Genomic DNA, 263,184 nt, shown 5'->3' on the forward strand with positions numbered 1-263,184 from the left:
GTATATCTGCCATGTGAGACAGACAAAATGAAAGAGGCTCATATTACTCTCTCAGATCTCATTAAGCGCCCAAACCAGAAACACTAATACTGGCACTAGCCATCTGCTCCAGGGTTTGCCTGGTTACCGTTCTGATGACACTTGCATGAAGCAAAAGTTGAGCGTATGCACAGATGAGCGACAGAGCTTTTGCACAGGAAATTCGGTGCAGCATAACAGTTTCTAAAAAAAACCCCACATACATGTTTTTACTGCGTTGTGTTTTTTTTTTTCAAACCACACAATCAAACTGACTAGTCAAACAAAACATATTGACATAAAAGGTCATAACTGTAGGCTCTTCACATACTCTTCTTTTTAAATATATAAATAACCTATAAGGTTACCAGCAAGTTAATTTGTCAAATTGCTGTGAACACCTGTTAATTTATATAATGGACAGTAATACAGAATTATTTTGTGAGTGCTCTTAAATTATTTTCTCTAACACTGTTTTTTTGCTTATCTCAATTATTTGAGAATTACAAGTGTTTCCTGCTATTTGGTCTCCATTTGCAACCACGAAGGCCCTTGCCTGTGGACCTTTCCAAGTCTACTGTAATATTACCCCAGTAGCCATCCCCAAGGAATGAATTTTCCCTGCAAGTCTTTTTGAAAGACTCATAATCAACTGAGTTTTCTTTGTTGAGAAGCAGTTCTTGGAAAATCCTGCAGTGCATTCAAAGACTTTACTACAGCTTTTGGGGAATTAGCTCCAGGCAAAATGATACAGTCAATTGAGGCTGTATCTGACCTAGAAAGTATTAACTGAAGAATGTTTGGGACAGCTGGTTATCAGAAATAAAGCGTATATAGTGCAAGAGAATGACACGTAGAGCTACTCGAGCTAACCCTAAATGAGGGTCAGCTCTACAGGAGGCAGCTTCTGCCCTGGAAGCAGATCCAGCTCTTCTGCTGGAGCCGGCGTTGCATTCAGTAACGGAGCCAGCTCGGATGTCTTGGAAACCCTACTGCATCATGCAGCATGGGGACACCCCAGCTCCTACTGCGGACACACAATCCAGGCAGGCCGAGCAGAATCTGATGCACGGCAGGATTATTTGAAGTGCCAAGGGGATGGACTTCTCAACTGGGTTCATTTTGTCACGTAGCCTGGTACCGAGCATGGGTCATTCCTTGCCAAGTGCTTCTTTTGCTGGTTGTTGGTGTTCCTCAGGAGCAAGGTGAGGCACAGTCTCCCTTTTGACTTTCATTACATACCGAGTCATACCTAAACAGGTGAGGCTTCAATTCTTCTTAGATTTGCCATTTCAGAAAAAGGTCATATTTTTATGTCAACATTTTCTGCTTAGCATCTCTCCTGACGAGGTGGTGTGGAACAAATGCACCAACAACTTGGAGTGTGCGTGCCCAAAATATCATCAATGTTTTGACATTTTAAGTTTATGACAAGCACAGGATATCCACTCCATTTTGAGACCATTATTTACAATTTCGACCCACGCTACTCCAGTGATTCTTTGTTCCCCACATCTCTACTCTCACTGTAAACACTTTAGGCACAGTGGTGGTAGTGACAACACCCTTCATTTTTCCAAAGATCTCCATGTACAGTCACTAATTGGTTCAAATGACCCAAAGAGTAGCCTAATCCCCGTCGCACACAGGGTGCCGGTGGCATTCCTGGTTGCTGTTTGCTGTGAACACTGTCCCTGCAGATGCCAGCGGCAAAGGACACAGGGCACTGTTTTGTTGTTAAAGATGCCCATGTAGAGGGAAAACTCTCATAACTGTCACTCGAAGCGAGATCTGCATTTCGTCTGAGCATATCGCGCTGCAAGTTTGGGTCCTGATGGATGGAGGAGGTTTAAAGTTGATAAAATAAGTGATTATTTCAAGTAGGCCCCCTGGGCTTGCGTTGGGAGCTGTTTTGCTGGTATGGGCTGATATGTTACCGGGTTAATATTTGAAATATGGATGAACTGTTCATCTTCGGCCCGCTCCGTCCTACGGCTTCTCCAGGCCCGCCTGAAGCCGTCTCACCCCAGGGCAGCCCCAACCCCCGCCTTCCCCAGCGCCCCGATCCTGCCCGTTTTTCCCCCAAAACCAGCCTCCCCCCCCACGCAAACCCCCGCGCCCCCCCGGCCCCACGTCGCGGGCTGTGGGCGGCCGCGGCGGGCGGGGCGCGGGGAGGCAGGGCCGCGGGGAGGCAGGCCCGGCCCGCCCGCCGCCACAGCCGCTGCCTCCGCCGCCACCGCCATCGCTGCCGCCGCCAGCGCCATGATGCTTGTTTGCTTTCAATGAGTGTGAGGAGGAGGCGTGGGGGGGCCGCGCTGCCGTCCGGCCCGCCGCGCCACACAAAGAGCCGGCCAGGCGGCGGAGACGCGGCGCCGGGGGCGCGGGGATGCGGCAGCCACAGGTAGGGCCCGCCGCCTCCCCCGGCCCGGCGGGGGGGCTCCCGTCCGTGTTAACAGCGGCCCTGGAGGGTGTTGGTGCTCGGGGCAGGGGGGCAGCGCTGTTACGGCGAGCGGGGGGCTGGATCCCCTCAGAGTTTGGAGGGGGCGGCGGGAGTTAGTTGGGGGGGCTGCCCCCTCCGCCTGCCCTGCACCCCCGTCGCGGGCTGTGGCTGGGGGGGTGTCGGGGCTGTTGTGGCGGCGGCCGCGGAGGCCCCTCCCGGCGGAGGGCAGGGCAGGGGGTGCGGGCCCGGCCGCGGGCGGCGCTGGAGGCCGCTCGGTGCCGCCGCCGCCGGGGGGCCGCGTTGGGGCCGGGGGGGCGGCGCGTCCCGCCGGCGGGCAGGTAAACAGCGGCGCGGCGGGGGCCGCCCGGCCTGGGGCGGCGCAGGGTTGGGGGGGGGGGGCGGAGGAAAGAACCCTCCCGCGGGCGGCGGGGAGCCCCGAGTGTTTTATTTTTACGTTATTTCCAACGGTGCGGTCGAGTTTAAAATAAACAAAGACGGGAGAAGGGAGGACGGGGGAAGGGAGGGGGGATGACACGGAGCTGGCGCGCGCGCGCCCGCAGCGCCGCTCCCCGCGGGCCGTGGGGCCGCGCGCGGCGCCCCCTCGCCGGGGCCGCGGGGCGGCGGGGCCGGCGGCGGCAGCGGCCTAGGCCGAGGCCGGAGCGGCCCTGCCAGCGGAGCCGGGGGGGGGGGGGGGGGGGGGGGGGGAACAAGGGGGGGGGCGTGACGGACGGCGCGAGCGGCCAATGGGGGCGGGCGGGGGGCGGGCCCTGCGCGGCCACGTGAGGGCGGGGCGCGCACACATGCAGGGGTAAACAGAGGGGAATTGGGACGGCGGGCGCGCGCCGGAAGGGGCCGCCGGGCCCTAATTGCGCTAATTAGGGGGGTTTCTTCTAACCCTTCCGCTCGCCGGCTGCACCCCTGCACTCGTCCGAAAGCCGGGGCTGCTCGGGAGGCGCCTGGTGCGGCCTGCGCGGAGCTGCGGTAGGAGCTGCGGGAGGCCCAGGCTGCCTCCTGTCCTTGTAGCCCTGCGGAAGCCCCAGCCCGGGTGCTCTTTGAAGCTCTAAACCCCCCATTTCTTATACTCCTCTATTGCCAGTGTGTTTCGTCAGCAACTTTATTCCCCCACACGTATGTTAAAAATGTGTGCAGAGCTTACTTGGCTTTTTACAAAATGAAAAAATGTATTTGGAACAAAGTAGTAAAGTTGGCTTTTCATTGATAAATCTCTGTTATATCTGGACCCCTAGTCCAGATGCACAAAAAAATCGAATTGCTGAAAATATAAGATTGTAGGCAGACATTTTCTTTATCACTACTATGTTTTGGGGGGTTTGGGTGTTTTTTTGTTTGTTTGTTTTTTGTTTGTTTGTTTGTTTGTTTTCCTCCTTCATTCTTTGTGGGTTACTTTCTTAATCTAGGTTGTGCCACCATCGGTAACAGTAATGCAAAATTCAGGAGATTAAGAGTACCTGCAGTATTTATCTGTCTTAAATATGAAGATATGCAAGTGTTGACTGGTAATTGCATTGTATCTTGCCTTTCTTTTTTTTTTCCCATTTTAGAGCAGGTCTCGTAATTGGGAATTTATCAACATTTCCACTGGGGTAATTTTACAGGATTATCCGCCCTCTGTTCTTCCTGCTGGTTCATCTGGACTCTGTGGAGTTTGCTGCTAGCAATGAAGCCTTCTGTGGGGGTTTATTCATGCTATTACTGAAATGGAGCCCTTCGTGTTTGGATTAACTCTTTGTTCACTTTGCATCTGAATTGCTTGGAGCAGTCCATTTGTAAAACGGATTCTACCATGCATCTCTGTTCTGTTTGCATATTCACGTTGAACTCTGAGTACAGTCTTGATGTATTCAGACTTTTTACCTTGCCTGAATTTTAGAGGAAGAAGTGAAATATAAAGATAAATGAGACTGTAATACTGCATGGGCAGGTAAATACTTCTGACCTTTTCCATAAAAAGACTTAAAATCTTGTAACAAAGGGTCACAAATTGAGCATGGTACCTGTAGAACTGTCCTAAATATGAGGAGGATGTATTCTTCTAAACCAGTGCAGCATTTATAGTGAGACTTTGTGCCCCAAAAATGGGATGGAATGTTCCCTAAGGTGAATGAGCCAGCTAAAAACTGTTTCCCAACTCAGTGCCAAAAGCATCCATTTTATAAAGCATGGTAATGGAAATAGAAACAGGCTGGAATCAATACTAGGAACACCAGAATGCCAAATTATTTTGATCTGTAGTGCAGTGTGCCTTATTATTTGGATTGCCACCGTGCCCAGGAGGCCAGGCAGTGAACCCAAACTCCGTGTTCCGCCTGTACAGCACCTGTTATGGAACCAGCAGCTGGGCTGTAGAGGCTGTAGGCCCCCTTATTCTGTTTGCTAACAAGCTGTTGAAACTTAAAATTATCCCCATGTTATGATGTATATTTTGGGCAATGCATATGTATGTGGACAGCTTTTATCATACCATCCCTGGTTCAAAGGGGGCCAGTTTTAAGTGATGGTTATACCCAGGCCATATTTCTATCAATGAAAGCTACTTTCAGTCTTTAGAATCTAAGTGCATATTTTTTACAAGAATTAGCCTCGTATTTCTCATGTTAGGAGAAATGTGCAGTCCTCAAAGGTAATAATTTGGTATGAGTCGGAAAAGTAAAGCAGCCCTTAAAACCCTGAAAGAATAATCTCCACTAACCCTGTTTTTAGTCCTAGTTGTCTGAGAGCATCACCATTGTCGTGTAGCACAGTATATCTTGTTGTGATTTTTCTTTTTAATCTGTATATTGAGATCTTATAAATCACTGTGATTCTTTATTTTTTTTTTAATCTTATACATAAATGCTTGAACTGACCGTAGGGTTTAATCTGTTTTGTGTTTCCTCTTTGATATTGGTGCTGCTCCCTTGGAAGAGGGATTGTTTACAAGTATCCTGCTTTTACATTACTAGCGTTGTGTCAAGTCATATAAAATGTGTTTCCACATTGAAATTAGGTTGTAGAAGTCTGCTGAACAGGAAAGCTTGGCATTAACTTGGGTACCTGCATTCACAGTTGCTGCACTGAGGGATTTCTGCAATTAAAACCTTGTAGTGTTTACAAATGTTTAGGCAGATCCCTTAGAAAAATCTGCTTATATAGTTCATGTGCACTTTTGAGCATTAATAGTGCTTCCAAGATGGCGCTCACTTAGAGAGGAGAGGAAAAAAACAAAACAAAAAACAAAACAAAAAAAACCACTTTGACAACAACTCGATCTCTTTTTTGTAACGCACAACTTTTTTTTAATGCCTCAGAGGCCTTTATTTAGTGAAAGAATCAAGGAGGGACAAGGAGCAGAAAATGTGTACATAGTTGTTTACCTTGGAAATGAAGTAGTTGCTCTTAGGACTGCAGTTCATACTATAATAGAGATCTGCAGAGGGATTGTTTCTTCTGTTTGTTTTGTTTTGTTTTTAGTTGGGAACCCCCTCAGCTGTTTTCTGGAGGCTGTCACCTGGGTGTGGGTGGACAGAGCTCTGACATTGTGGTTGTTCTGCAGTGCATTGTAGTTTGGTTGTGTTCCTGATGTGCAAGCTTAACTTAGCAAGTTAAGCAGCTTCCTCTGTTAAGCCTGTTCTAAATATTTTATACTGTTTTCCAATATCAGCATCTCCAAGGCGTCCTCCAGCTCTTTGCTGCCTTGTTACGGAGAGGAGGGAAGCTCAGTGTCACCTCGAAAACTGGGGGTTTCTGGAGTTGCTAAACCAATCTGATGGCTCATGCTGTTAGGCTGCTTCATCTCGCCATAGTTAGACCATGATGCATACCATAATGTACTGCACATTAATCTGTGTAGCTTTACTGCCTTAGATATTTTGCAAATATATATTAATGAGCACAGTACTGATCCTGCAATTTCATTTGACATAAGTGGAGCTGCACAAGAGCAGAGATCTCTGCATAGATCAGCTTGCTGGGTCAGGGATCAGATGCAGCCCTTTTAGAACTGGCTGCAGTTCACAGACAGATTTTTCTTTTTTTTGGTATGTATTTTGGAACACTTTGAAAGGACACCTACAAAGACAGGAAGGCTTGAAACTAAACAAACAAAACTGTGTTTGAATGTATACAGTCTGATCTCTATCACCTGTCAGAACAAGGAGGCTGCATAGTAGATGGCTAAATACTAAAAAGTATTAAGACATTTTTATGCTGAACTTTTAATACTATTAATACTTTTAATAATTTCTTAAGCAGTTTCAGCAATTGTCAGTCACCTGCAGCTGTACAACTGAGGGCCTTTGCTTGACTCAGAGTATAGACTCAAAGGTGCAGAAGACTCAGAGGGATTTCAAGGCTACCCTGATCATAATTGGTCTGTAAATAGACAAGGGCTTTTAGGGGCAAGTTGGGTTTTTTTTGTTTGTTTGTTGTCTTGTTTTGTTCTATGCTACTGATTCAGTAGGGTGCAAGAGTAGTATTATGTGAAGGCCTTTTCCTGGTGTTTAAGCTGGGGAAATTGCTGTGCTGTTTGCTATGCTGTGCCAATGCAGCCATCTTTGGATTACTAGTAACACCCAGCCAGTGACATGACCGGATTTTTTTTACCCCTTCTTTTTCCTAAAGAAAACCACCACCAACACAACTTACTTCCTTACCTGGGTGATGTCATTGTTCTGCTTTACAGCATTGTCTCGCAAACAGCTGCATTGACACAACTGAGGGGATGGTGGAGCAGGACATAGAGGATAAGGGGGAAAAAAAAAATCTCGGTTTGGTTTTGCTGCTCGAGAGGGTGGTTGTGGAGCAGCATCGACAGCCGTGGCTGAATTTGAAGTGAAAACAATCTATGAATAGTCTGGCTGCTTGTATCAGGATGTGGCTAGATGGGTACAGCGTGAGCTGTGTGAGCTAGTTCTGCAATAAGCTGAGCTGCACTTAGCACCTCTAATATTTACAAGCATTTAAATAGCTGACAATCCCTTTTTAGGAAGGGGAAGTATTTTGAAGCTGAATGCTCAGGTCTTTTTGTCAAGCTTTCATTCAGGTCTATGGCAGGAATGCTGACAGGGAACTAATGAGTGAATTTCACCCAAAATAGTTGGGTTTTATCTTGCCCTCTAAGCTAGTTCCATTGCAAGACTGAGAGAGCAGAATAATGCTGCTATGTGGTGTGTGGTGATTTCATATTTTCACCCCAAAACAACAAAAGATGAAAATCATTCTGTTTATGCATAAAGGCAAATGTGATAAGGAAACTTCAGGGTATAAATGCCAATATTCAGAGTGGCTTACAGTGTGATTCGGACCAAGATGATGAATTATGGAGTGCTCTTTCTATTCTAAACAAAAACATCCATTTGTTTCATGAATAATCATAACTGCATTTTCAAATATGACATCCTGGGCATAACATGTGAAATAAGAGCTAGGATTACATCAACCTTCCAGAGTGCGAGGCCATTTCCAATGGCTTTCTGAGGAGATTTTATTGGAGCGTTTGAGCCTCGGTCTGAGCCCCTATTTGCATTTTTAGAACTTGAGGCAGTGTTTTAATATAAACAATTAAATTTAAAGCTGATCTTTTACGTTCCATCTTATTTATATAGTATATAATTATGTAATGTAAGCACATTCTTAATGTAATTAGTTAACCGGGTCTTTAAATGTATCGATATTACAGAATATGGTAAATATTCAACAGTCAGAATTTCCTGTTTTCTAGTACTTGTATTAATGTAGGCTTCTAATATTTCAGCCAAAGTGTTTCTAGAGATACCAGTTAAAGGTCAATTTTTGCTTTCAGTTTGGTTTTGCGTTAGTGTTTGTTTTGTGTACAGCAGCCTCTTACTATAGGCATAATTACGTATAATTGCTGATAATTAAGACAACTCTTCCAGTCATCTGGACTGTATGTTATGCTGAGAACATTTGGACACTATTTCTAATGATGAGTTGTGTAGGATAAGAGGCAGGATGATTCTGACGTAATTAGGATGTTGTCTTGTGGATTTGATGTGAAGATGGAGCAGCGGAGGGCCTGTGTTGAAACGTCCTCTCGACGCTCCTTGAACAGCTCAGGGGCTCTTCTGAGCCCAAACTGGCCTTATACCAACCGCACGTGGAAGTGAAAATTGCTTCTTTGCCTCTTTTGGCACTTGTGAAACTGATCTACAAGGTTTTCTGCCCTTTCCAGAGTTCAGAGGTGGATTCCTCTCCTCTCTCTGTTAAAGTAGTGACCTGTAAGGTGCTCACGTGTGGGCGGATGGTGGTGGCTGGTGGAGGTGGTGGTGCTGCTTGAGGAGACTTGGAAAATGGCAATTCCCCTACCCCACCACACACCTCGTAACTATGGAGCTTGCATTTCTATTAAGTAGAAGGACAAGCAAACTTCAATTGAATTCTAAATGCCCGGAGGTTAAAAGTTAAAAATAGAGTTGTCTTAAAAATATGAATCTACCCATTCTGATTTTATGCAACTTAGAGCCTGGTCTGGAAGATGCCGTGCAATTCTGTTGTCTAATCACATCGTCCCCATTTGAAAATGGCAAAAGTATCCTCTAGTTTTTATGGCCCAGGCAATCTTAGGCAGATGCTTTGTCTTTTTCAGACTTTGTCTACTTTTAGTCAGCTTCAGTTAGGTTAAGGACTTGGCAGGACTCCACAATATTTGAAAGAATGTTAAAATGGTTTTGTTAACCTCTAGAGTTGCTGTGGTAGAATTTACCAGTATGTGAAAACAGGTAACTTGATGTTGTTTGATTAATTATAGCTCAGGCAGATTTGCATGAGCTTGCCTAAATTGATTTCACCAAGATCTTGTATTCACGTATTGCATAGCCAGAATGCATATTCACATTTAACTGCTTTATCTAAGCCAGCAAAAGAGGAAGGATAAGTTGTGGTTTTGTATTGGCAGTCATGTGAAATTCTAGTTTTAGAACTCCTCAAAATTCGATGAAGAAGCGTTACTTCCCCGATGAAGTCATTATATTATACTAACAGCCCCTAAAATGTGGGCCTACCAGGGAAAAGGGCACTCGCAATGAATCAATTGATTTAGTGCTGGGTACTCAACAGCATTTATTTATGTTACTCCATCATTAGGCTGTAAATTGAGTTGAAGGAATCCAGGCTTTTTTCTCACGCATCCTAGTTGGATCCCCCGGGGCCGGGGGAGTGTTTCAGGAATCGCCCTCGAGCTGCTCCGGTTTCGCCTGTGCAAGCAGCTGCAACGTGCTGTGCCCTCCCAATCTAGGGCAAAGAATTCTTAATTCAGAGGATGCCATCTGAAGGAAGATGAAGGTGTTACTCTTTAGCTAATAATCCACTCTCTCATATTTCCTATTTTGTATTCAGTACTGTGTATTCAGTGTCAGGAAAATTGCTTGAATACAGTATTTTAAACAATGCCAACAGTGTTTACACTATTCAGCAAATAAATAGGTGTTTATATAATGGACTTGATATTTACCTAAGAGTAGCATGCTAATAGGGGAAAAAAGGTCTATGTTTTCTTGCAAGGCTTGATGTTTTTGTGTGTTTTGGTAGAGCGACGCTGTTAGCTCATACAACATTAAATGTAAGATTGTGTGTCAATACATAAACAAGTCTTCAAATTTCTCTTCAACATCAAAGTATGTATGACTTCCATTTTAGTATGCTTTAGGAAGGATTCCTTGGATTTGAAGAAGCTTTAATTCTTTTAGATTTTATCTTTTAAATGATGGTTTGCTACCAGCATTTCTGAACTTCAGTTTATCTACTTGCACAGTTGTGTTGTAGCAAAATATAACCACAAGCTGTTTTTCACAGCAGGATGTGAGCGCTGTTCCTATTTATGAGTGTATCTGCCAATAGTTAGGGGAAATCCAAAACCATAGCTACAAGTTAAGATTTATTTCCAAATGTAAAATTTCAATTTAGAGTATTCTAAATAACACATTGCTAGAAATAAGATCAGCCTGAAATTTGAAAGAAGTGGAGGAATCAGACATACTAAAAAACATTTAATTCTGTCCTATGCACAGTTTTATTTTTATTTATTTTTACTGTCCTCCTAAATAATCCCAAATGGAAGCTAAACTGAAGTATATAAACTTTATTCCATGTGACGCTTGAGGTTTAGCTGTGTTGTGTTGAGGACTTTGCTTCCTTTTTCTTCATGTTATCTTGCCTATAGATATTTCTGCTGTTGTTTTAAAAGGTAATTATTATTTATAGACTGTATAGAATGAAGGCAGTCATTGTCTCAGCTCACCGATTGGAGTGTGTGGAATTCTGCAGGTGCCGAGCTTTGTCCTAAGCCCCTGCAACTCTTGTTGTCCCTTGTGAGGAGGAAGTAGCGGTGGCACCTTGTGGCACCCCCTTGGCAAAGGGGCTGTGCCCTGTGCATGTCCTTGTTGCTTCTTTTGCCTGTTAAAGCTGAACTGTGTAACATTTCCACAGAGCTTTGTGATGTGCTAAAGCCAAATAACCTTGATCCATTCCACTTGTTTAAAGAATGGATTATATTTGCTTGAGCAGAATGAGTATACTTTAAGGAACAACTTACTTAATCCTTAAGCTTTTTAATATATTAATACACAATATTATCAAACTAGCATGAAGATTTTTTCCTGAAGTGTAGTAGCTGTTTTTCTAGATTTGTCATGCATTCGAGATAAACTTCAAGTAATGACCATCCTTAAAGCAGTAACTTTTACACTTTCTAAGAAGTTCAACAGTAGAAATTCTTTTTAACCCTGTAAGTACAGGTCACGATTTTTCATCTGCATGTACATTTTGTGAATTGCTACAGTTTTAAATTATCTCAAAAGCGGTGTACTTTGCCTTCAGTTAGGATTTTAGACTTTGTTCAGTGTTACTCTTTAACCAATGCATGGATGATGACAGTTGGAAGCAAGATTTTGCTTCCTGCTATGTAAGAAGAGAATTTGGGTCAGTGTGGCCAGAAAGACGGTTAATGCTGGTGTTTGCAGCTCAGTTAATACCTGTGCAAACCCACACTTACCTTACTACTAGAATACACAAAGCTAGGCCCCCTGAATTTGGTTTATTTTTTTGTTTTTTTTACCTTTCTTTCTCTTCCTGAGCTCCTTTTGCTTTTGCTCAGAAGTCAGTGCTGGTTCAAGATGAAGTGGAAACGCATAGTCCTGGGAAGGAAGGAACTGCCACAGGACCCTGGTAGTTCTGGTTAATCCGTTGTAGAGCCACACTGCAAGAGGATGGAGAGATGAAGAGGTGAAGCAAGATCCTAAATTAGCTTTGATTTCGTGATATAGCAGTCGATCTTAAGAAACACTTATACCTGTAGCAAAAAATGGGATTCCATTTTCAACGGAAATTTTGGATTCTGTGGAAACAGCTTCAAGGTGAAGGCACAAGGCTGCAAATGAATAGTATGGTATGAACTTAAGGTATTAGAGTGTGGAAAGAACAACTTTCTCATCTGCTACCATTTTCTTGCAAGTCTTTGGCCAGCTAAAGGTTTTATAATTAATAGGAAATACTGCAGATTGTCTCTTTATCCTGCCACTACCCTTAGCAGTGCAAAAGCCATTTATTTGGTAGATCATACTGCACATCATAGATAATTTAAGTGCATTTTTTATTTATCTAGTTACTCAATTTTTAACTTGTAGATCTGGATTTGTATATGTGTTTCACTGGAGTTATTTAAAGCAACAAGAAGTCGAAGTAATTCTGTGCTTGGTATGGTGCACTTCTACTTTGTTTTTCCTTCCTCTTGGCTGTCTTCTGATTTCCCCCAGTATATTAGTGTTGCCAACCTCTTCCCAGAAGTCAAAAGTAGTATCAATATTTGCCAAGAAGCCTTGGAAGCAGGTTTCTTTCAGCATAGTGAACAGGAGGGATGTCTGAAGGTATTCCTGTAAGAGGCCCCAGGTAGATGCTGCTTAGTAAGTACTTGGGGTTCTTTCTGAATGGGTGATGACATCAAATGAAGTGAAAATTCCATATTAACATTAACCCAGGCTGCTTTCACTTTCTCAGTGTTTTCTCTGGGGTTTTAGAATACAGTTTTTGCCTAGTTTAAATTTTGATACAGGAGAAACATTCTAGGAGAGAGGGTTTTTTTATGAACTTGGTATGTTTATGTGTATTTATTATAAAGTCCACAACTAAAGGACTGATAGTCCATCTGACCTACAGTAGTTGTCTAATGCATTTAAATTTGAGAGTTAATTCATCTGTCTTATTAAAGAAAGCTTTTCAAGGTACAAAGAACTGCTGTAGTATTTTTCCGTCTTGAAAAATAAAAAAAATCTCCTGGCTTACTCCAGGAGTACCACTTACCTGGCTGTTTGAATCAATTCTTTTTTTCTACCACCCCAATTTCATGAAAATAGCATAAGAGAAGAACAGGAAATAAGTCATACCCTTTTCCCTGCCCTCAAAACAGCTTTTCCAGGCTATCCCCTCTTCATTTTAGAGGTAATATTTATTGGCAGCTTATATGGTTGCCTGGAGCATTAAATATCTTTTAGTCCAGCTTCCACTTTTTGCCTTCCTGCAGGTTAAACCATTACCTGTTCCAAAGTCTTCTCAGGCAGCAGTCTGAGCTTCTTTAATTTGTCTGGGTAGTACCGTAGCTGAAGAGCTGGCCTGCTGGCAACCCAGCCAAAGTCTTCTGGGCAACGGAGTAAGGAGGGTTAATTCTGTGTTAAGATGGTCACCACGGGTGGGAATGGGCAGCCAGGCGTGTCTTAAGGTCTTCATCTCTTCTGTTTTCACAAGTATTTAAATACAGTTTTGATAACTCAATACAGGACAGTAAAGATTTTAATCTGCATTTAAACATATCCAAATATCTTCCTTCATCAAACTCTGGAAGTGTTCTGGGCATCTCTGCTGTATCTTTATAGAGATTTTCTCCCTTAACAACTAGCTTGTTCCACATAATCACAGTCTAATTTTAAGTGGTGCTTTCACAGGCTATGTAACTGAATAGATGATATTATAACAGAAAATAATTGCTGATAAGCTCTTCTGAAGAGACCCAAATTGTCGTCATATTAGAGCCATTATCAAATACGCATTTATTAATGCCAATAATTTTGTTCAACACTATGGCTTTTACTTATGGTTTTGTAAGACTAATGCAGTTTTATCGGTTAATCTGATGGTTTCCTTGTCAGATGTTTGCCTCAGCATTTAAGTTTATGCTATGGCAACTCAGTGGGTTTCAAATTGAGAATTTGGGAGCTAAAGAAAAGACGGGAGACAGTGATGGCTCATAAAAGAGCCTGATGGCTTTCTCTAACTGCTCTATGCTGCGTGAAGTTGTGAGATTTGATGCACCGTACTGGTGTTTTGTGAAGACCTATGAAATATGACTCATGTTTGGCCTTGCTGTCAGGTCCTGAGAAGTCTTGAACTGAGCACCATGGATAAAAATGATAAAATGTGGCAGAAGGATTGCCCTGCTTTCCCGGAGTGGCTGGTATCAGCAGAGCCTGCAGCTGAGCAGCTAGATACCACCCTGTGTGGCTGCTCCAGCAGTCCTTAAGCAAGGAGAGACTCCCATGCATTTGCTGCTATTCATCCCCTTATTAATCCCAAACACCAGAGAATTTCCAACTTTGAAAGGCAGCCTTGAGAAAAAGGGGGAAACGTCCAGAGCCTGGATGCTGGTTGAGGATGGGGACCAAACTGGGTGGTGAGGAGCAGATGTGAAAACCTTGGATCCTGAAATCTCTGCAAATGTTCCAGTGCACATTAACAAACCCCCTAGAAAAGTATGTCAGGCTGTCCTCGTAGCAAGGAGTGAGATATACTGCTCAGCACCTCTGTTAATTAGTGCGTGTGATCGACTGTGCTCTAGGGATTATTTGTATTTCCGCACCGCGCAAGAGCTCGGTCTCTGCTATAGCTGCTTGTAGAATTGGAACAGATTTATTAAGGCAGGGAGCTGCAGGAAGAGAAAGCGTCTGATGACCGAGGAGGTTGAATAATTCCTGAAAATCTACAGTGCTGCTATGTGATACTGTCTTTGTGGAAAAGCCTCCTTGTTTCTAGCAATTTTGGAAGAGATGCTTGCATTGATTTTGCCATGTAGCATCACATGGTAGCTAGACATTGGGGAGAAATTAGATATTACCTTTCTACTGATCAGAATTGAATCTTATCCCCCTTAATCAATTTAGCTTAAAGAAAAAGTGTTGTATTTTATTATTCTGCTATTCCAGGCACTCAATATCTTGCTTCTTTAAGGAGCTGAACCCAGCTGGTATTTATAATTTCATCATTTGACCTCTAGTTCACATTTCAAAGGGGAATTTCATTTCACTGTGTAAATCTGCTCTTGACCAACAGTGGGAGTGGGAAGGGGAAGGAGTGTAAATTAGTAGAAGAAAGCAGCTGTTGTATTAAAGTAAGCATTTGGCACCTCAAAACTTTATTCTAATTAAGATGCATATAATTGGGTCTAAATTTTTTTAATGTGTGAAGTAAACATTTTCCAGCAAATTCAATAAACAGAAAATAAATCTGGTTGTTAGTCTAATCTAGTAGGGATTACTGCTTCTTTATTTTGTATGCAAGTACTACATTTCTTCTGTCATAGTCTCTTTTGGCCAAGGATGTTAAAAAATAGGCATGGTAGCAAATACTAAAAAATAAAAACATGATAGATTATCTAGAAGTAATTGTGGGTTTGACCCATATGGCTCCCTCTGCATCGAGTGGGTTTTTTTGATAGTTTTACAGTGTTACTGTGAGTATGACAGTATCAACTGCAAGCAAACTTCGGAGGGATTTATTTCTAAATCCTGTCTGAGCTAGTGGTGTTGCATTGCCTTGTCTATTGTATATGGACCATTTTATACCTTGCTGCCTGTACTTTTGTGCATGTGTGTGGATGTGGCAGTTTCAGATGGCTGACTCTTTGAAATACAAGCTTTTGGATGCATGTAGGGCCATAGAAAAGCATTACTGCTCTTTGTGATAATTGCTACTTGCATTGGACATAGAAATGTAATTTAAAAAGCCATGTAATTTTAAAACATGAAGCTAATATGTAAATGAATAAGCTGTTTTTGCTTTTCGTTTAAAGTGAAATTCAAGTGTTTTTCTCCTGGGATATAGAGGAAAAATTGTACAAGGAGCGTTGCAGCACAGGGCTCTGGTACTGAGACAGGAATGGCTTTTTTCCTCCCTCCTCTTTGCAGAGAGACACTGCAAGTATGTCAGTGCATAGGAGTGCTGGAAGGAGGTTTCCTTTTCCGAGGGGAATTTCTGTCACTCCTCTGAGTTCACCACTGAATGTAGTAAAATGTGATGAGAGGCGGAAATGCTTCTGGTAAAGTTAGCAGGAATGACAGGGAAGAGTGAGAGCAGTGGAGTTAACATTGCAGTGTTAAACACCTGCCAAAAATGAGAGGAATGTCTGTCTCAGATGCAGTGTTTCCAAAAAAAAAAAGGAGAGATTCAGATGGAAAAGTGATTATTTTGTAAGTTTGAACTGATCTTTATGCAATCTTGCTGCTGTTTTTGGATGCTGAACTCTGCGAGGAGCTGAGAATTGCAGTAAAGCTGGAAATGATAGACAAGGTTAACATCAAATGTTTTCCTTAGAGTTTATGTGACGGAGAATCTTTTGTTGGTGTTCATCAGTTTTAAGGTGTATTAAAGAATTCAAAAATGTTTATTATGCTAAAGAGCTTTCTGATATATTGGGAAAATGGGAAATCCAAGTTTGGTTTTTGTTTTGGGACAGTTGCTAGAGCTTTTATTTCTAGAAGTGAATAGTGAAGGAAGCTGTAAATGATTGAATTAGGATCTTTTGGAAGGATATAGTGATACAGTCATGTAAGATGGCAGGACAGAAGGCTTATATTGGTTTACAAGCGGATTTAATTCAATTTGGGCAAGTTCAGCTGTAACCTGTCATTCCAAGCATCAGGAATCTGTTTTTCTCTTTTATAGCAGTCTGTCTTGCTCTGTTCAGTTTGTGGATGCAGAAAGGTTGTTTTGGTTTGATGTTTGGAAAGCACGTGGAGCAAATCCCCAGTGCTAGATCTAACAGTTAGACGGCAGTTATGTGTGAAAGATTCCTCAGTGCAGAGTATCATGAACTTTTCTTTCTCTTGCTCTCCCCAGGAATGCCCAAGGAGAAGTACGATCCGCCTGATCCGCGGAGGATGTACACAATTATGTCCTCGGAGGAAGCAGCCAATGGGAAGAAATCGCACTGGGCGGAGTTGGAAATAAGTGGTAAGAAGCTGGGGCATCATTTGGGGGAGTTATCATCTAAGCCAGGGGTCAGATGCAACCTGCAGAATCACAGCACTTGAATAAGAAATGCAAGGAATATGAGGGCAGAGACTGTTACTCATTCAATGTGATACGTTGTTCTGTCTGGTAAACAGATGCCCAGCACCATGGAACTGGGACCTGGCTTTTGAATTTCTGCTGCATTTTTGGCAGAAGAATTAATGTTTTCTGTCCCCAAACCAGTCTGTGATGGCCCTTACTTAATAGGGCATGGCTGCTGCATTGCAGGAGGGATGGTTGTTGCAGATCCTGGTTCAGAAAAGCATATCATAGACCATTTTGGTGCCTCAGAGTCCAGCTCTATAACATGTATTAGAGATCCTCCTACTCTTGATTGTACGTTAAGTTAGTGCTAAAATACTAAGTGTAGCTACTGCAGGGTCATAGGTGCCTGAGTTGTCTACTTCGAGGTGAGCCCGCACGTGAACATGGAGCCACAGCTGGACTTTGGGCGTATGATGGGAAGAGGTTGGGTTGGGATGAGCATGGGAGAGGTACGTTGAGGGGAACCCTCACGTTAGGAAGATTTGGAGAAAGTAAGGATGGATGTGAGTTCTGGGTAAAGAGCAACCATTGTGTTTCAAGAAGATGGGATAGGTGAGAGCGTGGATTTAGCATCTACTTCCTCAAAGAGATGAGGGGTGGAGGTAAAGACAGCAAGGGGAAGGAAGATGAGTCTACAAATGCAGAAAGAGAGTACGTGACTTGGCACAACCATGAAATCTGGCCATCTGTATTGTGTGATACCAGCGTATGCAACAATTTTTGGCAATCTGTCATGTATGTTTAGATCTGTAAAGATTTCCCCCCCCCCACTGTGAAAGATTAATATATAAAGGCACATGCTCTTTTTAAAGTAATGTAACAGCATATTATGCTAGTATGTGACAGTGAGATGCTACTTGAATTTGGATCTGCTCTTGAAAATCAATTCATAGTCATAAAATTGACTAAGGCTTTTTTTTTCCAACTAGAGACTAGTATTTCTTGATTTGTAGTATAAGTTAATTTTGCTGCATCAATTGTGCTTTCATCAAGGAAACTTAAGTATCTTAAGAGGGATAAAATACCTTGTGTTGTAAATTTAGGCTGAAGTTTTGCTTAAATGTGGAGCTGCTGTGAGGGGCTGCAAAAAAATCTGTGCTGCTTCTAAATGACTGCGTAGTAAAGAAATATGTGGAAGGAGGAGTAAAAATGGAGCTGTTGGGTTGTGAAGAGTCTTCCCCTCCAGGTCATTGAATCTGGGTCTTGCTGCACGTGTCACGTGCCTTTGCATGTGAATAGCATTCCCTACTTGAGGGTACAGAAGCAGTTAAATGCTGCTTCAAGAAGCTTTAACTTAGGCTTGGATATCCACATGGACATCTGCTGCCTGTGCCTAGGAAATGCATCCAGGGAGAGCTCCTTCCTTTCTGCCCCTTAATCTCGCTGGAGACCCGTTCCAGCTGGGCGAGCTGCGGGTGGCGGGGAGGCCGGATCAGGGTCTGGATTGTCACTCCTTTCGGCTCCGGAGCTTTGTCTGGTCACGGTCACCTTTTTCCATTGTGTTGGGGGAGGTGTTAGCTCAATTTAAAAATAAAAATATAAGGAACTCGTGCAGAAAATAAAAGATTTCTGAATGAGCATTACAGTAGAATGAACCCCTTAGGAACTATAGAAATCTACCTTGCAAAATGCAACAATGTTCTTGTGTTATTAATGCTCACTCTATTTTTTCCCCTTGAAAAATACTCTGTCGTCTTCTACAGAAAGCCATAAATGTGTTAATTACTTCCATCAAAATCCTCTGATGCTTTGTTAATTGGACCTTGAATATCACTTTCATAAGCACTTGATAAACTAAAAATTATTTTTTTAACTGTTTGGTTGTGCATTTTCAGCAGTTTTGTTATTCCTCTCTTAAAGATGCAGCTGAAATATGAATAATTCCTTTTCTTTACCCCATGTTCCCTTCAAACCTTGACACACTGTATTAAAGGTAAAATTTTAAAAAGGTAACTCGCAGGCAGGAAGAAAATAGGTCAGTTGACTTTAGTGCAGCTTTCTCCACACAATAAACATGAGTTATTTTATTATGAAGAAAAACCTTTAAGGAAAGGAATTATATTTCTGTGTATGTGTAATGTTAATCAGAATGTTCTTAACATTGATGTGTCATGGTGACTTTTTTGGACAGACATAACAAGTTACTACTTTGATTTCCAGAAATCAATTCTAGTCTCTTCTTCCAATTCTATTGGTAGTAATATGGCCTTTTTAACTGGAAAAGGAGCCCTTCCTGGGGAAAAAAGAGTCATCTTGGAGAAAAAAAAATGGAGGGGGGGGGGCTCCTGGTGATATTTCACCCTGCTTGCATGCAGCAGTATTTAAAAAACACCTTGATTCTGTAACACCATGTTTCAACCCTGTTTATACAAAAATGATGCTATGCTTTTTTAGATCTCTGGCAACATTTTTTTCAGCTTTTAGTTGCATGTCAGATGGAAATCTGGGTTCTCAATCTAGCACTTCAGTCACCCCAAATCTGGTACTTCTCTCTGTTCTTGGGTAGATTGATGACGTGGAATAAAGATTGCAGATTTCAGGGATGTTCCACAAATTGAAGAAGCATCTCAGATGCCAAACCTAAATTGTAGTTGAAAAACTGTTTCTTATACCTGAAATTGTGGTTAGTAAGTGAATAGACCTGTTGTTTTATATAGAACTTTGAGAAAGAGGGTTTTCCAAACCATCAGCATGGATTCGGGAAGAAAGAATCTAAGTGATCCTGGCAACTTTTCATCTTCATAGTTGTATTGCCAAATTTCTTGGATATGTGGAATGGAATGGAATTTCCACTGACAAAAACAACAGCAACAAAAAAAACTAACTCTTATAAACTATTGCTAAACCTAGTTTAAATATTGTGTTTTCTTTTGTATTTTCCTTCTGCAGGGAAAGTGAGAAGCTTAAGTTCGTCATTGTGGACACTGACCCACTTGACAGCTTTGCATCTCAGTGACAATTCCTTGTCCCGTATTCCTTCAGACATTGCCAAGCTTCACAATCTGGTATATCTGGACCTGTCCTCTAATAAAATCCGCAGTTTACCAGCAGAGCTCGGAAACATGGTGTCACTCAGGTATGTAAGTTTTAAATCCTATTTACTTAGGGTCTTTGTAGAACCAGATTGAGCTTTGGTGTAAGTCTTATATTCTAGTTAATAAAATAAAGCATAAGAAACCTCCCCTTCCTCACTACTACTACATGCTGCCCTGGAGTGCTGTCTGTCTTGGGTCTCCCATTCCCATGTGTGATGGTACAAAATGATTTCCAGAAGTGCTCTGTTTAGCTGCAGTCACCTATTGTGTATCTTTCCAAATCGAGTTTCAGCTCTCACACCTCTTTTTCCAAGCTGTTTAACAAATCTTTCAGTGGAGTTCTTAAGAAAAATTAGCACACAGAAAATGCTTTTAAATCTTCTAAGGTAGCAAAAAGATCATATTAAACACAATCATACTAACTACTATTGTTTTCCTATTTATTCATCCGTAGTATTTTTCTTAATATTGAGTTTTTATTCCATTGGTTTCATAACAACTGCAGTCTTTCTAACGTCATCTACTTCCTGCCTTTGCTACCATGCAATTCTATTCCTGTGTTTCAAAGGCACCTTTTTCTCTTAGTTTTTACAGTGTCAAGATGTGCAAAGCTAGCATGGAATATTACCTCCTTTTGGAGTAGAAGCACGAATAGTCATGACTATTTAGGTTATAATTAGGGATGCAGTATTTCACTCTGTTTGTAGAACAATGTTATGTAAACATATAAATGATTTATGTAAGAGTAAATATTTACAGGCAACATTCTTTTGCCCTTGACCCAAAGGAAGAGCGTTATTTTAGGTTTATTAGACGTTATCCAGTGATTGACTTCATTGCTTTTAATTTTGAAGACGTTTATGGTCAACTTTGTCAAATCCAGAAAATACCAAGTCTAAATTTAATTAAAATTTAATTAGAGGGGGGATGGTGGGAGGATAAAATGCAGGAAAGTGAACTGCAAGTACAGTTTTAATGAAATGGCCAGCAAAGCAAGCTAATGTGTTTGAACATTGAGAAAAGTCCAGTTTGGGGAGTATTAAACTAGATGGTTAAAATTATTATTAAAAGCACAGTAAATTCCAAAGTAGTTGAAGTCTAAAATCCTTCATCAGCATGAACCTCACAGCTCTTTGTGGTGTGTTTGTATGTTTGTTTTCAGCTGTAAAAGTATATGAGAAAAAAATGTGACTATCTCATTTTAGAGCATTTCATAGTAATAGCTTTCTTCCTTTCTTTTCTCTGTTTTTCAGATATTGTGAGTTAGCAATCCTAAATGTACTGGAATGTTCTCAAATTCATCTTTGTACTTCATCAACATCCTTTTCTTTTCATCATTCTTTTCCTTTTATTCTAAAATAGTGCTGCAAACTTAATATTCATGACACTGAGTTAGTTGAGCACTCTGTAGTAATCAGTAGTGTCAAAATATACTATGCCATCTTCCCAGTGCATTTCCCAATTAACTTTGACCATGACTCTATGAAGTTTCAGCCCTTCCAGGTCTTAAGCCTCTTCTAGGTAGAGCATGCTGTATCTTCAAATGTGAAATGTGTAGCAAAAGTCTAGGATTAGGGTGGTTTCTATTTATGACATAAACATAGCATTTGAAGCCAGATCTCTAAACATGAAAAGCTAGTGCATTAATCCACTGCACTCTCTCTGTCCTCAGTAATTGCAGCTGATCCATGATTTCTTTTCACTGGGGTGAAAGTGAAGAAAAATCCGTAAGTGCATCCTGTGTGGTAGCGCTCCAGGTCTCAGTCGCGTCGTAGTTCCATGTTTCAGGTTGGCTCTTGCTGCAGATACTTCCCATGGGTTCTGGGAAGGTGTTTGAACTAACGGTAATTCAACACTGGGTCTTGCTAATATCATGAGCCACAGAAATAACCCATTCTGACACGCGTCAGGGTTGGTAACAGGTCTTCCAACTCATCTGGAACTCTGTTGTTAGTCTGTCTGGCAAGGCTTGCCTAAGGCTCATTGCATCTCCCCTTTTACTGCAGGTACTTGAACTAAGAGCTGTCAGAGAGAGCAGAAAGATTTCTGATCTTTGAGTGAAGAGGAGGAAAATAAGCATTATAATGTGTTCTCTTGGAAAGCCCAGATGTAAAACAGATTCTCTTGATTATTCTTGCAAGCGCTAGTGGGATTTGTTGTGATCCTCTTTGTTCTGTAGAGAGGGAGTTCTGTGAAGGCAGAGAGCATTAGAGAAAGCAATTGCTTCATCCAAGAGACAGTGCCACAGTAATAGGTATCATGCTTTCTTCAAACTCACTGTTTTTCCTCGAGAAGAATTTAGTATTTTATTTATATATGTATGCACACACGTGTATATATATATAAATATATATATGTAAATCGGTACCTACCTTAATTTTTAGATGTCAGCAGTACATTTTTCTCTACTCAGTTCATTGAGATACCAGAATTTCGGAGTACATAGTCTGTTCCTGTCTGTTTTATTTTTGTAAGCTAAAAAGCATGTGTATTGTCTTAATAGCAAAACTATAAAAACAAAAAGCAGAAGATTACTATTTTTAACTAGAGGCACAGTTCAACCATTTTGTGCCTGAAAACTCATACAGAGCAGATCAGAGTACCTCTAAGTTGCCATATGTGACAAAGGAAAGAAATTTAATTGAAAAAGGAATTATTTTAAGGCACATGCAGTCTTCTCTTTCTTGTTTAATGTGCAGTATAAACCAGTGTTCACAAGAGACCTTAATCAAAAGTATTTTAGCTGCGCACTAACCTGGTAATCTCCTAGCTCTAATAAAGTACTTCTGTGGTCCTGGAGTTTTTTGCTTATTTGTTTTCTAAGACATAATTTTCCTTTATTTGGCCTTTAATCATAGCAAAACTGTTTCGTGGTCTGGTTTGTCAGAATGGTTACTGCTTCATCACTAGTAGTTATTAAATGCTTTAATTATTGTTAATGTTTACAAAATTTCTGACTATTTAAGATGAACTTGCCAACTAGCTACTTTGCTCTTTATTTCAACTTAATGTGTGTTTTCTCTGTGCGTGTGTGTGAGGGAGTACAGCAAGATTTCCCAAACTCTTGCTGCACTATTGTGGTTTGCTAGTACATTTTTTTTTTCCTTTTAGTTAAATCTCTTGTGCTATAGGCTGCTGAAGACAAACCTGGCTCTGGTTTCAGCCTTATATGATTCTTACTCTGTCTACAGGGAACTACATTTAAATAACAACCTGTTACGAGTTTTACCTTTTGAGCTGGGAAAACTGTTCCAGTTGCAGACTTTGGGTCTGAAAGGTATTACTACTTTTTCTTTCTGTGCTTTGTTTTGTAATATCACTGTGGAGCTGTCTTGGTTGTAGACTGCAAACTCATAGAGCAGTCCCAGATGTATCTACTTAGTCCAGTTTTATAAATATTGTCAGCTAGTGATTGCTTAAAGAACAGGAACTCCTTGGGAAATGTTCTTGGCCTGAGAAGAGGTTTGCTTCTTTCTGGGGTGTTGCAGGAGGCTTTCTCTTGCTTGCATTGGCTGTGGATACAGTATTCAAGTAAGAAATAATACACAGCTCCTTACACTGTGCTCCTAACAAAAATGGAATGTGTTATGTGTTCAAATAGCAATTTAAAATTGGTTTCTGAATTTTTCTCTCAGTACTGTATGGGTTCTAGCCATAGAAACACTGAATTCCATTTTGGTGGAAATTCTATGGCATGGAAGGCCTGCATGTTCAGGAACACTGGTGATGCTGTGGCTCTCAACAAGGTTAAGCTTCAAATATATTTTTTTCTTCTCTCTTTCTTAAAACTGCTGCATTGCATTGTCTGCAAACTGTTTGGATCTCCTTATACATTTACCAGATACTAGACTGTAGTATAAGCAACACATAAACTGCTGTGGACAAGACTTAACACTGAGCAAAGCATGCAGAGGTTTTTTGTGTCTTTGGCCTCCTCAGCGCTGTGCCTGCACATGATGCAGCACATTCTGCTATGCCAAATCTTCACTGCTGTTACATCCAACTACAAACTTAGCTGCATTAGCCCTCTGAGAGATTGTGTAAGTTCACTAGAGCTATTCAGACATGTAATGTATTGTGGAATTGAAGACCTGTGATTTGAAGCCCATAAGTAGTCTGCAGTACTCTCATATCTTGTCTCAGAGATGCTGACTCTAAACTCACGTGTACATTCATGCTAGTTCTGATCTTTCTGTGAACGTGTTTGCAGGAAATCCACTTACGCAGGATATTCTGAACCTTTATCAGGAACCGGATGGCACGCGAAGGCTACTGAACTATTTGCTTGATAATTTGGCAGGTACTGCAAAAAGAAGTAAGTGATCATTCTTAAAATGTTTGTTTCTGCTGCTTAAAATAAATGTGATTATCATTTGTGTCTCTTTAAAACTATTCCAATAGTTTCAACAGAACAACCACCTCCAAGATCCTGGATTATGTTGCAAGAACCAGACCGAACAAGACCAACAGGTACTGTAGCACTTAACAGCTTTTGTAGTTATCTGACAAGCCAAACTCTTTATTTCTCAGTAATTGCAATGCCATGTGCTTCAGGACTGACATATATCCTTTTTTCTCCTATTTTTATTAGCAAGGTTGCTTCAAATAGGTACTTTTCTCTCTTGTTGTTTTGAAGTATGTCATTTTTGACCTGTTCAGCTGTTGTTTAAAATAAATCTTGTGTGTTCTCACTTGGAAAATATTACGTTGACTTGTCCTTTGCTGTTTCCTGTCTGCTCCCAAAATGCTGTTTTTTAGTGCCCAGTTGAACTGGGATTATTCCCTCTTTTTGCTAAATCTTAAAATGTCTTTCTCATTCTCTCGAGAGAGCTCCCAATAAACTTCCAACGAAAACATCTCATTATAGCACTGCAAATGCCTTCTCATTGTGTCCCCTCATGTTCTAAATTGTTTATCTTTATAGCTAAATTCTAAGCTTTTTGTGGTAGAAATGTTCAGATTTCATTTACCTTTGCACAGTACACAATGCAGGCTATCCTAGCCCTGATGGTGGATTTGTTACCATTCATGGTGGTGGTAGTTGAATAGGTTTTAAATAAGCTGTTTGAAGAGTTTGCAAATCTTAATATAGTGGCAAATTCAGGTGTACAGTAGACTCATCTTGTTTTGCTCTTCACATTAATATGTCACTTATTGTAAAGTGTGCTTGCCTCCTATTTACTGTACCAAGCATTTGAAGAACTCCTCCTTTCTTTTTCTTTCTTTTTTTTCTCCTTATACTAACATGTATGTAAATGTATGTAAACTAACATGCTGTAAATCCAAACATGGAGGGTATCATGTCATTCTAGAAGGACTAACAAATGCTTTTTTAGCCTCAGTGCAGGTGCTGTGTTTTGATTGATTCACATTGAAGCAATGTGAATTGATCAAATTACTGAAAAAATGAAAACAGTGTATTTTTTTGTTAAAAAATGTAAGTGTAAATGTCAAATTGTTGTTCTGCAGCCTTGTTCTCTGTCATGTGTTACAACGTACTTTGTGATAAATACGCTACCCGGCAGCTGTATGGCTATTGTCCATCTTGGGCATTGAACTGGGAATACAGAAAAAAAGCTATTATGCAGGAAATCCTGAGCTGCAATGCTGACATCATAAGCCTTCAGGTAAAAGATTTATTTCTATTTTGTATTTTCGTGTGCTGGCTTCTCTATATTAAATGTATTTACAGTAAGTAGTCTGTTTTCAAAACCATCTGAAAAGAAACCAGAAAAAGCAGTGGTGTTTAGAACATTATTTGTTGCTTGACATCAAAAGAATGCTTTTCAGCCCACTCAGTTGGAATGTGAATCAGCAGCTGCTGATCAAAGAAATGTATGTGGGGGTGTCTTTGTGTATGCGTGTGTACGTGGGGGTATAATTGACACATTTTGCAATAAAAGGCTTGAGATAATCATAACTCTGGGGATTATAGAAATTCATTTCTGTTTCCTTCTTAAAATAGGAATATCACACTCATTTGCATTCTCAGTACTTAGTTCTTATGTTTTCTCTAAAGCTGGTTGGAAAATGATTTATACTTCTGAAGAGACTAATACCAGTATTCTGTGTTTTGGTAATAGTACATTCATGCTGTGTGCTGTCTTGCAATTTTATAGGAGGTTGAAACCGAACAGTACTACAGTTTTTTCCTGGTAGAACTGAAAGAACGTGGCTATAATGGATTCTTCAGTCCAAAATCTAGAGCTAGGACAATGTCAGAACAGGAAAGAAAACATGTTGATGGTTGTGCAATATTTTTCAAAACAGAAAAGTAAGTGCTGTATTTTATGAAGCCTACTATTGTGTCTTGCTCTTTTCCACACAATTTCTTGTGTCAGTCTGCAGCCTGAACAACTTGGCATTAGTCACCCTTTTTGTAGTCATTCAGTGTTTCTTATAGAGCATTCCTGTCTATGAATAGTCTGTACAAGAGTAATTATTCTCTGTCTAACCAGCAATAGGGAATTCTGCCCTGAGTTTTTGTCTAAATATAGATCTTTTGCAGCAAAAATAGGTTGGGAGTTCATCAAAATGTGCTTTAATTGGTGTAAACATGTTACCATATGTCAATAACAGAACAAATAATGAAAAAAGCAGAATATGGAAAGGAAGGCTGAAATGAGACCTGAGATGATGTTTCTTTTTTGATAATTAGCCTTCTGAAGAAGCAAAGCAAAGACACTTGAAATCACTGATCGCTGCTGACCATTATGCCTCACTTAAGAGTTGCAACACTTACTGTTTTCTCATACTGTCTGTGTACTCTTGCTGTGTGTGAGGGTAGTAATTTCCCTTCCACCTGCTTCCACTCCTTTCTGTCCACAAGTAAATGCAGGTTGCCCAGTTTGATATCTTTTGGCTTAGAAACAAATTATTTAGTCACTCTATGGAACCTGCAAGTTTCAGTTGGAATGTGGTGCAATATTAGAAGCAAGGATTCCTTTTCTATAGTCTCCTTCTTTTGTTTAAGAAAAAAAAATCCATTAATTGAAATCCGCTTAGCAATTTTCAAGTATTTTATGTTGGGGAAATTACATCCTTTCAGGTCAAGATTTTTATGAAATTATATGACCCCTTGAGACTTTTTTTTGCAGCCTAAATGCATTTGAACTTTAATTAGAAAGGGATTTATCTGTAACATTTCCTTTGGCATCCGTCTCCTCATGAAGCTCTATGATGTTTCTCTTTCAGATTTACTTTGGTTCAAAAACATACTGTTGAGTTCAATCAACTAGCTATGGCAAACTCAGAAGGTTCAGAAGCTATGCTGAACAGAGTTATGACAAAAGATAACATTGGAGTTGCTGTTTTACTAGAACTGCGGAAGGAATTGATAGAAATGTCATGTAAGTACTGTCTAGTTCAATTTTTGACGAGGTTTTCTGTATTTTATAATTGAAAAAAATCACGATGGATTTTTGTTGCAGTAAACCTGCTGGGTTCTACAGATGAATATAACTTGGGGCATTGTATACCCAAGCAATTTTCTATCCAAAGAGCATAGGGAAAAAGTCATTTTAATAAAATGATGAGTTTTTTTTTCCACTTATACATTTTTGTTTAAAAATACAAAGAACAGAGTTTTGGGGGAGAGGGAAAAAGCAGGTTGGCTTCGTCTGCTTGGAGGTATGCGCAGGTATGGGATAATGAGTATTGGTTTCGTGCTTCTAAATCAGCTTCATAATTGTAATTTATTTTCTTCGCTGCCTTATAAAGCCTGCTTGTTCTGCCTTGTTGCTCTTAGTTTAGCAAATGTAAATTGGCTTTATAAATACCTCCGTGGGCTCCTATTCAACCTTTGTTGTGCTTATCCAAGTAAGACTTTATTAATTCGCATTCTAACAAACAAGCCTTTTAAAAGCTCCTCTGGCAAGGGAGGGTACTTTTCCCTAAGAGGATATGGGCAGGGCTTATTTACTATCACAAATAACCTGAGGAGAACTATTGTAATTTATTAAAATAGAGTATTTGTTTCATTTAGCTAGTATTTTTGGTAATTAATGATATTCTTAAATACATGGGTGTTGCTCCATATCAGGCTAGTCTTGTCTGTTAATGGACTTCCATGTGAAACATTGCTCTTTCAGCATCTTTTTTTGGAACAGCTGAAATGCTTGCTAGACGTTATATGGACATTATATTAGGAACTATGACATCTTCATATAAAACATACTATGCATCATTTAGCTTAACCCTCTTTAATCAAGGGGATACTTGTTCTCCACTGAAATATCTTATTTAAAATTCAGCTGTATAAAAGATGAGTGTTTTCTGTTGCTGACCATGTAAGTGTAAGTAATGAATTTTAAATTTTAGCCGGAAAGACACATCTTGGAATGGAAAAGCAGCTAGTTCTTGTAGCTAATGCACATATGCATTGGGACCCAGATTTTTCTGATGTGAAGCTGGTTCAGACTATGATGTTCCTGTCTGAGGTAAAGAACATTATTGATAAAGCTTCTCGTAGTCTCAAACCTGGTGTTTCGGGAGAACTTGGGACCATTCCGCTTGTACTGTGTGCAGATCTCAATTCTCTGCCAGACTCTGGTAAGAGTACTATTTATTTATTTATTTAAAGTGTTTGTGTAATAATTTAAATTGTAAGCTTCTTTTAAAGGATTTTTTCAACATAAAGAATAATTTATTACTGTAACCTTTAAAGGTACTAAGGAAATAGAAGAGCTTCTTTGAGTGACTTGATCTATATATCTATGTCTAAGCTTTATTTATAGATACAGCTTTTTCTTCAGAAATATTGTTTGCTATTTGACTGCAAAGGAATGGAAAGGAAGAAAATGTCTTCCAAAATAAATGGAAGTAATAATGTTACTGATGTGTGGTGTGTTTTGTTTTTAAATGTGAAAATACAGATTCTTAAGTTGCAATCATTTTCTAGAGCTTAGATATTTTAGGACTTGTAAATTTTGAAACATCTTGCATGCTATCAGAAAGGGATTCTTCAGAGTGCTTTACTAATGTAGAACTTTTTTGACTTTTTAAAAGTGATAGAGAAGAACAGATTAAGTAATCCCCTTTTTGACTCCTTAAGTACAGAACTGAAATAGATCTGTCCTTCTATCATGACTCTGTCAATATAATAATCTTTCCCACCTGTCCCTACCTTTTTTTGACCTGTTCTGGGCAGCCCTTAATGTTTGTGGGACTTGGAGTGGTTGTTCCTAGTACTACTAGAAATCTGATTCACTGTCATTGTGAGAAAGCAAATGTTTTTCATGATTTGTAATTTTTTTATCTTCAGATGAACTTTACTTTCAGAATGCCTAGCAAAGTTGTTCTGAAATTCAGAGGCATGACTAGTTTTCCAAGTCGCAAGTCTAAACTTGGCTTTGTGATCTCTTTCAAGCTAACCCTGTGTGAAGTATTGTTACAGAACTTGACTTTCTCTCAAGGTTTTAACATAAGAATTTTGGAACACAAGACTTGGACATGGTGATGAGACAAAGGAAGCTGCCAGCCTTAGCATATAAGGAATTTTATTTTCAATTATTTTATCTCCTTCCCAACCAAGGAACTTGTACCCAGCTAAGTGTCTGGGTTTTTTCCTAATCCAAGAAGTTCTCTTTAGTCTAGGTGGCATTTCCTTTTTTACATGAATCTGTACTGTCTTGGAGTGTTATAAGAATTACTGCTAAATGTTGTGTATCCGTTAAAGTTTTGTCCATGTGAAGCACAAAATTGCATATATGACTTAAAGCACACACAGTTACTTGCTAGATGTTTGTTAGTACCATCTTGTGTGTTCACTTCTCTCCTATCAGGTGTCGTTGAGTACTTGAGCACTGGTGGAGTGGAAACAAACCACAAAGATTTTAAGGAACTGAGATACAACGAAAGTCTTACTAACTTCAGCTGTAATGGAAAGAATGGAACAACAAATGGGAGAATTACGCATGGTTTCAAGTTGAAGAGTGCCTATGAGAATGGCCTAATGCCTTATACCAATTATACATTTGACTTCAAGGTAAGGAGTTGGCCATTACTTTGAAAAAAATTTTCCCACTTGAAGCTAGAGCTGAAATGATTTGCTGCACTGAACTGCTAAAGAAAGAGCTAATATTAGCCTCTGGGTAGCTAATAGTAAGCCTATTAACTTTGTATTTAAAACAAAGCAAATTGGAGTACCTAAAGCTTGATTTTCCTAGGAAACAAGCTTTAATATTTTATATCTTGCACTAGATTTGAAAGATTTGGGATGCTGTTATTCTTCCTTGTGAATAGGAAGACTGCAAGCTAAAGGAAATAGGACAGTGGTAATTAAGCTGCAAGGGAATTGTAATCCATGCTACTTCTGGATAGCTATCGATGCTTACTAGCCAAGGAAAGACAGAAGATACTTATTTTCCTCTTCAAAGTTAGAGAAATGTGGCTTGAAGCTTCGTAGGAGGTTTGAAATCACACCTCAAAAGCAGGGCAGAAGTGATACAAAGTGGATGTCTTTGTCTTCCTAATCTGTATTGGACAACCCTTGGGATAGGAAGTACAAGTCTCCTAAATCCTTTTGCCATGGAGAAGGGATGGTAGCACTTAAGTTTTCTCATGTTGAGCATACCATTTGTTTGAAAAATATTATGTGTGAAGGATTGTATGCTAATAATCCCTGTTTATTTCCTTTCCTTTTTCAGGGTATTATAGACTACATCTTCTACTCTAAACCTCAGCTAAACATACTTGGTATTCTTGGACCTTTGGATCATCATTGGTTAATAGAGAACAATATAAGTGGTTGTCCACATCCACTCATCCCTTCTGACCACTTCTCACTTTTTGCACAACTGGAGCTTTTGCTGCCTTTCCTGCCTCCTGTAAATGGAATCCATCTCCCTGGCAGGAGGTAGTCAAGTACATTTTAGAGGGTAACCTCAATTTAACTTGTACAATTGTAAAATCTGAATATAGAGGAGTGAGGTATGGCCAACAGGGATTCTTTTCTTAATGATCTTAATCTTAAATCTAATTATTTGCTAAAGACATAGTAAAAGCCAGGTGCTATCAACAGACACAATTCTGAGCCCAATATACTTTGTATACTGTTAGACAGTGATTGGTGCATTTGCACCTTTCTTTAGTATGTTACAATTAAACTTCCTGTTTCTTCTATCCAACGTGACATTTTCATGCCTTGAAATATGGAATTGTTATATACAGTATATTCTCTTTGCACAGTTATCTGTAGCACTACTTTTTTGAGGCCAGTAGGAACATCCAGAGAACATTCTTCCGTACTTCACTCCCTCCTTTTTCAGACTTGTTTGTAAAATATAGAATTTGAATTTAGCCTTTATTGATTGTATATGAACAACAGAAAAACTGATTTATGAGATTTTGTACTTAAAAAAAAAATCAGATTTGGAAAATGATTGTATTGTAAACTAAGGCTAAATTTTTATCTGTTTTCATGTGTTATAAAGGCCAGCTTATAAAAGAGGTTGTCACAGGTTTTCTCTGCTAACGATTTGCACTGTTAGGGTTTTGTTAGCCCTTTTGTACTACTTTTTATGTTCAATTGAGAACATTGCTTTTAAAATCTAAATTGGTAAAATCCCAGTAAGTATCTTACAGAGGCAACTAAATGCATTCTGTCTTTCTTCCAATTAAAAAAGAGTAAGCATAGGGTTCTCACGGAACAGATAAGCTAAGCAGTGAATATAAGTTGACCTGTATGGATTAAAAGTTATTGTTACTGTGTATACACTCAGATACTATTTTCATCCCTAATTTTACTTCTGAAATTAGGGATACTTGTGTATAGCTTCTTCATTTCTGTTTTAAATACTTGTCCTCTCTCCGCTGTGCCTGCTTAAATTTGTTCTCAACTAGCACTGCCTGTGCATGCAGAGAGATCCTGTGCATCCTCTTTTATTTTTTTAAATAATGTTAACACTTGTGAAAATTTTATGAAGATACTTTTGTATAAGCTGTGGCATCCTTTTTTCCTTTGTGAAGCATTGAATATCACACTTTTTGAACATGTTCAGGTTTGGGGTACACAGTTTCTAGCTTCTAATACCCATGCACTGCTTCTTTCAGTGTCATTGCACAGTGCTGTTTTTCCCACTAAGAATTACTATCATGTGAATTCTCTTTAGTTAAGTGTGTTCCTCAGTTTCAGAAAGTATCATTCCTCGAAGAAAAAAACAACCCTGCATTTTTCTATTGATGAAGCAGTGTAAAATAAATGCATTTTCAATACAGGTCCCACAGACAATTCTTCAGATCATTTTTAAAGTGACCAAGTCTTATTTTTTAAAGTGTCAAGGAAGAAAGTTAAAGTGTACCCTCAGTGCCATTTGTGTCATGAAGCCAAGTACTTAACAGCTTACAAATGTAACTTGTGTATTCCTATCCAAAGGAGAGAATTATTCTCCTTAAACTAATGCAACTTCAATAATCAATGTAAAGAATTGAGATGGAGCTTGGTCTTAAAACAGCTTTTGTTTCGGCTGCAGGCAGAGAAGCAAAAGGACACTGAGCATTAAGAAAAACTCTCTAAATATTGTGAAATTTTTATATATAAGAATGGATTGGTAATAATGATGCAAAATTTTATGGAAAAGTCAGCACATAGGTGTGCTCAAACTGGTCTGTTTTAAGCTAAAAGTAAAAATGACAAACAGATCAGATATGTAAAATATATATTTTAATTTTCAACAGGAGAAATCTTGATCTTGAATCCTTGTCTGGGACCTGATCTTTTGGGGTTATTTTGTTTTGGTTTTAGTTGTGAAAACACCAAACATGTCCAGTTTATAATCAGTACATTGAAATGCTGGTAGTATTGCTGTAGTAGACTTAATGCGTAGTGTTATTTTTTTTTCTGTTTGTTTTTTTGTTTTTTGTAAAGTGTGAATAAAAGGTGTTTTACTCATGTTTCCTTAATGATGTCTTGGTAATGTACATCATGACAATTTCCAGTGATGATAAGCCAACCTAGCTTGTCAAACTGTGCAAACTATTTTTCTTTTCCGATTATCTGGATTGTGTTAATGAGTCCAGAAAGCTTTACAGAAGGGGAAGGGAAGCACTTACTCATTTTGTATTTCTTAGAGGGGGATAATTTACTTTAATAGATGCTGGAGCTTGAGTGCACTTGTTAGATTCTAAAGGTTTGAGCTTTATCCAATATCTTCTCCTGTATTTCTTAGTCTTAAATATATTTGAATTTATGACAGCATATTGAAATATGGCCCGTTTGTGCTTTTGGAGACACAACTGTTCTTGTTTAGTTAGCTTACAGTCTAAGGGTCCATTTTAAATTACCATTTCCTCCGGCTTTAATATGAGGCTATCAGGTCCTGACCAAAAACCCACTGAATACATTGAAAACACTCCTGCGACTTCACTGGGTTTTAACTGGACCGGAGCCCTGATTCTGGGGCCGAAGGAAGGAGAAATACTTCAAATATAGGGAAAGACGAGATCTGCCAAAACAGAGCTGAGGTAAAACTTTGTCAAATAATCTTTCAAAGGTTCCTGTGTCAAATCTAACTCACAAGTCTCAGTTTCCAGCTATAATATAGAATAAGGCAATAAACCATGTCTTCACAAAATCAACATGTTTGCTTCACAGAGTCGTTAACAGAAAGCGATTATTTTTCAATGTTTTTATTTGAGGTGGTTTGGGGTGTTGCCATAATGTACCTTCAGTGTTCTTGTTATAAAAGCACATATATAGCAAAAGTCACAGAAAATCAGTGGGATTGAAGGGGTTTATTTAGGTTAGACCAGACTCTTTTCCACTTAAAGTGCAGTCGGCCATATCTTGTTTGGTTTTATTTCCATTAACAAGAAATTCTGAGTATCAAAATGTAAATTGAAATATACCTTTAAATAAAAGAATTGATTAGAGTACAAGATATTAATACACAAGTTGCTGCTTTTAACATAACACAAGTAGGGGAAAAAAACATACAAGGCAGTGTGTTTTGTAATTATTTTGTCCTTTTAGCAGCTTCCAAAAAAGTCAATTTGGCTAGTGTTTTGACAGAACCGAGTTTGCTTAGAATATGGTATGTATGAATCTTTGATCTAAGTTTAGGCAAATCTCTCAAGTTTGTTTAGAGTGCAGATTTAGAAAATAACTTATGGTTTGCTTTTCATCCACACAATAGAACTTATACTAAAGACAAAATAATTACAACATCATTGTCAGAAACTAATTACACCGTAAAACTTAAAATTTCAGTTAACTGTTTAAGTAGCCAGCCTTTTTCATCCAGCCGGACACAGTATTTTCTTTTTTTAGTGTGTAACTGCTATTCTTTTCTTTTGGTTGCATAAATTTGTAACACTTAAGTGTCTTGGTATGTTTAAGTAGTGTCTAAAATAGAATATCTTAGTCTTTATTCACAGTACTTCTGTATAATGTGTAATGCACTGGACTAACTCTTGTTTACCATTCATGTAACAAAAACCAGCACATTATCTGCACTAAGCTCAAAGAATGTTGCATTTGTCTATAGGCAGCTCTTCAATAAGATAAATGGGAAATTGAATATGGTCTGGTGGTAAACAAGGGCTTTTACTGTTCTCTTCAGTGGAATTTTCTTCTTGGTCAAATTTTAACTAGTTAGTATTATATTTATATACAGGGTCTTTTTTTTCTTTACCAATGTATTTTCCTACTCATAGCTGACCAATAAATCCAATATCTGTTTCAAACCTTCTTGAAGTCTAATTCATATTTTCACTTGTTCTAAAGCTCTTCTCAAGTTGCTCGTGGAGCTCAAGTGCATCACGCATGCTAAGGGAAAATGGAAATACGTAAGAAACTTTGCAATCCCAGGTACTCCTGAACTCTAGTTTTCTGGATCTGCAGTTCAGGAAAATACCTGGATCGTTTGAGTTGGGGCTGCAGAACCAGGCAGTGCCTAGCAGGGTGCCCGGCCTTTGTGGAAAGCCCAAATCCAAACCTGCACTGTGCAGCGCTGCTCCCTGTCCCTGGAATAAAGACCTCGGCCCCGGAGCTTCGCGTTTCTCCAGCTTCCGACCCTTGTAAATGAACGCAGTGAGTTAGCTCTGCCCATGACCCACAGGTTGCGGCTGCTTCCAGTGTTTCCCTTTCCTTCCTTTTCCCTTGGCCCCAGCCTGCAAAACCCAAAAGATTTGGGGTCTGGCAAGGGCAGGGGATGGGAATGGTTTTCTGTGGAGATTCCTCTTCCCATAACTTACCCACGGAGAGGGGAACAGAGTGAAGATGTCTTGCCTCTTTTTTTTTTTCAGGAGTGCAATTCAGCTAACCCTTAGGAAAAATGAGATAGTACAAATTAAGCTTTTTTTTCTGTATCAGTGTATGCATAACAAACCATCTTTTTATCTTATACAACATTCTCATTGTAAAAGCAGAAAACATCAACTATTTGAGTGTCCTGGCTGTTTAAAGGATTGAGGCCCGATGGAAGACAAACCTTCCTGTCTCTTCTATACCTTTTCAGAACTAATGTACAATATCCTGACACTCTTTTGCTTTGAAATAACTGATCTAGTTTTGCATTTTGATGAATACTACATGGGCCAGCGCATTCAGCTTGTGTGTGGTTTTAAAGTTTGCTATCTTGAAACAGTTATAAATTCCCCAATGGACTTACAAGTTTCCTTACAGGCTTCAGCAATTAATTTCTCTGCACTTATACGTGAAACTTTAATTCTTACAACAGATTTGCAATCTTGCCACTAGATGGGGCATGAAACATGGGCTTTCTGTGCCTGGGGAGTTGGGTACAGTGTGTTTTAGAGTTACATGGAAAGTGAGGACCATGGAATTATCCTTATATTTGCTGGAGTTCAGGCTCAGGATCTAAACTTTGCTCTGACAGCAACTGGTCTGGTAAGATGATGACAACATGCAACAGACCTGATCAGCGCTAAAATCACTCAAGATCTTTGCTTTATTTAATCTATATAATGTTTTAAGGTGTATACAGTTGTTAGTAGCAAACTGAAGTTTCTGAGCTGTTAAGCTGTATCTGTTGAGATGTAAGTATGAGGATTCGATCTGTAGGGAAATAGGTTATTTCTTTGCAAAAATTAGTAGAGAGCCTGATGTCAGAGTACATAGAAGAAGGCATCTCCCAACCTGATAAAGCTGAGCTCCTCTTGCTGTCCTAAGCCAGGCAGGAGAGAATTTGCCTCAACTTGCAGGAACATAATTAGAGCTTTTTAATTTATAATTATGTACCTGATGATCCTGGCCGCGTTTCTAGCTATTCTGTTATACTCCGTGTCTGCTGGCTCTTCAGAGCTGGTTCAGGGTTGGTTTCCCACCTTCTGGGGTGAAAATTTCCCGAATGGGTGCAGATACCTGCTGGGTAGTTCTGTACCAACGCAGGTAGCGCAGAGAGCCCGTGAGATGCCTGGAATCCAGCAGGAGCAGGGAGGAGAAGCAGCCGACCCAGTGGTCCTTGGAAAGGACAGGAATACGTCAAGAACCTCACATGACCTTTGGGGAAAAAACTAATTTCATTAAAGGGCAGATATTCTAGTTAATGTCTTGCTTTTCATCTTACCCTCCTCACCTGGAGGCACTAATTGAGCTTTCTCTGAACATTTGCAAACTGTTTGCAATGGAAGCAGCGGAGTTAATTAAGCTACGGGGACCTTTGATGCATTTGAATATTTTCTTATTCCAAAGTACAACTGGTATTCTCCCAAATTATGTTTTAAAAAGATAGAAAGATACATTCTAGTTTAGATCTTCCCAGTGTATGAGTGGATAGCATCTTCTAAAAATATTTCAAGTTTATTGCAAAAAAAAAAAAACCACATGTATTAGGGAAAACGAAAGTATATTAGGGCTCGTACTGTTTTTTAATACCCACAAAGATTTAAGCTTCAACTAATCATTCATAGCACAAACTGCTATTTTTTTTCCTCCTATTTGCAGATGATGCCAGAGATACAGGCTGCTCCCTTTGGGTCGCAGTAACAAATTGATGGTAGTTCTGATAGCTTTGTTCTCCAAGGTGGCTAATGATTTGATAGCTCTTCAAAGACTGTTTTTACTGCTTTTACTCCCTTTCTTTCCTTATATGAAAATAAAAATAAATAAATAAAAACAAAAAACAATTTTTGGCCACAAAGACAAAGCATTAGTGTACGTAAAGCCCTGAACCAGCCTATGTGCTGGTTTTGCTCACCCTGACAGCAGGGCTTTATGAAGATGCAGGCTGGTGGGCCAATGCCTGGAGATAAACATCTTTTAATGATGTTTGCTTTCCCTCCCACCTCTCACACACACAGCTGCACGAGGAAGAAACGTGTTTGGAATTGCATCAAAGTTGCACTCATTTTTTTTCCAGCGTTCCCCAGAGCTCTGCCTTTCCCCTTCTGCACAGTGCCTGCTCCCCAGTGCTTTTCCTCAGAAAATGCTGAGGATGGCTCTGCAACGGGTCCCTGTAACAAGCCCTGCGCTCTCTCCAAGCCTGCTGGCTCTCTTTCAAAACCACCCCATCATGGGAAACGTTTTAAGATGTTACCATGGAAAATGTTGGATTTCAGGAAGTAATTACTCACATAAGCAAAGGGTTTAAGCATATGTTGCTAAATCCAGGTGTAATTAGGTGATAGTCACAGATATTTAGTAGCCTTTTTCCAAACTCAGGTCCTTGGATAATTGCTGGTTACCCCTAGTTGTGAAGCTTCTTTAGAGAAAAAGATAGCACTTATGGAGGGTGGGTGTTGTAGGCTGCCTGACTTCTGCTTTCCCACAGATGCAAATGGATTTTGCTTTCCGAGCGCCATTCTAAATCAGATGAACAGCCTGACTGCAATACCAAAGTCCATACATTGTAGATATAAAGAAGTGATAAACTTTTGCAAGGATAAAAGCAAATATCCCAGGAGATGTGTGCTAAAATGGGATTAAGTTTGGAAATCTTAGCTATAATGACTAAATGAGGCTTCAGATCACCAAAACACTGGTTTGTGATTAAAGGGAAGTCATAGTATTGTAAAGTACTAATCACTGTTAGTAAGACAGAAAAATCTCAGAAATATTAGCTGCACTTTACTATGCCAAGATGGTGACCAGAGATTTTTGGCTGTGAATGGAGGGTTTTTGGGGTTTTGTTTTTTGTAGAGGCCATCATCTTCATTTTGATACCGTTTTGGTTAACACCTGTGAGTTTCCTCTGTCACAGCATGGTCACGAGCTTTTCAGTAAATTATGTCAGCTGTGTTCAACAAAAAGCCTGTGTGCAGTACCCAGGGGGAGAAAAGTTAGTCAAACAGGCTTGGCTTTCAAACTGCATTTTCATCTTCAGTTTCGCAGTTCATAAATTTGTGTGTGTTCATTCCGCTTCACAGTGTGCGAACCAGCCGAAAGCTGCTCCTTGCTTAGCTGTTCTATCCCTGTATCAGTGTGGGGTGTTCCTGCAAACATCTGCAAGTATTAATCTGTAAGCATTTCTGGTGTAAGTTTAGGTAACAAAATCTAGGTAGGGTTAATTAATCCCCTTAATATTATCTACAGGGATATTAATCTTTGTAACATTTTCATCCTTAGGTGGAATCGATCATCCGGGAACAAGTAAGGGAAGGAAGAGATGAAAAGCTAAAAAATTGGGTCCTGGCCCAAGGCAGTGAACAGGAAATTTTCCATTAACTCCAGTGAGTCCTGGGAAAATGGGTACTCCAGAAGCATTAAAAAAAGCGAAGTTTCCATGTACATGACCTGGAGACAGGTGCTCTTCCAGAAGAGACTCTGTCAATAATTTATTGTCTTCTTGCTATCTGAAACAAATTATAGCCCTTCTTTTTTGGGCTCACTGATACACCCAACTGTTATATAACCAGGGGCATTTTCATTCTTTTTATGGTGTTTCCTGAGGAGAAAATAGCATCCACCCACGTCTTGCATTGGTATCTTAATCCAGTCAGTGCATCTCTGATGTGCTCTAAGAAAAAATGGTCGGAGTCCAGGCGATTCCTAAGGCAAGATTGGTGAGGAGAAGCCTGTGTGTCTGAATTGCAGCACCAAAACCAGGAATTCTGATCCAGTGAAACGCCACTTGTTGAGTTTACGCCACTTTGGGGATCTAGACCTGAATTTCTCACACCTGACACTGTGAAAACTGTGGTTACACCTAGTTACATCATCCAGGAGATAGGCGGCCTTGTCATTACGTTCGTTGCTATATTACTCATCTACGAAAGGAACTATTCAAATGAATTAAGAGAAAGACCTACGCCGTGCTCCTCTTTTCCTAGTGCCCTTCTTTACCAGCTGCAAAATTACAGAATTTGCCTGTAATCCGTTCCTACGCAAATATTTTTTATTTTTTTATTTGCCAATCTTGCATATCCTAACTTTTCCCTGAAGTAAAAATAATTTCCATTGTGCAGAAAACAAAACTAATTCAGAAAGACAAGTCACTTGCTGATGGCCAGGGGTGGCAGATTGCGCCCGTGGTCCTCAGCTCAGATTTCTGTGTCATTTTCTGCTCTTATTTTTTTCTGCAAGCAAATAGCAGAAACTTAAGATGTCATGAAAAAGGGCACTTGGAGAGAGTATAATGAGGGTGCAATTGCTCTGCTTTTAATTAGATCAGATGGTATTAGCGAGTATAGAAACATAGTCATGTTCTATTCTGAGTACCTTTGCACAGTGCATTAAGCAATACGTCTTAAATCTGTCATATGTTGTTTGTTCTCTTCCCTCTCCCCAGTGGGAAGAAATGTGTGCAGCAGAGTGTTTGTTTTCAGGATCAGAGTGTTTGTTTTCAGGATGATTTTAAAAATATTCCTGTGCTGATGTGCAACGTGCTGTATGAGGGACTGAGCACAGCAGCTCCTTAAATACGTCTGCAAAGGCCCTGGTCCTTAAAGGTAAAAATCTTGCAGTCTCACGGTTTCATTACAATACAAATAACACACACTGTTCTCTAGGGAAAAAGTGATGTGTCAAAAATGGCCACGTAAATGCAGCCCTTAATGCTTTCAACAAAATGGAAGGAAAACCACTTGGATATGTCCTAAACAATTGAATATGCCTCCGATAGCCAAACACCTTGTAACCTCGCTGTTTCTCAGTGTCTGACAAGGTTGTTACAGTTCACAGCAAAGTAAGATCTGTTAGTATTCCTGGATTACCAAGCAATCAGGAAAAAGGAAAACAAAATATAGTTTTGCAAAATACAGATTTCATTTTGAAATTGAATTGCTGGAATTGTCTAAATGACCCTTTTGTGCAAAAGACTCTGGGGAGGAGAATCTGTTTCTTGGATAGTTTTGGTCAGAGTCCTTTTCATTCTAATTTTAAAAAGCCAAAATTTTCCAGGGCATTGAGAGTCCCAATGTCCAGCCAGGTCGAAGGAGAACACATTTGAAAGCTCTTTGGAAAGGAGGTTTTGTCTTTAGTAGCAGATTCCAAAGATTTTCACTGCCTATCTTAGACCATCAGGTCACTTTTCAGCTGTCAGCATTAGGGTTAAAGCTGTGTTTTTCTCAGAATTCTTTTAATGAAGACAATGGAATTTAGGAAAACAAACTTATAAACTTATAGCATGTTGCATTACACTTAGTCACAACACGTTACACGTGCTGGTGAACTGTGCCAAGAATGTTTTTAACTCACATGTGTCTTTAGATGCAGATAAACAAAGCTATAGATTTGGAAACAAGCAGGACCTCCCTCCCTAGAAAGCCAGTGTTAAAATGTCTGTGTGTTACTTACAATGAAAATTCAGCTTTTCAGGCACATCAAGTGCTATTCAGCTGGGTTTACCACAACTTCCACTTGCCATACCATTTTTAATCAGGCATTCAGCACAAAATGTGTACAACCAAAAAAATGTAAAGACTAAAATTAAAATAACTGTTGGAAGTAACATGTATAATGTGTAAAACATACAGGACTTTATTGGGGTCTCTTTAATGAAAAAAGACATTTTGGAAAAGGTTATTTGTACTAAAGAATTTCATTTTTAATGTATATCACCCAATTGCTTCTCCTCCCTTCCACGATAGAAGCCTTTGCTGCTGTGAGCCCCCTCAGCACTTCCCTGGGATGCTGCTAGGATTGGCTTTGGAATTCAAAATAATGCCCTGGCCTGTTCTTTTGGTATGCTGCTGTAATACAGCTAAATAATTTATTCAGTTAATTATGTGTGGAAAAGGGAGGTAATTTTGGTCACACTTAATTTGAAGCAGAAGCTAAAAGTGATTTGCATGATTTCACTCCTTCGCAAGTGCTGATACAAGTGGGTATTTCTATATGCCTTAAATCTCTCTGGCAAGTCATTTTGCCTGGCGGGCCCATACACCAACAACAATCCTATTACTGTGCAGAGAGAGTGCAGAGAAAATGGAGGTGATATCTAAGGAAAACCTGTGTTATTATCTCGACACTCAGAAGTAACATTTGGAAACAGGGTTTGGTGGAGGGATTTGTTTCCTTAGGCACTTATGTAGTTTATATATAGTATTTTGATTGTTTTTACCAAAAGGAAACAGGAGGGTTTGCAAGCAGGGACTGAAGGCTGAATAATGAAATGAACGTGTTTCAATTGCAGAAATAAGTAGTATCTGTCAAAGGGTCGAAATTGTTCCTCGCTCCAGTTCGTTTCTCCAGTTACATAAGAAGGGTTGCTTACATAATGAGTATGGACGCAGTGTCCTTGTGCCCTACGGAGATGTTTCCTATGCAACATTTTAGCTGGAGACCAGAAATTTTGAAAAGCAACAGAGATCTAGATGGAGCTGAAGCCCAGAACAAGAAGGAAAGTCGCTCCGACTCGGGGCAGAGCACGCGGATGTATGAGGCTGCACAGAGCCCATCACCGTGGCCACCACCTGCAGGTCACATTGCACGGGGTGGAAATTTTGGCCATTTTGGAATAGTTGCAACTCTTGAATAACAGTGTTAGTGCTGCTAAGGACAGAAGGTGAACCTTGAAGGTGGAGAGCAAGATATCTTGCTAGTTGCTTGTTGTTATTAAAAGGTTGTGAAGGGGAGGTAGGGAGGAGCCTGTTTTAAATCCAGATGGCTCCAGCTCAGCCCTTCAGGGAAGCACAGTGCTTAATTTCCCTTGTATTTCTTTGACCTAGTTAGCATTGCACAAATGTTCCTGATCACAGGGTTGTCTAATCCTCTCTTGAATCCTGCAAATTTTATCTTGCTGACATCCCGCAGCAATTAATTCCATGAGCCGAGCCTGCACAGCAAGGAGGAATGTGCGTGTCTGTTGTTCCGAACCTGCTCTCCCTTCTCCCCGGTGCAGCCCGTTCAGCCGGGCCGCGGGCAGCACCGCGCGTGGGCCCCGTCGGAGCCCGGGACGGGCAGGTTGTGCTGTTGTCCCTCGGGGTTGGCAAGGACCGGCTGTACCCGCTGCCCGGGGAGCTGCCGCGATGCCGCGTCCTGCCACCGCGCATCTCCCTGCAGAAGTGATGCAGAAGATGCTTCAGAAACCCCTGCAGGGCTGTGCCAAGCCAGGCCCAGGAGCAGCAGCGGAGGAAAATCAGCATCTCCTGCAGCTCATCCGTACCTGCTCTTCCTGGCAAGAGCAGAGCTGCTGCTGCCGTGGTCGTAATCCCTGAACACCACGTGTGGCAGAGCCGGCAACTAAGACACCTTCTGTCCTGAAACGGGGGACGTAAAGAGACCTGGAGGCTGCTGGATGCAGAACCGGGTGCTATCAGCCTGTAGTTATATTTTCTAGCCCTATGGAACAGGAATATCCTTGACTAAGAGCACGATCCCTGCGAGCGAGGATCACACTGAGGTTCTCCCGCTCTTCCAGCCGCAATCCCAACCCTGCAGCTAAGGTCACCGAGGAGGCTCCCGGGATGGTTGTTCTCCATGTGTTTGTACAGCGCCCGGCTGGGTCCTGCCAATGCGCACAGGGAACCTGGGAGCAAACGGCCCCGTTTTCACTGCCCGCTTCAGTCGCATTTTGAGCAAAGCTGCTATTTCTAGGGTAATTGCTTTGGAGACTGAAAACCCGTGATGGGGAATCTCCCTGTTCTGAAGCTGAGCAATAATCTAGGTTGGCTCCACCTAATGCTCCATCGAGTGTTAGAGCAGGGTGTAAAAATGTAGCTCAGCACTTTAGGTCCGCATGAAAAGCCTTTTTCTCTCCTGTGTGCTTGTAACCGAAGGAGAAACAATAAAGCATTCAGTTTAGCTCAGTTGACTTGTACATGTCATAGTCCCCACCAAATGCGTTGCGGCAGCCTCCGTGCTGGCCGGGATTGTGTTCTGCTTACGTGGCCTCTGAGCTGGGCTTTGCAGAGCAGAGATTTGCTGAGCGCACAGGGCAAGCGCCCGGGTGCCGTGGCTGAATTGCAGGCAGATAAAACGCTGTGGTTAGCACGCAGTTCTTGCAAAGGCCGAGCAGCTAGACCCGCATGGAAACAAAGAAAGAAATACTTGACAAAGGGCTAATGCATGCAAGTAAATAATAATGCCATTTCCCTCGCTAGCTACTAGTAGAAATCTATGTTTTAAATGTAGCAGAAAATTATTCCCATTATGAGCTCATTCCAAAGCACTTAAGGGCTCCCTTTGATTTTAAATGGCATTGGGTCAAACATTATGTAGCAACTAGATGGTATTCCAGAAATGCCCAGTTTTTCTACAGCTGTTTGCAACAGTCCCAGGAAGCGTTGCCTCCAGGAGCATTAATTCCAGGAAGGCTGTAATTGCCAAGGACATTTTATCTGTTTTTGCATGCTGTGTATTTTGTATCGACTTTCTCCAGCTTGTGCCGGGCAGATCAAGTTATATATGAGCATCCCAGAGCACCAGAAGGGGGAAAGAAATTTGGATGAGCTGTTTCAAGGCTCTGCTGTCACCATGGCCCAGATCAGTGGGGTCACCCATAAAATTGCACATGGGCATTGGTGAAAAAGGCAAAAAGCTGTGCCTGGATCACCTGGCTGTCCAAACACAACCTGCAGGTATTACTTCCCTCACCGAGCTGGTATTGGAGGTGGGAGCAGAACAACGCCAGCAAGACCCTGCGAAACGTGTCGCTGATCCCTCCGCAGCGTGACTAACATGGCACCAGCTTGCTCTCCGTTTAGGAAGGCTCACAGTTAGTTACAACATCCCCTCAACAAGCAATTAGACCCAGCTACAGCACTTTTTCTTTCAGGCCAGCGTTGTCTTGCCCGTCTCCCTCATCCAGTGAGCAGTGGGTTGACCTGGCGGCTCCAGGGCCGGATCGCGTCCTGCGGTGCTCATGGAGCCGGACGCGCGCGCGCTCGGGCACCGCGGCCGTTGCCCTCCTGGTGTTTCTGCAAGGGATCCCTTCATGAGCGGGGATGGGGCTCTGTTTGCTCCTGTGGGATAGTCGATCAGACTGAGCCTGGTCCTTGGGGACGATCCCTTCGGCCCATGGCGCGGGGTAGCCCAGCGCGCTCTCCCCAAGGCCTCTCAGGGAGCAGAGCCACCTGCACCCCCCTTGCTCAGGTCCAATTTCCTTAAATTAGCTCCCATATCATCTCCTGGACGTTTAAGATCAGGCTCTTTATCTTAAAGGACATTTTAGGAACTGGTTTTCCCAATGTCACTAATGTGCCTCCCGCCTCCTTTGTTGCTTTTAGGCCAGCTCGAGCTTGTCTTTTGGCACCTCTTCCTGCTCTTTAGGAAAGATCCATTTGTGACAGCCCTGTGTGCAATCCCCGTGCCCGTGTCCCAGCTTCTGAGCAGTTTCCATCTCCCACACCATTGGAGTTTCTATAGAAAGACTCTTTGTAGGGTCGGTCCTGATGTGCTTTGATGGCTGTAAGAGTTTCTGAGCTGCCTCTGCACTGTGCAGGTCCAACAGGTCCCATCAGAGGCTGCTGGAGCCGTCGCTTTCTCCTCAACTGGAGCTAATCGGCACCCGAGTCATTTGGAATCTGCCTCCTCTGTTGCTGCTGCTTCTCTAGGCTATTTCTGTGATACTCACTATGGGATCGTCTGTTGTCTACTGATGGGGCAAGATGGGAGAGTTTGGTTTCTCCCTTTCCATCTCTGCCGTGTAAATTCTGGTCATGATTTTCTATGTCCGAATGTATTTACAGTTTGCAGCAGTAAGAGTAGTCTGCAACCTAAGTTGCATGTTCGCTGGTACAGCAAACTGGTTGTGAAGGCTGAGCCTGAAAGCTGCCAGTGGGATTGCAGTGCCAATTCCCCATTCAAATTAATCTGAATCCCTTAGGCAGGTCTGACGATCTCAATAAATTAGATTTTTTTCTGTCGGTGGCTTCAAATGCAGAGATTGCCCTGAGATTGGCCGTGTAAGCAGCAGGGCTTTTAGCTCATTCCATGACCTAAATTCATAGATGGGGTTTTCTTTCTTGTTTGAGAGCCTTTTGGAACAGGTTGTGGCTCTTGCAGATTTATCCCAGCTAATGATTCCTCAGCTGCTCTTTTGTACTGAGTGAAAAACAGTGAGAAAGGGAGATTTTCAGTGCTGATCACAGGAGCATTCCCATGGGACAACACAAGGAGAAAGAAGCGGTTCAGCTCCATAACTACTTGTCATGTCACTCGATTCAAAAGTGTCTGATTTAGTTACCCCTGGTAGGATTTCAGGCTCCCTCTGCAGCCGGAGGGCAGCTTTGAATTGCCTCCTAGAGAGGCCTGGCTTAAATAAATGAAATTTTAAAAGTCTCTGCTCCTTCTCAGGGCACCTAGAGAGCCATGGTGTGACCGGCCCTGGCAGAGACCGAGACCAGAGGCCCCGTGACAAGAATCTCAGCTGGTTTCCGCGGGCATCGACCAGAGCCTCTGCTCACACCCACGTTTGTCTCAACATTTCAGTGGAAAGTGGGTAGTTTTGTAACATTGCAAGAGATGGAGAATTCACCACGTACCCAGGCGAGCTGTTCTGGCACTGCGAATTGCCCAGCGGTGATTTCACAGGGGCTGCTGGGCTGGTCTCCAGCAGAGGAGGTGCTAAAGAAGGTAAAAGATTTTGCTTTTTAAAAGCAGGATTTTGCTGAACCTGGAGGCTGGAAGCTTCGAGGGTGGCTAAAGCTAATAAAAGCAGTTCTCCCTCCTCGCCAGCTCTCAATTAAGTAAGCAGCTTTCCATTTTACACTTATCTCCTTGCACAACTGGGATTTGCGTCTCGTTGGGCTCCTGGTCCTCGGGGCACCCTCTGCCACCAGCCAGGAGCTCCCTTCCTCCGGTCCATCTCCCTCTCACCTGCAATCTGGTCATGTCTGTGACCTTAATTTGTCTATTCATCCTCCCCTTAGCTGCATCCCGCCAGTGCTGACTCCTCTCGCATATTATTTAAAGCATTAGGATGTTTGGCGACTTTCTTTTTGTAATATCTTTGAAACACCAGCACCTGCAGCCAGTGCTGGAAGGAGAACCTGTTTGCACTGGAGAAATGAAGAATAAAGTTCAGCAAAGCTGCAGTGCTGGAGAGGCACGTGCCAGCCCGCAGCTGAGCAAATCCAGAGGGTTTTTGCACCCCGGGCTGCATCGCTGCACTAGGAGCTCCCACCCCAAGGAATAAGAGCCGGATGGGCTGGAGGGATCTTTGCTTTCATGTCCCGAGCTGCAGCTCTAACCTGTGCCTCTCTGTATCCAGGTATCTGCTGAGCCAGGAGTGACTGGAATGGCTGTTAGCGTCGTGGTTGGGACCCCTAAGGGCACTTCCAAATCTTTGGGTATCTAAGCAGCTCTGCTGGAAAACTCGATGGGCTTCAGGATTTTAAACACTTAGAGGATTTTGCAGCAGCAGAGAAGAAATCACAGTGCTGGACATCAGTTCCCTGGGGCTGGGGGTAAGGTCCTTTTGGGGCTCTACCATGAGGATGACTATTTAGGCCTAGAAGGCTTGACCAGTACAACACAGTGCAATATCCCACACAGCTGTAGGGTTAAGGGAAGCAACTGCCTGGGTCCGGGCACAGAGGAGCAAACTCTGACAAGACACAACCCCCTACAAGGTGTCCAATGTACCTGGGAGGGTGCTCAGTGCTAGCGCTGCCCAACGACCTGATCAGGCCTCTCTAAATCCCAGGGGAGGGCAGGGAATCGAGGGAGAGGGGTCTGCGTTATAATCCCCAATCCACATGTCACAGACCTGCACTGCAAACGACTGCTCCTGGGTCTGCAAGAACGGAAACAGCAGCTGTATGTACATATAGAACAGTTTTATTTGTGTTTTTTTCCCATCAAAAGCATGCAGTTGGCACAAGACTCGCTAGGCATCGCAGTGTCATCAGTAGTCACGTGGAGAGAGTGAAAACAGAAGCAGGGCAAAGCAGACAACCATCACGTACGTCCTGCTGTTCATCTGTGAAGGAAGGAAACACGAGGAGGACACGGGCTGGGCTGGCACCTCCCCGAGCCAGGGAGCAGAAGCTGGAGCCGATGTGACACCTCGTTCATCTCAAACACTCTCCATCAGCTTTAATAAATGCTGGAGCCGCCTCCACGTTTATTACTGCTGTGCAGTTAGTTCAAAAATCAAGACGAGAAGGAGATCAGCTCCATAGCACTAATGAGTTTCAAGGGAAAAAAACATTTGAGATAAGAGATGTGAGAATGAGAAGTTCAAATATGGTCACCTTTTGATCTTCAAGCATATTTACAATCATGTTGGTACTGAGCAGAAGTTGCCTTGTGATTTGATCTTCTCAAGGGTGATTTGGAAATTGCTCATGAGCATTTTTATAACTGCTGCTTTGCAAAGGTGTTTCCCCTCTTAGCTGCAGTTGAACAGGCAGCCTGCTCCTCGTGCTGTCCCCAACGCCAAAAAACTTGCTCACAATTGTAGTAATAATAATTATACCAGTATTGCTTTGCAGTTTTCCCACCTACTCTATTCCCTAGCTAAGGAAAATGCTGTCCCAGGTGCAGATAAGTGAGACCATGGTGGTCGTAGAAGAAATCCTGGAGAAGTGACAGCTTCTCTACACAGCAAAGTCTGGGTGTAGCAGTGAGGGGATGATGGATGCCCTGGGATCTCGCTGCTTTACACATGTCCCATCTAACATTAACCGCGATTGGCCTGACTTATATCTGGTCAGTGCTGGGACAACATGGAAACGGCTCTTAGGACCTGCGAGGATCCTACATCCCCAGGCTGCTCTGTGGGCAAAGCTGCTCCTGGAGCTGATCCTGAGGCTACAGAGCTGTTGGATGGTCTCACTGGTTGTCAGCACATGAAAAGGAAAATTCGCTACATGCCTCTGGTACTGAGACTTGTCCGTGTGACAGTGCAGAGACGAACACAAGGCAGAGGGCAGGGGTTTCACAGGTGCCTTTCCCACTGATCCAGGGCAGCTACAACACAAGACAAGCACCCGCACACTGATGTTCATCTGGGGCTAATCAGAGAGAGGTGACCAAGCCGTGCTAGGATAAGCAAGAAGAAAATCCCTACCCAAAGGAGTTTGAATAATTTCCACGGTGTCCTCTAACTAACCTCATAAAAGATTTCTTAATATTTTTTGCAATATTTCTTTATGCAAGTGCTGTTTCAGGTGACCTATCCAGTGGCATGGTTGCGTAGACACAGAGATAGGCAGAGGGTCTCTTGATAAGTGCATACATCAGAGAGAGCGTATTTAGTGCCAAGTGTAAGTCAGACTGTTCCTTTCAGAATAACTGTGCCCGCGTGTGAGAAGCAGCTGGCTCTTTAGCATTTGCTGTAAAACACCAGTAATTCCTGCAGATTGCTTCTCCTCCAAAACAGATGGGGTTTTGTATTCTCTTCAGCTTGTCTCCGTGCTCAGGACACATCTAGGCAATAGGTATGACTGGGAGAGGCTTTAAAAACCCCTGTCTCTCCAAAACGAGATTAATTGCATTTTCTTTAGTGAATGAGAGCCCGAGTGGTCCGTTAGATGAGAGAGATGATGAGCACGAAGGCCACCGGGCTCGCATGCAGATCCGAGGGGAAATTGCAGCACCAGGAACACGGGAGCGCGTCTGGGTCGCAGGGTGGGCAGCTCCGTGCTGGTACCGGCCGAAACGTTCTCATACTTCAGCAATGGCTGGGAGCAAACAGGCTTTTAACTTGGCCTCTTTCCAGATGCATCTGTGTGCAGAAATCCAGTTATGGACTGTGGCTTTTGGAGTGGCCTGGAGGCACTCGGCGTGTTGCTGCCGGTGCCGGCCGGCACCCCGTGCGTGTTTGTCCCCACGAGGAGATCCCCGCTCTTCCTTGGCATCCTTGGCTGCTGTTGGGCAGCTCTGCTTCCCTAGGGAGCAGTGCAGCCCCCTGCTCCCCGGCCGCGCCGCCCCGGCCGCGCTCGGCGGTGTCGGGATCTCCTCCCCGCCGATACCCGCGGTGCTGTTTTCTTGCTGGCCATGGATACTGCCCAAAAGTGTCACGCCAGCTTTCCTGAGACACCTCAGCTCCGAGCAGCCCATTTCCTTCTGTGCAGGTCTTGGAGAGGGAAGCCTTGGGAAACCCAGTGCCCGTGGCGAGCTTGGTTTCTCTGTGGATTTTCCTTTCATGCCCAGGGGATGGATTTCACCGCCCAGGGCATGCGGGTCTCCAGAGTTACACAGGGAGCCATCACTCCTGGAGCTCTTGCTGCTAAAAGGCCCTGCGGGGCTGCAGAGCTTCCCGGCCCGTGTGTATATCTGTGCCAGGGGGTCCTCTCTGCGCCCGAGGTCGGTCTCTGCGCTGCCAGGAGCAGGGGTGACTTTCCCTGGTGGCACCACATTGGAGATGAAATCGGTGAGTTTGCATTTTGACGCTTCCTGCCGGGTCCTGACAAGCGCTGGGGACCATGACACGTCCTCAAGGGTCTTCAGGACCTTCCTGTCTTGAGCCCGCCGGCCAATTTCGGGCAGGCCCGGGAAGGTGGGTCTGGCGAGGTGGCAGATGGACTGGATGTAGTCGTCTTCGCTGCAGAAGGACTCGGCGCTGCTGGATGTGCCTGGCGTTTGGCTCGTGGCGGCCGAGCGTTTGGCACCGCTGCTTAAATCGTCCAGTGCTTCCTCGTGGGCTTCACGTATGGTGGGGAGAGGCTTCGAAAGGCTCAGCCTTATCCGGGGGGCCATGGCTGCAAAGAACACACGAGACGTGGTCAGCACGTGAAGGTAAGCCGGGGTATTTACAGAAATTTCATTAAAAAAATTGCTGGCAGTGGTTTTTATATCTGCAACTCCAGAGAGAGCCCATATACCCCAAGGTCGCCAATGGTTAACTACAGTAGAATAATAATGAAATAAAAAAATCAGAGAGGTTCATGCAGGTCAGCAGCAATGCTCATTTCTGAAACAGGGCAAGGAATTAGCAACTCGGTCAGTGTGGGGTCAGGCTGCTCTCCTTATTTAACACTGCTCTGTTCACCGCAGCGGGGAAGGCAGGAGCTGATCTACTTTGGGTGCAGCATCGAGTACATGGAGTGACATTACAGCTACTCTGTTTTATAAGTCCAGAAATAGCAGGAGATAAAAACGTACAAATGTGTTCGTTTTCATCCAGTGGTTCCGAAATTCAGTTATCACAGAGTCACTGAATCGCTGAGGTCGGAAGGAACCTCTGGACATTGTCTAGTCCAGTCTTCCTGCTCAAGCAGGGTCACCCACAGCACCTTGCCTGGAACTGTGTCCAGCTTTTGAGTGTCCCCAGGGTTGGAGATGCCCTTTAAACACAGCCTCTCCAGGCAGCTCGATCAGTGCTCAGTCACCCCCACAGCGAAGAAATTTTCCCTCCTGTTCAGAGGGAGCTTCCTGTATTTCAGGTGTCTCCTATTGCTGGGCACATCCATCCTCCTTACATGCTCCCTTCAGATACTTATACACAGTCATAAGATCCCCCCCTTCTCTGGACAAGTCTTCTCTTTTCCAGCCTGAACAGTCCCAGCCCTCTCAGCTTTTCCTCGTGCGAGGGATGTTCATCATCTTAGTAGCACTTTGCTGCTCCCCAGGAGCTCCGTATCCCTCTCGTTGGGACACGGGACTCCAGATTTGGTCTCCCTAGGGCTGAGTGGAGGAGGAGGATCATCCCCTCGGCCTCCTGCTGCACCCCAGGACACCCCTGGCCTGCTTGGCCACATGGGCTCGTTGCAGCTCGTGGCTGTGGATTGCTGGATCCTTCTCTGATTGCTCCTGACGGCTCAAGGCAGATTAATTCATGCCCTTTAAACAGTTACCCCCAACTCTTTCTAGGCTGGATTTCCATCTCTCTCCCTCCTAGTCAGGCAGAACAGGAGCCTTTTTGACTAACATCTCATGTTGCCGCCTTTGTTAACTTAAGGATTTTTTTTTTTCTTAAAATATGATTCTCTATGCTTTGTTTACATCACATTCTGCCAGAAACAACCCTGTAGCCTGGCCTTTTTAAAAAAAGATCCCTTTCTTCCATTTGTGCCTTCCTTTTCATTTATTGAAGCATATTAAAACGGCTGGATTCTCCCGTTTTGGACCTTGCAGCGCTGGTGGGTCCCGGCCCCGCGTGCTGCACCGGCGCTGCAGGAGCAGCCCCAGGCTCACGGCGCAGGGACAGGCTGACACAGGAGAACGTGAATTATTACCCGAGCCCGGGTAGCCCGGCCTTGCTCCAGGAGGAAAGGAAATTCCCGGGTCCCTGCAAAACTCTTGCAATGGGCAGAGCCTTTCTGGCCTGGGTGGGGGTCACCTGGCCGTGCAGCAGCCGCGTCGCCCCCGCGCAGGCAGAGCCCCCAGCGGGGTCACCTCTCCCTCCGTCCGTCCGTCCGTCCGTCCGTCCCCCTCGGTGCGGCCGTCCCCGGGAGCTCGCACAGGAACCCCCTGCCCGGCGGGGCTGCAGCTCCCCCTCCTTGGGAAGCCCTGGACTGGCCCTGCTCCCCAGCCAGCAGTTTTCCCGACAAAGCTCCCCTCTGAATTCCAGCTTCGGCATCGCCCCCTTTCTGTGTTTCTCCTCCTTACCCGCGTCGCTCCCCGTGGCAGCCGCAGGGCTCCGCGCTCGGCGCCTTCCCGCGGCCGCGGTGCCTCCTCGGCGCCCGCCGCGCTCCGGCCTCGCTGCTCCCAGTCAGCTGATCCCGCTGCCTGGTTTGTTGTCGCTGCTAAATATAGCCCCGCTGGCTGCCTTCCCTGCCGGAGAGCCCTGATTCCACAAGCGCCACGTGTTACCGGAGCGGCAAAATGGCCCCGGCGAGGCAGGGCCGGCAGCTCCCAGCCCTGCTCCGCGGTGCCGCGCGTGGGAACGCGGGTGGGTTTGTTGGCATTGAGAGCGTGTCCAGCATCCACACGGCCGGGTCCATCCCGGTTTATTTAGCCAGAGGATCGGAAGGGCTCAGGTTCCTGCTGAGGCTGCAGCTGCGCATCCCCACCGAGACCTCTCCCCGGGGCCTCTGGAATCAAGGGTTTTCCTGGCTTTGCAGCTTTTTAGTGCAACTAACTCCAGCATTCCTGCTGTAGCCTCTCTTGGAGACAACAGGGCAGGCTGGGCGGGGTGGTGGGGATTGTCATTTTGCACCCAAAGTTTTTATTTATTTTTTTTATTGCTTTTATTTCCAAACACCATCCTCAGAAAGCACCTTGACAACAGCTAATACCCGGGCCTGGATGCTCAGCACCACATCTCTGCAAACTCCTTTTATGTCCTTCATGATTTCCCCCCCCAAAATAGCGATTCTTAAAAAGCATCATTAAAAAAAAGCAAGCTGCTATTATCCAAATATAGTTTACAGGATTTTTTTTTTTTTTAACTCAACCACAGTCCTCCTGTTTTCTCTTGCCTCAAGTGGCTGCTCAAAAGCATTAATTAAAAACAAACAAAAAAATAAGTTGCACCTTTGAAAGCTTGTTTGTCTCTCTGCAAAACTGCCCCAGGTCTCTCCTGAGAACTTGTGAAGGAAGCGCTGCTCAACAGGCCTCTATTTATGGCCCCGAGTGAGCCAGGGCTCCCGGTCTATGAGACCCGAGGTCACTCGGGATGAGCAGCCGCGGGAACCCGCAGCAGGAGCTGCCGATGGAAACACGGGTTGTTATTTCTGCACAGCTTACCTGAGAATAGCAGGGAGTTACTCTTTGTTTTTATCAGCTTTTTCTCTCTCTCTCTCTCTCTTTTTTTTTTTTCCCTTTGAATACTTCCAGTTTGGGGAAATCCTCTCTTAAAGCAGTTTCACAGCAGGAATTGCAAGGTGCAACAGGCAGTTCCCTTTTTGGGGGGCTTTTTGAAGTTTGCTGATGTTCAGCTAAAGAAAACGTCAGTCTCAAGGAGCCCTGGATGGATACCAAAACCAGTTGCCCCCCGGGTGCTCTCAGTAAAACACACTCCTACTGCAGAGCAGCAGCTTGGCTGTGGCTGCTCTGCCCTGCACAACGTTGCAGGGATTTGCCCACCCCTAATTTCACTTTTTATAAACATACACCTCGACTGCGAAAAATTCACCCAACAACAGCCCAAGCGTCTGAATCCTGCAGCGGTTCAGTCCCCTTGCAATGTGTCCCGTGAACCTGGGGATGCAACCAGCTCTGTGATGATTCTGGCTGGTTCCCCTGAGGAAACTGGGCCGTGAGGACGAGGTTTCCCCGGCGGGTGCCACATTCAGCAGGGAGTGACACACACGGGGCTGCAGCGAGCGGGTCGCACCGGGCTGCTCAGCGGGGTTGAGCTTGGCTCCCATCCGAGCTGCCTCCGGCTTTGCTGGTGGCCCAAGAAGGGCCTGAACTTGCCGGGTGCTCCGTCCTCCTCTCGCAACGTGGAAAAGCCCAGACCACAAATGCATCAAGGTTTGGCCGTGCGCAGGTGTGGGCCGTGCACGGGCGTGCGCGCCGCTCCAGCTCCCAACGAGGAGATGTCTGTGTTCATTGCTCAGGCTCTGGAATTTTCATCCTTTAGATATATATACTTATATATATGTGTATATATTCATATACATAATTATATATCTAGGTACATATATATTTTTATATGTATACATAGCAATTTTCTCTTGCAAACTGTCATTGTTGCTGCCCCATACTGCTCAGCGACCCTCCCAGCACCCCAAATAACTGGGATAAGTCTAATATAACACATTTCAGGACAGTGTCATTAATTGCAAACCACCTCCAGAACACGCCAGGCACCTGCACACGGACCACGGACTCCATTTGGCTGAAGGACAGATTTGCTGCAAGCTTCTTGCTCAGCATTCGGCTCCGGATTCAGCCTGACGGGGTCTGTGTGTCCGTGGCGCCGCGTGGGCTCCGTGTGGCCGTGCCGGGCTGCGGATGGACGCGGTGCCGGCTGCGGTGCCGGCTGCGGTGCCGGCTGCGCCCGCGTCGGAGCCAGGGCCTCTCCCGGCGCCGGTCTCATATCCGCACTGCTGTACGGTGCCACCATCTAGCGGCAGCCGGGCTGCAAAACGCGTAGCTGGAAAGGCCCGGAGCCTCCGGAAGGGACCGGGATGGAGCGAGGGTTGGGGGAGAGCCGTGTCCGGGGGAATCCCTTGTTTTGCTCCTGGAAGCTCCTTGTTTTGCCCACAAAGAACAAAGGCCAAGGGGGCTGCAGCTTTTCCAGCACGGAGGGATGCGGGAGCCCGCGGCGCCCGGGGTGCAGCTGGAGATGCCCTTTCCGCAGCTGCAAATGCTGCCATCCTGCAAACACCAAGTCCTTGGCATTGTACGGAAAATAATTAAAATAGGCATCTTTTTCTAGTGCAAACTATGCAGACTTTTCCGAGCTCGCCAGCAGCAGTAGCAGCTGCCACTGCAGCCGGCTGCCTTAGCAGGGACGGGCTGCCCTCGGGGTGTCCGGGAGCTGATGTCTCTCCACACCTCACATCTGTGGGGGGAATAACCCATCAGAGCAGAGTATTGGGCCGCACTGGGCCCCAGAGGCAACGGCAGGCGGGATCCCGGCCAGGCACCAACAAGCGCTGCTTTTATTCCGGCCTTGGGATGGTGACTCAAAAACATCAGCTTCATAAAGACTTTCAGGAACCCCAAAGCTGCTCAATGTGATCCTTGCCACGGCTGCAGATCGGAAACTATGTAAAAAACCAAAACCTGGGTTTTAGCAGGGCGTTTAAACTCGCATTTTCGTACTGATAATGCTGAGGCGGGAAGTTACCTGCACAAAGACACGTAGCACTTGGAGCACTGCGTGTGCTAAGCACAAATGATTGATCCGTGTGGGAGCTTTCACATCCGCAAGCAACAAAACTCTATTAGATGGCAGAGATTCAATGTTGTTTTAAAAGCAGCCCAGCTCGGGCAGGAAAGCACATGCAAAAAGGATTTCATGGAAAGCAGCAAGTATTTTATCACCAGGCCCTGTAAAGTAAAATCTGTCATCAGTCCCAAGCTGATGAGCCCAAATAACATTGTCTTTTAAAAAGACGCTGTGTGACCCAGCATGGATTAGGGCAGAAATTAAGGGATGAGAACCTCACGTGGGTTTAAATAAGTGTGATGAATTTCTATGTAGTTATTGTCCAAGGTTTTGGTCTGATCACTTCATAATATTTGGTCTTGAATCATGGATGGTCCAACAGGAACATAGGACTCTGCAGCAAGTACCTCCCACTCCTAACTACCCAAGGTGAAGTTTGGGAAATTGAGCTGATTTGGAGGCTAAAGCTCCGTGTTGTTCCTCCCCACTCCCAGCATATCTGCACCCTGTTATGTCCATGAAAAAAAAGCAAAGGGACAAGTCAAACACTTTGCAAAAGGACACAGACATTTAAATTTAATAAATTATAAAATTAAAGATTCTAATTTGTATATACATTTTTAATATACACGAAATGGCTATTTATTGCAATTTCTGTTAAGGCATATGTAAGTGAATGGAAGTCGCATATAGATATTCAGATGAACATAGCTAATACTGTGCATTGTAGGTGAGTAAATAAAACATTAAATGCACTACATAATAGAATAAAACATAGAACCCCTTTGAGTACTGGTAAAGCACCATTTATAGAATTCTCAAAATATCTGAAAGCATCTATGTAGATATTGTGAGACCCTAAATATTGAATGAATATGTTAACAGAAAAAAGTGATGCCTCTGTAAGAAATTACAGAAATTTTAAAGGAATGTGGCTGAAAAAAAATGAAGCAGATTGGAGTCAAAAGAAATAGAATTGGTTTGGGGTCTTTTTTTATATGGATGTGTGTGGGCTGGCACCTGGATTTTAAGTCTAGATAAACAGAAAAATGATTTTTTAGAAAGTTGTGTACTTGTATGTCAGAAAATGCATTGCTTAATGGGGCCACATTGCTGCAGCTCTCAGATCAAGCAGTCTCTGTAGGATCAATTTCCTCATAAATCAATTTGCTCATAAATCTGCTTTCTTTAGCTTCTGAGGATTAAGTTAAATTAAAATACCACTCTCTGCTCATAATGTCTGTAAATGCAGTACCTGGGCAACAGCAAAATGGAAGGAGGCAAACTACGACAATGCTTTTACCCAAGGACAGCTCTGTAGGAAGGACAAAACAGTTGTCTAAGGTTCAGCTGACCCAGAAATTCCTCAGCAGGAGAAGGACCAAAGCTCAGGTGAGCACAAACCACCCCCTCCATTGCCTCGGGTTGCTTTTTCCTGTATCAGCTGAGCTCTGCTCTGAGGTTTCAGCAGGTGAAATGGGGTGACACCTTTGGAACCTGCTATCTTGAGGAATGTCTCCAAAACATCTTCTGAGATACGAAAGCAATGTGGAAAAGCTTTGCCAGTGTGAGGAGAGACTTTCTGCTTGTGCAAAGGGACTGTGTGGAGAAGGCTGGTGGCCCTGGTGGCTGCTGTGCCACAAGGGGCACTTTGCGCCCAGCAGCACCTCACTGGCTTCAGCAACCTACGGTGGAGCTTCTCTTTCACCTGCTATTCCAGTGTCCCCCAGATAACAGCTAGAAAAACATTCATTGGAATTAAGAATAGTCAGAAGTCAGTCCAGTGAGATCCTCTAAAAGATGGGACTGAAAAAGGAGCAAGTCCTTCAGCGTGGATGACCCCCAGACAGAGCCCAACACGTTCAGCCTGTGGCGTCCAGGCCGCGCCAGAGCCCACCCTCGTGGGTCACCCTTGTGCTGGGGCTCTCAGGTGGCCCAGGGCCACAGGCCTAGTGCCCACAGCAGTGCTGGCCACTGCCTGAACTACCCTGAAATATTTCTGCTTGAAATTTCTGAAATACAGAAAGGTCACGTGAGGTTGCACCAGCTCCACCTCCCTCCCTGCTCGCTCACTTGGAGTCCTCCGGAGAGAACAGCCCGTTTGCGAGGCAGTGTTTGAAGCATGGGCAGTTCTCAGCTGGCATTTCTTCGCATGCCCTCTTGGGCTAAACCTATTCCAGATACCAAGGAAGAAGAGACACTATTAGATGAGGTATCGTGGGCTTCTGAAAGTAGGAGCAGTGGCTCTCCAGCAAGTCCTAGCGAGTAAACCAAGGCACAATCCAGATGGCAAACTTTTACCAGCTCCTGAGCCAATATAGGATCAGAATGAGAGAATGAAGATTTACAAGGAGCCTACAGCAAAGAGCAGCCCTCGGGGAGCCGGTGAAGGGACGCAGAGTCACAGGATGTATCAGAAATAGGACGTGGGAGAGCTGAAGAGAGCCACCCACACAACCCTGCGCCACAGCCCTTCTCCGTCCTTGGGTTTGGTCACTTCTTCCCGTTAAACTGGTCACACAATTAAGACATGCTTCTAGCTACACAAAGTCTTGGGGCTGCGGTTCATTTATACTGCCCTTAGACCTAAAAGCAGGATAATAACCTGAAGAGGAAAGGAAGAATCACAGCTGTGCAAGGAAGGCAAGAGCTACTCCATACAGCTATCTCCAGCAGCTATCCTGGGAGCCCCGGCACGGCTCGCTGCTCTCATGGCCAGATTTGCACGTGCAGCAGCTGGAATGGTGCCGAATCCCTCCTTTCTTACCTATAAGTGGCACATAAAAGAGCCCCCGTGGGTACTTGCTGCCCATCGCTCTCCTCTACCCAGCTGTGCCCTGACCCTGCGCCGTCCCTGCGTCGGCCACGTCCGCGGGAGCTGCAAATCCCCCTGCACGAGGCTGCGGCTGCCTGCGGATCAGCCTGGAGCCATCCGGACACCGGGAATGGGGACAAGCGAGGGCAGGAGCCAGCTCAGCATCGGTGCCCTTTGCCTGGGGGAAAAGGCCCCTCGAGGTGGGGTCCTCCCTCTGCAACTGCCCTAACCGCGCTGTGCTCAGAGCTGCTGGGCTGTGGGGCTTTAGTTTCACCTTCTAAATCCAAAACACATTTCTCTGCATTGCAGCATCCTGTTAGCACAGGGGAGTGTAGGAAGGCACAGGAGGTCTTGCCGAGGCCTCGCGGAGGCCGGGGCTGTCCGTGTGTCCCAGTGCTTGCACTGTCTGCGCCCTCACATCTGGCGACACGGCTGCTGGAGACAAGCGATCGTGGCCCAGGAGGTGTCTCTTAGCACTCCTGACTTTTTCAGTCCTGTTTCACTGCCTGTTCTTCGTACCCTTCGGTTTAACTCCCGTCACTGCACAGTGTCTGAGCAGCTGCAAAACACCTGCGTCCATCGCCGTGCTCCTCTGCAAGAAAGGCAACATGAGGCTGTCCCACCACCCAGCACGCTCCTTCTCTACTCTTTCTCATACATTATTTCTGCTGAATCAGGCTCCTGTCCTCCGAAGACTCCTGGCTGCACAGCTGGGCATCTCAATGTGGCCATGACTGCTTTTCCTGCAGGCTCCCCCCTCCTTTTTCCGAACCCTTTCAGCATGTTTGGAGGTGGGAACGGGATAGTCCACCAAGCCATGATGTTTGCAAGACTTCAGGAGCTCTCTGCTAGCAGCCAGGCCAAGAGTTTACACGTTGCTGGAAATTTAGCACCTATTCAACAATCATATGATGATACAGGCTTAAAACTGGCTCTGCTTCCGGCAAAGAACAGCTCAGGCTCACGAGAAGCTGGAGAATGAGATGGTCTTACCCTCAGAGTGAAATATTGAAATAATCCTGGCAATGAACACTGGCAGTCCTCTGAAACTCCAGCACACATCGATCCTGAAGCAAAAGAGCCGATCTGAAGCTGTCTCCCAGTCTCTGAGTAACCAAAATTACCTACGAAAATCACGGTGACCCTGAGGGAGATGGAGTACTCAAAGGGTTGTCGACTTACACGTCTTTAAGTTTCTAGCAGACCTGGTGTGTGAGTGTATGAGTGTGTGAGCACAGCGAACAACTGCTCACCTTTGCACCAATAAAGTTGTCCTAAGGAAAGGAAGAACATGAAACAATCTCCTCCAAAATCACCTTGTACTATGGGAAAGAAAAAAAAAGTTTTCTTCACAAAGCACCAAAGAAAAGGCACCAAGAATCCAGTCATTTTTAAGTTAAACAGCATGTGGGTAGGAAAGAAAAATATGCACCAAAAAAAAAAAAAAGCACCAACCAACCAAGATCACTGAGGATGCTGTATTAGATGAGTTTAAAGACTATCAAAAATAAGGATGCTTGTAAACAGAGAGACCAGGGTGCTGTCAGTCCGCGTTGGCTGGCTCTACCCTAACACTAAGTGTCTTGCACCTATTTGAGTGCCTAGAAGAATGCTTGAAAACTGTTTATGGCAATATGCAAACTATTGGTCATCGATTTTTCATTTACACATAAATATATGGCTACAGAATGTCCTATATATTTCCTTATGCAGACCTGGTTAAGAAAGCTACGTAAGCACATGCCCAGCCCCAAGCAGACCCAGAGCCTGGCATGTCCCTAAGCACCTTCTGGAGCAGGGTGAGCACCCGGCTTCGTGCCATGTGCAGGAGCATCACAGGAGAGCTGACCACCTGCTCGTCGCTGCTAAGGGGATTCATTTGGTCTTGGGACTGTTTTCCTCCATCCTAAATAGAACTCCCAGTACTATTCCCAAGCAGTTTTACACAGGCAGAGAAGAACTCAAAAAGCCCATCAACAAGAATCCTGCTAGCCTGGCCTAGGTTTTACGGCTCGTTTGGATTCAGTGAAATGCTGTAACGATATTGCACTAATACTCTACCGTACCCTGTAAACCTAGCCATCAAAGTGTTTAGATCAGCACTTTTGAAACAATCTGTCCCCATTTAGAGTAGACTTTAGAATGTGGCATTTCCGCCATAGCACCACTTTGATTTTTCCCCATTTTTAGTCTCTATGATATGGGCAATACTATGATGTTGGTACCATCTCTATAAGAGAAAAACGTTGCATGTGCCGTATTTCCACTCTAATTTATTTTTCTAAGAGTCTCTCTCTTCATTTTCTCAGCAATCAGCTCTTGAATTCGTTGATTCCTTGTCCTTTCATAAGGTATCCTCCTCTGGGTAATGATGTTGTGCTGGGATACTTCATTATCCAGCCCGTCAATCTTATAGGGAACATCCACTGCGTTAATTTCCGGGTGCTCCTCGGTTGCGTTGGAAGGAGATGCAGTTGTTCTGGAAATGAGAGGTGAACTGGTGGCAACCTGCGTGGGGGAAACTGCCACGGGAGTGCTGAGGGTTGTCAGGAACTCCTCCTCGATGACATTATTCTTATTTATGTTGGAATCAGTCGCGTTGACCTCCTCTGTTACGTTGCTGTACATATTACAGGACTTGCAACACAGCTTATTGTAACCAGGAATCGAACAGTAACGCGAGAGAACTTCCATGCGACAAAACATCGACTTGTCTCCTTGACAATGATCTTCTGCAAGAGAAAAAGGGAACAGATAAATAAAGAGCATCTTGGTGTTCCGCAGAAGCACAACTGAGGTTCTGGCAACGGGCCGGGGGGTTGATACATAAAGTGCAACGGGAAACCAGCAAATAAGCCCTTGAGAAGGAAAAGCAGGCTTAAAATTAAATGTGAAACTTGGCTTATCCAGCGTATGCAAACCTGACCCGAATTCTGCGTATCGGCCCTGCGTGTGCTCTAGCCCTGAGCAGCCTGATTCGGCCTTTGCCTTCTGCAATGCAGCCCGGTGACGCGCGGTCCTGCCGTGGCCTGACGTTCAACACGCCAACAGGGCCGTGCTGCTGCCAAATGCTGCATTAAGCCCCCCGTAAGTCACCCCCGTTTATACTAATAAGCCTCATCTTTTCCATTACTCCTTTTAACGCAGTCTAACAATGAGTAACCCCGGTCAGGCTTTATTTATATATAAAAAAAAAAACCCTGACCCTTAAGAAAGTCCAGCCTTATCTCTACAGGGACTGGGTAACTCTCAGCATTTAATCCATTTTCCATTCAAGCGATTGTTTTTTTCAGTCTGCAGCCAGAAAATGGCAGCACTGTGGGGACATTCCTCTTGCTTGCAAGAAAAGTGGCATATTTAGCATAAACCTTTTTCTCCTCAAAGGGAGATGATATCTTTAGCATGACAAACTCGAGCAGGACAGAGCAAGGCAACACACTAATGACAGGGAGCCTCAGTGCACAGCCCTGTTCTTTGCGTCACTGAGTGAAAAACTGTAACAAAAGGGCAAGAATGATAATCCATAGGCTTGAAGCCGTGACTAGCCTTTATGACAATCTGTTTTTAATGCATTATAATACAGGTATTAAGCCAGATCCTGAGCTTGCTGGACTGCATGTAGTAAAATGTAGGGTAGGGTATTAAAAGGGAACTGGCCATATTGTTTTATTTTCTGAGAAACATTAAATGAAGCTTCATCAGAGATGACTCGAGCGCTTGTGATTTCTGCTCAGCGGAGGCAGAGGCTCACATGGAGAGGTGGCAGATGGATGCTAAAGGGTTAGGAGCCTCGTCGGAGGGAAAGCTGCTTGTCCTCCAGCCTACGTGCACGCTCCATAGCTTCTGCTCCTCAAAACAGAAGGGATGGAGCTGGGAATGCGCAGGAACCGCAGGGAAGAAGAAATCCCAACGCGCAGCCTCCACGGAAAGCAAGAGGGGGCAGAGGGCTGGAGAGGAGACGAGAGCACTGAGGAGATAGGCAGAAGACTGAGCGACACTTGGCGTGATTAGTGACCAAAAAAGCAATCACTTTGACCCTCTGCTGCCCTTCCTAAGAGTCTAGTACTAGGACTAGCCTAACCCCAGGTACCCCCTGGTTCCAGCGCGTACCCGCTACAAGGACACTCAAGTCGAGGCATTTTGGGAGCTCCTCTGCTGCTGGGCACTGCCTCAGCCCTTCATCCATCCTCACTTCACATTACCGGGCACTGCAAGTGTTTAATTGGCAAACATAGCAGTCTAAAATAAAGTTATTGTTCTCGCTTAAAAATTCTAGCGTTGGCTGATGGAGTTGGAAATACCTTCTTGCCTTCTATTCAGGTCTTATGCATTTGTTGCAGAAAAGCAAGACTCTGGCTCTTGTTTTCAAATGTGTCAATTCACTTCCATGGTTTTTAACTGCTAAAATGAGACGCTGCCAGATAAAAAGCACCTATTTCCTTAGAACCCAGCAACACTAACAGGGTTCTGGACTGGGTTTTTTTCACATCAGTCTTTAAGAATCGGAAACCATAGGTATCTGCAAGCACCATACTATACAAAAGGACTGCATGCCCCTATACAGCTGTATATATTCTTTACACACCATGTTGTGGCCCCTTTGAACATTTTGCCTTTGTTCCTTTGCTTTAATGCAAGTTTTCCACATGGCTTGCAAAATTAAAGTCAAGGGATATTGCATTTAAATGCAGCTTCAGCAAGGCAGATCTGCTCCTGGCTATGTAAGTATTACTAAAAGCACCTTTAGAAAAATGCCTTTTTTCTATCAAAAATATGTAAAATCAAGCCTAAAAATAAATGAAAATCAAACTGCATTATGTAATATGTTTAGTGACATCTGATAAGTTATATAAATAAATCTTCATCTCTGTCATTTCTGAATGTCAGAATGAATTTTTTATCCGCTATGCAAACCAAAATATCCAGATTTGCTGAACTTTTATTTATTTTTACTTGCAGTATGCATGACAGACTGGAAGTATATCTTCAAAACATCAGTAAGAAAAAAATAAATCAGTTTCACAGTCACTTTGGTACACATTAGTCTCATAAAAAAATATTGAAAAGCAAACTGAATTGGCACATCTTTAATATTATGTTAAATACATACAAAACACTAATAAAATATCCCTGATAAACCAAAGTGCATATAGACATAGTGCACAATGCCCAGATACCTTATTGCACCATTCTCTATAGCCACCCATCTCTTGAAACATCACTAAACATTTGTCTATTTAAAGTTAACAGTCATGAATATATTTATACAGTTAAACACCAATTATTTTACATAACAGTATTCAGTGCCAGATACGTGTCTTTGCTTTTTCACCTTGTCATGTAAATTGTTAACATGTTTCAAGAAATTATCATATTAACAGCAAAATTTAAATATGTGATCACATGATAATGACAAGTTTGAAGTGCTACACTGTTGAAGATCCAAAGATTCAAAAATGCCACCTTTCTAAAGAATATGATCAATGCAATAAGGTAGCAACCTGCTCCAAGACTGCTGTCTATATACTGATATGCTTTTACTATTACTGCATGTCACAAACAGTTTTAAGATTTGTGAACTCCAAACCTTCAACACAAACACGTAAGGTGAAGCAGCAATGCCAGTTAAAGGTCAGTAAGTCTGGTAACCATCTCATCTCTATGAAGACATGGTTATGTACTGTGCAAATTAACCTCACATTAAATTAACTGCCTTCTGATAGCTATCATTCAAGTAAAACCACTCTGTAAGATGCTTAACCCAAGATACCAGTGTACTGTTTATATTTAAAGCTGGATCTGGTAAATTAATGCCATTTACACTTTAACATTAAGGCATTTTTTCTAAAATTTTTCTTCTAAGCCAAAAAAAAAAAGCAATAAAAATTGAGGTAATTCTGTAGTAGTTCACACTGTTATGTTTGCCAGTTGACACATCTATAGAGCACACACACGCACACACACACGCAACCACACCAGGCAAGTCAGACATGCACATGGTGAAAAAAGACCAAAGATGCAATGAGTATAAAGAGCTCTTGTGGAGCAGCTGCAGACATCGTCGTCAATGAAAATGTCATATTGCCTCAACCAAGTTAACAAAAACACCAGCACACACCACCAGCATGGACATGTCTGTTCTGCTTTGTTTTCGTTTCTATAGAAAAAGTACTGCAAAACTGGCAAAAATTGTGTGAAGGGAAAAAACAAATGCAGCTTTTCACAAGGAAAAAATATTTCAGAACACCAACAGGAGTTTGGCAAGAGCGGCCAGCGTAGTAGCAGCACTTAAAGTAGCAACAGGAATGGAGCTCCTGGTGTCAGCGAGCCCTCCACAGCCTGCAAACACAAAGGCTAAGGTCAGGAGTAAAAAAGAGCAGCAAAGATGAGTAAAGCAAGGGCACCGCAAAGGAAAATGGAATGAATAAATTCTCTTGTTCAACAGACTACCCTGTCAGGAAACTGAAACCAGACAGTTATGAGATTTAGGGCCTTTAGATAAAGGAGAACTTTAGCACTACAAGGTGTCATTATTGTGATGTGATCACATTCACAATAAGTTCTCAGTTCTGCTGTCAAACTGAGCATCATGAACCAGTAAGAGCCTTTTTTCACCATCACCAAGCAACAAGCAAACTGGTCCCAGCTCCCAGGACTGCAACATACTGTGGAGATCCAGCTTCACACAGCCAACACTTCAAGACCTCCACCACCAGTGCTACACAAGCTCCAGAGAAGAAAGACACCGAGCACCAAGGCCGGTGTGAAAAGAAGATTCAGCCCAAGATTTAAACTTGGCAAAGTCAAGGGAATTTTCCGCATAGAGAGAGGAGAAGAGCAAAAGGCAAAGTCCACATTCGATGTGGCATGCATTTAAGGGCAAAGGCAGAGTTATAAATGGGTCTTTTACTTGAAGATATTTTCTGGATGGGGTAGTCTGGATCAGGTCTCGACAGCCATTGTATCATATAGGTTTTCTTTGAAGGATCGGAAACGTTTCCTTGAATAGAAGAAAGAAAATAAAGATGTAACACAATATACATTAGCATTAAGTACTTTACCTGGTAGAACAGGATAAACTGACAGAACAAGTGACCTTGGGCAGCACCCCTGGGAAGGATGATAACTCAGCTGTGTAGGAGGTTTTTTAAGGAGTAGATAGGGGTAGTTTGCTACAATTTGTGTCCCGTGCTTGACAGCCAACACTGAAGGCCACACGAAGGCCAGGCACTACTTCCAGCAAGCAATGTTAAATATATGCTGAGAAGCATCCAGGCTAAGCTTAGTTGCACTGTCTCTTTTTAAACTTTAGTATTGGAGACCATAATTGACAGCTAGGTTCTAATTAATTAGGAATCAAAAGCTATACTGACAAATACATCAAGAATAAATGAATCACTTAACAACAGAATCATGTAAAATGACCTCAGGAGTATCACTTGAAAACAGCAGAAAGGCTAAGAAGGCATTGGTGTCCTGGATTAAATAGGAATAAATTTATTATTAGCTTGAAGATGAAACCTTGAAGAATAGAGGAGAAGCCTGTGAATGTCACTGGTGGTGGGTGAAGCAGAGAGGCCTCTTTGCCCACGATGACCTTGACTAGCCACAACCCATTTGGCTCTTCTCACCAAGCCTGGCATTTCCTGAGGGTGCAAGGCTGGACTCGAGCAGTGCCTCTCACCCATGGGTGCTGTTGGCAGCCTGTGGCAGGTGGTGCTTCCCATGGTGAGCGTGAAACAACACGTGCCCAGGAAGCCCAGCAGCTGCACAAGAGCCCACATTTGTAAACTCTGCTTGAAACCCAGCCCAGGCTGAACTGGCCACCCAGGCAAGCTTCATGCATGAGCAGGAGTTCAGTAAACGCTTTCAGATAGAAGCACCCAGTGGTGATTTTCAAAGTGAGCAGTGTATACTTACTGGGACATGGAGGTAGTCTGCAATTCCTGATGGTCTCTGGTTTATCCTCTTTGCAGAAGCCGGCGACGTTGTCCCTGGTGCGGCACAGAACCTGGCGGTCCTGCGTGCCGTTGCCACAGCTGACAGAGCACTGGAAAGGACACGCACCGGTTACCCTCGAGTCACCCTTGGCAAACAGTGGTCAAGAAGTTAGTCTTTAACTGTGAACCCACAGCTGGCTTTACTGACGGTTTCAGTACTACTTCTCTAACTTAATTCCTGCTAAATACTAGAGGAAACGCTACACCGCCTGCTTGGGAATTAGTTCAGCCAGCACAGAATAAGCTCTCCAAGATCTGCCCTGCTTCATACAAACTTATCTGCTCGAAGCCTCCAGAAGGTGACTGACCTGTGACCAGGGCCCCAGTCTCCACTGTGCTGGACAGAGCTCCCGGTTGCAAGGTCTGCGGCCCTCCGGGCGGTCGTTGTTGCAGTACTTGGTGTGAACGGAGCGATTCGTGTTGTCGTGCAGCGGCTGGATGCAGCGGACAGAGCGCACCTGGTATCCTGTCTTGCCACAAGTCTTGCTGCAAGGCTCCCACTCCCCTGTCACCCAGCTGGGTTAGTGAAAAGAGAATATTTCGTGGATTAAGGCAGTTTGCTAAGTAAAATTCTTTCCCCCAATTTAGATCCTGAACTGTCCACTGGACTGTAACTCTTAAACAGTGAGTTTAGTAGGGTGGCAATACTGATCCTGATCTCTGAAAAGAAGAAGAAATGAAAATAACTAAGTCATTCTAAGGAGACTAATTAACAATATCATTGACAATCAGCAGTAAGATCCAGAACTTCAGACTGACTCATTTTTCAATTAATAGCTCTGATCTGTTCTCCTAAGTTGTTGCACACATGCACCTAAACAGCACCATCCACTCCAGAGGGACAATGCCAAGTGCTTCTTAGATGGCCCAGATCTTTGGAAAGGAAGAGAAACAAAATTCCTATTTGAAATATCATGTTAGTGCTCACTCTAGATACAACTTTCCAGGGGCCATTTTTTTTTTTTGCCATAATGGCATCTGGCAGAATTTTTCAACTTCAATATTACACATACAATCTATAGACTGGATCCTTAGCCATGCAAAGCACCAGCAAACACCAGCTACACCATCAGGTCTGTCCATGCTGAGCTCTGGTGAACGAGGGTCCTCAGCATCATCAAGGTTTGGTTTGGTGGGATGTAAAGTTTCACTGAAAATCAGAAAGCCTGGGTTCTTCATGTGTTTTTGAACTCTCTATTTTTTGCCAATTTGGACCCTGGAAAGTCTCACCTATGGTTTATAAAGAGACATGGATGAAAACTTTCCTGATCATCAAAACTACCTTGAGAATTACAGCTACAAGGACAGGCAGGGACAAGCTGAAATTTATGAGGGCTACTGAAAGCTTGGTTATAATCAAGTAAGTAAAGATATATACAGTACTCTATAAATATTTACAGAGTGCAGAGATCTGCAAGGGAGAAGCAGTTTAATGTAAACAGGATTCTTGGGCTAAATTTAAACAGAAAATAATAATAATAAAAAAACTCTGAAGAAATATCCTGAGTTTGTAGTGCTTCTCCTAAAGTACTCATAGAAATCCAGTTTCTAGATAGAGATAAGAAATAGGCACAAGAAAATGCACTGCACTCCCACGTTTAGTGAGAAGTAGAGTGGCAGTTTCACACAACTGTCTTTGCACCTACTGATATTACACAGCTGCAGAGAAGGCGAGTGCTCTACAGAGCAAAGCTGCAGATTCCAAGGCAATCCCTGAAACAAATGTAGGGTTTTTTTCCATTACCAGTGAGGCAGCAGCACATTAGTGTTGTTCTGGATGCAAAGCTTCATGAAATCCCTAAAATAATTGCCTCTCCTATGAACATGGGCAAAATACTCGGATCACATTCTGTGGAAACAGAGACAACTGAAAAAATCAGGAATCCAAGCACAATTTAGGATCTTATTAAGTCTTTGTGGTACCTGGGTCCAATTATATTTGTGGCTGAAAGAAGAATACAGTCCTTTCCAGAGAGTCTGAGATATGATCGCTAAGTCATTGCTTCGGTGCCAATAAATAAATGTTAAACCTGGGTTGAGTTTACAGGGCATCGTTTCTTCACTTTGACTTTTCTCTCTTTCAGATCTCTTTTGCAAGGCAGTTAGGAAATATTGTGTGCTATGCTCCACTTATTTGCTTTTCTTCCTGGAACCTAGACGTGGTCCCCAGAGAGAAAAGCTGAGCTCAACCAACTCCTTCCTTGTTGCAGCAGCGACAGGGGGAATAGGTGAGCCCTGTGTGTGACAGGGTTAATCTCCTGCCAGTCAAAAAAGCACCTGCAAACTGTGAATAGAAACGTCCATAACTTACTATGTATACCAAAGACGTCGGTACTATAGGCTTAGCGCACCGTAGGAGGACAGCCAGAGAAATCAAACTGGCCAGATATTTTTCCCAGTGTTTACATCTCCAAAAACATGCTGTGAATTCTAGGAGGATTTGGATTTGACAGGATATATGTCATTGCTCTTCTTATGTAGCACACCGTAAATTTGTTCTTACGTGGTTAATTCACACTGTGTAAAATCTGCTGGTATAAACTGAATTTATGTCTATTTTTTATTACCTCAAGATGGGCTGAACACAAATGTTTGGATCACGACAACACTTCCTTTCTAATCCAACTTATGTCAGAAGTAATAGGAACCAGCAGTCGCTGGAGCAGTATTTCCACAAGCAGAATGTAACCAGTAGCAACACAAAGTTGCATTATTGGGTTTCTAATGATGCACAGAGGTCCTTAGGAGCCCTACAGTCAGGCAGCAGCCATGTGTCAAGGTGCAAAAGCAGGGATTAAGTTTAAGTCACCTTCTTTCAGCTGACAAGCACTAGCTGGTAAGGCCGGCCCGGGAGGCAGCGATGCTTACATGGGCTGGGAGCACTCCTGCAGGTTGCACACTCTGCGGATGGGCTTCGGCTTCTGGATCAGCTCGCAGTAGCTCCGGTGAACCATCTTGTGGTCTGCCTTCCTCCGGCAGCCGTATTTGGTGAATTGATAGCCTGGAGACAGAAATTCCCCTTATTTTCAGGCCAAAGAGGTCTTACACAGGACTCTGGTTTCACGCTGTGCGGGCGCCGTGGAAGGTCGTGGCTGGAGGCGCGGGCGAACGCGCTGCGCGAGCCCTGCGAGCTGCGCCGCATGGCACACAGGGCTGCTCATCCCCCTTATTTCACTGCGGGCTATCATCAAAAGAACAGCAACTGCTAAGGTTTCAAAAATGTCCTGTAAACCTGCCCAGCTGCACCAAGGGGGCTAACGCCTGGGTGTCATTCTGTTGAAGAGCAGCAAGGAGCACTGGGGTACTCAAGTGGTCCCAAAACAGGGCCTGTTTTCACAGAGCAAGGTCCACAGCACAGGTCACAAAAGATGCAGTAAGGGCCTGCCCTAGGGTGACTTCATGTTGACATCCTTGTATTTCAGAGGCCCTTGTCCAAATCTTGCACACTTGTGCAATTTTTCAGTTTCATAAACATAAATCAGAAATGAGCCACACCAGATTTGCCCCAAGAGCCGTTTTAGTCAGATTTTTAACTCCATATGTTATTTACTCATCTGTTTATTTTAAGCCTAATAAAACCCTCCCACACTTCTGGTCTCACTAATGTCTTGTGTCACAGGATGTTCACTTTTCCAGTTTTTCCTTAATCAAGTTTAACTGCACTGCTCTTGCATTTTTACCTCCTCCACAAGGCTTTGAACACTGGGACCACTTCTTCAGAGCCCATTCATAGGACACGGAGTCCTCTTCCAAAACATTGTTGTTATCTACATTCAAGGAATCTTCATGGATCATGTACTTGTAAGTCAAAGAGATCTTGGCAATGCCATGAGGAATCACCTAGAAAGCAAAATAGACACAGGGGGAAAAATATTTGAAAGACTGATACCAGAAGTTATATGAGATAATGTGAAATAGCAATCGTTATGGCTCAGATAAAAATTAAAAAACATTCCCAAAGGGACTGAAATCTTTTAGCTGCACTCAACACATTTTTTTCCTTCTGAAAAAGTATCTCTAGCATTATGACATGGAGTTTCTAAACTGCATATTAAGAAAGACTGTTGTTGATTTAGAGTGATTTTTCTTGCCAGCATTGGACTGACTTCACAAAACTAAATTTTTTCCATATTCCATCATAAAGGCAGGAAATGTTATACTAAAATGATAATGGGTAGTTCCACTGAAAGAAAAAGCAAATTCAAATGTACAGATTAACTGAAAGAGGTGAGGAGAGTGTATTTTATTTCTTGTAAAAGAAAAATATTCTTATGACAACCCTGGGAATTCTATGAAACTTGTTACTTGATCAAGTTATAAAAATAAACTATTCAGAAAGAGGTTTTGTGATCACACCGCAGCAAGACACATGCAAGAAAACATAAGTCAGTGTCATAAATTATAACATATTGGTCCTTTGAAAACATCATTTTTATTCCCTCTTTGATTTTCAGCTGCTGTAGATCAGCAGCTTAAAGTTATTTTCAGAAGGATTCTGAATCGTTATAGCCCTCCTTGTTCTAGTCTATCATTTGCTGTTAGCAATGAGAAAATAATACAGTTGGAAGGATTTTTGAACTCTCTAACTGGCTGTGCCCTAACAGCATGAGCCTGGAAGCATAAGGATCCGGTATCTGACTTTGCAGGATACATTGTCAAAACATGGAAGGGAGGAGGAGTTATTAAATCTATCTGATATGAACCACTTTGACTCACATCTCAGCTGAAATAAGTAGGTTGCAGAGTCTTTACATAGACCATCTGCAAAAAAACATCAGGGAAGTTGGTTGCTCAACACGCAACCCTGAGCTATAGCAACTCTTGCACACAGCAATGAATTAGGAGAAAGGAATTAAAATACATCTTGTTGTCCTATAACCAAAGCAGATGTCTTCTTGCAATTCACAAGAGGAATCTAAAATACATTATAGCACATTACGACGCTGTGTTCCACGGAAGATGGTTTTCATTTGACTCACCATAATAACTATGCCGTTACGCAAAGGCCCCATGGTCTGCACGGTTTCTCTATCGTCGTCATTCCGATATTCCCACTCCACGCCCATGTCAATGAAGACTTTGGAGTCTGGCACGTAGTTGTCTTCGCTTAGAATGAATTTTCCCGTTTCACGGTTTTTAATTGCTAGAAACAACATAAGAAATGTAATTACAAGAGGGCTGCAGCCTTTGGGTTATGATTCAGTTCCCTCTTGGCTATTACTGCTCACCAGGCTGTAACTCCCTGCTCTCCCGAGGGGTTCGTGGGGATGTGCGCTTGCCCTGGGGACTGTTTAGCCCACACCAACCTAAGCTCTGTCCACACGTGAGAGTTGCTCGATTTGGGAAGGCTGCACGGAAGCAGCAGGGAAGCACTCATGGAAGGGATGCCTTGTCCTGATGAGCAAGCGGGCTAGCGAGGGCGAGCGGGTTCGCAGCAAGGGGCTGGCTAATTCTATCGAACGACTCACGACAGAATTAGCCAGCCCCTTGCTGCGAACCCGCTCGCCCTCGCTAGCCCCCTTGCTCATTGATTACCTGGCACAGCGAGGAGTGGATTTCAATTATTTTCTAAGCTGTGTGATGGATGGGGAAGCCTCACATCGACACTATTAGCAACGGGGCAGAACCCGCAACAGCGTCAGCGCTCCCGCCGCGCTCCGCGTGCGCCTGGGACGCGGCTGAGGATGGGACACACGGGAAGGTCACGCAGACATTGTTGCGTGCACATAATTCAGCAGCTCTTCCAGCAGCTTTTGCACATGCACTTGCCAATCCTGGAATCTTCTTACTATGACCCCCCAGAATACAGCATGGGGAAATCAACTTGCCAAACAAGTTTCCTAATTTAATGCACTTAAAGGAGGTATGTGGTGTGGGAGGATAATGGGTAAACAAATGTGCAAACACATGTCGTGAAGCTCCACAAACAAAAATAAACAGCAGAAAAAATCCTGCCATTGAACTTTTTTGCTTTTTGTTGCATACTTACCGAGATTATGGCTGGTGGCGTCTGTTTCCTGTATAAGTAAGTGTCTTGCACCAACAGGAATTTCAAACATCTTAATGTGCCCTTGATTGCAGTATTTAAAAAGAGAGTAACTGGTTAGTATGCTGCAAACAGGAAGAGTCTGGCTTAGGCTTTTAAATAGATTGTATTTGCTAAAATGGGAGTATATGAAAGCAAGTTGAACCTAATTCAGCACCACTCCCATCATGTCTCTATGCCAGGTAAAGAAAGGCAACAGGGACAAAGGCTTTGAGTCAAAAAAAAAAAAAGAAAAAAAAAGGCTTAAGTGTCCTCAAGTGTCCTCCACAAACTTAGTTTCAGACTACAATGGCTCATTACTGAAGGCTTCCAGTGCCTTATTGCAGACCCCCATAGAGACCATGCAAGGCCTGGTTTCACACTAAGTGACGACCAAATATCCTTGCAGCAATTCAGGAACTTGGACTGAGCAGTTCAGCAACCTCAGCTGTGCGGATCAGGGCACAAGGCCCCACCGGGACCACTGTGAGTCCTCCCCATGCACATGCAAGTCCTGATTTCAGCAGCCACACCTGATTACTGGCAAAAGTCTTGCTTTCACACCTTCAGACTCTAGCCATGTCTCAAAATAAAGTCCAGAGCATTTATTAGAATTGGCGATACTGGAAATTATTTCTGATTGCTGAGATGCTTTTCATGAAAGTGAAGACATCAGAAGAGAACAAACAAAATACCCTGAATTCCCCAGGATAAAACACACCGAATTTACTGACCTTGTTTCTTTGGTATTCTTGAAAATGTCCCTTTCACCACTTTGCAGTGGGAATTATCTCCTCCACAAACACCACATTTATCTTCCTGCTTTGTGGACCCTATGACCCTATCGCACCCGACTTTCTGTGAGCAGAAGAGAAAAACAGTCATTCTGACTGATCTGAGCTTCGACTCAAATGAGACTTCAGATACCAAAACCCTGATCTCTGAGCTAGCAAAAATCAAAACCAAAACTCCCCAAATATAGGATTTGCCTGGAAGACCAGCATCTAAACAATTTAAAACTTTTATTTCCAATTCCTTTAATACTGTCAACTAGGTGATGGTATTTTGATATTATGTTTCAAAGTGGTCCTCGTACTGAAGGGGAGCAGCAGTGCTAAGGAAAATCTCTTAAGCCTGAGCTTATCTTAAAGCAGATGCTTAAATTCCAGGAGAATCAGAGCATCTATGAGAGGTTAGGAACCTTCACAAGTGCTTTGCTGTATCGGAGCCTCTCATCCTGCTGAAAGATGACCTGTGGTAGACCCAGCGTAGAGGAACTGTCATTGATTTTTTAAAAATAGCTTGATCAAATATGGAGAGAACGCACATCGGTCAGATCTTAACCCCGCTTTCCTTGAAAGCTGCTGCACGTTCATATTTCATCCTACCCTCCACCCCCGCAAAACCCAACACAGAAAGAGCTTTCACTGAAAGCTAATTGTAACAGTTCACCTTAAAATATTGCATGGGGAATTAATTGTGTAGGTAGATGCTGTTGGAATTGAGTCGCACGCAATGTGAGCGCAACCGTGAACACCACACATAATATTGTGACAATAGTCCTAATGTAATCTCAAAAGGCCCAGAGTGTTTTTATCCCCACTTAAATAACCATTCTTGGAGAGAAACACTCCAACTACCATTTGAATTGTTTCCACAATGCTAACGAGCCACCCAAGGGTGCTTACCAAGCAGTCTCCCCGCACGCAGATGCTGTAGGGGTCTTTGTAGGAGCAGCGAGTCCCATCGTGTACCATCCGTTTCATGTATACAACATCACCCATTTCCTTGGATTCACAATACAGGTGACACCTTTCTTTAGCTGGAAAATAAAATGACCCAAATTCTGTGTGCTCAGCAGTGTTTACAGTTTATTTGCTGGCTTTGTGAGCAGCACTTTAAATGGAAACAGTATCAGTGCTCTCTTCTTTCTTTCATACATCACAGAGAACAATATAGCACCCACTAAATCATCAATGATTATCCCCTTTCAAAGGTTATGTGATCATCTGGAAACTGCTGAAGCAGAAAGGACCCAAGGGTCATCATTAGGAGACTGTTTTGGCAAACAGCAGATCATTTACTCCCACTGGGGTCCCCACTTAATCCCATGCTGGATTATGTAATCTGAGGTTTTGGCAGTCTGAAATTCGGCTGCCTCTGGGAGACGAGGTTTCTGCATCAGTTTCTCCCACATTCTACTTAATTCTGAAAAAAAAAAGGCAAATACAATTTTGCAAATAAAAGCAGCTGTTCTACATTGTAAGCAAAACTGGCTTTGAAAAAGTTTTCAGAGACAACTAGACCACACCATTTCCTTCTAAATAAGAAAGTAATATGCCTGCCCTCACTGCTGTGTTTGTATTTATGATGGCTGAAATCATTAAGAAAGACAAGATGTCAAAGAGACTCAGAAAAAAACCTACTGCTAACACATGTATAACCAACCAGACAAATATACCTCTTCCTCCTAACCTCTGTCAAGGAGCACAAAACAAACAACAAAGTTGAAAGGACTAATTACTTATTGCACAAAATTATATTCCACCACTGTATTTCACTTTACCCATATTTCTTGCTTTCTCCAGCCCCATAATTAGATTCACTATGCTTTCCTTGTCAGTAAGCAGCAGATGACCTTTCTGTTAGACAGAACAAACAAAGATTCTTCTACTTTAGCATGATTAAAGCTCAGGGTATTTTTCCCACCATTAAAAAAAAGAGAGATCTTTCCATTTTAGTAGTTCAATTAAAACAAATCTTCACAGGCCCTTTGCATTTTTATTCCCATACAGTGCCATGACCTCTGCCCTCTTTTAATAAACTTCTTGTTATTGCTGTTGCTGTCTTCATAACCACTGGGTATTGGTACATCAGAGACCTCTGGTCTGCTGCTGAACAGTGCAGATATGTCATACTAAAAATGTAGGGTCTGGGCCATTAAAGCAGCCACCTTACTTTTCTTGTGTGGTTTCTTAATAGATATATTAAGATCGCAATAATCTCAATCCCAGTGGATTTGTATATACTAAAAACATTAGTTTATGCACAAGATCTCTCTGTTCCAAAGGTTTATTTATGAGAGATGGTTCCCATCACGAGAACAGTAAATTTACAATTGCCATTAAATTGGATCCCGTTAGCTGCCAAGTACGATTTTCCTTCCCACCCCTGGTGCCTGGCACAGCACGGGGCAGGCAGCGTGGAAGTGAGCAATGTGCCTGGCCATTCCTTGCTCCTTTCCTCCCCTCCTCCTCCTCCTCCTTCTGAGGATGGCAGCCAAGGGCCCACGTCACACGCTGCCGTGGCAGACACGTGGCACAGGGCTGCGAGCCCAGCAGAGGCTGCGCGAGGGGATGCCCGGGGCCCTGGAGAGCCTCTGGGTACATCCCTGCTGGGCTCAAGCACACGTTGTTGATGTGCTTGAGCTTTACAGAAGGTGTCTTTAAGTGTATTAGCAATTTTAGAATAACCTCCCTCTGGCCTTGCCTTCACACAAAAGTTGTTCCCTTTAGTAACATCACATACGTGAATGTAACTCTCACAAGGGTGGCTGTGGATTATATCATAGCTATACTAAAAAATAGCAGTGAGCAGTGATCAGACTGAGCTGATATATGACCCAAGTCATTGAAGCTGATAGAAAAAAGTCTGATTCATTTCAGCAGTCTCTGCAGCAGACTATTCCAAATCCTAAACCAGGAGCAAAGGCCTGTTGGTCACAGTGTTCTTCCCCTCTCCTTGGGCCAGGAAAGCGATTCCATGAAATGAAGCCATGAAGCTCTATATGCTCCTCTGAAAGCCCCAGATTGCACAAGACGCAATGAAGAGAATAAGGCAGCCCTAAGAACTATGTAGGAAAAAATCCGGACAAATTAATTACAATGAATTTGCCATTGACTTCTGGCAGTGTCCTCTCACTGGAATGCAACACAGCTCACCCCAAGTGAACTTTCCCCTCCCTGAGAACTGAGCCTGGCCAAGGACAGCGCAGTTACCCGAGCACAGCTCGGTACCCGGCTACCTGCTACCTGTCCTCTGCCACGACAACACTGACCTGGAGGACCCGTTGCTCAAATTAAGTGGTTAGATTTAATAATGGTGAGCAGTCCCACTGCTTGTCATCTAAGATCGCTTCCATCTGTCCCTTTGTTGGCTAAAATCTCTCCCCAGCACTTCTGCAGCACGACATGGCAATGGCATGGCAACAGCCTTCATGCCACAAATCAATTATCTGCACTTTTGTTGACGGTTAGAGCAGAGATGTTAAGAAGAAAATAAGCATTTTTGTTCTAAGAGCTGATTTCAGAACATCAGAATGAGCATGCTGGTTGTGACCCAACGCGTAGGCAACCCAATATCCTGTCTGTAACGGTGCTCGCAGCGCTTGCAGAACGACGTGAAGCAGAACAAACTTTGCACTACTCTCCCTAGTACATTCTCTAAACTCCTTGTAAAAATGCAACTCAAGGACTTCCTAAGTCATGGTTATATATTGGTGCTTAATAGCTCTGGATGGGTTATAGACCTTTCAAGAATTTCTCTAAATCACTCTATAAGCTTCTGGCATCCAAAACATCCTGTGGCAATGAATTCCAGTTTAATTATATGCTATGTGGAAAAGTACTTCCTTTTATTTGTTTTAAATCTGCCACCTGAAAATGTTATTTAATGTTCCCAGGCCTGTGTTATGAAAAACAGTGAATAAATTGTTCCCTCTTCAGTTTCATGCTACTCACATTTCGGTAACTCTCTTTTTAATCTAAATCATTACTTCTCCGAGCTGTAAAGTCCTGGTCTATCTACACTCTTGCTTATCCTTGTCTGCTTGGGCCTTTTTATTATTACTATCCTGAATAATTTTGTATTCAGAGCAAAGTTTGTCATCTCCGTTTGCTCCCTTTCTCAGATCACGGCTAACCATGCCCCAAGTACTCATCCCAGCACAGCTCCTTGCAGGACACAGACATCTCCCAGCAAAACTACTCCCATTTATCCCATGACAATTCAGTTTAAGAGCATTTAGTGGGGGAAGAGGGTGCAAAGGGTTTCAAGAATCCAAATATATTAGATGAATCAGATCACTCATATATAGACATGGATGAGACTGAACCTGTTGAAGAACTCTAGCAGATGCGGAGTATGATTTCCCTAGAAATAATTTGATCCTGCCTAGTATATTTTTTACATGTGGATCTACTGATTTTTCTTTTTCATAATCTTTTCTATTAGTCTCCTAGTATGATAGTGGGACATGCTGGTCTGCAGTTCTCCTGGCCTTTCCTTATGCACTATTGCTCTTCGGTGCATGGACAAAGGCAACTTGGCTTAAGATGTCGGCTTAAGATGTTGGCTTAAGACGGCCATGTGAGACCCAGCTCCAGGCTCCAGAGCTCCCAGGCTGTCACTAACCTCACCAAAACCACTGAGGACGGGCAGAGACACTGCTCACCATCAACGTGTTCATAGGGGAGCCAGTGGTGCTTTGTGTTCTGATATTCGAAGTAAGGATCCCACTGTCTGCACTGCTCCTCTCGGAAATCCTCCAGGTCCTTAGGACAATCCTGAGTGTTGCAAAGCTGGAACTCATAGCTTGGCCCCACACACGTGCGGCCTCCATTGGCTGGGCTGGAGAGAGGAAGGAAAAGGATAGTCAGTTATGCCATTCATGCATGGATCAAGTATTTATTACATCTTTTCAGGTGTAATTTAAATCCCAGTCAAGAACTAGACAAAGCTAATTGTCTGTTTCTGGTACTTCCTTCCCACATTTTATCAGGGCTTCATCTAGTCTAATGACTGCTCTGATATTTGTTTTCTGTTGAAACAGAGAGTCTGGGAGGCATTTTGGAAAGGTTTCACTCAGCCTCTACTAGACACCATTACAGCTAGGGTAAAATATGAGATCGTTTTAAAAACCTGCTGTTAGTGTCTAGCTCTCATGGAGCAATTTCTGCCAGTTGAGCCTCAAAGCACTTGATACAGGCAAGAAAAGTCATTTTCTTGGTGCAGACTGGGAACGAAATGCACAAGCAGAGGAAGTGACTGATTCACATTCACCCCCTAAGCCAGTGGCAAATCCAGAAATACAGCACAGATCAGTGCTCCCTCCTCCAGGCCCAAGTGCATTCCAACCTGGCATTATGTTATCTGGCAACACAGAGCTCGAGAGTCATATCTGGCTTTGCACCTTCTTCCAGAACACACAGAAAACATTTTAAATAGCGTGTTAAGTCTCACTAACATCAAAACAGATTTTACAACTAAAACGGAGTCCGCAATTATAAAGGTCACTTTTATGTTGCCAATGTAATAAAGGCTGAAATTAGGATGGCTACAATTGTTTTTCTTGACAGAACAGCTTTGCATCAAAAAACACAGCCTCGCTAATACAGCATTTTTATCAATTATAATACTATTTTTAACACTAGCAGTGTTTATTTTTAACGGTAAAGTGAGAAAGTCAGCATTGAAAACTCTGCCTGGTAAAATTATTTAATTCTAACTCTTGTTTTAGTTCCTGCTATTATAGTCGTGACATGTTATGATATAACAGTAAGATGCAAAAGCAAAAATTATATATTTAATATGCACATCAGGTCAGATTTCACAAGCCCCAGCTATGTGCTTTAGCATCCTTACTGCACTAGTACTTTCCATGCTACTGACTGGTAAGTTGGCAGCGATTCACGCAGCTCAAGCACTCCACGCCAGGGAAGCACGGGGTGCACCAGGGACTCACTGTGGATTGTCACACTGCCGCGTGCGGTACTTCACCCCCGTGCCGCAGGTGCGAGAACAAGAGCCGAACTTGCTCCATGCCCCCCAGTGTCCATCCTGCTTCAGGATATCCGGTGTCAACCAGATGCAGTGACCTTTGAAGCAATGCTAAAAGGGAAAATTGCACATAAGACAAAATGAGACAGTTAAATTACACTACGGGAGAAGCTGAAGTACAGCACATTACTGTGTCCCTGCAGAACAGTCCTTCCCCGTCCTTCCTGCACCTCTGCAAACACTGCTGCAATAACCCAGGTCAGCAAACTGGCATGAAGTTAGAGCCATCTTCCATTTCAGGTGTTATCAACACTAAGTAAACAACTCTGCCCATATGTCTGGAGATCTCACATCAAAACGGGCCAAAACATCACAAAGCAGCCATGAAAGAACAAGCCAGGACATTCCCACTGCTGAGCAGTTCATCATCATCTGTTAAGTTTTCCCTTTTCTCTTAGCTATGCCTCATAAGGAAGTACAGTCCTTCTACGGCGATTGAAAATGCAGCTTGCTAAATTCCTTATACTCTTAAAGTGCCTACGCATTTCTTTCAAGAAAGAAAAATCATCTTTGTAGCTTCAATTCCAACATCCTCTTGACCATCTCCCTTCATTAGAGAAGCCTGCTAATGCCTCACAACCAATTTCTCCAGCTCCTAATCAGGGAAGATTTTTTTCTTTTTTTTCTTTTTTTTTTTTTAGCTGAAGTCAAGAAGAATTATTCTCAAGGATCAAAGACATTGGCCTTTTCAGGTATTACTTCTGCTCACACAGAAGTGTACTGATGAAGTGTGGATGCTGGAAAATACTTCAAGCACCACAAATGACTTCTTTGCATTCGACTGTCGCAGTCTGTCTGCCTTCACGGTTGCTGTCGGGATAAGAGCTCTGGCTCACACGCACAGATGGCCACAACAACAAGTGCAATCAGTCACTTACTTCCCTTAACATTCAAGTCAACAATAACATTTTACACAGCTTAACAAGCCCTGGAATGCAAGAATTTGGCAGGCAGCACGAGCTGAGCATATGGCTAAACACATGCTGCCAGCAAAAACAAAATCAGAAGATACATAAGGGGAGAGCTTTCTTAAGCATAGCGATCAGGAAGACAAATTCAAAAGTGATGGATAATCATTAATAATGTGGAACTTAGAGAATCATTAGTAAAATGGTGACAAGATACAGCTTACTGATTTGCTAATCTGCTTAATGACTGGCTCTTTATTCATGGCAATTTATTTTGTTACTGATTTGGTTGGACAAGGAGAGGGAAACAGAGTAGAAATTAGGTTTCAACTATTTGTTCTTTCTCATGGCTTCAAATAATCCAAGTCAAAACCTATGAAGTAGTTACCATGAAGCCAATTATAACAATATCCTGCTCTGGAGCTGTAAAGGCAGATCCTTCTTGTTTGACAGAAGAAGAGATAATTCAGCAAAGCATGGAAGAAATGCAAAATGCTAATGCGTCCTTCTTTGCCTTCCTCAATTTCAGGTTTAGTGCTATGCCCTTCAGGGACCATCTACTTCCAGCTCCATAGAGGCTTGTTTGAATGAAAGGTTTGTGCATTGAGGGGACCTGGGTGGCAGTGGCACCCCAAGACAGATGCAGGGGATGCTGGAGGAACATGATCCTGCCCCTACAAATCCAGCTGTGCTCGTGACATGAGATGCCACAACCCTTGATCGGTGCTTGTTTAAATATCCTTTTTTTCAGGAGTTCTGCATCTCTCACATATAAGTTGTCCATGAACCACCAAGCCAGTTTCAAGAGCCACGTAGTGTGTGTTCATTAGGAAGTGTCCAGTGCTTGGCCTCAGCAGAGGAGAGAAGGAGACTTGTGATGCTGTGTTTTCCAATTTCTTTTCTTTTTTCATTTTAACGAGGAGCTGGGGATGTGGGTTTGCAACAACCACTAATAAAGCCTCTACTTGACATTGTGACTGGTCCCTGAACTGGAAAGCAAACATGGAAAAGTGTTATTGACTTTGCTGCGTAAAGGAAAGAGCAGCATTGATTTTTACTGGAGAAGCAGGTCGTGCTGAAGGCCGGGAAGCCGAGGCAGAGCCACCGCTTGTGTGAAGTGAGTCATCAGCAGCTCTGCCTTTTCGTTTGGGGATGAAAAGAGAGGAGTCAACATAAAACGAAACGATCCAGAAGCAAATCTTGCTCTGTGCAGATCTGTGAGAATGGAGAGGGTGTGAGGAGACAAAACCTGGGATGGAGTGATCCCTAATGCAATACGGGAAGCTAGAGGCTTTCCTTCCTCTTGCTGCTACATTAAGTACATAATGAGGTGGAAAAGAGCCAGTTCCAACTGTACTCATAATAAAACGAGGTTTTCATTTTGAACATGAGGCGTATTAAAGCTTTTTTTTTTTTAATGAGGAAAAAGATGGGTAAATGCAAGTTGCTTTCTTAGTGGAAGAGAAGATGACTTCTCGTATTCTCGCCTTTTTTTTGGCAAACAGGACAGTCCAAAACAAGTGCAATTTCCAGGAGAGGAAGCTTAAACCTCTTGCAGTAAAACATTCCACTGCTGTTTTCAGCAGTTCTTTGAAACAACGGCTGCAGAGGCCAAAACAAGAGCTAGTGTGTTCCTATGGGCTTAAAGCATCTGTGAATTAATTTTTAAAGAAATCTTCCTTCTCTTCTGGTATCTCTAACTTTTTTACATCAGACAGCAACTGTCAGCCCTTTGCTGCATCTCCTTGACTGCTTGCCCGGTTACCTGCCAGGTAGCTCCTCTCAGTGGGTTACAGCTGGTAGATCCTACCACGAGAAGGTTATTTATTTATTTATATTCCCCTCGGATGCAGGCTGGCCTGCTCAGCTCCATCTGTTTCAGAATAATTAATTGCAAGGGATAAAGCGAGAGCCGTAACAGTAAAATGTACCCTGCAAGCCAGTAAAAGTTTCTGGTGTGGAGAATCAAGTATTCTCACTGTTTCTGTGGTGACTAACACAGCATACACTTATCCATCTGTCTCCTGTCTCCGAGAGAAGCTGAGGTCAGCTTTCTCAGCGGGAAATTATCTGGATTGCTTTGAGCACACATTAGTGTACCTTTTTTCTTGGTCCATTTTTCTTCTTAACAGTATCTTTTTATTTCAATATTTAATCAATCCCTTCTTTTCCTGTTGAGACAAAAAACATCTCCAAGTTCAACTCAGATAATGTCAACAAAACTGTGAAAGGCAGGAGAACTGCTGGGTATGCGCTTGGACCCTGGGCACAGGCGTCAAACTGAAGAGCAACATCAGCTCAGTTGACCCAGGAAGGTTGGGGGTTCTTAGCTCTCCGCAGGAAAAGGGAAGAAAGGAGGGTCAGGTGGGGTAAACCTTTGCATTAGTCACTGCAGCAAGCAGATGGGCTCTAGTCTGCAATCGCCTTGCATGAGTGACTTTGTTTTTTACTCCTCTCTCACGGAAAGCAGTGAGTTACTTCAGCCAATATAAACGTCTCCCCAGAAGAGTCATAGTTTAAGAAACAGAACAAAAACTGGTGATATGTTTCTAAAGGTTCCCTGGCTTAAGAAGCCTGTGACTAAGAGTAGAGTTTACAGAACTGGATACATATAAATAAATCATCGGTTGAAAGCAGATGATTTTTTAATCCCTAGCTATGCAAAGAGTTAAGCTTTGCAGTTATGCCTTACTTGCATGTTTTACCACAGCAGTTTCTGAAGCGTATCTCACTTCACATTGAGAATCTGACCTTACCTGTGCTTGGCTTTGCAGGCTGGAGTTACCTTTACACACTGGAAGTCAATATGACCATCCAGATTGCAGAGAATTAATTGTAAGTCACTGCACCATCATAGCTTCAGAAAAATCAATACAGACTTCCTCTTCCTATTTAAATCTTAATCTGATTAAAAAAAAATCAGGTCAAAAGCATTGTAAAATATTCTATATATTCCCTTCAAAAATACATATAGTGACTTTCTTCTCTGTCTGGGAAGGCACAAGCCAAGAGAATAACTTATCTTACTGCCAGTAAATCTAGCAAATTACTAGTTTGTGGCCAATCAACTTAATGTATTTGGTTATTAAATGCCTTCATTTGCATAAGGAGATTTATTAAAAAGTTTTTGAACCTCCCTCTTTTGGCAAATTCTTGCAAGCAATCACTACCTTCATAGTGAGTTTATGCAAAAGCATTAAAATTAATAGATAAGAGAGCATCCTTAAAAACTATCAGGAGCTCAAAGCTTGCATATATTTACGTAAAGGCACAAGTGTGCATGTATGTACATATACACACACACACGCCTAAACACATACAGAGCATTAAAAAGTCAAATCTTTCTGTAACGCTCCGTGACCAGGAGACACAAACAGGGGGTCTCCAAGGGTGCTCCTGCCCCTTGAGCTTCAGCTGGGAAAAGGGCAGGCTGGACTGGCCTCTCCTCGGGAGCATCAGCTAAGTTTGGAAAAGTGAAGCCCCCGGTTATCAGCTATCTGAGACCTGGCTTAGGTGAAAATAGCTACGCACCGCGAGCCGGGTCAGGCCCCAGAGCACGACTTCCACTTCTGGCATCAAGTCTCGCGCCTGCGGCAACACCAGGATGTTTCTTGGACACATCAGCAGTGTTTTGATTGGTCTCAGCTTAAAATAGGCACTGGGAATTAGTGGTATGAAATCACGATAACTACATGTCTCTAAGTGGGAAGCAAATGGGAGTTTTTGAATCAACATCTTTAATTGCTTATGTTTCTGTTCAGTTCTCCTCTGGCGTTATTCCAAAGAAAATAGTCAACCAAGTTTGCGGATTTTTTTTCCCTCTTTCTCAAGTGCTGCTGAGATATCATGGGAAATGTATCTTAAAGGAAATGGCCACAGGGAAATTGAGTCCCTACCTTCTGCAACGCACTCATTTTACAGGCACAGTCCTTTTGCTTCAGAGTCTCTGGTATTGTCCAAATGGATGAAGAGAATAACAGAGAAAGGTCAAATCAAGGCAGGGATGACAAGGCAAAGAAAAGATGAAAGAAAATCATCTGATTTATCTGTATTCAAAAAGACCAGCAACTTCTAATAAAAATATTGGTCAAATGTTGAGCTTGGAAATACAAAGTTAATAGTAGCACTTTATAACTCATGCTATTTAAAAAAATATATTTGGCTCAATCTTTGGAGTCTTATCTAACAAAATGGTTTTTATTTTGTATTATTTTCTTAGGCTGCCTTGGAAGGTTGTACTAAGTCTATTTATCATAAAAAAGGGGACAGCCCCTATGGGAATAAAGCAGTTACAGTTCTATCATCTACTAAACCTTCAGGATGTGCACACACTCCCTCACATCTCCACTAACTAAAAACCTGGCCAGCCTGCACAGTTAGCCAAAACCTTGGATCCCAAGTTCCCGTCCAGAGAAAATTTTTACAGCTCAGTTGCATAATATCCTGACAAACTGTTTACAATGGAAGCACTGACTGATCCTTAACTGCACGCTTGTAAGTTCTTTCTTCTTTCTATTCAAATACTCATATGAAAAAATAAAAAGTTGGTAAATGAAGCAAGAAAATGCAACATAATAGTATCCTTCTGGACCTTTATCTGCACTTCTAATGTAAAATCAAGATACAGAAAACTGGTGCAAGTCAGTGTAAATAAACTACCTAAGATTTGGGACTGTAGTTTTGATTTGTATTCATATACTTTCACACCAGCAACAAAGCTGTTTTAACAGGAATAACCTGAAAAAGAGAAAAATTAAACGGAATGGCTTGCATAGCTCAGGGCTTGTTGGGACTGAATGTAGCCTTACACTGTGTTTTCATTAAAAAAATGATGTTAAAACCCAGTAATGGCAGCTGCTAACGTGGTTCATTTGTCCTAGAAACGATGTGACCCACTGGGGTCTATAAAAGGCCTTTCCAGCACCCTCCTCTCCCCCTGGATCATGGAAAGCGCCGTGAGGGCTGAGCCCGTGGGAGCCTCCAAGGCCCGGGGGGTCGGAGCACAGTGTGAGCGCCCTCCGTTCCCACCTCCAACGCAGGTAACCGAGACCGTCCCCCCGGCCACATTCAGCGGCCTCAGCTCCATCAGCCCCCGTGGCCTCTCCGCGCTGGGAAGAGCAGCATCCCGCATGGAAACGCAGCCCCTCCTAGACCTCACACGAGTCCTTTGCCAGGACAAACCCCCCTTTCTGGCTCTGCTGCGATGTCCTGCTCCGAAGCAGAGCGCGAGCCCCTGCGCTGGCCGCCCTCAGCCCAGCCCCTGCCTCCTCTCCCCACGCGCAGAGCCGCCCTCTTGGCACTCCTGCGCTTTCCCCACATCTTTTTAGCTGATTTCGCATCCTCAGATAAGTTTTTCTTTTGTAAAATCAACTACATCTCTCTCCAAGAGACTTGAGAACTTGTGAGGCCTAACGCAGCTCTCAGACTTGCCCAAAGGCCTTATGGAGAAAAAAAGAAATCATTCTCCATTCCTCTGTTTTCTGTGCTTGTAAGAATGAAGCAGGAAATCAGGAGGAGGAATCCTGTCTTTTTGCCCTCGATTCCCTACAGACAGTCGGACGGCTGAGTGGACACACGCAGAGCTGCTCTCACCTTCCCTGGGGCGCACATGGTCCCGTCCAGCGGAGGCCCTTTCTTCGTCTTGCAGAAGTAGGGGTTCTCGGGATGGCTGCACCACAGCTGCTTGCAGGGATCAAACGTTCGGAACTGAAACACACGAGAAGTCAGCGTGGACGTTGCTGCGGGGAGCACCCGCTGCGAACCCTCCCAGAAACCCTGCAGCACGGTGGGGTTTCCCTTTTCTAGCTTTAAAAGGGCAGATGTTTCCACTGATTCCACCGGCGTGGCTGTGGACTGAGCAGAACCGAAGGCCACTTTCATGCAAAACCATCAACGACTTCAAAGAGAGATTCTGCCCACACTTGAAAGAAAAATGCCGTGCAAAAATCATTTTATATTAGCAGCCAAAGGCAGGCTGGATGAGAGAAGCTGGCTACACTGGGTGGACCACACTGACTTTTCTTACAGCTTCTCCAATGGTCCTGCTTCATTTGGCAAGCAAGATAGGTAATACTTGAGTCCCCATGGGAGGAGGAAACAAGCTACTCAGACCATAGCTCCACTGTTGTTACCACTTTCTTTGAGGAGGGAAATCTGATTCCTCGTTCATTGGATCCTGATCCTATTTAGTGTTTTATCTGTCCTTTGACAGCATTGATGTCAAAGCATGAAGAAAATGAGAACTGCCCATCACACAATATGTTAAAATCTGATGCCTCCACATGCTCTTGGCTATTCTGAATAAAGAAGGACTAAAAGTTGCCCTTTTATGGAGGCATTGCTAGAGGAGCAGCCCCTCTCTAGCAGGGACATCCTCCCAAGGCAGCCTTGGTGGGAACTGTGTCCAGACATAGCCCTACAGCTGATGCTTTAGAGGTTCTCATCTGTCACCTGCAGACACTCCTCCTCCTGCATACTGCTGCAGCTGAGAACCAAAGTTATGTGTTAACAGCTGCCACACCAGCTGAAAGCTTCCCTTTCCATTTAATATTTCTGTCTTCTCTCTGAGACCAATCTACTGGAACTTGCTCTAATCTTGCTTTGTTTCAAATTTATTTGTCTCTTGTTTTCCCGGTAGAAGAGAGCCAACCGTATCATTAAGGGTCCCTGCAAAATGCGCTACTTGCTGTCACGCTTATTTGCACATGCTAAGCATCAAAATGCATCATACTTCCCATAAAACTGGAACATAAAAGCAGAGCGCCCTGTATTAACAGTACAAGATGTGACACTAAATCCTTCTCCTTCTTGTTCAGAGTGCTGTAACAAAATATCTATCTGCCAGTGATAAGAGGCTCAGTAGTAGAGCAAGCTTGTTTGCCTGAAGTCTAGCACTATGTATGAAACTACGGCATAATAATTCCTGTAACTTCAGTTTAAAAAAAATATGGAGATACTTAAAATAGCTTATTTGTCAACATTCAGCTGTTATTTCTTGTTTAAAGTTAAGTGGGAACAATAACTTTCCTTGTGGGGCTTCACTATACAGACCCTATTTCAGAGACACTTAAAAATACTCCTGCATGAAAAATATCAGAAGCCAAGCTAAGTACTCACAGCTGTGCACATCATGTAGCCCAAACCAAAATCAAAACGGCACTGCTCATTCATGGAGTAGTGAATTCCTGGCAGCTGAGGAAGGGAAGGCCAGTCATGTTCGAAAGGATCATCACGCAGACAATCATAGGAACTGCAACAGGCAAAAATTACAGTAACAGATGGGGCTGCGAGACCTGCACGGTGTTTGTGGTTTCGGTGCCTTTTTGTTCCAAACAAAACACAGCCTACAATTTCTCAGACACTGGGCATAAAGCAGTTAATACAGCAATTATGCCTACATAAACTTAATCATGTTGTATCCACATTTAATAGATTCTATTTTTTTTTTCCTGAAGCCTTTCCATTGTAATTTTCACTTTGCTTGCAGGTAAATTTGTATCAGCTTCCAGTTCCCTATGTGAAAGGAATCAAAGGAAGAACCCAGATGAGACCAAGAAGAAAGGAAAGTTTAATTAATTTTCCATTTGTGGAACCTATTTGCCTGCAACTGTCTTTCAAGTCAAATTTTACAAGCCAAGATACTGCTAAGCTTGCAATATTGCCGTGGCCTTGCAGAGAAGCAGGGACTCTTTTACGAGCATGATCCCCCTTCAGCCTGCATTAAACACCTGGACTTGTCCCCTGTCTCTGTCCCTTGGTTCCAGATGACATTTCTACAAAGCTCCCTTTCTGTGTGATGAACTTGGGGGATTTTGCTGCAGTCTTAAACAGTGAGTGTATGAACTGGAGTCAAATCTGGCTAAGGTGCAAGGAAAACTGCAATGTCTCTGAAATGTCTCTAAGTTATTTGACATACACGAGGATGCCATACACAAGTCTATTCTGAAAGCAGAATTTTGAGGTTAGACTTACTTCAAAGCAAACTGTCTTTCACCTTATATTTAAAAAGAGCTGCTTTTAAAAGAATGTAAAGCAATCCTCTAGGCCAGATGATTTTTATTTAAGAGATAAAGCACAAAAGGATCTTGCTAACCGAAACACACATATCTCTGATAATAAGTTTAGTCTTTATTCCCATACTTAAGATATCTAAGATAATAAAATATTGACAAAAAAGACCGACTCTTTATTTCAGGCATTTTGCTGCATTTACATTATCTCTTTTTTCTGTGTATTCTGCTAGTAGTTTCCCTGTTATTTTGTTATGCATCTTACACCTGACAAGGGGAAGGTCTATTCTGTAAGGAGCAATGCTATGACCGTACAGTGAAAGTTTGTCAGGGAACTCAGATGCACGTCCAGTGACTGAAGGATCATGTTCAAAGGGAAGGAAGGGACATGGATAAAACTGTTAAGAGGACTGGAAAGTAAAACTTTTTTTTGCGTTTAGGGTATTTAAGTGGAACTGCTTAAAAAAAAAGTCCAGAACCATAGATAGATATAAGCTGCTGGAGAGAGTCCAGCGCAGGGCTACAAGGATGATCAGGGGCCTGGAACATCTGCCCTATGAGGAAAGACTGAGAGAGCTGGGCCTGTTCAGCCTGGAGAAGAGAAGGCTGAGAGGGGATCTAATCAGTGTATATAAATACCTCAAGGGAGGGAGTGCAGAGGATGGGGATGGTCTCTTTTCAGTGGTGGCCACTGATAGGACTAGAGGAAATGGCCGGAAACTGAAACATCAAAAATTCCATAGGAACTTAAGGAAAAATTTCTTAACAGTGAGGGTGACAGAGCACTGGAACAGGCTGCCCAGAGAGGTTGTGGAGTCTCCTTCTCTGGAGATCTTCAAAACCCGCTTGGATGCAGTCCTGTGCCACGTGCTTTAGGTGTCCCTGCGTGTGCAGGGGGGTTGGACTAGATGATCTCTAGAGGTCCCTTCCAACCCTAAGCATTCTATGATTCTATGATTCTATGATTCTATCTTAAAGCTCTGAGTGTTTATGAAGAGCAGCACCTTCCCCTTTAAGCAGCACCATCTTAGCAGTGGCAGGAATTGTGAGCAATGAAGTGCTCAGGCCAACCTTGATAGTAATCAGTGGGAGCAGAGGCACCCCTGTGCGAGCAGCTATGGGAGGGAGCAGGGCTAGGGTAAGGCTGGCAACAGGGCCTCCTTGTAAATCCAGGGAGGAAAGACTACATACTGTCAACTTGGAGAAAATTAACAATGTCAGTTAATTAAATGCACTGAGGACAATTCACAGTGAATTGAAATCAAAGCAATTGGGAAATGGCGTTATAACTTGCAGTTGCTGGGGAAGCATCTTGCTATGACAGGAAGGGCCAGGGAAAGGTTCTTTGTTTTATTTATCTATATTTGAGTGACTGTTAAAAGCGTAATGCAAAAAGGCTACAAGCAGGATTGTTCCCATGTGCTTCCAAGGCAAAGGAGAGAGGCAGCTTAACAGGTACTCACTGGAGGTAGCGGCTGAGCTCCTGCTGGCTGCAGCGGGACCAGTGGAAGCGGTGGAAGGCGGCCTGCACCAGCGGGGCCATGATGCTGCCCAGGCGGACCTCGTCCCCGCATCTGTTCCCTTGGCCGTCGTGCTCCATGCCCAGCCTGCGGAGAGAGCGAGCGCCGTTAGGTCGCGGGGACGTCCCAGGGCCTCCACACACCAAACGCCACCAGCGGTGGGGACAGCCACCCTGACGCATCCCCACCCTTGGCCTGGGGGGAGAGGCAGGAGAAATAAGGCTCGTCGGTAGTAGCTCTCATATAGAAGCACTTACCCTTCGAAATGCTTCCACGTGATTAACTTAATCTACTTTCCATCACACTAAAAATGCCTTCTTGGGACTTCTCTACACATATCTGCAATTGTGAATATCTTTGTCTAAATGAATCCATTTCCAGATTAAGGATCTACTCTACTCCCCAAGAGTATTAACAGACACGTGTTTTTACTCCCACCCAGAGCAATTCAGTGCTTATCTGACTTAAACAAATAAATAAAGCACACATTAGCTTCATTTGAATTAATGTCCAATTGTGAACTTGTCCTTGGTGGGGAATAAAAAAAGGCCCATGGAGAGTTAGTTTAGACTCACTCCTGCTATTGCCCAGCAGCAGTTCCACATTTCAGCCTATTTCACACACACAAAGTGTTGGTGCTTTTAAAAAATTACTCCAAGCTACAGGTATCTTTAAATTCCTTTTTGGCTGCATTGTGAATATATTTTTTCCTTTCCTTTGTTAGGATCTCATATTACATTTTTCTGTGGGTATGCTTTGATTAAATTGGAGATATCATTCCTTAAATTAATCTATACTAACAGAGTGGAGCTCAGTGTGATTTCGGAGGTCACAAGCAATCTTCAGTGGTATCTCTTCAAACCTGATTGCATATTCTTTTTAATCCTAATGCAAAATTCTGGAATGAAATACCATCTGGGTATCAATTCTACAACCCTGTCTAATTAAGATATATACACTGGGAGATTTTACAGATTTTAGCAACACTTTTTGTTTAAATAATTTCAGACAAAAAAAAAACAGGAAATTGCCTGAAGACTTTCTTAGGGAAAATATAATAGATTGAAACTGTTGGGGAAAGTTTTCTGCAAACTGTTATTCTATCAAGAAAAAAGTGGGAAATAAGTGAGCATTCTCTGCAAACACAGAAACCAATACGCTCTGGAAGAAACCAAAGCTCTAACAGCTACTGACTGCCATCAGTTCTAATCACATCCCTAAACAAAATAATTGCATTTTTAATATGAAATAAACAGAATAGTTGTAACGTCAGTGCTTGGCACCTTGTTTCTATATAGCATGGTATTCTCCAGCAGTGGTAACTTACACAGATGATGGGTTTATTTACTATAGATGAATCATGTATTCCACTGACTCAAAGAATTCATATTTCATCAAAGTAAATACTTCACATTTCCACCAGGAGACTATAATATATCACTGACTCTAGCCTCATAGAGGCCTTGGAAGTATTTTGGTCTTAGTTCCTTTTTCCATTTGAAAAGAGCAAAACACCAAGTGATTACAAGGCTTACCCAAGATCACAAAGAAAGCTATGAGAGCGCTGAGAACTGAACGTAGGGCTAGCCCGGAATGTTGTTTCTTAATATAATCTGTGTTTTACCAATGTCACAGGTATCTGTCAGTGCCAAAGACATCAGGAGGTAAGATAGAGGATGTCCCTAGTTGTACTCACACGTGTCCGGTTTCATGGGCCACCACAAAGGCAGATGAAAAGCCATCTTCATGGTTGAGCGTGCAGCTTCGGACAGGATGACACATCCCAGTGACCGGAGCGTAGCCTGCGGGAAACACGGCACGTGCCAGGGAATGGACGAGAGCAGAAAAGGCAGCGCTGAGAAGCTGGAGCACAGATGTCCCTGCCTTTCCTCCTGGGGCACACGCACAGTTGAAGCTCTCCTCTGGAAGGTAACAAGAGACCTCTGCCCCAAACTTTTAATAATGTGCTCCCTCATCTATAAAATATATGAAATTGGTCTGTTGAACAAATTATACTATATTCATTGTTCACCAGGATGCCGTTTTCTCCTCTAGGACCACTCTGGACCTGGTTTACTGCAAGCACATGAGGCAAAGGAGGAAAGACGACTGTCTGCTGCTGTGTGCCAGCTCACAAGCTGGGTGCAATTCCAGCCCTCGGGAATGTGTGAGCAAAGCACCAGCCCTGGGCTGCCAGCAGACCCGGACAACCCAAACGGAACCAGAAAGCCCAGAGATTTATCACCTCCAGTGAGCAAACCTCATCTCAAAGGATGCAGAACCCTAAGAAAAGGAAAAAGCAGGATAAAAAGGGGACTTTACTCGGTCCTACTGTTCCAGGCCTCTCTAAGAGTATTTCTTGGCCATCCTGCTGGAACACCACAACAGTTATTTGAAGACTTTTTAAACACAGAGTCCATTCTTTAATCTTTGGGAAATTTCAGGACTGTTTACACAGGGATCCCATTTGTTTGGCTTCAATAAGAGCAAAGAAGTGATCCAATAAATAATTCTATTAGTTAGAAAGGATAAAATAATAACTGAAAGAGTTACGAAAGAAAATGGCCATGTGCAGAGCTCTAGGGGGAAAAAAACAGTGTTGCCCGAAACTAAGCAAAGGAAGCACGGTTAGACCTTGCAAAATCAGCTTTGTTAAATGATGAACAGAAATGCTGCTCACAAGTCTTGAATTTAGATGCTAAAAACTGATGCCCATCTTACCTTGCATGCCAGATGGACCGAAATCCTGCCTTGTGAGGAAGATAGCATGGTCGTGGTATTCTGCATGCCCAGTGTCAGGTTTCTGTTGCAGGTAGGCCCAGCGACACACGTTCTCCAGGCTTTGGGAAGGGTTCCCAATCTCTATGAGACTCATGGACTGGATATGCACAGAAAAGAAAGACAGCAGTTGTTATTAAGCTCGATCATTTTTTTTTCCCAACTTGTTCAAGATTAAATATTCCGTTTCTATTACAATTCTATTCTTCATAAAGAGAAAATAATCCTTCTAGAACAAAATTTCCTGAATCAAGAAAGTAAGAAAATAGCTTATACCCAAGGTTATGTGTCACATATTCATAAGCTCCATGGTATAATGAAAGGAAAAAATAGATGGGATTTTAATGACAAAGATTATATTGTACTGTGCACTGTGCAGTATTTCTATGTCATCCTGGCAGCAGCTTGCAGCCTGGATATACCATTTCTTACCCAGCTTGTAGCCACTTTTGGAACTGCAATGGCAGCTGGCCAGCTGATACTAGTCCCAGGTGGGGAAGGGCAGTGCCTGTTAGCCAGGGAAGCAAATGGGAATAGGGGAGCCTGCAAGCACACGACCATGGTCCATTAGCCAAATTCACCATGCAACCAAGTTGAGGGTGTTTTGCCAGACCTTTGAATGCTACTGGATATTCTATTAAGTGTGAAAATTAAAGGCACTTCCTTTAGCCGTAGCTGAATCACTGCTTTCAGACATGGTCTTTCCCAAAGATTGTCTCAAAGTGTTTTCGTTAACGCATTGCACATTCGAAGACCACTGAGAATACAGCTCAGGTAATGCCCCACTCCCATAAGTGATTCTCCTACAAACCTATTAAACATTATGGGTGTGTTGCACTGTCACTGCACAGCCAACATGAACAAGGGACAAAGAGAATGTTATTTTAAAGCCTGACTACTTATTTCTCCCTTCTCTTTTTTATTTTTTTGCAGAATAGCACTTTCTGAGGCTTCCTAGCAAATGCTGTTGAGCATTGTGCACTATTAAGACTTAAAAAAAAAAAGCTTATTGTATGTGGGATGCTATAAAATGTATGACTAATTGACCCACCCCAGGCCTTACAGGATTTGTAAGAGTTACACATGTGAACCTTGACTTTTCATGCAAAAATTGTATCACCAAGACAACGCTGTAATCATAACACAAACCACAACAATTTAAATGCTTATACTATACTCTAAGCATTTAGTATACTGTAATACTTACTTTAGAGCAAAACCTAGCCTGGGCCAAAAATAAGAGAAAAGAAATACAGCTTATTTTAAAATACAGATGTATGTGACATGTTCACTAGTTGAGTACACCATTGAGCACCCAGAGTAGGCAGTACATGAGAAGAAAAATCCACAAAGGGTGGTGGAAGAACAAATGGAATTGAAAAATGAAGTCTGCCAAGCTGAGGTTTTGGCAAAAATGGGATGTTACAATTCTGCAAACGTTCAGAAAAACAAATTAATAGACCAAATAGAGAGACATCTTAGACTCTGATACCACTGGGAACAAAACAGATGTAACATAATATCATGACTCATCATGCTGCTTCCAGCCATAATTCCCATGGAAATGGAACCATACTAAAATGGTTGGATAGTTATGGTGCCTTTCTTGCATCTGCATGTATTCATAAGAACACACATGGACTAACTACGAGAGCAAAACTTCCATTCAGTTAAACAAGACTACAGTTTGACCACTCAATAGTGAGGCCTTTGGCAGATGGATGTAACTATCTACATCATCTCCACCTTGATCTCATGTCTACAAAGCCTCAGAAGAGAAATCCCATCAAGAAGCCCACTGAGACCTCCTATCATGGGATGCCAGAAAGAAAACAATCTGGTAAAATGAAGCTGCAAAAAAACACTTACGTAAAAGAGATAAAGGAGATAAAGACACTTTTTTTTTTTCCTCACACGATGACCTCCTATACTTCTAGCAAATAAAAGCCATCATATTTTATAAGATTCTTTGATGAACAAACATGCAATAGGAAGGCATTACCTACATATACTTTGTTTAAGGGTATTCAACAATTGGCAAAGACATTTCTGCATGATCAGCAAACAAGAACGGAATTTTTAAATAATTTACAACAAAAAAACCCCACTATTATAAAGATTTTTTCTGTTGTCTCTTCTCTCCACCTAAAATGAGTCTGCTGCAGCGTACGGAGCAGTGCCCACAATCTGGGCACTGCACTGGCATTTGGCAGTAGCTGACAACCCCTTCCACCATCTGCTGAAGTCCACTATGGAGAGCAAAACCCCTGGTTCACTCCAAGAGCCTCTCAATGCCTATTTATCAAAAGGGCAATTTTGGAGTTTTTCTTCAAGCAAACAAAGGGGAATAGAACTAAATGGTTAATGTGGAGTATTGTGCTTTTTTGCATGCAACATGCTGGGAAAACTGAAGAAAACCCATCTGGTATAAGAGGAGAAACTGAAAGCACAGAAGTCTGTGAAACACATTCCAGCTGAAGGCCCCATTTCTTTGCGAATGACATGATTTTAGTGTAAGAAAAGTGACATAGCTAAAACTCAGCTGTATTGCTTTCAAAGAGTAGGAAATGAGGCACCCCGTAGGAAATCAATTATTTAAAGAATTCATTTGCTTATTATGGCTTTAAGTAGCAACTCCATGCCCTATGTCAATAAGGAGGGTTTCCAAGGAGTAAGAGGGAAAACTCCCTCTGGGGGACCCTGGGATCTCCCAGCTTTGCCCCGAGTCCTGTGCCATTCTAAATGGTGATATCCATCCCCAACAACGTCTCAGGCCCTAGTGGTCCTCGGCTCAGAGATTTCCTGAGCCAGGCATTATGTTTTTATAAAGAAAAGCTCTCAAATTGTTTTCGTATGCCTGGCTGATGATGTTTTCTGCTGCCCCCTCCTTTGGAAATAAATCCCACTGTCCTGCCAGAATGGTGCCTAGGAAATCATGGGACCAGGCACTGCTTGCCATAAGACACGGCAGATGTAATGTTTTTGAAGGATGTTGTGGTAAAAACCCTTGCTCTTGTAGAGATACCAGATAACACTTGCTAATATTTTCTGTTGGAAGTCAATAAGCAATATTTGCCAAACTCAGAAAACCCAGCCTCATACAAAATGGATAAAGTGAACAGAGGAGAAGGAGGAAGAGAGGTGAGCTGAGCACATCGACAAGGACTGCAAGGAAAGAAAAAACCCCTCTGGGAGGCTGTGAGCAGGGAAAGGTTGGGGGCTAGGAGGTAAAAGCTGACTATGGAGAAGAGTTGTACGTGTTACTGATGGCCAGGAAGGGGCCCATGCTGCCAGGAACATGCAAGGCCTGCAGCTGGCTGGGAGCTAGGCCCTGGCTGGAAAGGACCTCTTTCCAAACAGGACAGCAGGCCTGTGGAGAGCATTACTCAGCTGACCAGGAGGAAGTCTGCCAGTGGAAAGAGAAACTTTCCTCCTCACAGCAAGAAAAATCTGTGGGCATTTCAGAGAACTGCTGATGGAAACAGATGGAGATGTTTGCCGAGAAGTGGAAAGGCCTTGGTGAAGACAGCAATCTCCAGATGGGGAGACACCACAGACGGCTGCAAGGACAGGCTGCCCTAAAGAAGAGCTTGGGAGTTTTGCTCTGCAAAAAATGCATTGGCTAATGCCCTCCATTTTCATCCTTGTCTGATTTTGCCTTCTCTACCTCTCTTTGTCCTTGGATAGGAGCAGAAAAAAAACCCAAAAGAAACAAAACTAGAAGATGGCTGAGTTGCAAACACCATAATTACAGTTTCAGGAGGCAAAGCAGGGCAATAAGAAATAGCTGGAGGCTGTTGCTACACAGATCCAGATGCTGTAGAGCTTTCTTTGTCCATGTCTTTCAGGGAGTTATCACTGTGATGTTCTGTTCTCCATCAGGAAGATGCTGAAGAACAACTCATTTATGAAGCCGAACTGGAAGTTAGTCAAATTACCTTCAAATACTCATGCAAATAGTTCTCAAAATAAGAAATATGCCAAATATTTTTAAGATTTTCCAATATAAGGCATTCTCAGGAGAAAAAATATATTCATTCTACCCAAACTCTTCAGGAATGTTCAGGTTACCAGTGCAGGTAAAAGATGCACTACACTAAACACATTGCTAGCGACTTTCCTTGACCAAGAGTTGTATGTACCTGCCATTGGGTGTAACTGGTTATGGCTTTGCAACCATGTTAACGAGAATACTGGATAAGAATGCAAGAAATTTAAGCTGGTCAGAAACTTGCTGGAAAAGGACCTTTCCAAACTCATCCATTAGGTGGTGCTCCAAGAGTAACAACAGAGAAGGCTTTGCTGTTCTTCAGGAATACATTTAACTTGCTAGACTTCAAATGATGGTGGTAAAAGATGGAGCATGACACTTCATACACTTGGGAGACAACTTAAAATACAACTTTCCCTTCCTGAATGGGTAACGTCTCTACAAAACACATTGTTTACATTACTTCTACTTGGCATTTCTATTGTTTATCATATATAGGATTAGATCATTTATTTCCTTTTCACTCTGAATGAGACAAGTAAAATATAAAGAATTATCTAGCGTCCATGGTAAAAGAGCTAACCAAAATATCTCATTCAACAAGCTGGCATTTTGCATTCAAAGGATTTCTAATAGTTTTTATGGCTGCAGTTTGCAAACATTTTTCAGTCTCTAATTCTGTATAAACATGTATAAACGTAAGCAGATCAGGAATACAAAGTACTGTTTATGTTATCAGCCAGCTCTACACTCTCCAAGATCCCAACAAATCACGTGGGCAAATTACAAGCTATGAGCCCAATATACAAAAGAGGCAATTCTTCAGTTTATCCAGATAAAAACAAGAGGGACAGTATCTTCCTCTCATCTTTATCTCCACCCTAATCTAAACATATGAAAATAGGAGGAAATCACAAGCAGCAGCCAAACTGGTAAATAATATGTAGGTCCTGGCCTCACACCTCAGCCTGGGCCGAGTCAGTTAAGAGATACCAGAGACTGGGATCAAGAACTCTGTCCTCAGACACATTCATACAACGCACTGCAAGATCAGGACTTGATCAATGCTGATCTTTTTGAGTGCATGTTCCACAATTCACATAATAAACGGCATTTGTAAACAACAAATTTGTAAATAAGATTTGTAAGCACACAAGCAGGGTACAGTTCCCACCTGGGAAAGATGCAGCAGTTCTGCAGGGTCTTTCTAAGCATCTTCTGCACCTGCTGGTATCAGTGGAAAATGAAGATACTCAATAACTTACGCTAGTGAGTTCCTAATTCAAGCAGAGTCTGGGAGGGCTGGAATTGTTCAGCCTAGAGATGAGGAGGCTCAAGGGGAATTGTATCAATGTGTATAAATACCTGATGAGGGTGGACTAAAGAGGATGGTGCCAGACTCTCCTCAGTGGTAACCAGCAAAAGGACAGGGGCACAAATCAAAACACCATAGTGTGTGTGACCATAGCTGTAGAATCTTCTCTTTGGAGATATTCAAAAGTCAACTAGACAAGATCCTAAGGAACCTGCTCTAGTTAATCCTGCTCTGAGCAGGGTGTTGGACTAAATATCCAGAGCTATCTTTCAACTTCAACTCCTTGGTGACTCTGTGACTCTGCAGCCCCACTAACTCTGTCACCCGTGTGTACATCTCTCAGGACAAGCAGAGATGAGCAGAGCAGGGAGCCTTTGCCACCAACCAGGGTCACAGAAAACTGGCCAGGTCAACCTGTTCATCTAAGGGATGAGATACCTGTCTCCACCTTCCATCCCTGCTGCTACCCTCTGGGAAACAGAGACCGAACCAGTGCTTCCCAGCTTGGCTGACCTGAGAACATCTTGCCTGCATTCATCATGGTTGGCTACGAAAGGTCAGAGAGCAGAGATAAACAGAGCACCATTTTATGAAAAGATCAGAGGTAAAACCTTGTCCCAGATGAAGGCAGCAGGAGCTCTGCTACGGACCCAGACATGCATGATTGAAGAGACCTTCTCAGCTGAACAGCTGCATCCTGTGACACTGCAGGTAACCCTGTCATACCACCATGGCCTATCACCTTGCCATGTTAAAACCACTTGTTTTTTTCCCCTCTCCCCAGTTCTGCGCTTGTGCTCAAGTTCCTCTTCCATTTTGGCCAAATTAACACATGGCCAGTGTACAACCTTGTCCTTGTGCCAGCCCTGGCCTGTAACTAAAGTAGATTTTCCCTCCCTGCCAGTTGCCCTCCCTGGCTGCACTCGTTCTCCCTCATCCCATCCCATTCCACTCCAGGTGGAACACGGCCATCTGGAGCCATCCACGCTGCTCCAGGCGAGGACCCTGGAGAAGGAGCTCTCATAAAGCCTGTCACACAGGTGCCACATGTGAACGTTCACAGCATTAAGCACTCCTAGACAAGGCTTTCAAGAGAGCCAAGAGTTCACCCGGTGGCTGCACTTAGTGAAATGTTTGTAGCTCCTGCAAAAGTCTTGCTGAAACTTTTTTGTTATTAACTACATCAAACCCATTGCAGGCAACGTGTGCACTTCTCTCTACTGCCTTCTAGGGGCAAGTTCATCTCTGTACAAAGTCACCCTTGTCAACGGCGCGGGGGGCTACGAGCCAGGAACTTATGAGTCCTGCTCCCTTGTCTGGCAGTGACCTTCCGCGTGGCCTTGGAAAATAACACTTAACATCTTTGTTTTTTTAGCTGTAAAACGGGAATAATAATCCTTATTCATCCACCTGGAAGAGGTGATGAGAGGACTTTATGTGGTGCTTGGGATTCAAATATGTTTCCAAACAAATTTTATTACAACCAGTTGGGTTTTGTTAATCCATTTGCAGCTCATCTCTTGCCACCTCCTCTGCATTTGGTGATAGTGGTTGATTCATTTCCATGAGTACTCTAAAGCTAGTTGGATTTCAAAGCTGTTGCCACCAAAATAAATCTAAATGAGGTAATTTGCCTAACCATTGAATTTTATTGAAATGAATCTGCAGTTTCCAAAATTTGAAACCAATCTTCCTATGACTGTAGTCAAAAAAGGCAGAAGCCACTTCTTTTCCCACTGGAAAAAAAAAATGCAGCACTTATTTACTTCTTTGCAGTATCTCCCCACATCAGAAAACCCTGTGATTTGGGGAGCCAATGCAAAGAAAAAGCTTAAAGAGGAATCCATAGTAGCCCTTGCTCCACAGAGCAGGCTTTGCAGGACATTTTTTCTGTGTCATTCGTGGAACTGGTAACCCCTGCACGGCCGTCCAGTGCTTCTAATCCCACCAACCTGGAGAACGGGCTGGTTAAGTGCAGAGGTGGTCACGGACACTGAATGTTAATTCAGCAAAACAGTTCCACATTTCTTGACCTCACCCATGAAGTAATTTCAGTGCTTCACCACCATGCAACTTCTTCCTGCTCTCCAGTTATGTTTTTTCATTGCATTACAGATATTAATGAAATTATCAAAACTTTTGAATATACAGCTGTGTTTCTTTGAAAATATTAAACATATTCAAGAAATGGAGTATGATGTAGTAACAAACATCGAAAAGCTGGTTGCTATGCAACCAAAATATTGTCCATATTATCCTTATCAACAGATGACATATTGTATAAAATAATACAATCCTCTTCTTAGATGGATAAAATAATGGAGTAAAAAGCTGTTTAGGGGTGGAGAATTTGCAATAGCTCAGAGTGCTGTCATAAACCTGAAGGCAAAGCAGTATATCATTGGTACATAGTTTACCAATTGTAGAAACATAATGTAATTATTATGATTATTTATACGGCACCCCTGATAATATATATAAATTGCCTATGATGAAGCACACAAGTCTGAAGACATCAGCTGCAAGGTTTCAGAGGCCATGCTTATTCAGACAAGATTTGGGGATAATATTTACATACTGTGAACCCAAGTAGGGTGCTTTACTCATGTATTGTCTTAACTTGCACACTCATCCTTCCTTTTACTATGCAGTTCGCATATGTACTTCTGAAAAACATTAGTGCTGCTACATTCTAGCAGGATAATAAAATATTGGACGTTTTGTTCTAATTCCACAGAACGGGTCCTCAGCAGAAGTTAAGGCCTATATACCTTTCTCTCCTGCCCCTTCACTGCCCATCATCCCACCACTATGAAGAGAAACCTCCTCATATTCTACTTCTCTTTACTAGACCTCTGGTCAGAAGCCTTAAAACAATAAAACAATAATAAAAAATACTTGATTCTTAGACTAATGCTAGGGCATGTAGAGCACACACCAGCAGGTGAAGGAGCTCTGAGATGGTTCTCTCATTTTTTTTCTGCTGCTACTGCTGTATCTGACTGTTTTGGAGAAGTATTAGTCAATCTTGCAATTCCTCAAGTCACTGTCATCATAGCAAGCATGATTTTTTTTTCATAATAAAGGATTACTACAAGAATATGTAAGAGACAGTAACTCCAGTCACAGAAAAGGACATCAGATTTTAACACTCCTGTTCAAGCAGCCGGGCATACTGCTGTACTAGAACACACTAGAATTGTCTGTCCTTAACCAGTACCTTTTATCACCATGCTTGAAATGCCCTGTTCTGTTTCCATGGAATTTGATGCTGATTTGGCAAAAATAGGACATAGGTACTGAGCAATTCAATATTTTGAAATCCATGTAGCATTTAGTTCTTCTTAACCAGTTTTGCCTAGAGAGTAACCCCTTCCATGGAAACAGCAAGGAAACACTTGGAATTCTTAAATATAGATTTGATCTGCAAGGCTCTTGCCTTCTGGCCCTTATCCCACAGAGCTCATGCTTAACCTTAAGCACATGTTTAGTCTCACTAACGTTAAGCACAAGTTTAAATGAGCTCTTGGAACGAGTCTGTAGCACTCGGCATCTTGCAGAACTAATCTTGCATGTGTTTATTGTTACAAATACAGAGTTCTATCACGGTACTTCACATTTCCTTTAGGAACCAATGTGGTCATTACCCTACACTGTTTTATGAGTTATTCCACACAAATCTGAAAGATGAGACGGACCAGAGCTAAGGGGATGCTTTAAATGGCACAGAGAAAACTCCAATGAAAATGCAATTATTTTCCTAGCCTGAAGTTCACATAACAAACACGCACATGCACCCATAAACGTAGGTTCTTTATGAAATGGAAAGTTACTTATATTTGTGGATTTTTAAGGACAATGTAGTGTATGAATTAAAATATGAAATGAAAATATGAAAACATGTCACCAATATCTATGTAGGTCATAAAAGACTGAATTTAAGAGCCCTCGATTTGCATTTCAGTGAACCTTCACTTACCTTTCCATAGCTCAGCAGGATTATCCTCACCAGGACAACATTGATGTGAGCGCCCAAGGACTCATCGTGATAAATTTCATTAACCTGCAACAGAGCGTTCATGACGTTACCAACAGCTTGGCCAAGAAGTATTTAAAGCACCATCTTATACGCAATGCCATTAAGATAAACATCACTTGTGATCAGGCACAAACTTGTGATTAGATATAAAAAGAGGAAAAATCCCACTAATTCAAGGGGGAATTCAGCCTTTTTCAGCTCTAAGGCTCCAACCACAGGGCAGGAGCCCGCAGGGAACGTGGCAGGTGAGCGGAGGGCCAGGCTGCGCCGCTGCCCCTTCCAGGACTGCCCTTTGCTAGGGCAGCTCGGCCACGTCAGGCGACTCCTCCACCTGGGGCTCGTCCAGTTACACCCTGACGAGAGGCTATGCCCCCTCCAAGGGCATCGGCGGCCACATGGGCTGGTTTCATTTGGAGTCAGAGCTAATCAGCGTTAAACTTTGCAAGCAGAACAGAATCTACAAAAAGCCAGCAAATAAAAAAAAAAAAAACAAACTTTTTTTTGTTCCAGAGGTACATAATTGAACAAGCACATGGGCAAATCACTCTAGGAACACTGTAAATATCTAGAAAGAACAAAATGGGGATGTATAGTAATTACTTAGGAAGCACCGTTACAAGCAAGCCAGGCAAATATTAGGCCAATTAGGCCCATTCAGAGGCCAACAGAGGCCAATTCAGATAATCAGTGAGGGATGCCTGAGCCTGTTCATTTGAGCCAAGGTGCTCAGCCATATGGCAGGAATTCAGCTTTATAAATTAGAAGAGGCAAATGCTATTGCCTGCAAGGTGGGGGTCTTTCCTGCAACCTCCCCTCCTGTCAGAAAGATCCTTGGTAAAGGCTGCACCAGACAGGACTGCTTTAGTGGCTGCATGCAGTATTTTTGTCCTACAAAAATGGATTCACTAGTATAAGCTAATAAGTAACTTCCAGAATACTTTCCATTAACAAAATAAGCAATGGCTTGTTTCTTTGGTCAGCCTTAGCCCTAGCGGCTCATCTTTGTTTCGGTACAAACCATTAGAGCGAAAGGCATCAGTGCAGTCCTGAGCATCCTGCAGTGATGGCTGGGGGTGCCCGGGGCTCAGCCGTGGCCACGGGGTGCCCGTGCGGGTGGCAGGGACACCCCAGGGCCAGCTCGGTGCCCGCGGACAAGGGGACACGGAGCCGGGAGCATGTCCTGCCCACGGCTGCCCCCAGCAGCAACGCTCTCCATGGAGCTGATCCGCGCGGACCTGCTTGGCGACCAACGCCACTGGAAATCACATCAGTTATTTACACGGATAAGCGAGGCTTGAGAAGAACAGCTTTATGTTCCTGTCTTTAAAGAACCTTTTGCTTTCAGGGACACTACTGCAGGCAGATTAAGTTCTGGGCATGCCTTTTGTTTTATGAAAAATCACCCAGGAAAAAGTCCCTCGCGTGTTGACAAGGATGCTTCATCATGATTTTTACTGGCTCTTCCACACACTCCAGGGCATTACCATCATGCTGCAGGGGTATTCATTTGCCTAAATCTTTGTGTACTCCAAAGAGAATATATGCATCTATGAAGCAGAAAGAGGCTGTAAATTATCTAAATGTGAAATGAATACTGAACACAAAGGCCTATGTAAAGAAGACAGTAAACCCAGCATGTAAATAAGTACTTAAATTAGTTCATAACACATAATCCAAATTGCTGTGCACCAAACACATAATCCAAATTGCTGTGCACCACTTTCCCATTAGCTTCCAGAATTTAACCTAAGCCGCTCCTGACAATACTGGAGCAGCAGAACAACCGTATCGCTGCCGCATGCCAAGATGAGGCTTGGCACGCAAGTGCTGATGGAGCGGAGTGGAAACACTGCTCGACTGTTCACGCAAACGACAGCTAACAAACAAACTGTGAATCACCAGAAACGCGGGAGCTTTGCGAAAGCTGCCTGAATCTCCCAGGATGCCGGATTTTCTGCAAGACAGTAGGTCAGGTCAAAGTTCTAGCTCTTCATTTCACTTGTAAGGACGATTCCAACTCCCCTTTGCACAGCAGCTGAATTGAACCCCTGGCTCTTTCTCCAAGCTACACTGTAGCCAGATCTTGCTTCATGTAGATAATACCTTGAAATAAATCCACATTTTTTTCAGCATGACTTAAACTGCACCTGTGTGTTTCTGGAAGTTATTAAAGAAACAAGATATAAGGGATTGAATGTTGAGGGTTATGTGCTCCTGACAGCTCATGAGAAATCCTTACATGGAAAAGGCATCCGCAGTCCTCGGCTTAATGACTATTTAAACTTCCGCATATCATTTTAATAGGAGTCCACAGTTTGACTAATGGAACTGGTAGTCCAGAACACAAAATTTCCAACCAATTTGTGGAATTGGGAAGCTCTAAACTCTTCCCCAACGCAGAACTGAATTAAATGCTGAAATGTTGTTTCAAGGCACAGATAGTCAGCCAATGAATATATCTATGCTCAGCTATCTGCCTATCAAATACTCATGGGCCAGAAAATGGTTGCAGAGTATTTTTACAGCGCTGTACCCTGCGTACTTCAGTAGAACATCCTGATTTATCTCAATAAAAGAGAGATCAGAGGTGGATCTGCTGCTTGTTCTTAGCTCAGTAAGAATCACGGTCCAAAATTGTGCTGCTGCATAGGAAAAGAGGGCGCCCAAAGAGTAGCTCAGAATCAAAGCACCTGAAATGAAGCAAGGGAAGATTTTGCATCAAACCCTGTCAGATGTCCCACAGTGATTCAGCACTTAGAGAGGGCGATGGAGAAGGCCGGGTACATCTCAAGGAGTTCAAGACTGTGAACCACTGTAAACGGACTTTGATAAAATGACTGCAGGTCACAAGCTATTTTGGGACAATTTGGTGTTGTAGTTTATTTTTCTGGAATATTTCACTCAAAGAGCGCACTGCTATCTAAAGGAAGAAAAGCAGCTGTTTAGAAAGCAGGCTGGCACAGTTCAGTGCCACAAAAGGAGACTTTGTTTACTTTCTCTTCTGTCTGTCTCTGCTTATTTTATAATTCTTCTGCCCTAAGCAAACTTGAAGCCAACAGAGTTAAAGAAAAACAAAAACAAAAACAAAAACAGCCAAGTGTCTGTGAGGTGCATTGTGCTTTGTAAAGCAGCACTGCAAAATTTCTGTTCCTGAGCAAAATGGAGCCCCATTCAGAAAGTGAATTTTGAAAACTTGCACTGGAAATCACACCGAAGTGCCTGCCGTCCTGCCAGGCTTGCTGCGGGTTGCGTTACCTGCTGATAAAGCTGGAAGGACTTCCAAGGGAAAGTCAAGCGGTTCCCGAATGCCCAATGGAGCTAACGCTCCACAAGAGCGGTGACACCACGCAGGCCCCCGCAGGCCACGGGCCCACACGCAGGTCCAAGGAGTCCCCGGCTCCGCGAGGAGGTCGGGGCGCCTCAGCGCAGCAGGGCCGCGTCCCGCTGAACCCCGCGGGCGCTCTGCTCCGAGCCTGCCCCATGCGGCCGTGTCCTCGTGGGCGCAGGCCGCTGATGGCCCTCTTGAGCTTCCAACCCTTGGCTACCATCAGCCTCCAACTGATCAGTCCCGTCGGCCCAGGGCACGAGGCCTCATCCGTAGAGGGGGGCTGTACAAGATGCGCTTTATTCAGCCGCCCTTTCAGCTGCCACAGGCTCCAGAGCCATCCAGTGCAGTTAGACTGCGCTGTGGCCACCCAACCCTACCAGCTTCATCCCCACCACTCAAGCTTTGGGGACCACCAAGGGGCCCCTCTTCCTTCTTCCTGTGTTCCCACTTCAAACCACGCTCTCCCCTTCCACTTCCATCACCTTCTCGACACTTCATCACAGCCTCACATTTCTACCATTCCCAAACCTCCATCCTCATCCTTTGGCCATAACAGTGCATTGATGATGCCTCTGCTGGGAACACTGGTCACACGGAGTCACCAGGAAAACCCAGGACTCGCAGGTCCCTTTCTAGGCCTTACCCAGCATCTCCTCAGTTCCTCAGAGTTTCTTTTTTTTTTTTTTTCTCCTTCTTCCCCCCTCCATAAATCTCTGTCGAGTCTCATGAGGCAAGAAGAATAACGAAAGCAGAGCACACAGCTGGGACCTAAAGGTCACACGGTGACCTCAGATTTGGAAGACATCTACATTCGGCTCAGAAACGCAGGCCGTACAGGCGCGCTTAGAAGCGCTTGGCAATGTACGTTGCAAAACAGATAAAAATCTGGCATTTTGGATGCAAATACCAAGCCCGAGTTCTGATTTACCTTCACCGGGCGCGAGAGCTCAGCGAATGTTCCCAAGTCCAAGTTTGCTGCTTCTGATCAGAATGAGAAACACACCGCCGAGCAGATGTGCTGGCAAGGCCCGCGGCAGCGCGGGCTCTCGCGCGGCCTCGTCTGTACCATCCGCTTTAGAAAGGTCACAGACTTTGTTTTCTGACTTCATGACTAATTTATTTCTCTTAGTTCCTCCCTCAGGCTCTTGGAACTCCCCATTTTTTTTGCCTCAATCACAGCACTGCAATATTTCTCTAAACGTTGCAAAGAAAGTGTGTTTGCACCACGAGAATTAGCATTTGTTTAAATTACAGCCTCAAGACTACTTTATTAAAGTCAGCTATACTATCCTAAAATAATTAAGTGGCTTAGTTTATTGAAATTAATACAATGGGGTGTAGTGTTAGTGCAATAAATAAGGTGAACTCTTCAAATCTAAAGTGGTTTGGTTTAGGAAAGTGTCCAAAATTGGGAAGCTGATTCTAATTATCCCTGCTTCATCATGCAAACCACAAGTGTCACCTCTCCAAAGTCCCTTGCGGCTAAAGTTCATGTGGATATTTGCAGTAAAGGAAAAATCTTTCTTTTCACAGTAATTACTCTTTTCATTAAGGATGATACCCAAAGCTGCATACAGCAGGCAAGGCGTTTTCCATTTATTGATCACGAGAAATGCTCATCTAATTGACACTGGAAACAATATCCCTGTGAAAATTAATAAAACATTTAAGAGTTCAAAAAGAGCATTTCCTAACGGACCTATAGAACATGCAATATAATGCACAACTCTCACATCCACTACAGCGTGGCAGTCAAAATAATCATTTTGAAATGATCTGCAATTCAAACAGAAGTCCCTCAGATGAGAAGAACTGGTCTTGCATTTGTTATTTGTGGGATTTCTTAGTGAAAGTTCACATCTGAAGTATGCACGCTGAATTAAATAGACTTGACATAACGAGTGCTGGTGCTTAAAAATGGAATGATTTATAAAAATCCAGACAGTTTTATATTTACTGAAATATCCTTCCTGTGCTAGGAACACTTGTTAGCTTTTTTTTTTTCTTTTTTAAAAAGAAAGATTTGGAGTAGGGGGTGCACCATTATTTCAGAGTACTCTATCACCACTTACTTTTCAATAGCTCAAATCAGTCAAGTTTTGCAGATCCCACTGTTAGTTCAAAATCGATAGCAATTCTGCCCTTTGCTCTCATTTGGGACTTGCTGTTCTGTACCTGAAAAGCTTCATCCCTCATCACCCAAAGATGCAAAAGCAGAATTCTCACATATAACAGTAGTATCACGTACGCCCCACTACAGAGGACAGATAACACATTCAGAACTGCTGCAGGCCACATTTGCAGAGATCTGCTTGGTGCTGAAGGAGGCAGGTGAAAACCTCGTGGGACTTTCCCAGGCCCCCAGCTGCAAAGCTCCCTTTGATTTCAGTTATTCAAATGAAAAACCACTTAACCCATTTGCTTTGGAGATGAAGTTTCCCTGAAAGGCAGGCAAAGCCATAATCCCAGGGGCTAGTTTTTAAGCATGACTCCCACTGATTTCAATGGCAGGTAAGCAATTAACTACTCAGACAAATCTAGCCCAAAGGGAATCCTAAATCCTACTTAGGGTCTATCTCCCATTGAAATAGTAAGTTAGGCACTTAACTGCTTTGGGGAGATGGTTTTCGGCATCAAAAGTATTTTGGGCCAGATATCTATTACACAGATGCTTTCCTCTTCTCCCACCTCCAAAATGATCTAAAAATCAAACAATGTACCTAAGTTTTAGTCAAACTCTTACAGAAAATAGAGAGGAAAAATGCCAGCATTAGAAAATGAGGTACTTGAATGAAGATTCAAATATATTGCTGTGGGAAAGGAGGAAGGCAGAATACACAAGGAAAGGCTCAAACAGGGCCCTCCCTGGGAAAAACTACCTTTACGGACAGAGGCATGAAAGCAGCAGATTTAAAGCCAAAACACATGGAGCCGATACATTCAAAAAATTTGCAATAGAGCTTATTTCACGAGACTTCACTATTATGAAAAGTAGATATATTTTAAGAGCAGCTACTTAACTCTGCCTCTTTAGCAAGTCTGTTATCAAGACACTCACTGGGCACCCATCTGAACTGGGGAGGTGAAATATTCACCGCGGTGAATCCTGCAGGCCCATCCAGGCAAACATGTAGCTGGGCCCAGGTCTGCCACCGCAGGAGGACTGCTTAATCCTGAAAACTATTTTTAAGAGAGGCATGAAACCATCTGAGAGATTCAGCCCCAGGCTGGCTGTCATCGATACCCACTTCAGCCCGGTAACGCCCAGGCAGCCCCCAAAGTGTCCTGCAGTGAAAGCCTTTTGTTTCACAACCAACAAGATGCTTCCAGCCCAGCACTTTAAAAAAATCTATTTCCCAGAACCTTGTAGAAGAAGATAAAATCTCTCTTTTCTTCTTTCCCTTCTTTTTACTGAAATTAAATTGCTTTACATGCTGTTGTGTTGACTATAAGCTGCAAGATACCTCCCCACATCTCTCTCCTCTGCTGCAGTGCTCCTGCACACTATAAATACAGTTAATCTGTGCAATGTGTGGGCTCAGGCTTGGAAATACAGAGGACTGTGCAAGATAATATCCTACCCAGGAAGAAACACAGCATGATGTACCGGGGAATATGGTGCAAGCACGAGGCGGCCGAGGGTCTCCGAACTGGGAACAATGGCATTTGTTCCCCAGCCGGACCGAAGGTCCCCATGGTGCTGAGCAGAGCAGGGGGAGCAAGAGAAACCAACGGTTTTGTACGAGGAAACGACTGGAGGATAAAAATGGGGTGGCAAGAGGCCTAGCTCACTGCAGCGAAACGGCTGGCGCACAGTCAGGCGACACGTGGCTGTAGCCCAAGCCGTTAAAAATCCTCTGGCATCTATTGCCACTCATTTGGGACTGACTTCGTTTCCAAACTTTGGGATAACCATTAGCACAGCTAGTCAAGATAGCCAGGACACCCAGCCCCTGTTTTTTTGTTTCTCCCCCCACCCCCTCACTTCATGGCTTTTAGGTGTGGACTGTAACACATCGCTTAAGCAGCATAAAACAGATTTACTGAGTAAGTCATTGCACTGGCTTGAAAAAATATATTGTTTTGATTGGGTTGGTGGTGGGGAACCACCCAAGTTCCCTGGGAAGAGTTAATTAAGGACAACTGCTAGCATCATCATACACAGTGGAATCAAGCAAAATGGGGAGAAGGAGCCATACTGGGAGATGTTTCTGGGAAAGTGATTACAGGAACAGATAAAGAATTTTGCCTTCAGGAGTTTGGGCACAAGGGAGATTTCACCTGGATTTATTTTATTTTTGGAACCAGAGAAACTCAACTTTTCCAATGACTCCCTATCTCCAGTAAATATTTCCACTATTATTTTAAATTTTTTACTTACTGTATAGTCTTTGATTTTGTGCGGAATGCCTTGCTGTTCTAAAAAGCTAACTGGCTCTAGGGTACCTGCAGCCTGATGGTCATAGCATGATCTTCCACCAGATTCAAAAGGTCAGTGGGATTCTTCCCCAGTTTTCTCTTCTCTTGCAGTTACCCCTGGACCTACCTATCTGATCAGAAACACATGACCTAACAGCTAGAGATCCCAAGCCTTTCTACTTTGGCTCTTTTTCTACAACTGGAGTATACAGAACTTCCCAAGGAGTTAGAAGAGAGGACAACAGGTATCAGCAAAGGAAAGCCGAGCAATTATTTACACAGAAATTCTCCCTGCACCTACATAGCAAAGACGACAAGAGCCAGAGGAGCTGCGAAGCAGCTGATGGCAGGAGAGGGCTGGTGTCCTGCGTTGTGATCTGCTCGACTAGCAGCGAGGAGACGCAGCCTCCCGGACGTGAAAGGGGAGCTGCAGGGGATGGGACGTGCAGGGTAAGGATCGAAGGGGGTCAACACAAGCAGGGAAAGGACCTCCAGCATCATCTGATACTGCTTCCAGAGGTGCCCCACTCTGCAGGAACAAAATCTCGCTCCTCTATTCTTGAGCAAAGCCTGGAGAGCCAGGAGGAGAGAACTGCTCCCCACCACCCTTGTCCCTCTGCTATAATACAGCGGCCAGGAACTGGCTGAGTTTTGGACAAGGAAAGAATGGAACAATCTTAATGATCCCCAGCGGCTTCCCAGAGCCTCCCGAAGGGCCCTGGGGATGCCAGCGCCTCGCCACATGTTGGCACAAAGGGAAGAGACACATCCGCAGTCCCCAGACTATCTCGGATCTCACAACAGAACAACTTACGCCAATGCCAAGATATTTGTTACTGCCCCGTGGATATGGTTACACGGGCAGCACTTTCTAAACCACTTGCAGAGACAGCATGCTTAAGAGCTGTTATTTCTTACAATTTATGTGTTGGATGCTGTGCTAAAATTAGGAGCAAGTATATTCCAGAGCTGGAACATTTACGGCTTCTTTACCATTACTGTATGCTTTTTTTTCTTAAAAATAGATTTAAGTGACATGATAAGTAAAGAGTCCTGCTCCATCTATTTCAGTCTGTTTGCCACATAACTGGTTAGGCCTGTTTGGCTTGGTAATTTAGAGATGTAGAAAACCATCTGTTTCTCTGTAGACTTTGTTTTAAGCCTCGGAGGAAACAAGCCACACAAATAAATGAAATTCACTATGTCCTTTCTGTTGGAATATATATATTTACAGCCATCTGAGCATACGCTAAGTACCCCATAACTCTAATGTTAGTCCAGACTTCTAAGTATTTACAATACTGTTATAAAATGTCAGTGCAATTCAATTTATTTCACACAAGGGATTTTCTTAAATTGTATTCCACTTCTCATTTAAAATGAAAAACAATGACATTTTGCATTTTGTTAAAGGAATGTAATAAAGGGAGAAAGAAACAAGCCTCCTAATGAAACTACATATCTTGGAGAGAGAGAGAGAGAGAGGGGGGAAAAAAAAAAGAAACCCTTCTCAGGCAAAATGTACTTGATAGCCTGGATTTCTCTCTATACATCTGCTTCCACGGCTTGCAATGCCCGGAAGGCACCTGTAGGTGCTGTAGGTGCCCATCCTCTAGGTTTCTTTTTAGACTTCAGCAGTCATATTCTGTCAAACCCACCACGTTTTGCTCAAACACATTTCCCTGAGAACACGTTTGCTGAAATTGAAGTTTTTACAGAAGTGCATTTTATTCAGAAGCAGCTCCTGTTCCAGAGGAGAATGAGAAGGACAAAAGTGATCCCAGAATGAGCTGTCAATGAGCCAGGGGGCTAACAGTCATTGTGGAGAGAGGTCCTCTCTTTCATTTTTGGCCAAAAGAACAGAATGTATTTAGATTCTGAGATAACAAAAAGAATTCTTCAAAACTTGATTTTTTCCCCACAAAAGAGAGTCCTGGCTTACTGACAGGCGTAACTAAAGGGTTGCCTATGGGCATATCTACTGTGCTGACGTTTAGAAAGAAAAAATGTTCTTTTCAAATATAATATTCTCTAGTGTCTGTCTCCTTTCATCGCTAGCACAGTATATGCACAGACAGTGTTTCTGAAGATTAAATATTTAACTAAGGAAACCAAAAGATGTCAGCCATGGAGTAAAATCTGGATCAGTTTAAGGAAGTTCAGTGATATTCTGCATAATATTTACTATGGTATGAACAAAGAGTAGTCAGGTCATTTGGGAGCTAAAATGATTGTCTAGGAATCAACGAATTAACTGAGTAGTTCTAAAACTGTATAAGCTAATCAAAGCTTTTAATACAACCTTATTTGAACGCAGTTCTCCAAATCATGTTTTCCCAAAGAAGGTTAGGAATATATATCCAAAGTGTAATGCTTTCCAAGGATCCTTATCCTGGGACCCCATCCACCAAAACACACAAGCAGGCCTCTTTCTCCTTGTAATTGACTTACTTTCAGGGGCAAACACCAGGCCATTCCTAGAAATGGCAAAGGGAAGAAGGAAGAGAAGAAAGAGGCCAAGGAAAAAACAGCAGTGGGAGTCTTAAAATGTTCATGTGTGTTCTGATGGATGGGGCCATCCATGGTGTCTTACTCAAACAGTGGGGCAGTCAACAGGGCTGTACTCACAATATTCATCAGGGTCAGCAGGTACTTCTGAACGTGCTCTTTTCCGTGGAATTGCACAACCGAGTCATCAACGCCCAGCAGAACTTCAATGTTGTAGTCGTCGTCGGTGGCGTGCCGGCGATAGCGGCGCCGCGAGCGATGCACGCGGTCCTCGACAAGGCTCAGCACCCCGTCGAGACCATCCAGGCTGGTGAGGTTTGCCTCTGCAACCAGAGAGAGGAACGAGTTACTGACCAGGACAGCCTCCGAGCCAGGGCTCGGCGAAGCGGCTGTGAAGCCCAAGGAGCAGCATTTGTTACGTTCTGGGTGTTAGGTAACAGCTTGAGTTTCACTTAATCAACAAGAACATTTTGGCACAATCTCACCCAAAAGGTTTTACTCTGAAGAGTCAAAGCAATCATTTCTACAAGCAATACTGTGTAATAAACCCAAGGCCAAGAGTTCTTTAAGTTGTACCCATGTCTGATGAGAACAACGCAGCTGTTTGCAGTACAACACTTGGAAATGCTTGCAAAAGAAACAGACTGTTCAGGGGCCTTGTACTACTGCCGCTGTCCTCAATTTCAGAGCCGCAAAGACAGACACCGCACTCCAATCCCTGATCTTCCTGCCCCCACAATCGTATTTCAAGGCAAGTGCAGTTGCTGATATAACCTTTTCATATTCAGACAGGTAGTAATAAACCACCTTACCTCTTTGACACCTTAACTCCTTTCCCAGACAAACACAAGGGAATCGAGAGCAGTGACATGAATCTTTTTTTATCTTTATGACTTAGGAATATGTTTTAGATATAAACCAAAGTCCGTTGTAGCTACATGCAAGTATTTCTTTTAGCAGCTTTTCATCCTTCATTGCAAATTTGTCATGTCACATTGCATTACTGTACAACAAAAATCTTCAGGCACAGTAATAGCCAGTTTTATTAACTAAGTCTAATAATGTCCCCATATAAAAAGCCGGTTCTCTGACAGAATGGGATCCACTTCACGTGGCGCCTGCATACTAAAAAGTAATGTGAAAATATGGACTCTTGACATTTCACCCTATAGAACAACACCGATTACCATTAGTATCATTATTATCATTTGCATTAAAATAGCCCTTAGGAGGCACAGTAAGAACCTCTGGATTCCAGTGAATGGCAGACAAAGATTTCCTCAGGGAGGCTAAGAAGAGCTGGGAGAGCACTGTGGATTTATTAAAAGCTTCTACTGCTTAGATCAGGAACAACAGGAAGCAAAGGGAAGAAGCAAGAGCTGTCACCTTCAAAGAGGATATAAGAAACAGCACAAAGAATTGCCATGAAAGAAAGTGGATTCTCCATCTTCATTTATTCAAGTTTTCACATCAGAAGGGGCGGCTTTGGAGGAGATGAATGAGGCATCAGGTTAGTGGACTCATTACAGGCATGACGTGATCCTGCCTCGGGACCTGGGCATGGTGAGCAGGACGCAGAGCTTCCCGAGAGCTTCCCACCACTGCGGCAGCCCAGGAGGCCCACCCGGCCACCCACCTCCACTCGTGGCCTTCACCCTTGCTTCACGTCGTGCCTTGCATGTGCTGGAGTGGAGAGATGCTTGTCTCTGTCCATCTACAAGAGCCCTGCGCTCCAAGGATGACTGCAGTTAATCCTCACTAGCGCCCAGAAGTAATTACTTAGTTCTCGCAGGGGTCTCGGGAGACTCGCTGTAGGATCGCGGGGCAATCATATGCTCACGGTCTATAAGGCACAGCAGAGCCTGCATCAGAGCGCAAACGAGCACAGCCGACGCCATCGAGGAGCTCCTGCACCTCCGTGGGGCAGGACGTGAGGCACCGCTGAGGAACCCACCCCAACAGGAGCCGCTCCGGCTCCAGCCGCCGCTGGAATCGTCCCAAGCCCAGCAGCCTGGCTCAAAACATTTCTGACAGTAGCTGCGAGGCTTTTCACTCCCATCCCAGCTTCCCACCAACGGCCTTTTCCTGGGGGTCTCTCCGGTGGCAGCGTGGGCCTCACCCCACGTCACACACGCCTCGGCCTGCGCTTCGGCGCCTCACGGCAACGAACTGCTGCTGTCATTTGCCCACACTATGTCATACCAATGTCATATTTGCTCATACGTGACACAATCAATGTCCATACCTTACCAGAGAGGAGCAAAACACAATCCCATCCATGGTACATCAGAAATGTGACCATTAACCTTAAGTGTGACATCTCAGCTTCGCTCAGTTGCATCAGCTAACTCTGTTTCTTCATCGTTATATTCAGATAATAATATACAGAAAAGACAAGGGAATAACTCTGGGAACTAAATAAGACACTAAACTCCCCTTTTGCATTTCCCACATGCTATCTCCCTTCTAATAACCCCAGCACTTTGTACAATACCCTTCCAAAAGTCAGCTCAGGCTGCACTGTATTTTACTAAATCATCCCAAGATGTGTCCATCAGATGCTTCTTTTCAGCAGCTTTTGCCAAATCAGTGCATCAGCCGCTAATTATTGGTGCCAACTTTGTTCTCCATCTCCCCAGAGCAGACACTTGGCATTTGCTGGGGCTAACAATAGCCAGTTTTGAAATCTTCTTGTCCTTACCAGAAAAAGTTCACATCTGTGAAAATTAAACCCTGAGAGACAGGGTATTATTTTTCTCCTGAGCTGATGATCAAGAATAAATCAAAGGACAGCAGCACTGTAACAGTTCACCCACAAATCCCTCACAAAACTCTGCCTTTTCTTTCAAGCCAGCTTAAAAAAAAAAAAAAAAATCATTGCCGTTTCAGTGATTTTCACCTAACACTGCAAATCATCTTCCAGGTCAATAGAAAAAGTAACCAAGTTGTTGATAGAAGGCAAAACTGTGCTTGTGGCTAAAGCACAAAATTGGGAGCCAGGCAGGCTGGGTTGTCCGCCCGCCTGTAACACAGACTTCCCCAGCAATGCTGGAGATGCAGGTTGAGGCCGAGTCCCGGGCAGCACTTTGCCAAAGGAGAAGCGTGAGCAGGCTGGATTTTTTGGGTGTCCTCCATGTCTGCTTGCAGGTAATGCAGGCAAGCAATCCCAACTGCTCCCTGTCGTTTGCTGACTCAAGGACCAGATGATGTCCCCAGCTGTGACAGCCGCGTGATTCATTACTGTGTAGAGCACATCGAGACTCAAACAGAAAAGGTCTTTGTACTATGCAGGTGCAAATTGTTTCCACCATCATAGATCACACAGGCTCCCTCTGCTCTGTTCCTTTCCAAGCAACGGGCAGGATCCCAGTCCACGTCGCGCCTGCTGCCTCTTGCATTGAAGCTATTCCAGCTGTGAACCTGTGCAGGGTTTTCAGTCATCATTGATGATGTATCAACCTCCACATTAAATTCTTAACACTAGACTCTCTGGCTTGTCCGCCACAGGAATTTTCCAGCTGTGACAGTTTAGGATCTCTGACAATACCTTATTTTCTGGGAGATTTTGCCTTGCTCCTTAATCTTTGCTATCATGTGCTTTACACAAACCTAATTACAGCACATCCTCTGATTCTGCCTTACCCATTCTGGCAGCCAAAGCTCAAACAGACGCTGCAAGTTACTGAAGCAGGAACACGCTGCCTGCCACCAAAACTCGGCCTCTCCCCACGTTTCCCGTCACTCCCTTCAGGACACCCACCAAAACTGCAGGCGTGGGTTGTGATCTTGCTTCGCTTCTTGCTGATCATGTTCCACAAAGCTCAGGGAAATATGGGTGCAGTTCTTCAGGGTCTCAGGTTAATCTACTTCACTTTAAAAAGGGCATCTGCTTTAGGGTTCTTCACTGATCTCACAGGAGCATTAGTGTCCCAATAATGCAACTTCTGATTTCTTAACCTTCTCTTTCTGGTAGCTAGAAGGTATTTTGGGGAATTTGCAGAGCAGAGAACAGGGCAGGCAACAGGGAGACTCAACGAGGGGATTTGTCCCTTACCATCACCTGAGGCTTGTCAGCAGAGCAAGCTGCTCTGGTTTCCTTTGAAATAGGAGTGTGCAGCACTCAGACCAGCCAACCTACATTCGCCGTGCAGCTTGTTTTCCTCTGCAGACGTTTCCTTCAGCACAGCGGGACCAGGCAGATCCCTGAGCTGATTGCAGAAGGCCTCCTTGGTGGACGCGTGAGGCAGAGCCTTTCCAATCGGCTGCACTGCGCCTGCCCCATTCCCGGGACATGCTCCCGGAGGAACTCCTGCCTTCCTGCCCCTTCATGTGGGCTGCTGCAAACCATGGGCTTTTTGGTGTGTTTGTAACTCCTGTGACTCAGGCTGAGGGCAGGGGAGGCACAGTTGGGCCTGGGGCGGCATGTGGTGGGGAGGCACCCACGGAGCGTGCGCTCCTCGGCCGCGCCGGGGCCAGGAGCCGCGTTGCAGCGCGGGCGCGAGGCCGCCCGTCACTCGCTGACACGATGGCAGCAGAGAGCAGAGCACGAGCGGCAGCACGGGCTGCCCTTAGCTCACAGCTCTAGTTATCCCCTGTGCCTCTGGCGAGGGACCAGGCCCTCGAGGGCCTGCTGAGGGCAGCTCATCCGGAGCGGCGCTGGCAACCACGGCCGGCCGGGCGGCTCCCCGCATGCGGCCCGCGCCGACCTCCGCCATCGGCTGCCTCCCCAATTAGCCCCCAATTAGCCTGTTTGTGTTCGCTGCCAGCTCTCTCATTTGTGCCCTGGTAAACTGAAGCCCAAACCATGGGGGTCAGAGAGAGCAGTTAACAGTCAACAGACCTTGCTCTTTATGCCCAAGGATTAGTTTTCCTCCCCTTTAAGTTCCTTTTTTTCTTCCCCCCCTCAATTCCTGCCAGTTGTGTGTGTGTGATGTTCATTTTCTTAATCAAAAGCTTCCCTGATTTTGCCTTTTAAAATATATTTCTACTCATTTTTTGTAGTCCTTCTCACCTTCGCCTTTGCTTTCTGGTTAGTTTTCCAAATGTCCTTTATCTGCCTTTCCTTCTCCCCTTTACATTCCTGCTCAGCACTCTGGTCTTTCATAATGTATGAATTCCTTTTTCATACTAGAGCCTCTGTGTTTGGACCCTTACACTATATATCATTCATAAGAAAGCCAGGTAAATCCAACAAGGTGAATTAAAATGGAAGAGAGCTGATGTGAGGAGAAAGCAAATTGCGAACAGTCCATACAAGAGAAGCAAGTCACATGGGCGACACTGGTCACTGGAACTCAGTTTTCATTGATTTTCATGCGATTGCTGGAATTGCAGATTAACACGGTGGCTGCTGCCAGCAAAATCCTCACTTAAGAGCAATTATCGAATTCTTTTTGGGTGTGCATTCAAATTCTTTTGCTTCCACTTTTCCGCATAAACCAAAAGCAAGACCGCGCTAGTGTGGTCTACATAGCAAATATGCAACAGGTACCTTCAAAGAGGTTATGAAACCGAGGCCAGCCCTTATCTGCAAAGAAGCAGGAATTTAAATGGAAGCTTTGGGGCTGCGTGCCTTGCTAAGCACATGATCCCATTAGGAGCGCCCTGCCTCTCAGCAGGATTTCAAAGTATTTAACTGCATTGAAAGTATTGTATACTTGGGCCTGTGTAGAGCATTCTTGCAAGCATCTTGGGCAAGACAACTGTCCCGTATTTGTTGAACGAGCGCACGTTAACCACACCAGTACACTGCACACAGCTGTACCATTTACAGAGGCACTACACCTTTGTCATTGCCATTACAACCCTGGTTTGGAGACACCATATCGCTGCCCTCGCGCCGCACGAAGGTGACACTACCATCCAAGCTAGGAGGATGGGGGCAACCTCAATTCTCTTGCTTTATTATCACCTATACCGCAGCACAGTAACATGAAACGAAGGCACATGCTCAAACATCTCCCTGAACTGCAGGTACGTAGGTTGACAAAGCCAAAGGCTACCAGAATAGCAGAGTACCCAAGAAGAACTTCAGAAATGAGAAACGAGTCTCCTACCCAGGCTGCACCAATTAGCCCCGTGACAACGGCCAGAGGGAGACCTGGGCCAAGAGCTGGGCAAGAGACACTAAGAATAACCACGGCCAGGAGGTTGCCAAGGAGATATTTTCCAGTGCATCACAGCAAGAAAAGGTATCACACAGCTGAAAAGTTGAAAAACTAAATTCAACCCACAGGGCCGCAGTTGGACAACGAGTAACATGGGGAAGGACGATAATTGCAGTGCTGAAAGATTAAGCAATAGCAAGGGAACATCTTGGGCTCAAACATTTTGTCGTAGAATTGTGAACTACATGGTGTAACAATATTAACTTTTGTATTGGAACATAATGGTCAAAAAGGAGAAAGGAAAGAAGATTGTTAAATTAGCCAGACAAACCAACCATCCTGACCTTGCTGAAATGGAGCATTTTGAGACTGACAGTTTTTCCACCAGAAGAACACATCCTGCAGGAAAATTTCAGCTACCAACCTTACTAATGCAAATAGAGGCTTCACAATTTAGCACTAAATGCTGAAAGAGCAAGATGTGTGCAACCAGGTAATTAGGGGTAAGCTTATAAAGAGGAGGAAAGCCATTCTGCACAAAACTAATTTATTGGTCAACCTTTTAAGTTTCACTTGACGCTGACTTAATGATGGCATCTGGAAAATGCTTATCTTGCACATATTTTGGCAAGTCACTGTAAACAAGTTGGGATTCTGGCACCTGAGACTTGCAGAATGCACCGTGCCCAGCTCACCACGGCGTCCCCATCACCCACGCGTCGCGGAGCCTCTGGCCCTCGTGCCCCGCTCCGGACGCGCCGCTTGGGCTCTGGTTTAAGTAAACCCTGTCAATCTGCAGAAGGGAGCCCACAGCCCCGCTTGGGCTCATTGCGGCCATGCAGTCACCTCGGCAAGCGGAGCAGCGCTTGGCACCACGGCAGCGTTAACGCAACGCAACACCCATCACGGGCAGCCTGGCTCTCACGATACCTGCAGGTGCAGGACGATGCTACAGTGTCCCAAACAGAGTCATTTCCCTTCACTCTGAGCAAGGGGTCACGATCTGACCCACCACTTTTCTCCTCTCCCCACCAGGCTTCCAGGAAACGCTGATGGGCTGTTTTAAAGCCCACCACTGAGCTCCAAGATGTTCCAAGGTGTGAAGCTTGTTCCAAGCATGTGAAATTACAGTAAATTAGCACATTAACTACAGCACCGCACTGACCCCCAGCTTGGTAGGTGATGTGTCTAAGGATCCTATTTGCATTTTGAGCAGAATGAAGTGCCAAAGCCCAGTGCAAGGCTTGAGCAACAACTGCTCACCGGGAAACACCAGTTGTCTCACTGGAAGTCACCTGTTCTGCAAGAAGGGGAAATGAAGTTTAATTGAAGTTTAGCCAACACTAAAGAACACCCGGGTAAACAAACCTCAAATTCCTGCCTCTAGGGGAGACAGGTGGGGAGAAAAGATGAAGAAATACAGAGGATAAGCATACATTAGAAATGCCTTTGAAAAATAACAGGTCTGAAGCAAATATGCATCTTTCCAGCACCTTTTAGCCACAGAAGAACAAATCTTTCCTTTTGGCAACATTTAAAAAGTGATATAATTCTACTTTCGAAGACAGCTGTTTGGGGAGGTATAAAGTCCCACAAAGTTGTAAAGCATCCAATCAAACGTCTTCAATGTCAATTTTAACAAACATAGTATAAATCTCAGCAGAGTAAATAACGTGTCACACACACGACAATGCAAACAGCTCCCACGCTCCTATACAATCACCACAATCTTTTAATTAGACACTGTAAACAGTCTGCTCTCTTCCCTTTGTAAAGACGAGCAAAGGAAGAAAATTTCCCAAATGCTCAGGTGAGAAACGTGTGCGATTTGAACCCCCCTCTGCGTTCGATCGGCTTCTGGTAAAGCTCAGAATATCGTACCAGAAATCAGCAGGCACAAGGGAAGAGTTTAATGTGAATTTTGCAAGCAGGGAACATCACTCAGGTGTCAGAGCAACAGCAGTACAATGGGTGACATTGTGGCCACTTATGCTGTGACAATTTGAATTGGGGCAAATAAGGAGGTAAGGCTTAAATGAGCCCATGTTGATACTCCAGGGAGAGAAGAAAGGGAGGGAGGAAGGAAAAGGGGATGGATGTACCAAATGCACCAGGAGGTAGAAGTTTGACCAAGGCAGATGCAAAGAGGAAGGTGAAAGTGCATCGTGGCCATGGGGGCTGCTGCAGTTCCCATCACTGCCAGGTCCAGATCAAGGTTTGCTCCCACCTTGTGTTTCCCAATCCCCAAAGAGCCGCTGGCTGTGACAAACCCAAAGGAACGCGGGCGGACCCGAGCTTGGAGTTCCGCAAGGCAATCCATCAGCCCAGGCACACGGGCAGGGCTTTAATGTTCCCTTTTCAAGATAAATTTCCCATTAATCTTTCTGGGCTTTAGAGCCAGGTCAACATTTAGCTGTTTCGTTTTGTGGCGGTTCCAAGATATTTTTAATTCCTTTTGGGTCAAAAGGACTTGGACATCAAAATTTTTTAAAAAAATGAATGGAAAAAATAAAGATTCAGTTGATCTGAATCTGAACTCTTTCGACACAAAACAAGGCACTCCAAGTTTCATTTCACAGACTGGTATGAAAACATAAGACATTTCAAGAGAAAAAGGGGAAGAATTTGTTTCAAAGCAGTTGCTGTGAAATTTTTCCACATTTTCAGGTTTTTCCTTCTTAATATGTGTGAAACTTATTGAAAATTTACTATCTTGTGTTACCAAGAATAATTTTAAAAAGTATCACTCAACTTGAAGAAGAAAAGGGTTTCCACGTGCCTGCTTCCATCTTTGCCCCTTCTTCCAATGGGACAACCATCATCTCCAAACCTCCCAACATTCGTAGGGTTATTTATGCATTATTGATAAGCAAGTTGTACTCAGTGCTGGCTGGCTTGTCCTTCGGATTGACTTGCAGCCTAATCAAACTGAGGTCACTTGTCTGTTAAATGAGATGTACCTGGAAGGACATAACACTCTTTGACAGCCTCTAGAGAAGTCTCCTACAGGGACAAAGTCAGACCCATTGCATCTCAAAATAAAAAGCCTTGGAGAATTACATAAAAAGGAATTTATCTTATGCACTTTAAAGACAGTATCATCTTTCTCTGTCAGTACAAATAAGGCTTAGAGTGGTCAGGAATCATATTTGTGTTCACTTTGCAGAGTATTATAAAAATGCTTCAGTAGTAAGCGACAACTCTGTTCTCAATCTAGAAAGCAAAATCAGCCTAGGGAAAGGGAATGCACTATGTCTATCCAGTAAGAAGGGCTGGGAAGAGTCTTTTGTTTTTAAATATATATATATATATATATATATATAAATAATATGTGTATATATACATATATATATATATAGGAAGTATATATAAGGAGGTATAATGTCCGCCACAAGGCTTGGGGACTCATTTGCCAGCAAACATTTTAATTAGAATTTCTGTTAATACGTTTTTAATGGGAGAAGAGCTTGTTGGCAAACTATCAGAAACAACAGCAAGATACTTAAGATACTCAATTTTTAAAAAAAATTACACTCCTTTAAATGGTACTAACTACACAGGCAAGACAGGTCAATAGTTATTAGAGAAACAGTGGAAGCTATTAAGGATATTATTAAAATTATTTATTCAAATTTAGCTATTCAAATAGTTGCTGCCTCCTGAACTGTAAAGGTGTCTAAAGACTATTTAGCCTCTAACCTGTTAGTTTTGCACAGTGAATGGAAAACGTGAACGTCAACACTGAGGAAATGAATCAAATTCCTTATAATGGCAATTGATAGAGTAATCAAAAGGTAACTGAGAGCTGTGCTGATATAAGTAGTAAAAACAACCATTAATTAATACATTCTGTCTTAACACTGCAGTAAGTCCCACAAGATTCTGTGTGTCTGAAATCAGTTACAGATTTTATCCAAATATTTGGTTTCGATTAGTTGAATTCTATCATTTGTTTCTATTTAGTTAGAGACTTGCCAACCAAGCTGCTGTTAATTTACTTGAGTCTAAAAAGGTCTGTGATTGATCAAACAAGGAACATAGGAACAAATGGGAAAAAAAAATCCAGAAGTCAGTAGCTTTAAAATTATATTTTAGGCTTAATTGAAGGGACCAAAAGTTAAAATGCTGTTTACAAGTCTATACTTCTGCTTACTTCTTTTAAAAATAAATAAATAAATAAATATTTTCAATTATGATCAGTATTTTTATCTAAGCATTAATTCATACTGTGCTACAGAAGTAATATCTGAAGGCAGAAAGAGCAGCCCTGCCTCCTCCTCCGAGGAGAGGCAGAAAACATTACTGTCTCAGCTGTTCGAGAGAGAAATTCTTTGTATTTTCCCATTCCCTCAAAAAGAGGGGATTTGTATGCACCGAAATAGCACATCAAGCACTAACTGACCTTACTTTAAGTGGTGATGCCTGCTAGCAAAAGGGAAGCAAGGCTTGGAAGGAAAGATTATTTCCTTTTGTAGACAAGCTGAAAAAGGTACAACCTGGGTGCCCAAGTGCCTCAGCAGGTCACTGCAGGAAGAGCATGGCCCCTGCACATCTCTTCAGCTACACTTGTATCCCATACACTGCCTCTCTCAATCCACATTTAGTATTTATTCATACAGACTTGAAATTGTAAATCATGTACAAAAATATATATATACACCTATATATATATATGAAAGGACCACAGTGGCTTTGGTGACCTGGAAGCCCTCACAATCCCAAACCATCAATTATTTTGGACTAGTAGCTTCTGCATGGTCTTCTGCAGGACGAGACCTAGAGATGTACTTATTGAAGCTGACACTAATCAATACTCATCACTTTTTCACTGGTTTCAACTTTAATAGAAAAATGATATCAACAGCTACTACTGTCCCTCCAAGCTTCAAAAGAAAGCAAGGGGTCAGTCATACACAGGTGCTCTCATTACCTGCTTCTCTAACTTATTTTCATCTGAGCTATAGGCTGTCTTCAGTGGAAAGTTTTACATTTGACCTCCTTTAGAAGAGGACATTTTGAATTTATTACTTTTTCACTCTTTCCAATCTATCTCCAGCTAATCTTCTCTAAAATTTCCAAAACATTCACAGAGCCTTCTTATATTCTGGTTTCAATCCAAGACACCACAGTCTGAAATACTGCAGTGCAGCTGGGCAACTTGTGTTTTGCTGAGTACCTGGTTCACCAAAAAACACTCAGGTTTGACTGCTTTGAAATGACTTTCAAATTCAGCCTCAGGGATTTTGAGGGGGAAAGAAAAAGAAACATTGAAACAAGTGATTGATTCTCCATCTCAGTGAAGATAAATTCCACAAAATGGAAGTGCCCAACAGGAGGGAACGTAGGGGTCTGGATCAGACAACAGTGCCTGACAGCAGGACACACAACCCTGCAAGAATCTGGGAGCGTTTACCTTCGAATACTAGAAGCCAGCCCCGGTTTGCAAAATTGCAACGTTGCAAAGTTAGCCCACACATTAATTTCTGTAATTATAATATCCATTGAAGGGCTTAGTTCACAGAGACAGCCAAAGGGCAGAGTGAAAAGAAAGGCTGCATCTTACCAAAGGATTTCTATCTGTGGGTTTGGCATAGTCATGTATAATAAGGGAGACCTCCAGCCCTTTGGATTAGGAATTAGCCTTTTGCAGAGGCTCTCCAGCCTCGAGCCATTACCTGTTCCTGACCCATAAAGGCCATCTGAATGGCAGATCATTATGCAGATCTTCAGCAACATTTCTCTGCCTTGTTAAAAATCAGGAAATACTAATTCTGAACACCAGCCGCACTGAAAGAGAGATGATGGGAAAAGAATCACAGTGTGAAAAGAAGGGAAGCAAAGCATGTGGCAACAGGAAAACCTTTTAAAGGTGAAACCACAAAACAGGAGTGTCAAGCTGCAGTATAAAATCAGTGCAACAACCATTGCACATCGCTTGAGTGTCAGTTACCGGGTTCCAGACAGCGCTTGTGATTCAAATAAGTGTTTATCTGTGTTCCCCAAAGCAGAAACTTGAGCTGAAGGTTGGGTCCTCCAGCTTTAAGCTTCCTCCTGGAACAACAGAGTTTAGGCTAATGGAGACATCAAGTGAAGAAACAAAACCACCGAAGAACAGTTTGGTTTATACATTCATGGATCTAGATATTTTCAGACAATTCCACTAAAAAGATGGTTAAAGGACTCCTCTGAAAAGCCAAGCAAAGCACAAAGAAACAAGAGACATCGACATTTGCATCATCTAAAGAGGAAAGGCAGTGAAGAACAAAACGTCTGCAGCGTCAGCCTGCCAGGAGTATTTCTCAACATCACAAATCACTCTTCAGGTCTGTTTGAAGTCTCACAACGGAGAAACTAAGGCAACTCACTGAGCTTCCTCGTGATTTTTAAAAATCCTATAGAGGACAGCATGCAGTCTTGCAGATATGTCCTGAATTCACCCAAGCTGATGAAGGCCTGTTGCCGAAATCCTCTGATTCCATTAGTCAGGGCAGAGAGAGGGTAAAAACATAATTTCTTGTTCAGCTGGACATTCAGCTCCTCCCTGTTTGCTTCCTGATGTTCCAAGGCTGCATCTAACTCGTTTAAGATACTCCAGAACTGTCTTGTGAACGCCAGAAACATTCCCAGCAGCCTGGGAGAAAAGTCCTGCCCTGGGGATTACGTCGGCAGCTTGACATCAACCCAGTCACCTTCCAGCTTCCCACCTTTCCTCGGGGACTCGGAATAACCTCCATGAACCTCATGCCCAGGCACCGGCTGCAGCTCCGCAGCTGCTCCCACGGGGAGCCAGCGCGGCCGGGAGCGTCTCCGGAGCCGCCACAGAGCCGGAGCGCAGGCCGCGACATGGAGCCGGAGCTGCTGCAGGGAGAGACACAGCGGGAATGGCGGGAAGAGCAGCGAGGACGGGACTGCCAGGGCCCCGCAGGGTGACCCGGCTCTGCCCTGCCAGGATCACGGGGAGCAGGGGATGGCCGAGCCTGTGTCCCCGGGGCCCCATTTCCAGACGGGGCTGCTCCGAGGAGGGGACACACTCGGGGTCTTGCTGGCCGCTTCTCTGTGTGCTGCTAAACTACTCAAAACCCTCCTGAGGTGGCTCAGACTGACAGTCCTGCACAGCAGGGACCGGGCGATGCTCCCGTGTTTTCAGCAAGGGGCTTCCAGCTGGGTTTTCCATACGACCTTCGTGGAAGCCGTCGGCAGCAACAGGGAGTTTTCCCCAGAGTCAACAGTTCTCCCAAACTCGAGGGTCTCTGCATCCCAGCACAAAGTTAGCAAGGACACGTAATTACAGAGGTAGCGCAGAAGCAGGCAGGCTGAATTAGGCATCTGATTGCACTTCTAATTTATGTACAACTGCAGCAATTACAGATGCAAATTAAATAACTGCACAGAAAATGTGTTTTATTAGCCATAACTAAAGCCCAATAAAACTCACTGGCTCATTCATATGTCTTCACTGAAAGTGCACTTTCTGAATGTCAATTAGAAATGTGAGAAACGACCAGGATTTTCTATTTCCTCATGTGAGGGAAAAAAAAAAAAAAAAAGAAAAAAGAAAAAACAAGATAAGCTCTCAGAGCACATGTCCTCCTCCTGGCTGCCCTTCTCCCATAACAACACGAGCAGGAGCTCTAATTGGCAATTTTGGAGCAACACATAGTTTTACAGACAGCGGTTCTCCGCAGCTTTTCAAGTCATTATTTATACTCAGTCTTTCATGCCTGACATGGCTAAGTCTCATCTAATAAAACCGTATGCTAAGTGTAATAGTGCTTCAGAAGAAAGGCGCTCTCGCTAACCGGCAGGCTGGGACTCCGAACGCGTGCTGGGACAACAAGGACAGGAGGTTTCTACTTAACTCCTCTGCCCTGCTGGGGTTTGGGCTGCTGGGGGCCTCTGAACGTCGTGTCAGCCGGATCCGGGATGGTGAAAAGCTGCTGCATCTTCTAACGCTGAAACCACTCCAATCATCTGTCATTCAGACTTAGCATGGAGCGCTGCCATGTCCAAGGAGCCGGTGCTACCCTGCCATTTACTTAAAAGTAATAAAATAAATTGCTCCCATTAAATCAAGGTTAATCCTGCTGCACAGTTCTTACATGGGTCCCTGCTTTGTGTGATTAAAACTACTTCAAATACATGTTCATGAACACCTGGGTAAAAAGTTTATGCATACAACGATGAGCTGCTTCCATGGTTTTGATTCTCCTGGGAGAGCAGGGCCCAGCTCCTGGCTGGTGGCCAGGCATGAGGCTGGGAACAGGGATACGCTTCTCCCAAGGGCACCCCGGGATCCGGCCCCCTGGACACTGCTCCCCACTGACATCTGCTCTCAGCTTCCTTCACCCGCTCCCTTTGCAGCTTGGCCACCCTGGGCCGTGTCATTTCCCACACAGGGTCATCCTCAAAGCACTGCCCAGGCAACACAGGTGATACCGGCAGCATCGCTTCCATTTGTGCCCCGTTTCCTCACGGGTTGGGTCTTACAGACCGTGCGACCCCCAGACCGCAGCGTGAACACTCGCTGGGGATGCAGAACCCGCCTTCAAAGCCTCAGCTCGCCACATCACCAGTTTCTCCTCATCTCTTGTGGCACTTATATCCTCCAACAACTCCAGCAGATTACTTAGGCATGACATCCCTTGCTTGAATGTCTGCCAGGTAGCCTTAATTAAACTGCGCATTCCCATGTCCACTGCCCACAAGCCCTCGAGGAGAAGGCTTCCAAGACATCCTCCTCTCGTCTATTCCCTTGGATCATCGATCATTAAACAGCAATAACGATAAGCAAATGAAAAACACCAACAATAACAGATTTGTATCTGCAGAAAGATAGCAACCAGAAAATAAATAACTGGAAATTGCTGATTAGACCAGACGTCCCAGTTCTCCCACCGTCGCAGTCCCACAGATGCTGCAATACTGCAACCTGGGCACTTCACTGCAGCTACAGAATCAAAGTGGAAGATTTTCAACCATTATGGTGATGAACGTCACTGCAAAACCCAAAGAAGATGTGTTCAAAACAGGCCTTAGCACAGGAAGGATTACCTAAGTTATTAGAAGAGAGGAAGGTCCAGACAGACACATCATGCTTATGATTTAAGGGATAGTAATATGCGGATGGCATCCTCATTTCCAGCTTTCATGACAGTTCCAAGATATTAATATCAAAGGAATCATCATTTGATAATTCTTATGTTGTAGTTTTACATTCAGAAGTTCCAGGTTATGTAAAAAAATAATAATAAAAAACACCCCTTCCCAAATCAATCCCACTCTTAAACCAGTAGTTTTATTGCCACGTTGTTCGAGCAGGCCGCAGGAGCAGTCCCCCCATCACCACTTGTACCCAAGTTTATTACTTCTGTGGAAAACCAATTTAAAGAGATTTAGGATTTTCGTTTATCCTATGCCTGATTTTAAAAGATAATTTAAGGTCTATCTTCATTTCTAGTTATATTGTCACTGACCTATTTCTGTTCATAATTAATACTGGGGCTTGGTTTTACTCCAGGATCAATAGAACTATGGAAAAACGTTCTACTCTGTTCAGACTGATGCAATGAAATTGTTATCTGCATTCCGAGTGCAGACCCTGCTGTTGCAGATGAGCAAGCAGAAAAGAAACCAACTTGTTTTCGTGATCCAAGTTCAGCCCTGCACAACTCAGCACTCCAAGAAATGTTCCATTTCCAACAGCAGAGTGAAACCTGGCAGCAGGTAACCAGGCGATGCATATGGAAGTGCACGGTGTCATCTCTGCAAAGTCATTTTTTGCAGAAGTTCAGCTCCAACTGAACGATGCCATCAAAAAATTCCTCCACTGCAACCTGACCCAGGGAATGACAAGCAAATTAAAACCCAGCAAGCAGCACTCCAGATAGCCCATTAATGTAATACAGAAGTATTTGGAGAAGAAAAAAATATGTCTTTCATTAAAAACAATGTTTTAATAATGCAAAAAGTGATTTACATAATACTTATGTAAAGTGCTCATTCTTATGCCTGCAGCTGGTGACTGCTTGGCTGAGGATGCCAAGGTGGGACAGGGAGGCAGAGGAGAGAAACTGGGAATGGGGGAGGACAGGGCTAGTAGACAAGGTCAAACTTTTGCCTACATAAGAGAGACAAATAAATAAATACTACTTTATAGAGTGCATATAGCAGAGGGGCAGCTATAGCCACTCGCAGCCTGCAGAAAAGGAAACCCTAGGTGAGATACATGGGTTACAGCACAGCAAATGCTCAGGTCCATCCATTTTTGGGCTGTGGAACCGCAGACAGGCTCCGTATCGACCTGCCCGGCCGTGGCAGCGCCTCCTCACCCGCCCTGCAGCCGGGACATCTATGAGGACAGCCCGCCTGGAGACACGGTCTTCCCTATACTGCATGCAGTGCACCTATACTAAAACATTAATGTAGATTTAGGGGCAATTATAAACGAAAATGCACAAAAATGAATACCATGCACCTTAAAACGAGTCACTTTCAGCCTTCGGAGCGGAATATCACACATAGCTACTTTGGTACTGCAGTATCCCCACAACTCAGTGCACCATCACACGCCATCAATCTATGCAAGGTTATACAAGGGCTAGGGCACCCTTCCTGCACAAAGTTGCCACAACAGAAAGCCTTTTAGTACTTGAGTTTTTGTTAAGATTCACTTAATCTAATGTCTTAAAATATGTTTACAAAAGGAAAAGTGATCAATAATTCCATCGTTAAATTGCATTACTTTGCATAAGTAATTTAAGACAATACATTAAAGTGCATGAATGAATGATCTCCGAAATGCACATACAGCAGGACAGCAACTTCCATAGTAAATCTCTGCTGAAAGGAAAACTAGTAATTCAGATTATTCACTCTATCTATGAAGCACCTGATGAAAAACTGGACAAGAATCCGTTTCATACTGGAATCAAATTGATGAACTTAAAAAGACACTGCCACTGCAATTTATACCTGTTATGTTTTTGACAGCATTAACTTCCCATTTCAAAAGTCAGAGCAAACTTTAAGCATAGAGAGAGCTCATGGACTGAATACATTGGTACAGTTCAATTCTGAAAAATCAATCATTGCACATTTCCTCCAAACATTTTATTTGTAGCATCCACCTATATGATTTATTATTATTGCTTATTGCTAAAATGAAAATGGTGATTCCTCCAGCCTCAGCCCTACTAAAGCCCTGTTTAGTGTTGTATGACTGACTCATGGAACAGGATAGCTTAGTTTATTATGAGGAACATCATCATTATCTCCCAGTTATAGCATTGCTAGTTGGTGGCTATTATTTTAAGATTTCTGTTTTCTTTGAATAGATTTTCTTGGCCCCACCTATATTTCAGCTTGCTCTTGGAATAACCTCTAAGGAAAAGGGTCACTTTTGGCTTATGAAACATCCCTAGGCAAAAGCCAGAAGCTACAAACATGAATTTTTCATTATATTAATTGTCCTAGTTTCAGTATGCAACATGACTCTTCAGATAACTGATACAGAATGTTAATTATGTGTGAAATAGCCAGTCCGTATAAGCCCCCTTCCTAACCTTTTTGAGGCTGCAGGGAGCTTTTGCCAACAAACACTGCCTCTTAGCTAATGTTCAACTTTCTTTGCAACTCACTTTCTTGACCTTTAATTTTGACATTTTCACCTCATATATTAATTTGTGCCTGCACTGAATGCTGAAGCAATGTAATTACTTACATATAAACCTTTCATCACATCTTTCTTTTGACTTTGTTAGAAAATGCTGTATATCAAATAACAGCAAATTTGCCATTAATCAGCCAGTCTTTGCAAAGACCCAGTTGCAAATGTGGCTCCAGGAACTGGCTGCCTTGGGGGAACACCCCAAGCACCCAAAAAAGAGAAAATCCTTCCTGTTTTTTTTTCTGCAGAGCCCATAGATGTGTCCCAGGTCTGGCCCTGATCTGGCTATGGATCATGCAGGACCCCACGGTGAGGCTGAACCACACAGGCCACCCCAGCTAGGGCCACCCAAAGGTGCTGGGGGCACCCGCTGCAGACACCGTGGTGGCCTGAAGGCAGCAGATGGGACAAGAGGGCACCACAGGGACAACACGGGTGCCCTCCTGCCCCAACAAGGTGGCTCTAGGGGTAACTTAGGGCAGTCAAAACCACATCTCCCAGTAAATTTATTATCCACATTGAAACAAAACCATAAAAAATTCTACAGCCAGTTACTCACAGCAGTTCTTCCCCATCTTAAGAAGAGGGATGTTGGCCTCCAAACTGCCTAAGTGCCAGAAATTCCCTCAAATACCCCCCTCCTCAGCACAGCTCCAGCCTGTTTGGGTTGTTAATGTCAGCTGTGCAGAAGGAGCTGTAGGATCTTCACAGCTGTCACCAGTTTCTGATACCTCCACAGAAGGGATTTTCCAGTAAGACGTGCAGGGAGCACAGATGCTCTCACACTGTTCTTCTGGCTTCCAGCCTTCCACTTTTCAGCTCCTTAGCTCCGCTATTTACCATGGAGACTGGTGAAAAACTAATCAAAACCGGTGGGTGAATTGAAGTAACCTTGTCAAGAGTTGTGAAAGGTGGGTATGTGCTCAGTGGAGCAGAGAGACAGCAAAACACAGCGAAGCCCTTTCAAACATCATAAAAAGCGAGCTGCAGTCACGCCGTGAGGCTGTATGTCAGTGGAAAATATCCACAATACTCTTATCCATCACTTTATTTACCAGCTAATAAAGATGTATCTGGATTATTGGATTACTTGCAAGCAGATACAGCGGAGTATTTTCAATGCAGAGATCCAAGTCATTATGGAGCATCTTAAACATTAAACAGACTCAGATTCTGAGGCGATGTTTGGGTGCAGGATGAACTTGCAGAAGAAAGAAAAGGACCCCAGAGTCAATGGTGTACGTTGTGTACAGGCTGCCACGCATTAGGTGCATTTTCTGGAGCAGAAAAATATATAGGAACCATATCACAGTGAAATTCCTGGAACCTGTTTGATTCCTGTAAGGTGTTTTACATTTCCCTTCCTTCCGCTCATCTCACACCTAGTCCTAAAACAGAACCTCAGTTCCACGGGGCCCCATGACTCCTCCTTGCCCATCGCATCCCCTCCTTGTCCCTTCCAACCTGAACACCTGCAACAAAATGCAAACCCGCTTACTAAGGGACGCTAGTTGTGTTATTCTTCCTTTACACTTCTCTCTTCATTGGCTTGCATTTCTTTGAATGTAATCTCAATATTGGATTTACCTTGTTTTTGTTAGTCCTAGTTTAGGGATAAGCATATCACACCTAAAACATATTATCTTTCCAGATTAATCTCAAGCATAATTTCTATACACATAGTTATTTTGGCGATATGTTGTCAATCAAAAATTACTCTGATTCATTTCCACCAGAGCTGGGAGTAACTGAGGTCAGCTGAGTCGCTGCTAAGGGAGACCAAGGTTAAGTTTATCTATCCTGAAATGCAGAAAGATGCTGTCTGCATGGCAAACATATTTAAAAGCAGGATTATATTCTATGCTACGCCAGCCCCATATATTAACTAAAGACTGCTTCAATAATCACACAAGTGTTTTGTTCAGTGCACGAAGAGCCTGCAGTTAAGTGCAGTAACAGAGACCACATTCTCCACGGTGTATTATGAGTCCTGGGAGAGGCATCCCCACCGCCACCTCCATAAAGCAAAACTGTCTCCATGAGAGCTCGTTACTCTCTTCTGCGAGACACTTCCATTCAAACATGCTCCATAAAGCCACAGGGATGTCCTGCCAAAACCAAGGCAGGCTTGGGCCAGGCTGGGCTGCCGGACACCTCCGTCTGCATAACGGCCATTTCAGCAACCTCTGCATTTACCCCAAGACCAACTGCAAAACCTATTATGCCCAATTGCCCAAGGCAAATATCTGAATACAAATAGAGCTGCTGATAGACTTTTCTCTATCTTGCTACAGAAGCCCGTTTCTCTGAGACGCTCATGGATTAGTTAAAAAGAGCACCCCAAGAGCACACAACTGACCTTTACCTTCCCCAAAATATCCAACGAGGTCCTTAACACTGTGTATTCCTTTACAGTAGGCGCTAGTATAAATCAGAGAGACTCTAGAAATGAATTAGATAAGGAATACAGAAGACAGAAGAGAAGGCCAAAGCCATTTATTACAAATATAAGAAATATCACTAAAACTCCTAAAGATGACAGATTTTTTTTTAAGAGGCTCTGAAGGTCAACAGATCTGAATGACCCTGGAGAAAGGGATCACATTGAGTTTGAAGCTGCAAATCCACCGCAGAGAACGTCTAGACAGAGTGTCTGGAGCATCGCCCCTCCGCGATGCGCGGTGCGAGACGCGCTGCGAGGGGCAGGCCCGGCGCGGCCCAGCAGGCCGAGACGCCCCCGTCTCTCCCGAAAACGACGTGGCACCAATTTGTGTTCGACAGCGGCAGCCCCAGGGGAGGCAGAGCAGCCACCTCGCACGCTTTTAATCACGGGTCTCACAGCACGCGCTAAAGGTCTCGGCATCCCTGCCCCTGTGCAGAGGGAGAAGATGCGGTGCCAGGCGGGAAGCGGCAGAATCCAGAGCAGGAGCCCGGCTCGGGGCCGCGGCGGCGGCGGCAGCTCCCACTGCATTTCCCCTGATCTGATCACTAGCTATTTTCCACCTTTAATAACAGTGGATCTTCCAGCTGTTTTTCATTTCAGGTGTACTCTGAAAACAGGCAGAAAAAAGAGAAACATCAAAAGCTTCTCTAGTTTTCCCTGCTGGATGAGGATGCAGAACTCCCTTCTCCAGTTTCTGATTCCCCTGCCAGCACCTTGATCCGGAGGGGAAGTCTTGGATTCGAGGTGCGTTCTGTGCAACGGCTGGTCAAAGCTGTCCATCGCAAAACCTCGGTGCTGCCTGCTCCGAACAGGATTCATCAGACCCAGGGCGCGGGAGGAATCTTGGGCAGGGGAAGGAGGACGATAAACGTCTCTAATGACTGGCCTGAGAGCAGCCACGGAAGAGAGAGCAGCGGAATGACCACGGCGGGACTGGCACCTCCTGCCACAAGGACATCCCTGCACGCCACGTTGGCTTCAGACGCACTCCGTTCACTTTTGTTTAATCCAGGAAAAATAAATTTAGTAGAGAAACAGACACGCTCTAACTCCAAAATTACAGAGATGCCTTTCCTTTTTCCTCCTTTTTTGTTGTTTTGGTTTTTTTTTTTTAATTTCCCTCGTTCATTGATTCCTCCACCTTCCTCTCCCCACCGGATATATCCTTTTTCTTTTCTCCTGTATAAAGACAGAAAGTTTTACCTTCATTACTGAGCCTTAATCCTTGCCAGGCCTTGCTGTGACTACTTCTAATCTCAGAAAAGATCCCAAAGCTAATAAACAAATATACCACAGAGGAAAGCCACCTGGAAGATATATTGAAGAAGCAATTAAAAGTAGAGATTTTTTTTTGGCTAAGCAGCCAGAAAACACAAAAACCTTTTGAGCAGTCCAACCAGCTTGGGATTCATGACGTGACACTCGCTGTACACAAATATCCATCATTTCATGCTGTTGGTCCACAAATATCAATAATTTCATATTGTTCCAGTGAGACGACTGAAAAGTAAATCAAAATCTTAAAGACTAAAAGGGGAGAGAAAGAAGCTAAGGGCTGCTGAAGAAATCCAAACGTCAGAGAAAGTCGCAGGCGGAGGGTAGATGTGGGAATAGCGGATCCAGAGCAAACCTGCAGGAGATGTGAAGAGCTGGCAAAAGATCAGAGCAATAAGAAGCAGGAACGGAAATAACCTTTAATTCGGTGCCTGTAAGAGGACGTGAACAAACTGTTGTGACAGAGGCCAGCCAAGGTAACATGGAAAGGGGCCTAGTCATGCGCTGGGAGCTCTGCTTATGGCAGGCCAAAGCGAAGGGTTTTGTCTTATTTTGAAAAGTGCTCTGCTACAAACAGAGCCCAGAAACGCTCTGAAATGAGCTGAAAGGCCTAGCAAACCACGGCTTTAATTGCAAAAACCTTTCAGAGCTACCAACCTCTCTGGCCACCCGTTTCACTTCTGGAAATACAGGAATGCCCATACGCACCATCCATACGGACTGCTGCTCTTCATGGCACTACTTTGAACTGGGGGATTCAGTGGGGAGACACAGGAGCAGCTCCTGCCCCTGCTCCCAGCCCCGTTCCACCTCTCTGGTAAGATGTGCAGACAGCAGGTACTCACCAGACACCAAGCACCCACCACATGCCCTTTGCCAAGTGCACCCTTACACTGTATTTATCTACTCATCTTTAAAAAGTAGGAATTGAGCTTTGCTGGAACAAGCACATATTGATCTTCTCCCACAGTGGACCTAGGATTTTCCTGCGCTCAGAAGAACATACGGGGCTGACAGAGGATGTAATCTCCAGCCTATCCTTCCTAGGCCGCTTTGCTTCCTCCCATCTTCTGCTGTCCTCATCCCCATTCCACAGTGGCAAATATGGCCAGGGAATGGTTGAGGGATTTCCAGGCTTCCCATGAGCTAGAAATCCTAGGAAAACCTTATTGCTAGTAGCACTACATGCACAGCTTTGCAAAACTTTCAGGTTTCAGGAAACTCTGCTAAACCCTGCAAAATAGCGGCGCTTTTGAGCAGTATCCAAACTGAGCCACAGGAAAGAAAACGGAGGCTCGTTCATCACTAATTAAGGGCTTAACTGACATTACCAACGCTTAACATATGTTCTTCCCTTTTAGTTTCCAAGAACAACAACAGGCCCACAAGATTATTTTGAGCATGAGTTGAAATAAGGTGAAACCCACCTTGCGCCAGCAAAGTTTTCCAGAGGATCAAACATTTTGTTTACCCTGAAGTCGGTTCTAAGACACAGACATTTACCCACCACATGGAGCCACCGAGCAGCCGCCTTCCCAGCATGCTGGATTTGTCTCTGTCATTGCTTCTTCATTTCAGAAATTTCAAATTTGCTCATATGAATGTGATCTGTGATAAAAGATTTTATAATAATCTCAATCCTATTATACAAGCACATTTTTAAAAAGTTTTTCCGTATGTTTTTAGGGAGTTTTATAGGACTCCTCTGGTTATAATAGGGCTGATAGCCTGCACATCTATATGGGGTTTTCTCTTGGGTATAGAGAGACAATTTATATTTGTGCAGCGAACTACATACCCCACATCCCATCAAAGACCTCGAAAAGGCTAAAACTGTGCTCTGTGGAGCTGCACGGAGGGAAAAGTTAATCCTAAAGTGGATTTCTTGCCATATTATGGTCTAAAGCTACATAGGGCTCCCTACCTCCCTTATCTGTCAGCACATATGGAGTCCCACCTAACTTACTGTGATGCTTTCATATTTAAAGGTTTTTACGGTCGAGGCTTGGATGTCATTATTCATGAGCACATTAAAAATTTCTGAACTGCAAAGCACTCTCGAAAATGTCAAAAACAGTTCATCTTGTTTTCATGTATGTTTTTATCATAACTTCATCAACATCATTTGATGGTATTGTATCATGTAATATTCTTCTGATAAACAGGAAAAAATAAAAAACAAACACTGCTATTTTTAAAATGGAACACCCAGTTAACAAAACAACCTATTTATTAAGTTTTGAGAAGTAATCTGGTTCCCACTAAAGCCAGCAGAAAACTTCCTCAGTTCCTGTGGGGAAAAGATCAGGCCTTTAAATATGTGCCAAAAAGGCAACGTTTTCTACAAATGTACCGAGCATTTGCAGTTCTCAAAGGCTGTGAACATCTTTACATCTCCTTCCAGGATCAAGACTGTCATCACTAAAAGGTGCTTTTTTATTTTGCAAGGTCACTCCACATAGGCATGTGCTTACTGATGATCTCCAGCACAGGTTCTACCACCAACCACTCTGTTATATCTTGCTGGAAAACCAGCATCACTGGTATAAATAAATAGTTTGTGCCAGGCAGATTTCCATCCACTGCAAAAAGTCAGACACATCCCAGAGTATTTTTACTGCAGATTTATGGCCCATTCAGGCTTGATTTATGCCTCCTTTTAATTCAGAGAGTTATGAGCAGCATAAACCCGCAGTACTTTAAGTTCATCTAAGAAAAATCAAAACAGAAAACCTAATGACCTTGCAGTGACCCAAGATGGATTTAAGAGTGATTAGTAACAGAAATGAAAATTTTCTTGGGGAGGAAGGACAGCCAGCTTCATCATTACAATGTTACAATTTAGACTTAAACCAATTATATTTATAGGCTTGCTAATCTGTCATGTCTGGGGAAAGTTTTATCTACCAAAATCCAAACAAAATCTCAGTAACTAGGATCTTGACAGGCAACAAGTGCTTTCTGGTGCTTAACCGAAATATGTCAAATGAGTCTGATCTTGAGAGCAAGAATGGCTCAGCAGTTTTTGAAAACCAGGCAATGTTAAAACTATTACAAATTGTACGTTAGCAGCTACCTTGAAAAATTTATGCCTCCTGTTTGTATTCAATGGAAAAATAATCGGTGTGCTTGTTCTCAAATCTACAAGCTAGCCAAGCTGGCTGCAAAATATGATTTACCTTCCACAGATTGCCAAAGTCAACTGTCTGGTGTAAGAGGTAGCGAGATTTGAAGTTGTTTCTGTGAGGAAAATCCATGTTCTAAGAAGAGCTTAAAGGGACTCAAAAAGAATTATGTCCTAGGAGGGACTCAACCAAAATTATGTCCTAGGACGTTGTCTGTTTTAAGAGAGAAGGACGTTTTGCAAAGCTGCGTTGCTTGAATTCAGGTGTGAAGCGTTGTATCAGCAATTGAAGAGAGAATACGGGGAAAAACAGGTTAATTAAGTGAAACAGCTCAGTACTTTGGGGAGGGAGATGGAATAGGAAAAGCAGGAGAGCACATCCACCAGCAAAGCTGTGCTAGAAGGAAATCCTACCCACGATGAGGGGAGCCAAAGCAGTCATGTACCTGCTCTCCTCGGCATCATCTCTGCATTTCCCTCCTTCTGGAGGGGCTCCGCTTTGCTCCTGGTGTGCGTGTCCATGGAAGGGCCCTTCACTCATCTGGAGGAACAAATGTCAACAACCCACGAAGCTGCCGCTGGAGACTCTACCTGTCGCCCAGAAACTGTAATTGCTTTCCCGGTATCACTAATGAACTGAAACTCTAACCCACATTCAAGCTGTCAAACCTTGCAGCATATTAATATTCATGAAAACCAGCATACCTCTTTTCTCTCCACACTACACACACTATTTTTGCTACTTAAATAGCAGACAAATAAGAGGCATTTTAACTGTGTTTTCATTTCTTAGACACATGTTGCTGTGATTGAAGAAAACACTTTTCATTTGTAAAAACTAAATGATCTTTAGAAAAAACGCAATGAAAGCAGAAGCTCAAATTTATACAATGAAATATAGGTAAGACCTTATTAAAATAAAGTTAATATTAGATTTTGTGTTCTCATATTCACAGGAAATCTTGCTTTCCCATTGCGTCAAACAGCCTCCCACCACACGTATCACAGTGCACCAAACTATTTCACTGAAATTCATTAAAAAAAAGAAGGAAGCAGAACATTCTTGACTTCCTTGGAGGCCTACATGGACTTAGAGGGAATGCTGGGCTGAAATAACAACACACAGTCCATTTGCAGAACTAGTTGCCTGATGGCCTCAGAAATCCACAACATCTCCACAAAGCAGAGGGTAAGTAGGGAGAAAAGCAAAGTCAACGAAATGGATTTTTGGCAAAAAGGAATGGAATGCACAAGAAAACAGCTCTATAGAATTAACTGGGAGGGCCTCACAGATGAGCTCTGCTTTGAGCAGGTCTTTAACAGCAACCCGAGGTGAAGGAGGCTCTTTGCTCTCATTCACCACCAACCACTGGTTGCGCTTCACATCACCAGACACGGTACTCAGCACTCGGCATTTCTACAGCTCTTTACAGGTAAATATAAGTTTGATTAGCATTTCAGAAGCTACCCTCTCCACTACATAAGTTTTAATAATTCAGCAGTATTTGCCGCGTGTGCAATAAGAAAAATAAAATACAGTTTTTTTAACTTAGAAATTGTGATGGAGTAGTTGGCTTTTATTCCGTTCTGGAACCCAGTATTTTCTGCTGGACTACTCTGTCTCTTCAGGAACAGGGGATTCATGGTCTTTGTAGTAGTTCTCAGAAGCTGCCATCAGGTTGAAACCCTGGCCAGACTTCATGCACTGGAAGCACTAAATGTCTCCCTGCTTGTGGGTTTGTTGTATAAGCCATAGTCAAGGACCATCCACTCAGTACCTCTTGTAGGAACTTCAGCAACCTGAGCTCTTACAAGATACTTTCCATCCTGAAATGCGCCCTATGGAAGGTTTGCTCCATCAAAACCTCCTGCTGGGGCAGTGGAGCTCCCTGCTGTCCGTGCTGCTGCTGTTCTTGCACCACTCCAGATGTCACACAGCCCTCCCCATGCAGAGGGCTCCAACTGGGTCACTATCCACCGGCGCGAGGCACCGCGTCTAACTCCAGCAGCCAGCGTAACCAGCTGCTTAGGAGTCTGCTCAGCTTCGCCCCTACAAACAGGGAAGAGAAGAGACAGCTCCAGGAGGCAATTCAGAAAGAAGAGAGCAGCCGAAGGCTCTGCATCCTTCCCTCGAGGAAACCACCGCACGCTACGTGATGTGGTGGCCGAGGGATGCAGGGGGTGGCTGCGCGTCAGAGCTGGGCGCTGTGCTCGCAATGCACACGATGGTGGGTCCAAACCTGGGGACAGTCTTGGGGACAAGTGTATAGGGATGGAAGCAAGAGTATTTTCCAATCCAATGGAAGTTTTCCTTTTCCCCATCAGGCTTGGAGAAGCCCTGGCGCTGCCTCTCTGCGGGCATCGCTTTGTGCCAAGCAGATTTCCACCATCCGCAACTTCAGTGACAACTTCCCCACAACGAGGAGGTTCTGAGGCCTTCTCATAGCCCCAAAGGTTCTTCTAATGACATATTTTCTCTATGAACAAAGCCCAAGCCTATTTTTGTGTAAGAGCTAGAATGCCTAACAGTTATCCTGTTTTATGAGCAACAAAACGAGAGGTAAAAAGAAATAAAACAGATGATCTCTATCAAGCCCATATTTGCTTTCAGTGGATGGATTTGAATACTTTGCAACTCTTGTCATTCACAAGTCTGCAGTAAGTGTCACTGGGGGCTATTTTGACCTAGGAAACCTTGCAGCAATATCATCAGAGGTTTTATCCAATTAAATACTGCAGAATTTGGCTAGAATGAGCTGGAAAAGAAAAGCCCGTGTTATCTAAGATCTCATGCTGATGCCTTCACTCATATGTTTGCTTGCAGCATGTTACATTATGAAAGCACAATTTGCTCTTTAAAGCAAGCCAATACATTTTAAAATATTTTAATAAGACCAGAATATTCAGAAAGATTCAATTAACACTTATTTTCAACCAATATCTGCATTTCTGCTCAATGATGTTTCCATAACCTCAGCTCTACCAAATGTTACTGTTGCTGCTGCAAAGCCCAGATGATTGAAACACCAGATTAGTTAGTAATATGCCATTTAGCTAATGATTATATGCTCACATGTTGCTCTCTCTCCAGCGTAGCTCACACGATTTATTTTTTCAGTGTGTTTCCATCTCCTCCATTCAACACACAGGTTCTGGAGAGCATGTTCGTTCTTATGACAAATTCCAGGCTCTGTTCATAGAAGTTTCAATTCGGTTTCTCTTGACCAAGTTTTGACATCATTTGGTCAATTGATGTGACTCAAAATCTCTGAAGATAAAAATCTGTTCCATACTAGGTTTGTAGTGGCAATTGTCATCAAAATACCTAGAAATTTAGCCAAGTAATTTTATATTTATCTGTGGGAGGACAAAAAAAATGTAGATTTTTTACCACACATTATCTTGATATTACCTTATAAATAACTACATTTCCTGAGTTAAGGAAAATCAAAGTACCTTAGAGAGGCATTTTTAAATACCACTTATCCATAGCTCCAGCAGTCTAGTGGTAAGGAATACCAATAATTTCCCTGAGCTTTGGATTAACTCCCACAGAAGTATTACAGGACTCAGAGCCCAATTATCCATCCGAAAACACTTTGGATCATATCGAGTCCAGTTTGAGGCAGTAACAAGGACGCTCCTTCAGCTCTCTAAGACAGCAAAATAAACCTCCACACTGAAATTGCTTTTCTAAAGCTGCAAAGTGTCAAAGGTGGCCTTAGCCTTGACGGTCACTAACTCAATGCTAACAATTATTTCATGTCTATGCAACTTTGACCCCGCTCCCTCGTGCATATATATTTATTTAGATTTTAATGAGATGCTCACATAGGATTTTTTCCACTGGATCCCCACCAATACAAACTAGGAGCATCTGTAAAGATGAATCAGAAGAGGGTAGTGAATAATTTTCTGTGCGATTTCTTTTACCGCATGGTGCAAAAGATGAAAAGCTTGTTGAGAAGTGTCTAGGGAAGGAAGGAGGAGACATGAGAGGTCTCACAGTGCTAAGGATTGTGCTGGAGAGCTCAACTCCACGTTATGGCATGCGTCGCATAGGGTTTTCCTTGCAGATCCCACCAAGCCCAAGCTCTTCACTTAGAAGGCATCTGACTTGAAACCACTGGCCTTGATTTTGAAAAGCCTCAAGCACTTCTATCTGCAACTGGTCCTTGCACGAGAGGTGTTTTGAATGTTTAAATAACTAGAAAAAGGCTCCTCAAACCAGCAAGCCAAAATAAGAAAAAAGCGTAGGCTATAACTTCTGGTTACTTGTTTCCCTCCTTTGTAAGATGTGGAAAAAACCTTCTCTTCTTACAGCAGTCTAGGAAGATAAATGTTTAAATGGCTGTGAAATGTTCAGCCAGAGCAATGGTCAGTGTCAGGAAACACTCCGGAGGAAATCCAGCCATCAGAGCAAGGTCTGCAGAGAGATCAGGAAGGAAGGCATGAAGCTACAGCCTGAATAACAACAGCAGAAAAACCAGAACACTGAAGAGCTGCTCCCCGCGAGACCTTGTTCCCTCCGCTCCCCACGCAGGTGCTGAGCCCTGTGGCACAAGCTCCTGGTCCCGCTGCTGGAGCCGCACACACATCTGACCCAGAAACCCTCGGCCCAAGAAGTACCTTTTTGCAAAATTCTAGCAAGCTCAAAACAGTGTTTAATAATAGAAGGCCTCGTAAAACTCAATTAGAGGCGATACTACCCACTCCGTGTATAACTGAGCCGTCTCTGCCAGCCTCACTGCCCACGCAGAGGTTCATTCAGCAGCCAGGAGGACCAGAGCACGTTGTTTCGCTCAGCAGAAAGGGGGATATTTATCCTATGCCTTTCCTTCTCTTTTTGCTTTTCCTTTTCCCCTTTTGTCAGACTGACAAGCGCAAATTAAAATTTCACACTGTCTGAAGCAGTGACCATACAATTCCAATCGCAGGGATTTAGGTTGGTTTCTGCAGGATCCCATCCACAGTGTCTGTCCACAGCATCAACACTCGGAGATTGCCTTGGCCAGACTGCTCTGCCCTGAAGCAAAATCCTACTGGTGCAAAACTGCAACGTGGAGAAAATGCAGATGTAGCAGTGTCTAAAAGCATCACTGTGCATTCATAACTCTGTTCTAATTATGGATAACAACGTTTCTACTGTAAAGCACCCTCAGATCAATGCGACGGAGGCTCCAGACACTAAACACAACACGTTCTCAGTGTAGCTGCAATAGGAGGAGGTGAAGATGACCACGAGATCCCAAGACTCCGGGATAACCATGAGACACCTTTGTCTGGCCACGCCAAGCTTCATACAAGAATAACACTGCACACAGAGATTTTTATTGGGCCGTTTTTAGAAACAAGGAAGGATTTGTTACTCTTGAGAAATTTATTCCCTGTGCTTATTCCCTCTCTTCAGAGGCCCCACTGACTCACTCACTGCTCTGGGAGCACCCAAGGAGGGTAGAAGCCATGGACCTCCATCTCCTGGGCATGGTTCTTCCACACCAACTGCAGGAACGCTCCTGGCATTGCTAGAGAGAAGCCATATAAAAGAGTAATGGGAAACAGGAACAAAACAGATTGGTAAAAATTGTGAGAGACATTTTTCCCATGCTAAAAGCAATGCATGATGTTCCAGTAACACTGCAGGGACTGGGAAAACTCCCAGGAAGTTTGGAGGAGCCACTGTTTCCCTCAGGATGGATTATCCCAGATTTGCAAAGAGTTGCTGGATAACCCTGTGACTGAACAGCAGCATTTCCAATGGTTGGGTTTCACTTTTCAATGGTTTCATTAAGCAAACTAGGGCTTTCCCAAGGCAAAGTTGCTGGATGAATAAAATGAATGCCCTGAACTTTGCACAGGTTCAGTACTATCCCCACTGCCCAAGCGCTTCCACACGGCCGTGCTGGGGGAGCAAGTGCCACTCACTCCTGGATTTTTCATTCCCCTGAACTGTGGAGCTCCATTTTTATTAAGTTTTATTCCCAGCAGTTCCTGCTGACATACGTGATTTAACCGCCAAGAACTGCAGTGAAACACTGAGAAATCCATTTAAAGAAATAGGTTGGATACATTATCTAGGAATTTTCTGGCATCAGCTCCTATGTTTTGGTCAGCATATACCACAGCACAGCCACTCAACGATCTATTTTCCTCTCTGCAGAGAACAACACTCTTCCCCGTTTTCGGAAAGGGTCTTGCCCATGGAAAATAGAGAGGTGGGACTAGAGTCAGCTCTCGGTTGTGCTGGTTGATGTTCAGTGTAATCTCAGTGAAGTCAATGGATTTCGATGGTTTCCAACCATCACCACCGTACCTGGAAGAAGCTACCAACTCAATAACTTAAAAAACCCTCTTTATGACGCAGATCTAGGAATTATGAGGACCTACATTGTTAAGCTTTTTGTTTGTGATTCTGTTTGAAACCTTTTGCAATTCAAAACCAGGGCATGGTATCATTCCAGCTCCATATATCCACAGCAGAAAAGTATTCAAATCCCTTAAAGAAAATAACTACCTGCAATGTGAGCACGACACTGCACGATTAACAGTGTAATGAGCATCTCAATATTGTTTTGCCCTGATCCTGAATATTTAATACACACAGTGTTGCTCAGTTGGGATGTTTTCATCACTGAGACTTATTGGGGAACATAAACGTATGAATAAGAGTCATTCCTCGTGGAAGTTCCTTCCAACCACCACCAAACCACAGAAGAACACGAACTTGGTTCAAGGACACATATTTATTCAGCGGATCTCTACGTTGCCAGGCTGCCTCCCTCTCTGTTTTATCTTTAAGGGTTTTGGAAATTCCCTCATTTATTCACTCAAAGCCACATTTTTATTGTCTTGGATCACCTATCTTCTGGATGACAGTTATCAATACAAGCCCCAGGGTGAGCACTGGAATGAAGATATCTTACCCTAAATGAAATTTCTTCCCATACAGCTCTAAGTTATGATACAACAAGTGAGGTTGTATCATCATCAGGAAAAGGTTAAAGAAGTATCTTTTTTTTTTTAATTTTTTTTCAATTAAGATGAAGGACAAAAGCCATCCATAAGAATTAAAGACTGCATCTTGATTGAAATATGGCTAAGACAAACTGGTAGCAGCGGATGTGTCCAGAAAACACCAGCACACAGAAGGGAAGAAACTTTAACAGGAAAGAGTGGAATTAGCTACAAAGGGTAGCATTAGATTGGGAAGGATTATTAAGGCTAGACCCAAGCAAACGTTTTTAAGCAGTGAGATCATCTAGGCTAGGATGCAGGCTCCAAGCACAAACTGCTGAAGTCCTGTCTCTGGAATTCTTTAAATAAGCCTGAACAACACACAAGAGGCACTGGAGATACGTGGGTTGGGGTGGACGCAGTGACCTAACAGATGATTTCCATAATCAACAGATGATACTAATATCGCTACACCAGTGACCTCAAAGACTGGAGGATCTGGCTTCTGAATCATAAGGGACTGTAAACATCTCACATTCAAAACCACATTTCTGAGGTTTTGCTAACGCTGAAAATAATCCTACATCTGACAGGACGCAGAGCCGCGCGAGGCAGGGAGAGGCAGATGTGGAAAAGAGAGGAACCGTTTGGACCCGTTGCACCACGGAGCTCTGCGGGGCGGCCGGGGGCTCCGCCACGCACCAATTATCACTGCATTTCCTGCCCGCTTGCTCAGAGGCAGCGGATATGCAAGATGGAAACAGCCTTTCCAGACATGTAGAATTCGGGATTACCACTAGGCAAGAGACAGGTTGGAAATGTCAAGTCAAAATAGAGATTTTAGGTTAATTTCATAAACTAGTATCAACATATAATGCAAAAAAAAAAAAAGAAGAAAAAAAGAGAGAGAGACAAAAATGACTAGAAAATCAGAAAATGCCTTCAATGGAATGGTCTGGCTGAATGCTTCTCCATGCTCACACGGGGAAATGCCAATGTGTATGAGTCTGTCCGACCGAGAACTTACAGCCTGCATGATAAATCAATCCTTCGGCTTCTTTCTTCTGCTAATTATATGTTAATTGCAGAATTCAAACTATGCTTCAGTTCTCTTTTGATAAGAGTGGCTATAAAAGCAAAATAGCCTCTGACTTTGGTCAAATTTTATAATTTTTTCCTGCAGAAAAAAAAAAGAAACAGAGAGGAAAAAAAAAAAAACCCTTTTGTGGGTGGCCTCTTGCAAAATTGGAAAAAGTAAAAAAAACACCGCTTTTTGGTTTCCCTTCTACATTCAGTCATGTTTGCATAACTTTGGCATTTGGAAAGGCTCTTTCACATTTCAGGAGAAGATGGTTCTACTAAGAATAAAGTTCTTTGGTGAGTATCATGTTCCTTTTGAATTCTTCATTTTTGCTATAGACAAGAAAGCTCCATGTTGCTCAAGAACACAGTGCAAAACCCCCCAAACCGCGATTCTCATGGAGCAGCGTCCTCGCAAAGCCCCTGGAACAGGACATCCCGGCCAGGAACTTGACAGTCGCCTATTCATCCAAGTTTCCTCCTACTTGTGCTCTTCATCTTCCCAGAAATTTTCTCCAGGCGGAATTGGAGAACACTGGCTGTTTGTCCGGGCTTTCTAGATGTCCAGATGTCGGAGCAGCGCTCCGCTCCGTTCGATGCCGGAGGTCGGCGCGCTGGGTGGGAGGGATGCGGCTCCGCAGGGCAGGGTGCGCTGGACCGGGGCCGTGCGGATGCCCTGCGTGTACCCCCTATTCCCGACACATTCCCGAGCGGAGCCCGGCCCGTGCTCCACGTGCCGTACGGCTCCCTGAGCACACGCAGCGATTGTGACACGTGTGGGGGAAACCAGCGCTGCAGCCCGCGCTGAGTCCTCGCGTCTTACACGCTGAATCCCAGGCTCTTGGGCAGCACGAAATCGGAGGACGTGGCAGTCGTGATCACCTTGTCGTAACGATACAGCCCGCTCGCAAGATACAGCTCGATCAGCACAGAACACTTCAGACTGGGAGACAGATTGGGAGCGCCGAGTTTTTTGACGCCGCCTCATTAAGCGATGCTGCTTTTCACAGCAGCGCTGCCGGCAGAAGGCCGAGCACATCGCGAGCTCCAGCCCAGCGGCAGGCAGGCACTACAAGGCCCTCCTGCCGTCTCCTCCTCCACCTGCTCTTCCCAGGCAGGGAATCACGGGGATGAGCACGTGCCGGAGCGGCCCGGCACTGACCGGGGAGCGTTTCCCTTGGCAAAGGCTCCCTCGGGTGAGGAAACCGCCTGCCGCGGAGCGGGACATCCCCAACGGCTCTGCCACAGCTGAGCGCATCCTGGAAGGGGTCTGCAGAGCTGCCCCCTCTCCCAGGCCGAGCTCGGCGCCTCCGAGGAAGGAAATTCACCCCGAGCTCTTTGCACGTGACAGCGATTTCTGCGAGAACGGGTCGAGTTATCGATACAACAGGACACTTGCTGTGCCTCTTACTGTCCTTTTCAGCTACAGCAGAGGTGGTTTGCTTGGGTTTAAAGTCTATTTTAGAATTTGGGCAGCCTTCTGGTTTTGTGCTTTGCTCTAGGAAAATGTGCCTGCAAATGAAAATCCTCCTAATTGCCGACATAATGATATTAAGTTATTCCAACAATTTCACTAAAAACTGGCAAAAGATCAAAAACCAGAGCAGCAAGTGCCTTATTCATGCCATGGAAACATGGCATCTTGCTATGCAGTGGATAAAATATTGAGCGGGTATGATTGTTGCTTTAAAAATACGGATGAGAAGCCTCAGAGACAGGAGGATCTCTTGAAGAGACAGGAGTTACCAAGACGTCTTTAGGAGACCTGATTGAGTCAGATGGATAAGAAGGAGAAACTGAAGCACAGACCAGTAACAACAGAGCTGAGGAGAAGAATTCTGGACATTTATGTTACAGAGGTTGAAACACTTTTGGTGAACTACACAAATGTACAGAGGAGCGGCCCGGTACTAATGCAATCATTTATGGACATCAACTGAGCGGTCTTCAGAGGGCTGGAATAGCGGCGTGACAAGAATGTACTATCACAGGAACACAAAGCACTCGGGTTTTGGAAACTACTATGGGAAAGGAAGGCCTACATTAGTCCTGCAAATTGGATTAAGAACAAAGCATGAACGCAATAATAAGATTAATCACGGTGAAGTGCGTATCGCAAAGAGAGGCCGTACAAAGAATATATTAAAAAAATCTTATTTCATTAGAATGTGCCAGGAAGGAATGGAGATCGTGGTTCTTTCTTACAGAGTCACTTAAAGAGTTAAAAGGCTACGGGCCAGCTCTGAAGGCTTCCGTAAGAACCACCGGAGGAAGGTGTGCGCGACCGGGCGCCGGGAGGAAGGGCGGCCTGCGGCCTGCGCGCTCCGGCTCCGCCGCTATTCCCTGGAAGCTGCTGTCCGGAGCGCGCCATGGCAACCCGGCCGAGCCGGCTGCAGCTTCCCGGGACGCGAGCAGTGCTCCCGGCGCATCCGAGGGGGAACACGCCGTCCCGCGGCGCAGCGGGCGCCGGGAAGCGCGGCCGGAGCAACGCGCGGCACCGCGGTGGCGGCCACGGGCCTGCGTACGGCGGGGAAATACTACGGAAAATAAGGGTATTTCCCAAGGGGGAAGCAGGTTTTGCCATTTCGTGAGGAATAAGTGACGCCTGGTCGCCTTTTCAGTGGCCTCAGTGAAATCTACTGGCTTTACGTCAGGTTACACCTTAGTTTCCTTGTGTTCAAATGAGTTTCAGAGGAAGTTGTGCAATTCGGAGCCCCACAGAAGCAGAGCAGGATACTTGGAAATTCGTATAAATTTCAGCCACAAAGTTTTTTCCCACTGCCCTGCACTAGGTCTTCCCTCTATTAAGCTCACTGGGAACTTTTCCATTAAAATCGGTGTGAACTGGATCTTGTGCATGGCTTGCCTGAACCCCTTTACGTTTGCCAACCAATAATTTATTATTGTAAAAGCAGTTCCCAGAAAAGCCATGCGTGCAAGGTCTGTGAGAACCAGTTATCACATAACACGCGATGCCTGCGGGGATTCTGAAAGAGAGTTATGATTTATTTGGTGGGAGCACCCTGAGTCCATCTCACATTGCAAAGACTCTGAGTTTTCCTTTAAAAACTGAAAAGAAACGACCTTAAGGAAGAGACGTGCCCTTCTAGCTAAGGGATAACTGTCAGAACGAAGGAAGTCTTAGCAGCCTGTCCTCCCAGAGGTTCTTGGAAATGCCCACACCATCACTCCAGAAATCATAGAATCATAGAATGCTTAGGGTTGGAAGGGACCTCTAGAGATCATCTAGTCCAACCCCCCTGCATATGCAGGGTCACCTAGAAACTATCCCACTTCCCAGCTCTCTGAGCCACGGGACCTGCCAGGGCTCTAAATCCTACTAGAGGCATCAACGTTCCCTGCAGCAGCTCCTCGGGGGTTGGATGCACCCGTTTTGTTGCAAGGATCATTCTGCCCTTTGCCAGCGCTTCCCACCAGGATCTCGGCACACAAACCCCGACCGTTGAAGGCTCTTCAGGATGTCTGAGGTGAGTGTCCCCGAGGACGCGGCAGCCGAGCTGTTACTGCAAAGCTTCCGCGTGGGCCTGTGGCGCTGGTAGGGAGAGCGGTGCCACCCCGACCCTCTGCCCCGTCCCCGTCACCGTCACCGCACAGGGACAGGAGCAGGACGGCCGCTGGGGCCCTCACCAGCCCCTCAGTGACACTCCTAGGCCTGGAGCAGGAGCTGCTGCAACATCTTTCAACTCATCCTACACATCTGCTCAGAGATTAAAAACCACATCCGCAGCCAAGAATTTACAGGGAACATCCCCCTGGGCTGGCGCCTCCGTAACTCACTGTTGGTCGTGTCCTTAATTTTCAGCACAATTTTTTGCAGACCTATGGGTTAGGTCTGCAGCAGACCTATGGGTTACCCCAGGCTTCCAGAAATACTCTGCACCAGTAACGTGTGACCTCCAAATACCTGGAACGCTGCAACGGGTTACCATGGAAATGTCAATACATTGAGTTGGCTGCACACATGCAACTCTGGTATCCAAGAAAATACCCGGAAATTTAGAAATTACAGTCATGTCATCCTACGGTGACTCAAAATGAGATTTCCTCCCTTGTTAGATTTTAGGCTGGAGAGCCAGCAGTGTTTCAGGGTTGCCTAGGACATTTAATACTCCTAGCTGGAGCTTTTGGGCTGCTTTTTTCCTAGGTATTTCATAGTTTAACAAGTCTCTGGAGATTCTGCTTAAATAAAAACAAAAGCAGAAATGCTCCAGCTTACAAATAGAATATAAAGTTAAAATGCACCACTTCCAGTCTGCTGTCTAGTCACTTTTCTAACCGGGATTGGGAAGAGGCTAAAAGCTGTAGTGCCATGAGGGATCACCAGCTAGCCTGTGAGCAGGGATTTAAGTGCAGATTTAATCTATGGCCTTAGACAATAAATGGTTTCAAGGTCAGATCCTAGAAAAATCTGATATTTCCAAATCCCCATGAAATTTTAAAACCACATGATGGATAGATTCGAGCTGCACCCCAAATCTCAATGATGTGGCATCCTTGGCTCTATCAATAGCTCAGGCAACAAGAGCCTAACAGGAGCTGGACAGCCACAGGTAACTGAGGAGCAGAGTCCTGCGAGCTGCAAAGGTCTCTGTATGGTGGGGGTCAAGCCCAGGAAGGAGACCCTGGAACAGAAGGAACGCACTGGGATGAATGAACGAATTCTGGGATATTATGGTACAGGGAAGTTCAACTGGCCAAACAGCTGCCTCCTCAGCATCCCAAACCGCAGCTCCTCAGATGAAACCCTCACGCCTGGTAACTTCATCCGTGTTCACAGCCGGCCTGGGGCGACTCCTCACGTCCCCACTGCGACCAGTTACACTTGCACATGATGTGACCCGCGGAAGAGACGCTGCATTTCAGAATGTCAGCACTGCCCGCAGCCAAAGACCAGGGCAAAAGCCCATGGCGCCTTAGACCTTCCTGCCAGCTTAGGATGAAGAATGAAAGCTACTTAATAACACCAAAGCAACCAACCACACAAACAAAACAAGAGAAAGATCAGATAGCGAGAGGAAATGAGATAACAGTTCATAGCACTTTCAAAGTTTTAAAAATACAAATCTCTAAAGCAACGCAGTAACTTTTGCTCCTGGCTCTCCTGCTAAGCACGCAGGGTGCTCTGCGAGCAGAGCCCCAAGGTGCCGCTTTCAGAGGCAGCTGCTTCAGGCGTAAAAGATTTTGCCGTTTCTTTCACCGTCGGCAGTCAGGCAGCACCGTCCGCAACGCTAATATGTCTCCACATGTACAGCAGGCAAAAACCCTCCTGACGGGCAAGCAGAAACAGACACCGAGGGCCTGACAGCACCGCGAGTTAAAAAATTCTCAGGGGTGGCGGTTAGCAGAAAGCACCATTTCTATTCCAGTCCCTTTTAGGCCTGAGAATGTCTCATACATCAGTCTTTGAATACAGGACTCTGCTTTAAAGTGCTTTAAAACAATCAGGCTGATTTTTAGAAAGTTCCGATCTTTGGAAGAGGTGGCAGGAGCTGCTCTGCCCAGCGAGGCTCCCTGCGGCGTTCCCAGCGCACGGGACCGGGATGCTCCCAGGAGCATCGCGCCGGCTCCTGCCCGACCTCCGCTCCTCCTCGCACGTCCATCGGGCAGAAGTGCAAAGATTCACTGAGAAACCACCTCCAAAGAGCTACCTGTGGCACTGCCAGCGCTGACACCCAACGGGCCCTAACGCCCTCGCCATCCAGATTGTGATTAATAATTTTTCCCCTTGAAAGCCCTGCACATTGCTGGGCAGGCAAGCCGGGCCAGATGGTCTGCGCACACCCAGAGAGCTGGAGCCAGCGAGTGACTGCACAAAACCTCCCAGATAAAAGGGAGAGCAAAGATGCAAACCAGGCTTTTCACCAAAGCGCCTGCTGAAAAAGAAAACGCACACTCTTTAACCCATTAAAAAGCAGCGCAGCTCCAAGCTTGCATTCTCATTGCACTAGCAGAGCTTCAGCAGGAGCGCTAGAGTGAAGCTTCAGTGATATTTGCCTTTTTTTAAAGAAATACATATATCCTGCATTATGTCAGAGAATTATGAAGAACTGTTTTAATGTATGTCACAATCATTTAGCAAAATCATGCTTTGCATTTATAGTTTGCAGTAATATTATTTGTGCCGCTGCCTTGTCCATCTAGCACTGCTTTGCCACGATGTTTCTGTTTTAGGGAAAAGCACAAATTATCAGAGAGAAACGAGTTTACTGCCGTGCCAAAGTGCAGATTCAAGGCAACTTTGCACCAGAAATGTCACTGGACAGACACCCTCTTGCCTCCAGGGAAGCACTGGGGAAGGCAGGTCTGTACCAGACAAAATGAAGGTTAGCCCGGTTGTTGCTTACTGTTCAAGTGAAAGTTATTTTTACCTAAAAAGCCCAGGCAGCCCCAAGAGGCACTTAGGGATTTTGAAACACGGAGAACACGAGCAAAGAAGCCGCGTTGCAAAGCGGCTGCGGAAAGCTGCTCCGCTGCGGCTCTGCCGGGCCTGCAGCCGCTGCCTCGGGCCTGCCCCTCCGCCGGCACCAAGGAGCCCCGAAACGCGTGCGTGGGGGGCAGGCTGGAGGGAGACCCACACGGGAAGACAACGGCATCGCTTGGGTGCCCCGGCCAGGTCTTGTGTGTCACTAAAGCAGCAGTGACCCCCTTGTTCCTCTCAGCAGCTCTGCAGCGACCAGCCTCAGAGCAGCTGCCTTCACCGGCTGGGAACAGGCAGGGCCAGAACATTATTAATCCCTGCACCACTTCACAGGGCCTCACATGTGGCTCTTCGGCTGCAAGAAATGACAGCAATAGAGATGTTTGAGGGATATCCATCTTCCACGCAACTCCAGGCTTGCCCAGTGCTTACATTTGATCCTGCCTGGAGCTCTTAGCCTGATCAGAACACTTTATCATCATTATCATGGACAGAAGACAAGATTTATGCCTCTCTCCCCGTCTGCAGCAAATGTTTATCAGCACATTCTACAAGAGTTTATTTTAGTGACACACGCCAGATGCTATTTTGCGTATTGTTATTAAACACAGAGTGGGAATGCCACGCTGCGACGCAGCAAGCAGCGCCTGCTGCCCTCATCTCTCAGCTCAGGTCCAGAATGCACGTCCTAGGCATGGCCCTGGCTTGCAGAACATCTGCAGATGTCAAGGCAGAACATCCAGGTCTGTCTGTGAACAAGTTCCTCACCCTTCGTGCCTCACAGAGCCATAGGAACCTGCTGGGTTATGGCAGCTGGGGTCTTCCCAGCAGGTCCAGCAACATGAATAGGGCCTTGAAGGAGTAACCCTCAACAGGATGATCTCTCATGGAAAACTCACCCATAACCAGCAAGTGGCAGAGACCAGGTGGGTGTAGATTGATGTTTTCATAAGCAAAACCTGCACATGGGCCTGTGGGTGGCTGCATCTGCTCGCGTTGGCCCAGGTTGGACTTGGGCACTGTTGCTCTTGGGAACTGGGGTCTTACAGGGGCCTATTACAGCAAAAGCAACGTCAGCTCTCGGTAGAAGCAAGGATTGGGTATTCCTGTCTAAGGGCAAGGATTGGGTATTCCTGTCTAAGGGCAAACACGTGGGTGTCTCTTTCCTCCCAGGAGGTAGTGAGGCTAAAGTACTGCGAGATCAATGGATGTTACAAGGAAGAACAAAAACGAACATTCATGAAATGTCTGTTGCAAAACGTCTTGTCTCTATAAATGCATATATAAATGAACAAGTTTGATATAAACAAACAAGTGATTAATCAAACCCAAGTGTCACACACCCCTAATGCAAAATTAATTAGAAGGGAATGGTGAAGAGCAAACTGAGAGCCCTGCCATGTTTTCATCAGTTGCTCTCACAAATATTTGGTAGAGTGTTCTGAGAATTGGAAATTGTTGCTTCATGGAGCAATATCAACTTTATTATCATTTTGCTATATTTAGCAACATCCAGTGCATTTGGTAATGTCCAACTCCAGCTGTAAGCTGTTTACAACAATCACTTAAAAGAGCCTTATGGTAGCGTTTTAATATAGTACAAAGAAGCTAAACTCACCAGCTGAGGATGAACTGCATTGTATTTTTTAATTAGTTAATGATAAAAGCAGATCATTGATATTTAAATAAGCACAAATAATTAAGTAGATCATCTTTAATTCAAGCATATCTGAATGGAAGTGGTAACTCCTCAATAACCTGTCTTATGAGTCATAAAGAGGAATACATCTCCAATCAAAAAAAAAATGCTTAAAAATATATCTGAGTCCCACTGAGGTCAGTTCAGTACCTGCTTAGAGTTAAGCACGCACTTAAAAACTTCCTTGAAGTCTATCTGGATCTCTTACTTAAGAAGAATGGTGGGGACAAATTCAGAAGTTAGGCTCTTAACATAAAGACATAAAATCCCTATTAAAAGGTGAAGTTCCTATAGGCCATGTTTAGCAACGATTGCCGTTTTTTGGAGGGTCCCTAAGACCGAGATGACGACGCAGGAAACGGCAGCGGCACCAGCGCAGACTGCGGCGTTCCGCCCCGCTCCGCGGCGCAGCGGGAGCGTCCACGCGCCCAGCACGGGCACCTCGGCAGCGCTCCCCAGCACCTGCCCTTCCACACCAGCACTTCTGTCACTGCAGCAACTGCAGCAGCTGCAGCTGGCAGGGAGAAAAAAGTGATTATGAGGACATTTTTCATGCACGCTCACTGTTTTGCAAGTGATTCTTAGCAGCTGGGGGAATGAGAAGTGTTTTAATTAAACGCAAAAATACTTTGAAAGCCCAATTCACTTTTCCAAACTGCTCGGAAGGTTGGAAAATATAATGAAAAAGTAGCCCCACAGGTTCACTGTGGTCCTGATATTCACACCCATCACCATGCACCTGTTATTATACCACACACACAGCAAAATCACTCTTCTCCAAGAAATACTCAACTAGTAGTCAAAAATAGCCTATTATATTATCATTATATTATACTGTATTATATTAAAATATCTTTTTTTCCTCTAGGAAAAGGAAAAATGACTGTCCCACAAGCTTGGTTTCCATAAGCTTGGGATACACTAGCATTTAACCAGCCAGCCCAGCCAGCAGGACAGGTCGGTCACACATCCACCAAGCTTTGATCTATGGCAGAAAAAGCTATCGACCCTGGAAAAAAGAGGCTATTCCTTATATTTCACACCAACTGTATGCAGGAGCAGTATTCACTTCCATGCATCTGATTTTCCAGATGATTTACTGCACTGTTATGGAGTTCTTCAGATTTATCCAAAAGTTCCAGATTAAAGTTCCTGCAAGAGTGATTTTTGCCTATGCCAGCCAAGAGCTGCTTCATCAGCTACATCTATAGCAAGGAGGGGTGACATCCACTGGCCTAATAATGGTCTCAAGAGACTTGGGTTTTTTTGCAAGTGCGTAACCTTGTTTCTTATTCAAAAGTTGAATCACCCCCAAATTCTCCATCTTTCTCTTCCCAGAAAAGCCCCATTTCTTTGAATATGAAATTCAGAGAAAACCAAGCCAGGACAAAGACAGATGTATTTATCATGCACAGATGATGTAGGAAGGAGACAAAAAATATTGTCATCGGTGCCTTACTAACTGCAAAATAAGGGAACAGTAATTAATCAGCAGGAGTACACATTGAGAGGAAATATTGATTGAATTGGGAGAAACTTCAGGTTTCTGAGGGAACAGATCCTCTGCAAAGGTAACCAGCAAGGGTTCTGCAAATGAGGCTGGCGGCCGGCCAGGCTGCAGCCCATCTGGGTGTCATTTCAGGCAATCCAGCAAAATGCACAGCAAATGCACCTTGGTTTCTACAAAGTAATTTAAATACATTAGTAAATCAATGTCATTGGCAGTTTGATGGGCCATGATGGAAGAGTTCTCCTCCGAAATATCATCTATAAAGCCTGCAAAGCTTTGGCAGCTGAGTTGCTATGGTTTTAGCATATATTTTACTTCCTCCATCTTTCCTAAAAACTTTTTTTTTTTAATTCCAGCTTCAATTTCTCCCCAGCTGCACAGACCACCCCCTCCAGCCTCAGTACTGTCCCAGTGGCATGAGGAGATGGAAGTTTTCATACATCATGGAGCGGCAGGAGGTGATGACCATGAGAATCTAGCTGAGGACATGGGAGATTACAGAGATTACAAGCCTGATATTCACATTGCCCTCAGAAAGAAAAATTAAGAATTTCTATTTCATTTTTCAGACCATCTACCGAAAACATTAGGGCAAAAAAAACAGGTCCGAGAGAAGACCTGCTCCTTCAGCTTGACAATTTAATTCTGCTTCTACTGCACAGAAAGTTTTACTGTTGCCAAACAGCGTCTTATCTATGCAAAAAGGAATTCAACAGGAAATACTAAAATATTTTCAGCATGCTGTTTATTTTTATCTAGAGGAAGATAAATTATGGGCAAGTAGTAAAAACATAGTCCCCAGGAAAAAAAATAGGACTTTTTCCCACCATCATCTCACCCTCCTTTCTCATCACTCTTCTTCCCAAAACAATTAGCCTTATTTCTGGGGAGTCCACACAGACTTCTGCAGCAGCATTCCCATCACTTCCAGCTCCTTTGCTGTCAGGTCCAGCCACTTCTCTACGCCCTTGTCTGCTTTCCCTGCTGCACACAAAGGCTGTGTGACTATGGCCTGGCTTCTTGTGCCAAGGATAAGTCCCAAGGTCTGGAATAATCCCGCCTGACCCACCCAGCTCTCAGTTCGGGGAGCTTTTCCTTCCCTCCTGCCTCGCTGGTGAGGGAACAGCTCGTGCTGTTTGCTGTGAGAGGCAGCCACGGAGAGGAGTGCTCAGGAGGAATTTGTGTCCGTCCATCCAAACACGAGCATTCAGCAGCCATGACTCACAATCCCCTCCCAAATCACAATATTAAATGAGCATATCATGGGATTCCAACATTACAGAATACCACACGCTTCATCTTATTTGTGGTTTTTTAATTGCTGAATATGCAAATATTTTTGAACTTATTTTCTCAACAGTTACAAGAGCCACATAGGGAGGGAAAAAAGTTATCACATATTCATATGACTTGGAGGCTGGACCTTTAAAAGTAAACTAAGTATTACAATTCATCACATGTAAATTTATGGGACTTGGCAACAATGCAGATGTCTCAAGGGATGGTAGAAGAGGAGAGTGTTCTTGGTTAACTGTTTTCTCCCTCTTTTTTCTTCTTCTTTTCATTTTTAATAGATACAGCATACTTAAAGTGCCCTGCTAAATATTTCCCAAGTAAGCCTATTGATTAATTTAGAGTGTTACGGAAACATGCAGCACGCTGTGCTTATCAACGCCCAGTCACTAAATGTTTTGACGTTTGTTAACCAAAACTAGACGCATTCTGGAAAACGACAAACTGGAAAATGAAATTACAGTTTTTGAAATCATGTCCTTTCCAAGCCTGTTGCCTCGAGCAAATCAGGAGCAGGGAAGTCAAATTTAACCAAAAACACAAGAGAACTGATCTGTTTTGGGAGAACTGCTGTTTTTTGTTTGTTACGTTAAGGTAAAGAGAATTGAATGGGAAAAGAAAACGAGCACTACACTGCCGTTTTTCCAAAATACAAACTTATTTGTAATCAGTTTCACAGATCAGAAGAGGATGGATGGGAAGATCACCACTCAGCATTTTTCTTAATTTTAAAATTCAACAATGAAAATTTGCAATTACTGCTACCTAAAATGGATACGTGTCACTCAAAACAAGGCTGGTGCTATGTCTGGCCTGCACCAAGGCAGCTTCTCGTTTACTGGCTGTTAAGACCACGTTTTAAATCTACAGCGCTGCCCGATGCCCAGTACTATTTTGTGCTCTTGCACCAGTGCTGAAGGCCTCGGTGGCAGCGGGGCGCATGGCCGACAGGGCCTCAATGCCGGCGGCCATCTCACACAACAGCGCCTTGACGCCGGCGGCCATCTTGCGCGGTCACCTCATGGTCAGCAGGGTCTCAACGCCGGCGGCCATCTCACACAGCAGGGCCTCGACACCGGCGGCCATCTCGCGTGGCCGCCTCACGGCCGGCAGGGCCTCAACGGCAGCAGCCATCTCACACAGCCGCCTCACGGCCGGCAGGGCCTTGACACCAGTGGCCATCTTGAGCAGTCGCCTCATGGCCGGCAGGGCCTTGACGCCGGCGGCCATCTTGCATTGCCGCCTCACGGCTGGCAAGGCGTCAATGCCAGCAGCCATCTTGCACGGCCACCTCACAGCTGGCAGGGCCTCGACAGCAGCAGCCATCTCACACAGCCGCCTCATGGCCAGCAGGGCCTCTATGCCAGCAGCCATCTTGCACGGCCGCCTCACGGCCAACAGGGCCTTGACGCCGGCAGCCATCTCGCCATCTCGCACGACCGCCTCACAGCCAGCCTGGTCTGCTCAATGGAGGCCGCCGCTGCGCGCAGGGCTCTGCCTTTCGCAGGGGTGTCTGAACTGTCGCTGCTGGAGCTTCCTGCGGCAGGTGCCGCGTGCCAATAACTGGAGCCGATCTAAAACTGATGTTTTTGCTGTGTACCACACTCCTACTCCTGAGCAATATTTACCAACTGAAAACAAAAATACTGCCATAAGGTGCAAATAAAATTAGATGTTTTTTGTTTCAAAGGAAACACAGCAGCTAATACTTTCCAGCAGCACAACAATTTTACAGACAGCTACTAAGGAAGCACTTTCCATTGTATCATTCTGGGAACAGGGAGGTTGATCCCGTGTCCCACAGACCCCTCTCTCCTTCCAGCCCTGCCCCAGGATGTCTATAAAAACAGGCAAAATAGCCCAGCTCACATAACCCATGGGTCATAACTGACTGCCCAGCCAGACAAGTGCTATTGCGTGCTTCCTTTTTCCTCTCCTTTCCAACTAAAGCATTGCGAAATTTAGGTTATTTAGTTGGCCATAATTTTGCTGCCTAATCCCCGTCACTACATTCTTCCAACTGGTTTCTGGGGGCTACTATCTGCAAGAGAAAGAGTAGGGTTTTTATAGGAGGTGTCATAACATTATCTGCTGAAAATTATGGTGACATATTAGAAGAATGGGAATTGCTGGGAAGATTTCTGCAGAAAATAAGCTAACACTCTGCATTATACATAATAACATAGCCTACTGCTGTGAGATAACACTCAAGTATTCCTTCACTTTCAAACTATTAGTGGCAAATGTCTCTGCAGTTTGGTACACACACGGGGGATCAAAGTGCAACTGTTTTTGGTTTCCTTTCAAATGAGCCTGTTAATCTCAGTGTTAGCGTAAACTGTCAGAACATCCATAACCCAGTCTGCACCTCTTACGAGTTCAGCTCAAAACATCCCACATCAGAGCGGTGAGCACAGAAATAGAGAGTATTACACAGAAAGGCTGTTTATGTTTAGCCCTTGTTGTTCCATCACCATCTACTGCACATTAGGTCAAATTCCACATTTGGAAACCCACATCTGAGTCAAGAGGGGGTTTTTGTCCACATCTGGACAGTTATTCTCCAGTTGGGATGAAATCCACGCCAGTGAAGACAGGGACAGTGAAAAAGCCCGTGCACCACGTCAGCCTCTGCGCTCCGGTCACAGCCTTCCCGCCTGTCCCCAGTGCTCACAGCTACCCGGGTACTGCTGCTCCATCTGTGCTCCTCTTCCCTGCTCAGACATGAGGCCCAGTTTGGACACATCAGCTTATGCTGACCCTCCCTGGAGCCAAGGAAACTCAGTTCTTGTCTGTACATTTAAGGCAGGGACAGTTTGGGCATCCTGGAGAGTGTTTTGGCAATAGTTATTTATCCCAGCTAAAATATTCAACTCCTCCCGTACCTTTCTGTGCACAGAGGGAGAAGAACAGATTTCCATTCTCAAGGACAAAGAGGCCAGCGACAGCGGATCGCACTGGCTCCATGCCTTTAGCCACACTTTATACGTCAGCTGGCATCAACATCCCCGCCTTACCTTTATACTGGATATCTGCGCTCTCCATAGGAAACTGCTTCTTGGCAGCTGCTCTGCGATAGACCACGTGTGTCCTGCCTCCTCCCTCCTCCTCCTCCTGGGCCCCCTTCTCCAGAGGTTCGATGAAGAATTCGTCCTTGTCCGTGCGAATCATGCCAGCCTGCAGCGACAGGGCAGAGATAGAACATTGCGAGTTAAGGTACATACAGCAGACAATGTGAGTAAACACTTACAATATGCTTAAGCACACTTTAGTGCTCTCTGGAGAGCAATTAGGATGCAGGGAGGAAACCAGCTGAATTCTTGATTAGAGCAAAAAGAAGCATCATTTCCCCAACCTGACAAGGACGGACAAAGCACCAGCCCTGAACCAGAGGGAAGCTCCGAGAGCCAAGCGAGCAGGCAGAGGTCTGACGCTGTCTAGGAAATGCAATCTCAATTAGACCCCGACGACAGTGACACAGTCAATGTGCCCGTAGCTGTTTGTCAGCCACAGACTCGCTCTGCTAAAGGAAGGATCGGTGCAGCACCACGGGCTGCTCCTGGCGTGCAGTTGTGCACACCAAGAACGTAGAGTCAGCCCTTCTGTTCCAAGGCAAGATGGAGCAGTACCATCTCACACGCAGGCGAGAGGCTTTGCCATCCTCCTCCCTTTGGTACCAAGGGCTGCCCTGACAAAATATTCTTTCAACATGGCAAAACTAGTTGAAAAAAGGTGTCAGCAATGCATTCTTCAGGGGCAGAAATTTAAGAATTCAGACTGGAACAAACATCCTGGTGTAAGAAACCTGTGAAATTCGCACTTCTATAGAGCATCCCAACTGAATGTCATCCCAACACTTCTCACTTAACATAGCAGGAAAATCGTCATCAAACAAGAAAATCTTAACAAGTCTTTCCACCCGTTTCATACAGCTGAAACAAACTGGGTGCTTGGATCTGCTGCGCTTGTCTCTCCTGTCTTCCTGGAGAAGGGAGGCTGCAGTAGCCAGCAGTTGGCTTGCAGAAACAGTTGGCTTGGATCAGTTTTTCTGAGCATGTTTGCACATCTGTGTTTAAGAACTTAAGCTGATGAACTCTTATCTCATGAACAGAAAGTCTTAATATTAACATGGAAGAAATCGTTGAAAGTACGAAGGAGCAAAGCCCCAAATGTAACTCTTAGAAGCTCCTTCATCGCTTTCTTGTGTAGTATGATGACTCCAGAGCCTCTGGCCTTTGTGATGGGGTCAGGGAGACCATCCTCCAGCTGTGCCATGAGCGGCTTCTTGGTATGAGTTTCCAAGGGCCCAAACCTGCTCCGTGCTGAAGCCCCACCTTGAACTTGCAAGAGCTACTTGCAACCCTGTATCTCCACTGAAACAAACATTATCTACACTCTCCTATGATATCCCACTATTAAAGTTCTCATACAAGGCATATTTTTCTTCTACAGGCAGGAAAATGCATTTCTACTGCTATAAATACAGTATCTACCTCGTTTCCCTCCTTGGAAAAATGTCGGGTGCATTTGTCATGTTTTAACTTACATTAGACAAGATTCCTCATCCAGATTACATATATATAATGTATACAAAAACAGACTGAAGAGGAAGTATTAAAGAAGCAAAATTATATCGAAGCAGTTTAAACTGCCTGCAGAGAGAGGAAACTTGTATTTGAAATCTTGTCCTGATTCTTCTCATCTAATTTAGATTCTACATCAGACACAAAGGTGAGACAGGTTCAGCAGCTCTAGGAAGCTCAGACAACCAAGAAAATAAGTGCTGAAACCAAGAAGACAACAACTGATTTCTACTGTAAAAAGGAACACCTAACAATTTCAAAATTAATGTCATTCTCCTTTTAATAAACATTTTGATTGTATACCCACACTCACATCTTGTCTGGATATTAGATAGTGTTTCAAGAAATAAAGAAAGAAATGCATAACCAAAGATGGAGAAGTTGCAAGCACTGCATGCTCAACCTCAGCAACACGATGCACGTCCTGTACATAAGCCCAGGGTGAATACAGAGAGAAACTGACTGATGGACGAGGAAAATGTGAATTTGCTTCTTGCAAGTTGAGTTATATGACTGCACACAGGCTCATCCGTATTTCTGGGTTTCTTAAACCTGCGACGAGCGCCGGTCCCTTGTTGCTCCTGCACTCCTAGCATGCAATGCGCACCCCGTTTTTATTTTCTATGTTTTTTATGTTTTTATGTTTCCTTACTAGGACGCGGCTCTGCACGCAGCGGGGTGCAGCGAGGGGTGCCCGAGGAATTGAAACCTTCTAAGAAAATTAACAGACGGACAAGATTCACAAGCAGTAGCTGAACACAGACAAAGGGACAATCTTTGTAAGCGAGTGTTACCCTGCAGGCCTTGGTGGCCTTGTAGAAATGAAAATGTGTTCAGACGGGAGACTTCGCTGGGGAAACGAAGACCCGCTGCAGGGACTGGCGGCTGAGCAGAGACCCCCGAATGCCTCTCCCACAGGGCACGAAACCAGCAGGCAAATCCTGACATTTCTTGCACTGTGCCCCTGGCTTTTGTATAGGGGCGATTCATGCAGTGCATTTTATCATAAATAATGTTAACTTTCCTCCGCAGGCAGCTGCTAATGGCAACGCCACTGCCACGATGAAGCCCCTTCCCACGATCCATGATAAAACAGAGATCCCAGAGGCTGCCAAATAAGGGGCCATCCATCACACGCTCAGACTGCAACTCTACACAACCCCACGAGCAAGTCTGCCCTAGTCCTGCTGCAGTGCAAAAAGGAAGAAAATTAACCTTCCAACATATTTCCAATACTTCCTTTTTCATTTTAATCTGGACTGTGACATGAGGAGATGTAACTATGTCAACTTATGCTGGAATTTCTCTTTTCTGTTAGTCTCCAGCAGCACATTAATTATTTTTTGATAGAAATATTAGGAAAGAATGAATGTGCCCTTGAACTGTGTAAGAATGATATATTTTTATATATTCTATATCCTGCATAGTCTTTTAATTAGTGAACATATTCTCAAGTCCTGAACCAAACCATATTTTCTCATTTTATTTCGGTTTAAGACTTTGAGAAGAGAATTCATTTAGCCTGCAAAGCAGAGTTTCTACAGAAATCCACAGTTCAAGCCATCTGCCTAATAATATACTCACAGCTATAAAAGATTCATTAAAAAATACTTGGGGTTCCGGGCTGTCTCCACCACACACTTCCTCGCTGCTTCAGGCAAGACATTTAACGTCTTGGCTTCCACCTCTCCACCTGTGACTAGGCATAACGACAGTCTTCTAGGAGACTTGTGAGGGTGGGTTTATTTTTTTGCCAAGCACTTTGGGCTTGAAAAGCTCAGTATGAATTGCCAAGTGCTTTCCTTTTCCTGATAAAGCTCCAAGCACCCCAAAAAGCCCCACTTTAGAAGGAGGTTTCAGCAACCAGCTCAAGGAGCTGCGGTGCGGAGCTCCGAGCAGGCCGTCCCGCCAAGGCCATGACCCTCCAAGTCTACATTGACAACAGACAACATTAAATTTGCTGCAGTTTCCTGGAGAAAACCTCCAGAGGAGCAAAACAGAAATGCCAAGTTGTGCTTTCTTGTCGACAAACGTTAGACTCGAAAGACTCTCCTGGGACATCCTATGGATAGATGGATCTGTGGATCTCCAGGGGACAGAAAAGCAGAATTAAGCCTTTTAATTATGGAGCTCCAAGCTTCCAGCAGCAGCAGTTCTGAGCCCCGGAGCTTGGAGCCCACGCCGGGACTGCTGCATCGACGTGATCACGGTCAAGCCGTGCCCGGCGCTGCCCTCTGCCCTGCGTGTGCCGGGCGACCCGGGACCAACTGTGGGCACGAGCATCTGTCACGGAAAGCACTTGGAATTCTGGAAAAAATGAACGCTGAGCTACCTATTGGCTTTTCCTTCCCCTTCTGAGAGTTTTCAGCTGAAACTAAAGGGAATACGGGAATATCGCTAAATAACGACGTCGGCAGTGACTGCGTTGTGAGACGAATAAAAATACAAATTAATTGAAAATGTATTTGCCTTTGGAACTCGCAAACTGTAGCAAACAGTCTATAATCTCCCACTATTTCCCCAGGCAGGACACCCCCAGGCCTTCCTTCCAAAGGTTTCGAGATCCCAACTGCAAATTACTCAAGTCAAGCACTGCTTAGTGCTCATTAATATGCATTAAAGAGTAGAGCAGGAGATGACACTTAATCAGAAGGAAACTGCAGTTCAGAGAATCAAACTCCCTGCTAAGGTTAGCAAGTCAGTCAGTTTGGAGTGAAAGTCACAGAGGAAGAATTTCACGAGGATGATGGAGAGCGACTGTCCTGCCTAATTAAGAAGAGAGTTGCATTGATAAGCCACAAATGAGTCCCTCCAAATACACAGGCTTAGGTTTGGAGCGCCGCTAATCTTGTTTTTGGAGGTGGGAGATGTGTAGGGCCGTTGTGTGACCCTGGAGACCTGCGGGGCTTCCAGGGAGCACACGATGAGCACTGACCCCACGGCCTGTTCCTCCCCACGCTCTGCTCTGCTCCCCATCCATCCCCCGTGCACCCTCCCTGCCCCACAGCCAGGCCGCCTTCGCAGCAGGGAGACCCAGGAGTAAATACACACCCAGCATCTGTCTGCATGCGAAATTGTAGCTAGCAGAGTACAACAAATCACATCTTTCTCCTCTTGTTTTTATGCTATAAAAATGGCAGGATGTCTGGGGTCTTGGAAATTCAACTTGGGTTTTCTGAAGTCAATGGATTTGGGATAATTTCATTCTAGTTTGGTAGAAAAACTACAGTTTCAAAACTCTGAACATGACGTGTCTTTGTCTAAGGCAACATAGACGATAGAAAATGGATCAAAGCTGGAGCAGTGATTATGCTGGAATTTAACAGAGACAACGTAATTATAAATATAATTGTGGGGAGTTCCTTGGATGCTCCAATGAGAGGTCTATAAGGAGACAGGACCAGAACTGAGCTCTTCCTGGAGATGTCACTCGCTATCGCTCTGGCTTTAGAAGACAGGGCCACTCTGATGTCACGTCACCATCCCCACCTTGGGCAGAAGGCCCAAGGCTAAGACATGAGCTGCATCCACCACGGTGACGTCCTCGCCAGCCCTGGGGACAGACCCAGCAGTCTGGCACCGCTCTGCAGAGCTCAGCTCAAAACCAGGGCTTCTCCTCTAGTCTCCTCAGCGTCCCCAGCCCCTCTGACGTTTCTGAGGATGGTTTATAAGTGTCATTGGACAGAAAATGCGCTTCTCATATTCAGAATCTACAGAAAGCTCCAGGTTTTACAGCATTCGCTCCCATGGCTAATTAAACATCTTGTTGGCTCTGCACTCGGCGAGCAACTTAATTGTCTCCTCATTCCCATTCCCATCACAGCTCCCATTCCAGGCTGTAATGAAGCAACCCGGATAGCGGCTGCCGCCGCCGCGGCACTCCCAGCCTCTAACTGCAAGTTTAATTAATGTTCATTTTCCTCCTCATTAGTACAGCTTTACAAGGTTTCTTACTGCTGTAGAAAGGCAGATTTACTTCCCAATCTCCAAGCAGAAGATACAAAGGAAACTAAAATTAAACCTGAATAAACCTGATATTAATATAAAAAAGTATTCCAAGGGTCTGCTTAGTTAATTATTTTGGTAACCTACAGAAACAAACAGTGTTTCAGAAACTCTTAGAAAGAGGATTTCCGTAAATAGAAAGACCTCTAGCTCCTAGAATATTTGATTCTAAAAAAGGTTAACTATCTGCATAACATACTTGTGCAGGAACAGATGCTAAAAACAATCCTGAATTTCAGGTCATTTTACAGATTTGAAAAATAATAATGGAAAGAAAATACATGACCTTACCTCCTGAGGACACGGGGGCATTCGGCTCGCTGCTATTCAGCCTCAGCACCCGAGTTAGGAGCCTGCAGTCCCTACGATGTCAATGAAGCCTCCAGAGAAGAACTTGCAATATGGGATCCTCCAACAAAGATTAGTCCATAGCGAATTTCAAAGAGAAAATAGTTGTATTGCACGACAGCAGATTGGACAAGGTCTCACTCTATTTTTGTATAAATGTGCCTGCGTCCTAAATATACATGATTGCTATGTCTTCGACTCAAACTGACACCAAAATAGCACTTTCTGCAGTGAATTTTTAAACAACTTGCAGATCTTATCTTTATTTGTGATTCTTCTCTAAGTCTTACAGCCACAGGAATGTGCCTTTTCCCGAAGAGCAACAGATGGGTCCTCCCCTCACTGAAGCAAAGGAAGGAAATATTATTAGCTCAGTTACGTTAGGATGGCGCCTAAAAGGATCAATAATTGGGCTGCGATAACTCCGGAATCTGTGGCATAACTAGGGACATGACACAGATCTTCTAAACTCATCCCTACCCAGGCAGGATTTCTCAACATTTTCAATCCTGAGATGTATTTATTTTCAACCGGAAAATACATCAATTCAGGAAAAGACTAGCTTGCCATTGTATTTCCATTTAGCTTCATCCATGTAGATAACAAAGCAAAAAAAGCCTCTTATATCATCTTTGCATTTGTTCCTTTGAGAGCATGTCTTGACCTGTCAAAGTACAGTAGAGTAGGATTAGTTTGGCACTGCAAATCCATTTTTCGTTCAAGTGAATGGAGATGATAGGAATGGCACCAAGTATTTGCAACATGCTGCCACTTATTTCGCTCTGTGCAGCTACTGCTCTAAAGTTACACCAATTTTTGTCAGTCCCACACTGGATGGGGAAAGGGAGAAGGAGAAAGTTTTTATCTTAATCCTTCTTTTTTACTCTCTCTCCATCAGCCTGAAAGGAATTCCCCCCCCCCTTTTTTTTTTCTTTTTTCCGATCATTTTGTAGTTAAGTTGTTTTATTTACACATTTTCTTAAATAATTTAAGGGGCAAAATAATTATAGATGCCAGTAGCTATTGGACCGATAGATAGATTGACCAACACACAGACAGGCAGCACCTGCTGGGTAACCTTATGCAAGCTGGATGCTCCTTCGTTCCCCTGTTTATCATGGGCAGAGGGAAGATAAGGCCCATTTTTAATGTACTTTGAGATCTACTGAAGAAAAACAGCATGCAGGAGCTATCTGTATCAGCAGGGCTTTCACTGCCGTCCACTTTCCTGCTTTCCTGCTGCACATAGGAGAAAGACTAAAGTTAGTCCGAGCTTGGTCACTGCACGACGGCAGGTACAAGCACTGACAGCAGTGATGCAGCCTCTCAGCTTACTCCAAGTTAACTGAACTCCCTTTGCCTAGAGCAGATGAAAATCTGGGTCCAGATCTTGCATTTACATAGTGTAACTCATTTTAGAAACTCGTAAGGCTTTTTTTTTTTGTGTGGTTTTTGAAGAGACACAATAGTGAGACAGACGATGTCTCATTCTCATTGAACCGTCAGGAAAACAGACACAATTAAAAAGATTGCACAAGGCGACAGCAGCAGGTTTTGAGACGGAACCCAAATGTTCTGGCCATGGGGCCTTGCTTTTGCCACTTGAAAAAACTAACCAAGCTGCTTTCACATTCCTGACTGTAAAAGAAAGTCTCCAAAACTGCACGGGTGCTGCTCAGTGCCCAGCTCTAGGCAGAGCCAGGATCGCTCCTCTGCGCATCCCCTGCCTTCGTCCCCAGCCACCTGCCCCTTTCACCCTTGGAGCTCCTTGCCCTCAGTTTTAGTAGATCCTGGGAGGAAAATTACATTTTCTAAAGGTTTAGGTAACATGTGAAAACCTGTCTTGGTGCCAAACGAGTACCTGCTGCAAACCCAGAAACACAGGCTGCCTCCGGAGCAGGCAGAGTCCGAGGCAAGCGGAAGCAGTTTGGAAAGTCTCCAGGTTTCAGGTCCCTAAGCGTGTGCAAGTTCAAATGGGAAGGAGACAAGTTATTAAATAGCTGCTACAATGAAAATTATAAATGCAGCAGGACTTGCAGACTGTAGACCTGATTGCTGCTGCTGCAGGCAGGGCACAGTAATCACAGCTCCCTACAACCCAGAGCCTCCGTTTTCATCTTTCAGGGAGGAAAAGCAGAAATACCAAGCCCATGAATTTGCTAAAAGCAACATCCAGAAGGATTAGCTTTACCCCACTTTAACACAAGGAGCCACTCGGAACAAAGCATTTCTGAGGTCACTCTGGCAAAACGCGTTGCTGAGTCCCAGGCTCAGCCGTAAAATAAACTGACACTCTGCAAAACAACAAAACCAGCGCGACTGGAAAGCTCTTCTACTCCCAGTCTCGTAACATGGGATGGTTGCTACACAAGTTTCTCTTCAAATACTATTTGCTTAAGGCACAAATCACCACCCACAGAAGTCAACGGGTGTCACATTCATAAATCTCGAGGCCAGGCTTCATAAATGGGTTCATAAATATAAAGCAGTTCAGCCTGACCTTCTATGTAAGACAGGCCAAAGACTTTCACCAAAGCATCACGGCAGCTGCCCAAAAACAGTCGTCTTCCTGAACTCACCAGGAGCTGGATCTGATGGGCTAGTGGGTAGGAGACAGTCTAGGTCTTTGCAATGGTAAACAGGGAAAAAGGATCCAGACCACAAACTCTTGCTCCAGACGGTGTTTGCAGAAAAGGATTTACCATACTAAAATCAAGTTTAATATATTAAATTCATCTAAATAATTTAAATTTAATGTTGGCAAATCACAGAAAGTCCAAATCTTTCCTTGAGAGGATGTCACTGCACCAACATGCCACACGCCAGACGAGTATGGACCTTGGTGCCAGGGCAGCACGAGCCAGCGGATGCCTGGGCTGCTCAAGCCGCATCTTCCTCTTCCTCCTCCATCTCAGCTGTGCCTTTCCCCTTCTCTTGCACAACCCAGTGCCCATGCAACCACACAGAGAGCAGGCTCAGGAATCTCATCCCAAAAGACACACAGAAGGACAAGGGAAAACAGAATTGCCAAAAAGTTGATCCATCTAGGACTTGTTTTCCTTATCATATTCTAAAAGAGGCTTGCTTTAACCTGCCTTCTCTTACCCTAAATTGAAAAAGGAACCTGGAAAGGAGTTATCCAAATGAGAGCATGAAAACCTAATGAGAGATGAGCCTTCAGTTTTATACTGAGCTCAGTAATACAAGATGTCAACAAAGTGCAAGATTCAGTACAGAAACTAAAATAATTAATCCCTGGAGGAAGAGACTTATTAAGGAGGATTAAATCAAAGAATTAATGTGTACTGCTTGTCTATATGACAAAGAGGAAGGAAGGCATATGATTACTCTCCAAGATTTGAAAGCATAGAGAAAAATAAGAATTGTTGACGGAGAAAAACTGGGATATATTAGGAAATAATAAAAAGGAAATTCTGATAGGAATTTTAGCCTGAGATGTTATGGCCAGTCCCATAATATTATAGGCTTTGAACACAGCAGGCTACTAATGCTAAAACACCAAAGACAACCACAAACTAGCAGCCGGTTTTGCAAACCAGATGCAAACTCACATGAACGTCTTGCCCAGCCCAGAAGAGCCGCTCATGTGATGCTGTCCTTTCCTCAACGATACCACACCCAATTTTTCTGTTTCTTTGCTGTGCTTTTCCCGATATTTTTCTCCTCCATTCCCTCCAAGCCCGCGGCTACCAATAAAGCAGTTCAGTAACAGCTTCTTTATTAAAGAACAAGGATGTTCCCTCTGCCAGCTCTTTAGGCTGTGCCTCCAGTAACCACCAGCTTTCCACCAAGCTCCACACTCCACAGAAGAACCACAAATATTCACACGCACACCCAAAAGGTGGAAGGATGCAACTACAGCTGGCAAGTAGAGTTCAGACTTGAGCGTAAAACACGTTGCGTCAAACAGAGCCCATAAAGGATGAATGTCCTGAAAATAACAGCAAATGGAAAACAAATGCAAAGAAAGGAGCAGGAAACAGGCAGTAAATGTTTCAACTCTGCTAGAAATCAGATGACACACCATACATTGGAGCACTGTACTCTACTGGTGGTTCACACCAGCAGAGCTGTGTTAGGGCTGTGGAAGCCACCAGCTCTGGCAAGTTCACAAACATCTTATGTTTATTTGGATAACACCAACTATGACCACAAAAGATATTAGGGAGGTTCTTCAAGAGGTAGTTTCCAAACTTCACATAGCTTCCATAAAACGGTATGGCTCTGCTTTTTAAAGTTGCCTGTAAAACTCAGGAGATTGTGTTATAATTAAATAGACATTATTATTTTAGACTGCAACAGAAAAAATAACAGTTGTGGCTCTTGAGCCAAAACAATGCTAGCAAACTGCTCCAAGTCAGTTGTCCAAATATAGTTACAAAAGAATTACAAGCCAGAAATGTGGAACAGGGGAAATGCTATAGTAAGAATGCCAGTTAACTTCTGCAAATGCAAAAATGTCATTTTTCAAAAGAAATTATCTGATAATCCGTACCAGCCTCACCACTCAAACCAAAGTCAGCTTTTGCAATCAGCCCTCTAAGACCTGCCAAGAGGAGGAACAAACAACCAGCACAGGACAAGACATCTCTGCCCTTTCTCGAGGGCATCCAGGTGCTGCTGAGAAAACCCCTCAGCAATGGGGTCTGTCTAGTGCCTGACAGGGTAAAATCCCCAGTGTGGAAAACCAAGGCTCAGGGCAGCTCATCCGTATCACAGTCTGGGTAGATGAACTCACCTGAAGCAAGAAGTGGTTGTGTGACCAGAGGCCAGTTGAGCTTCATGCACGACAAAGGCCCCATCTACACAGGTCGGCAAAGGTTAATGAAATCCTAACTTTTCTTCCTTAAATTCATAGCTAAGTAACTAAGTAACGGGACTCTATCCTGTCTATCTGGAGCTACCAAGAGTCAAGATTCAAGAAGATCCAGAGATGAACACCCAGGAAACCATCAAATGAAAACGCTGAAAAATGCAAACTAAAACACTTTGATGGGGGCCATTTAACCAACCCACACCCCATACAAAGTCCTTCACTAACAAGTGCCCGCTCAGGTGAGGGATGTGTGACTAATCGGTGACGATTTCCCCTCACTGTACAATCAACCATCGCAAAGGAACATGATAGGATGCTTAAAAAATAGATGAAAAGAACAAGGCAAATGGAATTAAGATTCTGTTATACAAGTTGATGGCATAGCTGCATTGCAAACACTGGATTCAGGATATCTGCAAATGCCAAGCAATCTCAAATGAGCCCAAAGAAGCTAAAGGAAAATGATCAGGACCTCAAGAATAGTCTCTTTTGAGCAGGAGCTGAAGACATTAAAAGTTTATTCTAACATGAATGAGAAAGACTGGAAAACAATTAAGGATGCAGTAAAGAATATCTCTCTCTTAATTTAACTAATATTCTCCTGGTCTTTATTGTGAAATGAAAACATGATTTCCCCTGGCCTCCCTCTGCCTAAAATGAACCACAAAACAACTACACTTTTGCCATTCTCCAGCTGATTTCCGATAGCAAATTCAAGACCTTTAAAACGAACAATCAAGAGCCTCAGAAACTCTGGGGTAGCCCAGGAAGAACAGGAGCAGATCTGGACTTCCCTGTACTTCTACCAGACCAAAGGACTTTCTTGGATGAAATACCCAGATGACCCCAAGCAGAAAATCCCTTTTAGTTTATTCTTTTAACTAGTGATATTACTTCTTATCTCCTGTTGGGTTCACACTGGTGCGCTGTTGTTTTCACAAAGCCCGTGCTGCAGCTGACACTGGTTTCGTGCTGTCTGCGCCTCTCGTGGCAGTGGGAGCTGCCCCACGACAAAGACCAGCAAGTCTTTGCAGACGCACGAGCTCCAACCCTCTCCTTCCGCAGGTCTCCAACCACATTCCTGCACTTCCAGCCGTGCCGGGGGTCTCGCTTTACAACCCCAGTGCCCTAAGGGCCACGTCATAACACGCCAGCCCCACGCAGCCACCAGCCAAGGCCCTTAATTGCACCCAGGGATGAATTCAGCGCAACTGGAATTTCAGGGGCTCTGTCTGAACTCGGGAGAAGCAGCAATCCCACAAAGCTGTGAAGTTGTTTTAAAAAGTTCTCCGGATTTCCTCGTTTTTCACACCGTCTGCAGTTCTCCTTCCTGGCCTTTGAAAGGCGACGCGCAGCCGCGTTACGGCAGGGCCCGCGGCCGCGGCCGGAGGAGGCCTGGGGGAGCAGCGGCACCTCCGGGCCTCCCGGCATCGGATACCGGGGCCCATCCATCCCACCAGCCCCGCAGGGAGGAGCGGTTCAGATTCCTGCTTTACTGAACTGAGTTCAGCGTCTCTGAACTACTAAGTGCCAACTTTTCTCAGATCTGCTGAGTAGAGCTAGTGTGAAAAAAATGCAGAAATACCCCAAAGGAGGAGGGAAGATAGAGGGAAAATCTATATACGCAAGGACACGTGTTGGAATTTGTTCCCTGGGGGTGCAAAGGTGGTTTTCCTTTCTATATTTTTCTCCTTCAACTTTGTTTTGCTATTTTTGTCCGTCCTGCTGTTATCCAAGGCCCCTATCAATGTGCAGCCACTTCCTTGCATATCCGCCTTTTCCCTGGCTTTTGAGCATATTCTGTGCCATTTCCGAAGAGCTCGCTGCTTTTCCTGTGGTTGCCGAACGGATGGCGCCGCTCGGAGATGGGCTCTGGCCCCGGACACACGCGGTTGCTCTGTTCTTTCCCCTCGCGCCTGCGCGCGGTGACGAAGCCCGAGCGGCCGCAGGGATGACCGAGCGCCGGGGCCACCGTCTCCTCGGCCCCCCGCACCCGCCAGAACAACCAGCCCAGGGAAAACGAGGAACAGGAAGAATAACGAGACGCTGCCATTCCAAGAAGAGCCTGAGGACAAGTGCTCTAATTTTTAGATGTATTTCAACCTTTTAAGCAGCCTTCCATCAGTTGGGATTACAGTATGTGGAAGGAACCCGTTCCACCTGGGAAAGCCAGAGGCCACCTCGGCTCGCGGACGCAGGGTTTGACCGACCCCATCTCTTGCTCGGTTGCCTCTTGCCCCATGAAGCACCGACGTCCCCAGCTCGCAGGGGCATCTCCAGCGCGTTCCTGCACCTGGGCCAGGGCAAAGCGGCACCAAAGCCCCTCACAGGACAGAGACTTCCCAAACGCTCCTATCCGCACCTGAAAGCGCGTTTGAGAAAGGTCTGGGCTATGAGCAGAACATCGCAGGTCCTCCCTGCGTGGCCTTCCTAACAAGGCTTGGAATTAACCAGCATTTTCCCTAGCCCCGGCCTTGCCGTCACCCTGAGCTACCAGGTGGTCACTGTGTCCTGCCTTGGGCAAGCAGAGGAGGGCAGAGTAGTGATGATCAACATTTTGCAGTGGGTTTTTTTTTCAAGAGTTTTCTTATAAAGTGCTTCCTCTGGAGTTTTATACGTTTTTTTTGGTGGAAAAGAAGAAGTAATTTTAGTTCTGCCCCTTAGGAATTGAAAAACTTTCTTTTTTGAAATTAGACTCCCTCCCCCAAGTCCCTTCTTACATTCCTCCAGAGTGAACAGAAATTTTGCTATTTTCCACATTTCAAGAAAATTTTTCCATAAGGAATAGGGAAAGTTAGCACGTGTAAAATTAATTGCATTCAAAAAACCAGAAATAACTCCAGTTCTCTTGCAAGCAGCTACTGAAGTGAATCACATGGTTATGCAAACCACAACCAATATTTTGGTGCCAAAAATAGAGCTCAGCAGAGAGATGTATAAGCGCTCGCCAAACCTTGGAAAATAAGGGTTATAGAAGTAGATAACAGAACTCTCCTTTCAGCAGCTATTTGAATTTCCTTCCTTTTCAAGTTTCTTGGGAAGGAATCAATTAAGAAACAAACAGTGTTTCAGCTTCTGTACCCCCCTTTTTCATTGCTACTGTCTCCTGGGGGAAACTAAATTCACACCTTGGAAAAACCCTCCTCCTGTTTCATTTCAGAGAGCGAAGGAGCCGCCGCAGGGCTGGAAAAGCGAAACCCCAGAACTACAAAACCCGGCAGCAAACGGGTCTGGGAGCCCGTCCTCCCCGAGCCCCGTGTGCGGGTCACGGTGACAGATTCCTGCAAACTGCGCGTTTTCCTATTTTACCGGTGATTCATAGAGGGGGGAATTGCAGAAAGAAGCATTTACTTTTAAATCCCTCTTTGCCCAAGGTAAACTTGGGCATTTGTAATTTCTGTTCAGTGCTTGCGCAGATTTTATAGAGGGCTAAGATTAGCATGCAGGGACTCTGATCTACATCTCATCAAAAAGATCTGAAATTAATTAAATATTTGTGTGTATAAAAAAGTAAATAAAATGAGCTTTTCAGACCTGCAGCTCATCTTTCCTCAGTCTAGCATCCATGCAAAGAATATCAGACATGTGTATATACTTCTAAAACAAGATCTAGGGCCTCATATTAGGAGACCTCTGTGAATCTGAAGAAAAAAAAATCTTTAGAGCATCAATCCTGCAGGCCAACTTTGCAGTGCAAATACATATACACAAACACATCATTACCGATGAGTTTCACTGAAAGGAAATTACAACAGACCTTACATCCTAACAAGATTATTGCAAAATTGATTACAATAGTAAAAAAAAAAAAAAGAAGGAAAAAAAAGAAAAAAAAAACTTGATTCCTATGGAAGATGTTTGGAAAAGAGACCTTGAAAGGGATTTACTCATCTGCCACCCTTTACTCACTTCTCCATCACTCAGCATTCCTGCTAAGCCTGCAAGTCTTCTTAACAAGGAAGGGATTAATCACGCTGCTAATTCTTGCTGGGAATGCCTGAACCAGAAGTCATCACTCCTAATGAGTCAGGAGATGTACAGCTGCAACGAGGCCTTGTGCTACACACGGCGATGAGGGAAACGTGTCCCATGAAGCGGGACGCACCTACGGGTGTCAGACCTCATCTCACTGCTGGGTAGAAAACAGTCAGGGAGTTAACTGCCATTTGCTCTCCACTGATCTTTTCTGTATCCTTTTAGTTCATCTAATCAGATCCTTCTTGGGCCTTTTGAGGGAGCTTCTACTCATTAGTAATACACTCGGGTGTACTGGAATTTCTTCTTCCTTCTTCTTTTGACCCAAATGTAAGCAACTCTGCAAGAAAATTACAGGGATATTCTTATTTTTCTTCTTTTCACGCATTTCAGACAGCATGATATCTCTCCTATGTGCTTCATTTAAGGAAGTATAATGCCTAAACCAGAACAGGTTATATTCACCTCATCTACTATTAAACAAGAGTCTTCTGTAGAGAATTAGATATGCATTTACTTTATCAAAACCTACATATTGCAATCTATACCTAAGAGCAATGCTAGACACCTATATAAGTGAAAAAAGCCACAGAGGTTCTGCAGAGTAAACGAGCCAATGCCAAAGGGAGCCTCTTCTAAATTCCAACTACATTGGAGTGCAGAAAGGAGAATAAATACTGAACATGCAGCATTATTATTTATTTTGGGGCTGAAGAGGCGCTGCATAAATATGCAGCCCCACAAAGAGCTCACAACCAAACTGCAACACAGCCCAGCTCCCCGCGGCTAATGCCTCGTATCCATGAATTCGTCACGGGGAAAACACGGAGAACTTTGGGAAACAAGCCGTGTTAAAGCTGGGATTTCTGTGCCCCATGTGGTTGCTCAGTTTCTGAGCATCAACTGCTTGCAACAAGTCACTCCTGAGCAAGCTCCAATGTAAGGATTGCTGACAATTAAATTATTTGGTGAATAATTTTAAACAACAACTAAATTCAGGCAAGCCATGTTTTATTCCCAGGCAATCCACAAATAGAAAAGGGTGACATTCATAAAACAAATTACACTTTATGAATTATTCACCCAACTCTAATCTTTTCCAGAATTTCCAATCTCTTCACTGAATCCTACTGTGAAAAGTTCAACACCATACTCATTAAAATAAATGTAATGTAACTGAATCCTAAAGGAATGCATATAAGGATCAGTCATTACAACAAGCTATTGTGCATCTGAAATTCCCATTTTCCTCAAACGGGGAATGTGGGATCCCGTCAGCAGTTTAAAAGACATAGCAACACCTGGATTACAAGCGCTGTAAGTTAAAAAACCCCAAAGGCATCTGAACGTGGCCTGCTGACCTACTTCAAGGCACTCACAGGTCCCCTTAAACGGTACAACCTCTCTCCTGAAGGGGCCCAAATTACATAAATCTCGGAACGCCCTTGATCATCAACCTGCTTCCTTGCTGTGTGAAGAACATGCCCAAGGTAAGGTCAGTCCTTGGAGGAAGCTTCCCATGTCCTGACTCACTGCTGGCCAACTTGGACTTTCCTCTGGCCAGGCCAGGAATGATGTGTACAGGCTCTTGAACCGGCTCAGGCCCTGTGGTGGGATGTGATCACAGACCCTCGCGTGAATCACCAACACAAAGCCTACGATGGAGACAAGCAAACCAAACATATTCTGACCTTTGCTTGGGGAAAGCAATGAGCTGATGAATGAAGAGGAACTGGAGCTGCTGCTATCTGTATTACTCACCATGGAGAGTTCATTTGTCCCCTATTAGTAAATACGAAAATATGTAGTTTTGTTGGCAGCCAAACAGCCAGGCTGTGGTTTCAGAGGATAATCTGGCAGTCACTGCCGCAAAGTTTCTCCATTTGATTCATTATTAAGTCAAATAAGATGTCTCAGATCTCGCTCACAACAGTCATCTGGTGTGTTATCTCCCCTGTACATTAGGAGGGATGTTTTCCCAAAACCTAATGCATCACTGCAGCTAGCGCGTGCCAGGGAGCCGCGGCGCGGCAGGGGGGACACGGATGCAAGTCTCTAATATTTTGAGTCTAAGTTTCCCAAGAATCACCAAAAGGGCCACAGGACAAGCACGAAGCCCCTGCTCGCCACGTGCCTCTCAGCACCACCTCTGCGCGTTAAACTTCTCTACAAATTTCCGTTTTGCTGTGGGAAGAGATACTCTCTTCAGAGGGAGAGTTGGCCAAGAACTTCTAAGCAATCTAACGGAGGGACAGCTGCACTTCCTCCACCACGTCACCCTGTGCAGCTCCAGGCTCTCGTCTGCATCCAAGAACCATGACTCACGTGCTGGGGGAGTAATGTGAGGACTCCAGATTCCGGACACGGAGCTCTCAGCGTGGTACACGGCACATACAGAACATGCTTGGAGCTGCTTGTGCCTCACGCACCTCCCCTCGAGGAAGGACAGAGGAAAACAGCAGAGCAAAAGGAAAAGAGGCCCCGCAAGCTGCAGATCCATCCCTGTTCCCCCATCCCCACTGCACCAGCCTGCCACTTCAGGAGATGTTTTCCTCGGAGCCTCAGCAGACCCGCAGCTGACAAGTGCTCAAGAGAAACCCTCTCCTTGCCCCGAGCAGGAAGAAGGAACGGGATCGCCCGTGTCCAGAACGGCGGGAGGAGAAAAGACAAGGAGAGAGAGAGGAGATGGGAAAGGCAGATGGGAAATTAGAAAAGCCTTTAATAAAAAGGAGGAGAAGGGAGTTTCAACTGCAACATCACACATGGTTTGCTATCAACTGCCACCAATGTTGTTTGTCTTTGATTTTTTGTTTTTTTAAATGGTAGACTTATATCACAGAAAATATAAGCTGACAAAAAATGACCATGCAAAGCCAAGAATTTCATTCCAAGTTTTCTCTTCACCACACTTATGCCTGCAATTTCTTATTTCCAAAAGAGAGGGACAGAAAACCAGGCTGTCTGCATGGTGTTCTTTGTTTGAGTCATTTCTCCTTGCCGGGGCACAGCAGTACAGCACATCCAGCAAGGAATGACCCGTTGCAAGTGAAAACTCATGTGCAGCTCAACAGCTGCACATTGTTTGAAAGATGAACAAAAACAGAATATATTTTGTGTTATTTTAATATCTAAATATATATAAATATATCTAGTAGGTAAAGGAAATCGAAATCCAAAGTGCCAGCAGACTGCCAGAAGACTGAAAAAGTGATATTGCTGTTGGCTCCAAAGAGAATGGTTTGTCTACCCTTTTCCAGGAACTTTAAAAGATAGTCATGGAAAGCAAAGGGAGAGGAGGAAAAGTTTAAAAAGGAGAAAATTACCATATAAATTGAAACCACATACGGGATACCATATGTATATCACATACTCCAGTTCATGGTATGTATCTGCCCTGTAACTCCATCTTCAGGTCAATATTCCCCACTGTCACAGTTTTCTCTCTAAGACACATCTGCTCAGGGCATTATCGTATTCTGGAGCTTGTTTGCTCCCTTGGAGATAGTGAGAAAGGCCATGGGCAAGTAATGGTCAATATTCATTGTTAACAACACAAAATAAGTTTCCTTGGACAGCTTCACACACCAGAGGTTGGATTCTTGCCCACGGCCTGGCTAGAGCTCAGCACTCCCTGAGGGAGCAGGCGGGGAGAGCGGCCATGTCCCCGCACGGCAGAGAGGTGGGACATGACGGGACCCCATCCTTAGCCTTTCCCAGCAAACGTATCTGGGCATTTTCAATTCATTTGGAGTACACAAGATTAATAAGAAGGAAAGTAAAATTCTGTCATTTGATTTGTCTTTGAGCCACCTCCTAGGCCAACCTGGTTCCCCTAGGCCAACCAGGACACGCTGGCTCTAAGCCACAGTGGCACAAGAGAAAGGGGACAGCAGACCCTGGGCAGCGTGGAGGCATTGCCTGAGGTAAGAGATGACTAAGATAAGGAGCAGGACCTTGCCGCGGGGCTGGGAAGGCTGCTCAGCCTCTCACTAGAGCTGGTCAGAGCTCCGCTCCACAGCCCTGCTCCGCTCACGGCTTTCCCGGCAGCTGGGCACATCCTGGGTCACCCCCCAAACCTGGCGGCGCTGATGGGAATCCCGAGCTCTACACTGGCCTAGTGAAAGGCCTCGTTCATCTTGACAGTGGATTCCTATAGCCCAGCATACTACAGAAACCTCTGAAACCATGGAAAACGCTGAACTGATGCTGACATGACTGACACATCTGGCTGAGCAACCCAATGGATCTGGACAACTCCACCACACCATTTACCCACGACCACTATTGCTGCCGTGGGCTTAAAAACAAGGTTGTGAGCACCAACCATGAGCAGAGATCTCAAAATATTTGTAAGGGAAAAGTTTTAGTGAGAGTTGTTTCAGGTGCTTGGAGTAGTTCAGAAAGTTGGAGCTGGGCAGGTTTCCTAGCAGATAAGGAGGCTGCACAGCCCAAAGCTCAGAGCGCGAGTGGAAGAAGTAAATGTATCAGCGGGTGCCACAAAGTTGACGCACATAAACTCAAGCTCGCTAAACCCTGGGGACTGCGCTCATCGGGAACAGGCATTTGTTTGTCAAAACTTAATCCTTCCCAGAAGATGAAGATTACAGCAAACTACGCTGACTTCACTGCCAAACAAGACCAACTCACAGAAGCTTTCTGTTGTCCAGCTCACACCCAGTAACCTTACAATTTCAGTTAATTTTAAGTAATTTTTTGGTTATTCAAATAAAAGGTTATTCAAATAAATCCTAAAGGGTTGTTAAAGATGGATGAACATATCTCAAGGCAAAACGCCTTGGCTTCAAACTGGGATTACTCCACAAATGTCTACTCTTAACTTCCACGTACCTACGTCTGGGCCATCAGCTTTGCCTGTTTCAGCAACAGAAAGAAACATCTAGTGGGAAACAGATGTTGCCTGATGTGATAAGGCGCTTATCCCTGCCACGCAGGAACGGCGCGGCCGCGATTCCATAGCGCGGAGCCCAGCTCCCGGCGCCGCGCGCTCCACAGCTGTGTTTCCTCAAGGAAGAGGACAAGAAGCAAGAATGCGAAGGCGCCGGATTCCTGTTGGGAGAGAGGCAACGAAAATAAGGTTGTACGTTCTGGGAATTTAGACTCGTATCTAAGCTGGCACCACTGCTTCTCCTCTCGTCGCAGGTGCAGCGTGCCACCAAAATTAAACGAACCCGGAGCCAGCTGTAAATTGGCCTTTGTAAAAATATTTGTTTTCTCTTTATGCACATAGCTCTACTGTCTTGTGATTCTTGAAATCTGCAGCCTTTGCACTTTAAGGGACATTAATTCAAATGAATACAGTAGCAAACCACTACCATATATTACACTTTGTTTTTACAGATGTACATAGTTTTCAAATTCGGAGATAAAATAATGCAAAGCCAGGCAGGAGAATGAGGCATTCAGGCCAAGCAGCCTGCGTGCAGGTAGGAAATGCAGAAATGAGCGGGCCTGGCTCGCTGACGGTCCTTAACTGCTCTGCAGGGAAAAGGACTGATACTGAAGAGGGCAGCCCCAGAGCAGCTGAATGCCTGGGTGCAGTTTCCTGTTTATATAAATTAAGATTAGCCTCTTCCAACGTTTGTGTTCAGTGACATTCAGATTCCATGTGGATCACAAATCCTTCTCAAATGGCCAAAGAACATCGGGTGTTTCATCCAAGTGCAGAGCTTGGGTCCAGCATTTTCCAGCAAGGGCAGTTTCTGGGAGGGCAGTAGAAACCTTGAGACACTTCAGGGTTTTTCCTCCCTTCCAAGAAATCCACCCTCCTAAAGATAAGTGCAATTGGTCTGCCTTGGTGATGTTATTTTTGCAGAGCAAGCCTGGGAAAATGCAGACCAGATGGGAATACAGAGCAATTCCCAGTCACCATAAGAAACACGCAGCGTCTTCCCAGGCAATTTCCCTTCAATATAGTACTTCATATTTCTCCTGCAGAATGGTTCCCATTCCCAACTTCGGGGTTAAATAGAAGTGGTTGGACGGTCCTGAAGACAGCAAATATTCACTTCGTCATTTGTTCCAGCTAGACGTTGCGCCAGGCGGGAAGAGCGGAGGGCTCAGGATAAGGGCAGCTCTTGGAGCCCCCCGCACCGCAGCCGGGTCCCAGCCAGGACGGGCATCGCACCCGGCAGCCACAGGGATCCTTCCCGGCTGCTCCGAGCCCGGAGCACAGAGCCCAGCGCTCCTCGGAGCCACGCTGGCAAGAGCCCGGAGAATTACAGAATGATGAATGCTGCTTGGATGAGAAAGATTGCCAGAGTTAATTATGAGCTATTATTTAGACATACTGGTGAGGAAGACATAACAATCCTCAACGCTCAGACTTGACCTGCCAAATTCAGGTCTCTGGGCACAACGCTGCATGCAGCATTGCTTAGGATTCAACCAAGAAACTTCCTCCGAAATTGGCTTTGATGAAGTTTTATGAATAAGCAAAGCATTCCATTAGCAAAGGGTCTTTGGGTCTCCGTTACTCAGAGCAGCAATAACAGTGTGAGCTGGAGCTGCCTACATGGTCACTTCTTGGCCTGTCCCAGTGACACAGATCGTGAGAAACAGATTTTTTTGTGATAGAAAGACCTAAGAACATTGATAGCTTGGGAATAAGCTAAAAACTTGCACGAGTAACCAAGGGACCTGGGAAATGATTCTGCACATTGCCAAGAAATTAAACCAAATTTAATTTCCCATCTTAAGCTTTTTCATGTCTTTCGACTTCTTGCAAATGAGAGATTATGCCAAGAAAATATCTTAAAAATATCACAACGAACACAAAACCCATTCTGCTAAAGCAAATGTTAAGTTCTAAAAAGAAAGCATTTTCTCCGATGTCTGAAAAGTTTTGATGCCAACTAAGTGAAGAAGGGAGAAGTAATACAATAAAAAAATGAGAAAGGGCAATATATGGAGTATGGCTGGACATTTAGACTCTATATACTGGAAAGCTCCTGAGAAGCTTTAACAGTAAAGCTCCAAGTCACTTCTAAAAGCAACAGTGGAGTGCGATGATGGGACTTTGGAGAAATAAGCTACATTTTTGATGATAGAGAGTGCAGGGAAAGGCCTCTGCTTACTGGGCCAAAGAGACAAGATAAAAGCTCAGTATCCTGTTTCCAAAGGTGGCCTATAGCAGAGTCCTAAGAAACTACGTAAAACCAGGTCAAGCAAGTAGTAGTATTTTTCCTGAACATACTTCCATAAAAGTGCAAATTTGGGATTTCTGGAACCACAGGTGATGTCTGGCTACTTTTTTAACTCATGCAACACTTGAGCATCAACGGCAGCAAGGAGTTTCATGATGTTATTGTGCTTCGTATCAGCTTCCTCACGCTCATCTGAACCTTCTGCAAGTTTTATTCGATGTGTCCTAGTCCTTGCCCCGAAAGAGACACCGAACAGTGCTCCCCCATTTACCTGCAGGATTTTACAGACCTCTGTATCTCAAGATCTTTTCCCACCTCCCCTCCCTTGAATTCTTCTGCCTTCTACAGCATTCCTGAACTGCTCTAAAAGGAAGGAGAGAGACCTGGTTATCCCTGTCCCACTCAGAGGGTGCAAGAATAAAACTCCACTTGGTTCTCTTGCTGCTACACAAAAGGTCCTATGTCCAGGAGGCTCTAGAGAGGAAAATCCTTGTGGAAGGGTTACATATTATCCCTGTTACTCACTAGCCTTTCCGCTCTACGTGCTTAGTTCTGTAGCAGCACTGAGTTTCAAATCACTGTTTCACTCTTTGGCATTATGAATCATACCTCCTGCACAGTCATCACAAAGAGGCCATCTACTTATTTAGTCTCAATCCAAGGTCAACTTTTGATTTGAACATGAGATTTGGAAATTATAATTCCAAGTGACAGAACACAGTGGTTGATGAAAAATGACAGACTACAAAACTAGTGGTTTATCCTACTGTCTCTTCTATCCCAATGAAGCCTTTTTTTCCATCTCTATAAAGTTCTCAAGCAATTTACTCTTTGAGGAAAGACCTCATTTCATGATTTTAGCACTGTTGTTATGATATCGGCAGGGGTTTCTTTTAAAGCCTCCTCTGGCAGGAACGTAACTCCCTAAGATTCTCTCCCTGCATTTAAAACAAAACAGCTCTAGCTGTTGCGGTTGCAGAGAAATGTTTGAACTTTAATGCAATCTTAGAAGCTCAAAGAAGAAGGCAGATATAAACCAAAACATGATTAGAAATTAGACGACAAATCTGAGGGTTTTAACCAAATCTCATTCTCTGAGTGCTTGGGTTTACGACACAAACCTCCCTCTACACGTCAGGGACCGTCTGGGCTTTTTAAAGCCCTGCTTACAGCTCACGGAGGCTGACAGCAACTGCGTTCAAAAGGAGTCCTTGGGTATTCGTGTCACCATCAGGCTCTGCTCTGGTTTAGCACCTGTAGTGACAGGGCTTACTCCAATTAAGAGAGTCTGCAGAGAGAAATCTTCAGACACGCAGTGTTATGAAAACACCTCCAAATTGTCCTGGGCACCCGCTGCGTTTCGCGCCCAGCTCTGGGAAGGGGCTCTGGGCTCCCGACCTGCAGACCCTCCGCCTGGATCCTCCTCTCCCAGGCTCGGCCGCTTCCCGCGCCGCCGGAGCCGTTAACAGGCGCTCGCTGGTGTTAATTCTGCAGACGTGGCCTGAGAAAACACTCCAGCGATGGCACGCAGGGGTTTATATATATATACACTTATATACACACACACAGATCGCATTACATCTCTCCCACGTTGTTTATTTTACTCATCTCCCATCTCCACGTAGGCTGCGGCTTGGCAGAAAACACTGTCCAGCCCCTGTTTGCTCCGAGATGTTCTCTACATTCCCCTGAGGCCAGCGGCACTTTCTTCCCTGTTTAAAGGCTGTGTGTTTGAACCCACAGCAGTGGGTGCCCAGAGCTTGCAAGCCAGCATGGAAGGGCTCCCAACACCCAGCCATCAGGACAGGTTCTATTCAATAAATAAATAAAGTCCTTCTGTAATCTCATAACTGCTTCTTTACATGAGGGGGAAAGTAATAGCAGGGACGGGAGAGGGGGGTCTCCAGTTCTGCCCACACTGGCACGTCCAGCCCTTGGGAATTGCCCTGGAGCAGCTGCAGAGCAGGAGGGCCCCGGAGCGGCTCTGCGCGGCCAGGAGGAAGAGGAGGGCGTCTCGGCCAGGAGGAAGAGGAGGGCGTCTCGTCTGCCCTCCCAAAATGTCAGTGCTGGGACTCCTGCGGGTGCTTCTGCTCCAAGCGTCAGCACAAAATCACCTACAAGCCCCTTAACACTTGCATCTAAGCAAGCTATTATGACCAAGCAAGCTATCTGACCAGCTATTTTCACACGTGTTTCATGACAAGGTTGGGACACGGCATCAAAAACCCTGTCAAATCCACATGCAGAGGCACAGCAAGCTGAAAGCAGCAACAAGAGGAAGGATATTAAACATCCCGGGTATAGCCTGGAGTATAAATGTTGAATGGAGCCCCCATGGCGAGTACCACGTCTCCCAGTCTTCCCCATAAAGTTATATAAGCGTTTTGAGGGGCTTGCTTGTCTAGAAGCAGAACATGTGTTTTGCTACGGCAGCTTTCCTTAAATTCAGGCTTTCAACCTTAAGGGGTAAATAAAATAAAATAAATCCCAATGAAATACACTGAAGATTTACTATGAACTGTTTGGATAAGGGGAAAGAAGCAGCACAACAGAAGACGATTTAGGTCACTGGGATAATTCACAGTAAATGCCCTAATCTTTACAGTGCCAACTACTCACTACACTCTGTTCATGTATATATATAGATAGATATAAATATATGCATTTACACACACCAGCAGGTAAACTCCACCATCATAATTCTGACACACGTAATTTACAGAGACCTTCAGATTTAATGGGCTATGTCTACACTGGTTCTTTCTACTGGCACAACCACGTTTATGTTTTACCCTCTCAATGTGAAAGCTTCTCAGGAAGGCTGTCCCTAATTCCCATCCTCAATCTGAAATAAATTATCACTCCCTTCACTCTGTAGATTGCTTCTGCTGAGCTGCCTCATGCCGAAACCGTTGTGTGTGTTATATAGTCGGCCTCTGGCCATTTGTTAAATCTTGTTTTGTTAGCCTGTTAGAGTTTCTCAGGAGGATTTAAAGGCAAATGGAAAGCCTATATACTATTTCATAACTCATTCAGATACACTGAGAAACGCAAACTTTTCTCAGTGCCCTCTTAACTGTGCTCAAAAACACACAGCAATGCTGCAGTCCTATTGCAAGAACATTTTGTTGTTTCAAAACCCAGACACACAAACTCAGGGAAAGTCTAATTCAGACGGACAGCGGTGACCGCAGGTGGTGGCCCACATCCCAGCACACCTCTGAAACCTGGCAGACAGTTCCCCACCATTCCAAGGCTGAAATGCTGTCAAACGATCCGAACTTGCAAATGTCCAAAATACAGCAAAGACTTTGAAAGGCCCCGCTGCCACGAGGGGACAGCTACAGAAAGCAGCGGGCAAGTGGAACGGGCTGGTGGGAGCGAATGCAGAAGAGGAGCTCCTGGTTCACACGCAGAAGCAGCAGCGGTGCCTGTGCCCAGGGTGTCGACAGCAGCGTCGTCACCCGTCACACAAGATGGAGCTGAGCTGAGAACCACCTCCGTGGCAGGAACGCGAGGGGACAGCGTCACGGGGCCACTGAACGGGCATCTTCCCACTAACACAGGGTCACGGCAGAGCTAAGGGGCCACCTTCTCCTCACATCCCCTTCCTGATCCGTTCCACACAGCTCCAGCACAGAGGGGACCTTCAGCAGGGAGAGACGACTTTGTTCCGTGCTTTTTCCATTAATACCCATAAGATTCCAGCGTTCCACACTTCCTACAACCAGGTCCGAGGTCAACATTCATGCCTTTGGAGACTACAGAAATGCCTCTAGCCCGTCCCATGCTACTTAAGTGTTGTGCAGCGAGGTTAGCCATCCATTTAATGTCACAAATCAGTGTGACAGCCCTTCAGAAGCTCTACCAAGAATCCTGACCGCTTGCAGTTAAAAGAATACACAAATACTGGTGAATTAGCTGCAAAAGGGAAGTTGAGCAGAAAAATGACTTACTGAATGCTCTACAAAAACTTACCACCATTTGCAGCAGTCTTCCAAGAGCTCTAGTAATTAAAGCAATTTAGCTACAAAAGACTATTCTCATCTTCCTCTTCTTTTTCACTTAAATTTGCTAATTATCTCCAGCCCAAGAGGCAGGGTCCTAATTAGAAAGTAAGTCTCTTGGCTTGAAAGGACACCAGCCAGTAATTATTGCTGCATGCTCAAACCTCCACAGCTTTCCATGATGTTTGGATCACCATCAAGGACTCTTGACATGGATTTACCTGTCAGGAGAATGGAAGCCACTTTCATTTAGTCTTCCCTTTCTGTCCAGGTCTCACATTGCACAATATCTGCAAAATCAACATGGTGCTGGAAGCAGCGGGTTGCAGCTATAGTGGTCACTGCCTGAGCAGGAAGCCCATAACGACTTGTGGCTTCCATACTACGAGATAGAAGCCCACCCTAGAGTTTCCCAGTCTTTCTAAACTGATTTTAGATCGTAACATGGGCCCTCAGGCTTTTTATGCTCATGCAACAATTTCACTGACCACCACAGAGCTGCTGCCTGTTTGCATTAGCATGAGGCAGAGTGATGCACTCCAATGTCTCTGCCCTACAACACTGACTCCTAAAATGCTGTTTCCAGATTAAAATAGTTTGCAACAAATTTGTGTCACAAAGTGACTTCACAGCTGAATTATTCCATTTGCTTCAGAGAATTACAGCAAGGAAAAGTATGTATAAAAGTTAATTCTGTACCATTTGTAATCTCCACAGTCCAAACATACCTGTGATGGCAGGGAGTGGTAGATCTACTATGGAGATTTCTACACTCCATGGACAGAAGGAAGTGGTTTTTTTGCAATCCAAAGCAGTGGCTTTGCCCTGGTCCTGTCACCGACCCATTTTATGCAATTGCCACAGATTCCCAGCATGCGAAATGGAGATGAAAGAGGAAAAGCCTTGTGCGGGTACCGCGAGGAGAGGGCTCACACAGCACGACCGCCTGCACCAGCAGGGCAACGTGCTCAGCAACCCCGTTTCTTCCATTCCATGCTCTTCAAAATAATGAGCCAGGTAATGCTTTTTATTTAAGAATCTCACAATTATGTAATTGCAGTTCATTTTAGAACATTCTGCATAGGTTTGCTATAGGACAAAAGGGGGAAGAAAGTCAGTTTTGGAGACACTACTCCGATCACTTCTATTCTTACCATTTTAACTTAATGCAGATTTACCTTGTAGAAAGCAGGCAAACAAACTCGGCATTTAACTAAAAAGTTAAATTACAGAAAACATTAGCAGACATATTTTCAGCCTATCACTGCTATAGGCACTACACCCAACCCTTTCATAAGCCCTTCCAAACATCACCCATTTTCAGCTGAGTTCATCTCTGTAGATTTAGCTTGGCAGAGAATTTTAAATTTAGAGAAAGTGGCAAAACCTGTGATTCACCTGTTCTCCTATAAACCCCACGACCAACTTCCATTTTGACTAATCCAGTTGCAGAAGTTCTTGCAGTTTATAAGCAAATTCCCTTTGGGCACTGCAAACCCGAGCCCCGGTGTCATCCAGCACCCTGGAGGACATCACCCTGCAGAACACCCACCCAATGTGGGCGAGTACGTTCTGTGCAGGGCAAGTCATCTACACAGACCAGATGTCAGCCTTGTGATATGCCACATTTGGCCATAACAGCAGTAGTAACTTCCAAATCTCTGAAGCTTGGACAAATATCGAGCTGCAGCCTTAGCATGTACTGTAAGATGGGTAGTGCTAGAGGTGGTGGAACCTCAGTTTGAGATTCTTAGGGTTAGATTTACTTCTTGCAATTGGACTGCAAAAGAAAATACAGACACGGCATTTTATTAACTTTTTTTTTGATTTTGGAGGAGGCTCAAAAGAGAAGGAACCACTATGAGAAACTGCCTGTAAATCTCAGGGCAACAGAACAAAATAAAAGGAATAATAATAAAAAGGGGGGTAACTGCAAAGAGAGAAGAAAGCCTTGCTGTTCCATCCTCTTTTCCTGAGTTTCACACTCTTAAATCATAAACTGACTGAGCAATGAAGAAGACGCATTTGTAGCCATGGTGGAAGCAGCAGCATGTACGAAAACAGCTCCAGGCACAAATGCATTAGTGGAACAGCAAGTCCACTGCTTAACCTACCACCAAAACTGTTTGCTCTAGCCACAAATTATGCTTCGAATATAATGTTTTCTTCAGCTTTTATGACCCTCCAACACTCCCGCGTCTCCCGCTTTCTCATCCGTATCTGTGCAGATACATTTAAGGAGCAAACGGTTCTCCTGGGCTCCTGGCGGTCACTGTGAGAGCCACCGTCATCAGAGACGAGGGAAACCTTGATCCCGGGAGCCAAAGGGAAAAGCCTTCAAGATGAGAGAGAGGAGAACAAATTCCAGCACCGATGGCCAGTGCTGTTGTGCTGGCAGCGCCTCCCGTGCGAAGGCACCAAGCTGGGGCCCTCCTGCTCCTCCGAGGAGCACGGATGCTCCGCGAGGCCCCAAGGTTGTGCTGCCTGGTTGAGGTCTTCCTGGCAGAGCTGAGTTCTGAATCCAGCTTCGAGCTACGGCAGAGCAGAAGGGTAATTGAAAATATAAAGGGAGTTTGCAGCCGCGTCCTGGCGCTCGAAGGAGAGGTGGAGGCGCGGGGTGTCCCCGGGGACCGGCTGCCACCCGCACGCGCCGCTGGTGTCACCAGGCAGGGCCCAGCTTGGCTTGGCGGGATGCTCTGCACCCAGCAGGGTGCTCCATGTGCAGCACCTCCTCGTCACCAGGGGCCTCGGGGACAGAGGGAAAACACCCTTCCTGAGCAAAGGAAAGAGCCTTGGAATACCAAGTAAAAGACGAAAACCAAGGGAGCACAGGGAGCCTTGTCCAGCTGCAGGGACTAATGGGCCATGGCCCAGGTTCATTCAGCAGCAGCTAGCTGGACTTCCTGAGCGTAAGCAAGGCTGGGGATAAATTGGGACACTTATTCCAGATGACAGGAGCAGAGTAAACAAATAGATGCTTTTTAATTTCCCCTTTTATGCAGGGGGCCATAAAAATTTCAATGGCAAAGAGACTGCACGGGGGAAAACACAGGAGATGCAGGCTAGCACAAGCAGCGTGACTTTGCTGTTTGGGGGATGAACCTTTGCCCCAACAAAAGGGAGCTTTTCAACCCCAGAAAAGCTGGTCCCGAGAGACTGGGGGTCCCTCATGGATGGACGTTGCTGCTCCCCTCTCTGCCCCGCGGCTCCTGCCCTTCTACCCTTCCCTAAAGCTTTAGGGGGAAAACGGGACAACCCAGCACATCCCATCCAACCCCAGCTGGACTAGAACCAGGGGTGAGGCACCGGCGGCGTGCATGGAAGTTAGGCTCTCAAAATCCCTATTTAAGCACTTAAACATGACCTGGTTTTACAAGCTGCTTAAATATCCGACTCCCTCTCATTCCACTGAAACCGTGGAGCTGGGTTAGCCGTTGTGTCTACTGCAGCTACCTGGATCGGCCACCGGAGACCACGGATCTGATGTCACATTTGAGATGATGCTTTGAATCCGAAGACAATTAAAGAGGAGGTTGGGAGCACCCTGGATACTGTACCTTATCCCACGGAAAGCGCTGCCGTCCCAGCTCCCAACGCAACACATACAACAAGCAAAGCCACAGTTCTCTGCGTGCCCACACGAGCCTGTCTGCTACGTGGGACCATCAGAGCATCGCAGGGAGCGTGAGCCCTGTGTCTCCTCAGAACAAGATGAAAATTAAAGGATGCTGCGATATTTATGTAACAGGGACTTCACACAGCATCAGGATGCGCTATCTATAGGTATTGACTCCCTACTGTATTCTCCTATGAGTCATGTCTCCTCAAGGTTTTCATTATTTTCTCATTGACTCGAGCACGGCATAAAACCTAATGCCGACAAGGAGGTGCATTCAAAATTCCAATCCCAAAGGTCGGCGATCCCTGCCGGAATGCGACACGGTTGCATTTCACAGCGTCAAGTGGCCGCTCTGCTCCAGGGCTGTTTGTCGGATGTCCAGACAGGTGCCAAAACAGGACAAACTGCTGCGTGCACATCTGGGAGAGGAGCAATTCACCCTGTTCCACTCACCACAGAGATCCAGAAATAATTACAGTGGAGACTCTGAAAATTAACAGTGTAACTTTTGCTTCTTAAGATACACTTTTTCTGATCATTTATGATTTCTGTTCTCAAGCACCTCTGAGAAATGCAAAGTGATTTTTTTAAATTAAAACTAATGTTTTTGTCCTAGCTCCAACCTAGATAGCATGCATTTTGTGCTAAGAAACGCTGCCAAATTTCATAACTTAATTTGAGCAAATGATCCTTTTTCCTTAGTGTACAAATTGCTGCATTCCAAGCACATCCTGCACAGCCCGGCCAAATCAAGAGCGTCTAACAAAGCTTAACAGGGACCATCTTCACTTGTCCAAGCAAGTCAATATGACAAGGATTAATGTGGCCTATGATGCTATTGAATAGAAATATTTATGAATTACAATACAAACCATGGACACGAATAAATCAGCACAAGTAAACTCAGTGGTATAGGATATGTCTACTTTTCTTCCCTGAAATCATCGTCTTAGCCACTGTTCTCAAGTATCAGACCCTACTGTCCAACAGATCGTTTGTAATTCCAACATTTAATTGTAAATTTGTCTGGTTTGCATTTTAAATCCATACTATTTCATGGAGCTCTGTTCCAATCTCTTCTCATCATAGTTTACACACTGTTGCATAATGCAACCTTATTAAAGATTACAATCTGCTGTAAAAGGCTTTCTTCTGCCTGGAACTACACAGAGAACTGAACTAAGCCTGGCATCAATTCAGCAATAAGTCGGACTATTTCCAGCAAGGCAAACTAAATAATTTTCTGTCCTAATTACTTCGGATAATCTTGAATTTAGCTTGATCCCATCTCTCTGTAGCATTTAGCCATGAAGCAGAGACTTGCTAACACACGCTGACCTCCATAGTTGGAAGGTGAGTCACAATTGATAGAAAAACAGGTACCGAGGACAACATTGGCCAGTTCACCAAATATCTTATCCCTCCCCATGCCTGTAACGCTTCTACTCACTTATTAAGAAACTATTTTTACAAAAGAGATATGGAAGAGAAAAAGCACCCTAATTACAGGAAATCAGGATTACAGGAAATTACAGGGACAGGAAGCACAATCGCAGGGAGAACCGCATTGCATAGGTGCATGTTGCTTTTGTCAAGTAAACCAAGCAAAGGCCACGCTGATTTTGAGCTTTCCCCTTGCTGATGACAGGGTTTTCTCAACACCGCACACCACTGCAAGCTTCAATAAACCTACCAGAGTCCTGCTTGATTAAACTGCCTACCAAAGGTACATCAGCTTAGAGGACGCTCAAGATGATGTCTTATCTCTTGAGATTAGAACTTCTCCTGTCTGTTGCAAGTGTTATTTTCCTTTTTTATATATATACTTCTGCTCCACAGCAGAAGAATGTATTTAAATCAGAAATAGGCCAAGACTAAAACATTTCTTCCAAGTCCTTAACAATTCAGGTGGGGCACCCATCCAAATCTGCTTTGGATGCAAGTCAGATCCAAAGCTTGAGAAAAACTGTTTTCTTGTTCCAGTTCAAATATGGACAAAATCTCAAAATCTCTCTTGAGACAATGAACATATGCCTCAGATGAAATATGATTAAAAATACTATTCTCCCTTCATCTCCCGGTTTAATTCTCAGTAGATGGTCCCACTTTCCACTTCGGCAGCATTACACCCAGCTCTGGTGTTGGTTAGCCCGCACGACCGCGTGCTCACGAACAAAAGCAATTTCCTTTTGCCAGCTGCAGATTTTCCACCCCTTTCTCCCATTCCAACCCAGATTTAATACTTTAACAAAATATGCTTTAGCCCTACCTATCACCAAAAGCCGATTCCCGGAGATTAATACATGTGGGTTTATGAATCAACATATAGGTTTTAACTTGAAGAGTTCCTCCCTTGGCTTTGTCTTTCTGTAACTGCACTCTGTATTTTCAGCTATAATAGCTACATTAGAAGAGAGTCACTTTCACGTTTATTAATTAAATGCCTTTAATCCACTCCACCAGGGAGTACTAGAGGATTCTTTACCAGCAAAACCCTGCTGTTAAGCAAGGCTGATCTCCACTTACCACTCACTGGAATATCAGCAGCTTCTCCTCTTCCTTTACCCCTCATTCATCTGCACTTCCACTTTATAAAGACACATTTCCCCCCTCAAAAGAAGACCCCTCACTTATTGCACAGTGCTCCAGGCAGGGTGAGCTCCGTGCTCACACCAGCTCCTACACTGTTCCAAAGTGGAGCAGACCAGGCCCTTTGGAGGCAAAATCAGACATTTCTCTCCTTCCCTCGGCTGCTGCCAAGACGCTTCTGCACAGGGGACAGGTAGAGAGCTGCAAACTGGAGTTTTTCTTGTTGGACTCGGAGTCACCAGCAAACAACTCGTTACTAGGGTGGCAACTACCCCCTTCCTTTAACGTTAGAGGGAAAACGTGTTAGCCTAATTCCTCAGAAGCTTAAGAGTTCAGCATAACATATAAGAAACGCTTTTTTTCCTACAACAATCTGCTCTCTGGCACAGCCTCAGAATACTTTACTGCCACGTCTTACTTTGCAATGGGAGGATGCCAAGAATGAGATAAGTGCAGACATCCATGACTGGGAAACACAAGTAAAAGGCCTTCTCCAGGGCCAATTACAGCCTTTAACAGACAAGTGCTTAAAAAAAAAATGAAAATCCCCCAAACTAAACAAACAAAAAGCAACAGTAAATTTGTCTCTCCGTATTCAGCAAGCAGAAACATAGCATTTATTTCTTTAGATTAAAGGGTTCTTCAACTATTACAAAAACGTCCAAAGCCAAGCCAAACTGAAATACAGCCTTCGTTTCTGCAGAACTCGAAGAGTCTGATTCCAGTACTCAAAAAATATGAATCTCCACATTACTGTGTTAAAGAGGAGCTCGTTCTTTACCTGCTGAAAATCACCTTTAAACAGCACTTGAAACAGAACTTCAGTTGGTGCCTCACAGTAAAGTTTTGGCCACTTCAAAGTCCTTGTTCCACATCTCTCTCTTTACTGGAACACTAATGCTCATCACAGCTATCACACAGGGGAGATAAAGATACAACAAAGCATTACAATAATTGCAATTGCTTTGAAAAAAGGTTAGGACCACAGGCAGAAAAGGCCAGGACACCCTCACTTGCTCAGGAGGCTGCCGTGTGGCTCCAACAAGCACCAGCAGCTCAGAAATTCAAATCAGCTGCCCCAGATTACGTACCCAGAGGTATTTACATAACAAAAGAAGCAATTAGCAAGATATGAAAAGCCTCCAAGCAAGTTAGATACTTTAAACCCAGCAAAGGTCAAGCAAGTTAAAACTGTACCTCAGTTGCATGAGGAAGGTTCCAGTGTTGACCGGGTCTGCATGCAGCTCCTTCTGCAGCTCCTCATGTAACCCTACTGAATTTTGCACTTGGGAGCATATTTATAGAGTGGGCAGGTAGATACAAGGTAGTTCATAAAATCCATCAGAGCCTTTGGAAGCACCAAAATCCTGTTTTTCCTAAAAGATGTGTTTTGTGTCCCAACCACTTTATAAGGCTGGATACAAGAGACTACAGGAGACTGTGACTACAGGAGATTCTGTGTTTGATGTCATACAAGATATTAAAAATAGGCAGCAAGGGACCATAGCAAAATGCTTGTGCACAGGTGCAGCAAAAATTCCTTTTTCACAATTTAAGCTACTAAATTAGCTTCACCTGAGCACCGTAACCACCACAGACCAAGCTGAGAGCAGAGACTTCGTTCAGCTGTGGTGTCACCCGCACGGCGGCGGTACCGCGACAGGACGCTGCTGAGAGAGAATTCAAAAAAAGGATGGAATTGAGTTTGCTGAAAACTCCCAAGTAAGAATTTACCTTTGGCTTAAGACTAGGACTGAAAAATACCAGTCCAAAAAGAGTGTGCTGGCCAAGGCCACGTGCAGCTTCAAAAGGGGGCTTCTCGTGAGAGCTGCAGCGTCGTGGTTAGTCTGGCATCTGCTGTCACATGTTTTACATTTTCCTTTCCTAATGGCATTATACTCCCTGTAAGCACTGAAAATAAGTAGGCTTTACTTATTTGACCCATCTTTTCCATATGCTTTGGAGATTCATTAGCTGTTTGCTAATTTATTCCATTTTAAATGTACAGTATTTTAAACTGTGCAGCCCACATGTAATTATTATTCCTTCTCCAGTTTCTGTGAGTTCCACAAGAATGGTCAGCTGTCTTTGCGAAAGGTGGTACTTGGAATAGCTTGAAAAAACAACATAATGTTACAAGTATAGTGAAATATAATGACACACACACTGCTCCAAGAATCCTCATTTTTCCAGTAGTTCCCACAAATCGTAAGCCAAAAACTAAAAAGATTTACTTAAACTTTGACATCTTTTCCAAAGAAAAGAGCAATATGTACTTAATAAGGTAACTATGCAGAAGATTAAAATTAAGGGCACATGGAAGCACATTCCTGAATTAGGGCTCTTATGCTCTCTTAAGGCTTTCAGATTCTCTCTTAATATTTAATTATTCTGATAGCATTCTCTAAAATCCAATCAAATAATGGAGTCTCAAGGTAACCACAAATAAAATGAAGAGCATGAACCTGACACTTGATGAAAAGGGAATTACAGTTACATGTTCTTTCATCTGTTATTTTCCAATTGCACTGGCCTGAACAATCGAGGAACTCTCCATTTCAGAATCATGATGCAAAATCTACTTTCTGTAAGTAAAGGTAACAATTTATTGCTGCGCACAGCCAGGCCACGCTCTCTGAGCCAGCAGTTTATTGCTGCTTTAGCTGATCTGCTACGAACAGAGCGGGGAGAGGAGCTTTATCTGACAGCAGATAACTGGAGCCTGGGGAGGTTTAGAGGGAGGCCGAGCAGGGGCAGCGGCGGAGGAGCCGGCTCCTCGGAAGCCCTTTCCCTTGGTGACCGCGTTATCCCAGCTGCAGCTCCGAGGGACTTTGCCATCTGCTCCATGGAAGTCAGCGATGGAGCCCGGCTGGGACCTGCCGTGCCACGGGGAACCGCAGCGCAGCCTCAGCGCGGAGCACCAAAACAGGGATAACATGGAAATGCCGGGACACGCGGGTCCCTTCCCGAAGGACTGGCTTCCTGCACTCGGAAACAGGGCTGGTAGCTGGTAGTTTTTCATTTAATTGGGGATTCATGTGCAGAAAAGGCATAAATGAAATAAAGAGATGGACTGAAGAAGGGACAAATGATTTAAGGGAGTTCATGTAAGGACAAAGCTCTGGAACGGGTGACATTCAATACAAACGGGGCAAAAAAGGGAATATTGAATCCCAGTAATTCCCTCTGTGACCACTGAACAGAACTTTCCTGGTCCTCCAAAGAGGATTTGGGGAGATGCTTACTGGATTATGCCATGGTGAACACAAGACATAGAAAATAGCAAAAAAGAGCAATTATTTATTTACATACCTAGAATTTCAAGAGAATCAATTGCACTTGGAAAGGGAGAAAAGCCCATTTGCATGGCTAAAAAGGGATTTAAGGAATACAGAAAACAAAAAGTTGGCATTATTTGTATGAAATGTTTGGTCAGTTCGGAGACAAAACACAAATTATCTAAAAATCAGTATCTGCGAAGTGATAGAAGGACTTTATTTTTTCCAAAAAGAGAGTTTTTATATGAATTGACTCATTTCCTTATTAGCAAAATAAACGTATCAAATTATTTTCCCCCGGCAATATCTCAGCTGGATGAAAGCACTGGCCCAAGAACATACTGTACCAGTTCAGTTTTTGAGAAAGTCCAGGAGAAATCCAAAGAACATCTACTTCTCATCTCCCCTGATAAAGTGGAATGTAAATATATGCCTGGATACGCTAATACATGGCCAGATACTTGTCTGGATAGTTTCACACCTGCTTTTTGTTGCACTGCTGCTCCTTCGGCACGAACAGTGTGTGCTCTGCTTTGGGAGTGAAGAGTCCACGTTCAGCCCTAGATGATAAATCATGGATGCCCAATACAGTATCTTCTCACTTCCCAGGTCTCATGGGGAATAGTTAGTTCCCTACCTTGAAACAATCACCTCGGATGAGGGTGAGAGAGCTACAGCTGCCACAGGAGAGACAGAAATGTTCCTGGAGGTCCCATGCGTGGGCGAGTAGCAAGCAGCAAGCAGTAATATAAGGCCCAGAGTGCTTGGGTAAAGCTCCTAATAACTAAATGTCGCTGCAATTCATTGGCATTTTCACTAAATACAGAAGAAAAAATCAACACCCCCATTTTCTCAATGTGCAGGGTCATTCCTGAAGGGATTCCCTTTCTCCAAGCCTTGCACAGTCACCAATCAAGCAGCTAACTTCTTTCGATTTTAGTGTGGAGAAACCCTTGGTAATTTACCCATGGCAAATCCTTCCAGGTAGACCAGTTCTCTCCCATGTAATCATGTAAAAGATCACTCCAAATAGGCAGTGGCAGCCCAAAGCAGAGAGCAGCGTTGCTCTCTCCCACTCTTTTGTTCGGAACAAATGGAGCTATCCTTCAGGAAGGTGTCTACATAAATACTGCAATCACTGAGAATTGATTACCTTCTTCCAAAATGCCATGTTAGGATAGGCTTTAAAAAGAGATCAATAGGCAATTTTTTATTAGTCACATTTTTGGCAAGCCGCCCATGACTGCAAATGTTTTTTCTTTAAAGCTCAATTCAGCAGGCAAACCATGCTACAGGAAAAGGAAGACAGGAAAAGCACATCTCCTAGTACCCTACCAGGGCAAGAGCAAGTTCTACCCTTGTGCCTGGCTATGCCACTGCTCACAGGGATGTCATCCCCGCTAACGAGGTCTTTTCCATTCCCCTTTCTCGTTATTTCTTAAAGATTTTGCAAAACCATCATCGGCTGAATTAGACTGTGCTTAACCTGCACAGGGTTCCTCATTTGCTGGGTTAAGTTTTGCTCAAGCAGGGACACCCAGAGCACGGGGCACAGGGTGGCATCCAGGCGGGGTTGGAAGATCTCCACAGGAGACTCCACAACCTCTCCGGGCAGCCTGTTCCAGGGCTGTCACCCTCACAGTAAAGAAGTTCTTCCTCACATGGAGGTGGAACATCCTGTGTTTCAACGTGCACCCAGAAACTTGCACCCGCTGAAAAGCAGCGTGTGGAGGCCGCCCCGCTCCACCGTGGCCCTCGGCACGGCCTGGCACCTGCGCCAGGCCCCGCTGCGCCGCCGCGGCCACGCGCTGAGCGCTCGGTGGGTTTAAACGTCCCTGTTGATGCTGACGAGTTCAGGACACAAGGAGAGGTTGCTATGGGAACACACTGTATTGCCTGGAACATAAGGCAACATTTTACATGAAAAAAAGGGTGGGAAAAAAAATCTTGGCCCCAAAGTTGCCAAATTAGGTTTGGGGAGGGAAAAGATTAGTTTGTCGTTTGGGCTCAGAGAGAAACATTTGACCTCAGAAAGTGAAGCTAAGTGTGGTGGACGCGTTCCCATCGCCTTGCGGCCTGTTTCCATCTCCTCACACCAGAAATAACTGTACACGGGAAGACCTCCTTCTCCAGCCCATATACAGCTCCGTACTCCCATGCGCTGCTCTCTCCATCCAATTGCCCTCATATAATTATTTTAGTGGAGAGAGGTCTCCTTTTTGGCGTTAGTCCTTCTTTAATCTTCCGGATCTATGGGCCTATGTTGGTCAAAAGAACTGATAAGGGCAGGTAGCTGGTAGCAGCTTTTAATAACTCAACCCTGGTCCTTTTTACAATCTGTTTCTGGATTTGAAACCCATGGATTTGAATATTAAGATTCAAAAGGGTTGCAGAAGGGCATTATACTTTAAACACTTTACTTCTGGAAGCACGGAAGAGTTTGAATAGTCAGACTTAAGAGAGATGTATTCATCCTTTCCTTTGTTGAGTACTCGATGCATTTATTAACTCATTTATTTATTCTAGATTTTTGACTGCTACGAAAGTGACAGAAATATTCAAGTCTACAGTTCAGCTTGAAAATCTCCAATCTGCGCCTGCAACTCTCAAAAGACTTACATGATTTTTGAAGACAGAAGTCCAAACTACAGTTACAAACACAGAAGAGATCCAGAATATAACATATTTTCATGCAATCAATGAAAAACATGCATCTTTAGAGCTTTCATGGTGTCACTGTCAATACTTTTGCTTGATAACTTTTGCTTTAATAAAAATTGCAGACAATTTTTTTTTCATAAATAACTAAACAGTGGAGATGAAAAAACACTCTCTTTTGCTACCTACGTTTAAGAGAGAACTATGGATGCTCAGGAGATTGTAGAAGCCTAAACACGATCATCTGAAATGGAAATAACCCAATGGACAAGCATGAGAGCAAAAGTATTCATTGTAAATGCATCAGCAAGCAAACAATGCCAGAAAGATGTCTTTAGAAAACTCTGAATTTAGGATCATGTTTTCAAAGATGCCTAAGGAGTCGGTATGCTGGTGTCCACACAATTAGTGTAATCTGTCTCTATAAGGTTGATTCTAGTTTCCAGGCTAGTTTCACCACTCTCTCTTCTTTTTTTTTTTAATCTAGACCACTTTTTATTGAGACCTCCCAAATATGCAGTAAGTGGAACTACCCCTTTACTTCTACTTACAGCACCAAAAGCTCTGAAGGACTCTTTTTCCTTTGGAACGCAGGAACTCTGAACCTTCCTAAAATGCCTTACAAAAATACTTAAGCAAAATAAGTCTACATTATTGGTACCTTACTTAAATGTTGTTTAGAATGGTTTTCTTCTGGCACATCACTTCCAATTTTTTTCTTATTGCTACTTTCTTCAAATAAATGTGTCTACTGAAACCTGTAAATAGGCATGACAAATGTAAGAATCTTTATAGATCTAGTTCATTTAAAAATCCACAGTTTTATCTATGTTAAAAAGCAAGCGGCAAAGAAATATGGAAAATCTCATGTGTAAAGATACTGAGACTGGCTACAGTTCACTCAGCTTCACAGGGTTCATCACAACAGTATTTGGCTCTCCTCTCTTCTGTTTTCTTCATTGCTAATGGATACTTTACTATTTAATTAGTGCAGCATGATCCACATCCCATCAAAGTCAATAAAACCCTTTTCATTTATGTTAATGGACTTTGGACCAACTCCTGAATTAGTATCAGAATCAAATAAAACACCCATAGCAAAAAGAACTGCTACACAGAGCTTATACTTTAAAGCACAATATTAAAACCTTCCTAAGGTTTTTACTTGCTCTGAAGTAAATCTCATTACTGAACATCTCATAAAAACAGCTGGATAACCTTTTTGCCAATGTGATTAAAGTGCCAGAAAGAATTTAAATGTATATAGAGCTCTTGCCTGCACAAAGCCTCCCACGATCACACGCACAGCCCTCACGCTGAGGTTACGGCGTCCTGCGTCCTGAAGCTCGTCCTGCGGCTCCCCTTTTCAGCAAGCACACACAGGTTTCATCCTGCCAAAGGGCAGCTTTGCCATGAAGTTATCTTCAAATGTCCTGCCCTGGGCGCTCGTTATTCCCCCAGCACCAGAGTCCCCGTGTCCTGGCCGTGCCAGCACAGAGGCCTCGGGGCTGGCGTCGCCGGCACGAACACCCCGTTGGGGCTGCTTGGCCAGAGAGCGCCCCAAGGCCACCAGAGGCCCAAACTCAGCGGCCTGACGCCCAACGGAGCAGTCGCTGTCACATACACAAGGACGTGAGTTTCCGTAGCCACTTTAATCAATTTAGCAAGAGCGACCGGCTGTTCTTACCACACACAGCAGAGATGAGGCCTTCTGCTCCGAGCCAGCGCCCTATTCACTACAGAAATGAATCAGCCACAAAACAAGCAAAACGAAACTATGTAAACGGGGATATTAAACATTCTCCTGATACTTTTGACCCATTTTGACAATACCAGCCCAGCCTGACCATGCCACTGCCTCACCTCTTACACAGCAGCGAATTTTAACCAACGGGCACACGAAACATGAAGCTTCCTGCCAAGTTTGACCACAGGAATCCCATTCAACCCGTGCTGACTCGGGTGCAGAGTCACGGGACTATTTTTTGAATTCTCAAAAGCCTAAATGAAAGAATCAAATCTGTGTTGCTGGGGTTTTGGGGCGTTATTTCACAACAGCCCACTGTGGCAGCAGGATGAACTGGGAAACAACTTTCCCCACCAAGAAATTCGCCAGAATTCGCCCTGAGTGATTTCAATGCTCATAGAGAAGGAGGAGAATTCAGGGCTGGGCTGTGCAGTGTGTGAGTCCCCTCCAGGCCGGAGCAGGGAATCCCGGCAGCTCCGCAGGGAATGTCCTGCCACGCTCGTGCTGGCGGTGCCGATGGCTGCAGGGCTCTGCTCCCACGCGTCCCGCGCTCCGGAGCATCCCTGCCTCACCTTGTCCCGTCAGGCGGACGCGCTGCTGGGCTACACCCGGCTCAACGTGCTGGCGAATGGAAGTTTTCCTGCCTGCCCTGCAGGCTGGCACTGAGGATAAATAGGGACATCGCTTCTTGCTTCGTTCCCCCTTCTGGATGTCATTGTTAAAGAATATTTGCAGAAAAAAAAAGGATTTTATTGTGAATAGCCAAGAGACGGGGTGTTTTCAGCTCACTCCCTCACCTCTGCATCCCAGTGCCAGGTCCGCATCTCACCCTGGCAATACTGATCAGATGCTTCTACTGCTCCTTGTCTTGGTCTTTTTTATGGCCCTTCCCTCACTTTCACCACCAAAACACACACAGAGACAGTTTTTCAATGCTCTAACACTGTCCTTCTCCACAGGAAGCACGGTGCATTTTTCTCCAGTGAAGGAAGCATTTCCAGCTCTTGGAAGGAGAGCGGCCCTGTGTACCAACTTGGGGGGAGTGAGACATTAAAAACAATCCAGACCTTTGGCTGCGGTGGAGCACGTCAACCTCCTCCTGGCACCTTTCCAAGGTGGCCATTTGCCCACGTCCCTCGCAGAGGAGCAACGCTGAGACGCTGCTTGGCGTGACAGACCGCCCAGGGCACTTGTCACCCAGCAGCTCACCAAAAAAAACGTGATTTTAACCGAGCTTCATTCAGCGGTTTTCAAAAAGGCTGGCCAAAAAGCCACCAAGGTAGCAAAGGGGTAGCTCCGCGTGCGTTTCCATCCCTTCCCTCGCCGGGAAGCTGCACAGTCACTGCTAGGAATGAGGAGCAGCGGAAGCGCAAGTCCAGCGAAGCATCTCAAGGCCATTGGAAAACCTCTCCACGGGTCTAGCTTGGTAAAACGTTTCAGGACTTTGTAATCCACATTTAGTTGCCCTCTGCGGGCGCTGCCAGCTCCTCCCTAGGGCAGCCTAGCAAAGATCCCCACTTCCCCAAGGGGATGGGGTCAGCCTGTGCTCACCGGCCTTCCCAGCGATGCTTGAAGACATCTCACAGTGTCACCAGGCACAGGTCACAAAGCGGCCTGAATACGTGAGGCTCTGCCTGAGACTCTGCCTTTTTAATTAAGGACGCAATATCCCAGTGAAAAATTAGAAATAAAACTTATGAACTATTTGACTCCTTGCAAATGTTGGCATTGTATTAAGTCAAAGCAATGCTTTTGAGTCAGTGGTGCAGAAGAGATAGAAAGAGGATTAAGTTTGAAAAGTGGTCTTAAAATAAACAAATATAAAGTGAAAAGAGGGGGAAAAAAGTCTCACCGGTGGATTAACTAGACCATACCATAGCATTTGCAAGCAGTGATTCTGTATTCCAAAATTATAGCCGCAGGTACAACATATTTTATTTTACATCCACAAGTTAGAGCAAATACCTCTTCCACTCATTCCAAAGGAAACAAAATTGCAGCACACCGCGGAACCCTTCGCAGGCCTCCAGCACATCCATCACGGATGAATTTCACATTATTGACATTGTATTTATTCAACAGTTTTGCCAGCGGTGTCACAATTTCTACTTGCACGATAACAAGAGAATGTCACAAAAATTACATCAGGGCGACCGTGCGGAAGCAGGAGCCGCTGGGAGGAGCCGCCGCGCGCGCAGGCTCCACCACCCACCTGCCCGCCGCCTGCCGGGGCTCTGGGGAGCAGGGACGCGGGACGGATGGTCTCCTCTGCCAATGCAGTTTGCTACTTCCAGTTATGCAAACGAATCCTGAATCCCTTATTTTCCCGAATCTAACACCAATAGTTCACACACTTCCAGTTATGCAAACGAATCTCAAATCCCTTATTTTCCCAAATCTAACACCAATAGCTCACACACGTTCATGGATTTTGTGTGTCCTGCTGCCTCCCTCTCTTACAAGTCATGGCCATCTGCAGCTCAGACCTTTGGGAGAGGGCGAGTGTGACAACAGCTAATTACATCAGGCCAGGTCCTCGGCTAGTGCAAACCAAGGGAGTCCCCCAAATCCATGCAGAAACCATGATGAATAATAGCAGAGATCTGGATCACAACAACTGAATTGCCCCTATGCCTAATGATCCCATCTAAGGACAGGTGGCTGGATTTGGACCACCTGAATCTGCAAGAGAGGCAATGGGAACTGCAAAGAAGTTCCATCAGAGAAAGTGAACTCTCATTTGGTTGGGAATTTGGGACCTGGGGGTTTCAATTGGCTCTTGCAGAGTCCTCCCCACAGGCTGCTGAGCAGATGTGCAGTTGGGAGTTTTAATCCTGCCGCTCTCTCTCATGATTTGGGCTGGGGGCGTATGGTGGTTTTTTGGCTCCTTCACCGTGCAGGCGCTGGGAGCTGCACGGAGGCCAGAGCTCTGTGCTCCTCTCCGCGGGATCCCTCCGCTCCGCAGCTGCGGCAGCGCCAACGGGGGCTGCCTCGGAAAGCAGGAAGGACTTTCTCCCTTCTGGCACCATTTTCACAGGCAGAAACAGACAGGAGAGCTGGCGGACGGAGCCTGCGGAGCGGAGGCAGCTGGAATTGCCTCATGCTCCTGGCCTGGGCCGCAGGAGGGTTGCTCCCCACGTTAATGCATCACCCACCTCTTCTGCGGCGCGGATGCGGCGAGAGGCAGAAGGGAAGGAGCTCTAGAGGAGCTACTGCAGTCTGGCAGTTGTGTCCTGCGCTCTCCAGCTCGGGGGACATAAGCAGCAACAGGGAGAGCGGCGCTGGGGCCTCTCATCCGCGGCACCACACAGCCCGGACAGGCAACAAGGTGAAATCCAGGGCTGTGCCCTGGAGAACGCCGGCCCCGCAAGGCCCACGTCCAGCATCGCTCCTCGGGCAAAGGCAGCTGAAGCCGCTGAAACGAACACGCCGACGGTCACACTTGGACCAACCGCAGGGATCAACGAGGAGACTTTCCAGGCCCTCCTGCAAAGTGATGCTGCACCACAACGTGCACACCTTAATTCATCTGCAGGCACTTACGTGTGCAACAACTCTATTTTCATGGTAAATTCACCGCTGTTTTCCACTGACAAGTTTCAAAGAATGCAAAACATCCTGTGTTCTGTCTGCCCATTACTTGTTCCAATTGAATTTCATATTTCTGTGCAAGAGCCATAACTCAGCCTCTGACTAATCACATCTTTACACTTGCTGCTCGTGTCAGCCTTAATATGCCATAACTCTGCCAACAATTTTAATATTGATGGATATCTCTGGCATTCAGTTGGGAATTAAGCATTTGGTTTACTGATGAATGCTGGATTGGCCATTTTCACAATGGAAACTAAAACTACTATGAAATTCTGATTTCAAGCCTTGTTATAAATCTGAAATCAACCCAAATTAACTCCTAAAACTTTTCCAACCCTAAAGCACTTCACTGATATTGAAATGAGGTGGCGTAAACTTTGCACTTCTGATTTTTTTGTTTGTTTGCAGTAAGTAAAAGATTGTGACCTTTAGGAAGGTTCACAGTGCTCTATAGGGAGGCATTTTGTACAGCTCCAAAGCCTTATTCTTTATCTAACCATTACCTATTTTGCTTAAGTATAAGAAATTTTTCAGACATTTTTCAGCCTTGCAGGCTCGAAAATTGCCAGCTTCCAATATAACTTCTGTCACGTGAGAGAGTGCTGACACATGAAAGGCTCTTGGCCCAGCTTAGCTGCCTTCATCATCAGGTAGTGATTTATTTCTCAAAGACTGTTTTTTAAATATATTCTGGTGCGCAGGACGCTTTCCAAGCAGCATCTCTCACATTCCTTCCACAGTTCCTCGGCTTGAGGGAAAAAAAAAGCCTAGCAATATTAATATACTGAAGAATCAAGAAGTATATCCTTCTGCACATGAGTTGGATGAACCCGATTTACCCAAAAGCCATGATTTAAAACAAATAAACCCACCAATAAACAGTTACCACAGCCTGTGCTGCCACCTACCCTTAGTTTCCAGCAGTTTTTGCAGGCTCTTTTCCCATTCCCAAACTATGGGCTCTGTCCTGCAAACAGGTCTCTCTTTCAACATGTCCCAGCCATGGACATCGCTCCTTGCCCCAGGCTTGGGAGCCTGACACTTTGCCATGAGAGGACATGCAAGATGCATCTACTTAGGACAAGTATCTTATGTACATGGTGGTAAACATTAGCAACGGGGTCTTTGGAGTAAGAGCTGTGTTTTCCCATCTTCCTCCCTCAAATTCTATCACTTTTACTTTATTTTTATTATTTGTTTTATTCCATTTTGCTGTTGAAATATTTTAACTTGCAAGAAAATGAGTCCATTCTCTGCTGTTGGGGGTCTTGCTGTCTGGGGTCTTATTTTGATTTCCTCCACCCTGCAATGAGTACAATACCCATTGCACCGTGCACATGTTTGCTGGGACGGCCTGAGGAAGAAGCTCCAGTGGGCCAGATTTCCCAAAAGCGCCCGGCCTCTGGAGCCCCCCTACCCTCTGGGGCACAATGTGAAGGTACCTCGGGTTTGCCCGGGCGGCTCGTGCTGCTGCGAGCGGAACGGCCCCGCAGCGGAGCCAACCTGCGGAGCGGCGGGCCAAGGGCTCCTGGAGGGCGCACGGCGCTGGAAGGGAGATCCCACGGGCTGCCTTTCCACGGGCTGCCGTTCCATGGGCTGCCGTTCCATGGGCTGCCTTTCCATGGGCTGCCGTTCCATGGGCTGCCTTTCCATGGACGCCTCTTGGAAGCCCCGCGGGTTCGGGAGGTGCTGCCGGGCGGGATGCGGCCGCTCCTCCCGCTGCGCCGTCAGCCCCGTCGTGCTCACCGAGGTGATAAACCAGAAAACACATTAATGAAGCTACAGGCCCTTAAAGACTCAGGGCCTGATCAAGACGCGGCACTGTGCCATCCTAAAACCTCAGAAAGGTGCTTTGCTTTTATGGTTTTTAGAGACCAGTTTAAATATTGACCACAATGTAGATATTTCTTTCTAGTTTTTTTTAGTTTTTTTTGGATTGTTTGTTTTTAACTTCAAAGATGTTTTAGAAATAGTTCCCAAATGGTTTGGTTCACCTTCCTTAAACAGCAGTAACAGCAACCCCTTAGTTAATGTACCTAGTGAAGAGAAATAACCTAAATGCATTATATTAGTTTTAACTATTACTTCTACTAAGGAAGAAAGAGTTCCTTTTATCCAAGAGGATACCAATAAAATTAATTGACTTCTCTTTACAGGATTTGTAGGCTTCAAGCTTAATTTTGGTAGAAAATGTATTGAAATCTGTCCCCTGAGTCCCCCTGGACTCAAGAGTAAATGCTGGAAAAAAGCGCTATGGTCATGCAATGAAATTCAAACACAGGGGTGAACCTACACAAAACAGTAAAGGGAGCAGCAACGGGGATGAAGGTAAAGGAGCTGTATTTATAGCTCATCAGAACAAAAGAGAAGTGATAATATTGTACTTTGGAGGTGTAAAAAGACAGAAAGCACCATTATCCCTGGGGAACTGGAACATCTGAATCTCCACAGAGATGAAGAATGAACTGTATTTATTTATTTCGAAGATAAAGGTCACAAGTGCAGCAATAAAGAGGCAAAATATTAAACTTGACATATGCCAGTCTAAAGGGAATAACCAAGAATATAAACGTGATGGGAACATGTTCATAAATTATCCCACACACTTAAGAGACTGAGAACAAAGAGTAGCAGCAAGTTGTACAGGTGGGACTCCAGTTTTAGCTTGGAAAAGCTTTGGAGAACACAGGGATGAGTGGATACAGGCCGATAATGGGCTAAAAAGTGGAAAACCACCATCCACAGAGCAGAATGGGTTTGTCCAAAAGGGCAGTTCCAACTGCAGATGTTCAAGGACGACAAGTCACGCTCCCCAAAATGGGCTCCTTTCAGCAGGACTGAGTCCATGAGGCGGCCACCAGCCTGCGCCCAGTTGAGTGCTTCCTGCTTCCGCCTGCACGTGGCTTCACCTCATTCCCAGGAAAACTACTCCAAGCAGCTAAAGCAGTCGCAACTTTTCACTGTTTTTGCCAAGTTCATTACCCGTTGAGTTAACCTACAGTAGGGTAAGATCCATGGCAGTGCCGGAGCAGAGGACGGGGAGCTCAGCAAGGCACGGGGTGGGATTACCCCTTTCAGTAGACACAAGGTGCTAGAGAGGCTCCTCTCTACCGTGAAATGACATGTTCAAGACAACTATGGTGCTCTGAAGGCTTGAAGGAACACAATTTACTCTTTTTCTTGAGGGAAACACTTAAAAAGACTTTAAACAAAAAACACTTAACATAAGAAAGTAAACATTTCATGCTGAGATTCCCACTTATGTCTCCACTAACTCAGGATTTGAGGAGAGCATCAAGAAACTTTGCAACTTCGGAATGACTTGGAAGGTCTACAGCAGGCAGGGCGATGTGGTTATAAGGACGCAACGGCAACGAGCAATGTGCTCTTCAGCACCGAAGAGGATCCTCTTCTTTTCAATGTTACAGTTTAATGGAATGGTGCTGAAAATAGCATGTGAAATGTAGGCCTTTCATTTTGCAGACTATTAAAACTGGGAACCTGCTGTGTCAAGACTGTGCAAACAAAGATGAATTTAAAACACAGACAGATAAAGGGGCTAAAGAAACCAGATGTGATGTGTTAAAGAACTTAGCGAAACTTTGGAAGAACAAAAGCAATAAAGGGAAGAGGTGAACTGAAAACCCAGCATGCACCTTCGCACTATTAACGGGAAGCAACGGAATGGAATTTGGTACAATCCCATACAGGAAACTGAAGATCTGATTCTGTGTTTTAATCACACTCAGTATGGGAATTGTCCTGGCTGAATGTGCAATTAAATAATGGCATGACCTGCTTACAGAGCAACAGTCATCATTAATAAAAAGTGCTCAGAAACGAGTCAAATAAACTGCTAGAGAGATCTGTAGAGAAAAGGTCCTGCTCCATGCAACAACTGGAATCCGTGTTGATCCAAACAAGTATTTTCTAACCTTCTGTAATAAAAGCTATACATATAATTAACAAAAAATGGGGGAAACTCTAGCCATTTGCAGCAATTTGCACAGTTAAACTCCCAGGACATACTGGAAAACCCTTCCACACCATGAGGAAGCACTTGGCTACTGTGAGCGAACAGCGTTGTTCAAGGGACACTGCTCTGCAAGCTGAAGCGGGGCAGACTTCTCAAAATAGATGTTCTGCTTACCCTGGAAACTAATTATGACCTTACCAAAATTAGTTACTATATTTGAATCTTTCACAATGGAAGGCTGAAGGAACCATTAAGCATGTTTTCTTGGATGTACATGGTATAATACTCTGGTTGGAAAATTAGTTCTTGTGTGGTCAAAGAGCAGAGTACAGCTGAGATACTGTAACGATGAGCACGATACAACACAAGGTCAAATAAGACATAAGGAAATACCTATCTTTTATCCAGAGGCTTACAGCATACCGCAAAGATACCAGTATTGATTGCCTGAGGCTATTCTGTCCAGATGGTGTCCACCTGTAAGATGTAGGAAATTGCTTTTTGGGGTTTTCAGATAAAAAGTAAGTGAGAAGACCCATGCACAGAAGATGCAAAGAGAAAAACAGCACTTACTGCAGGAAGAGACTCTTTTAAGGACAGCACAAAGAGGATAATTTACTCCAGGCAGAGACTGAATCATAGTGTTTACATTCTCTGTGTTTCAGGCTATAATTTTTAAAATGAGAAGCCCCTGCAGTTTAGAAAATGAAGAGGGACGTCTAACTACTAGGGCTGGCCAGGGACATTGACAGTAGAAACCTGGGATTATTAAGTGCCATCTCTACCTTGAAAAAAATATATAGCGTGTCCTAGTATGTGCTTTGCACCATCTGCATGGATGTGATGTGCAGTCCGGCTCTGATTCTGCTCACGTTCCCCTACACAGTTGGCTGGGGCATGAGAGAGACCAAGTGAATCCCAAAAGCCCATGTGTGTGAGCAGATACCTCTGGTCTTGTCCAGGGCCAGGGCTGCTGCCTTCCCGAGCAGCACAGCTTTGCACGCTGTGTCACAGGCACCAGGGACATTTCCTCTGCCACGGCATTACCATTCTACTTGTCTGCAAAGCAAAGAGCTCTCACTTTTTATTTTGCTGCCACATGGAAAACAGACAAACTTTGGTTTAGTTTCATCTTATTAAGGGAAAAGCACTCCCAAATGAAGAGATTATAAATGCCAGATTTTAATCCACTAAAATGAATGCAACTTGACCAGAATGGAAATGCTAATAACTTAGACTACAAACAGAATTATGGGAATTATTTGTAAGAAACATCTGTTTTAACTGTCAGGCGCTGGTCCTGACTAGGCTTTGAAGACAATACTGTGCTACCTTGACTTCTGCTTTCTTGCTACATCACAAACCAGTGTAATCTAAAAGCCAGATAAAACAGACAGAAAACTAAATTGTAAATCCATATGAACGCAGGAGATGGGTGTCTCAATGGAAAAATAACTGAGTTACATAAGCATATTTGTCTTCTTCTGGAGTATTCACTGTGAGCAGCTCCTTCACCGGCTTAGCCAGGTAACACATATGATATAAGGAGAGTTACATTTAGATTCCGGGGGCTGCAGCAGAAGTTCGGTGGCCAGTTTCAAGAAGACCTTGCTACCAGGAAGGCATTTAAGAATAAAACCTTTCAACTGACCGGCTTCAAAGAGTTCAAGCATGTGCTCAAATTTAAGCAGGATTATACTACAGGAATAGATTTCAGCAGGTGTTTGAATGTCTTTGGGAATACAGGGAACGTGTCGGGCAGAATGGGGGAAGTACACAGCAAGGAGGAAAAAGGATATTTCATATAGGTAGTTTGAATTGTTAAGAAACACCAATGACTGCATCTGGGCTCCAGGCTCCAAAATTTGCAATTTTACATGAGATGCCTAAAGTTAGATCATATGAATACTCCCCTACAAAGTAAGGACTGCAGAAAATAAGAACATTCCATTCACTGATTTTAAAACAGTAAAAAAAGATCCTAACGACTAATATAGATAATAAATAACAAACTCCTGGGACATTTAGTAAACACACACTTAAGATTATAATCAAAGCACCAGCAAATACCTGAAGATTCACGACCGCCCAGTGAAGCGAGTGCACGAACCCGCCCAGCCCAGCCCAGGACTACAGCTAGGACGAGCATTAGGCAAGAGTCTGGAAAGCGCTGCTGGCTTCCCAAGCATTTCTAGAAGAAATAGCATCTGGGCAAGCAGCCAGCCAACAGGCTCCTCTCGAAGGGCTTGTGAGGGCTATTGCAGAACACAGCACAGTCTGAAATGCTGTAGAGCCAGTTCTGCCGAGTTTATCACATAAAAGAAATGCTTATGTCAGTTATACTGGTATGGGGGGTATGGTTGGGTACCCCAAAACCAGGATGCATTAAATGTTCTGCATCCACAACGCACAGCCATAAATGCCCTCAATAGTTTACTTTCTGTATCTCCACTCCTGATAATTTCCCACTTTAATGTCAGTGGAGTGGATTCTTTGGACAGCTGATATTTTAATTAAAAACAGAGGAAGAGGATTATACTAATGAAGCAGAGCTCAAGAGATCATATTATGTTATTGAAGCTGATGTTCCTCTATCTGTTTCAGCAGGGGCTAAGTCATACTGATTTTTCCAACCTTAAGCTGTTGTCCTCAGTCTTCAGGATGCTGACACGTAGCTCGATTCTGCGCTGTGCCTTCAGATGTCTAATTTAATCATGTGTTTATTATCCATACCAGATGTGTTGTTCATACCGTGTTTCTCGCTACGGATCTGCCCGTGTTTAAGCACACGCTCTCCCCCATCGACTCGGAATGCAAAGAAGAGGCTGCGCGAGGGTTTGTCTCCCAAGATCCACAATCAAGCGTTACCATCTTGCCAACCTGAAGGAGGTATTTTTGGTGTATCTGCCCCAAGCACTGTGCAAGCAGAAATCCAGATAAGTAAAGAATTCTTCTATGGCAGGCTCACGGCGCCGGCGAAGGCAGGAAGCTCACGTAGGCCGGGACGCTGGGCCGAGCACTGCGGACAAACGTGCCCCTTTCCGGAACAACCTGGAAGGGCTGCCCTAATCCTCGGCCACGTTTTGGGCCTCAGGGCCCTTCTCCTTCCCTGCTAACCCCTGAGCAGGGCTACGTAACGTCCCCAGGCCCCAGCAGTGCCCCAAGGCAACGACCGGCCTTGGGCCACAGACCAAGAACGGAGCTGGGCGGCAGCATCTTCCACAGCAGCTACAGGCGCAGCCGGGTGACCGTGCCGGTCTGCCTGGAAAACGAGCTCGAATGCTCTCAGAGCAGCCAGGATGACACCAAACTGTCCAAACAGTTTTCATTTTAAGTGGGAAAGCTATCAAAACCTTTCTTTGTGTGGTAAAAATCACATCCATAGTTCAGAGAGTTGTCAAGAGAAGCTATTGATTAGCTTTAACTTTCCCATGATCTCTAAAGACGCCTTTCAGCTATGAAAACACACCCAGATTTCATACTTCAGAAGGGCTCTTCATCTGCCTTAGGTCAATAAAACTAGTTTTGTCATTGATTTCTACCACGGAAAACAGGAAGGCTGCAGAGGCAAAACCTCAGCCATTTATAGTAAAGTTCAGGAATCTGTTCACAGATCTACTATTTTCAAGTAAATCCATTCCAGTAACTTCTCATTTTGGCCATACCAAAAAACACCAGACAGACTCTTCTCAGACAATATTTGGAAAATAAGACACATTTGGCAGTAATGTGCAAACCAAAGGAGATGTTCAGAGGAAATCACATCAGAAGTTGGAAAGGTGGCAGAGGCATTCACCAACTTTAAGTAGATTCAGCCAACAAAGGTTTGCAATATAGAGACCAAACTATGAAACTCCAATTTAAATATATTATTTCAACCTTAACACATTATTTCAAGCTTAATGTCTGTATGCAAAGGCTGGAAGCATAAACAGATGTCAAACCACATTGAAAAGCAAGTACTTTGAAAATACTAGGCATTAGAAGAAGGAAGTTTATAACAAATGGCAGGAGTTGTCACAGCACTCCATAGTCCCTTTTCTCCAGGGTAATCTAGAAAAGGAATACTTGAGGTACATGAAGAACAGAGAGAGACCATTAGGCAGCTGAAAGAACATGTAGGAGACAACTCCACTGAAGTGAGGGAACTGCCATTATCTTTTGCTAGATTTTGTGTCATTCTGCTGCTATCCGATTTTAAATCCCCTCAAAAGAAAGGAAGAAACCTAGAAGGAGGCAATGGGCAGAGAGGGAACATAGCACCCAAGGGACTGGAGTTCAATATGTTGTTCCGCAGAAGATTTACTGCACAATCTCAGGGCAATCACTGCAGCCAGATGCTTCAAGGTATTGAGGTAATGCTTCCTGCAGGAAGGCTTCAAAGACTTGGGCAGAAAAGAACATCAGAATTGCCTAAAATAAAATATTGTGATATTTTATAATCCTAGGAAATTAATACAAGCTTTCCTGTTGAGATAACTGCAAATTCAGGTGGCCCTAGGCCTCTTTGCTTTCTACTTCTGCTGAGGGTCACCTGGTTACTATCATTATTTTTCTGTTTGCAATGAGTTTGTCACTCAGGACTATTTACATGACTGAAATTCAGCAAATGTTCAGGGAAATAGCAGTTTAAATCACTAAAGATGGGAAATAGCATCTGACTGCTTAGGGTGGCTAACCCTGAGCTACACACAGGCTTACGGAAGGCAACCATGACCACGGTGCCAGCGCTCTGATCATGCTCTTCCATGTGATTCCGCAGCAATCGGTCATCGCAGGTCACTTAATAGCATTTTGCCTAAGTCATTTTAACTGACAAGACTAGAAAACCAGACACTATTCCTTAGGCAGCTTTCTGAAACGGAGCCATTTATGGGTGCCATTGAATGGTGACCTGGGTTCATTCCTTCGCCTAAGTAACCAACAACTGTGTAAAGAATAGCATTTTATGAACATTTGGTCACTTACACATGCAACATGAGCCCTTGGACCTTCAGAACCTCCACCCAGGCTTTTGCTTAAGTGTGGTTGTGTTTTATCATGACTCTCTTCTCCATACACGAGCAGTCCTCGCTGCGGGTAACACCAGCACCCTCGGGGTGGGAGGCGTCACCTGCGCTGGTGACAAGAGGCCACACGAGGCTGGCGGCAGCCTCCACCTGGCAGCACGAGTGAACATGGGAGAGGAGCCCTGGGTGCTCCCCAGCTCTGCTCTGCCCAGAGCAGGCACCAAAGCACCGGAGTTCCTCTTGCCTTGCTCTCCACGTCACATAATTACAACACAAAACATCCCTGCTTCTGGAAGCAGCAATGCACACAGCTGGGAAAAACCACAGGACATGAAATAGTAAGGGGAGAAGGACTGGATTCCCTTTCCTTCTCTGAGAGACAACGTTATCTCCATGTATGTTACCTTGGCACAGCAAATGAACAACTTTCTATGACTAAATAAATAGGAATACAATTGACTCACCAGGGTTTTTATGCAGAGAACACAATGCACTAAAATTAAGTAACTTAAATTATCAGCTCTAAGAAATCGAGTAAGTTTTTTTTTTTTGCTAGATTAGCTGTTCATTACCAAAAATACTGCTTTTTCTTCAATACACAAATTGCTACCTAGTAATTGCTGTTGAAACGATGGTACAATCATTTAGGAGGTCTGGGACAGTTTTAATGTGACTCCTGAACATGTGCTCCAGAAGAGAAAGCTGCAGCCAGCTTCAAACACGGAGCTGCCCAAAACCCATCACAGGGAGCTGTTTTGTTTGTAAAACTCAAACTCTTCTGCTGCTTTCCATCAATCATTTGATTAAGCAATAAAACTCACTCAGTGAAAGATCCATGAAAACAGACTCTGAACAAATTGAATTTTCAAGGCAAAAAAACACGCTCCTTATGAAATTTGTTTACAAAGCAGTCCAGCCAATTATTCAGCATTAACTCGTCTAAAATTTCTCCTCTTCTCCGACTGGAAGTGAGAGGAGGAAGCGGATTCCTAGCACACAACATTCAGTCCTCTGCTTCGGAAGTGCCGGGTACCTCAAGTAACTCCAGCGTCGCCTAACGCGGGCCGTGGCTCGGAGCGCTGCCTCGGACTCCGTTTCGGAGCGCTGTCCGGAGCGCGCGCGCTCCAAACGCCTCATGCCGCTGCAGGCAGAGAAGCGCCTGGTGCCGCACGGAGATTCCCACACAAGGGAATGGGAGTTGATTTGCACTCACAGATACCATATGAAGCACGAGTTTATGCCAGTCCACACATTTTATATTTAAATACCGTAGGAAATTAATGCCATTATCTCAGATATAATAACAAAGCCACTTACCAGTCCATCACAATTGCTGATAGCAACAGAAGCGTTTGGCAAATCAGTGATATCCCCAACATAGAGGCAATTCCCATAGAGAGGTTCGATGCGAGTCTCTTCGGAGTCCTCCTGCCATTCAACTGTTGCTCCAGGGGCCACGAGCCTGGAGTTTGGCCGCAACCTGAAGTGAAACTCTCTTCCAAAAACAGTGACATTGTAAAATATTTGCTCGTTTGCCGCTTCACGTTGCGACTCCTCTGCAGCTCTTCGGAAGCGCGCTTTTGGCGGTCCGGACACCAAGTGGGATAGGAACCTGCCCTCTGAATCGGTGCTGGTGGGGATGACAAGGCTGTACTCCTCTATATTCCTCAAAATGGGATCTGCATCGGGAGAAAGGAGGAGAGAGATACTAGAACTCCATGTCTGCTGATGCGGTGGGGTTTTTACTCCGTTATTCCTTAACCCAGCAGACACTTACATAAGGCAGAGGGCACGACGCTCCGCACACTTCCCTGCCGGGCGGGAAGTTCATTCAAACGGCCCCTCGCCCCGCAACGCGCCGGACCCCGCCGCCCCCTGCCCGCCCCGCGGCACCCGGCGCCCTCTCCGCGCCCGCGGACGGCGCCGCGCGCGGGCGGCCGGCGGGGACACGGCGGCTCGGAGGGGCTTGGGGTGCAGGGGAGAAGGCTGCAAGGGGAGGCGTCTCCCCCAAAGCAGCCCCGGAGCGAGGAGGGAGCTGCGAGGGCCGCGGGCGGCAGCGGAGGCAGCAGGAGGCTGGGAGTTCGGGACGGCGGCGGTGGCCAGAGCAGGAGCCGGGGCAGGAGCCGGGGCGGGAGCGGGAGCCGAGGCAGGAGCCGGAGCGGGGCAGAAGCCGGGGCAGGACCGGGAGCGCGAGCAGGAGCCCGGGCAGGAGCGGGAGCCGGAGCCGGAGGGGGAGCAGGAGCAGAAACGGGAGCCGGGGCAGGAGCCGGGGCAGGAACGGGAGCCGGGGGCAGAGCCGGGGCAGGAGGCAGGGGAGCTGCCATGTGCTTCTCCCCGCCCGGGACCTGCGGGAGGGCGGCCGGGCGGCGCTGGCCCCTCTCCGGGCAGCGCTGTCACCGCGGCGCTGCCGCCGCCGCCGCTCACAACTGGCAGCGCGGCAAAAGTCTCCGCACAAGTTGAGGCGCGGGGAGCGGCCCCGGGCGGGCACCTACCTGTGTGCGCGGGGCGCCGCAGGGCGCCGGCGGGCGGGCAGAGCGCCCAGCAGAGCAGCGCGCAGGCGAGCCCCGCCGCGCGGGCCATGGCGGCCGCCCCGGGCCGAGGCGGGCGCTGCCCGCAGCCGGCCGGGCCCGCGGCCCCGCTCCGCGCCGCTCAGCGCTGCCCCGCGCGCATTCGCCTCAGCCGCAGCGGCTGTGGCGGCCGCGCTGCCGGCTCGCGGCGAAGCAGAGACACCAGGAGGCGGCGGGTGTAATAGTGGGAGCACGGGGCGTGCGGGAGGGGAGGCGGCCTGATTGACAGAGGCGCTGCCACACGGCGGGAGCGGCGACTGCCCGCCCGCCTGCCCCGCTCCCCCCGCCGCCCGGCCCGGCCCGGCCCGGCCCGGCTCGGCCCGCTCCGCTCCCCGGCCGCCGCCGCGGGCTCCGCGCGGGCCGCGAGCAGAGCCCGGGCCGACCCGGGCAACTCGGGCTCGAGTTTCGGCGGCGTCGAGGGCGCCCGTCGCAAACCGGGATGGCCGCGGCCCGCAGCCCTGCGAGGCGGCCCGGGATCGCGGATCCCCGCCGGGTCCTCGAGCTGCTCTGCGCAGCCCTTTCACAGGAAAAATAAAAAATACGGGGGCTACTTGCTGAAAGCTAGCGGGATTGGGACTAGTGCTGAAACCATTTGTGGCAAAACCGTCTTGTGTTCAGTATCTGCCAAATGGAGAGATAGGCTCGGAAAGCATTTGGGAATACTATAAATACTATAAAGAAGATTTAAAATAATTAGATAATCAAGAGTGGCTTTTATGAGAAAAAAAAAGTTATATTTGTTTCCATACAGCCAGGGTAAATGCCATTCCGCTCATGCCTTTCAGATAATGTACCTATTTTCCCAGCTGTTGCATTATCCCATCACTTGCCGTCTCACCAGTTTCCCTTCCACCTGGCAGGGCAGCGGGAAGGAAGCGGCTCCGCAGCCACGGACTCTTCCTGGACTGGCTCCCCTGCGAGGACAGGGCCATCCCCACGCCACAAGTGATGGGGACAGAAGCACCGCGCAGGGCCAACGAGCAGCGTGTGTGGAGCCCAGCGCGGATGGAATAGGACAGTGCCTCAGCCTCTGCTTGCCTGGTTTTGCTGTTACTATTCGAGTTCCTCCTTTTTTAAGTTACGGATTGAAAGGGAGCGATTATTTTGGATAACGGAGTAGATGAATTAGTACATTACATTCACTTACCTTTACTTTTTAAATGACCTTTCATTGGGGCTGCTTCTGCTCTGTTTTTTTTTTTTTTTTTTCAGTTCCTCCTTTGGGTTTTTGGGTTGGCTCATTTTTGATTTTGTTTGTGAGTCCATATTGAGCAGCTTCTCTTACTTAAAATCTCACATACTTTCATCAGTACACAGCTGGTAAAGTTCCAACTTCGTTTTTATTGGACTTGTATTTTAAGCTGATGATGTGGCTTTTTTATGTTCCATCAGTCTCATCCTGCTCAAATTGAAATAACTTCTGCTCATAAACTTAAAAGGGAGACGGGTTGGACATATATTTGAAATTGAAGTTCTTCTTTGTATATGATGTGCCCAGAAAAAAAAATGAAAACAGGACATATTGTAGAAATGCAAAACACAACCTGGCCAAGTTGTACTAATTAAGATGGGTTTTTATTCTTGAAAGAATTGGAGGTTAGAAAATATGCTTTAATATGGATAACAGCTGTACTGCATGGTAATGATATAAACAAAAGAGTCAGATAACTGCCTCCGTGTGGAGGGTTAGTCCTGTATAGAAACCAAGCTCTATGTGCAAATGTTACTGTCTTGTCGCCCGTGGCCAAAACCCCACAAAATCCATGGGCTCCAGGGGTTCATGGAGCTATTTTACAGCCTTCTTTATAATTTGCTTTTAAATAAAACCAGATTGAGAACAAGTGTCAAACAATAGAGCCAGATCTGCAGTTGGTAAAAATCCTGCTGCCACTGAACTCGCTGGACTGGATCCCCCACTGAAGTCAGTGAGTTTTGCCTTTGGCTTCAAGAGAGCCAAGACTAGGCAGTAGATTCCCGGGTGGAGGAGGTGCTTCGTGGCATGAGGATGGCCCAGAATCCTTCCAGAGATGACGCGGATCCAAGCCCGGCTCACAGGAGGTGCTCCAGAGCACGCGCAGCCCTGCAGCACCCAGGCCGGGCAGATGCCCTCCTCAAAACGGATCCTGCCCCACTTCATCACCTACTTGCCCAAAGCCCAAGGGCAGCCAAGGCTGCTGTCACAGGGCCTTGCCACGGGCAGACACTTCGGACTTCTTCACAATGAAGGATTTCCTTACTGCTGCACTTCTCTTGGTCCTCAAGCCTCTAATGAGATGAATGTAATGAGTGAAACCACATCATGCTTATTTTAGTGGAAGGGAGGGAGGAGGACAAGATACTCCAACCAAGCTCCGACGCTTAATCTGGGTATGTCTCCCCCGCCATCCAGCAGGACTGTAATCACACGGATGTTTTCCTTTACTGGAGACAGCCAAAGAAGGGAGAAATGATGATCTGCCCTGAATAGAATACCTGGTGTGAAGGTCTTGAGCAGCTTATGCTGACATAGCTGACGTAGCTTTGAAACAGCTAGCTGAGCTATGAACAGCACCCTAACCGAAACGGTACCGAGTTCAGCACAGCCTGACTGCCTGAACTTCCTTGGATTTACAGACCTCGTTGTCTGCACCGAGTTTGTTCCATCAGTTCCTGTTCTGGCTGGGCAACATCTGTATAAATTGTACTGACCTTTCCTGTAGAGAAGATATTCTCTCAACGTTTAATTTTGCTTAGCAAAATGAAATCACCCTAAGCTTATATCACCAGCCACTGCAAGGAGAGAGTGGTTTAAAACACAAATAGTGGCGTGTTGCAATTAGAAAATATATCTTTGAGACTTCTCTTTTTCTTTCAAGGAGAAATCAGAAGAAAAATGAGTATTTTCTTGATGCCAGCTGGGCTGTGAGGAGAGAAGAAGATGGACTTGAGCATGATGCCAAAGGACAGGTGATTCAGGAGGAATCTGCCAAGGATCCATCCTCACCCAACATGCTCCAAGCTCTTACTCGAGAGGTTCCTCCCGAGCATCTTTCTGACCTCCTCGCTACGCACTGCAGCACCTTTCTGCAGAAGGACTCTACATTAGCTGCTCTTATGTTTTTTATGCAGATCATTGTCTTTGCTTTCGCTCTTAACCTGTATGCAGATTTTGTGGCTATGTTGCATTATAAAGCTTAGTAAAAAAAGAAGCAAAATTAAAACAGCATGCCAGTTCATTTCCTCCACACTTGGTATTTCCAGGCCCTGTACTGCTTGAACCCTTCTGCCATTACGTGGCAGTGTTATATACAGCCTAAAAAATGCACGTATTTAATGCTGATTCTGAAGCAGTGTATGCCAAAAAGCAGTAACTACAACTGGATCAGAGCCTTTTTTCCTCTTTAACCTGAGGACATTAAAGAAAAGATAAATAACACAAGGAACAGACCAATGCAAAATTAATAAATTAGTGAATTATCAAGCCCTCTTTGATGATTTCACTTCCACTCTTTTCTAGGAAAGATGAAAGATCATTTCTGGTGCCAAAGGAACGTTCTTGGAAAACCAACGTGGAAAGAAATTAAAGCAGTAATACCCAGGCTAAACACTTTGATTCCTGTAGTAAAGAATGAGGGTTCTATTATAAGAAAAGTAGGGACATCTTTAACTGATAATTAATAAGCTCCAACCTACGACATGGAGTCACTGGCTGATGAGTCAAAGGGGGCACCTCTCTGCCTGCTCCCTCTGAGGTGACGCAGGGTTCAGAGCGCGTCCCGGGGACGGTCTGCAGAGGCCTTGGGGGGCTCTGCCGAGGCACCCGCGCCCAGGACATGTTGCAGCTCCAGGACCTTCGGGAACTTCGGGAATGTCAGACTCAAGCGCGCTGTTTTCGGGGACAAGCTCCCTGAGCAGCTCCGTGTGTCCCACTCCCTGCAGCCGGTGCGGTAGGAAGGTCACGCAAGGCCACACGCTCAGGGACTCGCGTGTCCCTTTCCAGCCACGCCCAGGGACCCACGTGTCCCTTTCCAGCCACACTAAGGGACTCGCATGTCCCTTTCCGGCCACACTAAGGGACTCGCATGTCCCTTTCCGGCCACGCTGAGGGTCTCGCGTGTCCCTGGCTGGCCATGTGGGGCCTGGCTGCAGGTGTCTCTTGAGCCCCTAGCCCTGCCTCAGACTCCTCTTCCACAGCTCCTGCCTGCCCAGGGCCTCGCAGTTGAACCGGCTGAGGTTTCCCTCACGTTCAGGAAGGGAATGACAGAACTAAGGGCTGAATCCAAGTTTCCATCACCTTCCTTTGGCTTTGGCTCAGCCACTTTGTCCTTAGTGGTCCGTAAGAAATGTTTCATCTTCATTTCTCTTCCTATTTTCCCTGTCAGTGTAGCCCATAGCATCTCATTGCTGCCACGCTGTCACTAACCAGCGGTACTTAACTACTACTCTAATTGCCTCTTGATAAATAGCACAGTTCCTCCCCTACATTTTCACCTTGATTCTTCCTGTGCAGATTTATTGCTTCGCTATTAATATTCCAGCCATGTGATTTATCCCAGCTTGTTCTGGAATACTTGCCTTCCCTATATAAATATTTGAATGATCTTAATTTCAACTAATTAGTACTGGGACATTCGATTTCCCTCTTGAAGAATTCTCATTTGTTCCTAACCAGTTCCTTTCCAGTGTAGCAGATACCTATTTTGAGGGGAGAAAATAGAGTCAGTGAACAAACCAAACCCTTTCTGCAATATGAGTTTAGCCATCTCATATAGTTCATGTCAATCTGGTGCAAAACTAACTCTCTTAGGTTTAAAATCTTAAAAAATAAAGCGCATAGACAGCAGTGATAAAACATCATTATCCCAGCATCAGTTCAGAAAGACAGACCTGCAGAAGATAGAGCTTAATATTGAAAATTGGCTCAATTTGGGGAATAAAGCATATTTAATTTCTTATTTTGCCACAGATTAGGGCAAGCCTCCAAGTTCAGCTAAACTAAGAGACAGAGCAAAAGTTAGATGGCCCTAGGATCTAAGTCACCCTTTGGGGCATCAGTTTCAATGTCACCTTTAGCTACGAAGGAAACATAGGCAACTAGGCCCTAAGAAAGTGCTTTTCTTTTCTTTGTTTGTTTTCCCCATTGAAAATCTACTTTTATTTTTCCTCTAAAATGAATTAGCAAGTTTGGACAATATATTTTGGCCTTGTGCATTTCAACTCTCTAGAAAGAGAAGAACCAGCATTTTCCAGAAGCATCACTTCTGGGGAAAAGCTTCTTGTTGACATTTTAATTTATTCTCGAGGAACACTTTTGATGGAGCAGTTTCAACCAGCCATGCTTACAAATTACTCTGCTAGAAAGAAACAGTCTCAGAAGCATTTCAGCCATGCAGATTTTTTCACCCTCCAGAAAAACCACATTGCTCATTTTCACTGATTCACCCACTGAAGCCAACAGTAATCTGCTGTTCAGTCCATGCATCCTTTTAATAAATAAGCTATGTAAGTTGTGTTGTTTTGTTTGTTTGTTTGTTTTTTTAATTAAGCATTATCAAGATTTTCAGATTCAAATTCCTCTTCAAGTAAAACAAACCCTGCTTCCCAGTCACCTGGACAGTCATCCTAGGACATCTTAGTAATGTCACTGGTATCTTCACTAACAGCAAATCCCCATTTCAAGGAGTCATCACTTGTATATTTGTATTAAGGTAACACCTATAAGGTCTGATGGAGACAGAGAACTGTTAGATGGTCTCTGTCATATGGCTAAATAGACTGGACAAACAACAGATACAAGAGAGAGCAAACACAGTGAAGGAAGTGATCTGAGTAAGTGCGAAGTTCAATGCAGCAGTTCAGTGGCACAAGTAGGAAGATAGTAGTTTCTACCCCCAAAATCCTAACAGGTGATAGAACTTTTCAAAAACTCTTTCATGCAATCCTTAGCTATTATTTTTAGACACAGTTTTCAAGTTTTTCTTTACATTTACCAAAAAAAAATATGAATAACTATTTATTCTGATAAAGTCCCAAGCAATTTCCCTTCTCCATCCTCACCTGCCTACAATACTACTTCAACAGGTTTGGTGAATCTGCAGCTCAACCTTCCTCCCTCCACCTCTTTTTTTAATCCTTCTTTCCAGGACCCATAAGGCTGAAGGGGAGGACACTGTAAACAACTGCATCTTCAGAGAAGAATTTAACCTTTACGCAGTGGCAGAGATACTGGGTTCATAGCATAGCACCATGCTTTATCAGAAAAGCCCTTATAAATTAGGTTAAGGAAAATTTCTGCTACTCAAGATCCTACATTTGAAGAGGGTTTTACATCAGTCACAGAAATTACTTCATTTCTCTAGCTGCTGTTTAAGTATATAGGCAGCACAGAGGGAAAGGCACAGCAGATTACTGGGATCCTGTCCAATGTGGAATATCTGTAGCCTCGAGTCAAACAAGTTCGGAAGGTTCATGGAATTTGACTCGGACAGAACCGCCAGCTCAGGGAGAAGGTCCCAACCACAGTGCTCAGAAGATGAAGGAGCACATTTCTCAGTCAGTTGGGAGATGGAGAACTTGGCGAATATGGTTTTTCCACGTTACAACAGGGGATTTTTGTTTAGCTTATGAAATGGGAATTTCCTTTAGCTGCAGTCTCCAGACCTGCTAAGTTATGTGACATGGCACATGAAAGCTCTGCCAAATCCTTCACTCCTTCACAGGAAGGAATAAGGACAGGAATTCCTTAGAAATATGTGAAAGTGAACCACTTGCATCATTCGTCCTTAAGAAAAACTTCCAGACAAGGAATGGGAAGAGCACAATTCCCACCTCCTTTCATAGGGCAGAAATTAAAGCCTGTCCCTGCCTTCTTCATAACCCAAGAACAGAACTTACTTGAGTGTGAGCTGGCACTCACAGAGGGCATATAAATCGTGTCAACCCAGCATCAAAGGAAAATAGCATGGAAAATCTCTAGTAAGCCCTGGGCTATTACTAAAACGCATGCAGTAAAACAATCAAATGTTTCTGGCTGTTCCTCAACTCTACAAACGACATTAGGGTTTAGTCGCTAATACGAATAGCTCTTCCATGGTTAGGCTCGCTGTTCGTTTGTCTTATAAACCAGTAAAACTGGGGTTATAGAAAAAAATGGTTGTGCCGAAGAAATGCCAATTTAGGGGAGAAAGTAAAGAAAGTTTACAGAAATTGAAACTTAAGGAAATGCATTCAAGAAGACATAATTAGAAGCAATTTTTGCCTGGAAACTCAAAGCTGTAGAAAAGCTGGCTTATTGCAGCAAATGCAAATCATAAATTAGGCATTTCAGTGTCCCTGAGGGACCAAGAGAGAAATCTGGATGTTCCTAATGACCTCTTCATTTCACAAATGTAATAAAATCACTTTCAAACAGTTATCTAACATTTAGCAAATCTATAGCTGATTTTTGCTCCACTTTTAACCAATGACTGGCAAGTAGACCGCAGGGCTCAGTCCATGACCCGAAAGCTTGTTAGCAGCCTCCCTCGGTCTTTGTATTGATTTCAGAGTATCACAGGGAGTATCTTAGGATTGTTCCTGTCCTTTATGGACATATAAATCAAGAGCAAATTCCCTGATCTTGGAGCAGTGACCCTCACATGAAATGGATGTTAATACAACCAGAACCACCTACTGGTGACACATTTTTTAATTATTTCAGCTTGCTGTGCTCAGAGCGTCCCCTCTCTAGCAGGTAGTTACTGACAATTATTTCAAGTGCATTTCATAGTCAGAGAGCAAAGAATCCCTCAACACAGAAAGAGGGGGAACATGAACTGTATCTACTACACGTGATACCGTCTGTTCCCTTTCCTCCGGCACTGCGAGAAAGGAAACAGTGATTTTTACTTTTGAGTCTGCTGGAGTTCAAAATTGCTAACAAACCACTCCATAGGATTTTATTGATCTGTTTTGACTCTCACAGAATTGGTGCGATGCAACATAAGGGACATGGTATCAATGATTAAAGCACACGTATGTTCCCCGACCAACTCTTCCGCCTACAATAACTTTGGGGTTCTGTTTTGGGGTGAATGACCAAGTTTCAAGCACAAGTTGTCCACTGGATACAGGGCAGGAAAACATACCTTGTACCTAACTGCAGTCTGTCATTCCTGGTCAGACTGAAGACATCAAAATCAGTCAATACACAGGCTGGATCTGCTCTGTGGGTTTCAGGCTCCTGACCCTCTCTGTAAAAACTGTTCACCACCAAGGAGAATTAAGTTGTTTTTCCTTTTAAATCAACCTGTGCTACGACTACACAGGCTTGTAATCCACCAGGCAACTTCACAGCATATATACATCTGCATAATCCTCCTGAAGTTGCATAACTCTCCAGCTGTCCTCATAAGAGGGATTTTGTTCTGTGCCTGGCAGGTTTTGCTAGAAGGACATGTCCTACAAAATATGCATGCACTGATGTAAGTGATATTGGGGGAGGATTCTTAAAACTCATCAGTTTTTAATATCTGAACCTTCCTTTTGTAAAACCTGTCTTCTCTGTGGTAGTGTATGCACAAGTGCAGATGCCCAAATGAAGGAATAGACATCCACTCCTCTGTTTCTAAACGTGCCTCCAGTGAAATATTTTAGCAAGGAGCAGATAATCTTCTGGATGTTACTGTCTGTTAGAACACATGCTTAAAGTCATGCATATAGATATGTTATATCTGGCTGTAGCTAAATAAACAATTTAGTATGATGGTAATCACGGGGCTTCTCATAGGCAATGATGAAATGTATGCAGGCTCTTCTTAGTTTTCAGTACAATTATATATTTTTTAAATAATGGCAAACCCAAGATCTATTCTGTTCCACAGAAGTTAATCAAATAGCGTGAATTTTCAAAATCCTTATTTTATTACAGTTCAGGTATCTTACAAATCATTCAGGAACTACCACTAGTCCCAATTCCTTTCTTAACCAACAAGCCGTAATACAGGTGATCCCTGCTGGTTTTAGATTACTGACCCACTATGTTAGCAAGAAATAACTCTGGTTATAAAGAATGTTACATGATGAGCACAACTGCGAATGGAGCTGTAGCAGAAATCACACGCAAACCTGACTGTGCCCATGCAGAAGGACAGTCTCATTCCAGAGCATTTCACACACCATCTCCATAGCTCCATGCCTCCTCCATCTCTTCACTCAACCATTATTTCTATGCATTATTTTCTGTAATAACCATTTGCTACTAGATATGTACAGATATGAAATATGAGCAATTCTTTTTGAGGGACAAGGGAAAAACAAGATAGCTGGGGTTTAGTGCATTCAAGAAATGTGCAGTATTTCTTCCTCCAACGGGGCGTAATATCATAATTAGTAGCTGCCCATGTTCACTGGAGAAAAAAAAGAGAAGCAAATGTTCCTTATGACCAGAATTCAGCAAATTATTTCTAAAATACTTTTTCAAGTCTACTAAGACAACAAACTGGTTCATTCTTTTGCAAGTTTGTTTGTAATAAGCATATTTCTAGAATTAGACTTGCCTTGCTTCCTCATGGTGTTCCACACAGCTTCATCTTTTAAATGGCCTTTCAGCACAGAGATGGGTATGATGTAGGACAAACATGAAGCTTCACATGAAGCTGAAAGTATCTTATTTTTCAGTTGGACATTGTAAGCAGTAGGAAAAAAAAAGGGAAATAATCCTCCAAACACAATATAAATCAGATATGAAATTAAAATTGGGCAATATCGGGCAAGTTCTTTAAAATTCTTCCCTCAAAATGAAGGGAGGAATGAAGTGAAATATGTGCTACTAGTAACGAGTGTTACCATCCATAAAAGCTGATAATCCCATTCCTCCGACCTTAAGTAAATGAAGGTCTAACCTAAATAACTCTCCAACTTTAAGGTCATTAAGTAACTAGATCTGAATTTTGCAGTTCAAGCTATTACATCTTTAATATCATTAGGAGAATAATAATACAAGAGAGGATTAATGCAGATTCCCTTAAGAAAATACATCATTGGTGACTGTAGTGCATTAATGGCCATGATTATAAGTAATTACTTGAATCACTGCAGCGCCAAGCAGATTCAGAAAGATCAGACCAGTTTGTGCTAATCCTATAAAATACAGTAAATGACTGGCTCTGTTGTAAAGATCTTACTACTTACATAGATGAGACAGAAAAAAAAAAAAGCCAGCAAGAAAAACAGGCAGAAAGTAGGGATATGACTTATCCCCTGCTATAGAGCAGGTCAGCTGAAAAACCAGGAAGGGAAGCCAGTCTCAATGGGCCGTGTAATCAGGGCCCCACAGCATCATCCACCCTCGCCATAAGGAATCTGTGTTATACTTGCCTAAACGTTGCTCACCGTTACAAGGGTTGGTAGTTCAGAACATCCGACGCAAATTTAACATCTGCATTCAACACTTTCTTAGGGATTACTTCACATTAGATGCTGGTTGAACAGTATTTAAAATGATGTAAGAAATGAGGGAGGAAAATGTATGCTAAATTCTTATACACTGAGAAAAGCAGAAGAGATATTGATTGTTGTTTCAAGGTCAACCCTGTGCAGCTTTAACAAGATAAGGTTGGTCCCTGCTGTTATAATCATTAAATGCTGTTTAGAACTGGCAGGTTACATTTAAAGGAGAGCATTTAAGTTTGCCCAAAATATCTAAATATTATCAGTTTGAGTACTAATGCTGCTATATTTTACATGGGTTTCTCTTCAGAATAATAGAGCACTCAAAGTTCATGGGCCTGCACTCAGAAAACTCCAGGATCTCCTATCAAGCTAACTTGGCACGAGATTTTAACAAGGAGGCTGCCCGCTCTTCAGCACAGTCTCCATCTCACTCAACAGGCTTGTGAATCTACAGCTTCAATCTTCTTTCTAGGAGCGCTTTCTAGCTGCGCAGTGATTAATATTTTTCCATTCCTGACATGACATTTTAAATTGTCTAAAGTGAAGGACCAGAGAGATTATTACTGTAACCGATCTGCAGATATTGGGACCTCTCACATACACACCGTATGGCTCCTTGGAACATCCCGACAACAGCAGTAATGGAATATCGGATAATACTAATGAAAAGCAAACCCTTGAATATTTATTTTAAAATATGGCACCAAGGGAAATTAAAATTGAGCTGAAAGTTCAGCAATCACAGAGTTGTTTAGAGGCACATCCACCTTCGCTCCGCCAGCTGAGGTTGCAGCTGCAGGCTTTGGTTTTCATCTGTTCACACGGAAACAGCTACCAAGACAAAGATACAGCTCACTGCGAGCAACAGTCTGTGATGTGCACTGCTCTCCAAAAGAACTGGGAGAAAATGTTGGGTTTTTTTAAAACTAAGACACAGGAGCAGACATTTCCGACTGAGACACAGCAGATGGCTGCCAGAAAATGGTAAAGAATTCAGGAAGATGAAGGGCGAGGCAGCCTGTGGGCTTTGGAAAAGAGACAAGAACCCAAGTGCAAATAAAGTGCTCTGTATATGTGGGGCAGGAAGGTTTTGAGTGGCAAAGTGTGTGGGAGTCTCCCTTCATTCACTTTTGCTGGCATCCTATTGCTGCTGCTGTAGTAAGCTTCCCTTTGCAAATCCATTTCGAAACGCGAGTGCTGCACTTCAGCAATAATTTAGCATTCCACATATGACACGGAAATGTGTCTATAAGTGCTCTGCTCTGGCCTTTTTGGCCTTTTTTCAATAAAACTGTAACTGGAGCTGTATTTCCTGGGAAAGGTGGCCTTATTCTGGTACAGCAGTTCTGCAAATACTTTTCTTAATATTGAAAACAGTTAGCATTGGAAGGGCTTAGACAATTCCACAGGAAACCCATCTAGCTGTGGAGCTTAAGAAACATTTTATTAGAGGCACTAACAATCTTTACAATAATAATAGGGAAAGTCAGTATTTCCGTAAGTTTATGTTAGGAGGTGTTGATACAGATGCTTTTCTTCGCACTATATGTTATTGTAACACTCGTATTTCAGGAGGGTGGGAAAGGAATTTCTTCTGTAACTATCTAAAAGCAAATCTTGAGATATCCACGATATTTTTTAGCTTCTCATTTTAAGCTGCTTTCCTCTTGCTTCTCCGAAGCCCCCAGATGAAGCGCGCTGAGATGCTGTCGCTCCGAGCTGCACAGAAGGGTTCGCAGTGCCCCATTTGGCCCCGGCGTTCCGGTTAGGACGGCTCCCCACGCGAGGGGCTTTCTTGGCGCTGCTTTCCGGAGCCCAGGGCAGGTACATGGGGAGCCAGGCCTGCAGCAGAGCTCAGCTCCCGTTTCAGAGCCTCACTGGCTTCATAGCCAGATTTCCTGAAGAGTTTAGCACCAACGGGTTCCCAGCCTTCTCCAAAGCAATGGAAAGCTGCTTTGTAATGCAATTCCTTTTCAACAAAACATATGAAATCCAAGCATTTCTGACTGACTATGGCCCCCAAACAATCCCTTTCAGTAGAAGTAACCAAAGGACTTGGCAACTCAACTTTATGCCTACCTTAGTATTTCAACTCTAGAAACCAACACAACCTATCCCAATCTGCTACTTTTGCAGGAATACAGTGTAAATCTGGACTCTTGCTTTTATTGGCATCTAGATTAATTCTATAGAGCAATCAATGTAATTTTCTCCAACAGGTTTCTTCCAAAACAATTCCCCTTCACTGCAACACCTCTGACAAAAACCAGATTGCTAACAAACAGGTGAGGGCTCTGTCACAATTAAAACAACAATTGCAAAGTGGAAATAGCAGTAATAAAACACAGCACCATCCAGTTCCTACTGGGTTAAGTTATTCCTGCAGAGACGTGGAATTGTAACCCAAAGACATGCAATGATTTTTTTTTTTTGATATTTGGCTTAGTGATCTCTCACAAACTAAGTGTTACCGCACGGGATTGCTGCTGATATTCATTAGCGATATGTTCCTACCCTAATATGCAGGTACACCCTCTAATAGCAGGTGTAGAGCCAGGGCAAGCAGCAGAGTCTGTTTCCCGGGAAGAGGAGTTCTACTGTAACTCTAGAACCCAAACTTCTGTTCAAACGAGTGCACGACATACAGTAATTTCTTATCTACACTGCAACATATGGTTATGGTGAGTGCTTCCCAACAACTGGCATCATCAGCTCATGGCAAAAGATTTTAAAACAGCCATCCCTATGTTTCAAATCCTTGTGCGCACTGACTTCTCAAAAGATGTCTTTGGCATCATCCACCCTGAGACACGGCCAAGCATCAGACAAAAAGACTGGGAATAAACACGCTGCCTTCCTGACAATATGGGATTAGCTGCCATTCTGTTCACCTACAGAACAGATGTTCAGCTTCCTAGTCACCTAAAATCATCTTCCAGGAATGAATAATTTATATCTAGCTGCCTGTATTTAAAACGCTGCGTGTGGACAATGGGATCATTAACAGTTCACAACACACAAGGTAGCAATTACCACTTACAGAGCAAGGTGCTTAGTAAAGAAATTGTTGAAGGGAGTGTTGAACTACTGATGTTTTCATTGATGTGGGACAAACCCAAATTTTTAGGAGCAATGTATGTAATCATATTACATATATAGTTATAAAATCTTGAAGTACATGGATTTGACACTTTTCATCATGTCTTCCTGTGAATGAATTGTCAACATTAAACATTTTGCAAGACTCAGGTCATTGAATGAGAAGCTCTTCTGCTACTCATGTACGTTTTTTAAGTTTAGCAAATTTTTCAGTGCCCAAATATTCATTGTAGTCATTTCCATGACTCCTGTCCAGCCCGTTCCTACCTTTCACCAGTGTTTTCCTTTGGGTTACACCCTTATTAAGTCCTGTTCACCTAAACACTAATGATAATATTTACTGGACTGAAAACAGAAATAGATACTAGAATGCCATCATCTCTTACCATTAGGTGAGAAAAGCCTAAAGCACTGGCCACTCGGTGCTACCCATCTTGCCTCTTAGGCTATTGGTTGGCCGTCTCTAAATTCCTTTCCTCTTCTGCTACTGAGCTAGCCAGAACTGAATTTACTATTTTCTCCAGAAATATTAGCTTGCACTTCTCCAGCTTGAATCTCATTTTGCTCCCTGCACATATTTCTGAGCTCTTTAGATCCCTTTTTATTATTTTTCCTCGCTCGCTTACATTTGCTACACCTGTCGGTTTAGAGTATGATTGCACCATTAAAGCAGAGGGCAGCTGCATCCCAGGCAATGCCAGAGGGCCTTAGGGGACAGCCGAGCACTCCGGGGTCTTAAACTTCTGGAAATCACCCATTGCAGAGAGGAAGCATCAGGAGCAGGTGGAATTGAACCGGTGCCTAAAAGGATCTGTGAATAAGCACAGCCAAGACGAAGTTTTTTTTCTCTCTTCTTCTTTTTCCTTTTTCTCTTCTTCTTCTTTTTCTCCTCTGATTGATCTGCAATGCATTAAAGCATTTGAGGACATTGGGCTTCAAAAAAAAATTAGCAGAGCCTGCAGATTTGATAATCTGAATTCTAGCGCTGCTTAACTCCAAAACAGAAGCACAGCAAGGACGGGTTTGGGAGATTACATTCACACCGAGTACAGACATTTCTTGCACTTTGGGATTTTTTTCTTTTTTTGCTGGTGCCTGATGCTCATTTTTTTCCATGACATTGTACATAGAATTAACTATTCCCCTCATGTCCTACTATTTCCCACAGCAGATCCCGGGAGGATTAAATCATAATAGTGACAGCTTCCCCCACGGATCTCTGGGTTTCTCCCCGTGGGACTCGGTGCATCCTCACGGTATCCGCAACCTGCAGCAAACAGCAAACGGGCGCCTTTGAGGAGAGGCAGCCCGAGCACAACCTGCACTTCAGTTCACTCTAAAAAGAGCCAGCTTTTCAGCGAGTGCTTGACAGTGCTTGGAGCAAATGTGCATGCATCCATTTAATTCAGAATATGATCTTTCCTTTTCTGTCCCTTTTCCATATTTTACTCACACAAACAGGAACGTGAATTACTGAATTGGCTTTCTAATAAGCTGTAATTTTGGCTGCTGTTTCCTCTGTAATATAGCCTTAGATTTATAAAAAGCAAGGCGGGGTGTAGGGATCTGCGGCGCGCGATGCCAGGGAGGAGCAAGGCTTGTCCCAGAAGCAGGTAATTACGGGGGACACGCGTGTGCCCGGCCCTTTCGCAGCCCACGAGGAGCCCCAGGGCTCCTCTCTCCTTACGCTGCCCAATTATGGTCTGCGTAAATCGGTCCAAGCTGTTGCTCTGCTGGTGACAACAGGTTTGAATGAGGCCAGGAGAAAAATGAGGACTGTGGGCATCATGTCCCCTTCAGGGAGGACACAGAGGAAGTGATACCCTTCCCGTAACAGCAGAGTCCTCATTCAGAAATAGCAGATTTGAGAGACAGCCTTAAAAAAAGCTCCTAATGTTCACATCTCTCTCTTTTTTTCACCATTGGGATAAGAGTTTTTAACGGTTAATGATCTGACCGATCATTTCACTGATCCTGGTGTCAGGAGAGTTGGTTTAAATTCCTGTTCTGCCACAGAATTCGCCTGTGACCTTAGGTAAGTCGCTCAGGGCTAAATATATGGGCATTTGGACATCCGACTCCAGTAGATTTTAACTAAGCAACTTAAAAATCTAGCCATTGATGTCTATTCCTTAATTTTCTACTTGCAAAATGGAGATAACATTATTTCCTCTCTCACGTTTGACTAACAAAAGCTTTAGGTGAATACGTTTTTAAACAGATAATGTAAAGCTGAAAGAATATACACCACGCTGAAAAACTTTGCTGCTTAAAATACTCTGTTATAAACGGATTATAGATCTCTGTAACTTATTTGTAAATCTGGAGGACAATTTTTCAGATTCCATATAGCTGTATGATTAAAATTTCATTACCAGTACTTACTATCTCCATCTGAAAGGACAATAGCCACCCATAAAGCACTCTGGTAAAGTTATATACTGGTGTTACTATTGCCAAAATATAGTGCAAATATTTGTAATTCCAATATGTGTCCATTTAAATTTATAATTCAGGCTTGGAGACCTGCCAGCTTGCATAACATGAGCAAGAGCCGCAGCCAGGGCTGCTCTTCCAGCAGTGGCACCGCAGCCTCCTGCCCCTCTGCCCACGTTTGTGTCTGGGGACGCAGGACACGGCAGGGGACGCAGCCGTGAAGCCAGCCCTGCTGCTTGTGCTGGAGCTGCCTGTCCCAGCAGTGCTGCTGGACGGCGCAAGGACCTTGTCCTGCAGCACCACCTCCCGCCGTGCCACGTGCCATCGTGTTCCTGAGGGCACCCAGGGCTGCCCTGTTTCGGGGTGACACCCTCTTTCAGAAGCCTCAGCAAAGGACATGCACAAGGTTTCCATTGACACTTGCCCATGCTGCTTTGATTCTTTTTTCTGCAGCCAGTTTGCCAGCAAGACACTACACAAGCCAGACTGCCTTATGCTTTGCTTGCTTGCAAGCAGATGACTTTTCAATATGTCATTCAGCTGGGTTTTCACCTGGAAGAAAGTGGCACATCGCCTACAGAGAAGGGACCTGCTACTAGCTTTAACTGACACATCCTTCTGCATCATTCTGTGCTCATAGGCAGGTCTTGGCTCAATCTGACTGAATATATTTTACATGTATTAGCACCTCCAGCACACTGAAAGTTAGCAATATATATGCTGGGCATCACTCCAATTATATACAACCTCATATTGTTTCATTAATCTTGGACATTCGCTTGTTTTGCAGTCATTCCTAGGGAATACAAATGGAAGATCTGATTAAGGGTCAATATTATAGCTGAGCTATATAATATTTATAATATACCAAGAAGATCATAGAAACTCTACAAAATGAGGGAAGCCTGAAGTCCAAAATGATTTTAAGTAAATACATGTCAAAATGACCCTTTTTCCATAAGTTATTTGTTGCAAAGCTTTACACAAGTTACATCGGCCCCCAGAACTGGTTTCTAATGTATTTTAGCAAGCTACTGCATTATGTTGAGCAGTACCTTGCCCTTTGAATAGTCCTATTGATTTTAGTTCAAGGTACAGCTGGCAGAAAGGGGACTTAACAACTGCAGATGGACAGCAATTCCTCCCTTAATTTATATTCACTGAGCCAGGTTTGACACCTTTTTTTTAAAAGAGTTCTGTCTCCTCTTAAAGCAAACATAAATCTCATTAGTGCATCTACTCTACAACTCTCTACTGGTTATTTCCCACTGACTTCTATTGGAAGATGTTGATCCCCCTCAGTCAATGGCAAAAGCTCATTGGTTTCATCAGGCAAAGTTTTGCCTTTATTCTCTGGGTATTATTGCCCACTATCATAATCTTTTGCATATCTAAATCACTTTTATAGCCTTGATTTCCAATCCCTATTACATAGCTCAATCTCTGCCTTTTCTGTACTACCTCACTTTACATGTTGGCAAGGTCCCACTCGGACCGACCGCAGGAAGGAGGTGCAGCAGCTGGATTACCCCATCCTGCATCATTCTCAGAGGACAAAAGAACAGCGACAAAGACTGCAGAATAGCAAAAGCTCCTTAGCATCTTTGTGAAAGTAAGAGCATGAAAGGAGGACACAGAAAGACTAGAGATATGTGCGTATCAGAGCACCATTATTATGGGCTGCTTTCCTAGGCTGGGCTTGTCTCTCTGGTACAAGCGCTGACCTCTTTCCCGGCATCGAGAGCACATGAAGGAGCGTGGAGGACGTCGTGGTCCTGACACGTGGCACCTGACACGCTCCTTCCCAGGGAAAGCTCTCGGATCCTCCACTGTAATCTCCACCACTGAAAAAAGGGATCTTTCCATTCGCTGTGTATGTAAAACAGGAGAAACAGGAGGAGAGCTATTGTGATGCTCTAGGCCAGTTTGTCCCTTGGATGATAGTAAAGCTTGCCTTCAGAATGGTATCTCTAATTAAACCCCATCCTTCCTACAGTTCTCTGCTGGTTTTATTCTGAATGCAGCCACAAATTTGTAGAGTTCTGGTTTTAACAAACTCCCTGGGTGTTGTGTGTAGTGTCTGTCCTCCAGCATTAGTTGGGAACTTGGGGGGAAACCCAGTTAGCTCTAACCCAAGAATGCAGTAATAATAACAATAACAATAACAAACCTTGTTAAAGGCTAAGTGGAACAACACCATGTCCACATGCTGTTTCCACCCGCCGTGTTTTATTCCTGCCTCTCACTCTCAGTTTCCCAGCAACAGTGTGGACACTCAATTCCCCAGTCAACAAGCGGTACTGAACCCAGCAAGAAATGGCCTCAGATGCTTCTCCAAATGCCTAGAAAGCAGAACAGCCATTGAAGCGACTGTCACTTTCATAAAATAACAAGCCCTGGTATAGTATTGCACGCTATAAGTTTTGATACCAAAAATGACCTCCTGTGCTTTTGCTGTTGTTGCTTCTTTTTAGTTTGTGTTAAGCCTAGTTTTACACCATAGAATTACACCAATAATCAAGTTGTTCCATGAGTATTTTTACAGAAAGTATCTTCATAGTTTCACAAGAGAGACAGTCACACCCAGCTATATGCATATACTGGCTGCTGAACAAAAACTCAAATAAAAGAGATTACTTTTAATCACATTTTCAAATTCTTTCTTAGAGTTTTTACTGCCTAATTTCCAGAGCTGCAGTATACCAGAGACTGATGTTATACATTTTATATTTTAATACTCTTTTCCTGCCTCTGCAAACACTTTTCACTGCTGCAGTTCTAGGCAAACCAAGCTGTACCAAACCTGAAGGAGGGCTGTAGAACTTCTCTTTCCACACATGGGGACATCTCTGCTCTCAGGGGTGGAAAGTTATGTGAGTAGGAACACATCTGCCATGCAAAAATCTAAGAACTCAAGCAAATGGATCAGAACCAACGGTCCAGATATCTTGACCTGAAATAAGCAGTGAAAAATTTTGGAACATGTGAACATGTGAAAAACCCTGCATTAGGTTTGTCAGTGGTAGCATCAAGCTGCTCAAAAAGGAAGATCAGTTTATATATGAGCTTTAAAGATTGGAGTTTATCTTCCAAAGCTAGAGCCGGCCCTGCAGTCTAAAAGCAGAGAAGAGGTAGCTCTTAATGCTTGGAGAACCAATTGTTTTTGGTTCACTCATGGTGAATTCTGGCCTAAAGAGTCGAGTTGCCATTTGGCAATTTGCTGCTTCTGTTTCGCTTTAATCATCCATAATTCTACTCGAGAAAAACACACACGCAATGGAGAAAACTATCAGAGACAGGACAGGCAGCCAAGTCGTAAAACAAGACCTTTTTAATCCTCCCTCTGTGCAAAAAGAACACTATGTACAGATTAAGTCCCAAATCATAAAGCCCTAACTTCTATAAATCTTCCCAAATAGAATTAAAAGTGACAAATTTATAATGTAACTCAGATGATGTATCTGCCACTGTGGCTAGGGACAAGCCTATCTGAGTTCAAAGCAAAACTAACCACGTACCACTCTGAGGAACTGCCAGTGTCCACTCTCCCTTTTGGATTAATCATCTGCTAGTAAAATTTGCGTAAAAGATCACTGGACAGCACACTCCGAACACCTCCAAGGACAAGGAATGGCTGAAATAACCGTCTGACCATCTGTGGATTGGAAACGGAACAATAACGACTGTTATTTGTGTGCACTGAACATGCAGACACCAAAATGAGCTTATCACTACAAATAAAATGAAATAAAATTGTATCCACAAGATACAATCCACAAGATGGAAAAAATTTAGAAGTAATAGGAAGCGGAAGAGAAAGAACTACCCAAGGCTAGAACTGAGTTTTCCATAATCAGATATTGGGGTCTTTCAAGTTTTATTATGTGTCCATACTTGTCTGGATGTCAGGAATGTCACTGGAATTGCACTAATGTGAATGGTAGCATGCAGTACATGGGAAGACATGCACCATGTATATATTAGAGATGAAAGAATGGACCAAGCACCAGGCAAAAGTGCTAAAAGTTCTATTACCCACAGAAATCATTCTCGATGCAGGATAGGCAGAAACTTGATATCTTTATGAACAAAAGAACGTGCTCATTCATTTAACAGTGCGGGAAATAGTTTTCTACAACCCTACTATCCTGTCTTTGCTGTGAAAGGATGTGGTTTCATAATCAATTTAAACCCATCTGAAAGTGCACTGTCACCAAGAAGGGCTTTCCCACCCTTTGCCCCAGGCTGGCTGCAAAACAGGTCTGATCAGTGGCAATTCATCCGGGATCACCTCAGGCTGATCATGGAGGAAAAGCTTAGATCCACCAGTGAGTGCTAAACACCAATTTTAGTACCTCTTAGATTACCCCAATAACCTCTGCTCTGTTGTGATTTATATCATGCGTTTAGCCACAAAAGATGCATTCGCATGGATACGCATAAAGGCAAAGCTTCTGAACAGCTATGGGCAGATCCCTCACAGTCTAATACATCACTAACATCATCTCACTATTTAAACTTTTTTTTTATAATGAATTGGCAGACTTGGTCTCTGGTGCCACGAATCTGACATTGTCAGAGACTTAGCTTAATAAAGCAAAACTAACTTTAGATCTTTGGTTACAGAAGTACTTCAGGAAAATGATGCTGCCCCCTCACTTTACAATATGAACACTATAGCTTTGCCAAAAATATGCACAGATGCTCACTAGAGTCAGAAAAGCTTTCCTGGGACTGTCTCTTCCTGATTGCACATTTGGGTTTTTCCCAAGTTGCCATGTGCTATTTTAACTTGACCACAGAGAGTTTTAAGCAGTCATTTACATACAGAAACCAAAAATAAGAATGGCTGAGGATACAGTATAGCTAATTTCCATCAAACATGCTGCCCAAGAGTTTAGTTGTAAAATTTTCAGCAGTAGCTGGATACGGTAATACTACATTCTTTAGCCCACGTTTATTACAAAGGAAATCAGCATATAAAAGGAAACGATGTTCTTTATCCTTTTTACTCACTTTCCAGGATGGCCTGTTTTTAGGGTACACCTGTCTACCAGATGCAAAAAAATTAAGACATTTAATTTCCTCTCTCTGTGCCTAACTCCCATTAATGTTAATGGGAGCTGGGTACAAAAGGAGGAGCAGAGTTACTGTGAACAGACTGAATATAACAGCTCACCTATTTCAAATAAATCTGCTTGTTTCAAGAAGAAAGACAGAAAAGCAGTCAGATCACATTGCATCTTATCCTGCAGCGTGAGACATGCAAATTCATATGGGATTGACTTCAAAGCCACAGTTGGCATTACGTGCTGAACAGTGTTAACCCTTAAATACATCACCTACAAACTCAATACAATTTTAAACTTAAGGCGTATGAAAATGCAAGTCTCGACTGCAGAAATTTGAAAGCGCAGCTCCCATGATGGTTTCCTGGAAGGGATAAAAAAAATCTCTTCACTGCTTGGTCAATTGTCATTTTTAATCTACACGGATTACTAGGTGCTCTGTCCTCCTCATTTTGTCATGTGGTTTTTCAGAGCTGCTAATAAATGAGGCAGACAGAAGAAGACGAGCCCTGTTAGAGCTCGCTGGGTACCTGTGCTTCCTAAGAGCCCTCATTTGCCAACTGTGAGCGTCATTCCAGCCGTGCAGCCAGCAGAGGGAACCTGAGCTGATGCTGCTCTCTCACCAGTGCCCTGTGTATTTTATACTTCCTTTGCATTAGGTGGCATTTAGACATCCTCATTGAAAAAACGTAAACTTTGCCTTACTTTACATTACATTACATTACAATACTTACATTATTTCCTGCATGTTTATATCCAACAAACTTATAAATCAGGGGATGGGAGCAATGGGAAGGAGTTTTACAAGCACCCTCAATCATCATTCCAGAATTTCTGTTACTGTAGGGAACACAACAATTATTGGCTGCTTTGGCAACCGCTGCTAATTTCCTGCGTAACGACCGAAGTGCCGAGAGCTATTCCATCACATAGCAAATCTCGTTCCTTTCCTCAGTTCTAATTAAAAGACCTGAAACATGCATCAGCCAAAACCTTAAAAGCTGGACCATGGTGCTTTTGACAAATTTAACAATTTAACAGTGACCCTGTAGTAAGCAGCTACTATCACATTCCTCTGTTTCACACAGTGTTTACAGGTAAGTGAAAAAGTGTTTCTAAATGAAATATGCTTGTCAAACAAAATATTTGTGTCCATCTATTTGACATGAGTTTTGAACAGATTAAGAATTTATTGGGCATCATTTACTATGGCCTACAGATTCAATCTTGTGACACAGAAGAATTACGGGATTAAAATTCCTGTTACAGATACACTAAGAATCCAACTCATTGCTATGCTGAAATCTCCTACTCTTTTGTCCAATGTACTATATTGCTTGTTCATGCTTGATTGAGATATAAAACAGATTAACCTTCAGTTCTACAGCGGCAGGTTTTAAGGGTAATTGCAGAATTTCATTGTATCCGGACTGTTTAAGCCTCCAAATGTCCTAAATCTGAACTCGGTTTCTCTTCACAGAAAAGGTATGTGCTGTTCTCAAAGAAAAGTTCAATTCAAAGGACTCCTCTGGAAATACTGATTTAAAAATCTTGGTATTGAATGGAAAGAGCAGCTGTATCATATGTGACTCAGGACTGTAAAAAGTAAAGCAGTTTTCAGTCATATTGAACCACATGCAGGTTCCACCCAGAACAGCACACTACCCATCCCGAGATCCGTCCGGCTTGCAGAGAAGAAAAGGGAAATCCAGTGGGTGGATGTACTAATTGGCCAAACCACACTACGTGCCTATCCAGAAGAAAAGCAGCCAGGTCCTCTGTCACGCAGCGCAGAGCTTTTTGAAGAGACCGTAACAAGGGTTGCTACTCATCCAACCCTGCAAGTCGTGCATCAAAATGCAGAGCCCTTTTCTAAGGCTGAGGGCACCAAGGCCTGCACACTCACCCAGGGACGCAGGAGGATGCATGAGCTGGGTCTCTGGGAGCCCTCGTGCTGCCAGGACCCTCAGCAGCCGAGTGCTCAATTTCCCGGCCACCCGGCTTGTTCCTGGGCTTGTTCTTTAGCCCAGCTTCAGCACCCTGAGAGCTGCCTGCTCCACAGAGCTGCTCAGGAGACAACAACCCTCCAAGTGCCTGCAAAAGTACAAGGAGAGAGAAGCTTTCCTGGGCACAACGTCCCCAGGCCAAATGACCACCGTAGTCTGCTGCAGGGCTTTTACTCGGATGATTTTGGGTGGTTAAATCACGTGGGAAGCCTCCCTACACAGCGCTGAGCGAGGGCTGCCGGTCGCTCCTGCAGCCCGGGGCGATGGCAGGAGTTTTCCACACTGCGGCACACGGCTCTGCTGAACGGGGCCCAGGGCGCCCGGCGTTCAGCAAGGCCCCCAGGCCGGCCCTGCTGTGGTAACCGCGGCACTGGCTCAGCCTCACTCCGAAGTATCGATAGCTTCTAAAACCTGCGTCTCTTCAGCAGCCCTTTAAAGCTCTTGTTAATGACGCCTCTTAGCTGGTGGGTTTTTGTTTTTGATTTCCAGGTTCTGAGCTTTCACAGAACGAGGCTTGCGGCATCACAGAGGCAGGATGCAACCAGCAAACTATTTCCACAGGGCCTTTCAAATGCATCCTGATGCATCCGTAGCTACATCTATTAAATTGGTTTCCTGTTTGCTCTTCCCATTGCCCACTTTCAAGCTGAATCAATGCAGTCATACAGGAAATTCTCAGCATCCTCCACAGTTAGTGAATATTGTACCTCGTCAGTCAGGTCACTTTTGATGTTTATAATATCCTTGTACATCAGTTTGCCCAGGTTAATACTTGTCAGCTTCTTATTGTTTCATTCTCCCATTGCTGCACGCATATAAAAAGCCGAGATTGGTGTCCCCAGAAGTGCTTGGAAAGAAGCCCAAAAGCGCTTTACAAATCTGCAGATCATTACGAAGTTCCATATATATTACACAGTTATTAGCTTCACACTGTTCATTGACTGCTGTTTCATAGCATAGATAAAATGTGTTATTTCTGCCTTATTAGTAATTTATGACTTGATACAGTATACCCATTTGTACCCTACAGTGATGTGAAAACACAAATCTGCAATATATATTTGTATCACATCTAAATATATCTATCTAACATATACATATTTTACAGAAAGAAGGAACCCTCCTGTTACAGTAGCAGGATCTTTGTACACACAGTTTCAGTCAGAAAAGCTCAGAACAAAAAAGGATGATGTTGAGAGTGCTTTGAAGGAAGCCAAATAGCAAAAAACCCAAAATCAGCAGTAAGAAAATACTGAAACTTCACGGTCAGACCTTGAGGAAAGGCTCCTCAGACTCGAACGCTAGACTGCTTAAATACAAACGTAACCAGATTCCCATTCTTCCCAATCTCACATCATCCTTGTTCATCTCATCTCATCTCATCAAGCTACACAGAAAAATCTCACTTGGAATGAGACCCCATTACACATAACGTAGTGTCTTCTTGGTTGGTTAACATCAACGTGCAACACTCCTACTGCATGATTCTGCAGAGGAACATTATATAATTAATCTGTTTTAACTAGGATGCTCCAGTCTACCAATTATCAGTTCCTAATGCATCTTATTTATATTTGAAATATCAGCCTTGAATATTAGTGTAAGCTTGTTCCCAATGGCCTATATGTGATGTGTGTAGGAAACAGTCTTTTCTTTGAGATCCATTTTTAAATTAAGGCTCAAGTCCCAGATTTTTTTCATAATATTTTGATTCAGAATGCTAGAAACTACGAAGATCAAGTACTGCAAGAGATTGTGGAGCAACATAAAAAGCCTTATGCCTTCACTGAGTTGAAAAATCTCATCAATGAAAATAGAAGGTGTCAACACTGTCATCCTTGTTGCAATTGGCTTCCCAGTATTAAATAAAAGCAAAACAGATGCTAACACTACGAAAAAAAAAAAAAAAAAAAAAAAAACAGAAAGACAAAAAATTACAGTAATGCTGGAAATAAGTGTGGGGAAAAAAAAAAAAAAAGACTGATTCCTGAACTCCCAAGAGCTTTCAAAATCTGCTGTCCCTATCTGTGTAAAGACCAAGTGGCAAAATAAAGGCTATACCAGCTGTAAGAATAATCAAGATGCGAATTGCAACAAAGAGTAAAAGAAGAAATTCCTGAGAGACAGTGTAAGTTTCATCAGAAAACTGCTAAAACACAGAGCAGCCCTGTTCAGGGTGTTCTAGGAAATGTCTTTGCCAATGCCTTTTCTAGTTTTGCTCACAGATAAAGACAAAAAATGCAAATCTTGTTAAACAAAAAACTAAGCATTACTTTGGGGGAGTAATGTGCTAGCTTGCTGTGATCTGATTCCATGTTAATGAATGTTTCAAGCAAAGTTCCTCATCACAAGGCAGCACTGCGAAGAGCCACCTCTGCTCCCGGACACCCATGCGTGAGGCTCCCGCCACATCGCAGGTCCAGATCTCCCCGAGGCTTCTGCGAGCTCAGAGCAGAGCAGACAGTAACCCCCCCATCCCTAAAGTGACTGCTCTTATGTTTTCATACACTCCTTGCAGGAAACCCAAAGTTACTGGATGGAGTTCTCTGACTGCAAAATATACAGCCAGGGGCTTATCATCTACTGATTACCATTTTCGCCACTTACCTTTAAGTTATGTGTCACTTAATGAACTTTACTGAAACATAAATGCACATCATATAGGTTAAGAGCATGAGAACATGAAGATGGCATTCATTGTGCTTCCCAGTTTTAATTAGGCCAACTGGGAGTATTTTAGCATAATGTATTTCAGCTATAAAAAATACCACCTTTAGAGACATACATCCCCTGCTAGACATTTGCAGTATTTTATCATTGCTCAAGATTGTTGCTCAGCAGTGAGTATTTTCTCACTAGAGAAAATCTCAATAACTTTTTTAAATAAAGGTCATGAGTCCTGTGCCTTAAGTCCATATTATAAGCAAATGATATCTGTAAAACTAGTTTTTATTCTAATAGGAAGTAATATCTAGACAAGAAAAGGCCATTTCCTGTTCATATAAATGTCTTTCCTCTGTTAATAGTCTCTGATGCCTCATCTGATTCTGTAACTCACTGTCTAAAGTATATGTTCATCACATCTGCACAGATGCTGACCTGGTCACAATAAAACATATTCATGTTACATGATGACACTCCTTTTTCAATTAATTTTTAGAAATGATGTCAACTAGAGGTCATTTCCTTGGGAAAGGAGAATCAAAAACGCCATAATACTCCTGGTTAAGTATTTGTGGAATACAGGAACGGCAATTCTAGGAGGATGATTAAGTTAATGTTTTCATTAGTCTTCAAGTCCTACTACTGAATTCATCCTCATATGTATATCATTAAATGATACACATATATTTTTATTACAGTAATTAAAATAAGTAAGTGCAACTTCTCAATCCCCCACTCCGGTACTGGAGACTAAGCTATAAAAAGGTTGGCAAACCACTACCAAACCTACAGAGATGTATTAATCACAGTTACACACAACAGGTCTTTTCCAGGACATTTTGGGTGAATCTGGGTATTAATCACACATTTTCCATTAAATATCTCCATTTCAAACATCTGTTCAAAAGACTATCATAAATGAACACAAAGGTGACTCTGCAGAGAATTCAAGAAGCTGAAGAATAAATATTACAGCCACATTAACGAGCCCCTAAAAGTGAGAAGGGAGGGTTGATTTAACTTTGTTAACTTCTTTGATGTTGTTCTTGGTATTAAATTACAGGATCTTTCAATAGGAGGAGGAAAAGAAAAAAAAAATTGGAAGTTGCACCCTTTATTTATCTTTTTTGCAATGTAATAGGCAAATGCTTGCCAGGCTTTAGCCTTATTACTCATATAGGGAGGAATTCAAAATGACATTCCTGTTTAAAGCAACTTTGAAAAATGAGAGCTTTGTGAGTATAGGCCAAAGCATTTAGATAAGCCACATACGTAAAGACCGTAATTTTATTCAGTCACTAATGGATTTGTATGGTGTTTTAAAGTAGTATTTAAGAATAATTAGCGATTAGGAAATCAAAGGCTGAATTGTGCCATGGGAATTTTGCCATTGACAATAGTGGGTAAAAAGTCAGATCCAGTAAAAATACCTCCTCAGTGTAACTTTGGTCCTTCACACACTAAAAATCACGGGTCTAAATGTGCTAGGAACTTCTGCTATGTACTGCACTAGGAGTAAAGGACACGCAGTAACAAAATGGACAATATTTATACTTTTCACCCAGTTTTAAGAGGGAGAGTGATTAAAAGACATAATGAGGACTCCTTTCCCAAGTCCTTTTCCCAAGTGCGAGTGTTGGAGGCTGAAATGTAGCACAGTGCCTCGAACATCCAGTACCACAGGGACTAATTCTGCGCTGCCTTGCTGACCAGACCTCGCAGAGGGAAGCAGCCCTGCTAGCAGAGTTCAGCCTGCATTTCTGTCACCTATTGCCATTTTCAATTATAAAACCCAGAAAACTCTCCGCATTACCATGGAACTAATACAAGCAGCAGCTTTAGACTTTGAAGCTTCTGTTGGTTTCTGTACTGTCTTTTAAGTCCTGTTCGTGTTCAACTCTTTGCTTTCAACACGTGCAAGTCGTACTTACCTCCGAAGAAGGGCACGTGGCAAGGCACTGAAGGAAGGTTGCATACGGAGAGGCAAAATGCACTTACCCCGACACTGTTCCTTGTCCATAAAAGCTGTTTGCCCTGTTTAAAAAAAATTCCTTGCCTGATGTTAGCAGAGAGAAACTCTGTTGGTATTTCATTATTACAAAAGGAAATGCAGAAGTACCTGAGCTTAATGAGATTTTGGAAAACAAATTTACATCTTGAGTTGTCTGTGTGGCAGCACTTTTTAATGAGTTTAACTTCTGGTGTGTAAATAAACACTCTTTTAGACGCCAGCTGAATAATGTGCAATTAAAAGAGGCACAGGCTAAGTGCTCCAGTGCAAAACTTCATTCTTTCTACAGCACAATACTTGTTCTTTGTTATCTTAGGTAGGCAGTAACTGATCATTATTTCCAGGATGTGCTCTGGGAAATCATGAAGTGTTTGTTTTAGATAATGATGTGCAGCATTCACAGCTACTTGCGACTTTCAAAACTGAAACTAAAGATCCTGAAAAAAATCAAGCGTTATCACTAAAAAAAATCCATCACTCCAGACTTTTGCTAGCTTCTGTTATATCGAAAAAAGAAGTTTTCTTGAATGTTTTGCAATATGATTTAAGTTTACTTATAACTTCAGTTTATTTATCTGAATAGATGCAATTTTATTCATCACATTTGAAGTACATTAGACAAATCTAGTGACCTACTCTTCTGACCTACTGAAGTTACATATTAGCATGCCAGAAGCTACACATGCCTTAAATAACTCCATGAAGATCAAGTAAACAGCCTCATTTACCAAAAAAAGACCTTTTTTCTTCATTCTCAGTTAACTCTTCAAGTGCTCAAATTGTTAACTAACTGGCCATAATGTTTCTGCAAGGCTTTGTCTGGTGATAATGTAAAAATATAAGCAAATTACAACAAAAAAATCTCTATCAACTTATGAAAGGTGCTCATGAGACACCTTAGCAAGGAATTTGGAAGTTAACACATAAATACTGCTTCAGAACCTGAATATACTAAACTTTGTGTTTCATTTCAGAGATTGTATTTCCTAGACAGAACAGCCTAAAAGTTGACTTTCTTAGATCCACCTCATGGATTCAGGGTCCTTTTTCTGTCACCCTGGCCACGATTCAGCAAAGTACTTTGCATATGTTTATGTTTAATATCTTGACTAGAGACTGCCTTAAAAATCATGAGGTTGCATTTTCTAAGTAATAAACATACAGTTCTAATTTGCCTTCTGCTTTTTGAGTCTCTATGGTTCACTTTTTGGACTATTTCTTAATGGCACTACTGTTGCTCAAGTCGATCAGTTGAGTAAATGTGGGTCAGGAGTCCAAAGCAGCCAAAAACTTAGTCCAGAAATGGCAGTAGAAAATGGCAGAGCTCAGAGCTCAGAAGGCTCTTCTGTACAATCAGGTTTAGTGGCATTTTGAATGGCATTATCTGTGCCTCGGTGAGAGCACCGAGGTTCTTACCCAAGGGCCAGGACCCAGCCGTGCTGTGTGTGTAGCAATCCCGAACCAGAAAAATGGTCTCGTTCAAGGAGAGGGAAGAGCAGAGGAGACAGGTGAAAAAAATAACCACGAGCAGACACAGTGCAGCAAGCAGATCCAAGTACTACTTATTGGTATCATAAGCACAGCAACAACCTACTTGCAGTCATGTTTGTTGTTTTTTGTTTTTGTTTTTTCCCAAGCATCACTGGAAAGGAAATTTTTAAAGAGAATTGTATAGTCAGGGCGACCTTCTGGGACCTGATTAATAAAAAGACTTCTAGCTATATCAGAATTACAGAACTATTTTTTTTTCTCCTTGGAGAGTTTTCAAATTCTATTCAAAATGAGGCTCATTTTCTACAGATTTATAAAGCAACATCTGGACTTAAAAACCTTCTCCTTCTCTGCAGGCTGTTTTAACACTTTCCCCTGATACTGTTTTTGTGTTCTTGCTTGGATTTACTGGCTGCTAAGTAATTATCTTTTGCTTTTCTTAGGTGTACTCATCTCTTGGGTCAACATTTTTGCAGCTTTAAGAAGGTGGTAATCAACATTTTCTAATCATTATATCCTGAGCCCTCTTCCTTAGCTCCTCTGCAATGATGGCCAATGCATTTCTCCAGCTTTCTGGGCTCTGCAGGTACATTCAAGTACTGCCCATGCCGCTACTTTCTTTTCCTCTTCCAGGGCCCATTTTTTTCTCTTTTTGATTTAGAACTGATCTCTAAATATTATATTGACTTGAGCACACAAGAGGTGAGCCAGGAAGAAGGGAGCTGTGGTGAACAATAGGCCAGTTCTGCTTACACATTCACCTGGTAGCTGGACTGCTGGTTTAGGTAAAAGTATCTCCTCAGAACTCTGTTCTTTTACTGTACACACCATGAAAAGTCCCCTAAACCTCCACATCCCATAATTTCCACTGGGGCTCTTGGGGGCAGGATGAGTCTCCGCTGTGCGAGCAAGACTTCTGTAACCCCACAAGCCAGATGCAAGTCCTGAATCAGCCACGCAGACCCAGTCTGCCATAGGGGACCATGGAGAGGCCTCAGTATTGCGTGGGACACGGAGCTAGCTGGAAGGAGCCACACGGAGCGAGCCAAGCCACGTGTCTCATAGCGGGGCTCACGGGCTGGGCAGGTCAGGCACAGGCACCACCAAAGGCTGCTTGAGAAACGCACTTGTATTAAATTAACTTCCCATTTTTTGTCCTGTATGAAAATTCCTACCAAGCAAATGATCCCAGCAAGTGACAAAAGAGAACAAAAATGCATGGACACTATTATGCAAGAGTGTTATTCACTTCTAATGGCACTGTGACATTTACTTCGTTATCTTGATGTCCTAGAATAAGGACAACACAGAAATCACTGACTTCGGCGGCAACACACACGCCTCTCTCCCAATTAAATAAATGAGAAGGAAACAGCATGAGGCCAAGTAGCTTTAACCCATCCCCAGCAAACTCGGCTACTGCAGACAGGGTGAACAACAGAAAAATCTTTTCAATAGCTAGAAAGAACCCTTGTTTGCTCTCATAAAAATCAATAGGATCCTGCTTTCAACAGAATCAGGGCAAAGGACTCAATAACAAATGATAATCCATGATCTCATATTAGACTGAAAGTAATTTTAAAATTGACAACAACCATTTATTCTATCAAAATTAGCAAATATTGTCATTATAGTGTATTTGTGCCTGCTCTTCAGTCAATGAAGAGTCTTCTCTTAATGGCCTCTGCTGCGACACCCAGCCCGTAGTGCTGCAGCCCTGCAAGCTTAGGCCCAGCTAAGGCCAGCGGAGCTCTCGTCCCATGGAAATGTCCACGTCCAGGGAAGGCAAAGACGCCTCCTCACCGCGAGCTCGTGCTCTCAAAGCTCCGGTGTCTCTCTAATGTATCAAAGGCTCGATGGAGTTCTGCTCATCACATGTGCTCATGTTACACATATGTTTTCTCACCTTGCTCAACCAAGATCACATTATTCACACGATCAGGTCAGGAAAGCAAATATTACAAGTGGAGATTTTTGCTACTGTCCTTAAAAATTGACATTGAAGAATAAAATATCTGGGATTTACATGTTCCTATGATCTGAGCTGCAAATGGCAACCCACACTGCAATAGTTACTAACATCTCCTCTACAGGAAAATAATTTCTACAATACTCATTTTTAAGGACACAAGGAAACATCTTGCCAACTTTTATAATATTTAGACAGTTGAGAACGAGCAAGATTAAGAAGGTTGAATCATCTTAAAGCCCCAACTGTCAAGATTCAACACTCATGCAGCATTCAGAAAGCAGAAATACTACGGAAATACTACAGAAATGCTATGAAGAAAAAACCCTTTTTTTTTCCTAATAAGAATTTTCATAAATACATAATTTTTTTTCTCTCTTTTGGAACCTATGTATAGAAGTTACAATATATTAGACAAATGCAATTATATAATTACACAAATCCCCATAGCAGAAGTAAAAAAAAAAAGTGAAACTACATTATTTTTAAATGTATAGCAAGCTAGCCGTGTAAGACTGCACAAATACAAGAAATGTTGAGAAATAATTTGATCAAAAAATGAATATATTTTTAAAGCATTTAGGCATATTATTGCTTCCCTTCTGTACCACCTCACAGAGCTGGCTAAAGAAACCTGGATAATTTTAAAGAGCAAATCTGGTGTTGCTCAGCAACAGCACACCCTGATAGAAAGGATACAGGATGCTGGAAGATTTAATATTAGGGAATTGTGCTTGCAAGGGGAAGAAGGCGGCCACACACAATTTATTCACACAAGGGCCGTAAAATTGGGACGGCTTAAAAAAATAATGATCAGATGAAATGATCACACTAATATTAATCTTTGTGTAGCAGAGCTAAGTAAAAAGTTATTGCCTGGAACCAATTAGCTGGCACCGCAGTTCATTAAATGGCACTGATGTTTGCACTGCCTCAGTAGGCTACGATGAGGAAAGCAAGCAGTGCATTTATGAGCGTTTGTAGGTGATCTCATGACTGATGACTTTAGTTCTGGTGCTAACTTGGATGAGTATTTGCCAAAGTGAGGACTGGTTAAGAACCCAGACATCTACACTTTCTTCTAAGTTAAAAAGAATCCGATGCTCTCAAGCAAGAAAGTGCATGCTCCACCTTTACTTTTGTCCCGGTCATAAATCAGAGAAGAGAGACTCTCAGAAATTACCTCTGCAGACTCTTAAAAACAATACCTGAGGAGCTGGACATGGGTTTCTGCTCTTCAGTGTGCTGTGTTGGAACAGAATCATTAGAATTGAGCATTAAAACTGCTGTGAAGATGGCTGTTTTTTGGAAAACTGGTGGCGATAATGCACAAAGCTAGGTCACTGTGTTGCTCTTCTTTCTGTCCTAAAACTAATGATCATGGTGCACATATAGTGTTTTTCCAATGGAAAGCTCATTCTATTAACAGAAGTGATCCCACCCTGCTATTAAGTGACGGGCTGCATGGGAAACCAATGTGACAGCAGTTCTCAGAGCCACTGTCCTCTGGGGGACTACCTTTACTATGACCCAGCTAAACCCGCAGCTTGTCGGATGGTATTTACATCAAATAACATCAAACTTTCATTGAAAATACAAAACAAGAGCCCTTCAAGCACCTGCTGTCCCAAAATGACAAAGAAAAATGTACACGAGAATGAAGAGGTATAAATATTTCATAAAAATAAGCATTTCATTAAAAATTCATTCTTATGATTTCCCTTCCATTCTGGGAAGGAGGTTTTAATTAAAATCTTTAAGGTACAAGCCTTAAAGGTGAAAAGGCAGAACTAATACACCGAGTTAAGAAAGAAAAAAAAAAGAAAAATCTATGATCAAAATAAAACCAAGTTGAGGATTTAACTCCTCAGATTTCCCCATTTTCCTCTTTACTAGATTTCTACTCCCAGAAGGCACAAAGACCTCACTGCATTGCTGAAAGTTTTATTACAATTTTGTTGAATGCTTGTTGTCAAAATGTTGGCAAGTGATTGCTGCAATCTACAAGGCATCTTGAAGAGTTTTTTATACCAGAGCAATAGAAGGGAGCTCTAATCAGGCCCATGACTGAGCCCTTAGCTACAAATGTCAAGAACAAACTGTACTTCACTGAATGCTAATCAAATATGATACTTAGGAAAGGAACTGTAAGGATGTGGAGCTATGTTACAACCCAGAAGAAATCGCTGGGAGGAACTGGGAGAAACTACCAAATAGCAATGCTGGAAAATATTAATCTCTGTTGTAAGTAGAGCTCTTCTTTCTGTCCTTTTCTTGGCCTGGATTTTGGCATATATATTTATTTAGTAGAGGTGTATTAAAAAGAATATTTTTTCAGCAAATTCTTGTTACACTTCTCGACTACGTATTTCTGGAAAGATAACTGCATGGTGCCTTTATGACCACGTTCTCCTGCCCCGTGTTTCCCCCGGTTCAGAAAAACGGTGACAACTGAGGTGAATGCAATGAAGATGCGACGCTTTTTCCGTACGTGCTACCTTGAGAACTTCCACTGGGTCAGAGCGTAGATCTGGCTCATACGAAGAGCAAGCAGTTTCTCTTTGAAAGTGAAAGAGCCTCTCTGAAAATGTACAAGAGTAGATGCAGATTATATAAACCACAAAATAAACAAGCGGCCTAAGCCTATTCCATAACTATATTTTTTGCTAGAAAGCTTTTGAACAATCTTGATCTCTTTGAAAATAACACTAAACCAAAGACTTGGATGTCTGTCCACGGCAAAATATTTTAAGCAAGAGCATCTGGATTATAGTTTAAAAATCGTATTGTAATAGCCAGCTAGAAAAACTATCTTCCAAATTCCTTTTAGCTGCAAAGGTGGAGTACGTCTCATCCTTGGAAGCAATAAAAAGAAGAAAAGAATTAGAAGTGCTCTGTAACAAACGCATCAGAAAAGTAGAAAGAGTAAAACTGGGATCACTTCCTTGAAGAGAGAGGGAAATGGGAGGGAAATGTTCTATGGAAAATATCTGGGAAACAGATGGGTAAATTTTCCATAGCACAAAACTATAAAGCACTGGGAAGTCCTGTTTAAAAGAGCTTATTAGAGAATTTATCAAACTTGCAGATATTTCTCTGAACAGCACACTTAGAAAAAGACTGTATTTCAAATTTGATTCTGCAAATTTTTCTTCTGCTTTGGACACAGATGTATAAAATTTAATAAGTCAGTTATGACTTGTCACCAATTCCTTCAAGCTTTGTATGAGCAATCATTCCATCACAAGAAGGAGATACAAGATTTGGAATTTGACCATGTCCTTCAATACTAAATTAAGATTAAAACATGTTTTTCACGTTCACATAGTTCAGCTACGAAGTGGAGTCACATAACGGAACATGAGAATAACTTTTGTCAGATAACATATAACTCATGTTACCAAAGAAAATTAACAGTACTAAGTATCTGCTCTACCAGCTCATCCTTAACAGTATAAAACTGAATCCAGCAGGATTTCATAAAATACAGTGGGCCAAAAGGTATCCTGAAAAGTCAGCAAGCATCACTCCTCCAAGGTAACTTGCATTCTTTCCAACCATTTAGCAGCAACTAAAGGATATTTCACCTTCAATTCTGAACACATTCTGAATTGTAATCTGCCTTGGAGAGAAGTGTGTGTGATGAAAAAGGAGCTTGTTGCCCTTTTCAGTTTATAATGTCACCAGAAATTAAGTCTATTTAACAGATGTGGAACTCATCATTTCAGCCTTTATCTTACACTAGAAAGTCACCTTTTTGATAACTGATCCCACTGTGTGTTGTAGATGTTGCAAGTACCAAAGGAAGTCACATAAAAACAAGTATTCTTCAGAGAAAAAAAGCTGTAACTCCTTTATATCATGACTAAAGAAGCAATTTTCATAACACAAAGCACATATACAGTTTATCAAGGTAAAAATCCTTGCAAGCAAAACTAAGTGGAATAAAAAATAGTTGCGCTTTTATACCTGGATCTTCAGCAGATCACAGTAATTCTACTTTATCTGACCCACCACAGCTCATTAGAGCTAACACCTCTCATAACCCACCATCATCTGAAGAGCCCTTGTAAACATTTTGAGAGAGACACCTAATTAAGTCTTTTCTCAATACTTAAATTCCTTTTACTCCTTAAAAATAAGGTAGACTCATGTTAAACTTATTGGAATTTAGCATATTTCAGTAATATATAAGGTGACTGTGATTAAACTAATAGCAGTGATCCTAATCACTTTGCCATCACACAAATTTGCAGTACAATAATTTATTATGACCAGAAGAAGTTGAAGCCTGATTTATGAAATAATGTTTATCTAGAAGCCTAGCCTCAACACCAAACTAGGTTCTCCCTCCTATTTCACTGCATTTCATTCTATGATATACTAGGTCCTTTAGTAATAACCGTAACAATTCCCTCAGTTTACTGAAATAAACATTAATCCACAAGTTAAAAGAAATAAATTAGCATGCACATTCCCAGACTGAACAGAAGAAACAATAACATTTAGTGCTAGTCATTTCTCAAGCACGTACAAATTTCCATATTTGTGAAATTAGGATTAGTCATGAAAATACTCTAAAAATAAAAATTTTAGAGTTCTGCAACAAACAAGGAGCTAATCCCCAAAATGTGGTTACAGTTTTTCCAGGAAAATGAGAATACAGCTAATAGTTGCTCAAAAATGTATCCTTTACTTCTCTGGAAACAAATATAAGTACCATTTGTGTCCAGTTGACCAATTAGTACATGTCACTTTTCTTATCAGAAAAGTGTGAAAAGATCTCTTCTTTCAAAAAAATCAAGCTCTATTTGAATCCTTTTTCCAGAATAACAGGGAGTTTTGTATATACACATTACTGTAATAATGTCAAAGTGCAATCTTACGCAGAGTTTATTAGATTTTGCTTTATTCTTTCCCTTGAATTATTCATTGACTCTCTATAATTTCCCAAAGAATAATTTCATAAAGTGCTGCAGCAATAAAACTCTCCATATATAGCACACCAATGTGGATAGTATTTATGATGTACTCAAAGAAAGATCAGCCTGTTACATTAATCATGTAAAAGTACTGAGAAATTATATTTAATCATTTCTATTTGAAAATAAAACCTGCTCAGAGCTTTAAAACCTGCATGAAACCTAGAATAAAATTTCATAGAACATTTCCTGCAACAATATACATAATTATTAAATACTTCCAGCTTTGGCTGGTGTTCAGTAATCTCTCATCTTATTTCCTCCGAACTGCAAGTTGCATTTAATCTTTTTGATTTAGTTGTTTTTGCTTAGAACATTCCCCATTTAAGAAGTAGCAAGATGCATGAAGCCCTATCCTGCGGCCAAGACAAACTGGAGACCTAAAACCTAGTTCTGATTCTGAGAACAATCAGGATTCTACTCAACATTAAAACAGCCTCAAGTTCCCTTGGTGCTTTTTGCAGCCTCTGTGACAAGAGGAGGCCACTCAGAGCATCTTTCTCCGTGTGCTAGGGCAGGAACAGTGCCCTGTGTGTTCTGCTGGAGTTTCCACACATTATTATACAATAATCTAAGGGTGACAGATGAAGGGAATGAAGATGGAGCCTGCTGCAGTTTATCAGTAAAAGTGTAGCGGTACTGTTGGAAATTGTAAGCAGCAATAGTAAGATTAATAAATTCTTTTGAATTTCACCTGTCTAGAGAGTGAATTTCTCCTATTTTTGGCTTCTCATAACACCCACACATGCTGTATTTCACTTTGGTATGGCTGATGACTAAGCTTTCCCAGGCTCAGCTCTACTCTGTGTGAACAAAGTCAAACGAAGCCGACACCACCTTTTTCTAGCAGCAGGCCAAAAGCAGCTGCTCTGTCTAGTACTTCTCTCAGGTTCATATGAACTGCAAACCAAAGCATGTCAACATATTTCAGATGTTTTTGAAAAGCTAAATACAATGTATCAATACAGATATCTTGTGGCAAGTGAGATGAAATGGAAAATGAGTATATGTGAGCATGATTAGAATATACTGCTATGGAACTTTACCTGCACCAGGACTGCAAGACCATCCCATAAAGACAACTCTTGAAAAGCTGGCATCTGCAAATAAATAAAAATATATTTATTTTCAATTAGAAGACGAATTAGGAAAAGATAATAATGCTTTTATGAATGCTACAAACAAAGTGGGTGGGTGTATATGTCTATATATCCGTAAATAAAAACCTTTCAGAGAATTTAATGTTTCTATAAAGGAAGGAAACGATAAAAAATTGGTATAATACCAACATGCTAAGCTTCCAGCTTTGAAAATTAATAACTTGTTTGAAATAGCTCAGCCTCCTGTATATGAGCCACCCTGTAGTGTTTCAGCTGATTTTGATTCTCTTTGTGCAGAAACCTTTTAGCTAATCATTTTCATCTCTCTGTGTCAATAAATCTTGCATCTCTAGGGCAATGACTTTTACTCAGCAAATGTTAAACAGAAATAAAACTGCCCAGAACATCAAAGCATTAGAATTTCAATAAGAATTTAGCAATATATTGATCCGCTTCTCCCCCTTCTGACTTCTCATTACTATGTCACTTTCACCTCCTGCATTCAGTAAGAAAAAAAATTAAAATAGTACGTGATTATTTTTTCAGTATGCACTTAAGGGTTTTAGCAAACCGTATAAAAAAGATTTTTGAATGGCCTCTTCAACAGCAGTCAATTCTATAGAAATATATATATATAGCTGTAAAGGTGCTAGAAAATGGTCAGTAATCTAATCTTGAAGGGCAGTGATGTCACAGCCCATTAGTAAGATGACCTCACTGATCTTTTATAAGTATAGAGAAAATAAAAAGAGAAAATGAGAAGAGAAAAATTAATATATGCAATAGTAGGCAAACAAAGCCTATAATGAAAAGCCATGTTTCTTTGACTTTCCAAATGTAACATACTATTACATACCCTCCATTTGCCCTTCCTTAAAGAGTAGCTGACTAAATACTTATTTAAAATGCTTTTCTTTAAATAAACTACATTTAAGTTAGTGTAACTTACCTAATTATTTATAAGCACCTAATTATTTACAGGCACCTCTCCTGAGTCCCACTTGGAGGCGCCAAATCCCACTTTCTTTACATCAGCTTCAGCAAATAGTGTTTGCATTGCCCTCATATTTATCAAAGCGAACCAGAAGAGGGAGCACTAAATATTAAATTTCCTTATGTCCCAATTTATTATATATGTATTTATTATATGCTGACCCTTTGAATATGCTCCACATTTCGGTACATCAGTCAGAAGGACTGACTGTCTGACACGGGGTTGACTGTTATAAGGAAGGCAGATAGGGAAGCTGCTTATTAAGTGTTCAGAGTTTTTAAGTGCAGGTTTCTGAAAACATGCACGTATGAAAGACAGAAAACATTTCCAGGGATGGATCTGCCTTTCAACCACTGCACTAGAGACCAGAATTAAGCTTCCCCTAATTACTAAACATATTCCAAAATTTTAATTCAGGCTCCACTGGGTACCAAACCACAATAGTACAAATACAGATGTGAAAATGCACTTTCTTTGATGTCTGCACCTCTGTAGTAATTAGAATATAATTATAAATACCGAATTTGCAAAGAACCTGCTAGAAGTCTGCTGACGTGACACACTGAGCTGACCTGGATTTAAAGCAGCGCACACTGCTCTAATTACACCATGTTCCTGTTTGTTCACAGGAGATTTGAGATGACTATGAAACATAAGATCTTTCTGACCAATACATCTTTGAAATACAGCTAAGCACAAAAAAAAAAAGAATATTTGTCTTGTGTCTAATGTTTCTTTTATTAGATTTTGAAATTACATTACCTACAAGCTTTGTCTTGCCCCATTGGAACAAATAGGACTTTTAATCATGAATTCAGACTGGATACAATCATACCATAAATCTCTCAAGTTTAATTTTTATGGCATAATGTAAGCCATAAGTTATCAAGAAAATAGGAAAAAATGACCACCTTACATTTTTGCATATCTTCTTTCCTATCTGAACAAATACACACACCTAAAGATACCCCCCTACATATGCATGGCCATTGTTAATTTAAGTCAAATGGCAGAAAAGAGTGAAAGTACCAAGATTCAAGTGTTGCTGCTACAACCAGGCTGACATTTACAGGAAAGAAGAACAAAATAAGAAACTGATTTCTCAGTGCAGTGTTTTCTGTCTGAGTCTCCAGCAGTAACCAAATGGAAAGGAGTTGAAATCACATTTTTCAGACCAAGACCTTAAGGATATGAACTATGTGGGTCCAAAAATTTGCTCCGCTGAAAATCCATCTCCTATGCAAGCACTGCCCACTTCCATATTTCCATTATCCCATAAAAATTGTGAAGGATTCTGCAGCTCGACAATGTAGTAGAAAAACAGATGCACAGAAGGAAGAAAAAGGAGCTGGGAGTTAGAGATCATCTGCCCACACTCACCCCCTACTCTGACGCAGGAGCTGCCAGACCAGAACTGGGCTCTACCTGGTCCTTTGCTCCTTTCTCATACTCTAAGTGATAGATGTTCAGAGAAAAGTTTTAGGGACATTGCAATGGGCACAAAAGAATGTTTTTCTGTGAAAAATTTCTTGTAAACTTATTAGATGTTCAACTGTGAAACATGAAGTGCTATCCCTTCAAAAATACAGCTATATAATATTAAAAAAAAACTTTAATAATATTTTAATAACTATATTTTTCTGTCCAAATGCATGGGCAATTGGTAATTACTCGTGGCAACAGACGATAAATAATTTCCCTATGTATTTCATTATTTCAGCCCCAGACAGAACCAGGAAATTTATTCTTAGTATATAGTATAAATTATATAGTTGTTTTCTGTTCTTAATTACTTATTTCCTCCATTTTTCTCTTAATTTCAATTCATCACTGAACCACACATATTTTATCTTAAAAACGTCCCTTTTCCTTTGATTTTGACACTTGTTCCACTTAACCATATTGGCTTTTGCAGTCAGTATGGCTTCTGATTTTTATATTTTGCATATAAATTATTCAGATCAAAGGGCAACGTATGCTACTTAACTCTGCCTAGTGTGCACTGTGTTTTCAGTCCCTATTTTGGTTCCTATACAGTTGGCAGAGAAAAAAAAATAGAGATGATGCCAGTTTGTTAATGGAGAGCATTTTCACTAGAGACATGTCCAGAATCCCCTCTTTAAGACATGTGTCCCCATCACCATTAGAGGAACTTGCATAGGGGAAGATAAGGGTCTTTACAGAGTTTAGTCTTTATGTATACAGACAAATCACTTGTGCTACATGTTTTTGGAGGCTAACCTCCTGCAAAACTGAGAAAAAATGAGAAACGGGTAAAGAAGACAAAATAGTCTCTTGCAGGCAGAGCTGGTTCTGCGATATTTAACACTCCATAGATTAAACTAGCAGCTCCTTCTCCTTCTTTTAGGATGGGCATTCATCGCAAATTCAATGATCAACTCTTAAGTGCTAAATGCCATAAGTAAAAAATAAAAATGAAAAAAAAAGTGTCATAACAGTGTGAAGTAGGCTGCAAAAAAAAAAAAAGTTTGTAAATCTTAATCTAAAATCTTTTGGTCTAGCTCCAGCTTTGTAGACCTTTTACAGGGGTTACGCTGTGCAAAGAAAAGGTGCAGGTCTCACAAGAGAGAATACAGGGAAAGAAAAACACACAAGGGGCAGGGACAGGTCTGCTGATTCCGCCACTTCCACAGGGGCTGAAAGGACAGGGGTCTCGTGAAAAGAAAGGGCAGATTATGATACATGACTGATGTGTACCAAGGATTCTCTGCCTCCACACAGCAGCCTCACGGATGATTTCCATCAAAAAGCCCACCAAAAATGCAAAGGCAGGTGCTTACACACAGCTCTACCCAAAGATGTGGAGTCTGTTCATGTTTGGGGAATCACCATGCATATCACACTGCCCTCACTAAAACCTAATTAATACCTAACCGAATTAATGTACAGCTGAATTAACAATGACTGCCAAAAGAAATGAATTTATCACAATATTTACTGTAAAGTGCCACAGAATAAGCTATTTAAAACATTCAAATAATTATTACTGATAACAATGTATTATAACTTAATTTGAACCACTGCCCTAGAAATGACAATTTCATGTAACACATGTAGCTTCTTTTCTCTTCTTGCCTGTATTTCCCAGCATTAAAAAGTCACACTATTCAACTATATAGGAAATACTTAAGAAAGGAATTATTTCTTTAAAAAGAAATTCCTGCAAAATAATTTTAATCTACATAAGCAAATGGAGTACTATCCAGATAAACACGAGTTAGAAAGTGCAAGATCAGCCACCTTTCTTAACCTCTCAAGTAGAAAACCTACAATCTAAGGAAGGTGGATTTCTTTTACCATTTATTGTTGGCTTCTACTTATCTCTGCTTTGTAACCAATTTTCTTGTGTCAAAATTGTTACTCAAGTAACTCAAGAGTCAAAAAAAAAAAAAAAAGGCCCATGCTATGTTTCAATTCTTCCTCTGGTGTTTTCTCAGATTCAGGCCAACCTGTCAAACTTGCTTTCTGTTCCATTTACTTGTTCCATTCTCTTAATTCTCTTCTTCATTTTTGTCTGAAACATGGACTCCTCTTTTTGAACGTCTCCCTCACTAACACACTCCCACCAACAACAAATGATTTTCAGCTTTTTCTGCATGTATAAACATTCCACAATACAGGTGTAGAAGCTGATATAATGAGTTCCAACACAGCAATAACAACACGTTTGTTTTTATCAAATCTTTAAATCAGTCCACAGAAAATTAGGCATGCACGTATTATCAAATAAAACTACTGATCTATAATACTGACACAAAGGTGTAAAAGCACAAAGGTACTTGTTGTACAATTTCATTATCTATTATCTGGGAGCCAATTCCCGTTGTTTTTTTTCTGCTTGCCACTTTCCTCAGCAGTGGTGATGGCTGAAGTCTCAACGGATACAATAAAATTTCTTTCAGAACCTCCTGGAATCAGTTAACTGGAAAACAATTAACAAAGCCTTCTGTTAGTCATTAACAGATATCTCAGGCTTCTCCAGGGACCTCTGAAGTATCCAGCCCATGTTTGCTCTGAGCTGACTGAAATGCAAACCATTAGTATCCATTTCTACCTGCTGAGCCACCTGTATTGCGAGTGTGTTTGGCCACGCGTCCGAGCGACCGATTGGTACAAATGACAGTGTGTCAGCTATCAGTGTAACATCAGCTTTCAGTAGGATTTACAGACAAACAGCTGGACCCAGGCAGAAGTTGATAACCTGTATATCCAGCTAAGCTATAAAGTATGACTGACCGCTCTCTATTAAACTGATGCTACAGCACAGAACAAATTCACAAAGAGATTATGAGTTCTGTGGCAAGATCTATTTTCTTTTGGTTTGAAAGGAGACCTTCTAGAGTGGGGTCACATCCAAGATTTACACTCTCTCATGTTGCTTTTACTGCAAACATTGAAAAAACAACAATGAAAACAAAGAAATTTGGCCATTAAGCAGAGTTTACACCTGAAAATTGCAAAGATGTTAAATAATCTAATCTAAAAGGATCATTTGCAGTCTAAAGCTTGCTACTAAATCTTGGTAGTAAAACTAAGAGGATTCATAATGCTCTGTTTTGTGATAATGGCATTACTTAGCTTCTCACAGGGCACAGCACATGTAGTTACATATCAAAAGATGCCCAGAGGCCATAAAAAAGTCCCACATAGCAAAGCAGTAATTACAAGTTTTAGTGTGCTATCACAGACTGCTTTTGTCAGTAATGTGCCAGTTTAAACAAAGCTGCATTAAGAACTTGCTTTTAAAAGTGCATTGCTTCCTATCTGGAAATGAAAACAAAGACAAATTTCAGAACTTCCTACAGACTTAAAATTGCAAGTTTTTATCAGCTCCACTTGTGATACCTTTGCATGGAAAATATCAGTTCAGCACTGACCAAAATTTCCTACATTTATTCCTACATCATAATAAGCATAATAAAAAAAAAAAGAGAGAGAGAGAGAGAGAGAGATAATTTCCTCTATGAAGACAGGCTGATCTCTTGCTCTCCAAGCACACACTGTCAGCATGCAGCAAATGTTACTTGCAAGTGTCCTACCATCTTCATGGGATGTGACCTGCAAAGTCTTTCCTAAAGAGCGGGAAGTTGCTGCTAGGAGACCAGCTGTGGTTTTCAGAACGCTGGAAGTGTCTGGGAAAAAAAGGAACAAATGCTGGAACCCCAATATTTTTAGTAACTTTGGTAATGTGGCAATAAAATTACTAGGTAAATATGTGTAACTCTGAGAAACAAATAAAACTTAGCTCAGAATTCTGAGTGTCTTAATATTTTTGAGGTCACATTATCAACTCCTCAACTTTGCCATCATAGAAGCTCAAATCATTTGAAGTTTAATGCAGAGTTATTCACAGATTGCTCCCATAGTGTCCTTGTATTTAAAAAAAAAAAAAGGAAATTATGTAACTGGTTATGCGACTGGACTTCTTAAAAATGTAGATTTAGCTGCATTTACAATAAGAGAATCTGCAGTCTGTAGGTTATTAGCCTCAGTTCGGATGGATTAGATACAAAGTCTGCTTGTTCACTCTGTGTGTCCCGCCTAAGATTAGGAAAAGGAACAAGTTAATTAGAAATAATCCTGCCAAGAACAAATATCAAAGAAGAAAAGCCAGAAGAAAAGGGTGTTTTTTTCAGTTGCCAGATGTGTCTGCTAAGTATGACGTGGATTGTGGTCTTCTCTCAAGCAAAGAATAGCGCATTAATATGTTTCATAACTATCTAGTTTTTATACATAAAACAAGTACTGCAATATTTTCTAAACAGAATGAGGTCTGCACAAAACCTGCAGATTCTTAAAGAAACAGGATACAGCTTCAATGCAGAAATTATATTTAGCACCAAGTAAACTGAGCTGCCAGAGAAGAAACAAACCTCAGTTTATGCCACATCGTTGCCTAAGCTCTAACTCTCATAATGGAAAATAAAGTGTCTTTATGATGTTCTGCTCCCTCCAGAGTTATTTGGTAATAATGACTTAACAGGCAAAGTTTGAAGGTAAAAATCACTTTCTAAGTGAGCCAGAACCACAACTCTTTGGAGAGCATCAGTGGAGATCAAAGTCGGTAGCAAATATCCAGAGCTGAACAAAAAAAATGTCAAAACAAAAAATGTCAGTGTTCTTTCCTTAGTTATTAGTATCTTCGGAGTTTTCTCTGGTCTCCTGGCTAATTAAAATTCACCACATCAGTTAGCTGTGATCTTTGGTGTCGTACGCACCTGAATAATATTTTCTGACATTTATGTCAAGCTAAATCCACGTGTCCTAGTGACAGTAATGAACTGTATGCTCAGAACTACATTAAAATACAGTTTCCTAAGTCAGGTTTCATAAGTTTCTTTGCTAATATGGAGTTAGCAGCAGACTTGGTTCCTTTTAACATAATCTCATGTCTGGTGACAATGGTTTAAAATAAAACAAAGTGAATGCACCAAGCTACACAAGAAGTCTAAAAACATGTAAAAATTCTTATTTCTTAGATTGTCTATCTTGTAAAATTCTTATTTCACAATGTAATATTTCTGCAAGCAATAAAAAATATTTTTTGCCCTTTTTAAGACTGGGAGGCCTGGGAATTTTCAGAGATGAAAACACAACCCAGCAGTAAGAACAACTGCTATGCTGTTTAAAGACAAAGTAGCTATTTCTTGCTTTAAAAAAATGAATTAAAGTCAAAGGCAAAAGCAGTTACATGCCCTCATATGACACAGCTGTGATGTGACTACTATTTCCTACTATCATCAACTAAAAATACCATGTCACACTATTTCTTTCATCTTTTATAATTCGGCATATTAATCAGAAATACCATAGGAAAATAGTTGTATGAGAGGTCCTCGGCTATCAAAAATAAGGTCATTGTTTGAGATTATTATGTTAGACTGGTACTATATCCAAATCATCAGAAAGTAAGAGCCAGGTAGGAGAAAAAATAAATAGGAGCCATAAAAGCTATCACAGTACTGTATTAATTTTCCTCACAAAATATAAGCCAGTGAACTGCAATGTCACAGGTAACACCTTAGTCAGCAAGTGCCTGGGGCCACCTACAAGCTACGAAGTTGTTGCAGACTATGTCGTTACCGTGTTGTTCCTTCCAGCAGTTGATTGTCCATCAGATTCACCCAGTACAGCAGCGAGGAATCTATGAGGTCAAGGGAAAAGGACAACCTATGGAGACAGTGAAATGCAGAGCAAACTGTTCATTAGGAGGTGCAACCAGCTAAGCAGCAGGAGAGCTCATCAAGAAACTGGAAACACTGCCCTTCCCATCTGCACATGCGGACACCCATGTTCTAGGTTGTATGCTAAGGGCCAGATTGTGGCTAATTTATCCTCTAAGCAAGATCACTCAGATCCATGACATTAGGCACATGTGAAAGTAGAGCATATTGTTAAGTGCCACCTATAGAAAACCGCTTTCTCAAGCCGAGGTAAATAAGAAGGTCCCCATTCCAAAGAGTTAACAGTCAAAGTAGACAAAATGAAGGAAGACGGTACATTAGCAATATAAAAGTTAGCACTTACACAATCGAGCACAAATCTGGGAACAGAACAAATATCTTCTAAGTCCCTCCTCAGTCATGAGGCTTCACCTTCAGTAAAATGCCATATGGCTTAGGTACAAAACTGTAAATTTTTTAAATCAAGTCATATTTGTCTTACATATGGACATAATATTTTCTCCTAAAAACAAACTCTACTACTTTTCTGACACCATGCAACTCTTGAACAATGTTCTGATTCACAACTAAAATGAAACCATCTGCAACTGCATTCATATCTCACTTAGCCATCTTTTTCAGCAGCATATCCAGATTTTCTCCACCACTTTAAACTGTTGGCTGGATTTTCTGAAACAAACCTGCACAAAACACTAGTATTCAAACTGAAATGTGCCCATTCTGGGAATAGACACTGACAAGAGTCATGCTGTAATATCTGGAGATGCACCTGAACCACTTTCTCTGGAGTCACAGGACAGCCCTGGTAACGCACTGTATAGCACTGTGAAACAACACAGATCTTTTACCTCATTATTTAATGACTGCAAATGACAACCCTGAAATGGTTAAAGATCAAACTAGAGCCTCTGTATTATCTGAAACTTTGCACTTCAGGTGGCCCTATGCTCTAAACCATTATAAAGCATTGACTCAAGGGAAAGCAATATCAGCACATCCGGGCAGTACTGGAGTTAGGAGCTTATAAAATCTGACAAGACCACAGCCTGAAACAGTAATTTGCAGAGAATTATAGAATTTGTTACTATTCTTATTATATTTTAAAAATGAATGCTTGTTTATGTTTATTGGGAAAAAAAATGAAACTATTCTAGTTTCAGCCTTTATTATTTTAAGACCTTGCATTTTTATTCCTTGCATCAGTGAATAGGGTCATCTCCAGATTAAGATCCAGCATTTGTTTTGTTTTGTTTTGTTTTGTTTAATAAAAAAAAAAGGATGATTCACACACAGGACTGTTACAGTTACTAATATCATATTTCCAAGCAGCAGTAAGGGCAATGTGTAAAATCTTTTGGAATTAATAGAACCAAAAGGAAACGGAAAGACGGCAAGACACCATATCTTAACAGCTGGATGCCAATTATTACTCTCTCTTAACAAAATATTGCTGTCTACTGGAGGTGTCTTTGTCTCCCCATTTGCACAAAGTAGCAATTCAGTTAAAGGTCTCTTTCACACAGCTCAAAAGTTTCATCTAAAATGATGAATGATCCCCACTTTATTTAATTCATGTCATTACTACTCTTCTTTATTGCCACCCTCGTTATTATAAATTACGGTTCTTTCACTGTTTGATAAATTCAGTAACTTTCATCTTTACATGCTTTTAAAGTTCAGCCCTAAGTAGGAGGTCTTCTGTTTGAAAAGGAACCCTCTTGATCATGAGAGTTTAAAAGACCTGTGTTACATGAGGAGAGGGCCAACAGAAACTCAGCACATTATTGTTAATGCCATCGGCAGCATACTAAAGGTATTTGTTATTAGACCCTTTCTGCTTATTTCTAGCTGAAAATTTATAACTCCTTTCTGACTCCTATGAAGGATTTGCAGTATTATGCAACAACTCTTAACAGCCCAAATTTCCTGTAAATTCTGACCTTACCAAAATATCCCATGAAATTCTGAAACTAGTAAATGACCCTGACTTTATGCAGAGCAAGGATTACAACAGAGAGTATGTGCAGGCATATGTTCACCTGACACAACTTTGAACCTCCTATAAAAGCCATCCAGGCAAGTGCTTCCTCTTCTCAAAATGGCCTCTGTGAGCACAGCTTATGTCCTGGGGGCTGCAGCACTGTGAGTTGCTCAGGTATGTATCTTAGCTTGCTTTCCAGATCTACAATTCTTTTTAGACTACCGACCCCAATGAGGAAAAAAAAAAAAAAAAGAGGTGTTTCTAGGATAGTAAGACTGTTGTTTCAGTTCTGTTCCCAACAGAAGGTTACATAAAGATGTCCAAAATCCCTGTCTGTCTTTAAGACTGGTCAAAACTCTCCTATTTTCAAAACCTGCTAGAAAGGTAACATCTTGAGAGCTCTTTGCTGTTTCCCAGGTACCTCCACAACACGGTATTTGCTCTTATGGCGCATTGATGCTCCACGGCAGACTCTGCACTGTGAATAAGGCAGTGCTGTAGTGTCGCCTAGTGGGAAGTTCTACTGATGGCTCTGTTTCCTCTACTGATAAATACTGTATTACAGCACCAAAAAGGAAAATTGGTAAGCATGTAATTTTTATCTGCTTTCTGATATTCTTGCCCACTGTGTTTCTATTTTTTTTTTTCCTAAAGAGAAAGTAATAGACTAGAAAAACATATACACTGTTCTGGTCCTCCTCCTTGTAAATTACTCGTCTCTTTAATTCAGATTGTTTCATTACTTTCATCTAGAACTACTTCAGTTTTCTCTCAGGGATTCCAGTGACTTATGAAATTAGTTTCAAGATGATTCTTTCAGAAGCAACAAGGGTATTTTTTTCTCAAGGATGGCATGAACTAGTGCATTTGGATGGGGAAACATAAAGCTGTGGTAGAGTAGTAACTGCTTTAAGACAGGTGCAATGACTCAAATGAAAATAATTTCAGGCTCTTAAGCAAGCTCTTTGATTAAAGCTGATTGGCAAGGCTGTTAACTGATTAGCTGCACTGTAAGTGCAATAACAGCTAAACTGTTGTCTCTAAAAGTTTAATAACTTGATGGTGCTGATATAATGGGGGAATTAATTTAGTGATATCAAGATTTTTTTTTTTTAGTTCCTGAAGGAAATATGTTATCCTTTGCTACTAATAATGCTTTTCCCCATTCATATATTTCAAAGCACAAGTGGGCGAATGATTTAAGGCTTGTAGGAAAAGGTGGGAGGGAATACCACACCTGAAGCAGCTAATGTTCTATTGACATGTGATGATGCTGTAGTCACTGGAAGATCATTCTTGATAGCTGTATTATGTATGTGTATATCATTGCCATTCTAGCTGTTCCTTTTGAATGGTTTGTCTGAACTCTCTTGTTGATTCTTCTCTTAAAATTATATAGTGAGACAGAGTGACAAAGTTCAGTAACTTCCTTGTCAAATATGTGAATTGAAACTGAAGCAATAATCTACCTTTTAAAAAAAAAAAAAAAACCTTTCAGCTGTGTCCTATTTAAGCTACGTACTCCATGGACTCTCTGTAGGGAAACTATTACACTTTGTGAACAACAAAAAAAGACTCCCTGCCGCAGAGATTAGTTTTAGTGTTGCAAGACATCTTGTTTGCTTTAAAATGAAAAGGAGGAAGAAAGGACATTTAATGTGGTCAGTGACCGACTTCCTAAAATTAGTCACTTTGACCGTATAGTCAGAAATCGTATGACTGTGTAGCAAAATGTTCCCACCAATTTTCTTAGGTACAGTATAAAAGTTGCTATATGAGCTCCAACATGCACTAAAATAAAATGACCAAATATTTCTTTACTATACACATTAGAAGGTTTTTTCTAATAGTAACACACAGAAAGACGATCAAGAAACTATGTCCTAGTTTCACTGGATATTTTTAATGTTTATCTGATTGTAATGTTAAACTGGGCAGTCAGGTGAGTCATGACCTAATGGGAGCAGGAGAGTGAGAGATGAGTAGGAGTCTCGTTTTCAGTCGCAAATTTTTCAGGTCTTGTTCCTTATCTTTCTTGAAAGAGAAAGGTTATTTCAAAGTCTGTAAGTCTGTTTTCCTTCTCTAACTAATATTGTCCTGATTCTAGTATTGGGTGGATTGTAAAAGGCAAAAAGTCAAGGTCAAGGCTTACTTAAATCAAATAGTTATATTAATGCAGTCAAACATAAGATCCTGTAAAGCTACTGGGTAATAATTGCTTATAGACACACTGTCAAATACTACTTCAGTCCACAAGATGGAGTACAACTTATTTCTTTACCCCTTAGCAAGTGGACCTAAAAGTCTCTACTTATCTTAAATAATGATTGAATAAGAGGCTGCTGATCTATTTCTCAACAAAAATATTAGTTTCCCTGTTTTGTGGAATACAAGATGTTAAATTTTCAGTGTTTGAGAAGTCTAGAAGACACAGTCAATCTTTTAAGTTTATGGTGGGAGAAACAAGTAAAATGCAAACCTGAAGATTTCCTTTGCTGGAAGACTACTAAAACTCCAGTCCTGCTATTCTTTCCCCTCTTCTCCATCTGGTTATTTCTTATGGGAAGAAAAAAAAAAGGGGGGGGGGGAGTGTTGTTCCCCACCACCACCACCACTGTATCAAGAACTAATATGCAACTAATATGCAGCCTTTACTGCATTTAGCCATGGGTTAGTATCTTGGATACACATGGGATGGAGAGCATGGATGCTATACCATGCCTGTGTAGGCTGTATTGCTATTCAAGACCCCTAGTAAGGCCAAACTTTCCAACTGGCATCAGTTCTGCTCCATGATCAATCTCTCCTAACAAACAAAGCCACGCTAACGACGCACCCTCACAGACTACAACTCATTTATAATGTCACTGATGTAAGTGAGCACTTTTTACCACT

General features: G+C 43.6%; 3 protein-coding genes across 7 annotated transcripts; 1 reads left to right on the forward strand and 2 right to left on the reverse strand.

Moving 5' to 3' along the window:
- The first annotated feature begins 2,253 nt into the window (after window positions 1-2,253).
- On the forward strand, window positions 2,254-34,513 carry CNOT6 (CCR4-NOT transcription complex subunit 6). Of its 5 annotated transcripts, none has more exons than XM_088536793.1 (12): window positions 2,254-2,419; window positions 16,574-16,687; window positions 19,682-19,868; window positions 23,019-23,104; window positions 24,038-24,142; window positions 24,229-24,297; window positions 25,297-25,454; window positions 25,947-26,101; window positions 27,022-27,176; window positions 28,147-28,377; window positions 29,610-29,812; window positions 30,474-34,513. In XM_088536793.1, the coding sequence occupies exons 2-12, from the start codon at window positions 16,576-16,578 to the stop codon at window positions 30,684-30,686; spliced, it is 1,674 nt and encodes a 557-aa protein (XP_088392919.1). In that variant the 5' UTR covers window positions 2,254-2,419; window positions 16,574-16,575; the 3' UTR covers window positions 30,687-34,513. The 5 variants fall into 5 exon arrangements, with proteins under 5 accessions (XP_088392919.1, XP_088392922.1, XP_088392921.1 ...); XM_088536796.1 differs by having other exon boundaries at window positions 24,038-24,127; XM_088536795.1 differs by lacking the exon at window positions 2,254-2,419 and adding an exon at window positions 2,785-2,796.
- Window positions 34,514-48,775: 14,262 nt separating this feature from the next.
- Window positions 48,776-49,810, reverse strand: LOC148591777 (uncharacterized). The gene has a single exon (XM_088536804.1). It carries the CDS (start codon window positions 49,808-49,810, stop codon window positions 48,776-48,778), a length of 1,035 nt encoding a protein of 344 aa, XP_088392930.1.
- A 10,096-nt stretch (window positions 49,811-59,906) lies between these two features.
- On the reverse strand, window positions 59,907-212,885 carry ADAMTS2 (ADAM metallopeptidase with thrombospondin type 1 motif 2). The gene is made up of 22 exons (XM_088536827.1): window positions 212,798-212,885; window positions 211,623-211,984; window positions 157,935-158,094; window positions 111,449-111,651; window positions 101,014-101,097; window positions 91,672-91,828; window positions 90,647-90,752; window positions 88,894-89,037; window positions 86,538-86,670; window positions 85,014-85,127; window positions 78,419-78,564; window positions 77,129-77,304; window positions 73,365-73,498; window positions 72,411-72,534; window positions 71,641-71,721; window positions 70,631-70,794; window positions 69,332-69,491; window positions 68,520-68,652; window positions 65,960-66,167; window positions 65,572-65,701; window positions 64,562-64,651; window positions 59,907-60,383 (listed from the first exon to the last, which is right to left on the reverse strand). Exons 1-22 carry the CDS (start codon window positions 212,883-212,885, stop codon window positions 59,920-59,922), a joined length of 3,561 nt encoding a protein of 1,186 aa, XP_088392953.1. The 3' UTR covers window positions 59,907-59,919.
- Between the last annotated feature and the right edge of the window lie 50,299 nt (window positions 212,886-263,184).

This window comes from Tinamus guttatus, unplaced genomic scaffold (genome assembly GCF_059628265.1).
Source record: "Tinamus guttatus ecotype Peru unplaced genomic scaffold, ASM5962826v1 Tinamus_guttatus_pri_ptg000710l, whole genome shotgun sequence".
In the NCBI taxonomy this organism is placed as follows: Eukaryota; Metazoa; Chordata; class Aves; order Tinamiformes; family Tinamidae; genus Tinamus; species Tinamus guttatus.

What these genes read in the sequence shown, in the direction of transcription:
- CNOT6 (XM_088536793.1), top strand. Translation starts at nt 16,576, where the DNA reads ATGCCCAAGGAGAAGTACGATCCGCCTGATCCGCGGAGGATGTACACA. An exon ending in GGCGGAGTTGGAAATAAGTG is followed by an intron (nt 16,688 to 19,681) that starts GTAAGAAGCTGG and finishes TTCCTTCTGCAG; the next exon opens with GGAAAGTGAGAAGCTTAAGT. An exon ending in GGCAGGTACTGCAAAAAGAA is followed by an intron (nt 24,143 to 24,228) that starts GTAAGTGATCAT and finishes CTATTCCAATAG; the next exon opens with TTTCAACAGAACAACCACCT.
- LOC148591777 (XM_088536804.1), bottom strand. Translation starts at nt 49,810, where the DNA reads ATGGCCCCCCGGATAAGGCTGAGCCTTTCGAAGCCTCTCCCCACCATA.
- ADAMTS2 (XM_088536827.1), bottom strand. Translation starts at nt 212,885, where the DNA reads ATGGCCCGCGCGGCGGGGCTCGCCTGCGCGCTGCTCTGCTGGGCGCTC. An exon ending in CGCCACCAGCCATAATCTCG is followed by an intron (nt 70,795 to 71,640) that starts GTAAGTATGCAA and finishes TGTTGTTTCTAG; the next exon opens with CAATTAAAAACCGTGAAACG. An exon ending in TTCAAAGCCTTGTGGAGGAG is followed by an intron (nt 68,653 to 69,331) that starts GTAAAAATGCAA and finishes TTCTGTCTCCAG; the next exon opens with GCTATCAATTCACCAAATAC.